Here is a 262,696-nt window from a genome sequence, read left to right as displayed (position 1 = left end):
ACCTTCTTCTCATAAGGGCTAACCCAGTTTTATTGTATGGAAGATTAAAAGACATGACCTTTAGCATTGAAAAATGTTGTGGTAACTCCTACAACTTCTAACTTGAATACTACAAAGTGTGCTCGCTTTGTAGCAAGCAGAGCTCTAAAACATGTACTATATCTGGCAGAGATATTTATTTTCAGCTTTCATCTCACGCACGCATTAACTCCTGAATTGACTATATTGTTGGTGGAACAATGGGTCAAGCCCAGACCTGGTGGAAGCTATCTGATGGGCAGGTGTATCAATGGGAAATCACACACTCATTTCAACAAAAACACAGAGCTGCAGTCAGCGGCACGCTATCCCCTCTGCCTTGTTAGGGGAATTAAGCCATTCCCTCCATGACAAGCACTAATGCACAGCCAGCTCCAGGAGAACAAGCGTTGCCACTGAGGAGGAAAACACACTCAGCTGCCTGCCAGAATGAGGGAAGCAAGATTGCTGGCATACAATGCAATCACCCTCATGTGCAGACAAAAAAACACGGCAGGTGGAAAGAAATACAGCTCTACCTCAGCCTGAAAAATGTTAAACTGCCTTTTTTTTTTTTCAAGTTTTCTTTTTAACAGAAATCACAGCCATTCCCAGGTTCAGATAATCTCGACAGTGAGAGCAAACAGCATGGTCAGCCTGCATCATTTCATTATGAATGTTGTGATATTTGATGTCTCCTTTCCACTCCTCCTCCTTAGAGTCCCTTGGTTGAGAGACACGATCTTCGTTCTAGAACTACAACAATTTTCTAACCCTTGTGGCCACAGAAGTGACCCCAAAAACAGCTCCCAGGGTGACAGTAGTCCCTGACAGCAGTGAGATTCCCACCGTGGATGCTCACACCACAGCCCTCCAGATCAGAGGGGCTCCCACTGAATATCCTGTCACAGCTCTGGAAAACAATGCAGCCTGATAAGATAAAAGATGAAAGCAGACTGTTAATAGAAGAGTTCTCCAGGCAACACAAACTGGTAACTGCCAGCTGTACAGCAGGGCATGCCCACATCAGCCACTATTACCAGGGAGTTTTGAGTAATCCACGCCAGGGATCACAGAAGTTAAAGTAAGCCCAACCATTCTACTGAAAATGTATGGACAAGTATGGCTGATTTCTCTTCAGGACAGTTGGTTTTACTTTAAAGAATTTTTAATTAATCTATGAGGTTTTTTTTTTTTTAAATCAACCTTTTCACCTCTTCCTCCCCCATTTGGACAAAAGAGGAACAAGATAATAAAGCAGAGCTAAAAGAGTAAAGACTTTTAATTTCTGATCCAGACTGAATTTTCAAGGCCAGCATACCAGGAAAAGCATTTGTTTGCATATCAGCTCTGAAGGTGCAATAGACTGGAGCACAGAAAATATGGTTCTACCTTATGTTCACAACCCCTTTCCAATATATTTTTACAGTTTCCTAAAATGCAATGTACAATCTCTGATTCTATATGCACACCGCTGAAGAAGTCAGTATGACTGAGCATTAGAAAATGTAGTTTAAAACTGACATTTCAATTCATTTTAGAACAGATTAATTTTAAAGAGAAAGACTTTGAAAAGTTTCTCCATAAAATGAGATTTTAATTTTCCCTCGGATGATTCTAAATCCTTTAGTTTTAGGTTCTAATTTTAGTTTTGCATCTCTATCATAACATCATGTTAACTGCACTCAACCCCCCCCACATTTCTTTGAAATTCTGGTTCCAACATGTCTAGATTAATATTTCTTGATGTCCCCCAAAAAAATTCGAATGTGCACTTGCTAAACATCTCCCTTAAATACAGTTTCTTATGAATACAAAGTCTTTGCAAAGTAAAGTAGGATAAGATTTTTCAGTTTACTATTTTTCCTCTCTTCTAAATGTCAGGATCTCTTAATGGCCAACCAACAAAAGGCACCAGCAATAATCTTTCCTTGTGGCTGAAGATCCAGTGGAGAATACTGGCCACAAAGAGACCTGGGCCAAATTCCATGGCTCATTAAAACTCTATTATAGTGCAATACTTCGTTGTGGTAGGGCACAAAATACTCACAAATACCAAACTACCTGAACTCATTAAATATTTACAGGAATTTTTAAGACAGTAGAAACTTAAGAGAAATTCCTCTTATTTTAAATAATTTTGGTCAAGCTAGAGTAGCTCAGCTGAGTAAGCATTCTTGTAAAATTGCAATGGGTTCCCTTTCACAGGCAATAATATGCCCCTTGGTTTTGCTTCCTAGGCAATGATGCCAATTCATTACTTTTTAAAAAGGAATTGCATAGTCTGTAGCTGTTAATCAATTAAGAATACATGTTCCAATACATAATTACCCTCTCTGTTAGAAATACACACATTTTCACTAATTAAAACATGATTTCCTTCAATTTCCAGCAGTTAGATCCTTTACCAAACAGAAGAGTCTATTTCCAAACTTTATACTACATTAGGTCTTGGCAGACTCTGACCAATATAATTCACATTATTAGCCTTTTGGTAAATGATAAAACAAGTTTCAGAGTTCCTACACACCCTACAGGAGTTTTTGAGCAATCACATATTTCCCCTGAATTGTCTTCAACTTATCATCAGTTTCTTTGAATTGTTGATGGCAGAATGTGGCATTGCAGAGAATTCCTAATTATACTTACTGTGTCACTCTCTCTTTATATTTTACCTTTCCTTGCTCATATCTTCAACTATAGTTAACATCTTAGAGAATTCATGAAGTCAAACAGTGTTACACTGCTCTCTGACTAGAAAATTTCCACCATGCTCATCACTCCTCAGGCAGTCTCCCACTCTGCTATCAGAGCCTTAATATTTGTATCTTCATGTTCCATCCTACTCTGATTGTATAAACATTCAAATAATTACATCTCCTTTACCTTATCAATTCATGCAGAAAGGTCTATGTCACTGGCCTCTTCACAGTTCCTTTTTTTCCCCCCAGTCCTATGTCACTTGCAATGGTAATCAGTGAGGATCTGCTGTGCTCCTTTGGGTCATCACTAAATATCTAATCTAGTGTGGGGCAGAAAGGAAACAGACAGAGGCAGCAACTAAATTTTAACATACACAAAAAAAATCAAAATGTGGCAGAAGGTATCATGTAAATACAAGTACACTTGCTGAATATTCATTATTGCATCTTGATAGAATAGTAGCACGGATACAAGAAATGTGAAAAGGAAGGTCTGGAGTTCTAATTTATAGTTTTTTTATTAATAATTCACACTTGTTTTCCTGGCCCTCTTTGCATGGGAAGACATTTTAAATGCACACTAAATTAATTAGATATGTAAAAGACATTTCACACTGGCCAACTCAACTGCTTTGGGCAGTATTCCACCAGATTTCCAGACAATTAAGAGCTGTAACATCTGGAAATCTCAGACAAACGGCCACCAACCATGCAAAAACCAACTCCATATCACACAAGCTTCTGCTGCATCCCTGGAGTTCAGAGGCACAGACATCACAGGAAGCAGTAGAGTCTCCTGGCAGGCATGCACAGGACACACAGGAGGAGCTGCACAAGCATGGATCATCTACTTGTGCATATCCACATGCTCATACAGAGATGTTGGATTTGCTGTTCCAAGGAGGACTGGAAGTTATAATGTGGTGACCATTTAATTACTGAGCTTTCCAACATCATTCAGCTCTGTATTTTCCTATCCTATGGGATAGCAAGGGATACTCTAGCAACAAACACCACAGGAGCAGGAGAAGCACTAATATTTTGTTTTGGTGTCAAAGATCAAGTCTGAGGAACTCAGAATCAAAACCTGAGCTTGTTCCTGTCCTTTCTTCCATTGGCCTTGAGGTCTTGTATCCTCGAAGACATCAGGAACCAAATAAATACAGTTTGTATCCAGCTGCCTTAACCACTGAAAGGGTAAGTCTGAGGGATGATACAAAAATCACACTATTTTCTCAGGTATTTTCAGAATCCTGGCTGAGGTTTTAGAACCCTGATGTCCCAGAGCTGGGACCCCAAAATTCCTGTACACACCAGCTCATCTAAGTGCTGAACACCCAAAACGTTGTTGCATGATGGTGCCTGTCTCAATCAACAAAAAGTGAATAACAAGAGTCTCCACAGTACAGAGTTGACAGAGCTGGCTACTGACTTTCATGCTATAGCATTGCCTGACCCCTGTGCCTTTGTCTCCAGGTTGTTCCTGATCCTGTATACTGGCACAAGAACCATGTCCAAGCCCCCAGCAGCTTGCTGTCTCAGAAGGAACAGCATTCCTACAATCAATCTGCCAAAAAAAAAAAAAAAAAGAGCCAAAAGTCACATCTCTGACTCAAAAGGCTTTCCACTTCAAGGCTTATTCCACAATTCAGCTGAGCTGACAAATGCAGAGATGAGTATTTCTCAACTGTGCAGTTTCCAGTAAGGGATGACCCACCCATACTAGGAGAACTGGGAAAAGAGAAGCAAGCCCCTGAAAAGGATACAACGTAGAAGGTACCATCAGGAAGTAGCTCTGGGAAAAAGCTATCACTTGCCTACAAGAAGATAGTCAGCATCACACAGGATCAGTTCCCAACATTCCCAGAGTCAGCATGCAGGGGCTGAGCATGGCTGGTGACAAATAGAAAAGGTGTAGCTCCTCTGTCCTTACAGTCCCATGGGAAAAAGTATATCCAAAATGGCACATAATTAAATGGGGAGAAAGGAGAGTCTTTGAGGCCAAAGTTGTGGTGCATTTACAGCACAGAATGTGAGGCAGTTGAGTGGTGTCAGAGAAGACACAAAGGCTGCATGAGGTGCTACAAATGTAAAGAGAAAACCTTACAGGCATGTGCAGAGCTCTGTCCATATCCAGACCCAAACCTCCACCGCTCTGTTTATCCAATTACCATTTCATTTAGCTGAGCAGTGCTTAACTGTAATTCTTCAAGGTTAGGGCCCCAGGAAGAGTTGCTTTTCTCTGTCAATTCTTTGATTGACTTTACCTCCATCTCTCCAAATACCCTGGATGCCCCCAAACCATTTGGGATAAGCAAACTTGTGCTGAATTTTCTGTCTATCTCATTCATTCACTACTTAAGCAAGGGGAAAAAAACCCCAACCTTTGCTTGTTCAGCTAGCTTAATATTGAGGGTAGGCAGTGATGTCCTTCTTCCATGAATATGCTAAAATTAATCCAATTTGCATGGGAACATATAAGCAGCAAATATTTATTCATGATTGGGAGGAAGCTGACCCAAGTATGTATACTAAAGGTAGACTTAAAAAAAAAAAAACCAGCATAAACATTGATCACCACAGCTTTCATACAATTAGCTACCAGGTATAATTAATTTGTGCTTGCAGTCATATTAAATCACTAACAAGCATAACATGTTTGAAATAAAGAAATAATTCAAGTAAAACGCAATTAGGGAGATCCAGTTATTTCAGTCTGGGCAAAGTGACCCTCACTCTATAGCCTGATAGTTAATGAAACTGACTTTAAAAGAATTCCTTTTTCTCCCCACAAACATTATCTTTGTCTTTTCCTAAACTTCATACCAAAGCTTCAAAATTTAATTAAATATGCTACACAGTCTGGAGGAGTAAAAAGTAAGAGATATGTCAGCAACAGAAATGGCAGCCTTCTTGTAAGCAGTTTGCCAACAAAGGGAGTCATATGCAGGGTTATTGTTAAACTGAAGCAGAAGGAGATAAAAAACACATAGGTTTGTATTTTTACATACTTTATTTGAGTATTGTGAAAGGCTGTGTTCCTTACTGAAACCATTCCATTCCAGGGAAAGGTAAAATTGCCAGACTATATTTTTTTTCTAGAAAAGAGATCTCTAGTACAGAGGATCTTTACTTCTAAAAGAGATCTCTGGTTGGTTAGTTTGTTTGTTTTTTAAAGACTCCTGGCCATGGGCTTAAGACTGTGTTTGATCAAAGACAGCTCAGGAGGATCAGTCAAAGTCAGCATCTCACTGTCTTGATGCTTTTCTGCTCAAGGCTTCCAAAAAGACAATTGCCATGAACAGAGAGCACAGGAGCATTGCTGTGAAAGCCTAGGCCAGTTCCACAGCAACTCTGAGCACTTGTTCACAGACAATTCAAAAGCATTTTAGCAGTGACTGAGTCACTGGACAAACTCATGCTCCATTAAGTAGTCCTTCTTTATTTTGTTGGTGATCCTCTGCTGGAGATTTATAGCCTTTCCATCAGAGCTGTGAGGGTGGACTCTATGATTGTTCCTCAGCTGCATCCCAAGCAAAGTTCTTTGATGGACAGGAAAGTTGGTTGGAGCTAAGCTCAGAAATGTGTCACCAATGTAGAGGGCAAAGCATTTATCTGATCTGATAAATTTCCACTGACTACCATCATTGGATTTAGGCAGCCTACAGGCAAGCAATTCATGGTGCATGAGTAGGAACAAAGATAAAAAAATGAGATCTTAAGTAAAAAAAGAGACAAAAATTAACCTCACTATCTTCTGTGCTCATCTTGTATCCTGTTGCCAAAATATTTAAGCACCTGACTAGTTTCTGCATCTGTCACCTTGTGGACAAAATACACAGCATTATTCATTCTGTCTGGGCAATGGTAAAAAGGTAAAAAGAGGAGAGGATGGGAGCATTTCAGCATGGCTGCACTCCTGAATCAGCAAATGACGAAGATATTTGTAATCTGGTTCTGAGAAAGAAGGAAACTAAAAAAATTTAAAAAAAAAAGAAAAAAATAAAGAAAAAAAAGAGAGAAAACTCCTGGAACAGGGGAGGTTAAAAAACCTCAGCATACTTCTCTTATTATTTCTGCCCTCTTTTAGCAGAGCAGAACCTTACATGTAGTTTGTAAATCAGGAAGACTCATGTAATGGAGAGGGGGTGTCTTTTGCCACCTCAGAAACAACCAGCTTCAGAACCAAGCAGCTTCAGAACCAAGCAAGGCTGCATGAAAACGTATGGAAGACATGCAAAACTAGATTCTACTCAAGCACCTCTGCTCCCTGCTGTACCCTAGTCCTGAAATGAGCAGTTGAGTTCCATTTTTCAAACCCATCCAAGTGATTCTGAACAGAGACTGGGGAAACAAGCACAAAAAAGGGAACTCCTTCAGCCTATAGGAGCAAGAGCATAAATAGCCAAGGCAGAAGATTTTCTCAGTCTGTGCCAGGGCTTTCTCTCTAGCTGCCAGCCAGGGACTTATCCCAGTCCTTCCATGAGCTTCACTCTTTCCATTAGTCTAAATCAGCCAGGAGGCTTCACCAGTAGGCTTTTGCACCTCCTTTTAAGGGTTCCTTCCATGCATACGACCTCTTCTTACCAAATCCACCAACAAAAATACCTTTATTAGATTACATTAATTCAATTGAGATCTAAGCAAAGTTACTTGTCAAAACCCAATTTATTTGTTAAAGAACAGACATTCATTTGCTCAATTAGGTTGCAATGGGTTATGCTCTATTGTACTGCCCACACTGGGTCTAGTTTTTTTTTCACTTGGGTTGCAAACACTATGAACTGCCTTTCCTAAACATGAGTTCAGCAGTCATGAATGGCAAAAAACTCAAACAAACCACAAACCCCACAAAAACCAACCAAATAAATAGAATATTGATATTTTCTGTAGTTCCTAGCAAACTCACCATTATGTCATCATGTATAAACTGAAGGTTTTCTCACACTTTGCATGCCCTGGGTGGTGCTCTCCCCTCAGTGCAAAAACAACAGATTTCACAACTCAGGCAAAGGTAACTATGTGAGGAATCAGAGGGATGTTTACCTTGGAGTCTATAGGGAGCAAACTGAGTCTTCAGAGCCTCTGAAACATTTTTCTGAATTTGCTTGCCTTTGACACAAAGCATCAACATGGCAGGTAGCAGCACCAAGCCAAGCATCACAAGTTTACTGTGTGTTTCAAAGCGTTCAGTAGGCATTTCCCCAGCTGTCCCCAAAGCCACAGAGATGTACATGATGCACTCAGCCTGAGCACACAAGCAGCCTGTAGGAGAAAGTCAGGTCTTGACACCCCACCTGAACTGTGTTTTCACTTATGGGTTGAGTGGTGTGAAGTCGTTGTGCAGCAGTGAGATTCAGCCTTCGTTTTCTTTAACAAGACTGAACAAAATAGACTGTGCTGAGAGACAACTTCAATAAATGTATTATAGAGCTTTTGGGCATCTGCTTGGTCACACAGTTGCCCTCAGTGGGAATTTTACCAGAGCTCCAGCATTTACATAAATGAGCATTTAAGCCTTTCAGGTAAGAGAGGTGGCCCATAGGAGGAAGCTACAAAGTCATTTACAAGGCAATGGTCGCTTTTTTCTGTTTTCAAAAGAATTTCATTGTATAGGTTTACCTTATTAATGTTAGCTTTGGAATAAATATCTCATACTAGTCTTGTGTTGCATAGTACTGTTCTCAAAACTTCACTGTGTTTTACATACATGTATATTTGTGTATATATATATATGTGTGTGTATATATATATTCACACACATACAAAGACAGTATTTTGCTGCCAAATCATGTCCATGATTCCCACCAGAGAAAAAGCATTACAACCACCATTGTATGCAACTGAAAGGACAGCTGAGCAGGCTGAGACTTGTCAGCCTGGAGAAGAGACAACCTGGACAGGTAACACATGACAGAGGTCAACAAATTAAAGAGTGTCTTTGAAAAAATGGATAAAAATTCACTGTACGCTGTGTCTTCTGGCACAAAAACTGAGGGACACAACATGAAATGTGCCAGAACAAGGCTCAGGAAAAATAAAAGTCTGCAGTTCTGTTTATTACAGAACTCCTTGCCAAAGGATACTGTGGATGGAAAAAGTTTGCACCAGCTGACAGTGAACCTGTACCAGAAGCTCCAAGAAACCAATATTTAGGGCAATTATATAGTAAACAACCACACATCAGGTTTATGACATGTTGGGAATTGGGAGTGTATTTGGAGGAAGTATATTTCTTTCCTTACTTTTATTCTTCGCTATGCATCTTCTTGTAACCACCTGGATAGATGGCCCAATGAACCCTTACACAGAGGCAAAACAGATGTTCTTAGACTCTTGGATTTTCTGTCTTTCACAGATGACCTATATTGGGTTTGTGTTCATACAGTGCCCTAACATCTTCTTACAATGCAATCAGTGGATGAGCAGAAATTCTAAGTTCGACCTCTAGAGCCTAGAACTAAAGTTTTAACCACACCAGAACTTACCTCTCTGATATGAACCCCACTGCTGTACCAAGTCCTTTTCTGGAGGAAAAAGTATCCTGAGATGTGGCTCACAGATCCAACAGTTCACAGATTTACAGTACATTAACTATGGTCATGGGAAAATGTTGGGTTTTTCTTCTATAAAGAGGGTCTTGTGTAATATGTAAATGCCACAAGGGATTAGCACAAGAAATTATTTTTGCAGCGTGTGAAAGTGTGCTGTGCCAATTCTCAGAAGGTCCAGCTCCAGCCAAGCCTCATGACAGACCCAGAGGCAAGTGCACAGCCCTCAATGCCATTGCCCATTAGAGATGGGCAGAACCAGCTCAGAAGTCAGAACCACAGGCAAAAATAGTAATTTACAATAGTTTCATTGCCCAACCTTGCTGAACTAGGCCTGACAGAAAACAGTTCAAGCAGAAAATCCCCTTTCTTTTTTTTGTAACATAATATTTTACAGATATTTCTGCCTTATAGGAAAGTCCTACAAAATTAAAATGAGAAGAAAGCTCATGAACTTCAAAAACTGGACTTAGTATTTTCCTTATCATGTTACATAAGATTCTATATGAAGACAGACTATGTGAAATTGTGGAGGCTTTCTGAGACTGGGTGTAATAAGATAATTTTACCATGTTTGTCAAAATAAAAACCAATACTTTTTTAAATATAGGCTTACCTGATGCACCCTTTGTGCAAAAATTCTCTTAGTATTTTTGACAAGTTAATTCTGTTTGTTGGGGGAAGAGCCATCTAAACCATGATCACAGAAAGACCATGAGGTCTTTGAAAATACACTTTTGAGCTTGGTTTGTGTTCTGCGCTTTATTTGGGAAGGTAATATAAAGGGACTAGAAGTAGAAGATGCATACTGGTTGGGAATGAGATTATTATCTATGCACAAGTGTGCCAGGTTAAAATAAGCATATTTGCAAAGTTTGGATTCTTTCTTGTCAAAATATGGAAAAAATACTGAAAGCAGTGGCTTAGAACAGACTGAGAAATTATCAGAATCACCCTTTTTTATTTACTAGAACAAAGCATTTTACAGACTGATTTATCAGAGTCCCAGGCTGCCTATTAATTCTCAAAACAATGATGTAGCAGTTCTCCAAATTTAATCACCTGCTATCTGTTCATTTTTATAAATTGGGTATTTGGGCTATAAAATGTGTCCTACAGATCCCACATATCTCAAATGAAAAAAGTCCTAACCAGAATAGTGAGCTCTTTTGCACATCTGAAGTTACCAATTCATGCTTAAGACTCCAAATAATTATGAAAGAGACTGGAAAGTCCAGCAGACCACAAATGGCATGGAAGAAGCTTGCAGGATTAGACACGGTTTAAGTAATATTGTTGAAAACATACAGTAGAGTTTAAATAAAAAGCAAACTCTAATGTGCATAAAAACTTGAACAGGAAGCAGACTGAAAAACAACTACAAGCGAGGAGGGAAATGAACAAGTCTATTTGATCTTTCCAGCTGACTTAAATATGAACATTAAAAAAAAATAAAATAGTGACAACTAATTTGTGATGTAAAATTATTCCTGGTTTAATTAAATTAAAATAAATGAATGTAATTAATTATCTAGGTTGGGAGATGTGTCTACCCAGACAGAATTCCTGTCTCAGACCCATTGAGGGGAAGCAGGTGGATCAGAATGACCTAAATTTCATTCAGAGTTGGATATTAAGGGTTAGATTTTCAATGCTTTCCAAAAGGTTTCAACTACACCCCACATTCCTGGCTTTGTGGCTACACCCTCTGGAGCACTGCAGTGACTTTTCTTCTATCCTCAGTATTTTTTTCCTGCTGTAACACAGCAGGCAAAGTCCATACAATGCAATTTCATTCGGATTGTCTCCTTTTCTTGTAAACATAAAATGTTTTTTACATAATAAGGTGCAGATCAGAAATTACTTTTATATTTCTGCCCACCATACCAATCTGATTCTCTCCTCAGCATCCTTTTGAAAGTTCATGAAATGCGAACAGGACAGCTTTCATTTCTCCTGGGTATATTCCCTACCCTGTATTAAAACTTCTGATACCAAGCTGCTGCTCCGGTTATGGAAGAGCAGCATTTCTGATATATTAAAGGCAGCAGACTTTCCAAGATTTTTTTTTTTTACATAATCTCCTGGCCTGCCAAGTGGCCCAGCACATGGTGTATACAGATGCACTAGAAGACAGACAACTTTCATACCATGAATTCCTTTGCTACTCTTCTGCTATGAATGACAACAAAACTTTCTGCTCATTTCGGTGGCAATGATTTCAGCCTCATCAAAGATCACAAGTCTAGTTATTCAGGCTTAACAGCAGTTTGTATTTTAGAATAACTTTTTCTGACCCTCTTTTCCATTTTATTTCTTCACTGCCCCCACTGCCCTTTTTTTTTTTTTTTTTTTTTTTAGAAGCAATTTGCTTTCTACCATTTGCTTTCTCAGCAGGGCTGTTATCAGCACCAGTCACTAACAGAGGACAGCTGGTAAGGAAGAGGAAAAAGTCAGATCCTTAAGAACATAACCGTGGATTTAAACATATGAGCCTGCACCGTAAATTGTTTTGTTATGCAATTTGTATCAAACTCACTCCATAAGTCAGGAGCATACCCTGCAGCATTTAAAGTTCATAGAAACAGTCAAGTAAGACCAAAAAGCACAGGTTTGAACAGATAAAGCAAAGGAGACCATTTGCTGCAGAGCACCCTTTGTAATTCTGAGAACTGGTCCCATATTCTGAAGCGGATAAAGCTGTTTGTAAAAAAAAAAAGATGAGACTCACAGCTGGAGGAAACACAGGTGTCAGAGTCTGTTGTTACTGCTTTTGTTGTGGCTCCAAACAGGCAGCCATACTTGATAAGCAAGAAAGACCAAAAAAAAGAGATAATTGAGCAAGTTCAGCCCAGGACTAAATGAGTGCAGCAGCCAAGTGGGTCATGTTTTCCTCTAGCTTATCTTTTCCATAATTAAATCTTTCCTGGTGAAGACAACCAGATTGTTCAACTCAAGGTGAAGACCTGGACTGATGGTTTCAACTCATCTTCAGCAGGAGCTTCAGAACTGACCTCAGAAGGAATTGCACGTACACCAGGGCTGAATTTTGCTCACTGCAAGGAAATATTTTTAAACCCTTCTGTTGGTTAAGCTGCCTGGGTATTAGCCTGCTGTTTTCCTCTAACTTATTCAGCAGCAGTTTCAAACTGAAGACAGTAGTCTAAAGGGGAGCCAGAGCTTGCTGAAATCACTACCTAAAGCTCAGCTTGTCTCCCTTACAAACCATTCGACAGCATTACTGATTTTTCCCTTTGGTTCAAACCTGAACAGACTAGCAGACCTCGACAGCTGCCTCTGCTCTCTCCTATTAAAAAGCTCAGACATGACATTGGTTTCAGAGGAGAAAGTGGCAGGGAATCAGACTCTGCACTGGCATTCCAACGGTTTAATTGAAGATGAACACTTTGTTCAACTCTTGCCCCTTTCCCCCTGGGGTGGCCAGCATTGCTTCAAACGCCTGCTGACTTAAACGGAGACAGCTGCGGGACACAGCCTCATGTATCACAAGCTGCGTGCAACAGGAGATAGCTGAAGGGCAGAACTTCAAAGCCGTTTGCTGCAACCACCCGGACTGCACGGGGCTGCTGCCACTGCCAGCTGGGAGCTCCGAGCTCAAACCTGGGGACATTGCCTAGCAAGCAACTTGACATTTGCCGTGTCTTGGAGGTGCTGTATATCCATCCCAGAGAGGCCGGAAGGCAGCGATGAGGAGCGTGCTGATTGCATCAACATTTTTTTCAGGCTAGTCAGGCTTCTCCAAGAACTGATAGCAGTACATCAGTGTGTGGTTTTTCCTCCCTTTCAAGGAAAGGGCTGCATTTAAAGTGAGGAAAAATTGAGATTATTTTAGCCTGCTTCCTCCAGCACGCCAGTTTCAAACATTTTAAAACTCATGTGGAATTAAAAAAAAACCAATTAAATTATGTCTTGGTACCTTGAAGAACATCTTGCAATTCTTCCACAGGAAACTAACCACACCCTGATCAGCATCAAAATACTCAGGCAGTATTAGCTGGGGAAGACATAGAGGCCTCTAACACTGATTTGAATGCAATATTTTTTCAGCCTCATGCAGGAGAATCTAAAATAGAGGACAATTCAGTGAATTCAGCTGAGATGGTCTTCTAACATAGAGTTGTGTGATCATAACCTATGCCTTATTTCTGCTGCCAATATTTGACACAGCATTGGCTGAGTCACTCACTGTGGCTACAGTTTGGGCTCAATGGCTTAGTTTTAGACATGCCAAAACTTAGACCCATGTGCTAAGAACTTCAGAAAGCAATAGAGCCAGTGACACTAATTCACCATTCAACCAGGCTCTACCAAACACATCAATGAAGAAAAAGAGGGAAAAATGAAGCAAACTTGAGGCTTTTTTCTCATCCCTTTCACATTAGAACAGACCTGCTAACTTAAACAAGACCTAAGGGGGTCTCTAGCAACCAGCAAGAGCACAAGGCACTGTAGATCACTGTTTGTATGGTGGCAGTGCCAAAAAAGAACAGCAGGCTGGCAGACCTTGCTCGGAAGATGCCTTCATGGGGTTTGCCTAGATCACTTTACATGTTTCAGTTGTGTACAAGATTGAGGTCTCCTAATCCACATGCACTTTATGTTTCTGGAATTGACACCAAGCCTCTCTCTTGCTCCATGACCTCTCGTGCTAGCGTCACCCAAAAGGGCCTCGAGAAAGGAGACAATGGTGTTCTGTGGCTGAAAATATTTGGGTGCTGCCTCAAAGGAGAAGGGTTGGAAGGGGCACATTCCCTGACTGCAGCCTCCTGTTCAAATCACCACACCCCAAAACCAAGCCCAGGGAAACTAATGATAAGCAGTCCTAATCCTCACTGCTTCACCCTCACAAAAGGACTAGAGCAGGATGGAGAGCCGCCATCACAAATGCATTTTAACTGGAGAGCCACAATCTTATGTTCTTATTTCCTTCCCAACTTCTGCTTCTGGGCTCACACCATTAACAATCATCCAGTGTTCCAAATTAACAGCAAATGAAAGGTATAACCACTAAAGCTGACGGCCTAGCGTTGGATGTTTTGCTTAATTTATTAACCCTCTTTCACTTCCCCTGCTGGAAGGAAAAGGCAAATTCACTCAACCACATTGGACATGTAGTTTTGTAGCTCAGATGAAAGAGGTTCTCAGGACTCTTCCACAGATCCTTCCCCTTGCAAATTATTTAGGCCCAATTTCCTCAGAAAATCTTCACACATTTATGTCAGAGGTACTGCATAGAAATGGACATGCACCAATGCCACATTTTTTGTTATATAAGCAGGGATGCTGTGGATATGCATCACGTGTTGTAATTTCTGTCACACCATATTCAACCACTTCTTATCCATTCAACACACTGAGCAACTTTCTTTACTTACGATATTTAGATTCAGTGAAATACTCCTCGACAGGTATAGCTGTCATAACTCATTAAGCATGGTTTACAACAGATGTGTTGATAGAAAACAAAATCCTTCCACGGTTTCTGTTTGGTTAGGAACACTTCTTTATTCAGGTAGGAAAGGACTATGATTGAAGCACAGACATGAGGAATGCCCATCACAAAATCAGCATAAGTGATATTGTTGACTGATGTATTACTGAGCCTGAAGAACATGGATCTGCTGCTCAGTACAAGGCACACCAGACTTAATTTATCTGTTATCTGGTGAAATTTTGCCTCCAGTGACATCCAGAACATGCTATTGATTTAGATAACAGCTGTCCCACTAGCCTTGTGTTAACTGTTCAGGGACTGTAGTGTGAAAAAATCTCTTAAAGTGTTGAGAGCACCACACACCTCGAGCCACCAAAGGGCACTACTCAACAGAAAGAGAGAGAAAGCCATGAAAAGATTTCTTAGGACAAGGCAAGTTATTGGGGAGGAAAACATCCCTGTGCTGCTTCTTTTGCCTTTTCAAACAAGTCTCTTACTGACAGCTGTCTGCCAAATTCCACAAGGCTGGAAACAAGCTGATAACTCTACCACTACCACAACACTGGAGGGAAGACCCTGCTCAAAACCTCACTATGATGAAGGAAATCCATCTACCACTATTGATCACCAGTACACTAGCAGGATCTGATTCTCAGTGTGAACAGCGTGAATTCAAAGGCACAGCAGAAATTCTAATAAGTGCTTGCTTACTTCCAGTTCACTAACCATGCAATGGCAAGTAATAAAAGAATTACTTCTGTAACTGCAAATGTTTTTCTGTCTCTTAAATTTCCCTTTCATTCAACTGATGAGGTTGGTGAAGAATCCTTTTGGCCCCAAAAATGACACTGGAAAATTTTTATTTTTTTAAAAAGGCAGCATTAGAGACCCAAATTTCAGAGAGCAAGCTAAAAAAAAAAGTAACTCTCGACCATGATTCTAAGGCAGCTTATAATTTGGAACAACTGGAGCTGGTCATACTGCAACCTGCTGTAAGTATGTGCCATTCTGTATTCAGTCCTCAGGCAGCTGTATCAGTAGGGAGGCACAGTACAGCTTTTATTTATTCTAATCTGCTTTGTTGTTCTCTGTAGCACAGAGATCATTAGGAAGTTTTTCAGATACAGAAAAACATAACCCAAATTTTTAATGACCTCTATCTCAGTTCCTCCCTGCATATGCAGCTAATTATTTCTCAGTTGCACATTTTCTGGGCCTTCCTTTATTCTGGTCAGTTCAGTCAAGAACACCTAAGAGCCACTAATAAAAGATGACCTCTTCTCTAAGTATTCTGGCAGCTGGGGAGAAAACATACTAGGCATCCAACCTTCTTCTGCTCTTAACCTTTGGAATTATTGAAGACAATGGAACAGAGGTGGCATGTCCTCTAAAATCAGACTTTCCTGTTTGAATTTGGATTCCAAATCAAGGCAGGAAAACCAGAAGCAACTACTCCAAGCGTTTTTTCCAAGCTGCACCTGGCTGCATATCTCCTTCAGCGTTCATTCCATCCACACAAATGAAGAGGACAGAACATGAGGTGGAGGAGGCTCTTTCAGAGCAGAGGGGAATTTTGTAAGTGTTTGGGGGAATAAAAGTCACAAGCATTATAACTCTGTCAGTAATGCATTATACTTGAAAGGTCTGGGTATATCTATCACTTAGCAAGTTACAGTCTCCCTTCTAGGGGAGTTTCTGGATATAAAACCCTTACCTGATTTGATGGACCAGTGCTTTCAAGCCAGTCAGCACCTGCTCTCCAACTTGATATACTCTCAAACTGTTTCAAGTGAAGCCAAAGGATCAAAACTTAATTAGCAGTGAAATACTTCTTATACCGATCGGTTTGCACCAGATCTCCTGAGGGACATAGATTTGTCTCTATCTGGAATCCCCACCCTGCCCTCAGCTGCTCGTTAGGAGGTTTGTGTTTTGTCATTTGGCAGACGCTCACCTGCCTCAGCGCTGCGACGGAAGAGCGCTTTTGGCAGCAGAGGCTGTGTGGCTCTGGGAGCAGGGGAGGCAAGTCACAGCAGCTTCACCTCTTACGAGCACTCTGGCTCTGCCAAGCCAAACAAGACAAGGTGACAAGCTTGTCTTGCTGCTCCTCTGTAGAAAAACTCGTGAGTTATTTGTTGGTCGCATGAGAGTTTTATTTCTTTTTCCTGCGGGGATAACAGTCATTCAGGTGTAACACTTCAATTAAAAGGCTTTCCTTCTCTGAAGGCACAGCAGTGAGAATCACACCTCTGCTTAGGAAAAGGGCCTTGCTTCCAGCAGAAGTGCCAAGGTGAAGCCACTACAAGTGGGATTTTCACAGGTGGTGTCAGATGCCTGGATCAGTCTCTCATGAGACCTAAGCAAATGCTTTACATCTCAGGTATAATGAGTTGTTGTAAAGGAATGACACTGGCAAGAATTCAGGCCATAAGGGTCTTAACACCTCTGTTGAACAGAGTCTGTTACTACCAGAGAGGAGAAAAACTCCATCACAGCCCAGAACAGCTGGCCCTGATGGCTTCCTGACTTGCTGCAGCAATGACTGGGTTTTTTTGGTCACTTATGTAACACAAAGCTAGCCTTGTCATTCCCTTAATTTTTGCAAATCTCTGAGCACATCTGTCTAAATATCCATGACCTAGAGGGGAAAAATAATATATTTAAAATATGAAATTGGTGCCAAATCTAACTCATCAGTCTCTGCTAGAATTCCTGAAAGTCTTGGGAGGTGGGACCTCAAGCAGTTTATTTTGGCATCCTTCTCAGCTAGGGAATCTTTTGATAGCAGTAACTCTGGAAAGGACCTGTGCTTTGGAAGAAAGCAGGGTAGGCACTAACATGAGAGCAGAAGAAATTCCTATAATCCAAAAGCAGGGAAAAAATTATAAAATTTATCTGACTCAGTGTATTTCATTCAGGGAGCCTAAGAAGGCAAGAAAAGAAATAAAGCAGTTAAAAGTTGTGAAAATGTCCTGACCACACAGGATTGCTCTTCCCAGAATTCAGGTGTTTTGTTCCTCCTTCCCTTCAGACTTCAAGTAAAAGGAAACTGTGACAATCTGTTGGTACTACCTTCAAGACATATCTTCAATTAAAAATGCTTCCATTGCCAATATCATGCTACTTGCTCTGACTCTCCTATCTGTGCCCCAAGATTCAGCCCCAAACACAAGAAACATGGGAAATAAATAGAAATATCCTCCTGTTAATTGAAAGCTCATTTACCTTTTGTGTTCTATACTCATTTTATCATCCTAATGTTTTTTCATGCACTCTCTGATCTGACAGGAAGGCTAGGGTCTTACTGAAGTTCAGTTTTCCTTTCTTAAGCATGACCAGCCAAGCAATCAAGGTTACTATTAATTGTTATCATTTTCAAGTTGCAGTTATGATTAGGATGTCAAAAACAACAGAGCAAAGGAGTTTTTTCTGCTAACTGTGGTTTCTTGTCTTCCCACAGCTGTTTTTATCATCAGACCAATATTTTAGCTTTGTCTGGTGAAAATGAAGAAGAGAAAAGTTGTTGCTAGATTTGTAAGTCTTCCAGGGTAGCTGCAGAGCTGTCACTCACTGGGCTGACCTGGGTAGCATCGCTGCTTTGTCTGGAGAGCATTTGAGCCAGATTCTGCAGGTATTGACCCACCTGCCAGCCTGGGCTCACAGTCACAGTCTCTCCTGCTCAATCTATGTATTTTACACCTAATAAAACCCTCTTTAGGACTCAGCAAGCAGAACAACTTCACCACGAAAAAGCTAGATGAGTCATGGTGAAAAAAAAAAAAAAGAAGAGGATTGCAGCCCCTGCTCCAGGAGACATTTACACACTTAATTTAGGTAGTTGGTGTAACACAGCCAGGAGCCCAGATCTTATTCCTCCCAGGTGAGTGCACTAAGCCCCAAAATTATTCTTACCATAGGCTCCAAAATATTTCAAGTATTTTCCCAATAAAAGTAGAGCAATAAGAGGACTTAAGAAGTTCTCTCTCCTCTGCCTAAATAGTGCACTTATATCTGAGTGATAACAATTCAAATGTCCTCAAGGTGAGGAAAAAAAGGTAATCCTGGTCTCCCACACATAAATTAAGGGCTATAATCACCAAGTTCTTGGATGAAAGGGATTGCATTTACTTTGTCATTTCCTCTCCTTAAAAGGGCCATAAACCAAAATATTACATTTGACACTAATTTATCCCGAATAAGAAAAGTCAATTTACATCCTAGTTGAAAAAAAATACAATTATTCTGCAGAAGTAAAACTTTTTTTTTAAAACTGTCAGTTAAACTGAGTTGAATTTGTTCCCTAATTTTTCCCTATTTAATTGCCAACCCAACTGGAAATAGCAGTCATTCACATAGGCAGAGACCAAATTTTTGTTAATCAACAAGATGATTTAACTAAACCTTCTGTAAACAATCTGTTTGAAAAGCTAACACTTTTCTGTGTGGAATAGCCAGCCCTCCTTTCTTAGGGACTTCTGTTTGAACATGGGAATTGAAAGAAAAAAAAAAAAAGAAAAAAAAAGAAAAAGGCTGTTCTTGATTGAATCTTGTCTAGTGCAGTCTCAGCTTGTAAGGAATTTTGTTTAATTATTTGGCTATAAATATATATAAATATGTATCTACATGTGCATGTATGCAGTTTGCTTTAAAAGAGAGAGATCAGCTAGGAGCCCACCTACTTTCCCTGCTTCCCACTGCTGGAATCAGACTCATTATTATGGTCTTCCTATGGGCTGCTTGCAGTTGGTCCACCAAGGAAATGGGTTAAAAACCTCTCCCACCAGCCAGCGGGACTTGTACCATTAACTATACTATGTCTAGCAGGAAAGTTTATTTTTTCAAGAGACATAGGTGACCCCTTCACATTTTTTCTCTCATTGTTGGCACTTTCATCATGGCCTCTCATCTGTTCAGAGTCCTTGATCTGTCTCAATTATTCTCTGCTACTGACCCATCAGCGAGGCACGGAAATCATAGAATCTTCTAGGCTGGAAAAAGCCTTTTACATCAAGTGCCTCAGTTCTCACTTCTAGATTTACCCGCTGGAATGGCATCTTCAGAAAGATCATTACTAATTCATAATGAGGCCACAGGCTCTTACTGTAGATATTGACATTGTCCATCTCACTAGAAATTTTGAACTTGAATACTGGAAGTTGCTAAAAACACTCCCAGTTATTAAAGCAGGAAGGAGTAAGGGCTGGGACAATCAGTACTAGTAAAAACATCTGGGAAAATTTGCCTTTTTATGCCTTGTTTTATATTCCTTCTCCTCTACTAGGGATAAAGAGAATCTGGAAAGTCTTGAAAAATTTGTGTTCTTTCCCAAAAACAAAGGAGGGTTTTGAAAAGCAGACTGGTATTTTTCTTGCTGTCCTTGGGTAGCCAAAACTAAACTGAGTTATTCAGCATTTAAACAAAACAATTGGCCATAGTTCACAACCACTAAAAAGAAAGAGCTCAAACTCTCTGAAAATGGAACTTCCATTCAAAAACCCTTTTGAATTTTAAATGATGAAAAGAGAAAGAAAAAATGAAAAAGTTTCCCATTTTTTCAGGTTGGTCGGAGCTCCAGGCAGGGACCTGACACCACCTGGAGCAAGCTGTTGGGAATCCGGGATGCCAGACCAGCAGGAGCAACAGCAAGCCTTCCTCCCTACCTGTCAGGGAGCATAATGGTTCTTGAAAAACCCAGCCAGCCTGTCCTCACAACAAAATGTTAAGTGTGAAGATTTGGGTTGAATTTTTGAACCATCCTTGCTTCCCAAGTGACCAGTTCCACGTTCCTTCTGTACCTAGCCTCCCATGTGCCAAACAGGGCATTGCATGGGTCTGGTAGATGCAATTCTGCATGCTACCTGTACCTTACAATGCCACAGAACAGTGCAAATGCGGCTCAAGAGGATGCAAGGTACTTCATGCAGAGTATTTTAGTGACATAAAAAAATTAGAAATGTTATTGCATACCTAGTCAATGAATTGTGCCTTTCCTGGAAGGAATATTCTTGTATTTGTCAAGAGACCTCAGTCAATATCTGGTTCAGGTTGTGCTTAATATAACGAGTACCTGTGTGTGTGCAAGCAGATACAGACTTGTTTGTCTGTAAACAGAGCTGCAGCCTCTGCCCTGAAGAGCCTCCCTTCTTTTAGTGCTTTTAACATCCTTCAGCACACCTATAACATAACTCTCCCTCTTAGCATCCTTCTGACCTCTGCAAACTCACAAGAGCTGATCTGCTTCTTGGTACCTGCTTGTTGTGACAATTTGTCCCTCAAGGACTGCAGTACCAGGCACAGGTGAGGATGACACACCATTGAGTTCAGCAGTGCAAAGACACTGGTGAGCTTGTGGGTTTATCAGAGAGACCTTTGAAACCCACAGACAAATCTGCCAAGCCACCTTTTTCCAGCCATAGCTTCCTGTGGCCTATGGTTATTCACCATTTAGGCCCATTCAGCAGCAGAACTAAAATACAGACACAGTAAATCCCACTGCCATCACCTCCATATACAACACACTTTATTATAACAGAATAAGGGGTTCTGCTCTGCTGGACCAAATCAAGTTGGTCAGTGTTAAGTATCACATTTTAGATTCAAATCCCTGCTAAACCCTCTGCTTATGCTTGTGGTTAACATTATTTTTATATCTGTCTTCAGAAATGAAAGACAGCAGCAGCTCACACATAGCAGCAACAGCATCAGCAGCTTTTAAAGGCCAACTCCATAGATTAAAGGGTGATACACTGAGCACTGAAATCCCACCACCCCAGTGTCTACTGATTAGGTTGGGAGAAAAGCTGAGTGACAAACATGTTTCCAATCTGCCTAGCCCATGCAGCGAAATGGAGCAATCTGGCCTGAAAAGGGATTTAGACTTTTGTTGTGCACAAGAGGAGAAAAAGCTGATTTAAATCCATCAACAATGCCCTCCCTCTTGGTGATCTCAGAGATAAGGAACAGAGTCTGGACACAGTTCACATCCAGCCTCTCACCAGGCCCCACACTTCCACTCAAAGACAAAAGCTGGCAGATGAGGGCAAACGATGTTGCCTTGCTATTGAGCCGCCTGCTCACATAAAAACACATTGTACAATGCATGGAGCCTGCCCAGAGCATTTGATCTAGAAATTTTTAAAGGGAGAGTGAATCCCCAAGCCTGCAGGAAGAGAAATACACAGCCTTTTAGTTCATCAAGACCAGTGCTATTGATATGGGTATATCAATGACATGTAAAATGGATATTTACAAATACAAAGGTCTTGCTCTAACCTGTTTACTGCCTAAACCAAACAGGCATTTACATCAGAGAAAAAAAACATCCTATAGCTGATACAGGTGGGGTAGGCAAAGAGGAGACAAGGAAAAAAAAAAGGAAAAAAAAAAGGAAAAGGAAATAAGGTTTCTAAAAGAGAGCTATTAGATCCCCTTACAAGGAGAGCAGATCACATGGTTTCCTTTATCCTGGTTATTTAATATATGCCATCCCTGTGCATTTCACTGTGACTGCCATAAGGAGTGAGCCATTACATTCTCTCTTTATCCCTTGTCATAAGGACTGAGAATGAGGTGATAACCCATTTTTCTGAAACCTTTCCAGACCCTTGGGAAAAATAAAAAAACCAAAAAATATTTTGCCTTGCTTCATCTGAAAGAGATGAAAATGTAAAAAAACCCCAACAATTCTGGTTGCCTGTAAGGAAATCTGCTCTTTGCTCATCTTTAATTATACTCATTTTTAAAATAAAAGTGAAATGAAACAGCCATGCAGGACTGCATATGTGCAAAGTCAATCTGTGCAAAAAGCAGAGTCTTGTTTTCATGTGACGAAAATGTGCCTGACAACAGTTGTGAAGAGCACCAACAAAATGGTTGCTGGAAAACAGCAGCAGCAAGAGCAGCGGCCATCACCTCCATCACTCTACAGATGCCCCTCGTGATAGGCATTAGTGCAGAGCTTCCTCCTTTGCAATGATTAAAACAGACTTCAGCAAGCCCTTATTGCCACCATCTTTGGAGAGCAGTATTCAGATGCAGATTGCCTTAAATCCCATCAACTCATTCAGGCGTTCGTATGCGAGTGTGTCTGCCCTGAGTGTGTATGTGTACGAGTGTTTAGATGCATTTATACACACACACAATTCTCCCTGTGCACACACCTTTTCTCCACCCTCTCATTCAGAGGGAAAGAGCTAAAATTGTCAAAGAGGAGAATGTGTATTTTCCAGGCTACTTTGTCAGATGTTCATGTGTGCATCTTATAAATATTTCATACCAAATATTTAACATTATTCCTTCCCCAATCGGATCAGCTTTGAAATGCTCCTCAAAGTGAATTCTCCCTTAACAATGGCTTGACGCAAAAGCCTTTTTTCTCTCTTAAGAAGAGAAGGCTGCACATGGTCTGCTACCATAGCAGCATGAATAGTTCTTATTTAATGGAAAATAAAAGATACTTTACATTAATTCAGTGGGGGATGGAAAGCTGGGCACATGCGTACCTCGTGCTTCAAACATGGAGGAGCATCATACCTTGACCTCCCCTCTCCTGGTCCCATGATTATTACCCAGCTTGCATTAGAACCGTAATGGGAAGTGACAAGTTTATGTAAATGATCCACACAAGGATTTTGCTCTTGTAAAACAGAGCAGTTACTCTGGGCTTTCTAATTATTTCATGCCTTGTGGTTCTGTGATGGGGCAGAGATGACTATTACTTGAAAAGTATATTGTGATTGACAAGCCACTGTCCCCCTGGAACTCATTAAGGCCTGTGCTTTGCAAGAACGGGTAAAAAAAACCCTACCAGGCACACCACACACACACAGGCATCCTCACCCCAGCGCCGGCTGTTCCTTCAGATCATTTCTTGGGATTTTTGCACTGATAGAGAAAAGCATAATCTGCATGTATCTCAAACAAGTACCTCCTCCTGGCTACAAATTGACCAATTATCCTCTGCTTCCACATTTTCACTTTTAAATCTGCAAGATTAGCAGCAACATACCTGCCAAATGTGCAGCAGTGTTTGGACTTCAACATACTCAGTGAAAATCAGTAGTTTCACAAGACACTATTCAACAGAACAGGGAGCAGAGGGACTAGGATAGGGGACAAGATCTACCCTAAAAGTTTCCACCAGTGCATTTCTGCTGCTCTGATTTGTGCCAAGTGCTTTCCAGTATGTATGAAAGGCCATTCTGCTGTCACTGCATGACCTGTTTGCTTTTCTTTCTTAATTGATTTTTCTGGCCTTTAAACTTGCAAAGAAAAGTGACAATTTCTTTGGCAAAAGTAGAGCTCCTCTCTTTCGAAACATACACTGTGCTGCAACCATGGAGGGAGGAAGAATCCTATTCAGGCAGCTGCATTGTTTCCCAGTGTAGAAGTGGGTTTAAATTCTGCTGCTGGTTTGGGACATAACACAGTTTGGCATAAAATCAATTCATTGTTAACTCCACTGTGGTTGGATCTTACGGGCATGCAGCATTTCTTGGTTTTAGTTGTGTTTGATTTGTGATTGAAGTAAGCCCTCTAGAGATACTTACGAAAGGCACTTGGCCCACTTCGATTCTTCCATTAGAAAACATTGGCATTTTGGTTACTTCAAGCAACCCCAGTCTTTACAGACAATTAACAAAACCAAAAGACCAATCAACTTTTGAGGGTTTCAGTTTCAATTTGACCACTTTGGTACTTAATCCGCAGTCTTTCCAGTAAAGCACCTGACTACGTCTGCAAGTATTCAACAGGGGGAAATTAGGCTTTTAGTCTTATATTCCATAACAGCATTGCATTGAAATAACAGTACCCAAAATCTGTAATACTTTGTTGCGCCTTATTTATCGGTAGATTTCCCCCCAAAAAATCTGAGTCATGGATATGCAATAAAGAAGACAAACCCTCCGGATCCAGCTTATCAAGTTTAGGCCAAAAACTGCATGTCACTGATGATCAATCAGCATAATGATAGGAATACGGGGAGAGAAGAATAATAAAAACAGCAAAATAGAAAAAAAGAAGGGGGAGGAAGACACAGAAGTGTTTGCGGGTCAGCTACATTTTGGAGCAGTGGAAAGTGAATACACTGAGGACTAAGGAGGATGTTCAAACACGCTCAGCATTGGTTGATTTGTCTCTGTCAATGGGGACTTCATGTTATGAGTCTCACAAGCACAGACATAGGCAGTGTAAGGATTGTTGGGCTCTGCCTTTTGACTATGTGCAGCTTGCAAGCAGCTCAAACAATTGCACTCGCAGGCTGAGGATGAATCCCATGTCCAGGGAAAAAGCTCAGCATGCATAACTCCTGTGGCAGTCCAAAATGGCACCTGTAGCTGGACATGAGTCAGCAGGAAGGGCACAGGGCAGTACTGCCCAGTTTCTCTGACACATGGTTTTATGCCTTCCATTCCTGTTTTTGCAGTGAGAGGTCTCAGTCCTGATCACCTAGTGAGCTGCATCCTCTTCTTCCCTTTCCTTGGGTCTCCAAGATGCAGGTTTGATGGCTCTAAGTCACTTGAGAAATTTGGTATGCAGTTCATTGGGAGAGGAAATTTACTTCCTGTTTTTCAGTGCACTCACTTGGTGCATATCTCCATTCAGTCAGACTTCTTGGGAGTGACAGCAGGAGTGTCATTTGGGATCTGACAGCAGGAAAATACAATTTTGCATGTAAGCTGAGCAAATACTGAGGGACTCATTTTATGTAAAGCAAAACTGTCCACTAATCGTTAGCACAAGCACAGTACTTTTCTACCTAGCAAATATTCTCTTATCTTTGCTTAACCTATTCAAGTTAATACCTCAGCAATATCTCAGCTCTCTCCTTGAGTGTATTTCAGAGGCAGCACTGGAGAACTACTGTTTGTTTGGGTTTTTTTATTGAAGCATTTGTATAACAGCTGAGAATCTATTGCTTATCCATCTTCAACAGCAGAAAATACGTAGGATGGCGATACACCTAGCACTATGATTCCCATCCCCAATGGGATTGCAGGGCAATTCTTGGAAATACCTATTCTGAGACCCGTACTGAAAACAGAAGACTCCTTGAAATGGAACATTTGGGAACTTGGACCCTTCTGGCTCCAAGACATAAGCAGACATATTTCCAGTTTTATTGAGAATTGTTTGTCACTTCTGTGACCAGTAGTCTCTGACCACAGAGACGCAGAAAAAGTAACTTCAACAGAAATTATTTCTGTAGACAAGAGCATTGTGGTCACTTCTGGACACCATCAGAAATGTAACAGGTAGAAAAAGAGCTGAACAAAAATATGAAGAGTTACAGAACCACAGAACATGCAGAGTTGGATGGGACCCACAAGGATCATTGACTTGAACTCTTGACCGTACACAGGATCATCCCCAAGAATCACACCATGTGCTCAAGAGCACTGTCCAAATGCTTCTTGAGCTCTTTAGGCTTGGTGCTGTGGCCACTTCCCTGGGGAGCTGTTCCAGTGCCCAACCATGCTGTGGGTGCAGAACTTTTTCTAATATCCAACCCAAACCTCCCCTGCCACAACTTCAGACCATTCCCTCAGAGGAAAAACAGCAAACAAACGCTCAACTAAATTCACCAAATTACTTAGAAGAACAGGTAATTTACTCTAAAGGCCAAAATCTATCAATCATGTTCATATTCATTGTGCCTTTATTTTAACACCCCTATTGCCATAATGAGGTTTCATCATCATTTTGAAGAAATGTTGTGATCACAAAGTCTGAGTTCTGGGAGCTCTTGATCATGAACACCTAGCATCAGCCACAGCCACTAAGTGTGTGGAAAAGGGAAAAGAGAAGAAACTAGCAGTTTATTCAGAAAACATCTAGGAGAATTTGGTCATAAAGAGATTCAAAGAGGCTGAACCATTTGCTTCAGTGCTGGTACTAATCAGGCCCATTATGCTACACAGGAGCACTGTTGTCAGTGAAAGGCATGGCATAAGTGCCTACAGCCCAGAGTTTACTGAGTTTATGTGATTATCTGTGGGAGGAGTTAAGATGGCTCAGTTCATAAAAGTACACTAGTGCAAATATTTATATAAACTGTGCTTTTAATATCTCAGATCAGATGCAAGCAATTACACTTCTGGCATGTTTATCTTGTCTCAGTGGAAGTGGCTGACCTTTACGTCGCTTAACGTGGATAATGCAAACTGCTGTTAATGACATACTTTAAGTTAAATTCAGCTTGCTTTGGAATGGAACAATCATATAGTGGAAGTTACATACTATATCTTTTCATACCAATCAAGCTCAATTCCCTGCTTTTTACTAGAAGACAGCATACCATTTATTAAGTGCATCCTCATATGCTACAGTTTTATGTTATATAATTATTTCTATGTATTAAAGTTAGTGTGCATAGCTATATATTATAGAAGTGTTTACAGTCTTTAGATGTTGCTACTTCAAGTTGTGCAAGTTGGAAGATCTTCCACAAGTTGTGGAGCTTGGGGGGCTGACTTCTGTTTTGCAATATTGAAGCAAACCAAAGGACTCATTGCAAAGGGAAAACCTCATTCTCTCAATTCCATAAAACTGAGTTGAAAGCCTCCCCATGCCATTTCTACTAGCATTTTTCTCATATACTTTTTCAGGTTTCTGAATTACAAAAGGAACAATCAGTGTATGCAAAGATGAAGGGAGCAGCGCAAATTTTGATTTCAGCTTGGAAAGTCTGCCCCCTTGAAAAACCACAGAGAACATGGCAGTGCTATGAAGCTGGTGTAGTCAAAGCCTGTGCCTCTTATGGAACAAGCTAAACTAATTCAGAGAGCTCAAGCCATTCATGCAGCACCAGGAGACACAGCCCAAGGAACAGTTTTAAGCTTGAACCATCCAATTAGTTTAAATACATTATTAAAAGCAGAGGCCACAGCAAAACGCATCAATAACCTAAACTTTACATAGACATAACAAGCCAAATGCTCTCAGCTTCATCTGCTGGAGGTTAGATGAATTCACTGTGAGATACAACTGCATCCTGAAGGTCTCAGTAAAGAACATCCACAACATACCAGTCTCCAGCACTTGGAAGCACAACAGAGACTGTCCCTTTTCATCCCAGAACAAAAATAATGCAAAGTTTCAAACCTAGCTGCAACTAAGTAATTCGGATCTAAAATCAATAACTGGCCTTTCCATATACATCTCTGTTCTTTACCTTGCCCCCATCCTGCTGTGAAATGTGCAATAATTGCACAGCGGATGACTTTTGTTTTCTAAGAACATGACATGGCCATTATTAATGTGGCCTGGTATTAGTCTGTTTTTCTTTTCATCTTTATCAGACATCTATATCTCTCTGAGAGGTCTTGTTTACATAAAACAGTGCACTTGGATGCATGGTGCTTAATGAGTTTCTGTATAACCAGAACAGAGTGAGTAAAGTACACTACTCCTTCTAATTATGAATCATTTGACTCTGTTAAGAGAAAGAGTACTTCAGCAAATGCTGCCAGAAAGATTCTTTCCTTTTTTTTTTTTTTTTTGTTGCTATAAAGAACAGCCATAAATTATGAGTTAGGACAATGTTGCTTTGGCTCCAAGCAGAAGCAGTAGGAAGAGAAAAACCCCTGGCTGTGCTCATATTTCATGCTCCCTAATCAGTGAGTGGTTCCTTCCTACATTTACAGGGCTCTGCTGAGGATGGTATAATGAAGTCGACCAAACACTGGTCTCAGTGTGTCTGGCTACTCTCAAGGAATCCTGAGAGCATTTCCACTTCAGATTCACATTTTCCCTTGGATGCTGATGAGCCTCAGGTGCACCTCCTGCTTTCTGTCGAAAGAGAACCCAGGTGAGGGGCAGTGATGAAGTCATGGTGGGGCAGCACTCTGACCTGCAGCTCACCACAGAGCTTGCTGGCCTCACAGACAGAGGCACACAGGCAATCCATGGCATTTGAATGTCCCTTGACAATTTACTGCTCCAAAAACTGAAGGTTTGGTATGAGAGCAAGACATGCTCCCTACCGTCTACACACCTACCAGCACAGGTAGAGATGTAGCAAAGCTGACTGGCTCTGTGCCCTTCACAAAAAGCACAGTTTCCACAAATACCTACATCAGATCACATGATTTTTGGGTCAGGTTCTCTAAATTTTGCCAATCTAGTTATAAGCGACCGAGTTCATCCCATAGGTGAGGCAAGCAGTGCAATGTTTGATGCTGCTGATTCCCTGGAATGAGCCCTGCACAGCACAACCACAGGTGGTCACATGCAAGCTCCCCTGAAATCCCAGCACAAACACATATCAGAGGCTGGAGGAGCAGAAACAAGGTCCACAGTACATGTTCTTAAATACTACTGTGGGACATCTCACTGGGACACAAAGCGTCATGAGATGCCACAAAATTATCAAGAAAAGCAGGAAAACTGAGGGCATGAAGTTGCTTTGAGGCTGCCTTCATCTCCCTCTACCCTCCTTTCCCTTCCCCTACCCTGGGCTGCATCCCACAGGAGAGCCAGCCTGGTTCTGCAGGATCTCTGATGGAGTCCAGCACTACTAGGGTGGCCAGGGGCATACTTTTTTGGTGTATTTTGCAATACAGTAAAATGAATGTGTCAGATTAGTTAAAATTGGCACCCTCAGCCCAGAAGCCTAAATTGGATTTAACAGTGAATAAGAATAGCGATATCATCCAGTAAATAATGGAAAGCCAACTTGCCTGAACCAGAAAATTATTTCAGAGTGTTATACTGATACTTACTTTGGGGTAAGAGAAAGTTGCCATTGCAAATCAGCAATAAGCTTTGCTTTTGTCATCAAAATAAAGTAGGAAGTTTCCCACATATTGAATTTTTACATGACTGGTAGGTAAGATATTCCTTCCTCCAGCAGAATTTCCTGTTAGAAATCAAAGCCTTGGCTAGATGTGAGAATAAGGTAAATAAACTCTCCTGAATTCCCATTTAACTTACAGAGCATTATGCCCTTGTTAGGAGGTCAGACTGTTGGGAATATCATAGGTCATGCTACATCTAAGCACTCTGGAGCAAGAGACCTATTAAAAGATGTCAGAACAAATAAGGGTCAATAGCAGAGAAGGAGTTAACTCAGTCATCTGTGAAAGAATTAAAATGCTCAGTGCTTTTGGAAATCTCTTTGGATCTGCTTACAAGTGTAATTTGGCCAGGACACTGTCGATCCCAGGTTAAAGCAGTGTCTTTAATACTAATTACTTTAGTTTATTTCTACATGTACCATATTTTTCAGATTAAAAAGGTATTTTTTTTTTTTTAATTTAACAATACCCAAGTTCTTTCCCTGTCTGAAGACTGATACGTTGTAAGCATTCAGGATCACATGGCATGATACATGTTTGATAATAAGAACATATATGCTTTTTATGTATTTTTCTATATTATCAAGATATTGTATCAATCCCAGATAGTCACAGAACATTAAAATTGAACACTATGCTTGCATTTATAAGACTCATCTTGCCTTGCAACTAAGAGTGTCAGCACAGTGCAGGTAATTCTTGATATTCTAACTGAGCAAGGAATATAAAACTGGCAGTTTCCTCTAGACAAATATTTAGAGGGGTTGGAGCTCTCAAGGACATCAGCCCAAAAGCGTGGGAGAACAAATGCCTGTAATTGCTACCAAAATTTGAAGCTATAGGGAAAAAAACCTGGTGTAGGGTAAAAAGCAGCAAAGCAGCAAAGGGATCAGAGGAAAAAAAGTCTTTCAAAAATCAGAAGAATTTCAGAAATCCAAATTAGTAAAGGAAACACAATGAATAATAAAAACAAACAATAAAATCGGGGGGGGGTGGGTTTAACTTACAGAAATACTTGCTTTGAGTATGAGCTGATGCTTGTGGAACAGGAGAAGGCAGTTTTTTGATTCAGCTAATGGTTAATTCAGAAGGAACTAGGAGAGAAAATCCAAAAGAAACTAGAAGAGAAAATCCAAGCGTATTAGGTGCTTCATTTGTTCATTTTAGATTCAAATACTCCTGAGCAGTGCACTGCCCATTTCAGTACAGAAAAAAAAAAAAATCTTAGGCTTTCTAGTCAAATAGGATATTTATTTCTGCAGCATACAGTCTGATTATTATGGATCTGCTTCCACAGGCTTCATGCAACCCCTTCCTTAAGACTATTTCCTATAGCTCCATAATCCACAACGCTGTTCCACATAATAGCAGGCTAATCACTGCCCTACTTTTAAAAATGCAAAGTTTTTGACATGCTGTATAATGGTGCATCCCAAACAGTCCATAAACCTGTCCAGCAGATACCTCCTCCATTTCTTTGCTTGCTGTTATCTCTCTAAGCACCTTGTATTGTAGAGTTTCATTTAGATTGCAATGTCTTTGGGCCAGAGGCGATGCAAATCACCTATGGCTCCACACAAATATTAAATAACAGCGAAACCTGACTTCGGAGCCATCAAATGCTTTCAAAATTTTAAGTCTAAGAAGGCTCAAACTTAGGCATTCCTAGATAGACAACTGAGAGACAGTATTGCACAGGCTATCAAATAAATGAGAATAAAAGTTCAGGGAAATGGAAAGGTTTTCACAGCCTTCATGAGCATTTTTTCCACATTGCACAATTAAGAGTTTGAGCTATAAATGTAAATTTCTGATTATATGAATATACATCAGTAACTCAGTTCTCAACTCCTTTATGAAACTAAAAATTTAAATCCTAGTTCTGCTGAAGTCAAAGTTAATTTTGTACTGTCAGAGTAGGGAGGTTTGTGATTAAGTAACATAGGACTCTCACAAAGTGTTCACACCATGAACTCTGTCATTAAAGCTATTAATATTCACACACTGAACTTGGCATCTCTTTCACAGTTGCCTTCCTTTACATGATTAGGCTCACTAAGATATCCACATTTATCTGATAAAATTATATACTACATTACAGAAACTGCTAAAAGTCCAAATTTTACCAGTGTTTTCAAAGAGTTGTGGCAGGGAAAAAGTAAACTGAAGCAAGGAATTGTAATCCAAGTGCACAATAAAAGCATTGAGATCCTAAGGAGGAGGAAGTTACACTCCTGCATCACCATGTGGTACCTCAGTGCCCAAACACATCAAATAAGGTTCAGGTGAAGAGGAAGAGCAAAATGAGGTTACTCCATCTAGAACAAAATATTTGACTGGGGGGGAAAAAATACATTCTGCGGTGTTCAGACACCTGTTTTACCCATAATGCAACAAAAAATTGCTCTAGTAACTCAAGAAGGCATAAGAGCAATAAAAGAAATTACAGAAGTTAGTTTTGACAGATTTATGGTATGTATGAATTAAGTTCTCCCCTTGATCAGCTTTATCCAAAATTTTTCCCTGGCATTAAACAAAGATGACACTCAGGGATGTGCCTCAATGGGCAATATGCATCCCAGATTGCTGTCTGAGAATGAAATGCAAGGATGAGGTTAGGAGTCCTGCCCCTGGCTTTACTTTGCTCTTCAGTCACAGTTAGGGACTCATCCACCCACACCCCAAGCTTGAGTGCAAATACAACCATTGTTTTAAGATGTCCTAAGGTCTTGAATTGCAAAGTCCAGATTCGGGTCTGAATTCTTTTCCCCAAAAATCAGAGCTGTTCAGACACGGAGTTTAATTTTGTTTGAAGCCTATGTAGAAGAGATCAGTCCTGGTACACCACAAAGGCCTCATGTCTCCCTAGGGAGAATCCCACCCTTCAGACCATAATACCCAGGAAATCAGGAGAAGAGAATTGAGACAAACATCGCCTCGTGAGGTTGGACATGTGCAAATTGCTCAGTTCTTGCTCTGTGTTGCACTGTGCCAGGATAGGAGCCCAGTTTCCCAAAATTTTTTACTGCCATGCCAAAAACAAGCAGTGGAGTCCAATATAAAGAAATGGAGAACATGGATTGGGTAATTTACATCCTTCTGCTAGAGCACAAGTGACTTTATTATTAATAAATTGTCTTCTAGGCTCAGTCCTTTGTCTTGGGCAGTTCTGCTTTATATGGTCTGATCTGACATAAGCCATTTTCATCAAAATGCAGTTAGGCTTATCAGCACATGCTGTATAGATACAAATCAAATAATCCTTGTACAACATGGTATTCAACTCCTAAATTCCTTCCTGTGAGATGGAAGTTGCCTATTCACCCCAAACACATCCAAGTACTCCAGTACAAAGAGTTCTCCTATTATTAATTAATGCATTGATACCTCAAGATGATGATATATACTTGGGGTCTCCAGTTTGAGATAACTGAAAAATACAGATGCACATGCTGTTTTTCTTCTTAACATTCGGAAATTGCCATGGCTATTTGGTTCATTTAACAATGCCCCTTAAACAGTGGCCACAGAATTCACCTTGGATACCAGGCCCCTAGAAAGGGGTGCATGTAAATGGTGCTCAAAGAGGCGAGTTCTGACATTCAGCTCCATAACTCTGCAAGTAACTGCAATTTTGATCTGCTCTGAAGAGCCGATACGGTGCCTGGCTGTCTCTTTGTTGTAAGAGGCTGGGAATTTCCTGCAAAGCATGTAATATGCTTGAGGCATCAAGTTTTTTACATTTATTTGCCAAAAAAAGGGTGTATTATTTGGCATTTTTCCATGGTGACTTAATTCAAGGGCTATGAACAAAATGGAAATGGAAATGGAAAACACCTTTCAATTACAAAATGCCACTCGCACGCACTCTGAATCTTGATAGTGTAAACCACAACAAGCACCAAAAGAAGGAAGATAAAACCCCAGAGAGATTCCTAGCAGTTGACTGCAAGCATCGTTTAGCTAAGCACAGCAGATCCCTTAGTTCAGTAGCCAAATGCAATGGGGCCAGAGTGAGGAATAGTGGGGTTTGTCCCCATACTGTGATCCTGAGAGGAACAACAGGGCTGTGACTTGTCTCAGTTTCTCTGTCACAGGCAGATGAAATATACCTGCCTCATTTTGACCACAGGGTAGAATATAATGCATAGTACTGTGAAGTTATTTCATCTAAAGTCCCACATTTAGAAATTTTTATGGCCTTTTCTGGAGTTACAGGATTCTGTAAAAGACTTCCTAAGAAAGGTGTCAGTCTTCTTCTGTTATAAAATGTGATGTCATGAGCCTGTAATTTTCAGGAGGCCAAGACAAGCGACCACATTATCTATGGACTAATCTGATTTAAGAGCTTGCCTTGCTTTAAACACAGGGACTGCAGTACTAAATACAGGAGAAGTAGTTTTGAGATCTCTAAATGAAACACTCTAGAACCAGATCTTCTAGATATTTTGTATTTTACCTGTGATTTTTTTGTGATAAACTTGAGAAACCTGCAAGTATTAGGAAGGGCAAAGTAAACCCAAAAAGCAGTGTAATGACAACATGATGCATCTTCATGCTCCTGGGACCTGCCTGTCTGATCTTTGAACTTCAGCCTTGTTCCTATGCTGACCATCACTCCATGGTCAGAACCACTTACTGGATTTACATGAAGTGACAATGTAACTAGCTGCTTCTACCCAGGAGAGGTTTCATCTTGGTTTTTTTTTAAGAAATCTGTGCAATGTAAGGAATAGGGTGGTCCCACAATACTCCTTCCCCCTGGAGAACCTGAACTCTCTTGTCTCTTCCAATCTTTCTCAAATTGGGATTTCCTACAAGGGATGATTAAACCCTCAGTCAGCTACATGCTCTGGTGAAATTTTTGCAGTTACATTTTCATTTCTGAAACCTCAAGCTAGACTACCATTAGACAGCAAAGGTGGGAAGAGCAGCCTCAGACTTTCTACAAACTAACACTCTTCCACTTGCTATTTTTGTTACATAGACTTCATATAGGACATGCTATAGTACCTCATCCTACACACAGGTGCTTCAAAACCTTGATCAATATGCAGGCTTGTAGCAAAATGCTACAGATTTTTAAGTAAACTATTAAATTGCTGTTGTCATTGTCTTGACTTTCTTTGTCTTGTATTTCATACAGCCAGCTGATGTTCAAATGTGCGTTGTGATTTTAATCTTCTCCCTTAGGCTTACCCACAAAACTCTACCACATACTTATTCAGCAAATTAACTAAATTATTTCCTTCCCAAAGAAAAGCTTAGATCTGCATGGAGAAGGCTGGTGGGTTTTGGCAGAAAAGTCTGGAATTATGGAGTCACTGAGTAACTGCAAATCAGCTGCAACTATGGATCAAGGAACTGTGGATTCAAAGAAGGCCATAGTGAGACACATTCTGATTTTGTTTATAATTCGTAACTTCACTGGAGAGCACCCTCACTGCACCTCATCCATCACACATGGGCAAGGGAAGAAGAGAAATAGAAGTGCTGGGTGTCCCAGAGCTCACATAACCCCACACAGTGCTCATCTCAGGGCTGTTCCAGGGGCTCTTGGATGCAGGCTTGCACCTCAACCAAAACTTCCAGAGCCTAATGCTCTTCAAACCTACACAACTACTAGGTGGCCTTTTAGGCAGATGCTGGAGAACATCCCCCATCACATATCCTGCTGGAGAGATTGCCTTCCAGGGCAGGCTGTCTGCACCAGCACCGGGAATGATGATGGAAAGGGTCTCCGTTTTCTTCATTTTTAATGTAGGGATTTGACTGGGAGCTGAATCCTGTCAAGTGTTTCCTGTCCTGCACACACCCTTGTCAAAGAGCTCTTTGGAGAATACAGAAAGAGGATTAATGCTAATAGCTATCTGCCTGTCATTTGAAAATCTCAAGCAGCACTTGCTGGATTTTCCTCATGAATCTCTAACACATGATACTGCAAGGACACCTGAAAGGAAGCTTTGCAGGGAGTATTCTCACACCAAGCAACAAAGTGGACAAATGACCCTGCAGGGTGTGGGTGTGGATTGTAGCCTATGCAGCAGATGTGCAGAAGCCTTTTGGAACAGGAAGGAGGAGTGCATTTGAAGTCATTTGGCCATCAAAGTAGGTTTACCCAATTCATTCCATTCAGTCACATGCTATAATTCATTCCACTGTGTGTTTTAGACACAGTCCCCTGGGACTGCATTCATGTAGCATTGTCAGTAACATTGCTACCCAGACAGTCCTCCTTACCCAGCACCAGCACTTGGACTTGCAACTGAGTACCAGATATTAAATTTTTTTGGATCAAGCTAACAGCTGCATTGGTCAGAGCTTAATGAAGGATTCAATCTTAATCCCATAGGAACCCTCAATATGAGTGATTTCTGTGTTCTGCTTAAATAAATAACCAGATCATTGTCATAGCCTTTGAGATGCTGCATATAATTCTTGGAGCAAGGAAGCAGAAGAAAACACAAGGCAGAAAGAATTGGTATAATCACCTAGAGCTCACAGAGCCAAAACATAGTCCCATGCAAGCTTCTACAAAGCAAGCTAACCCTAGACCAATTAGGCCCAACAAATATCCTTTTTGACTACAAAAGTAACATTTATAAAATAAAGATTTGCATTTTATTAACAGCAAATAATTTTTCTTTATTTACTTTGGGATTTATTTAGGGGTTTTGAGGAGGGTTTTTTATAATGTTTGGATATCGTTTGGATATTATTTGGATATTTTTGTCGTTTGTGGGTTGCAGCTTTTTTCAACCTTCAAAAAATAGGACTTTCTTTTCTTCTCCCTTTTGTCATGCTCTTTAAAATCAAGAAAAAGGCCTGCAGGACATTCTGCTTAACATTCTTCGGGATGTGCATTTTAAAATAGAGAAGTCACCAGCCACTGAGGTGCAGTACTGCTCTTATGCAATTAAAAACTTTCATAGCTTTTGCAGATCATGCTTGATTTACCTGCATGAATTTTAACAAAGGAATGCAAAACGTTTTAGAAAATTTTCTTCTCCATAAATGTCAATGTCAGCCAGACTAGGTGTGAGAAAGAAGCACATGAATATATTTCTAGGACACTGTTGGGAGCAAAGATTGCATAAAGTAATCAGTTGGGTATGAAGTGAAAAAAAGTGTCTGAGCCTTAACTGTGAAAAACCAGAATATTCCAGCTGTGTCTCTGTAAAAACAAATAAAATGGCAGAAAGTAGATAAACTGGCTGGGCTTATAGCTGTGAAGGCCAGCATTCCCCACCAGCCCCAGGCCAGCCGGCATTTACTCTTTAATGGCTTCATGCCCTCTAATTAAGGTCTGCAAGTACAATCCCTTTGAACAAATGTTTACATTTGTCCTGCTAATTCCCATTACTTAATAATCAGAGGCCCCTGCAGTTACCTCAACACAGAGAAGATGAACCAAAGACATCATTGTGTTAGGTTTTGACATTGAAATACCTGGTTTACACAAGTGTGAACACAGGTGTAAGAAATGAGTGAGCAAAATTTACAATGCACTTTTAAACTCCAGGTAAAAGTCTGAAAACACAACTGGTATGATTATAAACTCAGGTATGGCATGGTATTCTCATAATATTTAGTGCTTTTTAAAAATATCTTGCTCCAGTTTTTCTCTAAAAACTGTGAGTTACCCAGAAGAAAAGGAAAGTTGCCTTTTCCTTATGATAGTCATTTGCTGTCTGTGCTGCTCTCCTCTGAGCAAGTAACTTCATCTCATTTAGGTTATCTTTAGTCAAATAAATGTCACCAGAGTGCTGTAAATGAGCAGGCCCTTCAACAGATAGGAGCCAGTCAAAGCTGGGTTTAGGGGTCTACAGAAGCACCTGAACAGCTGAGATAAAGGCAGGAGAGTCAAGCAGATGACAACCAGGGAAAGACGCTCTTGTTCTGAATTACTTCTTTCTCTTGAGAGAGCACATAAAGCTGTGCCTCTAAGAAAGAGAGCAGAGAACTACAGAGAAACCCGAGGTGTGTGGGAATCAGTAACACTGGTTTGTTGAATATTTCATTTGTGAGTTCTTGTGATGCTGAGAAACATCACAAAACAATTCTTGTTTTGCCTACTTTGGAAAAAGAAAACCAAACTCAAAAACAAAAGATAAAAGCAGAGGGAAAAGACAAAAGAAGCTAAAGGGGATGGAAAATGTGTCATGTCATCTCAGGCAAGAGTCAAGGGTATGGCAATGCAGTGGAGACATGAAATGCTTTGGTCAGAGGGCTGTATCTCAGCAGATGGGGTAAGCACAGTTCAGCTGAGGACTGACACACCAAAGTATTCAGAGTACTGCTGCCAGCTGCCATTGTGTCCAAGACAGCCAATGTAAGCATCACAGAGTCCCATCACCCACTCATCAGCTAGGTGAAAGATCCTCAGCTTCCCACTCAGGAGAGCAAAGGTCCCAGCTTTTCCCAACAGCAGGCACATCTTTATTTCCAGGCTACTAGGTTGGGCCAAGACACAATACTTTCTTCAAAATTGTGATGTCCACTTACAACTTAATTTGCAATGGGTATTTGCGTTTTTCCTTCCTCCTATCTTACATGCCACACACCTGCCTAGAGCAAGATTTTATGGACAAATATAAAATTTAGATAATGAAGCTTTATTGTAAAAATGCTGGCACACTGTTATGAACACAGGACAAGCTGGCGCCACCATAATTGAGCAGACGCTTAAATGGGCAGTAGCTTGTTCAGTAGGAGTTTGGCCATTTGGGTGCACAGCATCTCAGCCTTTTCTCAACACCTCCTTATCCAGCTACTTTCACAAAGTAAGCACAACCACTGCTTTTTGTAGTAGCAAAAATGAAATACTAGAACTCTCACACTCTGCTCACATGCTCCATGCCAGGAGCCACCTAGGAACAGCCCAACAAAATGGCTGTCAGTCCTTGAATCACAAAATTTAAGGAGTCCTTCCTCTCACTGAAACTGTGGGAAGCTACACCACCCTCTTCTGTGCTTTGCTTATATCTGTCCAGGACAACATTTCTCAATGCTGCTGCAGTCAGCAGTGCCTACACCAGCACAGCTGTGCCAGCTGTGACACATGAGCAGCAATACCAAACTACTCCAGATCCAAACACATGGACATCAAGGTGGGCTGCTACAGGTCTGCCAAGAAATCCAACTTTTACGTGCCCAGCAGGGGCCACAGCTCCTGGGATATCAGGCAGCCAAGCAGCTTGCAGCTCAGTGCTGGCAGCATGGAGAATATGCATTATCCTGATGCACTTGCTGTACACTGGGTGAAAGCATTCATTAAAGCCTCTGCTCTCCTTCAGTATGTCCAGTGCCCAGCTCATCCATCAAAGCCAGACCACACCTAGCCAGTGACCAGTCTGACAGCCCACTTAAAATCTGTGGTAGCTTTTTGAGGAGGCAGCTTCTAAAGTACTAAACCAACTATTAACAGCTGTACAGACTGATTGTTTGCTGGAAGATCCAAGAGACCTTGCTCTGCATAAATCCCCTAATTTTTATTGCTGAAGTGAAAAGCAAAGACAGGGAAAAATAAATTTACTTGCCTGAAAAAATGTCTTGCTTGACTAACATTTCCTTAAGCCTTTTGATACAAAATTTTTATGTGGTCTTAGAAGAAAACATTCTTTTACAAAGATTTTTTTAAACAGCCAAATAGGCCAAAAATAAACTGCTACAATACTAATTGGCATCACTGAATTCCCATTTTAATGCACACTGTGCAGTTCACTCCAGCTCTGCTGGAGCACATATCTGCCTACATGCTCATTTCCTCCAGATGCTAACATAGGTAAGCTCAGTTTGCTCAGTCACTGATATTCAGGTTTTTTCCAGGTAGGTGCTCTAGGGGTTCAGAGAGGCATCAATCCCTCTCTCTTGAAATGCTGGGCTATCTTCTCAAATGCTGCTTCTGCATTTGCTTGCTTGTTCTTGAGGAGCCTCTGCCTATTTCTTCTTTGGGCATTGACCCTTATTACATCTTTTTTCGATCACCCATTTCTCTCCACCCCTCTGTATTGAATTAAACAATATCAATATGCAGTAAACAGCCCAATAACCCAAGTCACCATATGGCATTCATAATTTTTTATTGTGCAGCTCTAAATCTGTGACTGCCTTTGTTGAAATGTCCTGAACTTTGCAAAGGTCTGAACCTTGTGATAAAGATAAGACCTCAAGAGCAGCAGAAAAGCCATCCCAAGGGAGCTGAATAGTGACCCAACAGTCAGAGACAAACCATGAAGGGCAGGCAGGAAAGAGGATGTCCAGCTTTTCTGGGTCTGCTCTAAGCATGTAAATCAAGTCCTGCTGTGCACATGCTCCAAAGTCTGGTCACACCAAACAGAAAGCAGCCATAAAGCACTGCCAGCTTCTGGCTAGTATGTCCAAGCTCATCAGTCCCCCTGGCCAGAACATCTGGGCACAGCTGCTGCAGAGCACAAGACAAGTAGGACAGCAGCATAACACAGCCTGCTCTCCAGGACCACTGTGATCATGGGAGAAATCCTTACTTTCCTCTCTTCACTCATCTATAATGAAGGAGGAATGTTCTCAACCCCCACCATAAGAATTATGCAAAACATTTTGTTATTGATCATTAGATGAAAAAATACTCTTTAATGCGGCCATTGAGTCTGACAGCTAATTTACTTGTAAACATGCAGAAAGTGGCAAAAAGAACAAGCAAGAGAAAGGAGGCACAATCAATTCCTATGTTATGCTTGGTGGTGCTACACAGGTTACACTGGGAGCTGTATTAGCATATGACCTACATTTTAAAATTAATTTTGTTCTCAAGTTAGGTGTTCAGGGTTTTTTACTCCTGCAGGCAATTGGTGTTATTGTATGTGTATTAATATATCAGCTCCACCATGTGTTTCCCCTCCCCTCCAGTGTTTGCAAGGGAGGTTTTAAGTAGCAGGGGGAGGGTCTTCTCATAATCAAGGTCCAAGCATTGCTGACTCTCCTGTTTTGCATGCTGCAACACTCATGTCAGCAAAGCAGCAGTAACAATGGATGAGTGTTCACATGGGACCACTCAAAGCTCCAAGGACAAAGAATAATCTGTATTGGAAATAGAGGAGGAGGAAGAAACTAAATGAGAAGGCAGAGCCAGTTAAGATTTGCAAGGAAAAAAAAATAAAAGCTATAAAAAAATCAAAAGAAGTAAAGATGAGAGTTGGAGGAGGGTTAGAAGAAAGGTTTCAGCAAGTCTTTGAAAGAGGTGAAGCACAAATTTTGAGAGAAAGTTGATATGAATAGCTAAAATTACTATAATAGATGTCTTTTTGAAATGGTCTAATAAACAAACTTTACATAAGTGGGAAGCAGTATTTGATTTCAGTTCAGTTCTTTTACGGGCAAGGCTACATATGGAAGTGTTAAAAACTAGGATGACATTTATTTTCATAAATAAATGGTTTGGGGGATTATGACATGAAGACAATTAGACAACCTCTGAGAGGCACTTTAAAAGACCCCTTGGGAAGTATGAAAATATCAGGAGGAAAACACAGATGCACTAATTTTGAGGCACAGAAGAACGGGTGATTATAACAATTGTCACCCACCAAAGCACTTAAAAATTACTTTAATTGCAGACAATGAGAAAAAAATGACAGGAATTAATACTGGTGACCAATCCTAGAGACAACACCATACTCACTGAATCAGTACTTCATAGGACATTAGAGCAGCTAATACAAACTGAAATAAGACCCTTCCACAACAAGCAAGTCTTTTATCTGAAGAAGAAACCCCTTCCATCCCTATCTGGGAAACTTTGCTCCATCTGGTACCTTGTTGTATATTTGCATCACCTGTAACCAGCTCTAGAAAGTTCAGGTTCCTCACATTAGGGAATTACTACATTAGGGGTTAAATAGATGTTAAAGTTTTGTCCCTGGCCCAGCTGATATCCTTGTCACTAAACTGGAGAGACAAGGATTTGACAGATGGACACCAATGGATAAGGAATTGGCTGTATGGCAGTTGTGGTCAATGGTTCAAGGTCCAAGTGGAGAGCAGCGACAAGTCGCATTCTGCAGGGGTTGATTTCCTGCAAAGTTAATTCCAAACTTTTCTCTTGCATTTGTAAATTTATGCTAAAATTTTTCACATTGTGGACGAAATAGACAATAATATTAAAGCTCCATTAACAAATACTGTATTGAGTGGCTAAACTGTATTCAAAGTGGATAATTCATTAATACATACTGGCCCTCTTATTTGTGGGGCCCACAGCAGGACACCTTCCCTATGATGTGACCAGAGGGGCACTACCCAATTAGAGATATTCCCTGCATCCCACTTTAGCCCTTCCCTAGGCTGACACAGTAAGGACTGTCAGGCAACCCAGATCAGGCAACTAACACTGAAGAAAGAACCTGTTCCATCATATAGCACCACATGTGCTCCTCATTTGAGCAATACTGTCATCTTGTTCAAAGAGCAGGAGCAAATCCTCTTGCTTGTGTGATGGGAGGGGATTTGCACAGTTCTAAAGTTAGGGCAAGAGGGAATAAATAAGCGTGACCAGAGGACTGCTCAAAAGGGAGCTTCAGCAAGTCATACCCACCATCCCACAGGCACCAGGACAATTTTTCCAGTCTACACATTCTCTAAGATGGAATGCCCTCTTGATCCACATGGTAGAATTATTTAATTTCTTCATTCTTCTCTTGCCTTTTTTTCCCCTCCCAATAAAGCTTGAATAATCTCTATACCTTTTGTGGGAGCTATGGGTATTCTTTCATTTTCTTTTCTCAGTTTGCATAACTCCAAGATAAATTTAGCAAGAAACTCCTTCTGTAATACCCACAGGATAAAAAGAAGAAAAGTGAGATTTAAAAGTAAATGAAAGATGACAGCTAAATCTTTAAAATCATAGAAACACTAATCCCTGTTAACTACAGCATCTCCAAATCACATGAGTTCACTGATCAGAGCATACTATTTGTCCTTCTAGGTAGAGAGATGTATTTTGAAAAGCTCCACTGTGAACCAGTAGTATTGCACTTTGAGGAAATAATTAAAATAACTGTAATCACTACCCAGAAATACTTACAATTTAATTAAAGGCAAGAATTCTTTGTCAGTGTCTAACTACAGCTCTCCATGGATGCGATTTTCAGAAGCACTGAAATTTCAGAGGGAATAAAGTAATTTCGGTCGTCTTCTTTGCCAAGCTTCCAATTCATGAAAAACACTGACTACATACAAGTATATCTTGTTCTCAGAAGGTTTTTAGGTGATTAAATCCAGTCCCTTGTTCCAGAAGTCAAGCACATAGTTCAATCTTTTTTACAGCTATGCACTGAAACCAGTGCCAGCTACAGAGGTGTCCTTCAGCAGCAGCAGAAAAGGTGGCTGTGGCCAGGTGGTGATGCTGGGTCACACTTGGTCAGCTCTGTAAGCACCTCATGCCACAGAAGTGAGGAGGTGAAGCTTGACTCTGAAAATGCTCCTTGAAAGGTTTGAAACAAATGCTTTTCCCTGCTTTTAAATGTCAAGCTCGGCAAAGCAAACCAAAGCAAGCAATGCTCCTGCTCTCACCCATTATCACAGCTGTGCTTGTCAAAAGATGATCATTATCATTGTATATGGGAAGCCAAATGAGCATTAAACAAATTCAAGCTTAGGGCTCTCTTTTTTGCATGATAACATCAGATATTAGCCACCATTTCTTGCCTCATCACATGCTGATCAACTCAGTAATCAGGATTTTAATTACAGAAATCTGTCTCTGGGTATTTTCTTGCATAACTACTAAAAGGCATGAGCACACTGAACTTGACTAGAGTACAGATGTGTTGTAGACAAAATCCAAACCTGGAGAGTTTGGAAACCTTATCCTAAGTTCATGTGTGCTGAGATCCATGGTTTTACATCGAGGTGTTTAAAAACATGAGTTTGTGGCTTTCTTTTTACTCTGACCTTGGAAGGATTTTTGGTAATTGGAGACATATGCATATATCTGCATATGCAGACACTTGCCAGCATTATATGAAAGGAGATGTTTATGTTGGCAGTTTGCAAAGTGCTGGCTCTCACCTTGGAAAGCTTGTTGCAGGGAAAGCTGATGAAGGATCTGACCTGTGACCTTACACCCCTCACAGAACAACTTCAAGCAGTTCAGAAGTCTCTTACTTCTGATAAACACTCCCCAGTTTGATGGCTTAATAACCTCTGTCTGGTGAGCCTTCAGCCAGAACCAGGCAACCCCTTGGGTTGAGGCATTCCCATAGATTTCAGCATTTTCCCTCTCACCCTTCCAGTCCCAAACAGAACCGAAAAGAGCCTGACACAAAGACTAAAAACAGAGAAACTCAGCTCTGTTGCAGCAGGGAGCAGAGGCCATGGCTTAATCCTTGTTCAAGAATAAGGATCTTGCAAATCCCTCCACAGTCCATGTTCCTATCTCTCCAAGGTAGTGGTTTTTAAAGTGATATATGGGCAGCAACTACTTTGTTTCCAGCAGGGTAAATCAGAACTTTACATTGTGTTTTGAGAGATTAAATTCTTTAGCTGACATTTTGACATCCTGTGTGAGGATGGCTGCCTATATGAGAGCTCTACTCTTTCCATGCTTCAACACCAGTTGAAGTGATGCTGCCAAAAAGAACATGCTTGCTTCTTTTATTTCTACTCCCTAAGTAGATGCCATACTAAGTCACTTCCTTTCATATTAAGTACCCTGTTAACTAACATTAATTTTTGCACAGGTTTAAGCTACTATGGAAAAAAAGGAAATAATATTTGCCAAGGCTGGAGCCAAAATAGTTTCAGTCCTTAAGATGCACGAGGCTCACTAGCATCCCATATGAGCAGCTGACAGCACCCTAATCTAGGAAAAGTTTGGAGCAGAGCTAGACTCTGAATGACCCAGTCCAAGAAAACATGATGGGACACAAGCATCCAGCCCTTCCCACCACAGAAAAATTAGCTCAGTTTAACTTCTTCATTAGCCAGCTTTTACTACCAAATACAATATACAGATAAAACTAAGATCTTTAACAAGATGATTAAAAGATAGATTCAAAGGATATGGGGAGGAAAAAGCAGACAGTGATGATTAATAGACAAAAGTACTTATAGAGGCAACTGAGGAACAGGTTTTGTGATATAGCACAGTGAGTTTGTAAGGCAGAATGTTGTGACAGGGAAAACAGAAGTTCCCAAGCTAACTATTCTTTGCAAACTTTTACTCTATTAGCTTCCATTATTTCTCTCCTCAGTGCCAGCACCCATCTCTTTCCTGTAGTTTCACAAACAGGAGTTTTTCAGGTCTTAGTATATTTAAGAGGGTTTTTGCAGATGCTGTAATTTGAAAGCTCAAAAAAAATTTACAAGACATAGACCTCTAGTCTAGGCTCTCTGAGTCTCCTGTGAGGAGTCTGTCTCTGCATTCACTACAAGGGAGATTAAGCTCCTAGCCAACACAATCCCAGTGCCTGAAGCCAGATGATGCAAAGCCTCCCTGCTCCAGCACCACTCCTGTTCTCTTTAGCACATCCCATGCACAGCACTCCACACGCCAACTTGGAAGGTCACAAGGAAGAGTTTCAGTTGTATCCAAAGACACAACTTAGAGCAATGCTGAGCACTTGCCAGCTTAAATCTCTGAAGGCAAGGCAGAGGCACTGTTGGAGGTAATTCAAAGACAAAATTATAAACCAAGTATTTTACAGCAATACTGTGCTGATGCAACTGCATCTTTCGAAACTGCCTGAATGACATCCCCACTTCCACACTGAGAGCCAAGCAGCAAGGAAGGCAGAAAACACAACTCCCATTAAAGCCAACTCCTCTGCAGTAGTGCAGAACTCATAGAAAAAGTCGACAGCCTTGGGTTGCTTTTAATTTTTGTAATATACAGCTTGCCCTAGTTTATACAGGCTGCAGCATTAGACAATTAGACATGCTGAAGTATCATTATTCGCCTGACTCTCAACTGAAGATCCTCTGTCTTTGCTCCCCTTCCCTGCCCTGAGTGTGGACCCTTCTCCTCATTTTTGCAACTCTCACAGAAGACCTGCCCCACAATGATCATTATTTCACTGTTTGTTTAATAGCTATATTTTCTAAATTAAAAAAAAGCATTATTTCTCAATGACCTTGTCTGCAAATTTTTTCCTAGCAGATTTCTTTAAATCAGTCTTTTTCTATTTTCCCATCTTTGTAGGGAAACAAGTTACTTGAAGTTATGATTGCCAAATTTAGGCTCACAGGCTAAACATACCATAGAATTATGATGTTTCTTGAAAGTGACTAACCTTTTGAAGAAAGTGTCAAAAAACAGGAGAAAAGGGGGTTGGAGAAAAATCAACAGCTGCAAATACTTTATAAGGAAACCCTACTATAAGGTTTACAGCTTTTTCCCAAGGCATAGAAACAATGGTTCCCCTGTGACCTTGAATAAAATTAATATAACGGAAGGATCACAAACCGCCAGATACTTGTAAAATGTCTAACTCTTGATGAACTTTGCCAGAGAGACTGCACTTGTAAAACTGCACAGTATCTAGCAAAACTCAGAAAAGCAGTACATACAGAATTCCTTGAGAATGGGCATTGGAAAACCTTTAAGTTATTTTAAGTTCTATTCTACTTCAAGGCAATGTTAGTATCCTGTACTCATGCCAATGAATCAGGTAATGTGATCGTGTTTTCCTATTTATTTACAATATCAGATAATGTTGGAGAGACTTTTAAAATTGCTTGCTGTGACTACTTTTTGTCTAAATCTACACTGCATTAGTTACCATTAATACTGCTCTGTAGCACCAAATGGCAAGAAAAATAGCCACTTATTTTGAAAAATGCCTAAAAATGACAGTACTTTAACATCCATCATCTTGCTCCTTGAAACCCTAAGGAGTTCTTAGCCTGCTTTGGGAGGCTTAGAACAGCTATCACTAATAGCAGATATATCCTATTTTTAGATCTACCTGCTTGTGACATACAGCTTCCTAAAACTAGTTTCAGTTTATCCTTAAATTTTTCTTTTTGAATATTAGGCTTTTGTAGTAAAGGGTCAGGTAGAAGAAAGAAGAAATCACTTAGGCAACAATTTCTTAGCAAGATACTTAGGCTCTTTTTCTGAATATTTACAGGCAAGTTTTGGGGACTTTATTAATCAGTTGCAGAAGAAAAGCAAGTGAAAAAAAGCTAAGTGTAATTTACCACATGAAGTTTACTATGCCAAACACTGGAATCCGTGGAGCATTAAAACAGAGAAATTACTTAGCCTGCAAATTGAATATCTTTTCCTATATATTATTTAATATTAACTAGTAACTAGTTAATGAGGAACCCTCATTCTAGGATGAGTAATCATGGTATGCCTTTTCTGACACAAGCTCTGTATTAAGGCTCTATCACTTCTGGGAATATTCCTGAACCTGGACACACAAGTTTCCAACTTGGCCAAAGTAGAAAGAATGAAGAGTAGTTCAGCATATCCAGCCCAGACAACTTCAAGTTCTGCTCAGGGCCCTTGCAATTAACCCAGAATTGGATTAAACTATGGATTTATTTGGAAAGTTCAGAGCTTTCCTGTCTCAAGGGAGGCTAAATCGTTCATGTTCAATGTATAGCTCAAGAAGCAGTATCTTAGGCAAAAGCTAGTGAGTTTGCTGCAGCTGAGCTGAACATTTCAGAGCCTCCTTATTTCTTTATTCCGTCCACACAGATGAGACACAGTAGTACTTGGAGTTGAAATCTGCAGGGATTTCTTCTCCAGGTTGAACAATTGTGCTGCTTTGAAGATCTACTATATTTTTATTCACATTTTTTCAGTAGAATAATCACATTTGAGCAGAGATATGGTCACAAGGGACCTATTTTTCTCCAAAAAGCCATAAAAATTTCAGGCCATGGGTTAAAATGGTCAAGATCAGAAAACTGCAGCAGATAGTTAAAAACCAGTCAGTCAAGTTCACCACCATTGCAATTACCCACAAAGCATCAGGAGTTACACGGCCATCTCCTGTGTCATTCCCACTTTCTAGAAGCTCAGCACAGTTGTGCCTCTTGCAGATTCTGAAGGGTGGGGAGCCCAGCAGGCTGCCCTTGCATCTGTGCTCTTACCTCTCCTGTGTGGACTTCCTGCAGCACAAGGGAACAGGATGATCATCATTCGTCAGCCACCATCTGTAGCCAGAACATCAGATGGCAACGAAATGGGAAAGGGGAGCTAGTCCTCTCTTCCAACCCTGTTTCTTCAACAAGATGGAGGCAAGTTTCAAGGCATGAGATGAAAGAAAAGATGACCATGGCAGATTGAAATTTCAATCTATAAATTCAATTGACCAAATGTTGTTGAAATTCATACATGGACAGACTCAGGGATTCTCTACACCCTATTCTTGAACACTCCTTCAAAGTCAAATATCAGAAAAGCTACATTTGTCTGCAAGAGTGGTCATTGTTTGAGGCAAAATACATTTCAATATTAGACACATCCCAGAATAAAAATACATGGACAAGAAAGGGATATTATGCAGAAGAGAGAAATAGCCCATCAAACTGAAACACTATTTCAAAGTCCCATATCACTGAGGATCATGATTTAATTAAAAAAAAAAAAAAAAGCCTGCTCTGCGCCAACTGGTGCAGATTTTTTCCATAAGCATCTCAGTAGCCAGTTCATGAAACTGTTTAGTTGCCATAGGGGGTTAGTAGAAGTTTAACTTCGGGACTATTTCACCAGAAAACTTGATTCAAAGACCAAGACAGAAGAACTAACTTAGAGAACAGAAAATCTGAATTGGTGTATTTGACCCAGAGCCTTTTTGGAGGACGCAATATGACTGTAATGTGACTCAATGTCTCATGTGAACATGCACCAATATTAACAGAATTCTTCAGCCCCAAAATTAGCCTGCAGGCAGATAACCAAATTCAGCATATTGAGCTCTGTGTTCTTCCAACACTACACAAGGGGTCAAGGAATTTAACATGATTTGGATGGGTGCTTTTCCAATCTCAATCTCTACCTGTTGGATGACAAGCCAGCCTTTTGTTCAGGTTCATAGATCTCTGGAGGAAAGCAGCCTTGATAGCCTGTTTACCTGACACCATAGCCTACTTCACAGAAATGGACTGGGCCTAATTAGTAAAAGATAATAAAAAAATAAATCTAGAAGAATTATGTCAGCTCCAGGTTTACACTGGATTGGGCCATGGAGAGGAGTGCACTAACAGAGACAAGACAACTTTCTGAGTACCTAATTGATTCCTTTCCTATCTTCAAGTCCTCTTCTTAGACCAATTTTAGGTATCCCAGACTGTGTCCCACACTCATAGAATTTAATCCATTTTATTCAGAGCTAATCTCTAGCATGTCTGTCCCACAGAGCAGTGTAAACAAACCTGGAGCCAATGGGGCTTTTCCATATTCTTGGGCAGGTAGAAGCAATTCTGGATGATTTAGGAATTCTTTTATGAAAGTCACACCACAAACATGGAGTAGGAAGTCAAAGTATTGCTCTCAGTCGTGTCATTTGGCTCATATTCCATATTTAGCCCATATTCTTCAATTATATGTTTATCAAGCATAAAAGGAATAGTTATTAGACTTCTAGTACATTAGAATTTGATGTACATGCAAAAGTACATATTAATGAAATAGAAAAATTAACACTTAGCAGAGATTATACATAGAATGTAAAAATATGTCACTACTGAATTGGAATGGAGATTGATAAAGATAGAGTTTTATACAGTATTTAGTCATGGATAAACAATGCAACTAATCATGTGCATGTGAATTTGAAGAAGAGAGAAAGAATATCATCCCCTCATGTTCTGTAACACTGGCAGCCTTAGGTTAAATATAATTTCAAAGTGTTTCTTAGCTGAATCTAGTATTCCACTCTTTTGAGGAAAGTGGTTGGATCCCACTTAAAAGACCAATAATCCTGCAAAGAGGAAGACCACCTTACCACAAGAAATCAAGAAACACTCCAACAATCAATTATTAGACAACATTTACCAACAGGCCTGGCATGTTCTAAAATAATTTAACATTTTATAGTAGTTGCAGGATGTGTTGCTGTTTTAATCACACACTAAGCATGAGAGCAAGAGCCCTCAGCGAGAAAAGTCTCTTGGGAGAAGCTCCAAAGCCCTCACCCCAATAAGACATTTCAGAACATACCCCTTATATTCGGTATTACCCTGGGATTTGGATTACAGGAACAGTTGATTTTCCAAGCTGACAACAAAACAGGAAGGACAGGGAGGGTCTTGGCTGCAACCCCTCTGCAATTTTAATTTTTCTCACAACTGTGAAAGCAAGCCTTTTTACTGGGCACAAAACATTTCAGTACAAAACATACATACAATATACATAGATAGCAGAAGTGATCAGTGGGATCTGATATTTTCCCTCAGTCAGGAGCCAGGAAAGTTCCCCCAGAGACAGAACCTCTCAATTCTGGACTTCACTACATCCTCTTAGCATCAGGAAGGAAGACTGAGTGGTGCCCTCGCTTATCTTCTGCCCGTATTTAGCAAGGTTCTGGAAGGCAGCAGCTGTAGGTTGTCATTTCCACAGCACCATCTCCTACACCAAACACAATGAACAAAACCAACACTTTCTGAGAGCAGACCTCACCTCCTTACCCCACTGCCCCCCCAGCCATCACTTCCTCCTGCCTCACATCCTGGCAACCCAGAAAGTCCATTATAACCTGGATAACAAACTTTACCTAAGATATCAAAACTAACTAGGAGGAAATATGACTTTTCCTCTACATTTCCTCCAGTCTGTTTTTGTTGCTCTCTTCTCTGAAGGGACAACTAGTTTGGAGGCAAACTGAGGGCAGGGGACCTGCAGGCCTCCCCTGAACAAGGTGATGCCCGCACTTTAACAAGCTAAGTGGCTGGAGAGTTCCCTGCTTGTGTAGTCATCCCAGCCTCCTGAGCCCTTCTGCTTCTGTTCTCATGGGAGAAGAAGGATCAGACTCCCCTTTCTACACTTGGGAGATGAAGTCTTAAGGATAGACTGTTGTGCTGTATTATTGAAAATATCAGTTTTCCAGCTGCATCACTAGCCACAGTAACCTGTTCCTGCTTTGGCATTCCAAAAAGGCTTTGTGAACCTCCCTCAGCACGTTCTGCACCCCAGTGCTCTGCAACCTCCAGATAGCATTGATGTCCCCAAATAAAAACAAATTTTGCCTTTTCCTGGCACTGGGGCTGGCACTGTGACTCAGCACAAGCTACTGTGTGAATAAACACGGTGGGCCAGGTCCACCTTGACACAAACAGCCCTATGGTGATGTCAGAGAGCACTGATGGGATCTCAAGTGCTCCTTATGCCTGATTTAAAGTATTTTTGTGGAGCCAGGGACATGTAAAGTAGCCTCAGAATAAATGAAATCAAGCTGAGCAAGGACAGAAATGCTACCATGGTATTTCTGTGGGAACTTTCCCAAAAGTCATCTCCCACTGAAACTCTACTCTAGGCTGATGCTCGTTCTGCTGGTCACATGTGGCTCCCAGATCTTTCCAGCTCATCAGCCTCTGAACATATGTGATGGCGTCTCTGTGTGGTGGAAAAAAAAAAAGAAAAAAGAAAAAAGGTGGCTCTGCTTCCAACTCCACAAAGGATATGAGCAAGCTGTGTATGCTTCTGCAGCCCATGTCAGTCAGTAAAATTAGATCCTTACATCCCTCTCCCTTGAAGACAAGTAACGAGCTACACATCAGGCTCTACAGGGCTCTGTTAGAGGCAGGAGTGCAGCAGGGAACGAGAATGCTGGCTTGGTTCTGCCATTGCCAAGCTCTTTCCGACAGCTGGTCATCTTGGAGAGCAGCAGTGAACAGTCTGCAAGGGCTGTTTGGAGATATAATGGGCACTTCTCAAATTATTATGTTATGGATACAGATACATGGTGCTTTCTTTTAATATTGACTCTCTGATGAGCTTTTTTTTTAGTAAAACGTAGGAATAAAATATCTGCACTTCTGTAATTATTTTATAGATTTTTTTTTGTTTGCTTTTATTTAAGATGAAAGCAAACAGTCCAAGGTCATCCTGCAGAGAATCTAGGTATGTGAAGCTTTTGTTAATTTTGCCTACAGGGGAAAAGTAAAATTCCTCAAACTTTTAAAAGTGTGTTTCATATCACAATAAATGCAACAGAATCACCTGACTGTTTGAGAAGGGTCAGATGGGCTGATTTCTCATAGATATGGCCAGTACTGTCTCTGGCATCTATGCCGATGGTCATACTCACAAGACTTTTACAGAACTGCTACCATTCCATGCAAATTATTTTGCAAACTGTATTAGGAACATCCACTATGATCTTTTTAACCTCTGTCCCTGTGTCCCCAGTAAGAGGGAAGTTGATTGAAAATGCAGAGATCAATGAGCACTTCTATGGAATATAAACTGAGGAAACACCAAAGACTGTGCCAATCTAGACATTTGCTGACCCTTTTTCCCTTTAAATTAAGTCAAAAGCATGCAAGAAAAAAAATAGTAAAAGTCCTCATGAAAGGGTTAAATTTTTCCTTTACAGCTTCTCTAAGCGGAACTTATATTCTTAGTCTGACTTAAGGATATGGAATAGAAAGGCTGCCAACATCTGTTGTGGTCAGAGACAGATAAAAGAGACTAATTCAGAGCTGGAAGAACCCATGTACAGTACTCTGTGTTGCATTACCCTTTCCAAAAATGCACGCAAAACAGGATAGTGTGGGAGATGGATGCTCACCTAAATTTCTTCACTGCAGAGAACCAGGAGTTTCCCATCTTGGTAGGTATTCCCACCATCTCACAGAGAGCACAACATGAAACATTTGACTTCAAACCAGGGAATACCAAGATGAGAATACTTCAGAAACACTGACTATATAATCACACTGTGATATAATGGGGGTGAATGAAAGAAAGAAGAGAGACAGGTGATTCATGAACCTGCCAACCATGGGAAAAGTTAGCATAGAACAGATTAATGTGTTAAGTGACTTTGGATGTGGATTAGCCCAAACTTTATTAAGGTAGTCTGATCAAGAGTATCCACATAGAGACGTGAAAAGATAACACAGTTTCATTCACACTCCCAATTATTAAACACCCTTCATGTAGACAAGGCTACAACTTACTGAGATCAGCAATTATCTGCAGAGAAGCCAACTGCATTATGACAACATACGATGGGCACACAGTCAAAGCCAGCTCAAAATCTACAGACTGCAAAACTACTATGCTTCTTTACTTTTGCCAGAACTGATTTTACTATAGGAAGGAAACTTCAGTATCTGAAGTGGATTTCAAATAACAGCTATTTTACAAAAGGAAGGGAAATCACAGGCAGGCAACTTGATCACATTACAAGTGAGACTGAAGCCCACTGTTTAGTGTCTAAATGTTGTTTTGGTGCTTACTCCGCTGTCTTTTTTCCAGGGAAGCAGCCAGTAAAGTCAGTAGAAACTCTGCCCAAGGAAGGGCAGCCATATCAAAAACAAGATCTATACATCACCTTTTGTTTTCATCAGTAGGGAAGATTCAGGCATAGAACTAAAATTCCTCAGGACAAGGGGAACATGGCATTCAACCAGTCAAAACCTCGACAGTTTAGATAAATTCTCTTCTAGATACCCCCAACCATTTTAAAATTCACTTTTCATTTCTTGGTCTTAACAGCCTGCAGAACCTCATGGAACATTTATCCCTTGATACAGAAGGACATACCTTGATCCTCCAGCCTAACTGCCTGACCAAAAATTAGCTCACATTAAGAGCATTGTGCAAATGCCCCTTATAACTGACGGGCTTAGGACACAAATCACCTCTCTAGAAAGCCTATTAAAGTATCTGGCAACCCTCTCAGCTTCCTAATGTTAAGCCCAAAGCCTCCCAACATATCTTTATCAGATTATAAAGCATTGGATCAGTATTTAGGAATTCTTAATAAACACCAGTTTCTTCTCATTTACTTTTAATTGCTCATGCCTTTCACTAAACAGGTGTAAATTTTAAGGCTGGCTTTGCTAGCTCATCCACAGTGTCAAACTTTTTATTAAATCAATTTTTTTCTACTCAATGGCACAATTATGTATTAAATATACAAAGGATTATTAAATCATATTTATTGAGGTTTTACCACTGTTGGAGACACATATTTTGCAACATTAAAAGCCTCAAAATATGTTTTAAATTATTTATAAGTATTTATTTTGTCATACTGTTTAGTTTTGGTTTTTTTGCAAATATAAATATGTTTTGAATAACTGATCTTTACTTTAGATGGATGGAAATCAATTATTTAAAACATATTTTGAGGTTTAAACAACTATACCATGTGTACCTCTTCCATAATCTCAGCCTGCATATATTAAAATCAAGATGCATGCTGCCACTTAAAGACAACTTGCTAGAGCTAAATGAAGTAGCTGATACAGCTCTGAGAACCCACTGCTTATATTCAAGTCAAGCAATCAGCCCAGGAGTTTGATAGCAGCCCTTGTGATCTAGTAGGATTTTGCCATCCCAAACCTGCCAGACTCTAGATCTGTGTTTCTGTGACTGAAACAGCAGCTCCTTGCAAAGAGACAGGGTCTGAGCAAGAAATAGGAGGCTTTAGCACACCACACAAGTTCTTCATGTTCCACAGTCCAAACCAGACTTATCTGGAGCCAATTTACCATGTGTAATTTATCCCAGACCCTCGCTGGAATGACTTGCACTCTTGCGGCGCTTCAGATGTACATCCACCAGCGAGCTGCCACTCGGGATGGTGTTAATGCACAGCCCCAAGTACACAGTCCAGCACCCAGAGACACCATGGGGCCCTGGAGCTCTCCTTGGGAGAGGCTGAGACAACATCCATGGACGTGCCAGGATGTATCCCTGCTACTTCTGACAAGTATAATACAGGTTTTTTCCTTCTTTTTAGGATTTGACAGTGTTCTTCAATAAATAATGAGGTCAAATAGTTATAATGAGGTTTTCAGCCTAAGAAATTTGGGGTTTTAACTTAGCTATAATTTCAGAAGAACGGAACTGGTCCTTAGAGATGCTGAGCACTGGCTACACGTAATAGAAAAAATGCACGAGGAATATTCAATTTTCTTATGAATCTGTAAGACCCTGGTAGCCTTGCACAGTGTTTATGAGCAGGAAATTCAAAAGGCACTGTCTAATAGTCTTTTATATGTCTCATGTCCAATCTGTAATTTACACACCTGAACCCCAGCCTGTGAAGCAATAATAGCCCCCCAGGAATATCTGCCATGTGTGAAGGAGCAGTGCTTTGGAAATCACACACCCAAGGCATGTCCCCCTTGCACCCTGCAATGCAGTGAAGATACCCAGCCTTCAGCAAACCAGCTCCCAGAGCAGCAGCAGCCCAGACCAGACAGCCGCAAGCTCAGCAGATGACCTCTCTATCAACACTGAAAGAGACCCACAATAAGCAGAACTTACATAATCTTATTGCATTACAGCAGCAGAAGTTCTTAACTAAAAAAAACTAACATTCTTGTTACTTTTTCTTCAGAATGGTAGAAGTAGCTTTTGTTCAACCTACTGCCAAGCTTTCTAGATATTAATGTACAGAAGGCAGATTATATTCTTCTGCAAGCATACCTTAGACTCATAACACCACTGAACATCAAAAGACTTTTAGCAGTCTCACACCACCCTTGTATCCTCACTATTTCCAACAGGGAAGCAAAGTCTAACAGTATAGGCAGGGAGCAGAGTGGTGAACATAAAGCTGCCATGTCCTAGATCAGCACCCTAATTTCTAGAGCATCCTTTTGGCTTGAACAAAAGGAAGGAGTTCTCTCACACTGTGTGGCCAGCAGTTCCTGAACTGCCAAGCAAGACACCACACTTGTGGGACAACATAAGCCTCACCAAAACTAAAACTAGAAGATTTTCGTTAGCTGAACATGCAAATGGAATATGTCAGATTCTTAGTTATTCATTTTAAGAGGTCCACTACCCTCTGGGAAAGGACTAGAGACCTTTCCTGGATATTTTTTGCTAATGTAGCAGAAATTCTTACAGCATCAAGTATAGCATCAGTATTTAATGTTCTTACATTGCAAACCCTCAGCCACACACAGCAGCATCACCAGCTTTCATATTTATCAGCGATAAGAAAGTTCTTTAAAATCCTCACAGCAGTCAAAACACCCCACCAGAGAAAGCCTGGAGGGTACCAAAGAGAAAGGACAAGGCTGGATTCATTATTATTTTAACAGCAGCCCACTCTTTCAAATCAGTTGATACTTCTGAAGGCTGTTTGAGTGGTGGAACTGTTTCTAGGCTATTAATTTGGTGTAAGTATTTACTCTGAATAATATTTTTGTGATTCATCTGCCAGATCTCTTTTATCTGTAGCAACTTCCAGTTAGTAGGTGTCATTTGCACATTGCTTTACATATATTTAAGGTTTTATGGATTAGCCGTGTGTTTCCCAGCTTTGTAACAGATTTCCAAGCCTCATGCAAGAGCTGATTCAGCAGTAGGACACCATAGGCTGCAATATCATCAAACATATCTTGGGCAACAGATACGAAGTTTTTATGCCTCACACTGTATCAGAGGAGTAAAGTATTAGGAATACCAGCTTTAGGAAAATAGCAGATGTTTTTGCTCCCCTAAGACCACCTATTAAAATATGAGTTAGTAATGGAGAACATGCCTACAGCTTTCCATGGACTGTCACCATTTCTAACAGCTGAAATAAAGGAATGCCATTTCATTCTTTAGCCCTTGCATCCATGAGTTTTATGGCACTTTTTACAGTCTGCCCCTAACACCACCTCTGCTTGGCACCAAGCAGTCACACAAGACATGAACCAAGCCTCAAAAGTTTTACACTTAAAAACAAAAGAAAAAATAATCTCAGACAAAAAACCTTGTAAGATCAATAAATATTATGCTCCCATTTCATAGATGGACAGAGAGACCTCTCTGTGCTGTATTTAATAGACATAGCCTGCAAAGTAACACAACACAAGCTTTATCCAGGCTGGGGATCAACACAAGTCAGAAAACACAGAGACTTGACTCAGTTCTTCAAGCTTATTTAAGAAAAAAACCCAAAATTCCAGTTATAGCAGACTTATACCAGTTTAGATATGGCTTACCCCCTCCTCCTTTTTCAAAGCCTCATCTTTCTCCATTGTGCATCGAGGAGGGCAGCAATCACCCACAGCAGTCTCTGCCCACAGCACAGCAGGAAAGAAGGGAGCCCACTTCCCCAGACCCTCAGCCCTTTATAGTTTGTTTTGCCACCTGGTGTGAGACCCAGCTGGGATGAATCCTCCGGAACTGCTCCACCCAGAACACCAGGCTGTGTAATTCATGCAGCCTCGTAGCTGTCAGAGGAGAAAAGGAGCCAATCCATCTCCTGCTGCAGTAGCAATTCTGTCTGCTAACCAGGGCAGCAGCAAATTCTGCAGCAGGCCCAGAAGAAAAGTGTTGTGAGCTCCTTGCAAAGTTCCTGAAGAAATATTTCCAATATTCTTCAATTAAAAAAAAAGCTACTCTCTCTCTCCTCCATGAATAACACCTTCCAAATGATGTGCTGCTTGCAGTCAAAATGACAGTGGTACTTTGTTGGCACAGACCTTTCACACGGACCACAAACAGAGTTGAAAGTTGTCTAATAGGGAAGCACCAACACTTCCCCATGGAAGAGCAAAAGCTATCAACAGCAGCCTAAAAACAAAAGGGTTGACTTTTGTTTACAGTTCTTGACTGTGAGAGCAAACTGGGCCACCCATTTAGAGCTGGATCCTGCTCCCTGACTGTGCAGATATTTTTAACTTCTGTGTTTTTATAGCAAGTCTGGCTATGAACTTTGCTGCAGCTGCTCATACAAAGAGAATTCATAGACTTTCAGCAAGACTGCCGTGTTTTAGATTGGATGGCAATTTTATCTGAAAAAATTACAAGGAAAAGGGTGGCTTCTCTTACTTGGCAGATATGTGCCCTGTGTGTATTAGGTTATAATTTATTCATGCTGGTGATGAAATACAGTCCCCTTGTTTTCAGTCGTTCAGCCTGCAGAGCTCAGAGAGAGAGCATCCATATCTCACAGCTTTCCAGAGCACATCTGTATGAAATTGGAGGGGTTTGTTGTCTGGGTTGTTTTTTTTTCCTGGGGGAGGTTCTTTCAGTTCTTTGCGGGCTTGGGGTGGTGTTTGTTTTTTTTTTTTTTAATATTTCTGTATATAACAAGCACAGGTCAATCTGCCCTAGAGCTGTCCAACCATGCTACTGTGTGCAGAAGTTTGTCCCATCCAGGACCTGCAAGTTCTATTCAGCTACCAGTAGGCAAAACATCATGGGACTCACACTGAAGTTAAATTTGTGACATTCTCACATAAATCCTTTTCCTCCAACAGCTTGGGCTTTGAACAAAGTTTGTGAGATTTATGATAAAAATCACCAGGCATGCAAAAATGCCATTAAGGTTAGGCAAAAGATTCTCTAGGGGTGGGTCTGCAAAGCAAGTGTGTATTTTGGCCATAGCATGACCTCTGCCCTCTGGGCCTGTTGCCACAACAGCCAGCTTTGCCTCCTCCTGGCAGGGAAGCCCAGTGCAAGCACACGTGTCACAAAAGTCACCCTGTTGCTGCTTCTAAGAAAACCTGTGGGAGGTGGTAAATCCAGGTCCCTGAAAAAAAGCAGGAGAGGACAGAGGAGGAGCAGCCCTCCCTGTCCAGGGGTGTGTGGGACAGCCTGGTCTTGAAGACAAGCAACACTCCTACAAGATCTGTTCCATGCGTTTTTCAGTGGCAGGTACAAGAGCTATTCCTCAAAGCTGGCCACAACACAGATGACATGGATGCAGCTGAAAATTCTGCTCCTTCCAAGTGGCTCCCTCCAGAGTCTAGCTTTTAGCTTCCTGAACTTTAGGGGAAAGCTTTATTTGGGGGATGGAGGTGTTGATGGCTTGGGGTTTTTTTAATATCTACATTATTTCTTTAGATTCTCTAAGACAGAAAACTGTAGAAATAAAGCAGCCAAATACATAAATAAAAGTAGAGAAAAAAGGAAAAAAAATGATGTCACCCTCAAGCAGTTCCATCAAGGGATGACATTTTAAATCACATCATGTCTCACACCCATTTCTTAGTGCAAAATAAATCACTTGAACAGAGTGCAAGCCAATTTTTACTTTAAAAAATGTTGTGTCCTAAGGCTCTCTTCTTGAACTTCAAAAGCATACTTCATAATTACTCTACCTATCAAAGGAAACTCAATATTTCACCTCCAACCTCCCTCTGCTTGCATTATAATTTTTAATTGTTAATAAATTATATTAATTTTAAACTGGTTATTCTCTCTTGAAATTACATCTTTCAAATGGGTATGCAAACTTATTTTAAATTAACATATTTACCTTAAAATTATATGTCAGTAATTTGTTTATGACTTCTCTTGCCTCTTAGTTCTTGTATTAAGATTTCAGTCTTTGGTTACCTCATTTAATTTTATTTGAATACTGTTGTCTCAGTTTAAGAGTCAAAACATATTTCATAGAACTCAAGATCTCTGGCAAGCAAAAACTTTTATTTATCAGGCATATTTATATGTTTATGTTTGGAGACATCATTATGCACTGCAAGGTCTTTTGTCATTGGAGGCTTAAGACAGCTGGAAAATGTGGAGGTCTTATTTGCAATCTAAAATCTGCTCTTACAGGTGCATGCAGTCAGCTAAAGAATACACCACATTGGTGTTTTTAGCAGGGCTATGTTATTTTCTTTAAATAGCAAGTGTTTTACTTAATATACAGTCCTTGTAAATACATTCAAGAAAGTCAGGCATGGCAGCTAGGGTCTCTTCTGTAAAGGAGAGGGTGCCTCTGGACAGGGAAGTGAGGTCCTGTGCATATTCAAGTGTGATAATGAAGGCATTATTCTTCACAGGTTCCAGCAGTCAGCATTTAAGAGTTCTCACTGATTTTTCAAGGCTGGTCATGTGCTTAAATGGATGAATAACAGCTGCAAAATGGTAGAGAAGTGTCAGTACATTGCTGCCAAAATGATGTAAATCAGCACTCTTAAAAATTCCAGCATGCAGAAAATACCTTCATGGCAGGACCAGCCAAAAGACATTGCAGAATCTTGTGCCTGAGAGCAACCTGTGCTGGGAAATGGGCAGAGAATTCACACCCAAGCAATGCTCAGTGGGCTTCTGAGGCTCACAGAGTGGATCAAGGCATACTGGAGCACACTACAAAGGAAAAACACGTCCAGTTGGTGAACTCAACGACATGCCTGAACAAACAATTTCCCCACTGAAAGAAAAATCTTCCCAGATATGCCTTTGGGATTTCTGGGTAGTACACAGGAAAGAAAAGCAAAGCAGGGATTGTCCCTGGAGAATACATTGCCAGTGTTACCTCAGGACCAGTGTGTTACAGGATGCTATTAAGTGCCAGGTGGGTACTCTTTAGTCTGCAGAGTGATTTTTTAATGAAAAAAAGTTAAGACGAGGACTGTCTTACCCTTCCCGTAAATTACATATCTACATACAATTTTTTCTTTTTAGCTCATGGTAGAAGAGCTCTGGCTATCAAATCTGTGAGACAAATAGCCTGTATCTCAGACTGCTACTGCCCAAATCTGCCACATTTTGTCATCTTGCACTCATTGTTCTTTATGCACAACAGTCTTCCCGCAGGAAAGAAATCTGGGTCTTGCTCTTCCTTCAGCCAAGCTCCCTGCTCACAGTCAAACCCACCAAGTCAAGCACCTTTTGTGAGTCCTGGTGACACCCAGCACTGCTAGATGGACTAAGTCACAGGAAGATGGAAGAAGTACAAGTGCACCAAAGAATAGAGTCAGACCAGATTCATGGTCTTGAAAAAATCTCAAGGCAGGCTCCCAAGTCCCAACCCATCAAGATGAAAATGTAGCTCCTAACTCTCCCCATATGTTTCAAACAAAATTTTATGAATGAAAGATGGCTCCCAGAAGTTGCTCCCTTCTGGCTCAACCCACCCAGTTCCAGATTAACCCACCTCTTTCTAGTTGCATCTCCTCTGTGTGGTCAAAAACAAAGCAGGGAGCTGCACCAGCAGAGAGACTGGATTTCTCCTTGCCAAAGGAGCAGGCACATGAGGTAGAAGGCAACATTTGCTGGAAACTCAGATGTTGAAACACGTGTTTTTCTCCTGCAAAATGAAAGAGGAAAGAATCATGTGGAATGAGGCAGAGCAATTCCTCTCTTTTATGTTGCGAGTTCTTCCAAAAGAGAAGTTTCTTTCAAACAAAAGTGAGGCATGGGTAGTTTTCCAAATGTTCTCGTTTATTTATGATAGTTGTCTTCATTTAATGAGCAACGTGTTTTCTCTCAAGTCTGGCATAGCCACTGGCTGAAGCAACAGATGTACCACACTGATGATCCTGAAGAACAAAAACACATCTGTCTGCAGTAGCTCTTTTGGACTCTGAGGACCAAGTGTACAAGCCTGTGGGAACTTCACAGAGACTTGAAGTCCTAATTTATTCATTGTTGATTTATTTATATACCTTTATGCAAGAGCTTTAGTGCTACATGATAATGTATATAGAAAATTTTAGGATACAAATTACATTTTTTCCATATTTTAAATTATCAAGCAAAAAAAAAATAGAAGAGGCTTTAGTCATCTGTGGAATGGCGTGTTGTTAGATCTTTGTGTATTGAGGTGGGCATTGAACATTTTATAGTGTACACAATTGGCACACCTGGGAAAAAATGCACACACTGCTAGCTAAAATGCCTAATCTCTTCTTTAGCACATTTGCGGTTTAATTACAAAACCTACTGAACAATTAAAATTCAGGTCAGCACACTGCAGCAATATCAGGCTTTGATGTGGGGTCAGTATTGGTCACAGTCCTGTACTCATTACATAGGTTAATCAATTTGGTGGAGTAAATATGACAGGACTGACCAAAAATCTATGTAATTACCATTGCTCCGAGAGCACAGGCAAGCACGGCTGGTTGATGTGTTTGATATATGAGTATTATTTTTTCTGAACAAGCAGAGATCCAGGGCTGTGAGTGTAAAGCAGATTTGTTTCTTCTACAAGCAGCCCCTCTCATTGCTGCTGTCCATCTGTATGTGTGTGACAGGCAGCAGGGTGTGCACCCCAATGCCAGCACCCTCACACACAGAGATAGTGTGTGCAAATGGGTTGGTGACAGTGACTGTCCCTGGTCCTGCAGTGTCCCTGCTCCTGCAGTGTCCCCCTGGCCAGAGCTGAAGGCTCCATGCTGAGTGGCAAAGCCCCTGAGCAGCCCTTGCAGCAGCATTTTCCCATGAAATAATGCACACATTGCCTCTTGTCTCTGACAGAGAAAGGCATCTGTGTGACAGTGGCACTGAAACGGGCTGGGGATGTATGCTTGTCACTGCCCCAGGTATCTTCACCCCCTAGCCCAGCTCAGGAGACCTGCTGGCTTTGGACACCTTTCAAACAGTGACTGCTTGACAGAAATGGATCACTACAACCAGAGCAAGGATTGCTTTCTCTTGCCCAAATCTAGATTCTTCTCAATCCCCAAACAACAGAAACACATCACAACCTTCAGACAGGTTGTCCAGCTTGAGGGATGTAAAAGGCAAAAATGTCAAACCCCTCTGAACTGGAGAAGAGAGATTGCTGCTGGTTTTTGGGTAGGATGCACAGTGTTTGCTTCCTGTCCTGAAAGCCAGGAGTTATCAGGTTGTTCAGCCTGGGATTTTCGCAATAGTTACTGAATTTTCCCTGAAAAAGGAGTGACAGTGAGGAGGTTTGAGCTGGGATTTTTGCAACAGTCACCAACCTCCCAGGGAAATTCAGTGAGAGCTGAAGAGTTTTGATCCCTCACATGGAAGTTGATAGCAAATTAATATGCATTTCCATGGGGACAGGAGTAGGTCTGGGTGCCACAATCCCATAAGCTCTTTTGAAAATCACAGCCTTAAATGGCAATATTCTGATATTCCAAATATGTGGGGTTAGGAAGGGGTTTTTTTTTTAATTCTTAAAAATATATTAGTCATAATTTTCTTCTGCCTTTCAGTTCCTATGAGATAAAGAAGAGTCTTGCTTTACAAGCTGCAAGATTTACCAAAATATTTCCAGAGAAGTGTTAAACCATTTTCTACAGCATTACAGAATTTTTTCCCCAGTTTTTCTTTCTGTAAAACCTGTGCCATACAGGGTGTAGGACCGGAGGCACCATGCTGGCTGGGCATTTGCCTGGGCTGTCTCTTGAGGGTTTGCAATGGGTGTCACCTGAACCCTGCTGATCACGCTGGTGGTATCTTCTCCAGGAGCAGCCAGCCAGCCTCGGGTGACAAGGGACCAAAGGAGGGGACTGCAGGGACACGCCAGAGGGCACACACAGCCACACAGGACACAACAACAGGGCACAGCATGGCAGGGCAGTGGCCTGCTGGGTTTTCATTAGGGTGTGTCAAAATATTAAAATAGGGCAGTAAAAAAGAAAATGTTTTTTTTTCAATAAACCATGGGTTGTCCCTTTGTAAACCAAAGGTTTAATTGCTGCAGAGACAAAGTCTGTGTCTCCTTGTGCTTCTTTCCTGGTGCCTATTTCAACAGCCTCTTTATAGACTATAGGAATAACAATAACAGAAGCCTTTAAGTGTTGCTGCAGTGCTAATGTTTACTACTAGGAAAAGGCGTTGATGAACAGATCTTTACTGCTCATTTTATGTCTGAGTCCTACTCCCTACAACACTCTGCTCTCTCATGCTCCCCACCCACTGCATTTAAACGAACAAACCACGTTTTCTTTATGTCATCTCCAGCCATCCCAAGAGCTTTGATCACCAGAGGAAACATGTCAGAGCTGGCAGTGTTCTCATTCTGGGGGAAATGTTGATATTTTGGACTTATTTTTCTTGTGCATCAGAATGACAGCAAGTATTTTCAACTGGTTTAGTTTTCCAAGGAAGAAAAGCACTCTGGTCAGCATAGCTTATTTCGCTGAGCTTTAACGTAGCATTTGTAGGCTGATTTTATTTATTTTTTAAAACTACTTTATAACTGCCTCTTTTAAAAAATGATGTAAAACAAACCTTCAGTGAAGAAATTGCTTGGGAAAAAAAAACACTGAAGCTGCTTGTTGTGGCAGTAATCAAAAAGGACATATCAATATCTTGCTTTTGTATTTTCAAATAAAATTCACTAAAAAGGCCACAAAGCCACTATACATTCTTTTAAAAAAAATAAATAAAAGAAGATGAAGAAAAGCATTTTGTGTAGAAAAACATTCTGAGCTATTTTTCATGGACAAACTGAAGCTGCCAGGGACAAACACAATGTCTTTTTGCTCTCTCTCACCTCCTTATTACTGAGTTTTACTGACAGTTATTCTAAGGACTTTAACAGGGTCACTGTGGAAATGTGGGAGCAGAGAGTGTGGTACCCCTAAACTGAGTTACTGGAGTACCAACACTCCATTAGGGACTACATAAATAAGTATCTGTAGCAGACTGGGAGGTGTCAGTCACTGAAGCCTTCCTTGTCTCCACTGAAAGCTTCCTTTGCAGCAGTAGAATTGGTCCCAGGATGACCATTTTACTACATCTCGGGAAACCTCACAAGGTTTCCTTTTTTATTCCCAAGTCTGGAAAACATAGGCAGTCCAAGGGCAGTGTGGTGCAGAGCCAGCAGGAGGTGCTCCTATAGCAAGGAAATCTGTCCAACAGAATAAATCCTATATAAAATACGTTTGGCATACTCAAAAAAGGGCTTTTGGCATAGAAGGGGAACCAGTTTTGGCCCTCCTACTGCAGAAATGCAGACAGATGCAACATTGCTCTTGTTTTTAAGTTGCTGTAATCAAGCATATTGCAAAGGAGGAAAAAATAAATGAAAATATGTTGTTAGGTCCTAGTAGACTTGCAATTTCTGAATTTCTTTTACAAATGCCCATAGAGTATTCCGTCTTTATCCTCCCAAGTCACTGAGAATAACACATCAAAGAGCATGTTTGCATTTCTATAATAGATAACAGCATTGACATAAGCTTCAGGGTTCATACAAACTATAAACTGAATTACCAATCTCCTGTCTCACATATTTATAAATTGTAAGTCGAGCCTGGAGAAAAAAAATTCCAACTGCAGGTGAAATAATTATTCCAGAGCTTTTAAAGAGTCACTTCTGAGCTGCGATCTGAATTCCGGTGGTGGTGAATTTTCAGTTTGGTTTCTACAAACAGAGGCTTGCATAGCAGGAGTCAGATGGTTAACCTGGGCTCTGCTGGTCACTGCCATGGCAAGGCTGACATCATTGTTTGAACAAGAGATTTCGTAAAAGCTGCAGGTGTCTGAATCCCCTGGCTGAGGAAGGATTTTCTCCTGCCATGCTCTTGCCGTGCCTCCAAAGCCCATGAGAGCTGGCTCTCCTGCAATCCTCCGAGACACCAGAGCCAGAGCAGAGCAAGCCCTGATGGCCCAGAGTTTCTGCTTACGAACCTGAAAACATTGAAGACCATGACACTTTTCTTCATGCCTTAAGGTAGAAGAAGAAAATTCTTATTTCTGTAAAGCTCATGCAGAAAGTGCCCATTTGGGGAGAAACTAGGGACATTCCAACTCTCTTTGACACCAGAGCATCAACAAAGCCAGAGGACCCTGCCTAAGAGGCAAAGGTCAGGGCAACAGAGAGTGCTTCCACTACACCACAAGTAATCCAGCAGTAAGTACATCCTGACATGGGCCAAATGGAGAAAATCAGCACCAAACACCTTTCGCCTCTTGTCAGGTACTGGGGTGCGCATGACTCTACTAAGCCATAGACCTGAGACTGGAGTTCCCAGGTTAGGATGCACATCAGTGAAATTCAATGTCTGGAAACAGTGTGAGTCATTCATGCAGCAGCTCTCCATACAACCACATTGAGGGGTTTGTGCTATATTGTCAGAAAGGAAAACAAAGTGAAGAGAAAAACAGTGCTTAAAAAGGCTATCATGCTGCCTCATGCAATTATGTTAGAAAAGAAATTGAAACCATAGGTCAATACCACTTCAGGAACTCCAAGACAGGTCTGAGCTATCAGCTCCTCACCAGAACTACCCAGAGCACCTCTTCTGCTGCTGCTGCTCAGCATGTTCAAAAGGAGAAGTACCAATAGGAGTCAGAGGAAATAATGGCATAGGATTTGAGGTGGAATATTTTTTTCCTGGGTAGTTTGAGAAAGACCAACTGGACACTAAGTGGGACATGTTTGTCTCTAGACCCCAGACAAAAAAGAGTAGACCCAATATTTCGTATTAATTTCTCAGTAACATCTGGTTCTGGAATCTACAACAGCATGTAGGCATTTAAGACATGCAAAATTAGGAGACTTTCATTATTACAGTTCTGTTTTGAAAATTCAAACCTCTCCTCTTCGGGACTTAAGAAACTATCTTGCCTGAAATTACTCTATTTTTTCATCGTAGAGATCTTATATTGAATCAGCTGTAGGTTCTTCTCCACCATACAAATAGGAACAATCCATTTCCTTGTGGAGCCCCTATTACAATATGGAAACACTGGAACTCCATTAAATCCTGTATTCTTAATGACCCTGCAAGTGAAATGATTACCTGGGGTTCTTTTAGCCATATGACAAGAGCTTTTCTTGAATATGTTGAGCATTTATTTATTTAAAAAACCTTTTCTGACAGACAGGACTGATTCCAACCAGACCAGATGTAACATACCCAAGGTTTTGCCACATGGTGACAAAACCAGCCTATAAAATTACTTTTTTGAGGAGTCTCCTAGTCTCGTCAGCATGATCGATTCTTGTTCACTTATTACTGCACCAGAGTTGGCATTAGGATCTGGGGTCAGACCAGCGAAAAGGATTCTGGTGACAATAGCAGCATTCATGAGCTCTGTCAACGCAGCATGGTTTATTTAATTCAGCAAACACTTAGCTTTGGCAGCAGAGAGAGGCAAAGCAATGTAGACAGAAATATTAAGGTAGAAGTGCAGAGAAAAAAAATTCCTCCCGGTTAGACCATGTCTAGATTCAAAGGAAAATGGAGGGGGGAGCAAGGGAGCAGGATTTTTTTATTTTGTTCCTGGGTTGTTATTTTTCTGAAATAGAGTCCTGTTCTTGTGCTGCAAGAAACATGAGGTGAGGATCATTCAGTGATGAAGGCTCTGCAGCTGACAGGTTGGTTACAGGACAGATTCAGCTCAGTCTCTTTAGCTGTGCTTCTCTGCAAACTGAAGCACTCTTTCCTTTTTCTCATTGGATACATTATCTAAGAGGATCGATACACAGGAGTGAAGACTGCTCAGCTTTCTCAGGAACAGATGCAGCCCTGAAAAGACACTCCAAAGGACCCTAAAAAGTACTTGATTCTTGAATAGGTTAGTATTTAAAACTTTGGACTGTGTAGGTGAAAGACGAAAAACTGTTTCAGTGGTATATGCACCAACACTTTAAAATGGAAGTTTACAAACAAGAGACCCTTTGTTCAGTGGCACCATTTCCTTTGGTGTTTGGAGCCTTTTTTGTTTCTTTCTGGCTCCAAATTGCCTTAAAGAAACTGAAAATAAATCTTGCTCCAAAATCTTGCTGAAAAAAAATACTTCTAGGTTAGAACACAGAAAAATCCACATGAATGTGATGGGATGGTATACTTGACCAACTCTCCCATCAAATGATTTCAGAATTTGGTAGCAATGGAGAAGTGGGGCAGATCCTCATGCACATAGGGAAATGGCCAACACAACCCCAAAATGTGCCTGATAAATAATATGCAGGTGCAATTATTGTTGATTGCTCCTGCTACTTTCATGTGACATCATACTGTCAGGTGTTTTACTTCTTTTTACTCCTAATGGTTCAGAGCTTTTCTGCATGCACTACTCCATAACCATCACGGCTGACAGAGCTGCTTGTGCCAGATGCTGTGGAATTTGAAGGAGCAATGGCTCCAGGGTACTGTGCAGCCAACACACCATCCCAGCTAGGTGTGCTCACATTGTCCCACAGCTGCGTGATCGAAACTCAGGGCAAGCAGGTAACAACAAATAAAATGTCCTCTCTTGCCTTCCCAGGGTGAGATTGTTGAGATTGCTTCCAACAATCCTGTTGGGGCACAGACAGCTTCTTCCTTGGCCTGATGGTATCCTGTGTCTCCCTCTGGGATCCTCCTGCCACAGAGCAATTTTGAAGGAAGCTCAGCCATTGAGTCAATCTCAAGTCATGCATTTTCCACATCACCTGGGTGGTGGCTGATATTTAGGCTCGTGGCAGAACAAAAGGGGCAGAGAAGTAAAATGTCCACTACTGCACGCTTACTAAATTATGTTATATTAATGCCCATTATCAGGGGAATTGGACACTGGAACGGGCTACCCATGGAGGTGGTGGGGTTGCTGTCCCTGGAGATTTTTAAGGAAAGACTGGACATGGCACTTGGTGCCATGATTTAGTTGACACGGTGGTGTTTGAGCATGGGTTGGACTCAATGATTTCACAGGTCTTTTCTGACTTCATTGAGTCTGTGGTTCTGTGGTAGGGATGGATTTCAGAATCAGTGTGAACACTGTTGCTGCTGCCATCTCCTCCTCTACCATATAGAAAATGGATATTTGTGCTTCTGATGGGAGTAAGGCACAAAGGATCCCTTCCTTGCATGGCAGATGGCAGCCACCACAGGCAGAGACCCTTAGCCTGGTGGGAGGATGTCCAGTAGGAGCTCTTGCATTTATGCAGAGCCCCACTGAACTGACATGCAGGCACTGGCTCAAGCACAATGGTTACAGGCATTGCTCCACGCTGGGTTATATTTAACACAGGAGCCTAAATTACACAGCAGATCTGGAGAACTCCCTTTGAAAAGGCTAACAAGGTGCCACCTTTTCTCAGGTCAGAGCCAGGACTTTTGAAAGCACATGTGTTTGACATGACCCAGATCAACTGAACAAAGTTACATTAACAGGAACCCCTCCCCTCCGTGGGCACTGGGCAAGAGGCAGCTGCCCTGGTGCGTGGCTAGAAATTAGGAGCAGCCCCAGGGGATTTTGTAGGCTTCCCCAGCTGCGGGAAGAGTCCGCAGGGAGGATGTGCGGCAGTAACAAGGGACACAAAAATGTGACTGAGGGGACAAGGAGCTTCTGGGAGATGAGAATGAGCTGAAAAATAACTCATTTCCCCAGATGAGGATAATTCAAGTAAGTTCAAAGATATGAACTTCCTCCAGAGCATAAGCTTCTCTGGGGCAGAAACCTGTTAATTTGGAGAACAGAGGCTGTGTGGGCAGCTCCATAAACCATGGAGTGGAGCAGGAGGGGAGACCTTCCTGCCCAAATCAGACATTCATTCAGACCTGCAACATCAAATCCACAGCCCAGGACAGGGGGCAGGTGAAGTAAATCCATCTTATTGCAACCCTGTGCAAGAGCTTGCATAAAGCAATGTACCTGGACATCTCCAAGAGCTGCCCTACACCCTTCCTCTGGATCCACCTCTGGAGTTTGCTTAGCTGTTTTTTTTCAAAACATCCATAGCAGTTCCACCTTTTTAATATCTACATATAAAACTTCCTGATGCTTTGGGTTTTAGTGAACCACAAACTACCTTAAAAATGCAACATAAAATTAAAGAATTCACTGTTCATAGCTCCAAGTAGGGAACCAAGTAATTAATATACAGCTTAATCTACAGCTTCTGCTATCCTTATACAGCTCTAGTGCTTTGGCCTGCAGCCCCTTTGCCTTAATTGCTCTCACTAAAGATAGCACTCTTCTAATGCAGAATAATCTGGTGATTCCTATGCCCATATCAGGGCTAAATGTGCAGCGTTTAAGAGGGAGAGAGCTCAAAATAACAAGGTGTTTGTTTGCATGCAAGTAAAAACAGAACAGTTTGCTGAAATTTGAAATAATAGATCTCACATGAAATGAAATCCCATTAAAAGGTAGTTTTTCAAGTTATCTAATAATATTCTGATTATGGCTAATATCTCATGGATGATTCTTTGTCAACATATAATGGTGAGCCACAGCCTGTCTGCATGCCAAAGATACCCTCTTTAAAGAAAAATAAACACCACACGCTTCTGATCTTTCTCATATAAAGATTTTTTTAATGAAACACTACTTAGATGCTTCACGGCCAGCGAACATAAATAAATGTAATAAAAAGTAGTCTTGGCTGTGAGAGAGGTCTGAAAAACTGAATTCCTCAAGGGACAGACATATAAACCAGGGAAAGTTTTATTTCATTATCAACATAGTAGCGGAGTGCATACATCAGCTGGTATCAATCTTGGTTATAGCTTGAGGCCAGTGGCTGACGGCATGCTGCAAATTCAGATTCTGACTTTTCCATCACAGCGTGCATTTGAGTAATTTTCTGCAGTTTTGGGTTTTCTAATCTGCACTCCTCTGCTGCATCACCTTCCTTGTGCCCAGAATGACTGCCTGCAATTGGAGGTTCAGGGAGTTTTTAAGCTGGAGGTTGTATCCGACCGCTTGTTTCATAGACAAAATGAATTTGCCTAATCCTTTTCTGAATCCATTCATTCTGTCAGCCTCCATAACATCTTACAGCAAGAAACTTCATAATTTAATTACACATTGTGTAAAAAGGTGCTGAAATTAGTAAAAGTTATTAAAGTCTTTTAGCCAAGAAGAGTATTATTATCCAGAGCCTCTTGTTTTGTTGAAAAGCCTTGCTACATGGGCAAGGACTGTCGGCTCAGCTGCCGACTGGAGGCTCACCCAGACACACAAGTTTTGCAGCTGCTCCTTGCTTCTGACCAGCACAAAGCAGCAAAGGAGGCAAGGTAGAAACAGGAGAGAAAGCACACAGCTTTCTGTGGAGATGTACAGGCCAGAAGCTGGCGGATCAGTCATGGTGTAGCCTGGCAGATGAGCAGTAAGGGCCGCAGTCTGAACCCTTGTTCAACCCTCTGCAATAGCCCAGCCAGCCACAGAAGTCCCCCTCTCTCATAACCCTTCCTCAGCGGGCGACAGGGAATTTTGTGATTATAAGTGCAACCATTCAATTGTGGTTTTCTCCTCTACCCCACACTGTCCTTAGTGTCATCCCCCATCAGCTCTTTTTCAGCTCAGGATCTTGCCTATAGATCCCTGCTCCAGCACAATTATGAGTCAAGGTCTGAAGAATTTGGCCGAAAGCTCATTGTGTGTGATGTTCTCTCTCCTTTGACAACTCAGCCATACCTGCAGGACTTTTGCTCACATCCCTTTACTTTCCTCAGCCTTACAGAGCCTTTCTGAAACTCTAAATTGCAAGCCAAAACTGCCTGTTCTCCTGGACACGGACACAAGTAGTCCATGAGGCCCACGCAAAGGAAAATGGAGCTAAAGGTGAAATGGCCAGCTGCAACTCACACTGACCTTGCTTTTCATCAAAAAGTGAGCCCTAAATGCTGTCTCTATAGGTCATGCCTCTCTGCCTTCCAGTCACTATGAAGACATGTATTTTCAGATCATTACCAGACTTGAAACAGTGAAGCTATGATGCTGAGATCACAAGGCTCTGAACAATACCCCAGACTCCTGCAAACTCCTTTTTTTCTGGCACTTGCCTATCAAACACTGCTGCCTCTGACTGGCATTCAGCTGTTACTGTTTAATACCTCTGTTGGGCAAATTAATGGCAGTTACTTCCATGGGAAGTGAGAGATGGTACTGTAAAATAAGACCCACCTCCAATTAACTTTCTCAGCAAGAAAGAAAATTCGCCACCTCGTTACTTGCTTTAAACACTTTCCCTGGGGGAGTGCTGCATGTTTCACGGAGTGCAGCAAGATCCTTGGTACAGCCTGGCTGCTGTTCCCCCTCCCCATCCAGCTGCAATTCGGCCATGGACTTGGTCAGACAGAGGTCAGGGAATCAAAAAAAGTAAATAGGAGTCATGTACTGGGAGCACACATTCACTGCATTGCTGAACTGTCTTACTAACCCGGGAGTAGCCTCCCACACTCCCATGCCGTTAGTGCACAGCTGCTGCTGGAAAGTTGCCTGCAGAGCCACTCTCCCCTCCCACCTCTTTCAAAGGACCTTGTCTGGAGCTACCAGGCTTCTGCTGGCAATATTTGTCAGGGAACAGAGGACTACTGTCACTTAAAAACAAGCAAAGGATTACAAGATGCTTTGATTTCGTTGGGAGCACAGAAAGGGAACGGTCACCATTTCAAAAGCCAGAAGGAAACACTGGTGCACAGTCAGCTCTGCGTGTTCATTGTATATTTGGCAGAATATATCAATTGGTGTATGCTGAATTCCAAAACAGGTCTGGCTAGAGCCATGCCAAGGGCTATTGTAAAAGCACCTCGTATGCTTATGGGGCTCCAGATACTAATTTTGCCCTGTACAAGCAAGTACAAATAGGAATAAACATTTTCAGCATAAGGCTTCCAACGATGTGTGCACAAAACCTCTAGCAAAAGGCCCTCAGTGGCTTTCCCCAGTGCATCCAAGAAGTTGCAGCGTGAGACACTCGGCAGCACTTCTGAGTCCAAGCTGGAGGTGCAGAAGCAGGACTCAGTTGGAAGGGCCTTTGAAAAGCTGCCCACAGACACTGCCCCTGGGTGCGGCATCCTGGCTCTCGGGGATGGAGAAAATCCCATCCGTTCTCGGACACATATAACATTTATTTATTCAGGAGCAGAACTTCCCCCTCTAAGAAAGTAGGAAATGTTGACGTAAACGGGCAAAACTGCTACTTTGAAATTAAAACACATTTCTTCAGACAGAATCTCACATTAATATGGTGTCCAACAAAATTACTAAAGTTTGGATTTTCAAAGGCCCCCTCAGGGATGTTTTACTCTAGTCCCTTTGAACATCTCTTTGGTCCTTTCAAAAATGCCAGCCTAAAAATCCCTGCTGGGGGGCAGCATGTTGCCGTGCTCTTTTCAGGTCTTACCTTTAATACAACATTAACCTCACATTTTGCATTTTTCCATGCATGGCTTTCTGGGTTTAGTTCTGACTCTGAGTCCTGCGTCCCCTTTTATCCACATGCTGTGGATTATCTGATCTGATGAGTCATCAGAAATAATCCTGCAACGGCACTGCTCAATGTAAGGGTTAGTTTGCAAGCTAGTTTGTGTAGCTGGTATTGTTTATTTCAATAAACCATGCCACTTGCCATGTATTTTATCCTGCACTTTAAAAAAAAAAAAGAAAGCAGCCTCTAGCTGCTAACTATTTTAATCTCAAAATAAGATAACATAAGTGAGATCTGAGCCACCAATGCCTTCCTCTAAACAAAAGCTCTTACAATAAAAATGCACTGATAAGATTTGCCCACTCAAATCTCATAAAGCCCATGTTGTTGCAAGAGCTAAGAAAACCTAGCTCTTTAAACAGAGTAATTCTGGGCTAAGAACATTAATGGCATCCCAGAACTGGAAAGATGGATGTGTAAATTAAAAAGCAAAAAGCATGTATACACTCTTTAATATCCTAATACCTATTACATGTGATCTCTTTCAAAGTAGCTTTAAATGAGAAGTGCAGTTACTCTTTGATATAGCTGCTAGAAACATAGCCAGGATGCCCTTTGTTACAAATTTTAAAAATGAGCCCATGTTTCATAATGGCTCATAATAAATGAGTCTTCAAAACCAGCACACATTATTCCCTTTTTGGTTTTTTCTCCATTTAAAACATAAATCTGTATGAAATACAGAATAGTTCCCTTCACTTGGCAGAATCCTCTTGACCTGACTGTTGGAAAGAATCCCTTTCAGCCACCATGACAGAAATGATCAAACATGCGACAAGAAATCCTCTCCACATCACACCTAAGTTGCCTCAAGGCTACCAGGAACAGGCATCACTGCTTCATCATCTGGGACCCACCAGTCTCAGCAGCATCTGGGGGCCACAGCAGGTGACCCATGCCAATAAGCAGCTGGACATAGGCCATGGAGTGTGAGCCACAGCATCTGCAACACAAACCTGGACCCAAATCCAGAGGTATGCCAGATTCCTGGACACTGTACTTGTAAAAACACTGGAAAGAGACTGCGCCACCAAAGGGACAACTGCCTGGTACAACTCTAGAGTGAGGGAGGACACTGGGTTTTCCCCTCAAAAAATCTGCTCTGTTATTTACAACTTTCCCTATGGCATTCATCAGAAGAGCAGAAAGCCTCTTTAAACACAGCAATGAATTCGTTCTCACAGGACTAAAGAAAGAGAGTCTTAGAAGTATTATCCTTGTTTTAGAGGCACAGAACAGGTCCATATTTCTAAATACATCCATACAACCTGAGGCAGCCCGGGGCTGGCTCCCCAGTGATGCCGTGCAGCAGCAGCATGTGCAGGACACCACAGCGGTAACTCTGCAGAGCCAGGGCTAATCATCACATCCCTGCTCTGGCTCTGCTCACCCCATGTCCTGAAGGAGGAGGATTTATTTGCTTCAGAAGGAATTTGGGAATTCAGCCTATATATTCAACTTGCACATAAATCACCGATGTTATCTAAATGGGGTGGCAAATGCAGACCCAGGGAACACGCATAATTCAGTCACATCGCCTTGAAAAGGCACCGAAAAAGCTCGATTTGAGGCATTTAAAAACCTAACATTCTTTGTTGTGCTTTGCAGTCCTGAGGGAGCAAGCGGGAGCCGGGTGACCACCCCCGCAGGCCCGGGGCGGGCAGGGTGTGCAGGGCGGCTGGGGACCCCCAGGGATTCCCGTGGCGCACCCCAGCTGTGCCAACCCTGCAGCGCAGAGCTCAGAAAGAAATCCCTGTGCCACTCAGCAGCGGGGTGCGCGCCTGGCCCGCCGGGGAGCAGCGGGGCACAGCGTGGGCTGCCGCAAAAGGCGGCTGGCCCCCAGCGCAGCCACCCCTCGGGGGGCCACCCTCGACACTTCTTCCCAGGGGGAGAAAAAACAGCGGAGGGTTTGCCTAGAAAGAATGCCTTCGAACCTCCGAACTGGCCTCTCGGGCGGGAGAAGGGGACATTTTTGCCGCTCATTGCCGGTTTGTCGGGCGATATAAAGGAGCTTTGCCCCGCGGTCGCGCAGCCCCGGCCCGGCCGCGCTCGTGGACGCGCTGTCGGGCAGCCCTTCCCGGCGGAGCCCGCTTGGCTCCACAGCCCGGCGGCTTTAAACAAAAGGCTTGGGCTCTGGGTTGGTTGCTTGATTTTTTTTTTTTTTTTCCTTTTTAGAAAATAACTGCAACCCCCTTTTGCAAGAATTATTTTTCTCCCTCTCCCTCCCGCCTGTCCCCCGACCACCATGTGCTCCCCCCGCTCTCCCTTGCCTCCGACTGGCACGCGTCCAGGACGGAGGAATTTCCCCCCCCCCTTTTCTATTATTATTTATTTAATTAATTAATTTTACTTTATTTCCACTGCACATTTCGGCTCCAGCTCCCCAAACTCTTTGATCTCCCCCGCTGTCTCCTTACCCGGAAGAAAACCCCGGCTCTCTCAGCTGGGAGCTCGGCGCACACGTGGGCGCCCTGGCGCGCCTCCATGCTCCTGCCAAATTTAGTCACACAAAGGGCTCGGGGGGGGACCGGGGGGGGATGAAAGGGGCCGCCGGCGGGACATCAAAGGCGCCGCCGCCCCGCCCCACTCCCGCCCTTCCCTATATAGGGGGCGCCGGCGGCGGACCCCGCTTCGCACGCGAGAGTGTCGTGTGTCCCCCCCGCCCCGCTTATTGAGCCCGGAGGGCTCGGCATTGGCACCCCGGTTCCTCCCTCTCCCCGGTCAGCCCCGCTGAAACTCTTCGGGGTTCTTCCCGCTGCCCCGAGCGCTGGTGCTCAGCACTCCACGGTGCGGGGCTCCCCTCCCTGTTGGCACCCCCCGCATCGAGTCCGGGAAAGCCGGGCTGGCCGTCGGGGACTGCTCGAAGTGCGGGTGCCTTCAACGCTGAAATGCAAAGAACCCCAACAAACAAAACCTCCGCAACTCCCTCTGAAACGCCAAAACCCACTCAAACGACCTAAAGAAGGCGAAACCTGTCCAAAACTAAAAAACAAAACAGACAAGCAAAAAATACCCCCCAAACCACGAGAAAATACAAACTCACGCTAAAATGAAGAGAGTAAGGAAAAAAAAAAGAAAGGCAAAAATCACCCCTACGAAAGTAGGAAACGGCGCGGTAGCCGCTGCGGAGCCTGGTGCCGGGCACGGCGGAGGGCACGCTCCCGGTAGCCCGGGGAGGTCGGCGGGTCCTGCCAGGGACGAGAGCAGGGCCATTCCCATACCCCGGGCCTTGCCCCCACCCCGGCCATGCCCCACGAACTGCGAGTAAAGCGACAGCTTTGTGTTGTCTCCAGTCAAATCTGACTTTGGAGTTGAGGTTTCCTGAGTTTATCTTCTTGTCATAAATCATTACGGTTTCCACATCCCCCCGCCCCGGTCCCGCCGCCCCCACCCCGGCCTTTTTTTGTCTTCAAAATCCTTCCACCAAAAAACCGATCCGGGAAAGACTCCAGCCTACGTGAAGGGACGGCGGAGGGGCGGGGGGAGGCTGCTTTTCCAGAGGGACCCGGTAATGAAACAGAGGAGTGGCCGCGCTGCCGGCTCCTCCGGCGGGGTCCCTGCCGGCTCCCGGGCCGCGCCGCCCCGTCGGGAGAGCGGGTTGCAAAGCTCAGCCGCTCGCCGAAGGTCTTTGTTTTCAGAACCGGACCGTCCCGGGCAGCTTTGCCCGGCCCGGGTGTCCGGTGCCCGCCGAGAGCCAGGAAAGGGAAGAGGGGCTGGCGGGATGCGGAGATGTGCATCTCCGCTCAGGAACCATCCCCGAGTTGTCTGTCGTTTTGCAAACAACTGCTTCCCCATTGCCTCTCTGCAGCTGTCTCCGGGAGAGAGGGGGTCTCCCTGCATCTGGAGAGCATTGCACAATTAAGTCCCTTCCCAGGGGTTACATTTCTAATTTCTTTCTTTCTCGATAATTTATTTCACGCACTTGTTCGACTTAGTCCATCCCCCGTTTCCCGCTACCTTGCTCACTTTCTCGGGGTTTGGAGGGTCTCATTTCTCAGCTGGATTTTAATTACCCATTCGTGGACGATGACGCAGAGCCGCGGGCGGCGGCGTGGGCAGCCGGGCTCAGCCCGCCCGTGTCCCGGCCGGCAGTGCCGCCGTGCCGAACCCAGCATCTGCTGAAAACGGATTGAGCATCCACATGTTCCCGTTCCTCCGGCTCCCGGCGCTTGAAGGTTTAGCAACCTGACGGGGCATGTGCAAAGCACCAATCGCACTTTTCCGATGCCAAAATACTGGGAAGTTGTTTCCTGCAAAATGTGCGCCCATTGCGTTCGCAAAATACAAGTTGCGGATCCTGACGTTTCCCAAGCGCAGCGCCTGCTTTTGTCTGGATGATTTTTTTTTTTCTACTGTACTCGTGCCCTGTTGCAGGGCGATGCCGGATCAGCCGGGAGCTAACGGGGCAGCGCGGTGCAGGGGGAACGGGACAGGGTGGAGAGGTAAATCTGCGTTACTGCTCTGGCTCCATTTACCGGTCCGAAACTGGGACGAGCTCACCCCGACGGGTTTCTCCCTGACTCTCGGGGGCTACTACTCGTTTCTGCCGGTCACTTGCTGGATTCAATGGGGATGTCTTAATTCTGCCCTTCGTCCGAAGCGGGCGCGGGCTGAGCCTGGTCAATCAATCCCTCGCACAATTCCCACACCGGAGCAGCGCCATGTGGCGATGGGGAAGGCTCAACAAAGCAGCCCTAAAAAAGCAGGTCTGTCCGCCCTTCCCTGGGATGCAGCTAATGCCTGTGCCCTCCTCGGCGGGCTCTTGGCTGGGGAGGGAGAGGAGCGGCAGTGCCCCGTAGCAGCCCCCGCGACGCGTACACGCACACACACGGGCGTACACGTGTGCGTGTAGACACACGCACGGACACACAGAGTGGCTACTCCGCGCAGCCAGAGCAAAGTTTGCCCGGGGGCAGCCCCACGCTCACTCCCCCCCTTCCCCTCCTCCCTGGCTCTGGCCCCGGCCCCCTCCTCTCCCCGCCCCCGCCGCCCGGCCCTCCCGGCCCGGACACGGTGTCAGTCACGGCGGCGGCTCCTTTCATCTCCACCGCCCCCGCCCCGCCCCGCCCCGACGGCGGAGTGAGGGAGGGAGGGCGGGAGCGATGCTGAAGTTGCGCTGCCGCCGCCACCCCGCGCCCCACCGCTGCCCCCCGTGGGGCGCCGCGCCCGCCGGCTGCGGCAGGAGGCCCCGCGCCGGGCGCTGAGCGCGGAGGCGGCCGGGGGCGCCGCGCCGGCAACTTTTTCCCCTGCCCGCGGGCGCGGAGGGAAGCGAGGGGGGTGCACCTCCCTACCCGCTCCATCCCTCCCCTCCTACCCTCCCTCCCTCCCGGGGCTGTTTCTTCCTCGCCCCTCGCGGTGCCGCCGAGCCGAGCCCAGCCGTGCCCGGAGCCGCGGACGAAGCGGCGGACAAAGGCCCGGTGGGTGCGCGGCACGGGCAGCGCCGGCCCCTTCCCCCGGGACGCCCCCTCCCTCTGCCCGCCTCCCCCCAGCCATTTTAACTCGGTCCCGCCGGGGTGGTGGCAACTTCACTCGGAGGCGAAGCGCGGGCGGGCTCCGCTCCCCTCCGCGTATCCTCGCCCCCAGGGTGAGCCCGGGTCCCGGGGGGGATGGAGGGGGGTCGGGTCTCCTGGGAGGCGGTGCCTGGCGCCGTCGGGACACAAGCGGGCGTATTTCGACCTATTCCGGCCGTGAGGCGCTGCGAGGCGAGGGTTCCCGCGACGTCGGTGTTGTGCGGGAGACGGGGTACCTCGGCACCGAGGGGGCGGGCGGACAGGCGGGGGTGTCCAGCTGCCGAGAACAACCCCGAGGAGTTCACGGGATTTTTCCTTCTTCTCTCCTCCTTCTTCTCTCTCTCCTCCTCCTCCGCCCTCCTCCTCCTCCTCCCCCCGCTGCTCCTCCCGCTCCCCTTCCCGCGGCGGGCCGGCGGCCGCAGCAGACGCCGCGCTGCCGTGAGGATGCCGCAGCTGCCGGGGGCCGGGGGCGGTGGGGGGGACCCGGAGCTCTGCGCCACCGATGAGATGATCCCCTTCAAGGACGAGGGGGACCCCCAGAAAGAGAAGATCTTCGCCGAGATCAGCCACCCCGAGGAGGAGGGCGACCTGGCCGATATCAAGTCCTCCCTCGTCAACGAGTCCGAGATCGCCCCCGGCGCCAACGGGCACGAGGTGCGCGGCCGCGGGGGCTCCGCGGGGCAGCGCGGACGGAGGGGGAGCGGGATGCCGGCGGGCTCCGGCCGCTGCCGCGGGGGAGGGAGCTTCGGCGGGGCACCGGGGAAACCTCTGTCTTCTAGATTTCCCATCAGAAAAAAATCATCTCACCCTAAATCCTGTTTCCAGAGGTGTGTCGGGCAGAGCCGGGCGAGCACCGCGTCCGGGAAATAGGCTGGAGGGGCTGGCTGCTTCCGCGCTTCGGCCCGGGACGAGAAAGTTGCCGCGAGTTCCCCGACGGTGCGGTGGTATTAGACCTCAAGCAGCCATGAAATTTCCTCAGTAAAATCAGCAGGGTCGGAGCATTAGCTGTAAACTCTTTAAGGGATTTGCATAAAACTGTTTGGGAAGAAATTCCCGACTCTAAAACAACTCCACGGCGAGCGGGGTACCTGCCTTTAAAAAAAATAAATTGGTTTTTTTCCCCTAAAGATCTGCTAAGGAGGGCAACCTAATTTTCATTATTATTTTTGGTATCTTTTTACCAAGACCGTTTTGACCACCAGAGCGCCAAATATTTTCCAGAAATTATCCACTTTCATCAAAAGCGGAGTGCTTCTGCTAGAAATGCCTTGCAAAACCCTGTAGTTATTCACGTCATAAAATATGATGATCGATAACACAAGTATTTCTGCTACAGTTGCCTTCCTAGCTACTTAAGAGGAAAATTATGTTTATCTCATGCTCATTAACTTTTTTCTTTCTTCAAGAAACTGTAGCCCTGTGATTGATAAATGAGCATCCATACAATGACTTTTTTCTTTTTTTTCTTTTCTGATGGTGGATTCCTTGTGGTCAGGTTTCCAGGCAGACTCAAGCACAGGATTCCTACCATGATAAAGGCAGAGAACACCCCGAGGAAGGTGAGATGCGCACAGTCTTGTCTTGCAATATTGTCCCTCTGTAACCATCCACACAGTCCTCAAAGTGGAACTTGGTTTCTTTTGGGAAACATAAATTTAGTACCTTTTGGGAAAGAGGGATGCCAGAGCATTTTCGAAGAGCATTTGAAAAGGAGATGGATGTGCAGCACGTTTATCTTGAGTGGCCAAATGGTATTTCAGTTGTTTAGAAACTGATAAGTAGGCCAAATGGATCTTCACTGAAGAAATAACTATTTTTAGGATATCAGCTAAAACACATCTATGTTTTCACTCATACAATGCACAGTTGTGTTCAGAAACTCTGCTTTTCCCCATAGCCATAGTCTGTCACTTAAATCTCCTCTTTCAAATCTAAGTATGAACAGACCTCTTGCTTTTTAAAAATGTACCAACTGGTTAATTTTGATTGAGAAGGACAGAGGAAATAGCAGAGTTCATTGAATGTAATTTAGGAAGCTGGACATACGTGTAAAGAATGTGTTCTGTGAAGGATGGGAGATTATGTTTAAAATCAAATGCTTATCATCACAAGATAAACCAGATCATAAATTCCATATAAAGACAGACACAGTTCAGTCTTGGTGCTTTCCAGGACTCTGAGGCCATCTTCCTTCAAATTTGTCGTTAAACAGCCTAAAAGCAATGATGTCCATGCTCATAGCATTTTGGCAGTGAAGGGGAGGTGTTCAGCTCTGGATAGTTTTCTTTTCAGCCCTGCATTTTCTTAAAACCTCACTTTCAAATAGTATCCTTGTCAATGTGTGTGTAGGTGGGAGACCTGTTCATACCGATTTGCAGGACCTGGACCCAAACACTTTATTTTCCTACCAAATAGCCTCCCTCACTTGGCTTCCCTCTTGACTGTAGTACCACGTGTGCCCAACAGTCTCTCTCCCAAATTGTGAGGACCTCCTTCCAAGCCACCCCCTGCCCTTTAATTTTTCCCAATGAGCATAGCCAGAATGAATTGTTTGCTGCACATACTGGCTCAGCAAGCGAAGAGAATTATACCTAGTTATCACAGCCCTGTCCTCTCTTCCTTAACAATGATGTTGGAAACCCATACTGGCAATAATATTGAACCCACAAATCCTAGAAACATGTACAAAATTGGAGAAAACTGCTACTTGAGAAATGTGATGTCATTGCTTATGTATCTACTTTGATCTGAATGGGTGTTAGCAAAATAATTTACTCTGAGGCTATTCTGTATTTTAAACACAAACTCCTCACCAAGAGTATTTGCTCCTTTAAGAATAAACTCTTCCTAGAAAAAAATGTTGTTATAAATTGCTTCGGATTGCTTTTTGTCAGCAGTAATTTCCATGAGCAAGAAAACATTTGCATGCAGAACATTTTTAAATATGCACAGTACCTGTTTAAATGCTCTAACTCATGAGAAATGCATATGTGGGGAATAATGTAATCATTGTTTCATCTTCCATAGGAAAGCATCCCGACAGTGGCTTATACAGCAAGGGACCATCATACTCTGGTTATTCTGGGTATATCATGATGCCAAATATGAATAACGACCCATACATGCCTAATGGATCTCTGTCGCCACCCATCCCCAGAACAGTGAGTTATCTCTTCCAAAGACTGGTTTTGGCAAGCTGTGTTTCCTCCTGTTTGGTCTACAGAGTGTTGAAAACGGGGTCTTTTGGGTAGTTTCAGTAACGATGAAGGTTAAGCTTCTGCTGTTCAGAGCCTCTGTCCAGTGGAGTATGAGAGCTCTTAGAGGTGTTGGCCGTGATCACAGTGGAAAAGCTGAGATTAATGTCTGTGAACAGGGCTGGGGGCTTTGTGGGGGGAGCCCTGGTTTACGGCCGCAGGATAATGTATGGCAGAATGATGTAAATGCCGTCTTTGTAGTGACTGGGACAGATGTGAATTTTCTGGCTTTAACTCTTCGTTTGTTGAGGAAAATCAAGGGCTGGAAGCAGAACTGCTAAAGTTGCATGTTGTTAAGATGAGAAGATTGGATTTTTTTTGCCTTCAGATGTGGCATTGCTCTTTGCTGGTTGATATTTATTTCCACCATCAGTTGGTCTGCATGAAGGCTTTATCTATCTGGCAGCATTGCTTTGAAACATACTCTGTATCTTCAGCCAGAAATTGTGAAATGGTCGTTTAGGAATTAATATCAACCATGATGCAGTAGTTACAGCTTTCCCTTGCATTGTGGTGAGCACTGATTCTTCCAGGTTGGTCCCTCTGTTTCCATTGGTGTAGATGCATGTTTAATGGATTTTAATGTACTTTTAATTCTGGATAGTCAATTCCCATTTATTTTTGTAAGCCTCTTGGTATACATATAGAGCAATGGAGAGGCAGTGTTAAAATGAGCTGTGGAAATTATATTAGTAGAACCAGAGTGGAGCGGGAAACAATTTGCTTGTAGGCATCCTGCTGGAAAAATGCCGCTGCCGTTGTGCGTGCTGTGATATGAGAAGTTGGATGCTGTTACTTCCCTGTGATAAAGCAGTTTTCCCTTTTACTGGCTCTTAGATTCTTTACTTGGAGGTCTCTCTCATGGCATTGTTTTGCTCTCTGATGTTCTTGATTTTTATTCAGGATTGTTGCATTTGACGTCAAAACCAAAAAGAACAGGGACTGATCTGTATTGGTAATTTGACAGCAGCAAAACATGCTAAATTGGTGTATGTTTGGAGTCGGAATGACAGGGTGCTTTGGCACAGGAATACACATGGATCTGCATTTGAAAGATGCAAAAACTCATGAAATATATTGCTTTCTATAGCTGTGGGGCGGTTTTTGTGTATAAATTCCAGTTCAGAGGCCTACAGCCATTTAGGGTGAAGCATGATGATAACAGTCTGTTGATAGTTGTTGTTGTAAATGCTGTTCTACAGAAAACTTCTGTTTGGATGTATCAATAGGGAAAAGCATGCAGCTTTTCAAGAGGGCATCGAAACTCAAACCTGCCCTTTGGAGGGCTCGGAGACTTTAGACTTTTTTTATTTACCCCCTCTTTGCCATGTTACCTTCCTAAGAAAGTCCTGAGTGCTGGTGCGTGGCTTGGAACAACAAAATCCAATTTAATTATTCGCTGAGAATTTTCCCCACGTATTCATGCTGCCACTCTTTACAGATCTGGCATCAATGTCCTCAGAATCTTGCAGAGTCTCTTGTCTCAGGTACTTGAGGAACTGCCCTTTTGTGTGTTAGTGGGGAGCAAGGGAGGAAAACATATCTTGTTTTTAATTGTAAAGCTGCCTGCTGAACATCTGAGGGGCTAATTTCGTTCAGTGCTGCTCTTGCATGTTACAGCAGCACCACTATTTCAATAAAATAGTGCTGTTGCAGGGCTGCAATGTTGACATAAGCCTGGAGTTCTTTCACTTTAACCACAAGGCTACACGCTTGAGTTATTAAATAATTTTTTTGTTTAATTGAACTATAATCTTTGTTAGGCTCGTAGCTGACAATCAGGTTTCAATGCGCGGGAGATCAAAACGCGGCATGCAGGAGGTGCCACGTTCGCTCTCTCCATGGCTTTCCACAGCCCCGGCGCCGCGCCGCTCTCACCTCTGTGGGGTCCCTCCAGGTTTGCTCTGCCTCCCCTTTCCAGGGCAAGGAGCAGCTGAGATCAGCAAGCACTGGAGGCAGAGGTCTCCCCTGGGGTGTCGGTCCCCAGCCATTTGTGCCTGGTGTGTACCTGCGCCCTGCTATTTGCATGACAAAGACGCTTCTTGTTGATGCATCTGTTGCCTGGAGGTGTTAGCCAGGATTAAAAAGGAGCCCTGGGGCGCTGACTCTTTTTTTCCACCTTGGAAGGACCTGCTGACTGCAAACTGCCCCGGGGATGGTCCCCTGGGGAATGGTGTCCAGACACAGGGCAAGGACCATCTAAGAGGAAGGAGAGCAAAGCTTTGCTGGAAAGGGAAAAAAGTTACTTTCATCACCATATGTAGGGGGAAAAAAAGCCTTTCATTTTTTTTTTTTTTTTTTTTTTTTGCAAAGGTGACTGCTTTAGCAGCTTGCTTTGTAAAATTAAAAGAACAAATCTATAGTCGGACACAACTTGTCTAACAAACCGTGATTTAAAAAATGAAGCCTAATTTTAGTGCAGCTGTCGGAGGGGAGAGGGTGTTTGAGAAGGATTTAGAATATCCCAAAATTTGCTATTGTTAGAGTGGTCTTGCCTTCCCCATTCTCCTTCCGCACTTCTTTTTCTTTTTATTTTTTAAAAAATTTTCTTATTTGACTGGCAACTGATTTGCTTTCTCCAAGTTGTATTTGTGGGAGCAGGAGAGTGTTAATGCAAGTTCAGGTAGGAGCCTCATGCCGCAGTATGTGTTCTTATCAGATAGGTGGGTAAGTGGAAAAGTGAAGCAGCTGGTTTGGGTGGCTGCAGGAGAAGTGGCATGTGATGGTACCAAAACCGCAGCAACACCTGGTGAATGTGCATCCTGTGTGCTAGAGATATCTTTTGGTGGTTTCTCAGCATCGCAGGGGTACTGGAGATGGGAGTTGGAGACAAGCTGTTTGTTTTCTAACGTGTGGGTTTTTGCTTTGGTTAACAAGACTAGTTTTGGGGTGGCAAACCTTTCTTGTCTGTTTGATGGGAACGTGGGAACAAAGGAGGTGACTGAAGAAGGATAGTTTCTCCATGTTGTAAATTCATCCAGAAGATAATTTTGTCTTTGTTTCTTCCTCATTCTCCATGAATTAAACTTCCCACGGAAAGATAGAGGATTTCTGCAACCTCAATTTTGTGTGTTCTATGCGTTCTTGCGGTCTGGCTTTATTTCTTGGTGGCTCAACTGCCTCTTTGTAGCAGCTGGATGTGTTAAGTAGGTCCGAGGATACAATGTATAAACATCTTAGGGTAACTTGCAAAACGCAGCATATCCATTTGAAAATGACGAGGAATTCTTCTAAGGAGTTGGGTTGCTAGGAATAATGCAGGACTAGCCCAGATTTTGGATATTCTTTGTGTGTTTCAGCATGGCAGGGGGTATGGAGTTAGTTCCTGTCTTGAAGAGCTGATGTCCCCAGAAAAATTGGGAGGATAATATGGGCAGAGGAAAGGATGAGGGTAGAAATACAAAAAATGAGTGGCTGCAGGGCCTCAGTGAGAGGGTTTTGTTTCCCTAGCTACATCTTCTGTCCCTCTGAAAGCTGGCTGATTCACTTGCTTGTGGGGAAATTTTGGAGTCCCAAGGGGAATGTATGGGAGCAGAAGGATACAAACTTGATTTTTCATTGCATTGTCTTTTCCTTAGAACTTGCCTCTGCTTCCTATGCATTTGTAAGGAATTGCTGGGAGCTGTGGTCAGCTGAAACCTCCCTGGCCCAATATAAAATAGGCTTTCACAGTGCAGATGCTGTGGCTCAGCTCCTGCTCCCCTATCACTCACCAGAAAGCTTTGCTCTGATTCCCAAGTCGGCATTGGAGCAGGATGCTTGGGGGGCCTTAGGCAGCTGTAGTCCTGTTGCAGATGTCTCTCTTCCCTCCACACCCCCAGACCAATGCTTGAGGAAAAGGGCATCTGAGGGGCTCGACAAGCCAGAGCTGCTTATCCAGCACCAAAGCTCTGCAGCTTCACCCTGTGCAGTGCATGGCTTCTCAGTGCAGTCGAATGATGCCGATTAGCTCCTTAAATAACTTTGAAATCAGGCACAGAGGAGCACAAAGCTTCCTGGCTGTATGGAAGCAGAACTTGATGGAGTGTATTAGCGTTTGCCCAGGGAGGAATTTTAGCACTATTTTCTGAGGAGCTTGGCAAGTTGTGCCAAATGGCAGCATCGGGAAGAATAGGAATCTGCTCAGCCCTAATAGTGGGACCTCATTGCTGCAAACGTGTCCCTCAGCTGCTCTGACTCAAGCAATCACAACTGATCAATCTAAGATATAGTCAGGCCACAGTGAAACATAAACCTGAGCCATGAATGGTCATGGGATGAGTTTTGGTGGCATTTTCTTTCCCCCACTTAACAAGATGAATCCTCCATCTGGAAAAGGGGGCGGAAGAAGTTACCACAGTGGCTCTAGGTTGTCCTTGTCTGAAGCTCAGCCTGGTTGCTCATGATAAGAGCTCCAGGCAGAGCCTTAGGTGTGTAGCTCATCATTACCGTGGTCCTTGGCACATACTGGTGAAGAAAACACCTTTCAGGCTTCTGCTGCCTTCTCTTTGTCACGTTGATGCAATTAGCAAATTTATGTAATTGTGAATGGGCAAGGGGAAAACAAAATGATCTCCTGATGTCTCAGTGCAGAGGCAGAAATTGTGTGTGGGTGGCTTGAGCAGAGACATTATCAAAAACCCCACCCATTACAAATCATCAAAGTTGGAGATTTTGTATAGTAATATGTGTGTGTGTTTATGTCCTAAATATCCAATTTTTCATATATGTAGGAGCTAATTCAATATAAAGTTTAAATGGTAGAGCTGCTGCTTACTTTTTAAAGTGGTTTAAGCAAAATGTCATTCCTGTCTCTTTTCCAACTTAATTCCAGCCCAGAAAAAAATGTTAATAAGAATAGCTTGTTATGGGCTGCAAGTGCCAAGGAGGATATGGCTCAAGAAGAAAGCCTGAAGCTCCACAGGTTCAGGCATCAAAAGAGGAAAAGGCTTTTTCCAGATCGTTGCAGCGCTGCATGGCTGCAGGCATTGAAAAGCTTGGGTACCGCAGGCCTGGCTTCTCATGAGTACTTAACTTCTGTTTATAGTTAGCGAAAATGCCTCCTGATATGGGAAGGAAATAACCCACACAAAAGCATTTTATTGCTGCTTAATATTTCTGAAGTCTTATCAGAGGCATGTGCTTTTTTTTTTTTTTTGCTAGTAGTAAAACACCATGTCTCTCAAGAAGACAAACATGCAAAAGTCTGTTTTAATGTGGACACTGAACATTTTGCGGCCTGAGGTCTGTGTGTTGTGTGTCCCTCTGTGATCTCCTGTGCTGCTCTCACATGGATGGACAGTGATCCAGCATGTGTCTGGTTCAAGGAAAACATTGCTGGGAGCCAGGCAGTCTGTCCTTGACCTGGTCAAGTCAGGTTGTCCTCAGCTCATGTTGTCCCCACTTCTGCAGGGAAACCATGAGCTGTGATGCTCCAGCTATGCATAGATGGCTCCCATTTACCCCAGACTGCCCTGTCATGGATAGCAGGCATTTATCTCCAAGCTGGTTTTGGTTGTAAGACATGTTTGGTGTGAGGACAGTGCTCGTCTGGCTGCTGGGTTTGGTCCCTTTCTGCAGGACACTGGTGGCAGGAGTCACAGCTGCCAGGTGTGCTGCTCCTGCCTGGGCACTTGGGGATTAGTGTTTCTGTTGCTCCAGCCCCTCACAAGCATTAGATTCACTTAAGAAAATTGCATTCAAAATAATTTAATCTAGCAACCCAGTGGCTTCTATTTGAGACTTGGATCTTGTGGATATGTTTATTTAGTTTGGGATTCCCACTTCAAAGGAATCTGTCCTCTCAGCAAGAAAGTGATTGAGCACTTAAAAAAAATGTATTCATTGAATTTTTGGGATTGAGCTAGAAGTGCAGTAGGGAGTTAACATGTGCACCAACTGTGCTAATCAGTCAGGGATTGCCTGCTCTCCTAAAGGGGAAGAAAAGGGGCCTGAACTACCTGAGGAAAAGTGGCTGGCCTGCTGTGACTTTTGGTGGTGGTGATGCTTGCTGGGGTTTCAGGATGAGGTGAAGGACCTAGAATATCTTTGCCTGTGATCTTCAAAGTTACCAAATCCCTTGTGTAGAAGACCCTTTTCACAGAGCTGAAAGGTCGAGTCAATGATTGTTTATTTTCTTTAAATGGCTGTGGATATAGGTAAGGTTGAGGCATAAAATCAATAGGATGATCTTAGTCAGCAAAAATTACAAGTGTAAAGTTACGAGGCTTTGATTGAATATTTATAAAATGGGCAGCTCAACTTAAAAAGTAAGTGTAGTGCTGTCACCAGCTGTAACACATAAACCAGAGAATTGCTTTGGCTAGGAGTTATTAAGCAAGCCAGAGAGCAGTTAATTCCCACAAGTGTCTGTCTATCCAAGCACTTTTAGCACTCCAGCCCTGTACTTCAAACAGTGCCGCATGAGTCAGTGAGCAGGTCTGCTTCACCCACACCAGGGCAGGGGGAAGAAGTCCCTTGGGACCATGGGATTTCATGCAAAGATTTGCCATGAGGTGCCTTCTGACAGGGCTGGTGCTTCAAAGGAGCAGGGTACATGTGCTCATGGTGTGAGGCAGCCCTGGTAATCCTGCTCTGGCAAAGAGCAGGAGAAAGCTGCTTGTGTGACCTTTTTTTTCTTTCCCCTCCTTGCTTTCTGAGTAGGGAACCTTGAAAATAGTTTGAAGCAGGCTGGTGCTGCACATACCTAGTGGCCCTGCTCTAAGAAACTTGGAACTTGTGGGAGCTGCAATGAACCCCCCACAGTTTCAGCACAAGAAGTAAGATTGCATGGAATTGGAAGGCATGATGCTGAAATCCCATGGATACAGATGACAGCTCATTTTCACATTAGCTGACTTGAATGGAGGTCTGGATGGATCCGCAGTCATTATCCAAGGAAAACCAGTCTGGAAATTGCTTGATTCACCATGTATGTTCAAAAAACAGGGAAAAGGATCATAGGACTTTTGTTGGGCAGTTGTGTTGGCTCAGAGGTGGAGAGCAATGAGCTCTAAAATGCTATCCCTGTAGGCTCTGTATTTCTGAGTAAGCATCCTAGTGACACTGGCTGCTCAGAGCTCTGTCTCTAACTGGTCACTCAGCTATGCTATAAGGCTCTATTTCTTCAATTTTCTGTCTTTTTCTGTATTTCAAAACTGCCTCAGAGATTTATCTTTGTGACCGTCTGTTGTCTCTCCACAGTTCTGGCATATCTTCTTGCCTTGATCTTTCTTCATCCCTATCAAATCTTGCATTGGCAAGCTTTGTCCAGCATAAAAAAAGTACAATGTGGAGGTGATGATTTAAAGTGTCAACACTTGTCAAACGCAGACCACGCTCTGGGAGAAGGCCTTTTGCCTGCCGGTGTGCTAAAACGCAGATAAATTGTGTCCAGCGACACAAATGTGTTTACTTTTCTAAAATGCCACAATCCAGTGATTTGTTGAGGGTTTCTCCTTTCTGAAGTTTGAGTGGTGCTGTATTGGGTTCAGGAAGCTGCAGTTACAAGTGGCAACTGTGTTTTTTCTTGCTCTTTATTTTGCCTCCTGCCAGTCCTGCATTTCCTTCATTGCAGTTTTGTATCATTCCCGTGTGCTCTCACAGTGAGCATGTTTAGTCCCGTGCTGCAAAAATGCCCTTGCACATCTTCTTCAAGTAGTTTTTACAGGCTGGATTCATTCTCACATCTCTGCTGTCTCCTCAATTTAGGCTTTGTGGCAGCTGCTTTCATCCTTGTGGTCTGGTCGGCAGGATTTCTGTATCTTAAACTGAAAAAAAGTTGTGTACAAAAAAGTTGAGGTGAAGCAGGAGAATAGCTAGGCTTGACCCAGTGCAGGGATCCCTCCCAACTGGGGGAAGCTGAATTCTCCCCTGAACCTCTCCATGAGAATTAGGCGCTTCCAAGTGTAAAAACTGTCCCTGTGTTCACATCCAGATCCTCCTTTTTCAAATGCAAATGTGCGTGCAGGTTCAGCCTCTTGAGGAGCTTTTGGGAGTGGGGTGGGAGCTCACAGGTGGCTGAGGGTCAGATGTGGGACCCCAGGGCAGGTCCAAGTCACCTCCAGCCCTGGAGATCAACACAGGAAGGAGCAGGGAGCTCACCCAGCTGGCACTGGGAGAGTTGCTGAGGATAGGGAGGAAATAAGCTGTACATCAAACATACTGGAATACATTTGTAAAAACTCAAGCGATTAAAATAGTTTACCCTGAAGAATGCCCCTGGTTTGGCTGCCCTCTGACAGTAGCATGCTGGGCTGTATTTTGGTCTGTTTTTTACTGTCCGATTGCCTCCTGCACACCACTGAAATTCAACTTGAAAAAATAAGTCTGAATTGAACATGCCGGATTTGAAAAACTTGTTACTCAAAACCTTTTCTCTCCCACATTATTTCATGTCTTAAATACCCCTGCTATAGGGAGAAAAGGAAACTGTGCTGGATTTAAAGAGAAAAAAAAAAAAACTTTAAAAAGCTTAGCTCTTAAGTGTGTGGATTTTTCAGGTTTTGTTGAGACTTTTTTTCCCCTATCTTTGTTATTTTGAGGATATTTCTAAGATAATAGTGCAGCGATCCTGTTTTAGATGCAAATCTTCAGAAGGAAGCATTGGAATAGGAGAACCACAAGAAAATGCTAATTTATTAGGTGACTCCCCAGACAGTCTGACAGCAATACTGCAAACACTTTTTTTTTTTATAACTGGCAAATATAATCTTCTTATCAGAGTGACCTGTAAGAGGATGACTTCATTCTTTGTAATAAGGAAATATTAAGAGACTGTAGGAGAGCTGGTCAGAATGCTCTTGAAACGTCTTTTTCAAGTTCAAGGGTTCTTCCAAAACAACTTGCGTAGGGAGTTTCCCTCTCTCTTTGACACTTTAAATCCTTCCTTTTATTGCTTTTTCTTTCCAAGGAAATGTGTGTAAGTGAGAATAATGCAGGCTAATGGGGCAGAACAATAAATATTCAGTCGGGAAATGTGGCTGAATCAAAGCCTGTTCAGAAACCCCTGTGTTTGGGACACTGGCAGACTTCTTAGGAGAAGGAAATCTCAGAGGTGGATTTGGGAAGCTTGTCTTCCAGGACTCCAAGTAAATACAGTCATTTTGTTACACAGTTGTACTTACTGCACAAAAAATGCTCTCCTCCATTAAATGAATCTCTCTGGCCGATATCTAGTGGAAAAATTATTTTTTCAGGTTCAGTCAGCAGAAGAGCCCACAGGTGGGTCTCACATTTTTCTTCTGGAGGTGGTGTGTCACAGCCCAGGAGTCTGTAGCTCACAAGTCAGCCGTGGGCTGACGCTGGCCTTTCTTGTGCTACCTGCAGTTCCTCTCTCTCCTCTGCTGGGTTCTCCCAGGAGGGGATGGCTGGTTAAGGCAGTGGCTGAGATTTGAGCTGAGGAGGTTAAGCCAGGACTGGCAGAGGTGTCTGTGGTAACAACAGTGCCACTGGTAAGTTATAGCTGTTTCAGGGCTGGAGCAAAAGTTTGTACCTGTGCAATTAAGCATGAAATAGGTAAATTCTGTGTATAATTGCCCAACCTAGAGTGTAGCATGAGGATGTGACCCGTGGAAATTGCGGTTTGTTAGTGACTGCTGGCAGATTCCTAGGAAGTATCCCTGGTGCCCATGCTGGCACTGGGGTTGTGTGTTTGTGTGTGCGTGGATATCCTCTGCTTCCCCCCACTCTGCTCCCAAAAGCAAAGGTACAGTCTGAAAGGTGGCTTCTGCAAATGAGGACCCAAAAAAGCAACATTTGTTTGGAGTCTTAGAGGGAGGTGATGGCAGAGGTGGGAACAAAATCTTGGGTTGTTTTTTTTGGGTTTTTTTGTTTGGGTTTTTTTGTTGGTTTTTTTTGGGTTTTTTAATGAAAGCAAACAAGAAGTCTGAGAAAGCAAAAACTGAGATGTATGTGGTGGAGGGAGGGAATATAAGAGAATTAAAGCCAGTGCAGATAGGAAGAAAGTTTGTGTGAGTGCTGGCTGTGGCTGTGTTTCACACCTAGCCTTTGAATGAAGGAGCAAACAATCTAATGAAGTTTCTAAGTAAAAGCAAGAAGAGGCCTAATAAAATTAGCAAAAAAAAATTTTGTCAAAAACCAGACAGTGTTTTCTCATTTTCCTTCCCTGCCACACAACAGCACCCATATCTTCCCACTTGGTTTTCTGTTTGCTCTCCCCCCTGCAGGGGGGCAGGCTGTTTGTCCTCAGCATCATTATTTGCATCCCCCACTTTTGTCTCCATGCCTCTCAGAAGTTCAGTGCAAACACAATTAGATAACGAGCATGGTGTGCTCCCTCTCCTGGGAACCTGCCATTGATTCACGGCTCCTGCACACAATGTGCTGGGGATGGCCAGCCAGAGCTTCTCTGGCAGCTCCCCTGGCACCGGCCTGGTGGGGCTTTTGTTGTTTACCGTGGGGAAGGGAGGATCTCAGAGCAGCTTTTTGGGATGGCATCTTGGCAGCAATGGCATCTGTCTTCCTCTTCCAGTTGTGGTGGGCACCTGCCGAGGTCTCAGTGATATCTGTGCCCTGCACCTCGGCAGCCTCTGTGGGAAGAATGGTTTGCAAGGAGGTGTCGGCTGGTTTGCAGCTGGAGGCTTTAAACTTCTTCCTGGGTATCCTGAAATACTTTCTGTTTTAATACAAAGCAGTGCAGCCAGGCTGTGCTCACTGGAGCACAGCACTCAGCTTCCTCTCTGTGCTTCTTCAGCCGTGTGCCCCAGTGCCATTGCCCTCCCAGCATTACCTAGGTCATTGGTGACAGCTTCTTTTTTTTCTTCACACCTTTGTAGCTGCAGCCTATATACTGTGGCCACAGCTGGTGGCTGCACGGTCCCCAGCACCACAGCCAAACTTAAAACTCAGCTCGTCGTGGTCCTGCAGGCACTCACCTTGAAGGGATTTCACTGGAGCTGGTGAGGTTTGTTGTCAGGGTCACTGTCTCTCCCTAATGTGGTGACCAAAGAATCCTGCATGAGGAGAAGCTGTGCCTCTGCTGGGGCACAGAATGCCACCTGTGCAGGTTATGGAGTGGGCTGCATGGGGTGAAAACCTGGCACACAGCCTTCAGGTGCCTCTTTTGGGCTAAATAGTGTCTCTTGAATTTCACTGAATAGATGCAGAAAAGGAGCAAGCTTTCAAGAAAAAGTATCAAGTGAATCCTCTGTAAATGAACACAAAAGTCACCGGAAGGGACAAATTAGCAGTGATTACAGTAAAACATACTTTTTCATCATAATAATTGTTTGACATTGAAAGGTAGGGTTGCAGCATCATGTAGAAGTTATTTTTCTGCTGTGTCTTCATAGTAGCAAGTGTTTGGGAGACATGCATGTTACTTGCTCAATTTCTGGAGGCTGGCATTAGTTTCCAGATACTTGAGACTCCATGTGGGACAGGCAGAAGTTGAATTAGCTGTCCTGCAGATAATGGCAGCAGACCCCTCTGTTTACAGTGACTGCTTCAGCTCTCTGTATCTTGACACTCTTCCCTCTGTGTTGCTTTACGAGCATCCCTCTACTTATCAGAGTGAACACCAGAGCCACAAAGAATTAGTCCTGATTTCAAAAAGCAGGCTGTGCAGAGGAAGCCGTAAATTTGTTGGGGATGGCAGGAGAGTAGAGGGGGAGAAAACTCCAAAACCTTGGATTACCACAGAAAAGGTTTTTGTCTTAGTACTAAAAAAAAAATGTAAGCTTTTACATCTTGGTAATGAGTTTTCTATGTTTGACTCTGATTTCAGCCTCGGTGTGGTTAGTGTGTTAAGGAACAGTCAAAGTGAAAATAAGACAGTTTCCCAGCCTTGAAATGACAGGGACATAAGCTCTGTGTCCATAGGGAGGGAGGCCAGATCCCTTTGCTGTTGTCTTTGAGTCGGGGTTTTAATGACTACCGGGAGGAAAGAAGTGTTAGTACAGCAGAACAAAAACGATACAGCTAAGAGGAAATTATTTTTATTGCTAATACATGGGTGCTCGTAATGTTTAATTCTTTACAGCTTATGCTTTATTTGCACATTTTTCCTTCCTCACCACTTTGCACACTGTAGCGGCAGGACCATATTTCAAAATTACTGCTCTTAAAGGCTTCTATTCAGTGTTTTTACCATGAATAAAAATATTTGTCAGAGTTGCCCTGGTGCTCAGACTGGGCAGCACACGCACCCAGAGCAGTTCAGCTGCTTTGCTCTCCTAGGATCTTGCTTTTTACATGCTCCTTATCTTCCCTTCTTCTTGCTTATGGGTTTTTAAAGTTCCCTGGAAATATTGTTTTAGGGTAATGTAGCTGTACGTTTGATTAAAATTCAGGACAGTCTTTCTTGGTAGAAATTTACTTTTGTTTTCACTATCAAAGCCAGATGAGGAGAGAGGAGGAGCGTGGGAGCATTTGATGCCCCGAAAACAATATTGTGGCAAGAGTCGTTTTAAGGCAGCTGAAGAACTGTCTGTATGACTGGAGGAGGGGGAGTCTTAAATAAAACTTTGCAGTATTTTATACTTCTAGGTCATTATTTATCATTTTAGATAATTAATGGAGATTTAGTGTTTGTCTTCCATGTGCTGTGTGTCTGGTTTAAGGTAAGTGAACTACTGGCAGTTTGCTAGAAGGAGCTGGAGAGGGGAGACAACAGCTAGGGCATCTGCATTATTTTGCCTTGCATCAGGTGCTAAAAGTCACTAAATGTACTGTGAGTCACAATATTTTTTCCCAATTTGACTCGCTTGCCCAGTCGTATTTTTACTTCAGCCTTTAGGCTTGAAAAAGCATGTGCATAATCAGTTCATTTTGTGTGGTCTAGGCTATAAAAATGCCCCCTCTGTTCTTTCCATATGAAAAACATGTTTTTAATTTTGAGGAACTTATATAATTTTCTGTGCTTTCTTTTGTATCTCAGATTAAAAACAAATGCTCCCTTCCCCTAACTTTGCATGTTCCAATTATGGAGTTGTGAAAATAAGTCATCCTTCAGCTTTTGTTACTTTAAAACAGCTATCGGTGATGTCAGAGTCAATACTAAAAGCATTAAGAATGCTGGCAGAATGTAATGCAGCTGCAATCCAACATGATGTTGGAAATGGGGTTGAGAGCATAAAGGCTTTCCATATTCCCAGGGCGCACAACTGCTCGCGGCCTTGGCTTTGATCTCTTCAAAGGCTGCTGCCTCCTCCTAGATGGAGAGACTTGGCTGCCACTCGCTCGCATTGAAAAAAGGCAGAGGTCTCTATTCAGGCAGAAATCAATCACTGTGCAGAAACAATTATGTGTAATTCAACCATCATGAAAACAGGGTGAGATTATGGGTTTGTTACCTGAGTGACTGCGTGGAGATGGGGAGCAGCGGACGCGGGAGTCCTGCTGACATGCCACATCTTGATGACAATTATAGACACATGAATGATGTGGCGGGCGGGGGCGGCAAGATGACAAATGCTGGTCACGCTGTCCAGCAGAGCAGAAAATGAGGTTACAATTGGGAGATAATGTTTGCATATGTAACCATATTTCAGCAAGCTGGGCAACTTCAGGGAATGGCAGAGACTGGCGATCGTAAACAAAGTCAGTGTGTGCCATGACCATCGGCTTTCTACGACACACAAATGTGTGTCTGTAGTGAGAAAACTGGGTGCCACATCCTGAGGAGCTGCTTGTTTAAAACAACCCAGAGGCTTTTTTGTCTGGGGGTGGGGGAGGGAAGAATTGCCTGGGAAAAGGAGAAATCTCCAGAGTTTGGCCCTCAGAAGGCAGAGGAAGCAAGCAAAAATCCGCCTCCATCCCTCCATGTCTCGGGACAGGGTGGTATTAGCATGGCAATGAGCGATGGCTGTTTATGAGCAGCGCCGAGGAGCGCATCTCCGTCTCCTGCCTTCCCCTCCCAGCGGGGATTTTCGCTGGCCTCATGGCAGCGCATCTCTGCGCGAGAGCATTTTTACATTTGCATGGTAACATTTTGGCTGCAATAGGCTGTCGGTAGCGTGACGTGATGCTCAAAATATCTTCTGATGTATAATGGCCTCCTTTAATTAGGAACTTTTTTTTTCTTCCCCTGAGTGGTGAGCAAGAGCTGTCTGTCTTTAAAAAGAGAACTGGCATGTGTAGTATCTGCCACGAGAATATTTATTTAAAGTATTATTGCCTATAAAGTCTCAAAATAGTTTTCCTCCCCAAAAGGCAAAATAAAACACAGATGACTGATTATAAAATGGTATCCCTGCTCGGTTTGGTACACAGGATGAGCTTTACCTTTTATACTGCTCGGGCTTAGACATCAGAGGCGCAAGAAGCTGCTTTGAGTTACAGATCTTCAAACAATAAGTCAAAACAAAAAATCAATCCCTCCAGTCCCTGGGTGCAGTTAGCTAAAGATAAAAGAGAAAAATAAAGTTATGCTAAAGCAGACAGAGGAAAGGAACAGATATGCCAAAGAAACACAGAGGACAAGTGCAGAGTTGAAGTGGGCCTAGTGTGAGCCAACATCAATGAATTTTTATCTTATCAAAAAGTTTTAGGGTTGCCAATTCTTTTCAAACTGGATCCACTCTGCTCCAGGGCTGCCTGAAGCGTTGTCTTCAATAAAAATTGCTTCTCCCTACCCACCGCATACCTCCTCTCACTCCTAAATGTAATCACATGCAGGGATTAGGCTGCACCTCACTCAAGGTATGAAACTTCTCTGTAGACTTCAACAATAAATTAAGGACTCTGATAATCCCTTGTTATTACAGATATGAACTGAGATTTCTTTTTAAGTATTTGGTGAAAGATGCATAATCTCAAAAAAAGTAAAACTGTTTTCTTCTGGGGATATTTCCCTCACCCACCTACCAATAAATTTAAAATACAAAGGAATTTTTAAAATAGATTTTTTTTTAAAAGTTATTGGAGTTCTTTAACCCTTTGTCATAGCTGATTAATGAAAATTTTAATGCCAATTAACTGCCTTATTTGAATCAAGTACATGGCTTAAGCCTTAACCTATGCAGAAAAAAGCATCATGCCCCAATGTTGCGATATGTGACCTAAGCCCCTCTGTGTGTCTCCTCAGGACTGGCATCTCAGAGGTCTAATCAAACCAAAAAAGGCCTTTTTTTAAAAGGGGTCTGTTGGCTTTGACCTTTTTCTGTTTCTGCTGTATCTTTTGAGGTGTTTGTAACTGGAATGAGCTCATGTTTGTGTCCTGTTGGGAGGAGCTCGAAGTGTCTCTTGGCATCTCTGGCTCAGGACAGCTGGTGCTGGTACCTGGCCATGGGCACGTAAGAAGCAGGCAGGAGATGGTAATGCTTCAAGTAATAGCTACTCTAACAGCAGAAAAAACTTCTATCCAACCAAAAGTGAATAATAGAGCTGGATTGCACATTGCATTCAAAAATACCTGGAACGAACCGATACTCAAAGGATTTGGGGAAGTCTTGTTGATGCATGACTTCAGCTCAGTAGTTGGTATCTCAAGGCCTGTTTTCCCATCTACAGTGTGGCATAATATCCATTTCAGAGGCGGGGCAACAGCAGAAGAGGAAGAATAAAGGGTTCGAGGTATGCAGATTGAAGTATGCTGAGGCAAGGGTATTGGTGTTAGGTCTTGCTCTTCAGTGAGAATTTGAGGGGGCGATTTCAGACAGCTGCTTGGTAACCTGGGGCTGGATCTTCTCACTTCAGGCTGTTGAACTGCTGCCTTTGCTGCTTTGAGAAAAACAGAAAGCACGCTTTTCTACGTGAACAGTTGCATGAGCTGCTACAGAGGTGTTTATGGGATTGTGAACTGAATGGGAAAAGGGTTAGTGAGTATAGATGTTACTGTGAAATATGGTATGGAATACATGGCCCATGCTGTGAAAAAAATGGTATCTCTAGTCTCTCATTTCAAAAAGGTGGAAGTTACTGTAGGTAACTTCTCAGAAGAAATGTTCAGCCAGTTATTGCCTTAAAAAAACCACATAAAAATCTGCACCTTGATAATTATTCCCATTCATCTCCAGGTAGATTATATCCTAAAGATAATATTTTTTTAATTGCTTTAATAGTTCTCCTTATGGTTGTCTTCTTTGAAGTGAGGAGCAGCATAGCATGATACCTCTCAGCAGCAGTGGCTGCACAAGGAGCCAAACAGAAGCTGGAAGCTGCCCAGCTATAGCTCAGTGTTGCGGACCTGCTTTTGTCCTTTACCAGTTTTGGTTTCCTTCAGTCCAGCTGTAGGTGAAGCTTTGTCATCAGTAATTGTCAGCCTCTCAAAAGAAACATTTTATGTTTTTTGGAAGCAAAAACAGGTTTGGTACTCAAAATGCTTGGTATTGGACATAATGCCTGCTGACTGGTGTGACTTTGCAAAAGCCAGTGGGAAGACCAGCAGTCCTTGGGATGGCTGATAGAGAGCAGAGATCTGCAAAATAATAACAGGCGCAGAGCAGGGGGATGTGCGAGGCCTGTGGTGCATTGTGATCTTTTGTGTCCTTCCTGAAGGATGCTATGCACAAGCTGCAAAGGGTGTTGGTTTGAGTCAGGATGAACTAGGAGACTTACAGGGCTTAAGCAGCCCACTCTGAAATGCAAAGTGCCTTAGCTTGAACTTATGGAATATATTTTTGCTTCCTTGTGTGTTTGTTTGAAGCATTTGTTGAATGTAAACAAAGGTGGGAGCAGAGGTGAATGGGAACTGCAATGCTCTGCCTGGCTGGCCCCTCTGCCCCTCCTGCTTTAGGAAAACAAGCTCATACCGAGTTGCTTTGGGAAGCATCAGCCATCTCCCTTTCCCATTTCAAATATTTTGATTCGAGTATTGAAGACAAATGTGTTGATTGGGCCTGGTTACTCTCAGTGTGAGGCTTTTCTTTCTTTGTCTTTTTTGATCTGGCCTAGCTGAGCATCGCAGCAATAGCAGCTAATTGACTTAGCCCGTGTCAACTCACTGCAGTACAGACGCTCGGTTGTTTCAGCTCTCCCAGTACGGCGTGCAGGGAATAAAACCAGTAGCTCAGTGCTGTGTCGGGCTAGGATGGAGGCCGGGCTAAATGCAGAGCAAGGGCATGGCATGGAGGTGTGTGCTGAGGAGCCTCCAGGGAGCCTCTGGGAAACCTGTGGGATGGCGGGGCCTGCACAGTTTCTCAGAGCTGGCCTACTTGGCCTCTAAAGTAAACACTAATTTGCGGTCTCTTAGTAGGGAGGGAGCAGTCCAATAACGCCGGGATAACTTTCTTGCCAGCAAGACGCTTGTTGTTCAGGGCAGCATTTAACTTCATCTAACTGGGACATTCAGGTTTCAACAGTCGGCCTGCAAAAATGGCCGACAACCTGAAGGTGCCAGACGATTTGTTAGGTGCCCTTCAGAAACGGGAAGTTGTTTGTGGCTGCGGGAGCGAGGAGTGACCAGCCTGACCTCCTGTTGAGCACAGGATATCTCTGGAGGCAAGGAGTCCTCCACGGACAGCGGCTCAAAGGTCTGCCCTGTTGAGTTCTGTCTCAGAGGAGCCGAGCCTTAAATAACAGGCAGATGTTTGCAGAGCGTGTATTATGGAAATCAGACCAGTCATAACTTGACTGCTCTAAAATAATGCACGTCTCTCCTAAAGAGTGGCGGCTTAGTTTTTTTTGGCTCGAGGCAGAGACAAATTTGTGTGCGCAAGGCAGTGGCCTGTGTGGGGCAGCTGGGGGCCAAGCTGGGCCATTCCCATCCCTCGGGGCACTCGGGCTGTCCCAGGGCGGCACCGACCTGGCAGCACATCCCCTGCTCCAGTGGGAGGCTTCCACTCCTTCCAGCTCCTCCTGGCTATTCCCAGCCCCTACCCCGAGAGAGCTGGGGGCGCCGTAGCAATTAGGAGGTTGTCGGTGTGGCCCCGCAGCTGCTGATTTGCATGTCTGCCTACATGGGGCAACTTCCATGTTTCTCCACATTCCTCCCCAGGGCTGCCAGCACGTGGCCGTCTCTCATGAGCTCCTTCCCACGCCCTGGCAGGTGCTATCCAGCATGTGACACGAGCCCTGCCTCCAGTGCCCTCAGTTGGTGGGTTCAGCTTGGTGGGGTGGCTCAGCAGCACACAGCAGGTTGGAAACGTGTGGCTGCCTTTCAGGGTTCCTCATCTTTGGAAGTAGTGGTGGGCAGCACTTTGTCGTCAGCACTTGCACAGGGTCACCTGCAGGAGTAATGCAATGTTAAAACTAAGCCTTAGTCTTGCTGGAAACTTAGTTTATTTTTTATGTTTCCTGTCTTTCCAACCCTAGGGCTTCCAACTCATTGCCCTCGAGCAGATGTTGGTGTGGAGGGAGGAAGGCTGTGTCCTGCTCTCCCTTGGCAGCCTCATCAGCTGGACCTGGAAAAGTATTGAATTAGCTTTTTTATGCCACTGATTTGAAGTCATTACTGGTGTAAGCCGATGCAGTTCCATTATTGTTGATGGGATTGGGATTCATCACTTCACAGGTGAATTGGACTCAATTAACCAAAGCTGTGGTCTTAATTAGAAGCTTGGCTTTCAATGGCTCCTCCCGGGCCCTGGAGGTGGGACACCCCCTGCCATATCTTGCCACCCCACAGGGCTCAGCAAGTCAAGGGGAGAAGGTGCCACTTTTTCCCATGCACCATCAGCATGGACCACACGGCATCCTCCCCTCGGCTTTGCTCTGAGGTAGAGGAAACCCAGCATGAAATGTGGAAAGTGCAAACCTGCCCTTTGGCTTGCCAGTGCAGACTCCAGTGCCCGTGTTGCGTCAGCTCTGGATCTGACCCCATAGCCTAAGTAGTCAAGCCAGGGAATGAGTGTTTTGCTCTTTACTTGAGAGACAGCTAGTCAAGGGTTTTGACACATACTTGGCTCGACAGGCAAAGTGGGAAGTTTTGTGTTTTCACTAGCTGACAAGTTTTCAGTGGCCATGCTTGGCTCTCCTGGCACATGGATGAAGCAACATATCTGTAAGTGCTTTATGAAAAAGCTGGTGCTCGTTATTGCACTTAGGCAGAAAAACCTGGGCATGGGGAAGGAAACATCCATTTGTGGGACTGGCCAGCAGCACAGCTCCCAGGGAGGTCCAGGGTCCTGCCTTCCACTTGGCCACTGTGGAACAGGGACCTCTACCCAGTGAGTTTGCAAATGGTTTCCTGCACCCTGTCTTCACCTTTCCGTGGTGAAAAGGCGGCTCTCCTGAGGCACGCTGATGCTAGGGTGCCAGCACGTGCCACTGCAGCAGGGCTGGAATGCAGGACTATCCCAGGGGCATGCCTGGCTGCCTTCCCTCTGCTGCTGGAGGGGGCAACAGCCTTTTTTTGAACGCGTGCACCCTCTTGCTAAATATAGCATCAGTGCAGGCTCTATTTTTAGTGTGTATTTTAAGTGTGCTTTTCAGCAGAAGCCCTGCAGGATTTCAGCAACAGACCCCACAGCTGGGTGTCCGGGGGGTTTCTGTCCTTTCCCAGTGAGGAAGGATCTTCTGGGGATGGAGAGCTCATGTGGTGCACATCAGTGGCCCTGTGTGCCACATGCTCACTCGGCCAACTGCTGCAGAGCAGGCTGTATAGCGGCTGCTTGCTGCCTCCTGCTTATTAAGAGCTCCTTCCTCTACCTGGCTGCTTGGTTGTTTTGTCGTTTATCTTCCCTCCCAAAGCTGGTAGGAGTGTAGTAGCCACTTGGAAGCCTCTCCTCCAAGCTCAGGTGTGGGTGAGGTTGGCCAGCCTGCTCTGGAGTTACGAGGGACTAAGCTGTAAGTGTGGATGAATATTTTAACCTGCACCCTCACGTAAATCCCTTTCAGATAAGTCTCCCCATTCAAGTTAGGATTTGGTACCTTTACTGTTGTACCATCCTGTGTCTGGCTGTGGACTGGCACTCCCTCTAGATGGCGGGGAGGGGGTGAGAAGAGGAAGACCTGGGCAGCAGGAGAAGGCTCAGCTCTCTGCGGTTTAGGCTTGTTGTGAACTGTGCTGCTGCAAGTGCTCACTCATCTGGTTTTACTGCCGGTGGCAGCTTTCCTCGGGTCAAGCAGGAGTTTGAACCCACCAGCAGCCTTGAGGGACTACCCCTCTGGGCTCCACAGCTATTTGGGAAAGGCTGCCTTTTCTGGTAGCCATCCAGAAGGACTTGGTGGTTCCCATACAAGTGTCTGGAAGATACGTGACGGGAGACCCATGCTTAGCACCTCTGAGTTTGTGATCTGCGGTGTGTGCTTGTAGCTGCACATGCAGTCGGCACTGTCCTGCATGTGGCCCGTGCCCGGGGGAGGCAGGGGAGAGAAAGGTGCTGCTATTTTTGTTCCAGTGGTGGTTTATGATGGTTGTTTCGTTGCCTAGATAGCTTACAGTGGGTGGCATTCACATCAGACGCTACCCCACACCTGAAAAACAGAAAACAAACAAAAGCTGAGATAAGCGGTACTTTAAGGAAGATCAAAAACTTGCCTGCGTGTTTCTTCTTCTTGGGAAAACCTACAGTACTACTGACAGATCAAATGCAGGTTTAGGTGTATATTCATGGGGTCTTGGTGGGCTCCACTGTTCCCCTCTAAAAATAGCAAATGAGTGGTATTACTGAGAGGATATGACAAGTTTGGTATGAATCACCCCATCAACACAGGAAAAAAGTATTCTCCGAAAAGATTTTTTTTGACCCAATGTAGATGGTCAAATATCACCTCACAATGTTGCTGGGACAGTGCAGTGTGTGGTGGGGGACAGTAAAATGGCTGTGTTTCGGGCTGTGATCACGTGAAACACACTTCTTGTTAATCACCCTTGCAAACTTGCAGTGGTGCACATGGTACTTTCTGAGCCTGTTTTATTCCCATTTCAGCTTGGCTGTGCTGGAGCAGCCCTTGCTGGTGCTCGGCATACTGTGCACCTCTGGGTATTTCCAGCCCTGTTACCTCAGACTGGTTGAACCCCGATGGCTGAATGAAAAGTGCAACGTTGCTGAGCTGTGCTCTCTTGCTAAAGGTTTATGTGCATCTTCATTTCACTTGCATAACTTGCATATGTAGGGGCTACTCTCTGCTGCTATTGCTATGCAAGAGGTCAGCCTCTAAACTTAGCTCTGAGCCAAGACATCTTCCCCCGAAGATGCACAGCGCTTCTTTTCACCGTCACTGCTGACAGGAGGGGGTTATATAATTCAAAGGTCCTCTTTCAGTGCTCTGCAGTGCCTGTGTGTGAGTTCTACCCTTCTCATTCCGTGTGTGGTGACCCTTCTGCTGCAGCAGGGTGAGCAGTGCCAGGCTGTGCCGGTGTAGGCAGCAGGGCCAGTGGGTGCCTGGCATGCAGGGCTGCGGGAGCTGCCACTGCTATTTCAGAGGGCACGGAGCTGACTCTTCTCTGATCTAAGCAAAATCCTGTGCCAGCTGGGTAATGGGGAGAGATTAATGACTGCCTTGGAAGCCAGTTTTCCAGCCTACTGGCCGGAGGGCAAGCATCATGATAGTTGTAGCAGCTGGTTTGGAGAGGAGGGAAATGAGGGGAAGATAAAATTGCACGCCCAGAATGCCAGGGTAGCCTGTGTCCATGCTTTGATGTCTTCTCCCTCCACACCCTCCTGTGGGTTAAAAATGAAACTAGACTGCATTTATAATGGGTGTGTGAATATCTGTATTTAGCTGCTGCAAGCAGGCTTCTGGACTGAATCCCTGTGTGTGGAGAGATACAGTTTGGCTAAATGCAGGAATGGGTATTTTCTGTGCTCCCATTGTGGGGACACATAGACACATGTCATCTCATCAGTTCAGACATCACAGCCTAACAAATTCTGACGTACATGTATATGCTGGGTTATGAAAAAGGATCAAGGGAGATTAAACATCCTTTAATTCCTCCTTAATGGTCCCAAAGTGTTTAAGTCATGGTTAGGACTGTAGGAAGATGGCCCATTTGGGTCTCCAGTGAGGACACAGGCACACAGGTTTATTTCCAGTGAAATAAACAAATGTAGCTGCATCTAAGCCTCTGAAATCGATTTGCACATCCGAAGAAGCAGGGCTGAGCATCCTCACCACAATGCCCATTGCAGAGGGCAGGAGCCATCCTCACACCCTCAGGAAGGCCAGGGCAAAAGATGGGGTTCCTCCCAAGTGGTAGATGGGGTTTGCACGTGGAGGCAGGTAGCTCAGAGGAGTTGTTTCCTTCCTGTTACTGTGCAACACTTCTGCATCCACTTCTGCATGGCGTGCTTTAATCAGCAGCCCTCCCCTCTTGGCCCCCGGGCCTTGAAATTCCACAAAACCCAATTAAGAGAGATGAGAGAGCTCTAGCATGTATACATATGAAATTTCAGAAGGCTGAAAAAGAGACTCTTAATACCATAAAGCCTGCCCTAAAGTAAAATTTGCATCTGAAATCTACATAGTTAACCCCGTGAGGAAGACAGTGTAGCTGAGTACAACTTTCTTTCCCCCCAGAGGGGTAACTTATCCAGGTCTGCTCAGTTTGGCATCAGCCTGCTTGCAGCTCAGGAGTGCTGCAGAGCAAGCCCTGTGCCTCATGTACAGCCTGCAGAGAACATCAAGGAATTGTAGCTCCAACTTTAGAGACGGTGCTGCAGTGTCCCAAACAGAACAAAACGAAACACAACCGCAGCCTGAAGATCATGCAAACTTCTCTAGGTTGGTAACCAACAGCAAGCTGGGTGGATGAGGTGCTTGCATAGACTCATTACAGAATGTCTTCAAGACTGATCTAATTATCACTTACAGATTCAGCACAGTCAGCCCAGGGTTCCAGGTGTTTCATGCTTTTCTAACCTGGCACTGCACTGGCTGGTGTAGTAATTTGCCCATCATGAACTATTTTGAGAAAGACACCCACCTTTAAAAGAATCACAAACAAACAAAAAACCCTCAGCAAATCCACTTCTTTCTGTATGGGTTCAGTGTTCAGAGGGGAACTGGAGATAAAGCTTTATTCCCCTTCTGTGCTTTTATCTATCTCTTTTGCTATCTTGTTTGTATAAGATACAAAATTTCTCCTCTTATTATCCTACTTACAGCTTAATCACATACTAATTGGGGACCTTACTTCTATTGCTCTGCTCTTTTTTGAGTCTCTGTATCCTCCCTAAGAACAGTGCACAAGTACCCTCTTCAATTATGAGAAATTAAACAAGAGCTAAAATCACTCATTTGAAGGCTTTATGTGATTCTCTTAGTTGACAGCAATGGTTTTGGCTGTAAGTGGCTGAAATCTGGGGAGGATGGTGGTGGGGACTGGGCAGCATGCTGGGAACACAGGTAAGTATTTCCCTGCAAAAACACGAGGCCTCAAAGCTGCTTTTTTTATTACCTCCGGATTCTGCAAAGGGCTGGTTATCTCACGCTGCGAGCCAGCATGATCAAAGCCCCGGGAAAGGTCAGGCATTCCTCCAGGAGTGACACTCAGCTGCCGGCAGTGCTCCTCCAGCCCACAGCTCCCACAGCCCGGCTGCAGCACTGCACTGAAATCCTTTATCTCGTTAACGAGTGAACCTACAGATTAGCCAGCCTGGCCTTAGCTTGATGTCGAGAGCATGTAACACCTGGCTTGGGCTTTCTGAAGAGGAAAGGTGGTTGTTTTTTAAAAAAATAATGTGGGGGAGGCAGCATTTCCTTCCTCTGACTTAGCGCGGGAGAGCTCGACGCTGGTACAGGCTGTGCTCTGTGTCTGTGCTACACCGAGGGGCTGCTTTCCTCATGTTCTCAGCTCCTAGCTCTGTGCAGTTGATAAAAATGGTGAGTGCCAAAATCCTGGGCATATGAGAAATCACCTGCAGTATCTTCCAGTGAGAGGATATTGTTTTCTCAATGTTTTGATAGAGTGGCATTCAATTACTCATTTTGAGCTGCTTGTCCCCCACAAGCAGCTTGTGTGTGGAAAGGGAGGTTTGGGGAGGGCAAGCGGAAGGAAGAGGTGTTTGAGATGAGCAAATCCTGTCTGTCTCTGCTTCTGCACATGAGGTGCCATATTTTTGCATCTGTGCTAGTTCAGCAGCATGGGGGAGTGCGTTCCTTGAGGAGGAGTGACAAGGATTCACCCCATGGTTCCTGGTCCCATCTCTGGCTGCGTGTGGAGACTGACTGTCCTTAGCCTGGCTGGTTGGCACAGAGTATTTGCCATCCTTGTCTTCAGGCACGGGTGCTGAAAGTCCCTGAAATGCAAGGGGAATTCTGCCTGTTTCATGGTGTGAATAGTGTCTTGGCTGTGAGATGGTGGAATTATGTTAACTGCCTGAAATTTGGAGTAATTTCAGTTTTAAATGAGGTTAAGATGTCCTTATCCTAGGTATAGGATAAAAGTTAGAGGGACCATGTTTTCTGTCCATCAGAAAGAGTACTTTCTGCCATAAAGTGGAAAATTAAGTATTTTTGTTAGAACAGAGCATTCCTTGATTAAAAGGCTGAAATGAATGTCCCTTTATCTGTCCCCCAGTCTGTTTCTTGAAAAATGGGGCAGTGAAAATTTGCCTCATCTGCAAATAAACATGGTAAACTGTGTGTCTGGCTGTGGAAATGTGGTCTCTTGAGCAGACTCAAAATGTCTGTGTGCAGCATCCACCGGGCCTGCAGCAGGTGTGCTGTGTCTCCTGCCCCACTGCCAGATGATCCCCAGATCATCCAGCTAAAAAGCTTGCTCCCTCCCCAGAGGAGAGGGGAAGAGTCTGGTCCTTGTCTCTGAAAGGAAGGAGTCTGCCAGCTCTGGTAGGAGCAGGGGAAAAAAAGCAAATAAAAAATTGTCTCCAGTGTGTGGTGGCCAACCTTGCCCACGTCGCCGGCTGCGGGTGGCAGCTGGAGTGGCTGCTGGGTGGGAGTTTCACCGGCACAGTTTGCCCAGCCCCAGTGGCAGCTCAGGCAGGACGCTGCAGCAGTGCCAGGCTTCGCTGCCCTGCAGCAGCGGGTGTGGGACAGGCAGGTCTCATGTAGATCCCTTGAGTGTCCACACCAAAAAAAAAAGGATTAGTGTTGCATTGGGGCATCTCTGGCACTCTTGACCATCTGCTCTCTCAGCATTGGAGGGGGGTGAGGGGCTGGGTGCTTCCCCAAGCTCTCCTGGCATGAGCTATTTTCTTGCCTGATAAATTGTTTAGTGGTGTTTTGCGGAGTCTAACGCACTGTGTTTCCCCCAAGCACGGCCTTTATTGCAATGAAAAGTACTGCGGAGGGATGTAGTTATGATAAGAAATTGCCCATCCTGGCCTCTGCCACACTTTGAGAGGGGAGTTAATTGCACAGGGGAATACTAATTGAATGAAAAATCGAACTGTTGGTAATGACAGGGTGATGGTAAACTTTGGAAGTGCCTCTTTAATGCAGTCGAGCATAACTCTCATATAATGTTGTGTGAGTTTAGTAGGATTGAAATATAATTGCAGGGTGACCCATTACTACTTGTGGGGCTCTATGTGCAGCTCTTAAGCCCATCTGGAAGGGTGATTTACTGGAGGCTCAGGCAATCTGGCAATTTAGGCTCTTTTTTACGAGGTTTAGACTTCTACCCATGTTATAAAGGACAGGCCAAGGCTTTTATGAGGATGTAGGTGCCTGCTGCACAAAACTTAGGTTGTTGACTGGGGCGTGTTTTTTTGCTTTTAAGAGTGATTTTTATATTTTAAGGGGCAGCTCTTGAATTAAAAAAAAAAAAAAAAGGCAAGTATAGCAGCAGGCAGAAATATCCCGTGCAGGATTTAAAAGGCATCACGTGTCTTGTGCATACCAGCAACCTTTTTTAAGCCCTGTGGCCAAGTGGGTGAAGGCGCTTAGTGGTAACAGACCAAATTGAGTGGGGTGGGAAGAGTAAGTAGGTGAGCCCCATGTTTCTCCCTGTCCCCCCATCCCATGGGCTGCCACCCCAGCCACTGGAATGTCTCCAGGTCAGTGCCCAGGACAGCCATGCACCTGCATGGGTGAGGCCTGAAAGCTGAAGGAAATGCTTGGTTTTGGGGAGCCTGAGGGTGCTGTGCAGTTAAATGAGCCAAGCAGGGCTGAGTAGAGGGTGATGGAGCAGAGGCAAGGATGGGTGGTGAGTCAGAGGAGAGCCAATGCCACCAACACAGGGAAATATGCATTTTCTTAGAATCACAGAATATTCTCAGTTGGAAGGAACCCACAAGGATCATCAAAGTCTTGGCCCTGCACAGAGCACCCCAAGAATCACACCATGTGCCCCAGTTTGTGTGCAAATGCTTCTTGAACTCTGTTGGGCTGGTGCTGTGACCATTTTCCTGGGGAGCCTGTTCCAGTTCCCAACCACCCTCTGGGTGAAGAATCTTTACCTGATATCCAACTTAAACCTCCCCTGACATGGCTTTATTTTGGGTCCTGAGGACTCCCTGGGTCACAAGTGTGTGTTTCAGTGGGGATCGGCAGCTCTTAGGGGCTGATCTAACTCCAAAGCTGACAACAGACCTCTAGCACTCCTCTGTTAATTTCCCTCTGGGTCTGGAGGCAGGGCTTGCTGTGAGGTTGCCATATCTGCTTTTTGGGGAGCAGAAAAAATGTTTACTAAGCTGCCCTGGGAGACACAGCCTGCAGGCACAAAAGTGGGGTGCTCTGTCTTATCTGGATATCCTTTTTCCACTCCTCCTGCAAACAGACAGGCAGCTTGCCCAGGTCCATTATATTTACAGTTCTCCACTTACCTGAGTCATTTCCCACTGTCAGCCCGTGGCTGGGAGGTGTCAATCCTTTTTGTGTGTCTTCTAAGATGCCATTTGGCAAACAAAACTAAATATAATGAGCATTTAGATTCTGTGTCGGTAGCTCAGCATCCAGCAGTGTTATGGGGTAGGTTTGTTGCTCCTGTTTATTTCAAGAGTCCAAATGAAACATTCAGCATCAATGGTTTAGGCCAAAAAAAGTGTTTCTAGCCCTGCTCCGTTGAGACCATGGCTTGTTTGGGTCATTCTTCGCTCATCTTTACCTGTGTGCTGTGATTTTTATATTTTTAGCTACATAAAATTGTAATTTTAGGGCATGTTGTTGTGTCTCATTGATATGACAAAGCCTCACAGGAATGATCTATAAAATTAAGTTAGTAGCTTTTCAACACTTTTGTTCGTACTGAAATCATCTTGCACAATGTGTTAGAGAAATAATTCCTGTTGTGACCTTCTATTGATGGTTCAAATAACCTGTCTAAGAGACATCCTGTTTCTGGAGGGCCCTACTGCTTTAATTCCTGTTAAAATTGGTTTTGTCTTCTGTGGAACAGTGCTGCCGAAATTAAGTACTTGCAAATGCGTTTTACCTCCAGATAAACGTTGCCGTTTGCATTTTCAATCCCAGTGAAGCTTTAGCAGACTGCTACTTTTGGCCTAATCATTTGTACGTTTTTAGAGATTTTTTTTTTTAGTTTAAAAATGAATATTTTATTTTAAGCCTTTGGACCATCTTGCCCACATCCAATGATGGATGTCTAATGAGATGACTTTTTGCCTCCACTAAATGGTTATATTGTTTGCACTGATGTATGCTAAGACTTGATGCATTAAATCTTTGGTCATTAGCCGATGCCATTAGCAGAAAAGTCCAAATCACTTAGAGCTGGGACTTAAGACTTTTCATTAAAACCTGAATTTGCATGTTATTGGATAAATCTGTTAATACGGTTTAGCCGGACTCAGGGAAGTTACTTGAAAACTTTTTACAGTGCATACACAGGGTCAGTGATGCCTGAGAGCCTCGAATTTGGACAAAATGCCCCCTCTGTGGGCATATGCTGAGTAACCCCTGCATTCATCCCACCCGGCCCTGCCTGCCCCCACCACCCTTAAAGCTGTGCGTGCAGCCCTAGCTGTCAGTATTGCACTTCTTGTTGGGCTCAGGTCTGCTCCACTGCTGCCAGGAATCCCCCCTGAAGGAGCTAAAATCCCAGCAGCACAGTCTCCTCACCTCATGGCAAATCTGGAGCAACCCTTTCTGCCACTTTGGAGCCAGAGGGGGTTTGGCCTCAATGTTAATTTCCCTGCAAGAGTCTTCAAGCAGGATCAGTGTGGTGGGGAACAGGGCTTGCCAGGAGCAAGGGCCAGCTGAGAGGAGTCGTTGACATCATCAGATTAGTCACTCCTCTATCATCACATTTATTCCTATTTTTTTTTCTTTTCATTCCCTGTTATGTAGAGGCAGACAATGCAAGAGCACTCCCAAAAGCATCAGTCACGTTGGGTAGCTTGAGCAGCCCAGTGTGATCTCTGCTGTTCTAGAAGTAAGAAGCTGCTGCCTGATCAACCTCTATGTTGCAAACTTAGCCATGGTAAACAGAGGTTTTGAACGTGTAAAGGTGTGCCAGGTGCTTGGACTCATGTCGAGCTTTTGTCATTACCTTCTATTTGACAGAGCTAAGATGTTTTCCCAATGCATGTCATACTCTTGCACTTTCTTAATTGAGAACGTTTCTATTCAGTGCACCTTGAAAACTGCAGCTCAGAGAGAAGTTGACCTGTTTCTCAGTTTTCTATGCCTCTGATAGTCTTTGTTATGACACATGGTGTTGAATAGGCTGTAATATAGACTTAATATAAATACATTTAAGAGAGGTCCTATTTCAAGCACTTTTGATCCACTGTGTGCGCAGTTCTGAAAGGCATCTTCCTGTCACCAGGGTGCAGGATGGAGTTTTTTTTCTTGGTTCCCCCCAGGAGCCTGTGTCTGTATCCTGTGGGACTTGAGGAGGCCAATGAGGAAAAGTCATCCCATCCTGTGACGCACGTTGTCTGCCAGAACAGAAATGCTGGGCTTTGGAGGTTGTCGTTGGACAGCCCGCTTTCACACAACACTTGTGTGCTTATGAGGTAGATGGTGTTTTACTTGCCTGAACCATTTCCAGGGTCTGAGTATTGGACTGAAGCACGTCCCTCTGCCTGTGAGAGAAGCACATGAGCTTGTGGGTCTGAGTACGCTGGAGAAAATGGCAAAGTTGTTGTGAGAAGGGATCCTGATAACCTTGAGGCAAGCAAAACAAGCTCTTGTCAGACAGCTCTGGTGACAGAAACCAGAGCAGCTTTGTCCTCAGGGAAGAGCTGAAGATGGCACAAGAGGTGACACCAGGATGGACTCCAGCCTGCTTCCCCCCATTCCAAACCCCTGGGGCTCCCTGTCACATAACACTGTTTCCCCCCTGGCAAGCGGCTGGGCTGTGATGAACTGTACAGGATGGCCAAAGTTAAAGGACCATCTTGCAGAAACTGGAGTTTAAAACAAGCATTGGCTGTCAAATTGTGGAGTGTTTGCTGGCAGTTAATCTCCATCCAAGAGAACCCATTCCTGAATTTAGAGAGTGAAATAAGACATTGCAAAATATCGTAATGGAAAGTTTTTTCCGCGAGCATGTGGCTTTCCTGCCAATTTAATACCCTATCAGTCATATTTCTAAAACCAATGGGCTGTGTAAAACAAAGTGTAACAGTGCAGTACAGAAACTGAAGTGGGCTGTCCTCCCCTGATTGGAGCCTTGCAAGACCTGCCTGGCTCCCTACATGGTTCACCAGTACTCCAGGTCTCCCAACAGCCTTCCTGAGCAGGCAAGAACAAACAAATTAAGAAGTCACGGGAGAGGAGAAAATAGAGATAGCAGGGGATTTCTAATCAAGCTATTTTAATACTGGGTGTGCTTTAATCACTTACTTAATGGCAGCGCTTAATGAACACTTGAAATAAAGCATGTTTCTGTCAGAGATTCAACATCCGTGTTTTAAAAGCTGTCTTGAGGGAACTCAAATGCTTATTACGACTTTTCAGCAAAAAAAGAAAAATCACAGTTGTGCTATATTAATTTCTAAGATTGAAGGGGAGGGAGGGGTGAAAAAGTTGGAAAAAGAGAAGAACATAGACAAGCCAATAGTGGTGGTTTCTCACTAATGTTGCAATTAACCTGAATTTAGTGACTGATTGTAATCCGTCTAGATAGATACTTATTCTAGGCTTTGTCAAATCACATTTACGCTTTCCTTTGCAATGCTACCCTGGCTGTTGCACTGAATTTTTTATTGCACACCAACCCTTCGGGCTTCAGGCAGAGCAGTTTTCTCCAGGTCCCTTGCTTGTCCACGTAAGCTGCCTGTGCTTCCAGCCATGATACTCCCTTTGCTTCAGGTGCTGATCTTTGTGCCTGTGGACTGTGGCATGGCCTTGCTGGCCATGAAACTGCCTCTCCCAAGCATTGCAGCCACAGCCACTTGCTGCTGGGCTTCCCAAAAAGGAAAGTGATCTGAGCAGCTGGAAAAAGGTCACAACTTTTCTTGCTCCAAAGCAACCACGGGAAGCTCTAGCAAGCATCCTGAGTGCCTCCTTCACTTGCTGATGTGCTGGCAGCTTCTTCTCTCCATCTTCTGAGGACTCCTGGCATGCTCTGGCTCTGGTTTCTTAATGCAATGTGTCCTGGGGAGATGGGGAAACTTTCAATGACTGACTTAATGTAAGTTTCTTGTTCTGCCCTTTCCTGACTCCCAGCACAAAGTGCAACTTAGTTCCACAGCAAAGAGCTGAAGTACAGTATGTGAGGAAAAGGGGGACCAGGAGGATTTTTTCTGACCTCGTCAAGCCATCAGTTTGCCCCCGAAATATGCAGTTTTGATTTTAGTTTTGCTCTGAGTAAGCGTTAGCAGTTGTAAAGCTGTAAAGTTTCACATCAGCATGGATGCAGCATTTCACTTCACCTCCTTAAAATGGCAAGTCCCTGGGGTGTCCCCCTGCTGCTTGTAAGCACCAAAGGTCAGTGAGATAAATGGCCTCCCGCTGCCCAGTTGCGAAGCAGGGTTAAAAGGCTGCACCTTTTTTATTTGTCTTTCATAAATCACAGTATTCCTAAGCCCCTGTTTCCTGTGAGCAGCATGTTCCTGTGGGCATGCTTTCCTATCCCTGCTCCTTTTAGCTTCAGGTGAGGCTAAAACTAATGCTGCAAGCCACCCCCCACCATACCCACTCTGGCATTTTCCTAACTGCGCTGTCCGAGGATTGGAGAAGGTTTTGAAAATCAAGCATAAAATTATCTCTGCTGTCAAGAGCCTAGAAAGAAGCTGGCTTTGGACATAAAACTCTTTCCTCTAGAAAACGGTTTGGGGATGAGGAGTAACTAGAGCTCTCTATATATTGACCATGCTGCATCTTTGCAAAGTTGTCTATTAAAAGGGAATGTACAGTAAATCCCAGGGAGCTGGCAAATCGTAATTGCAATTACTGCTGGTGCAGATGAGCTTGTTTCCTCTACTGGTGAATAGTTTTGGCCAAAACACCCTACTGTTACCTCCTCCTCTTCCACCACTGGTACTCCTTTGCTAAAGCCTGTCCGTGATGAACCCTGGTTTTGACATTTGGCATGGGCCTGGTTTTGACATTGCTCCAAAATTACATTCTTCTTGATCTTGCATTTTTATTGCAACAGCTGGTCAGCAAAGGCATAATACAGACTCATTTTAGCCATTAAAATGCTGTTAGTATTTTGAGAGGACAGCTGAAACTGCTCTCTTCTGGGTTTATTAAAACTTTCATCCTAAGGATGATTTTAGGGCTCCAGAAATGAGAATAGGCTAAAAAGGGCATGGATTTTTCTTCAGATCAAGATAGCCTCAAACTCTCCCACAATAACAGGATCATTTGGTCCTTTTACTTTGAGGTACTTCTATAGCAGTAGTGGAAAGATTTGGAGATGTTTTGGTGGTGATGGGTTGTTTTTTTTTTGAGGAGCTGTCTGTTGTGTTTTCCCCCTAAATTTAACATTTGCTGTCAAAAAGTTGAGTCCGTTTTTTCAAATGACCCCCTCTTTCAGGAATGAAAGGGAATGCATGCATTCATTCATCCTTACGTTGGGGGGGTTTGGTTGGGTTGTTTCTTTTTTTTTTTTGTTTGTTTGTTTATTTTTTTAAATGTGGCTTACTTTAGTCTTAATTGGGAAGTCCATCTGCTAGTATCTGTAACCAATGCATAACTTGCTGACAGGAGTGGAAGAGTAGCTGAGGCCTTTTTCTGACTTTTTAGAATTGACTTTGTGTTTAAAGAAAAGAGGGAAACTAAACAAAAACAAACCCAGCACCTCTTTGGGTGTCTACAAGGGATTCTTGGGTCTGTTGTGCAGAGGGTTGCTTGCTTCATGGTTCTCTGCAAAGCTCCCTGCCTGCCTGCCACCTCCTTTGTAGATGCCTGTCCTTTGAAGGGTCATTAATTTAATATCTTTCTCTGTGCAGCAGCTGGAACAAATGGTGGCCCCAGCTCCAGCAGGAGCTCCCAGCTGCCTGCCTCGCCCAGCGCTGACCTACAAGCATTTTTGCCGTGGCTGTCTCAGGCTTTTTATAGTTTTTGCACACTTGTTGCATATAGGATACCTTACAGGTGTGGGCCTTCACTGAAGCTTCAGCTGGCTGTTGAGGGAGAACTTGGGGCTTGTTTTTTTCTGGCTCTTGCTTTTCTTGGGAAGCATTTCAAAGATGAGGGAAAACTTACTGTATTCAGACTGAATTTGAGCTGCACCATTTCACCATGAACTCACCAGAGATTAATTTGAACAGTCTCACAGTGTGCTCCTCAGATGAGAGGGAAGGCACATGTCTGAAATGGTGAGTGGCTCTGTGAGCGCAGGTGCGGCACTGCCAGTGCAGGACACTCACAGGGGTCACCCAGCCATGTGGCAGCAGCTGTGCCAGTGCCACAACCAGGGCATTTCTCATCCTGCTCCTTGCCCTGGGCAAAATGCCTGAGTAGGTTCAAGCTTTACCACTTGCAGACTGTGATTGCTGTTTGCAAGGGGAGTGTTTGCTGTTGTACTGACCTGTCCCTGCATAACTTTGACAGAGCAATAACTTTAAACAGGTGTCCAGTGCATAGCAAAGCTCCTGCTGGGATGATGCCTCCTGCTGGATCAGAGCCCTCTTCCCTGCAAGCTCTTACCCTTTGCCCACCAACATTGTACTGGGGATTTTGGGGTTTTTTCGGCTCAGTTAAAAAACTGAATAGCAGTTTCATCTGAGCCCTAACTGGCCAAATAATTTGGCTCCTGCTGTTTCCAGTGCATGTATGCTCTCCCAGTCCTGTTGGTGGCCTTCAGGGGACTGTCCCCTGCCTGCACTGCCTCACTTTGGCCTGAGAGCACATGCTTGGGAAAAATAAAAGATACCAACTAGGAAGGCCAAGCTGATGGGAAAAAGTGCCCCAGGGAGGGCCGCAGAGAGGCTAGTTCCCAAAGTATGCTGGCCATGTCTGTGCTGCAAGACTGTGCCCCAGGAATCGTGCTCTGGGACTGGTGCCCTGGTGGCCTCGTGGTCTCTGAGAACGAGACCACCAAGGCTTAGTTGCTCAGGAGCGTCCCTTTGAGCTGTGGGGCACAGCTGTGTGTCCCCAGGCCAACAGGAACAGGTTATCCCTTTGCCATTAGCCTTTAGTGTTCATAACAGGTCACACATGCATGACAAGGTGTCCTCAAACATTACAGGATGCTTCAGGTTGTAAAGTTCAGCTTCAGGTTGTAAACCACATGTCCTCATTTTTAGTTATTTACTTTTGCCAAATTTCAGATCTTGAGCTATGCTGTATGTCCCATTTCCTTTACTTTCCAGGTTGTGTGAAGAAGCTTAGGCACAGAGAATGGTGTGGTGTGGTGTGGTGTGGTGTGGTGTGGTGTGGTGTGGTGTGGTAATACACCCAATGTGCCGCATCACAGCCGTGCTAGGGACAGCTTCAACAAACATTCAGCTTTTCCAGATTGTCTTGAAAATGAGAATTTTATCCTCCTTCACTTTATTGTGTCTTTAGAAGCTGCTTAGGTACCTACTTGCACCAATATGCCTTGTTTTGGTGGGTGAATGTAGTATAATTTCTGTACTGAAATACCGAAGAACCTCACAGAGCACAGTGTGTAATTATGTAATTGTCTCATTGAAAGCATGTGGACTGATGGGTTTTGCAGGAGAAGATTTTCAGGCTGTGCTGAGGAGAAGAGGCACTCTGTGGGCCATGCCTGTGTTAGATATAAATATCACCAGTATGCCAGGGAGAGCTGGGGTGCTATGGGCTTGGTGAGCAGGTACTCAGCGAGCCATGGGGAATGGAGTTCATCCTGCACAGAGGTCATGTTAACCGAGATCAGGTCTCGGTCAGTCTCCCAAGTGTTCCTGCAGCTGTATGTGCTGTCTTCAGAGGATTTGGGGAGACAAATGTAGTCAGAGTGCCATGTTTGTTGGAGAAGGAAGCCAGTAGGTAAAGACTGGGATGCAGTAGAAGCAGTCTCATCAGCATGGTGTTGTACCTTAGTGTGAGGAAGGACTTGGCCATGCCTCACAGCCCTGGGAAGCCTCTGGGGCAGTGGTGCCCACTGTGAGCAGTAGGCAGTGGAAGGGGCTTTGGCAACATCCCCACACCAGATGTCTCCAGGGCAAAGTATGCAGGGCAGCATCCACAGGACTGGATGGGGTGCCAGATGGGGGTGGAAGGGTTGAGAGGGTGGGAGAGGAGCATCCAGGTCTGCATACAAGTTCTTGATCTCCTGCCCTGAATCCTCTCTGCAAGGAGGGCCCAGATAACCTATCGTGGTTGACTTGTAGGGCAGGTGCCATGGCAGAACCACTTCAAGCCCATAGGGCTTTTGGAAAATATGTCATCATGCCTTTCTCCTCCTGGTTTCATCATAGATGTGTCACGCTGTGTGTCCTGCAGCTGTCAATCACTGTGCCCATCTTGGTGGGACCAGAGGGAACAGGGAGGCTCAGTCTGTGCCCAGCAAGCCTCGTCTGGTGTCACGCTGGGGCATGCAGCAGGATTTAGCTGCCAGAGCTCCCTGGGTCTTCCCAAAGCAGTGTGGGGCAGGCCGGCTGGGAAGCTTCGCATTATTGCTATTATTTATTGTCACTTTTTTCCCCCAGTTTCTGGCTCTGCAGACCCCCAAATGCTCTTAATAGAGATATGGCCCGTTTATATGTTAATTTTAAGCCCCCTGACAAGCGGTTTGCTTTTCTCCTGACTTCTCACGGTTCCTTCGCCCGTTGAAAGCCGCTGCCATGGGCTTAGGGGATAAGGTGCCGAGAATTAGAAAATAAAATAAAATCTGCAGGATGCTGGAGAGCGAGAGGGTACAGGGATTGGCGTGCTCTAAGTATAAATGGGTGATTTCTGAAAGCAAGGAACCCTGATACCAGGGGCGTGCATGACAATTACATTCACTACAATACAAAATGTTAATTACTAAATTTTGAGAAATTAATGCTGATTAGCAGCTGTGTGTGTGTGACCTAAATACATCTATTGCTTATCTTTATTCATAATATACAGTTTATTGTTGATAAAGTAATGGCTGAATGGGATGCTGGCCCACGAATCTCATAGCTAAAGACTGAGGCCCGATTTGTAAATCGTCTGAAATTTGTTGGCATCTGTTTTTTGTGGAATTTATACGGATGGGGAAGATGAATAGCAGTCTGAGCTATCCCTTTTACAACTCAACTCATAGATATTATTGAGAATTCATATTGCTTTTATTATTTGGTCATAAAAATGGACCTAATGCTTGTTGGCTTTAAAACACCTACTAGCGCTGCTTTCTCTCTCCATCTTGCAAAATATAAGACAAGGCCGAAGCTTAAATTAAAATCCTCAGGTTCTTATCTCTTTCCCACAGGAAAGCAAATCTGTGTTGAAAACCGTAAAATTAAGAGGAGAGCAAGGATAGCATAATTTAGCAAAAATTCATGGCACCAGATTCTGAGCTATATGACTGGAGGGATAGGTCAGACATTAAGAAGATACTGCCTGCTAATGCAAGTTCCTTAAGGTGGTGCTCTGGAAACAAGGAAAGTGGAAAATGCTGCACTGGTTCCTGTTTTCTCCCTTTCCTCTACTCCTACCAGCTCTAACAATAAATTGAGTTGTCCATTTAATAACTGGTCCAGAGAAATCATGGACTTGTGCATGGAGCTCTGTCATAACATCTGCTTTGTGCCAGGACTTCAACAGTGAACTCAATGAAAATTAATTTCATTGGCCTCTTAAATTACTTTCTTTCTTAATTCCTTAGGTTTGACAGGCTGTCCTTGCTGTCAGTGCGTCTGAAGGATAGGGGTTTTTTTTGTTTGTTTGCTTTATTTTATTAAAAACCTGTTTTTTTCCATAATTATTTGTGCTATGAGGCCAGGGTAGCGTGGCAGCGTACAAACAAGGAGTGCCTGTTAAAGGCTGGCATCATCCCTATGGTTTGTCCCACCATGGAGAGAGCAACCTGTGTTTCAAGCAGTGTTAATAATGCAGGATTTCATTGGGATTGAGGAGTTCCATTGTCTCGCAGCCTTCATCTAAGGGAGTAATTTTGGGCAGCAACCTTACATCATGCTGCCAGCCTCTTTCCCCTGTGCCTTTGCGAGAAGTGCTGGTGGGAAGTGTGTGTCTTGCCCTGCATGGATATCACCTTACAGCACCCATTTCAGGACCTTTGCTAGCATTTGTAGCACTTTGAGTACTCCTTGATAGAGTCAGAGGCTTCCCAGCTGACCTCGTGCTCTCAGCACCCCTCTAACTCAGCCTGCTGAGAGGCCACTGTCAACTGCCTATGTATGAAATCAGACGTCTAAGGGTGACCTTTCAGTTACCTGGTAGGGAGACCAAGAGTTTTCAACAAGAAATTGTAAAACTGCAAGGGACAAACTTGCCATTCCTCTGTGCTGGCGGAGGTTTGTCTCTGCTGGGCCATTCCACAGCTATGCAGGAGAGCAGTGGAGAGGAAGACTGAAGTTGATGAAGCTCATGTTGCTCTTAAGGCTGGAGATACGGCAAGCCTGTACTTTAAGCTGTCTTTTTTAAAATGCTGTTCCTGTAACCAAAGGGTTTCTCCAGCGCTGCTGCTGACTCTGCTGTCCTTAGGTTGCAGCCCTTGGTGCACAGTGCCTGCCTGCCCAGCAGTTTGCTCCTCCTGCCCTGCAGCTCTCCATTTGCCATTTCTGCAGCCCTGTCTCAATGTCTCCCAAATGCCTTTCTTCCTGCTCCCAGCCCCCACCCATTTCCCTGCATTTCCTCACTATCTGCATCCCTACTCGGGTGCCAGTAGTTTGAGGATGTCAATTCTGGCAGCAAACCTGGTTTCCACCCACTAACCCCAATGTCATTTCTGTCCATCTGTTTCCCCGCTTCAGTAATGCAAATATTTAAAAATAGCATTTTGGAAATGTTGTCTGTTTTGGTTTTTTTTTCAAAGCAGAAGCCTCACCTCGTTAACACAACTCAATTTTTGTTCTTCTCTTGCAGTCCAACAAGGTGCCCGTGGTACAGCCTTCTCATGCGGTTCACCCCCTCACCCCTCTTATCACCTACAGCGATGAGCACTTTTCCCCAGGGTCACACCCGTCACACATCCCCTCTGACGTCAGCTCCAAACAAGGTGAGCCCATCCTTTCCCAGCATGGTGGGGATGCAGGGTGGTCCTGGTGCCCGCTGTACTGCTGACAAAGCTTTAATTGCAGTATTTTAGGGGGAGGTGCATATGCTCGCTTTCAGAGATGGTAATTCTGCCGTGATGCAGATATTTAACTTGGTTGCTCAAATTTTTATGCTTTTTCTAATGTGGTAATTCAGTCTTGCTTTTCTAATCAAAGTCTTTCAAAATCTCAATAAACAGCAGCCAGTCTTCACCATCTCCTGTGGTGTCCAAAGCTTGCAGCATTTACATGCAGAAAGGGCAACCATCCCTCACCTTCCTGAAAACGGGAAACAAGTGCTCCAGTAGTGGTGTTACTACAATCTTTTCTTTTCCCCTTTCACTTCAAATTGTATTTTATGTCCTTGTATTCTGGCTGTCCATATTCTTCCATATGTCAGTTGGCATAATCAAAGCACTGCCCGTAAAGATAGTTTTGAGCCTGTGCAAGTAAAAGCTTTACAAACATGACATTTTTTAACCTTGTGCTGGCCTCCTTCTGCAGAAAGCATCCTTTTAGATATCTGAGTCCTGGATGTCAGTTTTCTCTGCACCTCTACGACTCCTTAAGGCAAACACAAAAGCTTCCTAGATGCACATCTGGGAACGTCAGAGCAGCCCTGCTCAGGGTCAGTCTGCAGGCCCCCACAGAAGTGTAGACAATCTCCAAGGTGTCAAGCCCAGCCTGTGCCAAGAGCTTCTGCCCAGTACTCAGGAGAATCCAAGAGATTCCTGGGAAGGGTGTGGTTGGTTGCATTGGGTTGCAGGAGCTAGGGAGGGATGGGATGGATGCTGGGGAGTTGCAAGGGGAGGACTGGCCATGGCTGTCGTGTGTCTGTCGTGAGCCAGGGTTTGGGTATGCACCTGGGAGAAGAAGCCTGTGTGGGAGAGCTGGTGGTGAGGAGGGAAGGAGAGAGAGCAGAGGGTTTCCAAAGGCATTCACTGTATTTTGGATATCTCTGCTTGGGCAGAAAGCCTGCCAGCGCCATGACAGGTCCTGGAGGGTGCCTCTCCCTGCCTCTCTGTGCTCACATGTCCTACCACGTGCTGTGACACCCGGCTGACAAGATCATGAAGCTCTGCTTTACCTGGGCACACATCCATGCTCACGGTTGTCCCATTTATCTAGAAAGGTTTCTTGTCATCATTGTTCAGGGAGAGAGACTTTTTTTGTTCTGTCTTTCCCTGAATGCCTAGGTTTTATTTTGGTTGTGCTATGGAGATAATAACATGGGCTACATCCAGAAAATGCTATGGCCTGGTGGCTCTGTGTGTTTTTGCTGTTTTTTGGTTAGTTGTTTGTTTTTTTCTAGGGAGGAGGAATACAAAAAGCACTCTGCCTGGAAAGCTTGGCCTGTATAATACCTTTTTCAGACTTTGAAGAAGCAAATGGACACCTCCTGTCCTCATTTGTCCTCCTCCTTTGCATCAGTGCCCAGGAGAAGGATATTCACACTCATTCCTTGAAATCCCAGGGGTGCCACGTGTTAAGAGAATGGGATTTCCACCTCTTGCTGAAGCTGGCTGTGACAGCTGGGGCACAACCCGCTGCAGCAGTGTGTGAGCTCAAGAGGTTTTTGCTTACTGCATGCTGAGTTTGCCCTTCTGTGCCCCATTTTTTTGCCTCTACCCCAGTTTATTTTTGTATTCCTGTACAGCAGACCACAATGAAACAACACCTGGTTTGTTGTTTCTGCTGCACATCCTCTCTTCTGCTGTTTCTGTATCCTCTCCCCTGTCCAGCATCCCACCAGTCGCTTCCCTATCCCTGATCATAAGCCTGCCAAAGGGCTCTGCCAGGAGGCACAAAGCTCATCACCCTCTGGTGTTCCTGATCAGGCTCTTGATCCCTTTGCTCAGTGTCTGGCAAAGACGGGGATGGATAATGTGGACAGTGCAGGCTGGAGACTACTGGTTTTGTCTGGGATGGTCTCCTTGATGTGTGTGGTCTTTCTATCCATGCTCCCTGTTTCGGCGCCACCGGCGTGTGGGAGCAGCCGCAGTGAAGTAGCCCATGCAGTTGCTGCAAAGAGAGGACTTTTTTTTCCTCAGGTCCTCTGCCAAACGCCTCCAACCATTGTTTGTGTCCTCGCCTCCCACTGTGGGTCTGGAACAAGGCACTGCCCTGGCGCCCTAGCCCTGATGCCAGGGTGCCCTCCTCCCACTAACATCCTTCAGCAATGGGGTCCACAGCAGCTTGCCCTCAGCACTGCCTCTTGTACCCAAGGCACTTTGGGATGGACACACAGCACCACCTTCCTAAAGGCAGTCACTTTTTTTTTTTTATTTAATTTAATTTTTTTTAAATTTTATTTTTTATTTTTTACTTAACCCTCTCAAGAGAACTTGCTTTGGAGGGCACTGGCCATACAGTAACTGCATGTACTCCTGCAGGCATTAGGTGCTGGTAGCCCTTCATAAGGGGCCAGAAGTTTTGGATTAGCAATAACAACTGTGCATTAGTTAAGAGAGAGCAGTGTTGCCTCTGTGGGTCAGAAATGCAAATTCAGGGGACAGAGTGGCCCAGCTCCTTGTGCAGAGCTTGGTCTGGCAGGGGCAAGGTCATGTCATCTCTTCCAGGAACATCAGTCGTCACCAGAGATGTGCGAGATGAGACGCTGGGCTTCTTTTTCACCTTGTTTGGTTTTTCTAACCACTTAGAAAGAGTGTTCCCTCTCATGTAAAAGCCCTGGGATATGTAAAGTGTTTCCTTTCCTGTCAGCTACCAGCTGTTTTACACCTTTGAAAAGACAACTGGCTAGAAATTTGATCCTCACTCAGGTTGTGGTTCCAAGTCTGAAAATTTAGCTTTTTAAAGACAATAACACCACTGGTATTATTTTCCATGCTTTCCTGTTCATGGTCCTGACAGATATTCTTCAAATCTTGTAATTAAATTCAGAAGATTTAAATACAAACTGGGGAGGGGAATAAATCAGTAACATCAATCTATAAACTAAGTCTCAAGGTAGCACACGCTCAGTCTTGGACCTTTGGAGTGTCACCACATAAATATTTAATACCCTTTTAAAGCAGCTGATTTAACATGTGAAGTAGACTTAACAATTCCTTCTGCTTCACCCCCTCTTCCCCAAACACATTTAAATAAACCAATGTCTTTGTGGCCTCCGCAACTATAATTCCGTGTCTCCTGGGGGCACAAGGTTTAGGTGAAGAATGGAGACCACAGACCCTTTTGGGATGAGGATTAGCTTTAATCTTGAGGTGATTCTTGCAGTTGTAGGACTCTGTGTTCTGGGGAATGTGAGCTGATGGATCATTCCTGATGGGACTCTTATTTTTCCATGAAATACTACCATTGCAAAACAGATTGACCTTGGAGTCCACAGGAGTCAACTTGATGAAGAGCTTAGTTGGAACTGGAGTGACAATTGGAAGCCAAATGAATCATATCAAGTGTGACCATTACAGGCCTGAAAATGATTCTTAATTAACCACTGATCCTCTGTGGTAGCAAGTTTCCAAAATCTGTGAATCCATAAGGGAACCCGTGAAAATATAAAGTAGCAATTTACCTAATCTAATAGCTCTGCTGTACTGCCTCTTTGACAATGCTTTATTTTCCCCTTGTTTTATGCTGTGTTAGAAGAGATCCTCAGGATCCAGTCAGGTTTGGTGAGACCATTGAGAGGGCAGCAGTGCCTAATGCACTTCACAGGAGATCTAGACTTGCACAGGTCCTTACCCATACATTTATTTCCTCCTTCCCCATTGTTTTTTCCAGTATTTCCCTTTGAATTGCAGTATTGCGTGCAAGTTGTTCTAAACGTGGCATGTGGAGCCTTTTGCTTTCAACACTGACCAAGAAGGTGGTTATTTCTTACCCAGAGTGCTAGTTCCATTGTAGTATTAGATGGGAATTGTAGGTCACATATGGAGCATTTTGAGGGAAAAGTCACTCATTCTTCTGTGCTTTTTAACAGGCATGTCCAGGCATCCTCCAGCTCCTGATCTCCCTACCTTCTATCCCTTGTCTCCAGGGGGGGTTGGACAGATAACACCACCTCTTGGCTGGTAAGATTTTCTAGTGTCTTTTCAGACAGGCGCATGTTCACACCATTTGCTATTGTTGAATCAATCACAGCATTTACAAAATAATAATAACAATGTCATTGCAGAAAGAAATTGCTACTTTAGTTGAAAAGATGAAAAAATGTCAATCTCGGAAATGAATTGAATCTGTTTTTTGAACAGGTACAGAAATTGAAGTGTGTAGATTTCACTTGGAAGTCTGTATATTTCTTATGGCTCAGATTTGTGGCTCTTAGCTTTTGGAAAGATAGCAGAAAACAATTCTCAAGGAATTAAATGTAAATTTTAAAAAACAAAATTGCAATTAATGAGGAGAGGGCGAAGGTAAGAAGGAACTTTGAATTGTGTGTACGTGGGGAAATCTCGAAACTGCCCCAAATGGAGAATAAACTTTTGTAATCTCCTGCTTATTACAGTTTCTGTATGGAGAGAAGCCTCTGTCACTGGCAGATCTTGCTGTTCTTGCTAATACTAGCACTCTCACGATCTCTTGCTGCCACTCAGGGTGTCATTTTCCTTTTGGAGGAAATGTGGTATTTTTGGAGTAATAGGTTTGGGGGGGTGCTTCATGTCTGCTTGGGGTAGATATGTACTTGCCTTCTGCTCTCTTGGAGCAGGAAATAAGGAAACTCAGCCACAATTTCAGTGCTTTAGAATCTGTATTGTCACTAGTCTGTGCCCATGCAATGAGTGATGCACATTTTTTTGGTTTTTAACGTCTCCTTGGGAGGGAAACATGATCCAGATGACAACGGGCAGAGAAACTAGAGAGCAGAAGATGATGAAATGCTGTATTGCTGGCATATCTTTCAGGAAAGGCCACATGCCTTTTTGGAATAAATTATTAGTAGATATCAAACTAAAATACGAAAGTATCTATCAATTTTTTTAATCTTTCCCCCCTACCTTCCCATTTTGCTGCTTAACTGACTCCTCACTTCCACTGCCACCAGGCAGTTGCTAAGCATGCATTTTCCAGATGTGGTCAATCATTTCTTCTGAATGGCTTCTTGGTGCAGAAGCTGGGGGGAGGGAAGAGGGAAGAGAGAAAGGAGAGACAACACCCAACCTTACAAGACTCAGGGATGTGTTCAGCAGCACTCACCAACAGTAGGACATACTGTGGGACATCAGCTGTCCCTTATGCTATGGCTCTCTGCTGTGAGGTAGTGCTGTTGAGATGTCCTTCAACTTTTTCATATCCTCTTCCCTTTGAGCACTGCTCATTTCCAGTAACATGCTCCAAGTGTGAAACCTGTGTCCTGAACCTTACAAAGGCCAGGTTCCATTTTTTCTCCTCTGAGAGCTGAGTGACCAGTCAATAAGCGACTGTTTGAATAGGGTTGATGTGTGTGGTGTCCTTCTGCTGCTAGAGGTGTTTGGGCTGCACCTGTATTTGCTTGCACTACCATTGCATGCTCTGTCAGGATGTTCATTGCAGTCATGACTGAACCATTGTGAACACAAAGTAATCAAAATGATGATAAAAATTAAAGACCTCAAATGATGACTGGTGAGAAAATATTCTGTATATGTGGGAGTGTAAAGGAGGCAAAAACTTCACACAAGCTTCTCTTACTGGACTGCAAAGTTTGATCTTTAAGTAGTAAGACGGACTTGTGTCACCATGGGCTTTCACGTGGTTAGGTTGGGGTTTTTTATCAAATAAATTTCTACTTTAAAAAGCTGTCCACTTGTACCTCACTACAGCATATGCTAATGGAGAGCATTCTAAGTTTTCAAAGACTTAATAAAACTGTTCAAAAGGCTTTTTAGCTTAATAATTCACCATCTGGTGTTCTCACTCTGATCTACTGTAGAACTATTTGGAATAAGATGCTTTTTTCCTAAGAGCTTGTTTAACAAATCTGATTCCAGTGCTTCTAAAACTAGGTGAGAGAGGGATAGAGATAGAGGAGTGTGCATGTGTGTGTGCCCTGGGGCAGGAAGGCTGGTTGTTTTGCTTTTCTTCCCAGTGGAAACTTAGATTGGAAATCTCTCAATAGCAAAGGAGAAAGTTCAAAGCATTTAAGTATTCCTTAGTTTCAGGAGGAGAACTCCTAAAAGTGTTCGCTCTTACTATTTATTTGTGACTAATACTGAGTTCCCATCAAGAGCTTGTAACTCTAGAGTAACCATTGAATACCATATCGTATGATTGATGGGTTCCTTTCTTCTGTGACCTCAGGCAAGGTCAGCCTGTATATCCCATCTCGAGTGGATTCAGGCAGCCCTATCCATCCTCACTCTCAGTCGACCCTTCCATGTCCAGGTAGGTGTAGGAGGTGAATGACTGACTGGGGAGTAACTGCTGGCATTAGAGGGCAAGTTGCTCTTCTGCTTGCATCTTGGTCTGCCTTTGCTTGCTTTTCAGTCAGCTAAAACCTTATGCATACATTTTTATTTAACGTATGTGTGTATATGCAGTTTGCCTGGATCCCACACTGGTCTCATTCAGCATTTCCTTGTCAGTCTCTGAAGTGTTGCAATGAGGAGCACCAGTGAATTGCCAACAATTAATTGAGCTGTTTCATCTGAAATGAGTCATTAGTTCATTTCTAGATGCAACACACAGTGTGCATCCTTGGGTTTTGCTCATGCCAGTATGCAAGCAGGTGGATTGTCACTCTAGTCTGTGTTCTCTAGTTCCAATTTCAAAGTTGTCGGTAATTAGTCTTGAATCATGTAGGTAATGCTCTGCATGGAAACTTGCTTGCAAGTAGGCATTTCATAGCCCAAAGCCACTAATGGCAGGGGATGCCAGCACAGTATTTGTACTGGTGTGTGACTCAGGCACTGTGTCTTTATGTCTAAATGCAAGCAAGCAATGCTAATTGAGACTTGGCCATGACACACTCCAGACCTCCTATGCTCTGCTTTCGCATTCTCAAGACAGCTTCTGCATCTTGTGCTTGGTGTACACAAGGTTGCAATATACAGTTCTTGGGGTTTTTTCTGTGACCTGTAGAAGACACATCCTCTTGCACAGGGATTTAAGGCAGGCCACTTGGTAAGTGGTAGGTCCTCTTGCCTCTTTGTGTGTGGGCTCCTTTGGATTATCACTGTCCCTTCACTTCTTTACAGGGGAACCATAAGCATGTGCCTGTCAGGGTGATTGGGAAGAAAAAGCCGTCCTTTCTCCATGATAAAATCACTTGATTTGCTTATAGGGCTTTGTGTTTCCTTTATTTTGACAACATGAAGGAAAAGGGCAACAAGAGGACTAGGGAATGGTGAAAGGAGAGCCTGGATGCCATTCGTTAGCCATCTCTCCTTCAGAAAAACTTTGGAGCATGAGCTTGCTTTTGATGTTAACAGTACTTTCCATCAGTTTAAAATACAGCATGCAGGTTTTCTGCTGCCCTTGAGCTTGCAATGCTCAGCACCTTCAAGATCAGTCTCAGCTGTCCTTGACAATGACCTGGGTTAGTAGGGTGGGATTAGTCAGTTAGTGGTACTTTGGTTTTATTTTTCATTTTCCTTCTTGTACAAATGAAAGGAAGCTTTAATTAGGACAAAAATCTCTCCCTGCTCTCATCCTTCATCCAGGGTGCAGGATTTTCAAAGTTTATTTTAAGCATTTGAGTTAAGAATAGTGGGTTCAGATGAAGAGATGTTAAAATCTTTTACCTTAAGTACCTTGAAAAATAAAGAGAGCCATCAGGGACTTCTTGAAAAGACTCTTCTTTCATTTTATTTGTTTCTGCATGGCAGTTTCCTCCTTTGCATTGGCTGGTGGTGGATATTTGAAGAATGTTTATATCTTGGTGTGGAAATATATTTTTTGGTTAAGAAATGTGTATTTTTATTGCTAGACAGTGCAACAGTACAAACATTAAGTATTTCTTGTTTGCATTGCTAAAAGTGTTTGCCTGAAAGGTAATAAAATAACTTCTCTACAACCAAAATGTTGACTGATTTGGTTTTTTTTGTTTGTTCTCCTTGAATAATTGGGCTACAATGCACAAATCTTAGCCAAATATTTTTCATGTACTCTTTAAGAGTTGTCTTCATTGCAAGATCTGTAGCATTAGCATTCTCAGAGTGTCCTGCTGCTGTCATCTGTGTTTGGTGCATGTCTTCAGTGCAGTTACAGACCTTGCTTTGTTTTCTCCTTTAGGTTTTCACATCACATGATTCCTGGTCCTCCAGGCCCTCACACAACTGGAATCCCTCACCCAGCTATTGTAACACCTCAAGTAAAGCAAGAGCATCTGCACAACGACAGTGAGCTAATGCATGTGTGAGTCTGCCTTTCTGAACTAGGCCTTAGGGAATAAATGTTTGAGAACTAATTCTATATGAAGAAGAATCAAGGATGTTTTTAAAAAAGTGCCTTTCATGACCTCTTTCAATTTTAACTCCTCTCCTATAACTAAAACAGGAATTGTGGGCTACTGTTTGGTAATGGTAATGCGATATAAAGCCATTTTTCACTCCAGTCCAGCACTTTTAAGCTGTTGGCAACAGTTATCTTGATTTAGTCATAATCATGGACCTGTACAGCTGTGACTGGTGCTACAGTGTGAACTCATGAACTTCTGCTGCAAAAGTTCTTACCTGCAAAATTTGCTAGCAAAAAGCAATCTCATTGCTTAGTACTCAAAGGCAAAAGGCCTAGGAAAGAAAGGGATGAGAAGCAATTCTCCTGCCTGTGGCAGTGGTCTTTTAGGGTACTATGGAGAGCCTCTCAAAAAGAGAATTGAGACAAGGGATGAACTTGGAGCAGATTCACAGATTAAATGTTACTTGCTAGACAATGTCAACCTGACATCCTGTCTGAGTATTAAACTGAAAGATATGAAAGTGGATGGGACATGACCACTGAAATTCTCACTTAGTATTCAAGTGCTACTCTAACCACAAGTTAGTAATTTTCCATTAGATCTTTTCAGGTTGAAGGCAAATTAATGTATTTTTTTCCTTTCCTTTCCATTCCCTTTCCCAACCACGTTTTAGGAAGCCTCAGCACGAACAGAGAAAAGAACAAGAGCCAAAAAGACCTCATATTAAGAAACCTCTGAATGCTTTCATGTTGTACATGAAAGAAATGAGAGCAAACGTTGTAGCAGAGTGTACTCTGAAAGAAAGCGCAGCTATCAACCAGATCCTTGGCAGAAGGGTATGTGCAGGAGGGTTTGTGATGCTCATGTGTGCTGCTAATTTGTGCTTCCCTTTAGCTGGGTGTGAAGGCTGACTTTCTGCTTGAGTTGATAACTGATGTGCAGCTATCAAATTAGCTACAGAAGATACAACATGCAGCAAAAATAAAAGCAGTATCTTGGTTTTCTTTCTTCAGCATTAGCAACATCATAAAATTTCTGTCTGTTCCACTCATGTTACGGTGTCAGCATCTCAGACATGAAATATCCTCAATCACACACGGAAGGAGCATTCAAATCACATTCTGGGTCCTCTCTTGGGCTGGTGACCATCAGAGCAGGAAGGGATCATTCAAAGATGAACACTGGATGCCACTGGAGTTGAAACTCAAGACTGAATATAACATGGTCCAGTTGTAAAGTCATGTAGGTTGGGAGTGACCCATGGATGTCGTGTAGTCCAACATCTGCACAAAGCAGGTCCAGTTACACATCAGGTTGCCCAGGAAACTGACCAGTCAAGTTCTGAATGTCTCTGAAGTCATCAGCCAAATACCTGATGATCCCAGTACCATATCCCATGTACCAGAGCCTTGCTGAGAGCTCTTTGCTTCTGTGACACTGTAGTCATGTTTTGTACTTTCCATACTCATAAAAAACCCCTATGCAGGCCAACTCACACCCAGTACAGACTGTGTTCACTGCCAGTGTTATTCTTCCAAGGGAAGGCAGCAGAGGTATATGCCCATTTTGCAATTGAGTCCCAGAAATGAGAAATGGGGTGACTTTTGTATCAGTCTGAGTTTGAGTAGGGATTATTCAAATTTTCAGTGAACATCTCCTTTTGATCGCCGACCAAGGGAGTACTGAGAGGCACTGCGACTCTCTGAAAACCCTGGGCTTTTAAGTGGGAAATCAGTAGACGACCTTAAAGTGCTCCTTTTATGTCATACTCTGAAGACTTCCTGCTCCAAACAGAGCAGAAATCTATTGGTATTTGTCCCAGTTAGTGCAGTCCTCTGCCTTCTGTTGTTCTTGTTTCCCCCCCTTAAAGGTCATCTTGGTGCTTGCCTTTTCCATGCTTTCATGCAAGTCTCTAGGATCATGTATGGGCCATTTGCTTAAGAGTTGGAGTTCATGATCCTTGAGTGTCCCTTTCAACTCAGAATATTCTGTGATCTGTGAACTACCCTTACAGGTGATGGCAGTCCCAGATGATTGACCTTTGTGGCTTAATAGGTCAGTCTTGTTTTCTTGGCCTGAACTAGGGCAATGGCTTATTTATCCCTATTTTGGTAAGGAATCAAGCCCCTGGGTTCCATTGCCTGCTTCTTTTTCTGCAGGCTCCTCTTTTCAAGTTACTGTTCTCCATGAAAGTACCTCAAATTCCACTGTTTCTGCGGGGCAAACAATGTATGAGATATCCAATGTAGTTGGATGGAGATTAATTATTGTCAAGTGTTTTGTGTTCAGTCATCCTGGTCACTATTTTACCCTGTGCTACCCCAGAGCAGGAAGCACCTCTGTTTTCCCAGCTGATACTTTGCATGCTGCTGGGGTCTCTGATGCCACAGCATTGTGTTCACTACTCCCCAGTTTTTGAATGTGCATGTGGAGTTTGGGAGCTGCAGACAGGATGAACTGCTGTGCTCTCAATAACACATCCAACTTGCCAAGTCAAGGCAGACAAGTGCTTAAGTTGACATCCTCTGATGTGTAACAAAACATACTAAATCATATAAATGTGATCTGATCTGAAATCTTAGTTCTGTACATTATTCTTGTATGCGTGTCTTAATGATTTCAGGTTTGTCTGTTTTTTAGATTTTTTTTAATAACTTCATCTCCCCTCACTTCTCCATGGATGTTGTCAAACAAGATGTATCTAATGCTGCAGCAGTGGAACTTAATTCTAAATAAAAGGCCTTTACTCTGTCTGGTTCAGGTCTATGAAAGGTGTTTCAACAAGAACAAAATTACTAGATACTAACATAGCTGGTGCCTTTTCAAATGTGCAGGTTGTGAGGTTTTTTTGTTTGCATTTTTTTGGGGTGTGTTTTTATTTTTAAGTACATGAAACCAGGAAACTTATTCCTGCTTGGCTACAAAGGTCAATCCATGTAATTTGTAAGACTGTAGTTCTGTGATTTCTTTATCTTAGAAACTTTTGAAGTTGCCATTTTCTTTTTCAATCAGAAAGCAGGTACCTTGAAATTGAATACTTAGAAGTTGATTTTGGAAAAGTAGTGCTGATGCCCAGAAAGCCTTCTGTGTTGGCATTGAAAACTTGTGTCTAGCTGCTGCTTGAAACCAAGACAGCAGACCCTTCTGTCAAGGGGAGCTTGCTGCCCTTTAAAACCAGCACAAACCCCTTCAGTCCTGTCAGGAGCTAAAGGCTGGGTTTTGTTGCTGTTTTTTTGTTGGGATTTGCTTTTGTTTGTTTGTTGTTGGTTTTTTTAAGTAGTGTTGGGAGAGTATGGTTCTGTGAGCAGATTATTTGGTGAGCCCTGTTTCCATAAATAATTTTTGTCTTGCTCAAGGCACTTGGCAGTTGCAGAGCTGACAAATGCCTGAAAGTCAGTTAATAAACACAGGTGCTTGTAATTGCTAATGAATTTCTTTTTTGCAGTGGAGAAGGACTGAATCAAAGTCACTAAAACACTTGCTCAAGTCATCTGTTGCCTAGGTATAAATTAGTTCCTAGTTTAAAGCTGTGTTTATTTTGTTTGCAGTGGCATGCTCTCTCCCGTGAAGAACAAGCAAAATATTATGAACTAGCTCGTAAAGAAAGGCAGCTACACATGCAGCTTTATCCAGGCTGGTCTGCAAGAGACAATTATGTAAGTCACTGACTTGAAGGTTCTTTTTGAAAATTCACTTTCTCTTTGTAACTTGTTAAATTATTATTATTATTTCTTCATTTTCTCTATAACTTGTGGAAAGTCCTGGACGAGGGATGGTAAACATACATATAACATAAACGTCGCATTTGTTTTCACTTCAAGCACCCAGAAAACTTGAGATTGTGTTGTGGAGATGTTTCTTATGAAGTTCACAGTTTTTGAGGGGAAAAAATAACATGCAAAGTTTTTTTTTTCCTAAGACAATGGCCAGTACTGTCTGGAAGTTCATGTACTGTACAGCTGTGAATTTTCCATAATTTTCTATTTGATCATTTATTATCCAGAAATCTCTATTAGGCCTGAGAAAAAAAAGGGTGTCTTGCTTTCAAGAGAACTACAAGCCCAGGGGTCTCAATGCAGACTGAACTTTAGCTGAAAGTAATTCATAATGGTCCATCTATGCAAACCTTGAATAAGTAACCATGATAGAGCCTACTGTTATACCTGTATATATATAAGTTTTCTTACCATTACTCTTGTTTTACAATTAAATATCCAACAAGTGTTCATAGCACATGTTCATAGCACATCGCACAGCCTGCACTGCATGGTTACACTATGGAACCTACAATGAGCTGTCAGTGTAGCCAACTGAGATCACATCAAAGTCAGAAGCTGCAGTCCTGAGAGACTGATCCTAACCCATGGTCTTGGCTCCTTTCTGTCCCTCCATTAGATATGACACTGTCTGCTGGGATAGAAAGTATACATGCTATATCTGGCTTAGTTTTCCTTTTGCATTAGGGAGACAGTAGTTTTTCTCTACTTTCAGTGATACCTTTGGACATAAAGGATTGAGGTACCTAAATAGAGTTTTAACAGAAACTGTAGAAACTGGCACAGAATGCATTGACACAGAAGCTATGGGATTATCTCTGAAGGAAATGCCCTGGTCTTGCTGACATGTATGCTCAGTTTTGTAAGCACAGACACAACTGTAAGCCCTGGCAGCTTCTTTCTGTCTGTTTCATACAGCCAATAAACTGTCCTTACATTACACAGGTAGGGCTGTCTTGATGTATAGCTGGGAACAAACAGGGTCTTAGGGAAAGACTCCCTGGAAACAAGAGGATTTCGCTTGTCTTGAATTTACTTGCTGCAAAATCATGCCACTTAGGAGTCTTTTCAGCTCATGCTTACTGGACAAGATGGTCCTGTGATGTTTGGTCATGTTGACTTTGACAACCGTGTGCTCTGCCCCAGCCTATGCCACATGGCACAAGCAGTGGACCTGAAGTTTCTGAAATGCCTTGACAGACATTTGGAGTGTGTGAGGTGGCACGTATGAGTTATCTCTTTGATGTGCTTCCAGCCTACATCCTGTGTGGAAGTATAGCTCTGACATACTCCAGTCCTGCATGTTACAATGAAGAAGTCTGCTGGCTTCCTCTTGCAGCCCTCCCCTCAGCCTCTCCAGGAATGCACACGTTCTGCAGTGGTGGTCAGAAGGTGATCATAGGAGAGCACAGTTTATCGCTGAAACCTTTTCAGATAGATGTCATCTTTTTTTTTTCCTCTTCAGTTTTCCTAAGTCAAGCAGTCAAAAAGTGAAATGGTATTAATTTAGCACAGGTATTACTGGAAGTGACTTAGGGGTGGTTCTTCTGTTTCACAAAACAGTACAAGTAAAAAATATGTACTGTTTGGTTTTAGTTCTTCTATTTTGGTTTTCCTGACTATTCAGGATTTTAGAAATTTCAAGAAAATGTTAAACACTGTTATTCAACTGTTGAAACTATCAGAGGATGGGCAGAGGGCTGCAGCCCTGCTCATAGCAACTGCACCAGCTTTTGCCAGAGCTCATCTGTTACAGCCTATCTGGAGGCGTCTTTAAAATATAAATGGACATGATTTTTTCTTAAAACGCACACAAAAAGCTTTGACTGACTATACAGGGCAATAAAGACAAGCCATACGGAGGAATATCAAAGTGGTAGTTAGGGTGATGCAAGATGATTGAGGTTTAAAATTGTGGGTCTAAGCTGACTTTCTGTTTCCTGACAGACTGTGTGAAGCAGGAGCTGTGGCCATTTCCACAGATGGGGGTGCAGGAGAAGGCTGAGTGTGTAGGTTGGCATGCTGGAGCCAGTGTGGTGCCCCAGAAAGAGAGCTGCCAGGCATTCATTGGTGTCCTGCACCTCAGCCACGTTCAGGGTGCTCTGCTGTACAGTCTCTGCTGTTTGGTTACTGCAGATAGTGCTCTCCAGGCACTGCCACACCAGGCTTGGCTTTTGTTCAGGTATGAGGATTATCAGAACAGTTTTAGTTGGCTGGTTTGCACCCTAGGGACAAGTCATGGTCCTCCTAGGTACTTTCAACACCCTGTCTGCTCCTACCATGTATGACAGTGTAAGTATCTGAATGTGTGAAGAGTTCTTGTAAGAGCCATAAATTATGGTATCAACATACATGTCACCAGATTACTGAGCATGAGAAGTCTTTTAGGTGCTTGCGGCTGCCAGCATTAGTTGAAAAACTGCCAGAAATTGTAATTCCGTGTGGATATAAATATATGTACTGCTGATGTGCATATTTCTCCGTAGATGCTGAGAGCAAACTTTCTAACCATGGAACCAATTGAAAGTGGGATAGAAAAGCTACCCTGGAAATAATTGCATTTTTTCCTAACAGCTTTCTCAGTGTCCTGATGACTTGCTGGTAAGCGACAAAGGAAAGTTCTGTGCATGTAATGGTATGATAAAATTTCCTATTTTTCAGGGGAAGAAAAAGAAGAGGAAGAGAGAAAAGTTGCAGGAATCAGCATCAGGTAGGCCATGACCAACTCTTACTTGCCATTCACCTCAGGTATATTTTAGAAACCAGGGCTTGCGCTATTTAATTTTTACGAGCTTTTGTCTAACACTTGCTTCTGATGGATGTTTTAAGATATTTCACTTGGAATGTAAGCTTGTGAACATGCACACAACCCATACCTCCTTTCCCTTACACCTTTCTGAGCAGCAGTCCTGATGGCATCAACATCTTTGGCTGACCTTACACATTGCTGCAATCACTGTCCTGTTCTAACTTTGCTTTTCTTCTCAATCAGTGTTGTATCATCTTTAGACTAACTATGTCTCCAATATTGTGTGGTATTACTGGACACTGGAAACTTTACACAGACCTTTTGTAGTAACTGTATTTTTTTTCACTGTATTTTATGTTTCTTTGTACACTAACAGCTGCCTAGTAGGTTGGCTAAAAGCATCAGTGAGGTCTCCTCTTTGCTTGTAAAATATATATAAAGAAACACCCTGTTTTCCCCAAGAAAAAATGGCTGGTATAAGAACCATAAAAAAACCCAAACAACAAAACCAAAAAACACACACCAAAAAATCCATGTAACACTATAGCAAACAAACTTATTTGGAATGTGCAAAAACTCTGTAACAAAAATTTGTTAAAGGAAAACAATCTTCTACAGGTACAGGCCCCAGAATGACAGCTGCCTACATCTGAAGCATGGTAAGAACATCTCTAAAGCTTTCCTGCTGATGAAACTGAATTGTAAAATAAGCCTTCTTATAAATTTTATGCAGTAATATGAATTTAGCAAAAAATTGCAGAACTATCATATCCCAAAGCTAATGTTACTTTGATTACTGATGGTTTTTATACCGGCTATCTATTAAGTGTTCACCATTTCAGTGCTTAACCGTAATATTTTTCAAATTGACCACACCTCACTGACTCGCTGCAAGTCTGCCTGTGAACCAGGGATGGGTTTATTAAGCAGTGCAAGCCCTCCCAGACTCTCACAGCTCATAAGAGCAGGTTAGTTGCTGGCTTTGGAGCACAGTTTATGTGCTGACATCAACAAGATGCTGGCTGGCTGGGTGCACCTTTTAAAGACAATTTATTCACCTGTATACTAACAAAACAGCTGCTATGAAAATGGGACTGTATTTCAGTTGTTTCAAGAGTTTCTCCCACGACTGTACAGTGGGTAGTTCATGAGTGGTGCAGGTTGGGGTTTTTTGTGGTTGTTGTATTTCCAGCATGTGTTTTCTTTCTTTATATCATATTATCTGCAGTGAGGGTGGGATGACTAGCGATTACACTTAAACAATAACACCATCTAGTCAGCTTGTGAGTGCACACCATACCACAGTGAGATTCTAAATTCTCAGTGTCTGTGTTGGAAGGCTAGTCCTTCTCTTCCTCTCACTGTGATGCATTTTCTAGTAGGAATGGCATTGATTTGAAATAATAGTTACTTCTAAACTCTCTAATTAACCCAGATTGCTCTTTGGAGATCCCCAAGAACTCCAGGAATCATGTAAAAAAAGAAAAAAAGGACTTTCTAAGCTCACCTACACACTGAATCAGAAATGGGCTCTCTGTCATCTCTTCCTCTGCCTTGCTTGGCCACAGGATCCCTGTGGCACTCGGACTAGTCAGCAAAGCAGGTTCCTGTTGGCCCTCTGCTCTGCTTAGACTTTCAGCCAGAGAAAGCCAACTTCAGTTTCCTGTGTGCAGTGTGTCAGTCAGCAGTCAGCATGATTCAAGCCTCTTCTGAAGTTATGCCATTATGCTGGTTAGTCTAAACTTGGTTGAGACACAGCTTTGGTGGTTGGTTTGTTGTTTTTTTTTTTAAAGCTGAAGTAAAGTGAAAAGGCAAAATGTGTGCTCTTTTTTTCTTCCTAATAAGCAGAAGTTTTTCAGGCAAGTAGACAGCCTTGCCCTTTGCAATATGCCTAATTCATGCTGATTTGAGATTTGATTGCAGCATTGGGGTTTTGTAGCCTATACAACAAATGTTGCTGTAAAATACCATTACTCAGAGTATTATACCTACTGAAAAAAAAGTGCTTTAACCTTGAGTTTTGTAATTGATATTTCAGCTTAGTTGCTCAGGCTCATGATTGTTGTGAATATTTTTCCCTTGATCTTAGCACAGTACCAGTAAGCAAAACACTCATAATTTTATCTGGATTGATGCAGAGCACTTGATTGGGATTGGAATACAACTAAGATTCAAGTGACAGCTAAAAACCAGGGAACATTTGGTTTCTTGGATGCCTTACAGTCTAAGGAGGACTGTCTTGCCTACGCTGAACTACCTTTGTTGGAGTTTCTCTGCATTTTCTGTATGAGAGGTCGAATGTTCTGAGTGTGGAGGTTTTCTCTCCCATTGACCTTTACACTCCTGCCTTCCTGCCTTCCTCTTAGCCTTTGTACCAGTGTGGAAACTGTTGGCAATACCTGTCTCTCTGTCTTCAGGCACTTTGTAACACAGAGTAAGAGAACAGTAGCATGCTCTCTCCGGGAAGGGGAAGTGTGCTGTTGACTCTATATATGCACAAGAAGGCAGCCTCACTTAGTGTTTCATGCCGAGTAAATGATCTGCACTGGAGATGTACAGATGTGCTCTTGCTGGAAGTAAATGCATGGGATGATTTAGGGAACCTGAATCAGCCAGACTTCAAAGTAAACTTCTGAAGGTTAAGATTCTTGCCCTCTGCAAGCCTAATCCAAAGAATGTTTGCCCACAAGCATAATATCTTACCAGGCCCACAGCAGAGCTGTTGTAGTCTTTACTGGATGGAGATAATAAGTTTGGGAATAGCTTTCTTACTTGCACGGATGGTGTAAGGAAGAGGGAGAAGGGTGGGAGGTCTGGGAAGGAGACAAGCGTTCTGTTATCTGAGAAGAATCAGAAATGAGTAGGTGGCAAGACCAAAGAAAGAATCTCAAGATCAGCACAAAGGAGATCAGCCAGGGCTGTAATTACGGTGATGTAAGTGAGAAGGATGAAATGGTGGGAGGGTTGTGGGGTGGGATGTTCAGAAGAAAGTAACGGAAGAGACATGCAAACAGAAATGATTTAAGATACTGTGAAAGTTTTGGGTGTGAGGTTTTTGTTGTTTTTTTTTTGTCCATGGACATTCAGCAAGTAACTGATTTTTAAGGTGGACCTCTAGTCCTGCTTTTTGTATTGGATGTGATTAGAGTGGTAAAATCAAGGTGGTAGCATTAAGTTGCCCCTTTTCCAAGGGTTGTACACAGCAGTAGGCATCTTATGGATTCACTGCTTAGGATTTAACTGAGTTCTGTGATCTCCAACCTGCTAAATGGCCGATTTGTAAAACATTTCAAAATGCTTTAGGAATACTGTGACCCTGTGCACCAGTCTGTGCTATATTGTTGTGGGGTACTCCAAAGCATGTCCTTCAACAGTTGTGGAACTATCTCAGGAAGGATTTTGTTTGCAGTTGACATAGCCCAACACAATGTTTGAAATAACTTAGATTTATTAAAGAAAAAACTCATATTTATTCTCTTCTTTTTGAATCAGCCAAGAGTGGAATTAGACCTGATAATGCTAAAAATAAATTGAGGAGAGGCCAGGAGGAAAAGGGAGATGAGGAAAGCTAAGATTAAAGACAATTTAGAGATCACCTGTTGAGCACCTTTCTGAAAGATGAGTGCTTTCTTTTTACTTTAAGCACAGCCTTCTAGAGGATTTGTAAATAGGAGTGATTCTGTGTTAAAAGTGGAGATTTCTAATTTCCTATTCAGTTTGACTTTTGGAAGAAAAAAAAATGGTGATTTTTAGCATCTCATGAGTATTTTGAAATCAGCAAGGAAATACTTAACTTCTTATGACTTGCTCTGCATGGAATTGTAAGAGGCACGTCATTCGACATATGGCAGGATGCAATTGGGAAACTACATAATTTAACACTGTGTTTTGGCATATCTTCAAGGGCTAAAAAGAGTGATAGAGAAGCTTAATAGACACTTGAAAACCTGTGAGAAGTATATTTGTGGCTTGCAAAATTCCATGACAATTAGTATCTACAAAGCTTTCAAAACTAAGAAAACTTGACTGATACTGATTTGCAATCAGAAGTACTTAAAAGGATCAGATTAAGATTGTTTAACTTTGAACAATAATTATCTTAAGATTTCAAACTTCCTACAGGGAAACTGGAGCCAAATTTCAGCACAGAAGTGATCTTTGGGTAGTAATTTATGACTGGATTACGTTTTCCCTATTATTTAGAAATAAAATGGAGTAAGGCTGTGAAAGCAGACTATAAAGTGGACCAGTCCACAGCCAGAATACTGTGGAAAAGAAGTGCCTGATGACTGTGGTCGTGGTTGACCATGGGTTTCTGGCCAGCATCCGAGAAAAGAGAGGCAAAGAGGATGTGGTACCTTGCTTTCTGAGGCATGTTTTCAAATCTGGCTTGTCCAGTGCTCTTGAAATTGCTGCTGGAGTAGTTCAAATTGAAACAAATCCTTCACCCCTTCCCATAGTTCTTGACTGCTTAGAAGCTTCAAACAGAGTCTGGAGAACTTGCACAGAAGTTAGTCTGTGTGAGAACTTGTGTGGTGATGGTGGTGCAGAGATGTGTCCTCATTTGCTTTAATAATTGTTTCCTGTGTGGCCTGTGTTTCCCTGTTCCCTGTTTCACCCATGAATAGCAGCCTTCAGCTCAGACAAGAGGGACAGAATGATCAGAAGAAAATTTTCTGGATTAAAATAATTATTTCAGATAGGCACAAAATTTTAAAGAAAATGGGTATAGCCCTCAGACAGATCATGGCTTGGGTTGAAAGGGACCATAAAGATCATCTAGTTCCAAGATTTCCCAGCATGGGCAGGGACACCCTCCTTTACATCAGATTACTCAAAACCTCATCCAATCTGACCTTGAACACTTCCAGGGATCGGGCAACCTCACTACCCTCGCAGTAAAGAATTTTTTTCCTAATATTCTCTGTCAGTATTCCCTCTTGTCCTATCACTAAATGCCCCTGTAAAAAGTCCCTCTCCAGCCTTCCTGGGGCCCCCCTTTAGGAACTGGAAGTCAGCTATGAGGTCTCACTGGAACTTTCTTCAGGCTGAACAACCCCAACTCTCTCAGCCTGTCTCCAGAGGAGAGCTGCTCCTGCCCTCTGAGCATCTTTGTGGCTTCCTCTGGGATCACTCCAACAGGTCCATGTGCTTTTACTATTGGGGGTCCCAGAGCTGATGCAGCACTGCAGGTGGGGTCTCACCAGAGCAGAGCAGAGGGGCAGAATCGCCTCCCTCCCCCACTGGCCATGGTGCTTTGGATGCAGCCCAGGACCTGTATGTCCCCTCCCAAAATTTAATTCTGACCTGACATGCATCTTGCTGGGGTGAAAGACAGAAGCCCTCCTCTCTTTCAGGCTCTCTGATAACAAGGAAAAGGTCAAAAGAGCAAAGCCCAAGAGAAGCCACGGCCCCGTGTAGGTGGCAGGTACAGAGGGGCACTGACACCTGCTGGGAGAGGTGCAGCAGAGCAGACCCAGCTCCCTGCTTCTCTTTGCCATCCCGGTGGAGGTCCCTTGTGAAGTGCAGGAGGAAAGGAAGGAAGGAAGGAAGGAAGGAAGGAAGGAAGGAAGGAAGGAAGGAAGTGTATAAAAGCTATTCTGGGTGCAATCAGAGCCTATGGGAGGGGTTAAGGGTAAGTGAGGGTAGTAGCAAAGGTTTTACAAATAAAGAAGAGCAGAACACTTTAAATTAGACAATCAGGATTAGAGAAATAAGCAAAAATGTTAAGGACTTTTGCAAAATAGGTGCAGCATGGTCAGCTATGAAGCTGAGCTTCAGCATTTCATATTTTAAATTTACACTGAAAAACTGAAAAAATAGGTAATTCAGGAGGTGAATGTATGTGTTTATTTTGTTGCAGATGCTCAAGTTGCAGAACCTACTGTGAAATTAGAGATGCTTAAAGTTTGAACTCAACCACATTTACAAGTCATTAAAAACCCTATATTGTTTCGCTTCTGAGGTGTTAGCGGCAGGCGGCTTGGGCTAGAATGAAGGAGAGCAGTGGGACAACTATTGTTCTAACTCTTCCTGTGGGATAGGGTGGGGACAGGGAGTTGACTGCTGGTGCACCATTCTTCTCTGGATAAAAACGGTGTATTTTGGTGGATTTAGTAAACTCACCACCAGACTGAGAATTCTAAGGTCATGAGAAAAACTCTGTAGAAACAAACTGTTTCATAAAAAAGACGTAAGATTTTGAGATGTTGTTTCATTTCCAATTGGAAGAAAACTTCAGAATTTTAGTGTCTTTCTCGAGTCTGTATTGCATTTTCACTTTTTTTAGTGTATTTACATGAAAAATTTCAAAATGAGGTTTTGATACTGTGTTTCTGACCAGCTAGGAAACAAATTTTTATGACAGTGCCAAAGTCTTTCCCATTTGTTTCTGGAGACTAAGCTTGGGTGAAATCCATCTTCTAATTTTAACAGAATTGTATTCAAATGCAATTCTGTCAAAGCTTAGCAAACCCTAGCACACCTTAGTGCACTGAGTTTTACTTCCATTTGCCTCTGATTTCAGAGATTATGACTGAAAAGGTCTTCTGATATGCATGAATGCAAACCTAGCCATCCTGAAGACGAAACTAACCAAAAGAACAGAGCAAAACCAAAGAGCTTTAACTGTGATATTGCAAAAGTCACTGCTAATAGAGCAAACCTTGTCATAGCAGTCAGTTCCTTAATCCTCTACTTTAAGACTTTTTATGCAAGTCATCTTTTAAATCTCTGACCCTTTACCTGCTTGTTAAGACTGTACCATATGGACGGTTTTGAAAGCTTGCAGATTGGAAAGCTGTACGAGGAAGGAAGCTCATAGCATGGCCAGCTGAAGCACCACTGTCTGGCCAGTTAAAACACAAGCCTGGCAAGTCAGTGAGACATTATAGGCTTTAGTCAGAGCTTCCAGGACACGAGCTCTCAGCTCCTCCTGCCAGCAGTAGGAGCAAATGTTGGAAGCATTTGTGCAGTGAAGGTGTCATTGGCAGCACTATTGGGGTATAGTGTGTGAGCAGGGTTAGGGGCAACTGATGAATATGGTACCAGTGACCATCTCTGAATTGGTGTTTTTGCCACAGGCATCAGTACAGTGGGATCAGGGGTTAAGAGAGCTAGGTAAGTTTAAGTGAGCAGAGAGACATAGTTTCTGAAGTTACTCCCTCCTTGCAAAAGTTACAGGATATTTGTTCCCTCATTAATTAATATTAAGTTGTATCTGAGTTAAACTCAAGAATTATGAGAGCCTTGTCTCTATCCTTCACCTCAAGGATACCTGAAATTGCACGTGGTAAAATGTTATTGCCAAAATAGCTACACAGACTTAGTTTCTATGGTGTAAAGGCAAATGCATACACTAGGTGGGATTACATTTTGATGAATAGTTGGTTTTCTTCCCCTATGTGTGTCTTTTGAGGTACACAAGCTTCCTGTTGTGTATTTTGGACCAGCAGAGATTTTATGATGAGATGACTTAATTGCATCAAAGTGAAGTTGATATGTTTGAATTCTGTAGTGGTTTCTGTGTACTGTTGTCTCATACTTGTAGTGTTGCTCTGTGGATGCCTGTGTGTAGAAGAGTTGATGGAAGTTCAGGAAGATATTCAGGTTACACCTGACTTGCCTTTGGTTTCATGAAAGCAGCTATTTAAATTATTCCATGTATCAGAAGATTTAACTGTTGAGATTGTCTTTCAAAGTACTGTGTAAATTCTAACCTATGTTTAATTGTGGCAGAAAAAATGATCTACAAAGGAAAGTGTACCTGTGTTATTTCTTTCTTCTGAATTTTCACATACTGCTTTACCAATACCTCACGTCTTCTCTGTTACAGCAGATGAAAACTGAAGTAGCAATTTCAGTGCCCCTAGCTCAATCTAGAAAACAAATAATTTAAAAACCAGTCTTCTGAATATTTATTATATGCCATAAAGATAGAAAAAGGAGACAAGCCTATTTCTTCCTCCCTCTTCCTCACATTTAGTATACTGTTCCTCTTTAAGAAGCTGCCAGAGACGGCTGTCTAGAGGCAATCTGGTTTTTATTGCAAACATGGAGCCTCTCTCCCCTCCCACCCCCAACAGGAAAAACATGTCCTGGGTCTTCCAGTAAGATAATTTTAGAGATTCTAGCTCACTGATAGAGAGCTTGTAGTTTTGTGCTGCCTACACTGGGGGCCTTTGATAAGAGCCACACCTGCTTGGCATCATTGCCGTCAGCTGCACAAAATGGGAACCCTAAAATACCTGGGTGTTTTCCTTGCTGAAACTAATCTGCTCTGGAAGAGGTCTCCAATTTGGGAATGCTGGGGGAGGAATATTCCTGCTGCTCATTTAATGGATCTAGCTTAAGTCAAACTAGGAGGACAGAAGTTAGGACTCCAGGCTCCACCTGTAGTTAATGGAGAGGTATTTTCAGGGGCAGTTATTTCAGGGCATTTAAAACAGCAGTGAATAATTTGCTGTTGGAGTCTCCATTCAGTTACCAGCAATGGGCTAAGGTTAAAAGTACCAAGGGTTTGGACATATCAAGAAAAACTTCATACTGACATAATTTCAACATGGCAGCATCTGTTACAGTTTTAGGGTACAATTTTATGTCATTTTGTGGGATACAAAGGCAGCTTAAAAAGTTTCCTCTGCTGCCTGCTGGTATCCAGCTCTTGCAAAAAGGGCTTTTCCTGTCTCCCGTAGGTCTCTCCATCCATGTTCTGTAACAGCCTGTGGAACCCTGCAGCAACTCGGACCACTAAAATGACTGGGGTTTTGTTGGGAGGGGCTTATTTTGTTTAGAAACAACAAAGGTTGTGGAGTGTTTGTTTGTGTTTGCTCTGAACATCTCAAGGATCTGGTTTGGCTAAACCCACAAACCATGGCACAGCTGGGCAGGAAGAGGAGCAGACTGCAGCGCCGGCATCTATCTGCTTGTGCCTGAAACCCTCTCCAGCTCTGCTGTTAAAGAAAACACAGAGGGACTTCACAAACAGCATGAACTGCCCTGATAAATAATGACCTGGTTTTGCGTAACCGAGTTTCTGGAGTATTGAATAAACTCTGGCTGGCAGTAAGTCGAACATGTTCATTTTGGACTTACAAAGAAAATGACAGTTTCAGCTTTTGGGTCTCTGAATTTGCCATGTTGTTTGAAGTACCGGATTAAAAGACAGGTTTGGAGATGCATTTTTTTAAAAAAAAAAAGAAGAAAAAAAAATCTATGTAACTGCCTGTTATATGTAGTCTTGTCTCTTCTTAGAACTGTATCCAAACAATGTGATGGGGAAAGGTGCAGAAAAAAAGTACCTAATTTAAAATGTTTACTGTCACTTTCCTTCTGCGAAGGGTTAGGTATCTCTTTTGCTCCGTACTTACTTCCATACTGACCCAGACATTCTCGACTTTCTTCAATAACCTTTTCTGATCAGCATGACCTGGATGAAGCTGCATAATTCTCTCCCTTGTTCTAGAAAAGTTAAAAGACTAGAGGAGGAGCACAAGACCTCTGCAGACCCACCCTTCAATCCATCTCATTCCGAATTGTGGGGACGACTTCTGATCCCCTTGTGATCCCCTCAGCCACTGAGCCCAGGCTTGCTAGGAAACTTTAGTTTTGCTGTAGTGATTCCTGAATTACAGTTTTATCACTTCAGTAGTAAGGCTTTTCTTTTTGCACTGCATTATTATTGAATCTTATATCTGTTTCTTTCTCGAGGTGTTGTTTTTCTTTTTCTTTTTCCCCTTTCCTCCTGCAGTCAGATGTACACTGCAAATGGCACAGACAGTGCCTCCTATTGTGGCTCAGGCTCAAGACTTCACATATGTAAAATGTGACTTGCAGCACTTTCTTTGAAGCCTAACCACAGCCAGGGAGCTGTAATTGCAGTCTTTGATTTGTGCCGACTTCACTTGTGGATTGGGCTTTGCTAGGGCATGCCTCGCCTGGCGAGACTTCAGCTGCAGCCCCCCAGTGAAGCCTTAGATGTGGGAAGTCTTCAGTCTCCTTAGCACATGCCTGTGGTTTCTTGAAAAGAATCCTGATTTGACCTGTTTTATATCTGTAAGGCAACACCATCATCACTCGTATTTTTTAGGTATTATTTGGTTTATCAGCAGCAGAAGCAATTTCCAGCATGTAGCCTTAATGTGCAGCTGGGGAAAGGCTGGGTTCTAGATGCTGTTTTCAGGATAGCTACTGTGCAATTTGCTGTACTGCAGTATTCACTAGGAAATAAAAATATGTGGGGCTTCCCTGTGCCTGTCCCCTTCCAGAATCACCTTGGTGTCTGCAGCCTCTCTAGCAGAGCTGGGCACAGTTAGGAGCTGTGGAAAGGAGGCAGGCGCTGCAAAAGCTGCCTCTGGATTGAGAAAGAAGCAATGGCCGCTGCTGGAAAAAGCTGAGGGCCAGAGCAAGGCCACGGTCGTTATTTTAACCTCCTGACTTCAAAGACAGCTTGCTGGTAAGGAAAGGGGGGAGGAGGCAGGGAACCATCTCAACAGAAGAGCATTTCATTTCCTTCAGTGAAGTAGACATTCCTGGCTGCTAATGGGGAGTAGCTCTGAATCACAGTGCTTGTATCAGACTGCTGTGAACTACTGGCCTGGCGCCTCAAGGCCATTCCTCAACAGGAAGCTGAATGTTTTCATGTAAGACTGAGAGGAAAACCTTCCCAGGAAGAGCAACCTGGACCAAACCTTTGAAAATCTGGGATGAAAAGGCACAAAATAAATATAAAGCTGCAGGGTGCTCTCCCCAGTGTTTCTCTGCTGTTTGCTTGGCCTCTCTTTCGTGCTCCTTGGAAAGGTAGAGCCCTTCGTAGCTCTTTGATCCGCACGTGTTACGGAGCACTGCACTACTTTATAAAAAATAAAATAAAAAAAAAAGGCAGGAAGCTCAGAAGGCTTTTTTTAGCTGGGACATGGGCTGGTTTTATGAGGAAATAGGAACTGAATTAGTCAATACAGACCACCTCTGTTGAAACTGCTGGTTTGCCAGTGGACTTTAAGCTGTGCTGTTTAAGAGGCCTCAGTGGCTTTAAATGTCCTTTTGTGGCTACCAGCAGCAGGTGAAAATTATTCCTCATCTACCAGGGATGGCAGTATTTGGGTGAGGAGGGAGTCTGCAACAAATCTAAGCTATACAGAACAGTTTGCCATAAATTTGTGCTTGTCTTTTCTACCTTAGTCTGCAGCTGAACTTCAGTATCCTCAACTCTCCACTACAACAATAGCCACATGAGTGATTTCTGATAAGGAGTCAACTTGTTTAGTAAGATTTTGGGGCCTCAGCTTACACTGATTAAATCAAAGGGTACAAAATCAGTTTTGGAGGCTTTCTACCCTGGACTGCATGAGCCAATGGAGTAACTCCTTACTCAGGAGCCACGATGGGTGAAATGCTTTGTGTTGTAATGGTTTGCATGGAAGGTGCAGCAGCTGGGAGGATAGTGTTCAGTTATAAATGGCCCTGATTTAAATACTGCTGAAATACAGTGTAATGTAAAATCTGCTGACTAATTCACCTTGTGGCTCTTGCAGGCTAAAGCACTCTATCTATTATGATTAGTCTTAAAAGTTTGACTTGTGGTTAAAACCATTTCTTCACAAACTTGCTCTGTCTTGCCTTGTGTGACTCAAGGTGCTGGCAGTGTACCTTCTTTATGTGACTAAGCATTTTTTGTTTCTTCTGGTAGAAATTTATTTACCTTCTCCTGCATTCTTGTGAACTGCATTCTTGTGCTAATTTTGATCATTCTCAAAAGCTTTGCTCATTGAACCTTCTACTTTTTTCACAGTTGAGTAGTACATGGAGACCTAGAGGTTAATGTTGATTTTTCTGAGATACCAATAATCCCCAAACAGTTGCTGGAGAGCATGTGTCCATGTGTGGAAAAATGTCTGACTCGTTAGACAGCTTTTGGGTGGAGACCCTGTTATAACCCACTTGTCTGGATCAGAAGGCCAAGGGTGATGGTTGAGTTAGCAATTGCATAAATCAGCTGATGTAACCCAGAGACCTAGTGAGGAGGAACTGTTCCTCCCTGGATGAGCAATTCCTATTAGGCTTGTACTGTGGGCCATTTCACATGCTCTAAGAACATAAATCCTTCCACGATCCTAGTGAACTTTACTGCTAGGGAGGAGGCCCATGGTTCTTACACAGCTGGAAGATGTTCCCTATCCCACTGAAGAGCAGAACAAATCTTCCCCCCATGAGGATGGATGGTGGAATCAGTGTTCACACAGGCCTCATCCACCACATTCCTCTACCTAACTGCTTGCAGAAGACAGCATTTTTTCATTTCTGCAGGGAGCAGAGCTTGAGGCTCTGAAATAGAGGTTTAATTGACCTCAACCACTGCACTGCAGTACCAAAGCCTGAGGATGTCTAGTTTTGTAATGGTATCTGGGTCAAATGTTGTAGATAAATGAAATCCACTACAAAAGGGAAGTATTTCGGTAATATGCTGAATGCTTAAAACCCCACCTTTCTAATTGGTACCTCTTTCCAATCCAAAGTACTTTCCATAAATATAGTTGCAAACTTCAAGCAAAAGCAAGTAGCAATAAATTCTGCATTTAGCTTTGACATTGTAATGCACATACCACTATTACAGTTGTCATAACAGTTAGTGACCCATTGCCAGCTTCTTTGAAGAATTTTTTTTTTTAAGCCTTCATGTAGTCTTTATCACACACTCTCTCTCTTTCTTTTCCCCCTCCCCTTCCCTGTAGGTGGGAAAAGGAATGCTTTCTCAACTTGCAAAGCAAAGGCGGCGACACCAGGACCCCTTCTGGAGATGGAAGCTTGTTAAACCCTAGGTGTGTCCTTCATCCACACAGACCACCCCCAAGGAGTCTGTCTAGGATGTCATTCACCCTGATGTCACTGCTAAAGACACTGAATCATAAAGACAATCACTGCCAAAATCCTTCACTATCACGAGGTCCAGCCCCGATATAAATAGAGCAAATGAGCTCCTGGGTCAGCAGAGCAGCTTTTGTCTTCACCTCTGCCTTGCACTCTTAAGCCCCCGTCTCATCTGTGTCCATATTGAGTCAGCAAACACAGTAGCATGGCTGTCTCTGCCTGCTTCAGCCAGCAGAATAACGTAGACCACAGCTGCCCCATACAGCACATCGAGGAATGGAATTTGCCTGGACCAGGATGATGCGCTCAACCTTCTTTTTATTTAATGGTGCGACAGGATCAATTTTGGTTTTAGCTTTTTTTAAGAAACTTGAATGCTTTTATATTTTAACTTTTAGTTTGTAATTTCTTTGGTGTATATTTTACTAGGTATGAGCTTTTAAACAAGTGTCAGAAATCTGAAATACTTTTTAAATAAAAGGAGTTTTTCTTTTTTTTTTCTGCCAGAGGAAAAATCTGTATGGAAAAAAGGTGGCTGTTTTGTTAAACTATTTGTAACAAATAGTGGCCTCTCAGTCTATATAACACAGTGTCCTATAGAACTAAATAATTGTAACAACAGTCAGCTGGTCAGTAGACATGTTAGTCTTGCATCATCTACTCTGTAAACATAAGCAATACATCCAGCAAATCTGACTGCAGTGAGTTCTTCTTCTCACCCATTCCCCTTCTCCTTGTAAAAAGCCCAGCACTTGAATTATTACTTCAATTGTTCTGTATTTGTATCTGTTTTTGTTAGCCTGTTAGTGGGATTTTATGCCAGTTGTTGAAATGAGCATTGATGTACCCATTTTTTAAAATAGTAAGGCACAGCCTTTGCCAAAAATACTGTCAACCAATTTTTTTTTGTCATTCCAGTTTGAGTTAATGTGCTGAGCATTTGTTTTTTAATAAAAGCTTTGTAATAAAACGAAAGTCAAGTGTCTTAAAAATTGGCTTAAAGAAAAAAGAGAATGGTTTGTGCTAGAATCCCTCAAAGGTAGAAGCAAGCCCAGGAAGGCACAGTCACTTGTAGGCTGAAGACTTTTGGCTCAGTCTTCTGTTGTAGGAAATGCAATGTGTCTGTTTGGCTGTTTGCTCATCTGAAGAGATTTTGGAAAATGACTTTTTCTTCAAAAAGTGAGCAGAAGTCTCAGTTCCATAGCAAGAGTAAGGAACGAGAAGGCTCAATGCTCTCCTGTGCTGCTAAGTTAGCTTTGGCCTAAATGGAAGTACTAAAGATCCCTCTATCTTCATTTTCCCAGCAAAATTCTAGTGAAGGGAGCAGTGGTTTTAAGCTGATGATTAGGAACATGGATTCCCTTCTTTCTGGATGCACTCCATGCCCACACAAGAGGTAGAGGTCTACAGTTAAATTTCATATAGCTGTATAAATTATCTCACAGCCAGGCACTGAAGCTGGATGCAGAATCAGCTGTGGAAGACCTGGTTTCATGGTCTGAGATCCAGAGTTGGCACGCCCTGCCTACTGCCAGTGGTGCCTGGGAGCTGTTCCTGCCACAGCAAGCAGCACAGCTGCCTCACTTCTACTAAGGGACTTAAAACCAAACACAGGAGCCATAGATAAACTAGTCCACTGATCTGTGAGTGCAAAAGAATTATTATGAACTGTACATTGAATCAGCATTCCTTGCATTCCAACTCCCAATCTTGGTGTGAGACTGGACTGAGTCAAGCTTAAGCTACAAGAAATTACGTAGGTCAGTTACTGCCTAAGGAAGCTTTGGAACTGGATTGTTTATAAATGACCCTTTAACTCTGTTGCATAAGAAATTTCATAATTAAAAATGTTATAAAACAGCTTCCTCTTAAACCAGTGTGCACTACACACAAGCCCGGTTTTAAGGCTGTAACCAGTATATTAGTCCTTGCAATATTTATTTCTAGTAACTAGTGATTATGTTAAAAAAAAAAAAGAAAAACAAGTGACCAGGCTCTCAGATGGCAGGAAAAAATATCTCTTAAGAGAGCAGCAACTGTATACTGGAGTTTTGCAAGACTTGGCTACGTTTCCATTCAATTATCCCAGCCTTTGCTGGAAACCTGTCTGGCTTTTGGTTTGGGGTTTGGTTTTGCTTTTTAAAGAGGACAAAAGGCAAGTACTTAGTGCAATAATTGTTCTAAATCAAGGATTACTACAGTGAGATCTGTAAATTACATGTTCCAAAGACAACAGTTCTTTTTAGAACTTTATAAAACATGACTACTTTGTTTAGATTTTTTAATGGCTATTTAAAAAGTAATTTGCCCATTCTGAAAAAAAACTGTTCCCAATAGAAGTGTCGGCTTTATGTAGCACATTGTCCCAAACACACTGTTGTGAGAAGTTGCTTGTCTTAAGGACAAAAGGTCTTTCAGCTCTAATAGTGAAGAAAAGAATTTGGGAGCTAAAAATGATCTCTGCTGTTAACATCCAGTGAACAAGCACCCTGTGTTGGACTCATTCACAGATCAAAGACCTTTCACATATAGCAGCTACAGGAAAGGCTAACTAATATTCAAGGCTTAGGATGGTGCCATGAGAGTTTCTGAAACAGAGTAACCCAGCTATCTTGGAATACCCTCTGTGACTTGGGTCTGTGTCCTGCCCTCCCCTGCTAATTGGCATTTGTTCCTGTGGGACCAAAAGAGCAAACTGACCTGGGCCTTCACTGTACTGTGCCAGCTTGTCAGTGGAGACAGATGAGCTAGTAAAGGTGGCCAAATGATGATGGTGTTACCCTGGCAGTAAGACTAGGTTTAAATCCTTGTGACATGGAACAAATTATTCCAGGTGAGATGCAAAACCAGCCCCTAAATTCCTAATGTACAATTTAGGCAGAAGTCAGAATCTATGTCTGTTTTAGGTGCCTGAGGAGACGATTATCCTGTGTTTCCCACAGAAAATGTCTTCGTGGATTTAAATGCTCCTACCTAATGTCTGAGATAATTATCCAGACACTTCTGTACAAGCATTCACAAACCACTCTCTCCCCCCACACTTGGTCCTGTGCATGTGCTAAAAGCAGTTCTTGCATGGATCATGGCAGGGGTAGTCTAGTTTATAAACACAGAGCTACCCAGTTCCTAGGAAACACGCAGCCTTCTCCCTCCCCTCACGAAAAACAGCAGGCACAGAACAGGGGAGTTGAGCCAGGATTATTTACAGCTAATCAGGCCAACATCACAGGATGGTCTGGCTCCTCAGGCTTCTGGATCCCCTGGACCAAAGCCATTTTCCCTGTGTTACATAAAAGAACAATGCTTCAGCTAACTTTGGCTTCCTACACAGCAAGTGATGACAGATTCACTAGTTGTGCTTATAGGGACTCACCAGCTCTACAGAATTATCTTCTGTTGTAGTTTCCACTTTGGATTAGCCAACAGCAAAGGCAGTAACTTAGTTGTACAAGGGATGGCTTGATGACTGGATCAATCTGCAGCAAATGTAGGACCTTAAGGTCCCAATCCTTGCTCCAGGCTCTAGGACAGCAGAATCCACAGCATCAGTTGTCTGCACTCCTTTGAAACCACTACAGTACACAAGGCTTTGAAGCATCCATTCTGTTTCCTGGTGGCAGCTAATTAGGGCAAAGCAAGACTGGCAGAAAATGAAGGACACTACTGAGACTAAGAAATGCCCCATAACCTCTCCCATAAGGCAGCTGCAGTTTGTTCCCTTCATTTGCAAGGGGACTAACATGCAAGGAAGCCTCTCCTCCAGCATAAGGGCCTAACACAAAGTAAAACATTAGACGGGAAAGAAATAACCACAAATAGCCAGAAGTCTGCTGGCTATAAATACATTTATCCTAAGTCAGGTCAGTGAAAAACTACTGGGCTAAAAAGGAAGTCAGCCAAAAGGAGAGAAACTGTAACAGGAAAATGGTCAGCTGTAAACACATTCCGAGATGAAACCAAAAACCTAGAAAATATGCCCAAAACACACTCATTTTTCCACTTGACCCATCAGGAAGAGAAACTCTGGATTAATGTATAAATTTACCCTTTGAGTCTCCTCACAGATACAAAAGTCAGCTTTAGAAAGCCAAGCAAGCAAATGAGCATTTGCCCAGGAAAAGGGACATATCTGCCAGAAACAGGGGAAATGAGCCTCTTAATCACCAGGTTTTGGCCAGGTGAAAACATGGAATGAAATACTGCTCCCCATCCTCCCAGATAAACAGTCATACCTTCAGGCCATGGATTTTAAATTATGTCTTTTCTTTGGCTGAGACACTCCCCCTGCATCAACCATGCCTTCACTGAATCACAGAAGTCTGCTTGGCTGAGATAGTCACTGCATAATACCTGGTCTGGGACACTAAGATTTTTTTTCTTGTGAATGATGCTCTACAAAACACACTTCGATAAACTCACCCATCCCACCTTCCAGAAACCCAACACATACAAATAAGTGATAGGTTCATTAACTTGTCAGCTATGGAAAATCAGCATAAACCAGTAGAGTGAAGAGAAAAATTTCTGCTTCATACTAGAAGATCAATTCACCCAAGAAGTGGTCTGTCCTATTCACTGTGCTGACACAATAAAGTGTATGTCATAATAATAACTTACATAATAAAATCTTCAGAAGAATAAGAAAAGAAACGTACTCCAAAACTAAATGATGGTCAAGAGAGTTACTTGGAGAGGCCATTCTCTGAATTAGGATGTATTTCCTACAGCTAAGAAAAGTGGCTAAAAAAATCCTGCAGGATATCTATTCAGCTGAGTTAGGACACCTCTGTCTTTTAAGACAGAGAGAAAAAGCCACAGAAACAAGGACATTTGAAAGCTGGTACTTCCTTAGCTTCCAGGTATGTTGTGAGGTTCAGATACCATTATATGTAACTCATGTAAACCACAGACAGAAGAATTAAGGGATATTTTAAATGAGATGCATACAACTACACTACAGGTATAGCTATGATAACAGTTACCACACAATTATACAAACATGGAATATACTGTATTTATCAACCAAAATTCAAAGAATTCTTGAAATCACCTTAGTCCAGCAGTTGTCTCAGTAGCTTAACCCTTTACCATTTTTGGGTGGGAGTTAGCTTACTTTCAGAGGCAATGACAAGGGAAGTGAGACAGACCAGAGTGAACAAAGCACAGAGAAAGCCGATGGGTGTGGATTTAAGGGTTTCACCTGAACTATTTTCTATTGGGCACTACTGCTATTGTAGCATTGCCCTGCCATGATCCAAAGGAAGTATGGAGAGATCCATGCCTAGGCTGAGGGGGTAACCAAGCAGAAGTAACAGCTCACAGAAAAGATGAAATGGAAAAGTGCTAGCACCAGCTCCAACTACCCAGCACTACCAGCTGAACAATGAAGACTAGGCAGGACTTTGTCACCTGTACCTTTATCAGATTTCATCCAGTTTCTTTTAGACATTGTGGCCAATATTTAATTGATTTGCAGATGACAACTCCTAACCAGGACAGAAAAGCCTTCCACAGTCTTTGCAGCATACAGTAGTTGGGGTTGAAGGATGTCCTTGCTAATTCATATCTTGAAATCACTTACATTCAAAGGTATCTAAAATCCTCTAATACATGCTGTATTTCCAGCTGCCAAATATCAAACTTGTTTTATTACTTCTCTCTCCATTCCCCAGCAGATTCAGGAAGTTCTCAAGAGCAACTTCCTTGCATGCAGAAAGTAGAAAATATGGTACTCCTTTTAGATTGATTTTTAGATTTTATTTCCTCATTTCAATGTAAATCAGCTGTAAGTTGAGCTGTGTGCCTGTGGACAAGCACCACTCTCATACCATGTATTAAACAAAATTCTGAGTCAAACTGATACCAGCCATAGCTAAGCCCAGTCTTATGTGTCACTGAAACATTTCATTCCTTAAAAACACAAAAAAGCAATTTTTCAAAATCAGTTTTCACTAGAAACTTTCCTCTTTGTAACATTAGAAATGTTTACCACTGTAGAAAAGCTCTACCCTTTGCCAAAAAGCAACGAGCCTGTGGGTGAAGATAGTGCCTATTGTACAATCATTTGACATCCTCATCGCTGTTTACCATTATTGTCTCCTTCCATTGCTGCTTCAAATATCACATGTCAATAGACTAAGCAATAGTTTCAGCTGTAAACATGTACAAATAGTCTTTAGAACATAACTCTGTCCTTGAGGTAAACTATGTATGTTCATCTTTTAATCTATGACAACCAAATGTCCTTACAAATTTAGATGCAAGTAACAATACTGGCTTCAGTTCATAGATTTGCCAGTTTAGTGTCAAATTAGGCAACAATAGCTTTCAGCCTTAGCCAAAAATAAAATGTTAAGTCTCTAGGAAAGAGAAAGACTTCTTCCTCAGTTTTATGTAATGCTTTTGTTTAAAGCAATAAAAAAGATGGTATCAGGAAAACCACTTATATGAAATTCACAGCATCTTCTTCCTGTCCCCCCATATTCTCTCCTACTAAAAGAAAAATCTACCATTTAAAAACCCTCATCTCTCTAGTACTAAATAAATTAAATTCCCCAAGTATCTTCTGCCTTTTACTGTAAAGTAAGCTATTTAAATGCCCATCACCAATCTCACAGTTCACACACACTGCCATTTTCCTAAAAGCACCCTGACTGGTTTGAGAATCCACAGGCCTCATTCAAGTCAGCTCCCTCTCAATGAAGTATTTCCCTGCAGTCTATTTCACCCATGCTCCTCCCTCAAAGGTCTCACAGAAGTTTTTTAAGGCACTTAAGACATTATTTAGGTGTCCACTGCTCACTCTCTGACACGGATGTCACAAAAGCACTCAGAAATCCATCTGTAAGCAGTTGGGATAAGCCTTTGACTCAAAAGAAAGTGAAAAGAGAGAGTGAAGAAATCAGGAGGCAGTATTTTTTTCAGACTATTAGAAGCACAGTCTGATTGATACTGTCTGAAATTACTAATTAGGAAGAGCAGAATTTTGTTCCTGAAAGTAATTGTGTTCAAGAAAGCAGACAAAGAGGAAACAGAAGAAAAGTATAAACATTGCTGTTCTCTTTCACATTCTCTCAAGAACTGAAGGGAGGTGGGAGAACTTGCCATTAAAGCCCATGCCAGTTCTTTTCTAATATTTCCCATTATTTTGGAAATTAAGTTCAAGACTTAAAAATAAACTAGGACCCCCAAAATCAGGCTCTTCAGTAAATACTTCTTTCAAGCTATGAGAGGGATTGCAGTGCTGAGAAGAAACCATAGGAAGCTAGATGCCTCATCTGTTTAGACATTCTGGAAAACATCACTAGGCTTCCAACTGAAATAAAAGGCTTTCAGAAATTTCACCCTAAATTGCAATGAAGAAAGAATTGCAACATCAGCTGTAAGGAACCCATTAGCCCTCTTGACATCTTCAGAGAAATAAAGCAGTTGTCAGAAACAGTTTACCTTTTACAACCTCTTTAGAGAAAACCAACAACTAAAAAGGCTGTGAAATACAAATGCAGTGTATCTTACACCTGCTTATGCTTGCGGCTTTGCAGGAGTCAAAGCAGCAGGCCTCAAACAAAGTTAATGTAAAGTAGGTTGAAGATTCTGAGCTGAAGCAAGGGCTTCCTTCCAATGACTGCAGTGCTCCAATCCAACTCAGGGCACCACTGCATGCCAAGGAGTCAGGGAACAGAGTGGTCTCTTCACTGGATTATATGTGACCTACACAGGTCCTGCCACCAACAGAGCAGAGAAATACCAGCCTGTGCCCAACCAAGATCCATTTACTGTAAATGTGCGGTTTTACCAATTTCTATTTCACAAATGTTTAATAGATCCATTTGGGTATGCAAGGATAATTAAGGAAAAAAAAAGGGGGGTTTTATTTGGTGCTAATTCACCACATGCAAATTCCAGCTGTTTACTGTAGACCTACCACCAAGCATACACTTCTTCCCACAGCTCATCAGAAAGCCTCTTGCTGGTGAAAGTGGTTAATCCACAACATTTTTGTTGCTGAAGCCAAGACTCCAAATGGGGGGTTTAAGTTACTAATGACAAAAAACTTGCATTCTTTAACTAGCGAATACTGTAAGGGTTTGCCCATTTACAGAAAACCACCCTAGAAGTGGTTGCTGGCAGAAAAATTGGACCAGAATAGAAGAAGCTGTTACCAGGCAGGACAGAGATGCACAAAGCAAAGCAGCAGCAAACAACAGGCTAGGAAAAAATCCTGTTATCTGGCAGCATGGGACAGCCAAAGTAAGCGACAAGTTCCTTAGCGCCCGCCAAGCAAAAGCCTTGTGCTAAAATATCCTCCTGTGCCGTGGCCAACTTGCAGCATCTGACCCCAGGCTGGAAAGAAAGCCTGGCCTTATGCCTCACTGTGATGCCTCATGCCACCACATGACAGAAGAAATGGCTCCTTCAATGACTAGGTTTGATGTTTTGTGTTATTCCTGCCCCAGAAGCAACCAAAACTTCCACCCAGCATTAGAGCTTTATGGTGATGGTTCCTCTGCAAAGAATGCAGTGCTGTGAGTTATTTGCAATTTATGGAAAACCAAATAGAAAACTTCTAGGGGAATAAAAGAGAAGAGTGAATTGAACAAGTGGGAAGCTGCTCCATAGGCAAACAAACCTAAATCTGACTAATATATTATCAGTGACACCTGACATCATCACAGACTGTTCTGTGATCTCATACATTTAATTTAAGATTCTGCATAGCATTGCACTAACAAATGAACAAGTATACTGGACAGTAAATGGTATATAATGAGTGATATCAGTTTTGACATGAACTTTTGAGAAGATCATAAAGCTCAAGGCAGATCATTCTACAAATCATCTTTACAGTTACCAGATTGTGGCTCTACTTAACCCTTCTCTAACAAAATGCAGCAGGAGCATGTCCCTCTGGCTGTGAGCAACAGGAAAAGCTACTTAAGGAACATACAACATGAAAAGATCTAGCTCTCAAAAGAATCACAGCATCTGCTTTTGCTCCTGGTCTCAGCTCTTCCACAAAGCACAGGGAAAAGGCATTATTCAGGTCAGTTTTATAATTGCTCACATGGCTACAAACTGTAGCGAATAAAAATACTGAGATGTGGGTCACTGCTCTGGCACTAGCTGGAAAAGTAAGAATGTAGCACCACAGCTACAGGTGACTCTCTTGAAAAAAATCAGCTCCAAAACTGTCAGCAGTAAATTTTTAGGTGAAGTTGGTCTCTACAAACTACAGAAACTCCTGGTTTGCCTACATCTTTAAAGGCACTCAGTACTGCGAAATGGCTTTTTCTAGATGCAAGAACAAGCAGCACACATTAAACAACAGAGATTGTCTGCTAGTGCTTCCATGCTCCAGCACCCCCCTTCCAGCACCACAGCTGGCCACAGGAATACATTGCATAGCATTAGCTTACACCTAACCCAATTGCAGACTTTACTGACCAAAGCCTGGCACAAAGTCAGGAACACACAAGACCTTTTCACACCAAAACCACCTTTTGGGCGGGCAAACAAAACACATCTATTTCAGATGCCCTTCACCTTCTAGTAAAAGATACAGATTTAACAAGACAATCATATCTCACTACACTTCATCTCTCACTACATTTAACTTCATACAGCAAATTTATTTTTTGCTTCTTCACCCTGATAAACATTTACTAATTTGTAGTAAGTGGATCTCCAGAAGAGATTGACTGACAAACCTCAGCTGTTTCACAGATACCTGGAGGTATGTAAGAGCCCTATCCACAGAACAAGCCATCAAATACAGCATTAGAAAAACAAACCCAAACCACAACGGAATCTCATTCAGAAGCCACTACCTTGCTTTTCAGAAGCCTGATTCACTGCTGGAGTACAGGGCTGGTAGTCCTGGATCTCATGGCTCTGAAGAGCCTATGCTACATAATGGAGTTAACTCCTATTAATTGGTTTTTGAAGGGCATTTACATTGTCACCTCAAAACCTTTGGGTCAGATGGCTTGGGGGACAAATAGAACTCATCTATGAAAGAAAAAAAGATACTTTTTCAAGTAATTTTATGCAGTTGCTCAGTCAACCATTCTTTCTACTTTGTAAAATAAGGCATAGGTTCACAAAACTCTCATCTGGACAGAGCTGGGCTATTCACTTCAAGACAGCTACTCATTTTCAGGGACAAGTATACTGATTTCAGACTATTCATTAAATTACTTCAGACAATCAATATACATTAAATTATTTGCCAGTGCTGTTTTACCAAGTAAGCTCCTACTAAGTTGATGTTCTGCAAGACCCCACAGTGAAGGAAGGAGGAAGCAACAAACCCCACTTTCCATTCCAGATTCAAATCCATACTGCAAGCTGGTACCTGCATCTTCCAATGAAACTAGTCTCCTACAGTAGTATGCTGGGAAAGCTCAAGGACTTGCAAACACAGATGCAGATTCAGAACTTCAGGACATCTGCACTCAACAGTGTAGCTGTTACTATTGACCCACATAAGCATTACTGTGTTCAGTGCCATTAATGGAGAATATTTCACTTGTTAAAATGAAATCAGATTTCAACTTCGACACACTTAATTCCTCTTCAGATCAAACTTTACTGCCACCCCTTGCACTATACTCCATAAGCCACTCCTGCAGAACACCCTCCTCTGTCCAATTTAGATTCTGCTTTCAAGTCCCTGTTTAAAATTTGCTGTGCTCCTGTTTCCTCCCCCGCCGTGTCAGCAGCTAGGTTGACCACAGATGGAGCACATTTGGCAGCTGAAATGACCCAGATGCTGAATCTGGAGCCATCTTCCCAGCTGCAGTCGCCGGGCTCACGTCCGACTGCTCAGCTGCTGGCTGTCAAGCTGCCCTCGAGCTGTGCCAAGCAAACATCCCAAAGCTTTGACCAAAGTGGGGCAAATGCTCTAAATCTCTGAGGCCTGCTGACAGAAAGGATAATAAAGACTAAAGGTTTTAAAAGTAGGCAGTGAGGGAAACCAAACACCCTTCCCTCCTTTCTCTTCTATGCCTCATTTTTTTCCACAATCTCTTTTCCACTGTTAATAATAACTCAAGGAGAGCTGGCTGGTGAGAGCAGGTCTAATGTACCACACCCTAGTCAGAGGTACTGACCAGCAGGAGACTCCCCTTCCCCGTGTTTTCATTACATATTCTGTAAGCTTTCTAGAAATCTTTAAACTATCAAAACGGTAGAAATTCTTGTAAAATTCAGGAGCAACTATTTAATATCCTACTTCTGGCTAATTTCCTCATGACCATGAACCCTGAAAGGAACCTCTACATTCTCCATGCCTCCCCATTGAGGAGCAAAAGAAAAGGCTTACCTTGTTTCAATGGCTACAGTCATTCAATTACCACTATGCATTCTGATCTAGATTTAAGAGGGAGTATTTGAAGTTTTCACCCTTTACCTCATCTCCACTCATCCCAGCACAGCACTCCACATGCTGATAAAATGAACTATCTCCACCCACCATTAAAGTGCCTCCACAGGCCCTATTCTACTAAGAAAGTCTCTCCTCAAATAGCAAGTCCAACTTACAAACGCCTTTTTGAGGTCTCGTCTATTTATTACATATACACATACTGTACCTGTTAGAGCTCCTGAAAGGAAAACACTGCTTTAGAGAAAGTTTATTTTTCTAAAATATCACATTTAATAGTGAAAAATATTTTGCACATTTAACATTAAATAGCCTATGCCTTGCTATAAACCTAGCCCTTTCCAAATTAAAGATCATCATCCAAGTAAGGAGAGCAGTAGCAAATTAATTCTGCCTAAATTATATTTTTGTAAAAAACATAGCATTTTTTTATGACACAGGAGTCATACACACGCCCATTTTCAATTACTACTGAAAACAGTAGTACTGAAGCTAACTTCACCCTGCAGTACTTAAGTCACTAAACTGAGCTACAAGCATTAAGAACCTTCAGTGAAACAGATTTCATATGTAAGAAGTGGACTATATATTAGTAAAATCAAGTCAATTTAACAATATATCAGGAAAGAGACTGTCTACAGTACTGTTTCTTTCATTTAACCATTTTCTTTCAAGACAAGTGGTGCAAAATCAGATGATATTAAGTATCAGGATCCAATAAACCAAAACTTTTATTCTCTACTGAGAGATTTCTTGTGTGATCATGTGCAAGGAAATTAACATCTGTCAGCCTCAGTTTCTTTATATGCAATCTGAATTAGATGATGGAGGAGGGAGGGAGAAGCAACTTAGCATTAAATAATTATTCATAATTTCTGTAGTTAGAAAAAAAAATATATAAGCACTTAACACAGAAAGTAAAGGAACACTACTACTGAGTTGAACACCAATCCTCAGGCCCACTTGCTCTGCAATACTTGAAGAAAAGACAGGATTTAATACATTCCCACCATGGACAAATTCAGCTCTGCTAAGCCCCAAGGAAATGAAGTTGCAAAACAGAAGGTGCCTCATGCAGCCAGACACACCTATTTGTTTACACAGCACAAATTCCCAATTGCAATCCTGAAAGTACTCAACTATAGTAGCAGTGTATTGTAAATGCGTAAAAATGACACTTTAAATAGAGCCAATTTACAGGACTCTAGAAAACATTCAGAAGCTTTCACCCTGAGAACAGAAATCACCTAGAAATCTTCATCATGTTTCTACAGCACCTAGCAAAAGCGGGCCCTCAGCCACCAACTGAAAATGCCAGAAAACCCCAACACAAATTATGAGCTCTGCTTTAAAATGCTTTATTGCGAGTCTTCTGTTCAGGGAACAGCCTGCCATTGTGGGATTCTTTATTTTTAAATATGTCCTTCAAAACATAATTGTTCAAGGCACTGTAATTTACACCTACAGATTAGTGGTGCACTTAAGAAAAATCCTAACAAAACAACTCACTGCCTTTGCAGGCTGCATTTGCCAGCATGGGAAGAGACTGCCACCCTGTGGGCTCCATCCAACTGCAATCCTTCACACTCAATACAGAACTGTTGAAAATTTTATTTTTAAGAAAGTGAGGTTATTTTTAGGATTTTCCCCATCAATATAATAATGTTTCAAATACATAAATTCACTTGTCATTCTGTACTGCACCTGAAAAAAGAATCAACATTTCATGAAGGCACGGTACACAGAAAGCTTTTCAGAATTACAAGACAGAAACAATCTACTCAATCAAGCTTTGACCATGGTTAACTAGTGCAATCACTCAGTTCACAAGTGAGTTATGTTCTAAGGAAGGCTTGTGCCATCCTTGGGAAGGTTTAAACACCTGTATTATGGCAATGCTGAATAGCATATACAGATAGTTTAACACCTCTTGAGGTCTGGAGTTCATTTGTACTTATAAAATCCTTCTCCAGTCTTTTTGCCCAGCTTCTTTTCTTCTACCAGTTTATTCAGGAGTGGGCTGGGTGCAAAAAGAGGATTGTTGGGCTCTAATGAATGCCATCCTGGAAAGGAAGGGAAGTGGATGAATTAGTAACAGTTCTGTTTATATGCAAAGATAATAGAGATCTGCATCTCCTCAGAAAAATATTCAGAAGTCAGAAAACTGAAGAAGGACTGGAACTTACGCTAGCCTCTCTGAGACCCTTCAGTACAGCTTCAAAAAGCACAGATCAGTACTGATGATTATGCACAAATCTAACAATTAGTCTTTAGGCTCAGTGCACAAACACCTTATCTCCAACAATGAGAATTTTTTAAAAGAATTAAGGAGAACTTTTGAAACATAGTTAAGTACAAGGAAATAAAGGCTCTGCTGAAAAGAAATTCAAGTGCAAAGAAATTCCAAGTTGAATTTCTACCTGTGAAACACATGGTCACTTAGAACAATAAAACACTACTCCACAGTACTGACTAAAAGCAAAAGAGATTCCACTGAAAATGCCATCTTCAAAGTGACATTCTGCCTCAGAGAATATTTAAGCTGCTCATTCAAAGCAACACAACAATCAGCAACGAGCTGTCACTGATTATGTATGTTTTTGTTACTGTATTGACATTCACCCACTTAATAAGTGAATTGACAGGGAAATGGTTCACTTACATCTTTTGAGGTATTTACTGGATTTCCTATTATTTAAGAATGAAAATATGGCTGGTGGAAAAAGGATAGGGAGTCTCAACATTTGTTGCTTTTGACCAGAACTTCTCACCTCCAATACATGTCACTGTTCCCACTGATTCTTTTTAGTTATATAAAGCACCATTAATGTCAATATTATTATTATTTTCCAATAGCACTTGAGGAAGTCAGCAAAGCCACCACTGCTGTCCCCACATACAAATGATACAGGCATGCAGTACAAATGCTGTACTCACACAGCATTCTGAGCTGAATTCTCACTCCTTTCTCCTCAGCAGTTCAAAGGCTATACCATAAACATTCAGTTTAAATAATTGAGTCACATTTGCATTAGAACGTCTACAATTCAGCTAAAAAGAAAGAAGGCAGAAAAAAATAAGCATGCAGTACCATCTATAATGTATTTACTGGTATCCAACCCAACATAGTCCAGCAGTTCAAATGGACCCATGGGATAGCCAGCCCCAAGCTTCATAGCAACATCAATATCTTCCTTTGATGCATCTCCTAGAGAAAAGATTGACAGTTTGATGAACAGAGAAGATTCCGCATCTCCTTGGCACCATTTATAAATAATTAACAGGGTGTTATTTCACCCTGGTGCAGCTCTTCACAGAAATCTCTGCATGTTTCACAGCCACAAAAACTGGAGTCAGCATACACATGCTGGAGCATAAAGCTGAATCTCTCACAAAAAAAAAAAAAAAAAAAAAAAGCAGCAAGCCCTGCAGGCCTGCTTTCCATTTTCCTGGCTTCCTCTTGCATTTCAATACTGTGCTGAACCTATCAGAAAGACTAGAGGAAGAACTGGTCACTATAAAGAAACAAGAGCTTCCTTTAGAGGCAGCAGAACAGGGTAAGTAAGGAAACAACTCAATTTCAGCCTCATGAGATCAGCAGCAGCTTTTTGAGTGATGCACAGGATAGAGCTACCCTTACTCTACAACTGCCAGAACACAAGTGATATCCAGCTGCTGGATGAGGCAGGCATGGAGAGGGGAGCAGGAGCAGCTGAGTAACATGCTTAGCTACAGCAACTTTCACCAGAGGATATCTGTTGGGATCAGAGGTGGCAGATAGGAGAGACCTGAAAAGTCTGTGCAGGTGCAGTTGAATCCATGAATTCTAATATTATTTTTAAATTATCAGAAATTTGTTACTTCTACTTCAGTCTGTGCCTATAAAAATACAAATCCTGCATTGCCACAATGTCACAGTTAACTTTAACCTCGTTCCTTAGCTGGGAATACATATTTTAGACTGTTATCAAAGCAGATGCACCTCTACTGCATACTTCTAACTCGTATTTCGATAAAGGCAGTGCACTTTCTCTGCAGATCCTATAAAAAGGGTGAAGTTATACAAACCCCAGAGGTACTTGTTAAGTAACCTCTATCCTTGATGCATACAGGCATTCAGGGTGTCCACAAGTTTGGCAGACATAGCTTGTGCAATTTATTCACCTAAGATCAGAGAATCTTAGAAATAAATTTACAAATTCTCTTGTAAAGGTAACAACTTCAGTGACAGTTCTGTATGAAGTAATAATTTATATATACCTCCCTTTACTCTTTAAAGCTTACAATGTTTTTTTAAAGCCACATTTTATTTCTGAGAAACTGGGGAGAGTAGCCTTACTTAATTCTAACACAATTTCAGTTCCCCAAATTCAAACACACCTAAATCCTCAGCTCATTTGCAGTTGATGCAGGTATACATACTCATTCTATCAACAGATTTGTCACACTTTGTCAAACTTGGGACTTGACCACCCAACAGTTTCATTAAAATACATTAAAAAATAGTCAAAGGGAAAACAACAGCTATACCCCTAGTTCATTCTAGTCTCTCCTAGTACAAAGCAGACTTCTACAGAAACTTAACTGACTGCATTTTCGTTTTTCCACTAAGAACAGAGAAGTACAGACCACTATACATTAATATTTATAATATTGCCCCCATATAAATCACTGTTAATATACAAAGGTATTTTGCCTTTGCAAAAGTGCACATTTAACAGAATGAGATTTTGTATACATAAAAACTCAAGGACTGGCCCCATAAAATGGCATTTCAGTGCTTGGGGTTACCAGGAAAGAGACACAATTTCATTCTAATGTAGATGACAATCTGGCTCAAGTATCTACTCTGAGAATAAACACAAAGGATATGATGAAAATTTAACCTGATTCACGGAACACATGAATTAAAAGACAGCCATCAGCCTTCTCAACACATCAACCAGCTTTTTAAATAGATTTCATTAGAGTTAAAAATTCACAAATGAACGTTAGCAAGTTTGGAAATATACTGTGGGACAAAATACAAAAAGAATAAAGATTAAATCAAAATATTATTTTGCTTTGGCAGAAAGCAGTTGGTTTTAACATACAAACTCAGTGACTGTTTTCTTCTGCATTTAATTAAAAGTTCTGTTGTCTCCTGAAATGTGTACAATGATACATGCCACTTAACAAAGGCACCTCTTTTAAACACAATGAAACACCCATACACTTCATTTAAAACTGTGACTTTTTCTAAAAGAATAATGCCCCCTTGCATTCATGTCTTTGCCTTTCAAGTCACTAAATTTGCTCTTTTCTCCCTTTGAGATGTAATTAGGTACATCTGTTGATGGATAAACAAGTAGTGCTGTTTTATTTTTTTTGGGAGATCAAACCATCCCTTCCATGTGCTTTAAAAGAGATTTTTAATATTTAAAGCACATTTGGTGGAATCCTGAAAATGGAGTGCTTTCATCTGTAAAAAAGTAGTGATTTCAAAAACAAAATGTTTCAAATGACATTCTTAGTAGCACACAGCTACGAGCAGAGCACTTGAAATAAAAGCAATTATAGTCTGTAATTTCATCTTTATCCACTACATTCATTATTGGCTTCTTTTCAAAACAAGCAGCAATGCTTTGAAAAATTCAGTGTTTCTTTGGGGATTCATCATTATTTCCACGTATGTATTAACACAGAAGAGTCAAGCAGTGAGATTGGAGTTCCTGCAGAACCTGTGTCTGAAAAAGGACACAGAAGGGGAACAGGAGTTTTCATGTGGCAGTAGCTGAGCCCAAATCACTCCTATGCCAGTACTGTAGTGTGACACTATCACACCACTTACCTCAAAACTGGTGGTTTGTATCACAAGCCCTACAAGTGAACGCAGCAGAAGTTTACTGATGGTCCCGTTATGGGATTCTCAACCATTTTTATCAACACCTCCTGGGATTGAGAGTGGGAATTTCCTGAATAGCTGGCAGAGGATATTTTTACAATGCCACTACACTCACCTTGTCACCTCCAAGCCAGAAGCATTTTCCACCACCAGGAATTTCACACACAAGTAACTAGTCCCTTCCAACTCTGCATAACCTGACATTTCAAAGTGAAGGCAAGGCCTTTCCAGCTTCAAATGTTGGCTCATAGTTAACATTCTCTATTCACTTCCAGCCTTTAATGTCTGAAAATCCTGAGGGAATCCCTAGGCTTTTCTGAAGCAATGGAACATTTAGCAGTGTTACATGTCAACATCCCCTGAAGTCAATATCCCACCAAATACCTCTCTCAAAAAGTCGAACAGCTTCCATCATATATGGCACCAAGAGACGGTTTACAATAAACCCTGGAGTATCCTACGAAAAATCAAAAAGGGATTCTAAGTAAACACTTTACCAGAACTACACTCAAACACTATATGGACAAATAAAGTGGGTGAAGACGCTTATTGTATCATTACTTAAGATACTCTCTGAACTGTACTTTTTATCCCATTTATCTGTTCAGTATTAAAACATAAAACATTGTGAAATTCAAAGAAGGAACCGCACATAAACAGGCATCATGGCTGAGAACAATAAGACTACTACAAGTCCAGCTTAGTTAATCTTAAAACAATTTAATGTGGCCAGTCTTGTCTTTATCAAGATTCTGATCATACAATTTCCTGCTGGATAGGAGAAAAGCAGGTTCTTCCCTAACAGTTCTTTTGTGTGTGTGTCCATTACCAGAAACACTCCTGACTAAGTAGTCTACTTCTCCCCCTCTGCTCACTGGTGACCCATACTTTTGAAAGTTAGGATCATTTCAATAGCAAACATCAGCACTAACATTGAAAAGATAACACACATGCTGTCAGAAGGTAACAAATGAATACAGAACTTCTTTTACATAAGTATTAATCAAAATCAGTAATACAAACACAAGAGAAAGAGCTTTGAAAATATAATATTATTTTGTATACTACTACTGTTTCAGATGTTTATTATTCATTCCATTTTATCTCAATATTAAATCCAGAGAATTCCAAGCAATGTTTCTTCTATAAGCAAATTTTTTTTTAAAAAAGAGAAAGGTTCAGACATGGAGACTGCATTATCCTCTGTCCAAACTAATTTATAATAACTCCTCCCCTCTTCTCCACATTGCATGCTGCAAAACTGTGATAGAAACAGGAAATCAGTCAAGCAAGGCCACAGGACAACTTAGCAAGAATTCAAAGAATATAGCCAGAATTCGAGAATACAGCCAGAATTCAAGTCCAGCACCCAGATGGTGAATTACTGGTAAATTACCAGATTGCAGGCCCTTTTTAAGAGCAAATATCTCCTGGGAGCTGGGAAACTCAAGGCAGTAGCTTGCATAACACTATCCAGACCACAACTTAATGGATTTAGAAAAAGTGTGCTTTGGAAGTAGGGTGTTCCTCTACAGAAAAAAAACCACAAAGTTGAGGAGCAATGAAGATTTATACGTGTCTGGTTAGTGCAGTCTTAAGAAAAACTTGCAATGAGCACACACCACAGAGGATTCCTCCACCTGCCTCACAGTACAAGAGGCAGCAGTCTTGTCTCTGGCAGGGCTAAAGATGAGCTCTTGCTTAAGGTTTACAGTCTAGGCTTTTGCAGGACTTGAAAAAAAGACTCCAAAAGGGTAAACCCTGATATTTGTGAGTTTTGCTGCTCTAGACAAGATGCCTAAATCTAGACACTGAACTTTGAAGAATGCGCGGTAAATGTGGGTGTTTTGTCAAACTGCTTTTAATAAGACAAACTGGACAAGAAGCAGCCTGGAAATTTTTTAAGTGCTCTTACATCTACTAAAATCTACCACCTTAAAATTAACAGTCTACAATGACAGACCCTCTGAACACTATAAAGTCAAAACGTGCTCACCTTACAACTGACAGGACTCTTTCCTACTGCTTTACTGAAATCCATAAGTGATTCAAAAGTCTTTTGGCTGGTCATTGGAGTCCTGATGACCTGGGTAGAGGGAAAGTAAAGAGAGCATAAAGCATATTTATGAGCAGAATCTCTCTCATTTCCCCATTACAGCAATGTAATCCAGAACACTCTTCCAGAAATTCACAAAACGTTTTGCAAAAAACCAACTTCAATGGATACATATGTAACAGACACAGAACACTATTTTAAAGATAGATACAGCATTTTGCAATTACGTATTTCTTTAGGACACTTTCCCATTCGGCCACTATGGCTGGATGGTAAAAGGGACCATTCTTTGAAAGCACATGTGAGTTACTCTCCAGACCCTTCCTTAGCCCTGTTTCCCTCCTCTGGACTCACTCCAGCCCCTCAATGTTCTTATTGCAGTGATGTGCCCAGAACTGAGCACAGCATTAGAGGTGTGGCCTCCCCAGTGCCAAGTACAGAGGGACAATCACTGCCCTGCTCCTGCTGGACACACCATTCCTGACACAAGCCAGGATGCCATTGGCCTTCTTGGCCACCTGGGCACAGCTGGCTCAGGTTCAGCTCCTGTAAGCCATCACTCCCAGGTCCTTTTGCACCAGGCAGATTTCCAGCCCCTCTGTCCCCAGCTGGTAGTGCTGGAAACATTGAAACAAACACACTTGACTTTTGAAACAATGTCACAAGGCAGATTTCATCTCCCGTCATTTTCTATCGATTTCTACACTGGCAGCAGCAGTTCTTACGAACAAGCCTGCCTGCCTGAAATGCTGGCTATAAACAGCATCTCCATTGGCAGTTCAGTGGAGAGCTCTGGAGCCTTGAGACCGAAGGAGTTACTTCTGTCTCTTAAAGCTGCCCCTCAACAGAGACTGCACCTCCCTCTTATCACTAGAGGTAGCTAATTCCTTATCAGAACAGCTGTAAACTGAGATCTGCTCTGCCATCTAACTGAAATCCCCCTGCTGACAATTGCACTGCTGGGCTGCAGCTGCTACCACGATGGAATGTGACCATTGTAGCCCCTGTGAGATGTGGTCAGGAGACACTCACCTCCACAAGCTTCATCATAGGCACAGGGTTGAAGAAATGGAGACCACCAAACCGGTCCTGCCTGGTGGTTGCGTTTGCCATCTCTGTGACTGGCAAGGATGAAGTGTTGCTTGCAAATATCGTATGCCTGGAAATAAGAAATATACAGACTGCATAAATGACAGTAGGAGACTGATGCACTAAACATGAATAGACATCCATTGGCTAAGCATCCAAGATTTCTCAGAAATATCCCTGCAGTTAATCATGGTCTTTTCCTGAGGTCTAAGCACAGCAATGATTAAATAACCACTGCAGGGACCATATGAGTTTCTGATTCCCAAGGGAGTATATTGAATACTTTTATTAGGTGCCAGAAAAAAGACTCTGCAAATAGAAAATTTTATTTATCTCCCCAAATCCATTCCATGTAATTCCTTCAGCAATCCTGGAAACCCAACGGTATTTTTGTTGTTATACATTTACACATTTATTGAAACTAAATCATATGCCATGTCAGAAATGCACTTTGGAGTCTTGTGGGAAATTTGGAATCTACTTTGTTTTATAACAATCAATGATAGACATGATGAGTACAACTCCCACCAGAGCAAAGATTTGATAGGGAAAAAAACAGAGAAAAGATAAGACTTGCCATGCATAGGACACTGCAAAACAAAATGCCAAAAATTTCAAGACATATATTTTTGCAGACATAAACCACTTTTACTAACTGCAATTTATAATGGTTTGGGCTTTTTTATTTGTTTGCGTTTTTCTTCCCAGAAATATCTCAAAACCTCAGCAGCACTACTATAGTGACATCACACCAAAAACTTACTGAAATAGCTTCTTCTTCCAATCACAAAATCAGAAACTAAATTGGATATGAAAACCTACCTTCCATTCTGGGCTGCATTCTATATCCTTTCAAAAACTTATCCTACTGGACTCCACAAATGTTTATCTACATTGATATTTTGCTTATATTGTCCTAAGATGTAACTGAGCTTCACAATAGAGCTTTCACAAAAGTTATGTACAAGTCACGGGGACATCTTATAGTGGCATTAAAACAAAACATTTCAGGACAAAAATCTGAATCACTTTTTACTATGTTTTCTTTTTTATTATAGTGAAGAAAATTAAAAATCCTGAAAAGTCCTGTTTACTCTACTTACAAATTATCTGCCCACCACCAAGTGGCCTTATATTGTTCTAAGGTGAGGTACTAAAAGGAGCATTCTGCATTTCATAGTTTTGACCTTGCAAGGTCTGTGCATACAAAAGTCACTTATCCTCACTGAAAATTTGCCACTGTATATAAAAATTAAAATATTCATATAAAAATAAGGCACATTGATTTGTGAAATATAATCATTGCTAGGCTTCTGAGTTAACCTCTGCAAGAAATTTTACCTCAGCACCACTTTTGTGAGTGAACACTTGTAGCCTCACACAACATAAAACTTTGAGAAAAAAACCATTGAATTTGCACTGTGAACAAGCGCATTTTAGTTACACTTTCTTCTCTGACCAACCAATTGATTTCGAAATAGAATTTTCATGCCTCTGTGACTTAGAATTACACAATCCACGCTTCAGGTGACTGCAGAGTTGGAAGGCTTTAGAAAGTCAGCACTAGTTAAGCCACAGTGATGGTTTTCCTAGCCCCAGAGTGCTTTCTCTTGGTGCCATCTAGTGGCTCAGGGGAAGACGTCAAAAACAGAGCCGAACACAAGAGTAACACCATTCCAATAAATCTGACCCCTACAGCCCAGCCGCCTTAGCAAACGCTGAACAACACTACTTTTTGAAACAGTTTTATAACTGTTTATTCATTCTAACACAGTGAACAGCTGAAAAACAGTGGCCAGGTCCAAGCTGAGTTTCCACACCTAAAGGTAAATCCTAGACTGAGAAATATTGTTGGGCATTCCCACATTCCAGGAAAAAAACCAGAAAGCAAGTACAGAGAAGTTCTTAAAGTGGATACCCAAAAGTTCTTTTGTCATATTCGTTATGACCCTGCTTGAAAAAGTGCTGCAGTGTCTACAAACACCCTTGCCTGACCTTCTTCAAAATGGAAATGCAAGACTGACTCAATTGCAGAAAAGGAAAACAAATCTGAAGAGCAGGTTGCAATACTTTGCTCAAAGCTGATGACCATGTAAAACAGTAACAAATACCAAATATGGTGAGCATAACACTGAGAGGAATAGAACATACACAAGGAATTTTGCAAAGCTTCAAGAACATGAACCAGTACATTCTCAGACTGGTGGCATGCAATAAACAGCATCCACTGTTTCAGCTGGATGTTACCCAGATGAGAAACACCCTGACTTTCCAAGGTGCTCTGGGGTTGCCAGACACCCCTGGCTTACTACATTGGCTTTAAACACTTAAAGAGAAATTCACTCCCCACTCACAGACACAACTTCTCTCAAAAAAAGAATAGCTTTCCCACACCCTTCAGTTACAGGTCCACTTTCAGAGGAATTATAGTTCTTTTGTAAGAAAAAGGAAGAGGAATTGTGCCTCGTTTTTTCAATGTAATGTTTTAGTTTAGTGCTGCCCTCAGACATTTTTATTTTCCTTGGAGATGTCTTCATCATGCAAAAATGGGAGATGAACAAGTAGATGTTGCAGCTGAGGAAATGCTTGAGACATGAAATACAGCACAAAAGAAGAAAAACGCAGGGTTTCACACAGCTTATGTTTCACAGGCAAAATTCATCATCTTGTCAGAAAAACTGTAAAACACTGCCCTTTTGCAATGGACAGGAGCATATTTGAACAACTCCAAGTATCTTTTAACACTGTAATGTAAAATTTGATGTTTTGCAGCAGCTATGCTGACAAACAGCTCAGTCTTATGAAAAATAGCCTCAGGTGTTCCAAACACACACGTTTTTAAATGAGGCACCAAGTCCCTATGCCCATGTTTCCCTGCTGACTGTTTAGACAGTTTGCCATTTAGTACACTCTAATTTGCTTAGTAAATACTCGGGCAACCAATGATCTATTTGCACAAAATAGGCACAATCCAACCATAACAAGGTACTCTCATAAACGTAGAAGGCAGCTACTTACTTTTGTGTGTCAGAGTAATAGCAAGTTACCCTGTGCTCTTGTGATCATTTATTGTTTTCAAAAGTACCAGGTACTTTTAATTACTGACAGTATGAGAAAGCCTGAAAATCTCCCCAGGCTGAAGTCAACTAATGATAACATCTTTTCTCCTTGACATTATATTCAAGGCACAGCTTGCCCAGTTGACAGCCAAGACAGTCTAGAGTACCTCTTAGCCAATACCGCCAGATTTACCTGCACTAGTTAAAATCTCAACCTGCAAGCAGTCAAGGTCTTGTGATCCTGAATCATCGATTACAAGGATCAAATTTCTGAGAGCGCATGCTCACCTTAACAGCATTCTTGGGTTTGGATACAATTTAACAGCAGCTTCCAACAGTTATCAAAGACAGTTCAAAGCCATTTCCAGGGACTGCAAGTAACCCAATGAGAGCATACTAAAATACTATCTACACTTCTACACCACACACAATAACCAGCAATGAGCTGTTTCCAAACTCCTGTAATACAAAGTAAACTTAGCTCACTTAAGACACTATTGAGCTGACTGAGACTTCTTAAAGCTTGTTTATGTCAGGTGTGCTGAAAAAAAATACTTTATCATCCAAATTTCCCATTTAAGTATGGGAACACAAGGTTAACCAGAACCCATGCCTACTGGAACAAGTTCATTCTACCATTCTGCATTTGCAGGTGGATTTAGATTTCAACTTGCCAAGTAGATGGGCAACTTTATGACTAAACACACCTGGAACAACAAATGAAGCAATGCAATGCACCTGAGAATGTTTGTAACATGTTTGTAACATATGCACCTGACACAACAACTATTCCATGCTAACATGATATTCTGGGGCTAGTCTAAGAGAGAAAAACTTTTTTTTAAATAAAGCAGGTAAGACAATAGAGAACTAACTCTACGTATAAAACCAGGTAATAAAACAGTCTAAGTCTCAAAATGTAGCAGGAAAAATACACATACTCTGGAGCAAACTTATCCAGCGTTTTGAAGAGTTTATTTTTAACTTCCAGGTTCTCCACAATGGCTTCTATCACCAAATCCGTGCTGTGGACCACTGATGCTGCATCTGTGCTTGTTGTGAGGTTCTTCAAAGTCTTCTCAATGAACTGAGTACCAGCCTGAAACATTTTCAAGAAGCTGTAATGTCTATTTACAGTGATTTAATTTGCTTTTACATGAAGATCCCCTTATGTGCTCTGAAGTGTTTTTGAGCCCCCAAAAATGCAGGCAGTCTGCCACATTTCCAAATCAATGAGAAAGTTTTGAGTATGTACAGACATGATACTTTTCACTGACAAAACTTTCCTAGCCAATCAAATCTGCTTTGAAGCAAATAGGAGACCTTTAAACTCATTCTTTTGGGAAGACCACTTGCTGCAGTTCAACCTTCAGCACCAAAATCTGAGTGATCACCTGGCTGGTCAACCAGTAGCAATAGTTTCAGTGCAAAAGTGGGGAAAATTATTTTCTCACTAGTAAATCTGTTGACACAGTTTATGAGGGCAGAAATCAAACAGAAATGCAAAATTTTCAGCCAAGGGTAAATGGAGACATAGTACAAATTAAAAAAAAAAAACAACAAACACTACATGGTAGAATATATTGTCATACAGAAATCGCAAGGATTATGTGGACAGTTTTCTTTTTTATTAAAAGACTCCCCATAATTATGTATGCATGCTCTACTTATCCAGGCACTTCTGTACTCCTGCAAATAAGCCCTTTTCATTTTTTTTTGTCTGCTGTATCATTTCTCTGGCAGTCACCAGTATCAGTATACATTGTATATGTTAATATGTATCAAAAGAAGAAATTAGTATGCTGTGGAATTTAGCAAAACAAGCATAGCAACAAGTAACCCTTAGGATACAAAGACACATCAACAGTGGCTTGCTGTATGCAAGTCTTACTCAGCAACGCAAATGCAAAATTATACTTCTAACATGTGTCACTTGCACACTTGCACTCTCATTTCCCCTTGCAGTAATCCTGCGCCCAAGTGTTAGGGGAAAAAAAAAAAAAAAAAAAAAAGCAGCTCCTTATTCAGGTATTAAGACAATTGCTTTTGGACAATATGGGTGCATTCACAGGTAAGCACTCAAAGATTGCTTGCTATTATGTTAGGATGAATAATTTGACTCCATTTCACACCTAGCATCTGTTTTAAAAGATCACCAAGTTGGTTTAAATCTTTATCTCAAGGCTGAAGTTTACTAAGGAAAGAAAATGAGGTAAAACGTCTTTCAACCTTCCTAAACCAAAAAACAAAAAAAGCCCCCAAAAAGCCAAGGTCTTTAGCACACTGGGAAAAGTTTTCTTTTTAAGCAAGTGTAATAATATGCTCTATAAAGCATAACTGCAATATCAGAACGCCAATATGGCAGTTTTTATTCTCCCAAGTTTTCCTAGAGAAATAAACAAGATGTCAACCTCAGGCTTATCTGCAAACTTCTTCTTTGTCACTCTCTTCAAACTCTCTTCAATTCCTTTTGTCGACTTTTTAAGGATTTCTTCTGACTGGTCTACTAATACCACAGTGTGGCCACTGGCTGCTGCAACCTGAAAGTTAAAAAAAAAAACAATTCAACATCAATGTCATAAAACAATCAATCATATTAATTTGTGTTGACAGACAATTAGGCAAAAGAGAGCTAAAGAACATTTAATTAAATGCACTTTACTAGAAAAATCATGAAAACCTGTACACGAGTGCTGGGAAGTCAATTAATGCATTTCTCACACAGAAGTGCTTTTCACAGAGCAGAATCAAAAATTATAGCTTTCAACCATACATTTTAGCAGAGGTTAGCTTCACCTGACAGTATGAAAAAGCAAGATGACAGGAGACACAATTTCTTAAGTGTTCAAAAAGGGAGGAAAAGCAGTTTTATTAACAGAGCACAGAGGAGACACTATTCAGTGTTATAATCACTGCTGCATTGAGCTAATTTTAGATTGATAAATTGGAGGCAGATGGCCAGCAAAACAATCCTGGGTCCTTAACACTGGTAGAAGCCTACAACCCCTGTAACTTGTCAAATACCAGACATGTTTCTCTTGACAAGCTGCTCTCCGAAAATGTGCAGTCTAATAGAACATGAAGATCATCTCACTTTCCCTGAAAAATGATAAGCTTTGCATAGTGTGCATCTTCTCCATGCATGTGAACAACTTTCTTCAAAGCTTTTCTTTGGTGGTTCCTTCAGTGGAAGCCTCAGGTTTTAGTATCAAGATACACAGAAGTGTTTTTTATCAGACAAGTGAATAAACAAGCAACTATTCCTTTAGCAAAAAAAAAAAAAAAAAAAAAAAAAATAAGCCTCTGTATTCCTCCTGCTAGAGATTTGCCAGGAATGTAGGAAATCTTCAGTTCTGAGAAGCAAATGTATCAATTCAGTAAAATGGAGAACTGCTATTCGTGAGCTCCAGCTGGCTTCAGTGTCAGATTCCACTTGGGGATGTTTGCCTACTCCCCTTACTCTCTGTCAAGTTTGTGGATTACCCTGGTATCCTAAGCAACAGGCTCTTTCTCTGAATTAACTAAGTACCTAAATCTTAATTCACTGACAGGACTGTTTGGTTTCATGTCCCAAAGCTACCAAGTTAAAGGTGAACTTGGAAGCCAAAGGCCTGAGATTAAACTCTGGGAAAGTAAGTCCTATTTAAATATTAACCACTTCAAAATTCTGCAGATGACTAACAGATAAATGCTCATTTTAGCTGCTGCATTCTACTGGTAAAATGTCTAAAATGTCACTTGATCTGCTCCTTTGGCAAGTTGGAAGAAGCTTCTTTCTGGGACCAAGATTTTCCACATATTATTACACAATGTCTGTTTACAATTAGTCCACGCATTGTCTTAAGAACCACCCTAAACAACTTAAACCATCAGCCCTGGTTCTGCTCGCCGACCCGTCTTACCGGGAGATGCGGGGATTAGCAAGAGGAGGAGAAGTGTGGAAGCTGAGCAAGCAGAGAACAGCACTCCTCGGTAAACCCCGGGCAGCAGGCAGACCCGAACGCGCAGCTCCGGCAGCGGAGCGCAGGGCGCGCCCAGCCACGGCCACTGCTTCCCTCACACACACACACAGCCGGGAAAGCACAGCGCCGAGGAGTTTGAGCACCAACTACAGCACCTCCAGAGAAGCGCTGCGAGGGCTAGTTTGCTTTCTTGTGGGTTTCATTAATGTTGGACCGCCGGCGGACAGCTCGCCCTCCCTTATGCCCGCCCTTTCCCTCCCGGGCCGGGCTCAGCCCCGAGCGAGCAGCCCGAGCGGGGCGCAGACGCGCCGGGCACGGCGGAGCAGCAGCAGCCCGGGAAAGGCCCGGCTGGCCGCAGGGCTCGCCCCTCGCCCGGCCCCGAGCGCTCGCCGGGCCCCGCGGCCGCCATGGCGCCTCCGTGCCCCGCCGCCGCTCCGCGCTCACCTGGGCGATGCCGGCGCCCATCAGGCCGCCGCCGATGACCGTGACATGCTTGATGAGCAGCTTCTTGGCGGCCGCCGTGGCGGCGTCGGAGGAGGCGGCGCGCACGAAGTGGCGGGTGGCGAAGGCCATGGCGAAGGCGCGGAGCGAGCGGCGCGGCCGGGACGGGACGGGTCGGGACGGGCGGGGCGAGGGCCGCGCTCCGCCCCGGAGGGGAGGCTGCAGCTCCGGGCTGCCCCGTCCCAGCTGCCCGCCGCGGGAGAGGCGTGCTGGGTCTTCACCTTTGCTGCTTCTGATTCCTTAGGAGTCCCGCAGCAAGGCAAGGTCAGCACTCCCGGAGCTCCCAGCCCCGGCTAGCGCTGATGCCCACCCTTTGCCGCAGAGGTCACCGCGCTGCCCTCAGCGCTCACCCTCCTGCTGCCGCTGCTCATGCTCAGAGAAACGCAGAATCAACGAGGTTGGAAAGACCTCTGAGACCATCGAGTCCAACCCATGACCAAACACCGCCGTGCTAACCAGACCATGGCGCTGAGTGCCACATCCAGTCTTTCCTGAATCACCTCCAGGGACGGTGACTCCGCCGCCTCCCCGGGCGGCCCATTCCAATGTTAAATCACCCTTTCAGTGAAGAAGTCAACCTAAACCTCTCCTGTCACAGCTGAAGACTGTGCCCTCACATCTTGTCACTCGTTGCCTGGGAGAAGAGGCCGACCCCACCTGGCTAACCCTCCTTTCAGAGAGTTGTAGATAAGGTTTCCCCCGAGCCTCCTTTTCTGCAGGCTAAACACTCCCCGCTCCCTCAGCCGCTCCTCATTGGAGTTACCCTCTAGACCCTCCTCAGCCTCTCTCTGCCTTCTCTGGACACTCTCCAGCACCTCAGTGTTCCTCCTGTTCACATCATTAGCTCTCTCTCCACAACAAATGTTTCCTGCCTAGAAGGGGACTTTATTTCCAGGCTAGCACAAGCTATATAATAAACAAACATAACAAAACAACAACAAAAAATCCTTCCGTTTTAAACACTAACAGCTATCATATCAGATGCCGACTGCCCTGATTTTCCATCTAATTCATTTATCACCACAAAGACCTGCACTTCAAGTCAGCAACAGCAGCAGCAGCTGACAACACAGCAATAACTACTTGAGTAAGCATCGGGATAAACATTAAGCAGCATGTTTTCTTCAAATAAAATACGTATTGCACTCTCGTAACTCTGCACTTTGTACCAAATGTCTGCAAAAAACTCCCCTGGATGAGACAGAGGCAGGAAGTGACTGTGGAAACAGCTTTACCCAGAGACTCACCCTTACTGATCTTTGTGTATAGAAATGACAGCTGAGTGGTAATTAATGAATTCCCCCCCTCCCCCGCCCCAAAAAAAAAAAAAAACCAACCAACCAACCAACCAACTAACCAAAAAAAAAGCTGTATGCCAAGTAACCTGCGACCTAACTGCAGGGCATAAAATACAAGCCGTCCACATACAGCTGATGTTCCTGGGTGCCCAGCTCCTGGTTAACAGCAGGGCTCACACCCACCCTTTCCTCACAAGCTCTTCAGCTGCATCCTGCTCAGCCCTCCCCTTCCATGTAGAAGGATCTGCTGAGAGCCCTCGGGGGCTCTGTGCCCTCTACCCCAGGCTCCCCCTGGGCACTCCCTTCCCTCTCTGCCCTCCACCCCCCCCCCCCATGCCAGGAGTCAAAAAAAACCTACACCTCAACTTCTGCCCAAGATTTTCTTTCCTACAGATTGCACATCTTCTCCTGCTGACAACTCATTTGCACTTTTTTCTTCCTCATCTCTACCCTTCTCTCTTCTTTTACTCTGGGTAACAGTATTTTTAAAACATACTCTTTCCATCATTCGACCACAACATGCCTGGATACTCTTTCCGTCATTTGACCACAACATGCCTGGCAGCATTATTTTCCCAATTTCACTTTGTTTCCCCACCTCCTTCACGCCTCATCCAAAGCATTTTTAACACTTCTTTTTTTCTCAAAAGTTTTATTTGCAAGATGTAAGATGCCAAACACCACAAGCTTAGTCATTAAGGGGAACTCATTGAAATGACTACGCAAAGCTGGGAAACGCTTATTTGGGAATTACTTTATTCAAAATAAAAATACATTAAAGCAAAGTCTGAAGTAATTTGAGAAATAAAGATATTTTCAGCATTCAGAAACAGTCACCAACTTATATGAACATACATTTTTCAAAAAGGCATTTGAGATGCTTCCTCTGCTAAAAAAAAAGCTGAGGGGGAGGATACATTTACAAACATAAACCAAATGTGCTACCGTTGTACAGTTAGCTGAAGATGGAAACACACTTTGAAAACCACAAAGATTGTGTTGCTTTTATGCTATTGTTTAGCTACTTTCATGGTATCCTGTGGAAATTTCAGTGCACCTGGAAGGTATGAAAGGCAGGTCTTTATTGTCATTTCCGACAGTATCCTGGACTCTGGCAGACCTTGACGTGGCTGAAACTTCTCATCAGTAATTTTAGCTTGTTGCACGATGCAACATTTGATTACAGGTATCACCAAAAAACACGTTGTCAAAGTAGTATTTGTAGAAGGCTGCTTTTCAAAGGATAGCTTACAAAGGTGACCTTTTAAACTAAATTCAGCAGGCAAAACAATCAGATATGTACAGTTTCACATACTAGGGGATTATGTGAATTGCATCTTCTTTGGAATCTGTAAAAAAATACTAAAGTGCTTTTCAAATGTGTCCTCACTGATTAAAAGGACAGGCATTTTGTACAAGTAATCAGTTGCACACCAACATCATTATGTTGCTTAAAGAGGCATTTCAACAGAAAGATAAATATTATCAGCACTTAATTTTAGCTTCTCAATTAAGCATAATTTTAGGATTTCCAGACAAAAATCCCAACTCTATAGAATCTATTTATTCATTGGAAAATAAAAAATTAAATTAAAGAAAGTGCTTAATTCTCCAATACTGTCAGGTTTTAGAGCAAGTTCACTAGCACTGGTCCAAACTCAACTTTTTATTGTGCTAAATTTTCAAAAATTTCATTCAAAAAAAAAAAAAGAATTAACACAAGTCTTTTTCGTCCAACGTTTAACTATTTAGGAATTGAAAGTTCTCAAACAAACAGTGGGATACCTGACCACCAAAAAACATAAATCTGAAATTAAGGCACTCTGTTATTAAAAACAGGTAACAGAAAACCTTAATTTAAATGCAAAATAACTATCTTACAGTCTTTGTTAGGCACTACCTGGCTTTTAAAACTTCAAGGTAAAAAGTGACAAAACCAGACATTAATTTAAAGCTGAAAAGTTCCCTTCTTTTACAATCTAGTTTAGTTTCTGCTATGGAATACCCACATCTAAATTACAGTCAAATTCTCATTCCAGTCTTTTAAAATTGACATTAGGAGGGCTCCTGGTATTCTCTAGATCTCCAGTGAGGGGAAAAAATCTTTAGAAGAATATATAATAACTTAGTTAATGTGATATGAAATTCTGATAGATCAAAAGGAGTGTAAAGAGATTTAAGAATAATTAAGAAAAACTATTTAAAGGTTAATTGTTACACATTCTCCCAAAAGATCACTTTCTGCATTTGAAATACAAGGCAGGACTGAGTGCCCTGTTCTGAAACACCTAACATGAGGTTTCCTTGGCAGTTGTTTTGACAGTGGTTAACAGAACTAAGATTCTGCATGTGAAAAGAGTAAGATACACTAATACTTCGAACTACAAGTATTTTTACTCTATATGAGAGATAACAAAGAGAGGGCCATTATATTAAAACCTCAAGTTTGTCAGCTTCCTCCTGTTCCATGGTAAATGCATAAGGCCTTCACCTATAATGCTGTAGTGATGCTATATTTGAAGACTCCAACTCCCAAAGCCAGAGGTTGTGGCAGTTCTGTCCCCACTGCCTGTGGATGAAACACCTGCGTGCAAACCTTGACTTCAGAACTACACATGTATTGTTTTCTCCAGTGAGCAGCTGCTGAACTCATCCAGCCTGCAGCCACTGCTGCCATGAGGGAAACAGCAAATGCCAAGAGGCAGCACAAATATTGTCGTGAATATGTTTGGCACCAGAGAGAACAGAGTTCTGTTGTTTCCTGTTAGAGAACTCCGCTCTCATTTATATTCTGAGATAAAACATCTGCATCCCGATGCTGCACACTCATTTCATGTTGAGAATGTGGCGTGTTCAATGATTCATTTGGCCTCAAACCCTGGGTTTTCAGAGTTGGTACTTGCTTTCTTACAGTGAGCCCTGAATGTCAAGTATGTTTGGATCCAGGAATCCAAAATCCAGACTGATTTGATCCAATCTACACTACACCTATGAGTTACTTGCAAACAAGAATCCTCCAAGGTTAAAAGTAATGTTATTTAGTAATTTCCAAAAAGTACATGTAATTATTTAAGCTCAGTTACAATGTTTCTTTACATAGCAAATGCTAACAATCTCTTATTTATTAATACTTTCAATATTATATGATGTGCTTCATTCCTTTGGTAAATGAAATGTTTATGTGCTGCTTTCACAATTTTTTACAATTATTATTTGCTAGAGCAGTAACAAATGTTTTGGACCATTCTCCCATAATCAACTTTTGACAAACTGACAGTAATAGACAGTGGTTAAGCCCACCAAGTTTTAATACCAAATTAAAAACCATGCTCTCAGTTCATTTGTGGAATGCAACAGCTGACAAAAAAAATCTTCTCTTTCCAGAAGCCTAAATGAATCATTCTCACTGACTAGGAAAGCATAAGCAGTTGTTTTTGGTTTTTTTTTTTCTGGAAAGAAAGTAACAAAATAAGCTGGAAGTAAAAAAAGAAGGCTGTATTTTAAAAGTGCATTATTTCTTTGCTTAATCTTTTTGATGTCGTATCATCTCTTCAAAGCTATTATGTCGAATGGACATGGAGCTAGAGTTAGACCAAATCTTCCCTCCATGGATGGTTTTTCAGCATTTTCAGGGTACAGAAAGGTAAAACTTTGCATTAGACTTACAAATATCAAGAACAGCTCCATTTTTGCCAACTGCTCCCCCATGCACACACGTTTACCTAAAGAACAGTTAGAAGAGATGTATTACTGGCTTTATACAGTTGACCTATTTGTTAACACACATGTAATTCCTGTGCTACTACCACAGTCCAAACACAGAAAGACTAAAACTACTATTAAGCTATGAACTCTGAAGCTCTGGCCTCCTGTATTTGAGTCTAATTCTTGCTCAGCTGTACTACTTCATACTAACAGCATTTATACTCACAGGAAAAGTAAGATCAAAGGACAATTCATAATTTCTTGTGACTGGCTATTTAGGAAGCCAAACCATTCTGCAAGCCACCACCTGGGATAATAAATCTACTTCTATAATTGGTCCTATGTGCAACTTTTACATCTACCACCTCCAAGGCCCTGTACTTGAAACACCACCACCCATGCACCCAGCTAGTGACTCCATGTAGATTATCTTACCCATTCCAAAAGGAATGAATGCCTCTTTCTTTATTAGCTGGCCATTTTCATCCAGAAATCTTGATGGTTGAAATTCATCTGGCTTCTCCCAAATGTTAGGATCTCTGTGTACTGACCACAGGTTGGGCACAATCACACTACCCTTAGGAATAGTATATCCCTGGAGCACTTTGAACAAAAGCAGAGACAGAGATCTGAGAAGTTGCTAGAAGGAAACAGGGGAAACATACCAGTAAAAAGACAACTAGAGGATGTCAGAAAAAATTATATCGATCCCTAGCTGCAGGCTGCAAATGTACCAAAAGTTTAAGACAAAGGTGATCTCTGCTACCTCGAGTCAGAATCATGCAGGCCTGAGCAAGTGGAAAGACATCGAGTTACACCAACAGCTTTTGCAGAAAGAAGGAAGCAGCAATTGTCAGAAATGCACTCTGCAGCATGCCAGTGCTGTGACCCACTTTCCTCCTGCTCCTGTGCTGTCATCAAGACCCACCACAGTCAAAGGATGGATTTTGAACTGCTGTCACACAAGGGGTTGTGAAATGACTAGTCTCATTTCAGCTTGTTGCACCTCACTGTCCTGCAAATCAAAACATTTAAAAGAGCAGATCAATTCAGTAATGGGTTTAAAAGCCAAGTATTGCTGTCTCACACTGACTTCAGCCAGTGCTCAGCTATGTCTAAGAAAACACACAGATGAGTTGGAAGAGCATATTTCTTAATGTTTTCTGTACATGGGGAGGTCAATGGTATAAATCTTTAGCTAACCAATTACTCTGAATTGATGTTTTGAGACCTCTATGTCAGAATGCCGAAAACAACTCTGCTGTTTCAGGTACAAAAGTGGAGTCTCAGCTGCTAACTATGAGTAAGCACATTAGTCAATAGAAGCTGACCCCCACCAAAGAAATCACTCAAGATTTCACTCAAAAAAAAGCTCTGGATGTCAGGTCAGACATGCTGCTTACACAGAGAAGTATGTCAAGGCCACCTACTGCCTATAAAGGGCTTTTTAAATATTTACTTTGCATGTCCGATACGTAAATGAGGTCTTTGTAAATTATCACTAGATGTCCCATCAGATCTTCATCCCCAGAAGAAATGCTGTAACAAGCAGTCTCTAGAAGTGCTTACCAGCAGTTTCTGAGGCCATTCGAGGAATAGAAAGGGGAACAACCGCAGTCATCCTCTGCACTTCCATAATGGTTGCCTCTGTGAAGGGCATTTGAGCCTTGTGAGCAAGAGATGGCACCTTGTCACGTCCTAGAACTGCTTCGATTTCTGCATGAACCTTCTCTAGTCAAAGAGAGCAAGAAAAATAAAAAAAGTCAAAAGACACAGTATGTGGGAAGACATCATCTCAATTTCATCTGCCTATGCTTGCTTCATTGTTTACATAGATTTCTCAAAAATTACTTCAAGGTGTGATTTCTAGCTGAAACAACTATGCTAACGTTAGTCTGAAGAACAGACTCATTTAAGAAAACCATCAAGCACAATCTTAATACTGTCAAGAGTAAAGCTACTGAGATGACAGAGCTTGCTAGCCCTTTGGTATTGGAAAAATACAGAAAAAGTCCTGTTGCAACTCCAAACATATTCATAATCTTACTTCAGGAGTTTAACTACACAGTAATTTGAATGATGAAAAAATCAAGCTTCTGCTCTGCAATTAAAAACTTGAACAGTAAGAGAACTGCACGTAGTGTGTGCCTGAGCATGAAGAGATGGTAAAGTTTTTCATGCAGCTGCTTTAGATACTTCATTCTGGAGCAGGAATTCTGGTGCTGTTACTGCAAGCATTGAAGCCATTTAACTCATTCTTGCCATTTCCTACATTCTATTCACAGAAGCTAAACTCAGCTACTTCCCATTTTCTCCAAAAGCAGCAGCAGATACTCCTTTCCCATACAGCGCTTCTGCAAAGTTTTAAAAAAAAAAAAAGTTCATGTACTTATCTACTTTCTCATTCATGGGAAGCAAAAAAATATCAAATTATTTGCTTGCCCCTTTCATTTCAGTGAAGGCTCAGCATACAAGTAATTCTCTTCACAGAAGTTTCCAAGATTCAGGATTTGCTTCACCTATGTACATACAGGATGATGTGCCTTTTCTTGCAGGTAACTTGGAATCTAGCTACACAGCAAAAGACAATCTTGAAAGAGAAGACCTCAAAACTAACCTTTAATCAAAAATAATAAAAGCCAGTTGTCATTTTTTACTCTTTATATCCTGCATACATTGTGGTTGTCCTACTCGCCTTTTCCAACCAGGCTGCTGATACTCTGAGTTTTGGCTCTTTTCTCTCCTCAGCTGTGATACAAGATTAAATAAAAGCTCAATGCACAAAAAGTGTCCCAGTTTCCTGAGCAGCATCCACAAGTGCTGCCTGAACTGTGTCTAACGAGCTGCTGCTGCCACCTACTGGGTTTGCCAGCAGAAACACTCATGTTTGAGGAATATTAAAAAATACAAAAAGTTTGGCAAGAGATGTGCTGACAGCGTGACTCTCCAGTACCTTCTTTGGGAGGGAGGGTTGTTACTTTTATTAGGGACACCTCATAGCCCTGTATTCAGGCATGCATGTCCACAGCAATCTAAACAAATAAATAGTTTTCAATTAAAAAAAATAAAATTTAAAAAAAATAAAAAATAAAAAAATAAAATTGTCTCACGCCACATGTCACACCAGTGCTTTATTCTGAACAACTTGTTTGTTCAGAGTTTGTAAAGATATGATGAACTATACAGAAAGCAGCCAAACTGCTGCTCACATTACCAGCTGCAAAATGTAAACTTCAGCAGTCTCTGCAACTGCGTGCTATTTGAACTGCTCCACTACTTTTCATATATTTAAAAATCTCACAGATCTGCAGCAGTCTTCCTTCAGAAGAAGGACCAAAATAAAGTCAGGAAACAGAACAAACCAAATAATCCCCATAGCCTCACCATAGTGTCCATCCACATCCTTCTCTATTTCCCTGTAAAAACAAAACTGCTTTCCAAAGAGAAATTTACTATTCCTGAATTTTTATTCCTCTCATAGCCCTTAGTTTGCCTTTTCATGTCTGAAAGCAACTTTTGCTACTTCTAAAAGATACAAAATTCAGGTATTTTCTCTAGGGAAGAAATACATTTAAGAGAAATGTATTACTGGGAATAAAAAAAACCAACAGGCTCATACATAACTCCAAGGTAATGAGGATACGTAAGGAATGGGATACTAAAAGCAACAGAATCACATTCCATGGATAAGTGATACAGTCTGGACTACTGAGCATATTTAGGTTACTTGACAAGAGCCACAGCATAAGGAGAGGAGAAATCAGAGAGAAGCAACAAAACAGTTAGAGATCAGTAGAAAAGTGAAAACTGACTAGCACATAACATACAAATGCCAGGAAGAACAGAAAGAGGTTAGAAAACCAAACACAAAACTCTTCTAGATCTCATTTGTGTAATTTAGAATATATCTTATTCATGTAACTGCATATCAGGTCAAGCAGTGATAACACACAACATTAAAAACAGAAGAATAAGCCTATGCAATAAAAGTTTACTTTCCATTTGTCCCCAGTGAACTCTCTCCTCCATGCACGGAATTGATGCCCTATTTTGCAATCTTTGGTCAACAGCTTGATTGACTTTGTGCAATAAACTATGATCTTGACCTATTTAAAGAGATTATTCCAGACAGATCCAACTTTGAGGGTACGTGAGACTAGTCAGGGTCATGCCCCACTTAGTTTTGAAAATTTCCAAAGCCAGATATTCTGTTAACACTCAGAACAATCTGTGTCCCTCCTTTGCCATGTTCACAGGGCAATTTCTATTCCTATTACCTGATCAGAATTTTCTTGTTGGAGGTTGTCTCCGCTGCTTCCCTTCCCTCCACTGCACAGCTCAGGAGAGACTTCCTTCCATCTGCTTAGCATCTTTTGATCAGATACTTGTAGTCAGCATAAGGCTTCCCCTGTCATCTTTCTCAAACACTGAATAAGACTAAGTTTTTGTGTCTCTGCTTTGTGGTCACGTGTTCCATGTGTCTCCCCCTTGCCCCTCATCATCAGCAACATACCCAACTGCCATGTCTACTCAAGAATGATGGGGAGATGACAATGACACTGACAGCTGGTGCTGTGCATTTGTGCAAGTTCAATTTGCTTAAGCTGCCTCTGATTTGATCCTCCTCTACAGCAGGTACTGTTTCCCTTCCCCAGACTCTGTCCCTAGGCTCAAGAACTTCCCAGCTCAGGAAGGCATAAAAGCAGACCGTACCACTATGGTCCTCACACACCTTATTTCACTACTGTATGCCTGGAATGCCACAATTGCCAAAGTTTTTCAAACATGCTAAAGTTCCCTGGAATTGCTTGGGAAAGATAAAGTTGACCCAAAACAGAAAAAAGTCACAGAATAAAGGGCCATTTAGTACTTAATATATTGCTCTAACCTAGAAATCATCATAGCACAGCAGGATAGAAGATGTCTGATTACATACCAGCCTTTTGAATTATACATACACACGTACTGTTGGCACTCCAAACGATTTCTTCACTGTTGCTGTTTGCTGCTGTTTATGAGCATCCATCTAGAGCTTTACAGTCTGGGATAAATCACCTATAATAAAAGCAGTCTTACCTTGTACTTCAGGGTAAAGAGACATGTAGAGCAGGCACCAGAGCAATGTGTTGGAAGTAGTATCTGTGCCTGCAATGAAGAGGTCACCAATGATAAAAAACAGGTAATCATCATTAAAGCTGCTCTCCTTGTTGTTCTTCTCTTCTTCTGCATGAATGAAGTACATATCAATGAAGTCCCTGGGATTTGCTGCATCCAGTGTATCCCTGTGCTGAGCAATTATTCCCTTCAGAAAAGCAGTAATGTCTAACTCAGTTTGCCGAAGTTCGCGGAAAGGCCCAAAGGGAAGGTAGTAGAGCCAAGGGCAGATGTTGACCAGGATCATGTAGCTGTTGACACTCAGCTCCAGGGCTCGGGCCATGTTCTTCAGCATCGTCTTGAACTCATCATCTTCGTAGTTGAAACGCCTGCCAAAGGCCATGGAACAGATAACATTGGACACCGCGTTGCGAATGATTGGGAAAGGATTAAATGAGTCCTTTCCATGCTTCAGCATTTCCTCCTTTATGAAGTTCAGCTCCTCAATGATTTTAGGCTCTAAGCTGTGTCTTCCTACTCCAAAATGACGCAATGTTGCGAGAGAGAATTTCCTCTGTTGTTTCCAGACAGGGCCATAAGGTGCAAAAATAACACCTGAAAGAAAAAGAGACAGTCTGAAATCAAAATGCTCAGTTTTCAATAGGAAATGGTTAGACAGGCCTGCAACACAGGAGCCAGAAGGGAGGGAAATGGTACACAGCAAATCTCCCCCAAGCACTCAGCTAGGAGCTAAAGGAAGAACACGAGGTTCTTTATAATAGCTTTTGGAAGCCCTATCCCTCCTTTTTCTGATCAGTGAAATGAATATTCAAGTTACATCACTAGTTTCATTAGACTTTGCAAGACGCAAATAGATGGAGAAATGGGAACTGCCAGTCTGGGACATATGCTCGACAGAGCCTTTTCTCATCAACATCCCAAGACAGGAATTCCTTCAGCAGGCACAACAGAAGACACTAAAACACAAACTGATTTGCATTTTTTGCCCTTCATGTTATACAAACTTCTCAATACTTTTTGCATGAGTTTATATTAAAAGAGAGTTTTTTCTTTAAGTTTTCATAAAAATGCAGGATACTCACACTGCAAGAAAACTAGGAAGATGAAGACAGGTTCAGAGACACTTGGCAAAAACCTGCTTGATTTTCATCTCAACAGTTTTGATGCCCCTAGGCACTTGTTCTGCATGATTGTGTCATTATGAAACATCATTTAAATTAAATCTCTATTACTCCCTTACAAACAGAAACATCTCTTTTGTTGAATTAAAAAACCACACCAAAGACACCACAGGGTAACAAATACACAACCTGCTATTTCTAATGTACTCCATGGTTAACCTGAGAACGTTTAATCATCAAGCATGACCTAGCTCAGGATTTGTTCTTCTACTAAAATGACATCACATCTTTTTTTTTTTTCTGGAAACAAAACATTACTTTATGAAAGCAACATCACTTCTTCTGTCAACAGCAAATCTTAATGTTCAATTTAAAAGGAGAAATAGCCATAAGAAAATTGAAGTAGTAAGTAAGTACTGAAAGATGCACCATATTTCAACACTTAACATCACCTACATTTCTACTACAAGTTAATGTTCCTCGCCCCTAATGCTAAACAAATACAAACACATGACCTAGCTTCAAATGTCCTAAACAAGAACATTTTGAAGAGTCAGGACAAGCTAAGAATCAGCTGAATTTCATCTTCTCTGTATGAAGACATTCTTTAGGCAATCTATTCAAATGCCCACTTCCTGGCCCTTCAAAAACAGAACTAAAAACTTTCCAGATTTCCTTTCTCAACTGTTTCCTGTTAGCACTGGTGTCCTCAAGTAGGTTAAGTGGAGAAACAGGCACATTTGGGGATGAATTTGGCCAAGAACCAACTCTAGGGTTTGTGGCTGGGTTGCAAAAGTAACATGGATTTCTCGGAACGAAACAAAGTTATCACTACTTCCAACTTATAACAAGTATCTCCAAAACAGGCTATGCATCCACAGTCTCTTCAATTTTTGTGGTTAGGAAAACTAGTTTTAGGATCCAAATACTTTCATAAAAGAAAACAGACCTATTGTCTTGAATGTAGAAGAGACTGCCCTAGTCCCACAGAAAAGCTAACACCAACAACACACCTCCCCACACCCAGGGAGTCTCTCCAGCAGTCCTGCAGAGAGCAGGGGTGTTTTCTGATGTCCCCGGACCCCAAATTGCTGCAGAATACTAATAACTCATTTGCAAATTGGGAAAGAATACTACAGGAGACAGACTAAGAAAGAACAGCATAAAGATAGAATAACAGAGGTAAGAGAAGAAAGCAAACTCTCAATTGCATCACTACCAAGCTACAATAATGGAATAGTCCTTTGCTGATTTCAAAGAAAATCTGCCTGTCTCAGAAAGTCAAGTTACACAGCACAGACATCTCTACTCTTAAAAAAAAAAAAAAAAAAAAAGCCTAACAACAAAAACAACCACCCCTGCAAACAAACTAATGCAAAACAAACCAAACAAATGACGACAAAAAAACCCTGAAGGAAAGACAATAATAAATTCTGAAGCAACAATAACCAGGACTTCATGCTCATTACAGAGGCCTAATTTCTGTGTAACTATAATGAAACCCTTCAATATAACCAACAAATTCACAAAACCAGAGTTCACTTTATTCCCCCTTTTTACATGAAAAAAATTCAAATGCTTACAAGGAGCAAGTTCTGGCAAATGCTTACTTACTCCTCTCCCTCCCCCCTGTTTTTTACTGCTAGCTCCAGTGTTGCTACAATACTGGGAACACTGACAAACACAGCAGTCATGACATTTAATAACATTCAGCTTCTGTACTGTCAGACATCCCCATCTGGATATGCACAGGACAGGGCTGTAAAGGCAGACAACCACTCAGACTCCCATCTACTCTGCAGATTCAGTCTTTGCTACCTCTCATAGCTATACAATACAAAAACCTAAAACACTAAAACCAAGCCACAGAAATCTCTTTTTTATCCCCAGTCTACTATTTCTCTTTCTGCAGACATATGTGTGGAAGCCTTCAATTAAGAACTGACTTGTACCTTCTCCTTTAAGTTTCTATGGCACTTTCTATCCAGCCAAGAAGGCCTCCCTCCTTTGCTAATCAAGTTGCTGAAATGCAGTATTTGCCGTTTCTGATACTTCTACCTGCCCTCCCCCGGGTACAATTGTTTTATTTGCATCTCTCACACAACAGAGACACATCTGAGATAAGCCCTAAAGCAACACAATATCCCTGCCACAGTGCAACAGACAGGCACCATCCCTGGACTTGGCTGCAGCATGCTCTGGCGATGGACAACAGGCTCCTGGTGCTTTCAACTCTCTGGAGCACCCACCAGTGGAAGCTGCCAACTGTCTGGCTACTCTTTGTATCACCATATTCCAAAAAGTCTGACAGAGAACAAGAAACATAAGAAATTCATGGCATTCAAGAAAAAATAAATCTACCATGGGCCTGAACATGAGGTTTTACAGTACTGCTAAAATTACCTAAATTCTCTCCCCCTTTCCTCCTCCTACTGTACCTAAAAATACTCACGCATGATAATAACGTGCCAGTACTGTCTTGAACCAGTATCATTAAACCAACATGATTCTTTTTTCTATTTTTTTATTCTTTAAACTGATTTCAGCAATGCTACCCAATAAGCATTTTAATAAACATGATCTTGGTCCATCACTTTCTTCTTCTCTTTACTGAGGCAATTCTGGTACAGAAAAAAAGAAAAAAAAAGTTTCAGGCACTTAAAAAATAGACTTCCCTAGGCTTGGAAAAAAATAAAAAAGATAAGTTTCACAACAAGCGAGTGCACTAACAAGTCTTTTGGGGCACACCTCCTAAACTGAAAAAGGGTAAGTAGATTTCCACAAACATTACATCTGTAATGACCTAAAATCTAAACATGAAGAAATTCTACCTGCACTATTGCCAGCATGTGTTTAAACTCTCCGTGCCTTTTTCTTGCAAAAGCTAGTAACTCTTCCTTGAACTCTTAAACAAAAAAAACAAAAAAAAACCCAAAAAACAAACCCCATATACGCTCAGTAAGTTTTGACAAGCAGAATAATGTATTTGCAAACATCTCAGCAACAGCAGCTTGCACACAGGCAGTGCGGGCTGCGCAGCCATGGGACTCCACAGATGCTTGCTCTCAGCCTCTGCCACCTCGGTAAGAAATGGCAGAGCGCTCAGTTTTGAACCACTCACTGCCCAAGGATGTGAAATTTCTTCTCCTCACAGCCAAAACCAGAAAGCCCCCAGGTGACAGACCAGCTGTTCCTTAAACACCTGCAAAAATGCCAGTCATAGCATCCATGAGGCTGGAAAAGACCTCTGAGATTGAGTCCAACCCACAACCGAATACCACTGTGTCAACTGAGCCATGGCACTGAGTGCCACATGCAGCCTTTCCCTTAACACCTCCACCATCTGTGATTCCACCATCTCCCCGTGCAGTCAATTCCACCGCCAAATCACCCTTTCTGTGAAGACATTCCTCCTAATGCCCAACCTAAACTTCCCCTCGGTGCAACTTGAGGCCGTTTCCTCTTGTCCTATCGCTTAATTACCTGGGAGACCGGCCGCCTCCTGGCTACAGCCTCTCTTCAGGCAGCTGTACAGAGCGATAAGGTCTCCCCTGAGACTCCTTTTCTGCAGGCTAAAGTACGCCAGCTCCCTCAGCCGCTCCTCAGCCTGTTTACACAGAGCTAAAGGGATCGGGCACTTCAGTCACCCAGACGCGCCCTGTGGTGCACGGTGCAGCACTGCCAACTTCGCGGGGATGCTGCACATCCACCTCAAGGGAAGGCGAGTTTCTCTGAGCGCTTTCTGTCAGCAGCAGGGCCAGGAACACGCGAGGAGCACAAAGCAAGCAAATGGTTCAGCCCACAATTGGTGGGAGTTATTTACAAATTTCGGCAGGGCAGCCACGGTCCCGAGCAGCTCCCGCTCGGTATCGCTCCCAAGCATCACCCCGGCCAGCCCCGGCTGTGCGGCAGCTCCCCGACAGGGACTCGGGGCGCTTACCCTTGTTGTGGGTGATCATGAGCACGATGGGCACGGAGGGCCGGTCGCTGAACACCTCCGCCTTCTGCACCAGCGCCTCCCGCACCGCCCCGAAGGTGTTGAGGACGATGAAGGGGCGGCTGCCCACGAAGAGCCGGTAGATGCTGCCGTACATCTTGGTGAGGCCGGTGAGGAAGACGTGGGGCGAGAAGGCGGGGGAGACCCGGTCGCCGCCCCGCACCTCCACCGCAAACCTGCGCAGCAGCGGAGGCGGCAGAAGGGCGAAGGCGAAGTTGCCCACGACCGGCCAGGGCGCGGGGCCCGGCGGCAGCCCCGACAGCGACCGCGGCCGCCGCCGCAGCAGCCAGAAGCAGCCGAGCCAGCACAGGGCCGCCAGCAGCAGCTCGGTGGCCGTGGGCGGCCGCAGCAGCCACGTCCCAGCTGCCGTGCCGGGCTCCGCCATCTCTCCGGCGGCAGCAGCGGCGGCCTGCGGCGGCTGGCGGCGCGTAGCGGTTTAAGATGGCGGGGGCGGGCGGGAGGCGAGGCCCGCGGCGGCCTGACCCCGGCCTGTGGGGCTGTGGGCGGGCAGGGGGCCGGGCTCCGACACCGCCCCGCCGCCGGCCAGAGGCGACAGCCCGAGGCTATGAAGGATTAAACATAAGCACGCAGGGCCGTTTCGTGTAAAAAAAAAGTGAGCGCCTCCCCCCCACAGGGCTTGCTTTCAAATGCTCCCACGCAAACAGCTACTTTTTCAGCGGTTTAGAAGGGAAGGAAATAGGGGTGATCCTTCTTCCCCGCTCCCAAACACAAAAAACGTGGCAGTTCGAGGTAATATACCAAAAATTTCTGGTTTCAGACCCAAGGACGAGCCTGGAACCATGTCCCAAGCTCCAGGTTCCGTAACTACTTGGCAAATGGCAGAACAGCACAGAGAGGCTTTGAAGAGCGGGACTTAAATTCTAGAGGAAAAAGACGTGTAGCTCTTCTCCTTTCCCTAAAATAAAAATAGTAATTAAAACCCCAAACACATACACAAAATCCCAAAACACACCCAAACACCCCAATCCTCCAAAGGCACCCAGAACTGGTTTGGAGGGTAACTTCCCCCTGCCTGTAGTACACACCTTGGTGCACTTTTCCCAGCTGATCAGCAACATAAAATTTAACCCCGACAGAGGCAATTAGATGTTGAAGAATGCCACTATGGTCATTCATGTTTTGCCCACGGTGCTCCTTCTTTCAAGTGATCCCCCAAAACCAAAAAATGCACAGAAATAAAGGGTGCTTATCTATTAAAAATGGTGTTTTTAAAAAACCTTTTTAAAATAGTTGAACATTCAATAAAGATAGTGACAAGTTGCTCATAAAATAGTGGTTGAACTGTAGTAAAAAGGTTTTATTGCAATTATACAGAAGTTACAGCAATTTCAGAAATACATAAAGCTTCAAATGGTCAAGGTCAGTTTTCCTCCAAGCAATTAAGGCATCTGTCTCTTTAATCTAAACAGCAAATGGACATTTTACCAGCCATGGATTAAACAAAATAGAAAAACTAAGAACAGATTTAAACAGGCAGAACAGAATGCAGGGCTTTTTTGTCCATATTTGGCAGAAATTGAGTGGTTAATTACAATGTACACCAATAAATGCATAGATTATAAAAAATATATAAAAACAGGTGAAAATTCAGCTGAAATAAAGACATTTTAAATCTGAGTCTCAAGAAAAGTTTAGGTTCTGTAGCATGAAAATAAGAAGCTAAGCTGTTCAGCACAGCTGAAACATTACTGGTTTTGCCTGTTTTCTTTGTACAAGAGTAATCTAGCCTCACTTTCTTCTCAGTCTAGTCAAGAAGCTGCACTAGATAAAAAAAAAAAAAAATGCCTTCCTTCCCTCTGTATGCAGTTGAAAGATTGGTTTCGGTGGCATTTGGCCAATTCTAGGGTGTCCGGAGATTAAATTCCACATTAATTTTGATTAAAATGAGATACATTTTATCATTTAAAAATTTGAAATTAAACTTTTGTTTTAACATACTAGTACATAAGTGGACATGTCAAGTTAAAATTACAGTTGTTGCAATATTAAAATCCGTTTCTCCAAGTTCAATTAGAAGCCTCTTTTAAAAGCATGAAATTAACAGCAAAACATATCCATGTACTTTACTTATATTCTGCACACCCCAAGTAACTACATACACAAGTTTTAGCACTATAGTGCTTTCTGTGTAAATAATTCCTCCTAATAAGTCCTACCATCAGTGTAATAAAAACCACACCCTCCCTTTAATTCTGCACTTAAGGGAAAATCATTCTTCCAACTCTTTTACCCCAAACTGAAGAAGCAAAGCATTCGGTGAATCCACTTTTAATAGGTCAAAAACCAACTCCATGTAATAAGCAAACAAAAATCCCCACCAGAGTATTAAAAAGCATTAAAAATAGAATAGTTCAAAGGAACTAATTTTTTTTTAAAGATAACCAAGTTACAGAGTTAAAGCCCAAGCAGAAGCATTGGAAGTTTAATTAACAGTAAACGCATAAAAGCAATGTAATATTCTTCTCTCAAACTTTAACTTAGTCTGTAAATGCTGTCAAGGCTTAGGACTGTTGGCCAGCTATCCTCTGCAGCTGCTGACTGAGCATCCATTCTCTTCAAGTATGGGCTGTGGTTTTCCATGCTTTGAGCTTGCAGGCAACTTTTGGATTTTTATTTCTACAGGCACTTTATGAATAAAAAAATACTCTGCTTGTCAAAAGCACATTGACAATATTTGAAAGTTCTGAGTTACACTCGTGCACTGAATCATGTCTTTGAAACACAGCAGATGCTAAGGCTAAAAAAAACCCCACTCTCAGTCGAGTGCATGTCACATGCTCACAAACATTTTGTTTTTGCAGGGCATTGAAACATGCAGCCATTTACCTCTTAATATTTCTGTAAATATTGCACTTTTGTTTGTAAATTAAAAAAAAGTCCATTTTCTCTGAAGCATCTAGTAATTAAGAGAGGAAAGCTATACTTCAATGTGGTTTAGGACTATTATGGATGACTTTGTTCAATCTTTGGCTTTTCCAAGTCTCCTACTATTAAAGCAGGCACTGAGACAAGTAGGAAGACACAGTCCAGACTATTGTTACAACACTATCCACCTTCAGGCAACAAAAACCCCAGCCAGCTCTGGTTTTATCCTAGATAGTGGGCTTGTTTCTGCTTTAAATGAAGGTACTCTAAACATGCATTATTCTTTGTACTGACACCAAAGTTCCAGCAAATAGATCTTAGAGAAGCCCATTTATTTCTTGAAGTACTATATGCAAATGATTTAAGAGAACTTATTCCAGTACTTGAAGGATAGCAGCTTAGTGACCAAAGCCTGAGGGTACAACCACTTCAGAGCAGAGCAGTGTGCTGCAGTGCTCCAGGCTGCCCCTGTTCCCTCACCAGTGTACCTGGACATGGCACATGCTCCACACGTTCCTGTGTTTGGATGAATTAAGGGCATCACACTCATTTAAGAACTGACTACAGCAGGATTGCTGTACCAGTCACAGGCAGAGACTTTCACAACTGCAAGTTGACAAGTAAGGGACCTTTAAAAAGAGCTAAAGGCTTGGTATTCTCTGTGAATAGAAAGTGTAGGCACTGCCGCCCAAAAATACCTCTTGGAAAGATCTAGAAGTCCACTGCCCTTCATTATATACAATAAAATCATAAGCAAAGGCAGAGGGGAAGGCAACAACAGCTTCTGCAACAGAAGGCACAAGATAGCTCTTCATCTTAAGAAAAAGTTGCTTGTGAAGCTTTCAAACAAAGCTAGAAAATTATTTTGCTGTTTCACAGTCTAAATCTGTTTAAGGTTCTTTCAGGTGTTTTTATAATGTCCTACTATGAACTGCCTTGATAATAATGATGTTTCACTTCTGTTCTTTAGATACAGTTACACAGTCATGTCCATCACAAGTTGTTCAGGTTTTTTTAAAGTTTCAGCAAAATACACACCTACACTGCATAACCAGTGTCCTCCTAATACAGTTTTATCTTTTCACATCCTCTCCCTCTGTCTGCAAGGCTTCAACAGTGATGATGAAACCAGAGAAGGATTTTCTTTAAACTACTAGCCTGTCCCTTAATCTTACCCAGTACAATTCTTACATTTTAGACTGAGTTCCAGAAAATTAGCTATCCTAAGAATGCATGAAAATTTAGAATCAGACATGTAATTTAGAACAATATACACGCCTAATGTTTTCCTGCATTAAAATACTATTTTTTGCAGTTTTTCTATAAAACAGAAATAAACGGTTATATTTATATAAAAAGCAATTGGAACAGGATTAAAATGTTGAGAAATTTTGCTTTATTGAAAAGGTGTCACAACTTTCCTTAGTGTTCGTGTGTAATAAGAGAATACCAGCTCTTAATATTTGAGATCATTAGCACCATAAATGGATATAAGGTTTTTGATTTTTAAAGATGTGGGTGGTCATGTAAATAGTCCAACTGTATTCATTATTACACAAGCTGACCATAAAATATTTCAACTTGTCTGTGCCAAGTAAACCACATAGGACAACTTCTTTAACATGTTTTTACAAATTCACGGTCAACAGTGCAAGTGATCATGACAGATAGCACCTTTGGAGAGAAAAGCTACAAGATGCTCCCCTTATTGCTTTTTTTAAAGTACAGCTAGTGCAAGAGTTAGTTTTGGTTTGGGTTTTTTTAACACAGTGAACCAACTGCAACACAAATCACAACGCTAGCTCTAGTATCTCTTGCACATATACAGCAAATCATAACACTCAGTTACCTAACAAAATACCAGCTATAAAGTGTCATTCTGAAAGTTTGATAACATAAAAGCCAACTCTTGCTAATTGTGAACAATTTATGTGAAAATGACATCCAGTTAGCGAACATCAGTAGAAACTACAGCACTAAAGGCCCCTAGAAAAGTATCATTTGTTATTGTAGTATTCTGCTGTACAGTGTTTGCAGAACTGGACCCCAAAGCTACAAAAAAATGCCATCAGCTTCTTATCATGCACTTGTTATAGCATTCTTATATTAGCATGTAGGGTTCCTCAGCAGCCAACACCTTTGCTTGCCTAGTTTTTCCAGGGTTGAATATACAGCTCCAGTCAGGAGCTATGGATACACAGGACTTAGGCTGGGAAAAATCATGCAAGAAAAGCTGTCAGCTGATAAGGATGAAACCATGTTGCAGCCAAAGTGAGGTCCTGCGCTGATTTTAGGGAAGTCTTGAGAGTTCTCAAAGTCACATGGAAAGCACAGGAACCACAGCCCCCAAACCATTATTTCTGCTTTTACTTTCATGTTCCTTGGTATAACCCTGACCTCTAAAACTAACAGAACCTTCTTCACATCTCACACATGCTCTCCTGAATCACAAAAATAAACACGTGTACTAAACGTTTAAGGACCAAGACTTGATTCCTGAGGGGGGAAAGAAGTATGTCCTAGCATGTTAGGTTTTGAAAGTTGAAATTTTTTTCAAGTACAAGTTGTGCAAAGATTTGTCTGACAAGAACGCCTTTTGGCTTTAGCCAAAAAGCTTGAAATTTTAGCAAAAATAGCTTGAAACTATTAGTGACTGAAGGAACAGCTTACAAAAAACTGTTAATAATATTTAAATATTTTAAACTCCAAACCTCTTTCTTTCACTGAATTGGGTTTTGCTTTTATATTTTAAGTTATGGATAAGAACCAGCACAGATACAAAGCTGTACCATAGAATTATGTGCTTAATACTGCTGCTTCCTTATAGGTCTGGGGGTTTTCTGCAAACTATTGCACCAACAATTTAACTCTACATTTCTTAGAAGTTAGGTGTATTTTTAGCTCAATTTCATGTAAAAAGCAACATATGACCACCATCTACCTCAGTGTTTTTCATTTTCCTTCCTTTTCCTTATAAATACTAAAACAAAAGCCTTAGTTTTCATTCTCTGTTTCCCAACACTTCTTTTTGGATGCTAAGAAGCATCATAAAGTAGAATATGAAAGCTTACTTACAAGTAAAGTTACTTCAATGGCATGCTAGGGTTTCTCACGCTCATTTTTTGGCATTTTTCTCATGTGCACTTAAGCAGCTACACTCATTTGAATGGTGCCTTAAGATCCCTTTTCTCAGTAGCTGAACTTAAGACGTTGATTTTACAATGTCTGAATAGAAGTTACAATGTTTGTATTGAATAGAACACTTCAATACAGAAATGTTCAGTCTTACAGTATCACTCTAATTTTGTGTGTTCATAGAAGAGTTCTAGGTAAGTCCAAATCATGTATATTGTAAATAAATCAAGATGACAATGGAGCTGTACAACGATTAGATCTGCCAGTAAGTAAAAATGGTTCCAGTCCATTTAACAGCTTGGACCCATTTTCAAAATTACCCCATGAATCAGTAAGATTCAAGGTTTATGAGTTTAAAAAAAAAAAAGCAACCAAAACCACAAAAATGAAAACCCTGCTAAAAAAACCAAAAAAACCCCCAAAAAACAAAGAGCTATGGGAAACTTCATTTAAAGTTAATGGAATGACTTCACCTTGCACTGAAGTTAATGGAGCTGTAAACCATACTTCACATCTACTGAAATGATAAAAAGAATTTGGGTTACTACCAGACAACTTAGGATAAACTGTCTAGCCAGATACTACTGATAGGAGAAAGCCAGAGATTGAACAGCTTCTGATTTAAGATCCTAGTAAGTAGATTTGCAATAATCCAATTAAGAGAATGGCTTCTCATCTCTTAAAAAGACTTCCCAGGTCTGTTTCTGTTGCTGAGCTTTATTTCTCTATTACATGAAGGTAGTGTATTTTAGCATACATATGTTTTTCGTTTCCTTATCTCCCAACTGTTTTTTCAAGGAGGGCAGCAAATCCAGTACTAGAGTTCATAGCAATGTTTAGCACAGCTATTTTTGCTACTACCCCACCTGTGGTGATCTTTCTGAGAAAACAGCAGTGAAGGATGACTAACATTTAGTACCATTTACATCCACATGGGAGTGCTAAGCACGTACCAAAAAGTGTCCATTTACAGTGCTTTCAAGTAGACATTAATCATTTCTGGCATTAGAAGCAAGCATCTGTAGCATGACCACTTAGCAGCACATTTCTTTAAGTGCTCAAGTTAACATTTTAAATCCAGATTTAAATTTAGGTTAGGCATTTTAAGAAAGCTTGTTTCATAAAGCACCCATCAGCATTTAAGTCATGCTGATAGATCAAGTGTAGTGCTTTTTTTTTTAAGTGTCTGGAAAGTTCAACATATAAATGCTCCTCAGTTGAGAGAAACGTTATAGCCACAGTAAAGGGGCAGCTCATGTGCCATCTGTAAGAAATATTACTGTAACTAGGAAAAGATAGTTAGAGACATACTGCAAAGCACTGGGCATATACAGACCAAATAATATACTGATTGCAGGCCTCAGTGAAGCCCAAGTCTCTCCTGTTCTTTTTACCTACTGCAATCTTTTGCCTCTTAGAATGAAATTATACTTTAAGCTTCACGGTATTTGTATACAATGATCACCAAGACCTTAAAATTAGGAATTCTTAGGTGGCAGCTGTGGTATGTATTGGATAAACTACTACAGCAGTAAGAACTAGAATATACCATTACTTACCCCATTTTATCACCTTATGTATAGGTCTAAACAGTCTTCAAATACAGCTATACCATCCAAGTTTGTAAAAGCAATTAGAAGCTATTGAGAGCATAGAGAATTGGGGCTTTCTGCTAATTAAACACACACATCCTGCTTTGAGAGCTTTCATATAATGCAGAAATACAAAGCACTTAAGGGAGGGCTTAGTCAGAACAGGAATCAAGTATTTAGAGCTAGAGCTACTACCTAAACTTTCCCTTTGTATTACAATAGAAGTCACTATCAAATTCAGCTTTAGAATGAAAGTTCACACAGCCCAAAAAAAGCAGAGTCTTTACTTGGTTCTATTTTATCACTTTCACATTTTTTTTCTTTCAGAAACAGGAGTAAGTGTAAAAAACCCCAAACAACTCATCTTGCATGAAGAAAGGCTACTTTGCAGATCTATTACAGAAATCCCACTGAGACGTGGTGGTGGTTATGCAGACAATTAGATATCTAGACTAGCCAAGTGTTTATTTTTCAGCCACCAGATGAAAACCACTGCTTAAGCCCCTTATGTAATGCTTTTCATCATGCTAATTTCAAGGCATGGTGACCACTAATGAAATTCATTCATAACTCCTAAAATATAGTATTACTACAAGTGGCTTCACATGACCATATTTAAGGTATGACAAAGCTTAGATTTTAGCTTTAAAAATTATGATCTATGAAGTAGTACTGATATAACAAGTATCTTGGGAGACCTACTGACTGATGTTGAACATATTAATTTATATGATAGAGAAAATGGATTCAAAAAAGTCTTGATACTGGCTTTTTAGCTGTTCAAAGTCTGCTAGAAGCAAGCAAATGAAAGCACAGGTATGCCCATACACACACAACTTCATGGGTATGTTATGAGAGTCTCATCTTAAATAACAAAACCAAACATAAGTAGAATTTCTTTCTTAGCTAAGTTCTTCCAAGGATGTATTGAAAGGAACATTTTTATTGTATTATTTTGATAATGCACAAAAATACTTGAAATGCACATCAAAAATATTCTCATGTACAACTCAGAGCAATAATCCCCTTAACTGATAAAGATTATATTTGAATACTCTGTATTTCATTTTATAACTTTACCTGGACTTTTTAAAAAAAAGTTGTCATTTTTCAAATTGTGTTCACACTTCTCACTCAGTTCAAGACATTCTCAAAATAGGCAGCATTTCCTTTACATTAGTGTCACCTCAGCACTTAAAGCAGTTTTCTTTTCATTAGAAGATTTGAAAACAGTATTGAGTTAACTGCAGAAATTAATACAGAATATAAATGTCTAAACATGGTGTGCTGATTTTCTACTTTGCTTTTACAACAAAACAAAACAACATAAACCAACAAGTAACAGGTAGCTGTTAATCTGTGGTTTTGTTACATGTTTACCCCATGGTAGTTTCCCACATTTTCAGCCCACTTGTTTAAATAGTCATTTTAGCTGGACTGAAACTCTGGGGAAAAAAGGGAATCTACATGTGAGTTCTACCACAGCTTTCATTTAATATGAAATTATTTGATGTTGTAATTGAAGAAATGCTGCTGTTGCAGGTATTTCACCTTAGCACTTTTTTTGTTTGGTTGGTTTTTTTTTTAAGTAAGTCACAGAAACATGTGTCAACAGATAAAAAAGAAATTCAATGCAGAACTATGGCTCCCAAGTAAACTGGCTACATAGCTTCAGTAAGAGATTGCTACTAAAATTAAAAAGTTTTAGATGTTGCCCCATTTTGGATCTGGCCTTGCATTCCTCAAGCAGGTGAGAGCTGTAGAACTTTTGCCTGCACCAAGAACTCTATCACTTTTCCCAGTAAATAATTTTGTTTAAGATGTGTGCTTTTGTGTGTATATGCATGTATATGCATGTATATACACTGACAGGCACTGTATAGCTATATACACTAGGCCAGCTGCAATTCAAGATTTAGACTTTGAAACTGTGTCCCTTATTAAAAATAAAATTTTTGGCTCCTTGAGGTCTGATGTTAGCTGCTATTTCTAATATGCAAATTCATCAGGTAGCACAACAGTTTAAATATAAAATTACTAATAAAAATGTAAAAATTGGTGTATAGTAGAATACATGGGAGTTAATGGTGGTAAGCAGTATTTTAGGGTCACAAGATATTCATACCCCCAGAGTGTAAAAGAAAGTCAGACTCACTTCCAGCTGTACCAGTCATACAAAGGTCTTACCTTCATTAGCAAGAATGCAACAAAACACTTCCCACAATTGTGTAATTTTTTTATACACCTCAATACACCAATTTCGTGCCTTTACATTTTAGCATGTTTTTTCCCTTACGCACTCCAGAGCTCTGAAGATGAGACTTTTGGGTGCTTCTGTGGATGAGTGATAGTTAGTAATGAAAGTGTTACTGTGGTCTTTGGCACCTCTATCTCGTTAATAAAGCAAAGTCCTGCTCCACTTTTTCTTTAATAAAAAAAAATCCCATCAGTGGTGCATCTCATTAGCACTGAAGAGTAGAACAGGTCTGTACAGCCTGATGAGAGGAAAACATCTGAAATGGCAATGTGTGTCTACAGTTGTCTTTCCAATCAATTGCACAGAAGCTTGGTCCACTTCTTCAGTTATAGTCCTTTTAAGAACTTTGGTTACAGCATTAATGCTTTGGTAAAAAAAAAAAAAGAAAAATCAAAAATGAAAAAGCCAGAGCAGATGCTTTCCTTCTTTTCTTCAGGTAGATTTTTCATTGTCCTCTCCTGTCTTCTGAACCCGTGAATACTTTTTGCATGAAGATTTGAAGCAGCTGGGAGGCCAAGATATCGGCCAGGAAAAACTGCAAGGAACAGAGCCTTGCACATTCTTCTCGAAGAAATAAAATATTGGATACCACCATGCTCGAGAGAGAAAATTTGTCTGCGAAGACACCTTTAAAGTCTGTATTGGCACAAGCATGTAAAGAGAAAAAGGAAACAGTCAGTTTAAAGCCTTATCAATTACACTGAGTCAAGACAATAGCAAAGATGCAATGTATTTGCATACATTTCTGCAAAGACAGTTGGTATTTAGCCTAGAAAACACAGAATTGACATAGACATTATAGTCCAAATGCATACTAGAAACTGAGCATCTTTAACACACTTTGCTCTTGCTGTTTTGGGGAGACAAAGCACTCAAGCCTTTTTCAATATGAGTGCTTTCAGGCACGTCATCTTTCCATTGATGACTAATAACTGAGAATTAAATGGGCTTGAGAGCTATACTTCTACTTGAAAGTGTTGAAACAACTGCAGCAGATACACTGTCCAGAAGGTATCTTTAATGACATTTACAGAAGAGCTGTCACAAGAATTTTAGGATTGTCTAGGAAATTTCATTGGCCAGAAATTTTATTACTCAACTACTGTTTATTCAAAAGGTGAGACAAAAAAGGGCTATTCTATATATCAACAACAGCATTAAAACCTCAAAGTTCAAAAAAACATTTGCAAGACCAATAAGTATTATTTACTTAAATAACAGTGAAGTGAAGTGAAACTCCTTGCCCATTATGTTTTAACCTTTATATGGAACCCCTATTTTTATTCTGAAATTAGGAACTAACTTTAAACTTTAGGCAACTTGAACAAATACAGGCTATACATTGATTCTGAAGGTATTTGCACTCACCTTTTCATTAGCCATTGAGTGATACCACCAGAAGAGCCGTGTGGTGATATAGTAGGCAATGATGACATCTACGGTATAGTGCTCATGAGCAACCAGGATACAAATGATGCCAGCAGCACTCATTAGCCAGCAGATTAGGTGATACCACCAGAAATGACGTGGGGAATCTGTGAAACAGAAAGGTGAGGGGAAAAAACACAGCATAAAGCCATCTATGTTATTACAGTGATCCACAAAAGGAAGGGGAAAGGATAAAAAAATTTAGGCTACTAAATTTGAAAACATAACTCATATCACACTGGTACAAACCCTCTGCTTTGACACTGAAAACAAGACTAATGAATTATGCAAATTTACTGAGGTGTTCTTACTTTTTAAAGTGAGCCCAGGATGGATTAGTTAGACAACACTGCCACCCATTTCCTAGTCAAATTAAGTTTTCCAGTTGAATCACTTCTAGGATTTTGGGTGCAGAGGAAGAGATAGAATTAAGGCAAAACATACACTTTGGTTATTTAACTTGTGTGTATTTAATCTGGTCTTTTTACAGTCTATACTCAAGTAAACTCAAGTGTCTAGAATTGATACAACCTGAGCAGAGATCACAGATTAAACAGAATAAGACACTAATTTTAATTCTTAGGTTTTAACTAATTTGCATGAAGCCTCAGTTCTGTGAAACAGAATACACTGTACACAAAACGACAGTATGTGAATTTATACCCTTTAATGAAAGATTTAACAAATGGGAGTGAAGCTATTCAAAATGTATTTAACCCACTTCAGTGGAGAAGTTCTCCTGTACTTCTTTCTCCATTGAAAAATGCCCTGAGTATCACAATGACCATTCATAACTTCTGACAGGCTAACTGGCTTCATTTCACTCACAGTGGGAGGTTTTGGCACCCCTTGCCTTGTGGAGCAATGGTCAGCCTTTACTTTCACACAATACCAGCAGAAAAGTTACTGATCTCAGCAAGCCTACCCAGTAGGTTCTCAGAGGCCTGTGCAAAATAACTGTAGGACCATGTTTTGGTGCAAGTGTCAAAACAAATTCTCTAAACTCTCCCCAAAACTTGCAGACAGATCTCCACCTACTGATTTTTTTTTTTTTTAAGATATTAAGCCAAGTCATCTAAAGAAGCTGATGAAAACAGCACTGAGCAAGACAGACATACCAAGGCTAAAAATACTAATAACTACTCTGGTGAAAAAGCTGGAGTGCAGAGGAACAAGTGAAAAAATGGCAGAGTATGAAAGGAAAAGAAGAGCAGAGCAAAAGCTTCCCTAAGCCAGACATAAAAACCTCAGAATGCATCTTACACCAAAGACATGTTACCAAAAGAGAAAAAAAGACCACCATAAGCAGCCTCTGATTCGGAGCAATTATAGGGCTTATGCCCTGGTTCAGATAACATTTTCATAATTATATGGCAGGCAAAAAACAAAGCTATGCATTTGTCACTTACAGAGCACAATTTCACTGAAATATATGCTTAACAATTAGGCAGCAGTTAAAGGGCTTATTACACAAACTTGTGTGATAAAATTTCTCCAGCCCCTTATAGTATAAAGTACAGGAGTAGAACTAGCCCAGAAAATATTGGGTTGTCTTGACCTTTCCTGGTGCAATTGAGTATGTGAGTAGCATTAAAATGCAATGTAACAGACAAAACAGGGCAAACAGCCCCATTATTAGGCTATTTTCCTAATATTGCTCTGGTAATTTTGAAGAGCTACAAATGCCATTCCCCCAATAACATTCACTTCACAAGAAAGACAGATCTAAGAATCAGAGTATAATCAGCATCTTAAATTACTGTTGAAAGAACATCTCAAATCTGCAGAGTTGGAGTCCATCGTATTCCAGAGGCCCTTTCATATTGTGTTGGTTTTTTTTTAAGGCAGAATGCAGCACTGCAGCACCTTCTTCCCTCAGCATTTTATTAAAAGGAAGGTATACAGCTAATGGTGGTTAGTCTTATTTTTGTTTGAGTAAGAACTACACACTCCCATGTATCTCAGCAGCATTTGCATAGCTGGGGATACAACAGGAGTAGGGAAGTGCAAGTGTGCAATGATGCTGTGCTCAAGCCACAAAATTCCCTAGTCCCCTGCAGCTAAGCTGCACAGAGCTAGTGCGTGTAATTAACAATTTGGTATGTTTCACCCAAAATTTGAATAACCTGTCAACAAATGATGAAAAGCTATCTTGTTTTAATCAACCAACCAACACTTACATAAAGATAGAGGTGACACGTTTAGCCACACTAAGCCTTTAATTTACGTGCACAACACTTTTAGTCAGCCTTACCACAATCCCTGGGAAGGAAGAACAGCTCACCCTTGAGGCCATTACTAAGCATATGGAAGACAAGCATGTGAGCAGTAGTTAGCATGGATTTACCACAGGGAAATCATGCCTAACCAGCCTGATTGCTTTTAAAATCTGAATAGCTGGTTGGACAGATAATGGGAGAGAACTGGATGTTGTCTATGTGAACTTTATCAAGGCTTCTGACACTGTCTCCCATGATATCCTCACAGGCAAGACTGTACAATTTCTGAGGGGGGACTCAGAACTAGCTGAATGGCAGGGCTTTGAGGGTTTTTAATCAGTGGCACAGAGTCTAGTTCAATCCAAAGGTTCATATTGGGCCCAGAACTGTTTAACTTACTGATCAACAACTTAGATCAAGGGATAGAGTGCATCCTTGGCAAGTCTGCTGAAGATATAACGCTCAGAGGAGTGGTGCTGTGCTGCCCTTCAGAAGAGCTCACACACTGAAGGGATGGAAAAAGCAGAACCTTTTGAAACTCAGCAAGGGCAAGTCCAGGGTCCTGCACCTGGGATGGAAGAACCTAGTGCACCAGTACAGGGTGGGGGCCAACCTGCTGGAAGGCAGCTCTGCTGTGAAGTACCTGGGGGTCCTGGTGGCCAAGTTGTCCATGACCAGTGCCCTCATGGCTGAGAAGGGCAGAGGACCCTGTGGTGTATAAGATCATTGCCAGCAAGTTGAAGGAGGTGGTCCTGACCCTTTACTCAGCCCTGTTAAGACCACATCTGGTGTTCCAGGCTTCCTAGTACAAGACAGATGTGGAGCAAGTCCAGTGGAAGGCTATGAGGATGATTAGGATACTGGAGCACCTCCCGTATGTGGAAAGACTGAGGAAAATAGGCCTGTTTAGCCTGGAGAAGTGTGAGGAGATCTCATCCATGTCTCTGAGCATCTGAACAGAGGGTGTCAAGAAGATAGAACCAGGCTGTTCTCAGCAGTGCCAAGCAATAGGACAAGACGTATCAGGCAGTAAACAATGCACATGAAGTTCTACCTAAATGTGGGGAAGAACTTGTTTACTGTGCAGGTGACTGAGCACCAGAACAGAGTGCCCAGAGAGGCTCTGAAGTCTCCCTCACTGCACATTCAAGAGCTGTCTGGACACAATCCTGTGCAATGTGTTCTAGGGAACTCTGCTTGACCAGAAAGGTTGGGCTAGATAACCTACAGTGGTCCTTTTCAACCTTACCCATTTTATGATTTGACTACAGCCATGGTTCCATTTCCACTCAATTTGTGTTTCAACAGTCTGTGTACAACCTGCTGAGTAACTTTTGGAGGACAGTAGTTTTACACAGTTTTGTACAACAAATATGAACAAGAAAGCACATTGAAATGCCATCACTTACACTCTTTGATGAACAGATAGACCAGCGTTAATACTACAGTGTGTCCACTAAACAGGAAGTCTCCACACAGGATGTGTGATCCAGTTATGGATAGACCACCACCAGAAATCAGTCGCAGGATTCTCTGAAGCTTTGCCTGAGAGTCTCCATTCAACTAGAACACCAGAAAGAAGTACAAAATAAATTTTAAGATACACCATAAGTAACTCAAGTAAACTTCTTGCCCAAACGTATGTAGAGTCAGGAAGACAGGGAGAAAAGGACAAATTGTTTTCATTTTCTTTGGCTTTCTGTCACATATTCTTAAACAAGCACATATTTCAAAGTTGACAGGTGACAAAGACCAGTTTGGTAACACTAGCAATCTATCTATGCTTTCCCAGGCTATTTTAAAATATGAATTGTATGAGAATGAGATGCAGAATATACTGAAAAGGTAAACATTAAAAATTTGTTAAGGTCAGATCTCTTATGATAGCAGTTGAAAGAACGTATGAAACCCATTCAAAACTGGTACAGCCTTGCATACCAGTTCTGTTAAGAGCTAAACAATGTTTCTACAGAGTAAAAACCTCAAACTCGCTTCATTTTAGATTTCGTTACAAACTCAGTCAGGACTTACTCATATTTGGAGGATGTACATTTTTAAAGCATGCATTAGAATCAGCTTTTGATATCTCATAGATACTAGGTAAACACTCAGTTCTACCTAGCTGTTTTAAATTAACTCTAGGACAAAAAAAACCAAGAAAAATGGATAACTGTGTTCCATAATAAGAAAAATATTCACATATGAAACAAAAAAATCCAGCACGATTATCATCAAGTATTTTTCCAGAGTTCAAGTAATTAATCCTGGTTTAATGATAGCAAAATGCACTTTCAGCACAGACATTTGCATTTTCCTTTGTTTACCTCTTCTCAAGCCTCAATATGCAGTCTACTACACAGGCATTCCCCAAGCTATTAGAACAAAACAGTTAAATCTTTACAATAGTGACATCTAAATAAAGCATTTTCAAATAGACACTGATTCTGAAGAGAAGAAATTGGTCCACTATATCCCTTAAGTTGTCTAAATGTAGAAGACAACAGCCAAGATGCTGTACCTCCAGACTGGAGGTCCTATCCAAGAAGTGACAAATTTATCTCCCCAGTAAAATGGCAATACCTTTTTTTCAGCACAGCCAACATAATAGTTTGTTCCACAGAATCTTAAGTCCACAATTTTTTATTAGTAACCTAAAGCGTGTTACAACTCTAAGTCACCACACAACTCCAATGTCATCAAACTTTTAAAGTATTTTTGTAAAACTATTAGCACATCCATGTTTCTATAGGTATCAATTCATTCACACAGCTGAATTTAAGTCACATTCCTATACATTTTGCAGGTTGGAATCTGACAGGCAGCTGACTTCAGGTATTGCAATAGTTCTTGACCAAACAGCATGAGAAACTAGACAAAGCACATAAGTGTGGGGTTGAAAAGGGATTTAGCAACACAAGCTTGCATATCAGCCTACGAATTACAGTATTGACTTCGGGTATTCTACCATACAAGACATTCCTGCAGTATTAAGAGTGATTAGCTTGAGCCTCAGAAATCAAGCTGATTAATTTAGACATTTCTAAAGACATCAACTAGAAGTAATTAGTGTTATCTAGTAATATCTGAAACATTATCTTCTATTTGTTCTAAGGAGCCATCAGGACATGCAGAGACTAAGGCAAGAAGCAAGGAGCAAAGGCTCTTACCTTTGGCGCACACTGAAAATGCATTCCAGGCACAGGTAAGGTGGTGACATACATGGTAATACAGCGGTACAGATACAAAGTTCCTATTATAAAAAAGAACCTGCGTCCCACTATTGATCTGAAAGTAAGGAAAAGGAAGAAACTGATTGAGTACAAACTTTACATGCAGTATATGTAACAGTTATGGAGCTCTACCTTCATTACGTAGCTAAATCCTTAGAATGAAAGAGCAGCTCCACCCCAGCCCTTCACCCTACCCTTCTCTGAATCAAATATTAAAAAGCCCTTCTTCAGCTTTTAGTTTTATTAGCTCCCTACAGTGCAAAGCTCCCAACAATTTAATGTGGCCTCAGTCTAACTTACAGGTGCAGTCAGTCTTCCTCAGTTCAGTGACCTTCACTTTTTAGTCCCATACTATAACCACATTCTTGACTTACATAAGTATAGTTTAAGCAAATGAAGACAAAGGAAAAAGCTTCTACCTAGCTGTAGAGGACAGTGGGTTCTTCCTCAAATTGGGAAGAGATTTTCTTACATCATCACGATTTCCTTGATTTAAACATCTAAGTGTGTCAGTAAACACTTTTAGAAAAGCCCAATCTCAGAATAAATTTGACTAATACAACACAGATGTCAGAAATTTAGAACTGAAAAACATTATTCAATAATCAGAAAACCTGTATTTCCATATCTGGCATGGACACTAGAACATTTTGCAAACAAGTCATCCTGTTATTTTCCTGCTAGCTCTATTCTACAATATTGCTATAGATTTTACTGTATGATCTCTTCTACCCAAAGTGAACAATTAAAACATACAGCAGAGGAAAAAAATATTGCTAACTTACTTGTATCTAAGAAACAACCACTGGAATATCCATAATCCAAGTAGTATCATTCCATTTATTTCTGATACAGAAAAAGCCCATTTCACACGATCAATGTAATCAAAAAATTTGTCAGGCAAGGGAGGGCTTAGCTCCTTTGGAGGTACTCTCTCATGAACCACAGTGATCATGACAGTTGTTAAAATCAAATTGAAGAGAGCATAGACAAAAGCAATGCCTGTTTTCCACCATTCCAGAGGAAATTTGTTTCTAGATTCAGCAGGCATAGCAATCTGGATGTAATCGGGATACTTCTTTGCTGTCTTTCGCAATCCATTAGACAAGCCCTTTGGTTTACTAGTGCCATTTTTGTTCTCTTCACTGACTGAGAGAGTAGGCCGTGAGTAGCCATTAGAAGTGTCATTTGTTTGACCCTCCATATGCTCTTCAAGCTTTGCTGTCTCAATGGTATTCATTTCCAAGCTGTATGGCCAAAGCAGGTTTATTATAAAGCAACCAATTTCTGGGCTCTCCGAACTCTTTTATTACTCCAAGTCCAACGTTCTTGTTCCTAGGTGACTTCTGCAGAACTCTAAAATGTGTCCATTGTGCTTTCAAAGGAATTCGTGAAGACAAATATTTCTTCTAGAGCTGAATCATCTGCAAAAAAAAAACCCCAAAACAGATACTGAGGACCTTCAGAACTAGTAATGTGACAGTGAACAGACCCTTATTCTCAGAATAGTAATTTTTAAGTATTTAAGTTCAATCCAAGTCTACTTACATTTACAGTTATAAGGCAAAGTAGAGGTAGAGCCCACTGCAAAATAATTCAAGCCAATTCCTATTAAGTAACTTGATAAATCTATCAGTTTAAGAACTAGTACCAAGTTAGACTTGTTTGTTTTTTTAAAGGACAAGATCCACAGACTTTAATGAACATGACATCACTTGCTTTATCAGTTATCAGAATTAAGACTAATCTATATTTCTAGCAATACTGCATTTTACCACTTAGACATTCCACGCAAAATATCTGTGACAACCCTATGGTCAAAACCAGGATTTTAATATGGTTTGTCCATATAGATCAGACAAATCTTGATGGTTCAGGTGATGGGACAAAAAACCAGAAGAACACTACAAAATTTGATTTTGTAAGGCATAAAGTAATTTAGATTCATCTAGAAAATCTACTCAATAAATAGGTCCATTAAATTTCATTGGATCTAAATGAGTATTAAACCAAGTAAAAAATGCATTTATATAGCCACTATAATACCCACTAAATGTCTGAAATTTCAGATAACTGAGAAATATACCCCTGGATTAGATTCTTAGTTATGATACACTACAAAGAACAGATGACAAATGAACCTGTGTTTGTCCTTTAGCTAAATAAAAAAAAAAGTCTATTTTGACATGTTTTTTCAAACAGGAACAAATGGAAAGACTTATCACTGCACAGGACTGATTCAGACTGCATTTGTTAGCTCATAAAAATTCTGTAAGACAAAAAACAGATAAGTGCATATGTTCTATAACATTTTCTACAAGCAGAAAAGAATTAAGTTTATCTCCAGAGAACAGACATTGCACTAGTAAAAATAAAGGCTATTTCCCCATCTTTAAAGTTCTGAGAAACCACTTATAGTTGTGATGCACCTATTTTTCTTACTCTGTTCAGCTTCCATGGCAAAAATAATATTACCATGTACAAATTGCTCCCTACCTACCAGCAATTTGTGATTCTCTTATTTTAGTGGTTCCTCTAAGAAACGTTCAGCACTGCTACCCCCTCAAGTCTCTGCATGCCAACACAAGTTGCCAGTTTGCCATGCTTTACATACAATTAAGTCATCATGAAGGCAGCTAGAGCTGCCCATCTCCCTAACCATACACCACAGACCTTGCCTTAAGAACACGCAATCTGCTTAGAGGACAATCTAAGACCAAAAGAGCCTGGAAAGTCAAGGGATTGTGTTTTGGTCCCTCAGCCTCATCCTTCCCAAATAAAGACTACATTTAATGTGGTCAGCACGTAAATTGCACCAATTTCCTGGGTGCTGCTCCAACCGCTGAAAAAGAGAAGGGGTAAAAGTTCAGATCCCAAATACATGACATTTATACAAATATTACTGAAATAGCCAAGAAGCATTTCTAAATTTATCCCTCAGCAGTGCTTCTGAAAGCCAGTGTCATTGATTGACCTCTTCTAAATTCCTGATCAACAAGTGTATGATAACTATACACACAACACACATGAACAATAAACACCCAAAAAAACCAAGTGGTGATTGGATGCTTTTTCTCCCTTTTAGCGTCATATTGTGATCTCTGCATGTCAAAGAAAAGGGCATGTTTAACCCATCAGCCAGGCAACAACCTCTCTGATGCTTCCTACAACTAAAAATAATTTTAGAGCATCTACAAAAGCAACAGCCTTACTCAAAACTACAGCAGAATAACATTTTAGCTTTCACAAGTCTTTTTCTCAACACACACACTCTTCTGTTCCTTCTGTCTACTGAAGTTAAGCATATGACAGAACACTTTAGTGACAGTATAGAAAAAACCTGAACCTGTCTGATTGCTTATGTTTTGGAATGCATGTACCTATCATTCATCTACTAAGTCAAGACCCCACTTCTCACCATTATGTTACATACAGCAGCCACTGAGGCAGCAATCAGCAAAACCTGGTAAATTTCACATCCTGCACAGCTGAAACATTACAATTATGCATTTACTGAGAGCAAACTACCTTAGTTATTTTCTTCTTTTCCCCACAAATGCCTAACATCACCAGTGACATAAGTAAAAGAAAGATTTTACTTTTAGATATTTAATGACATCCAAGTAAGCCTTAAAGATCTAAGATTATCTGAAATACAGATGAACAATAACCTAAGAACCTAAAATGCAGAGTGGTGCTCATGTTCTCATATTAACTTATTAAGCAAAACAATTTTAGCTACGGCTTGCAGGAAAAAGTTGTGTTCCTTCCTGGTACTTTTAATGGATTGTAAGGCATATCGATCTACTATTTCTGATGGCTCATCAAGGTTATTTCAAGTAGAGTGCATACTGTGGTCAAAAGTTTGTTTACATTGATAATTAAAGGTGCTACATATCATCTGATGAGGGATCTGTAAGAAGCTAAGTGCTTCCCTTTATAGTACCTTTTCAACCTGTTTCTCCCATATTCTAAAAGAAATTAGCAACTCTACTGATGAAAAAGATAAATACCACTCTGCTTGAAGTTTTCAGTCCCTTGCTACCAATCTGACTGGCCAGAGAAATGATAGATACAGAACAACAATCTAATCATCCTCTGCTACTGGCTGTAAAAGGAAATCCCCAGAAGTACACAGGTTTTTCTGCAAAGTTCCTGCCCCCAATTCAAATATCCATTCACATACCCATAAGTGGTGTGGTTCCTTTCAGCTTCACGTTGTCCTTATGTTACTTTAGATAAAATATCCATTTGATTTTTTTGGTCAAATCCAAAACATCCCCATATCAAAAACAGAAGATGCCCATAAACTGCCTAGTAGAAAGCCTTAGAATACTTCAGCAACCAAGCAGCAACGCTTAGATCTGGCCATCTTGCCAACACCTAGGTCTGAAAAGCTTATCAAATTGCTCTAAAATATGAAGCAACTCCTGGGGAAATTTCAAACTCACACAAAACTGGCCAAGTAACCCAAAAGGATAAATAAAGCTCCTAGAAGGGATACATCCAGGTTTTATAAAGAAGTTTTCTTTTCAGAACCACTTCTATACCTCCTAAAATTAAATATTACCTCAGCAAGAAGCAGAGCTTCTTAACCAGCAACTTTACAGCAGAAATTGTTATTGCTTCAAGGGACAACATATTTCAAAGAAAACCTTAAGAATTAAAAAGACACTAAAATACGAAGGGTCCTAACTTTTTATCCTGAGCTCCTATCTGCTCCCATGCAAATAGCTTACTTAGTTTTCTGCATCCACATTTGACTATCACGTGAAAGAAAACAGCTGATGGGGGCACAGCTTTGAGACAAGCATAAGAAAGCATGTTTGCATTTGGCTCTTTATGCTAGAACTTAAGAATAACATGGAGTTTTATTTAGCATATTAGTCATCCGATTTTCATGTAAAGGTCATTTTCACAAAGTTAGCTCACAACTGGTATTTCGCATCCAGTATTGGAACTTCAACATTTCTCAAAATACTTTAATTTCTACAATTTATAAAGGACTGAATAGTCACAATTTGCACAGGGTTTTCAAATAACCTTAACCTGCTGTTTCAGTAATATTGGAACAAGAGTATCCAAAAAAGCGAGACTGATCTATTCTGATACTAAGAGAAGCTATACTTTCATATACAAGATGGAAAAGATATCTAGGCAGTACTATTTTGAAGCATCATTGACTTTTGTTAAGGCTGGCTTAAACATTTGATACAGCTGTATTCTTGTATTTGGTAACTGCAGAAAAAGGGTCTGTAAACAAAGTACAATTTAAGTAACATGAGAGAACATTTTAGTATATTTTTATCTATATCACAATGACTGGAAAACAATTGTTAGCTAGCTTGTATTTTGGTCAGTCAAATTTTTAGGACTACCTAGGGAACTGGAACTAAAAAAGAAGCCAGGATACCACTGTTATCTAGACAGCAATGAATAAAAACTTGCTTTTAGGGGTTTCCCCTTAATTTTTATTTTTGAAAGCATTCCATGCCTCAGTTAATTTCTATAGTACCCTTCTTCCAGGCTATATGTACATCTCACACCATACAGACTGGGAGGAAAAAAAAAAATTAACTCATCACCACCCAAAACCCACAAAAGACAACTGCTGTAATGTTAAAGAACTGCAAGGAAAATAAAGCTGGATTACAAAAGTACCCTTCATTATCATCACATTATCACTTGCAAAAAATGTTAACTTCTATAAAAAGCTTTAACTACTTACCACATATACCTACCACCACTTACCATGCCTCTACCTTGAGAAAGGGATTTTGCAAGTCCCCCATTTAGGATTACTAATGTACCAACAGAAGATGTCTTTTAAAGACTAAATTCCTACACTTGCCTAAATAGATGCAAAAAGCTTCAAGGTTACAGGTTATCTATTTGAACAAACCAAGGTTTACCAGTCCTTTGGAATACTGTTTCTTCATACTTCTTAATAGTAAAAAGTTACTTGGAAAATGGAATCTAAGGTATTCATTATCCAATGTGTTCTGCAGCATCACCACATTTCTGAAAACAGTATGTCTCAAAGAGCACAAAAAGCATTCGAAGGATCCCAGAATGGTTTGGGTTGAAAAGGACCTTAAAGACCTTATAATGCCAACCCTCCTGCCATGAGCAGGGACACATTTAACTAGACCAAGTCCTCAAAGCCCCATTCAACCAGGCCCCAGTAACTACACAAGCAGGGAGAAAAAAGTATCGTTAAGCTCTCTTATAATTTTGAACACTGCTGAGTAGGTTTGCCTTAACTGCATGAAGGTATCTTCAAACTCTTGAGCTGTTTGGTCCCCAGACTCCAAAGGACTGTATTTGGTAACTAAGTCTGATATCCTTTAAAGGTGCTTCAAATCTTGGCACCATGACATGCCTAGATTTTTCTTGTGATTATTATTACCCTTACCTTTCAAGACAAAAGGTCACAATAGCAGTCAAATGGCAATTATTTGTTATCTTTTAGAGCTATTGTAACTCATTCCGTAGATAATCCACATGTATATGACAAAGTTGGTTTTATTTGCAGGTTAACAGCCTTTTCTAAAGCAAGTATTTTGAGAATGGTCAGTCATAGATCTGTAGAACCAGCAGAACAAACAGAATCATTCAGGTTGGAAGAAACCTCAGGAGGTCTCTGGGCCTCTGGCCAGGATCAGCAATGACTCAGGGTTTCAATCCAGCTGTACTTTTAATGCCTACAAAGATTCACAACCTCCCTATACAGACTGTTCCACTGCATAGTTGCTCTTACCGTGAAAGCTGGACAGTTATTTTGGTTGTTTTGGTGTTTCGTTTGTTTTTTAATTACTAAATCTACTGGTTTTGTATCTGCTTATTAGAAATAACAGCCTTTGTATCTCATCTTCCCACTGCTGTGAAGAGCCTGGCCCTGACATTCCTGATGGCATCCTTGCAGGTATGAAGGGGCTGCTGTCAGGTACCTCTGGCACTGCTCTTCTTCAGGCTGAAGCAACCCAAGCTTCCCACAGCCTCCCCTTCCAGGTCCTGTGTTCCTGACCACCCTGATGGTCTCTCTTCTGGGCTTGCTGCCAGCTCATGTTTTTCCTGGATCGAGGTCCCAAAACCAGATGCAGTATTTTAGACACAGCTAAGTAGTACTGAGCAGAGAGGAATAATCACTTCCCTACAAATAATGACTATGCTCCTATTAAATACAGCTCAGGACAGTGTTGGCTGCCTTCACTGTCAATGCACATTGCTAAATCCCTTTTCAACACAGCTGAAAGAAATAATTGTTTTTCCAACATTAAAGTGTAAAGCATTAAGACTGCCTCACAACTTCACTCCAGAAAAATCAGATTAAGAATAAATCTTCCTGTTTAACCCAGACTCTCCAAAATGAGACTGTTTCAGTATTTCAGATCTGCATAGAAAAGTCTGCTAACCTGAAGTGATACTTGAGCTCTGAACCAGCTGCTTTTGAATAAAAGCAAAAAAGGTGTTCTCTCACAGCATATTTTGTAACATTGTAAAAAATGTTTGGCTCATAAGCCTCTTCTATTCATTAGAAAAGACTATTATAAACACGGTACAAAGCATGGAAGTCACTGTATTACCTCAGTCTCATCAGGCAAAATAATGCCAAAAACGAGTGCCAAAATAAGCTTCTGGATCAGGCTTTTATGTAGAGGCCAGCTTCTCACTGCTAACTGCTTTCATTCTGCTAGAGCTTCACAGACACTGCTGAAGAGCCACTATGCAAAGCAAGACTCTTGTCAAAGAGACAGCAAGGTGTAAAGATTTGTTAAGAGCCTAGCAACTCTGCTGCCTCACAACTTTTCTAGCTGTCACAGAAGTTGCAGACACACTCTGTCAGGTAGGGGGACCCAGCACAGGAGGCAGGAATGTTTTAGACTGTTTTGTGAAATCCTCCACCTAGTTACTGAGGGTAAAGGTTGCACTTCATAATGGAAAGTCAGACCCAGAGATTAGTCACCACTTTCAGTACAGGGTGGCGAGGAGTCACAGTGACTAACACATGCTTTAAAGTGACTGTGTTACAGCTTATCAGCCATCAGGCAGCTAGAAGAGGAAGTTACACATTCAGTAAATTTATCAGTGATATATCCTAAAAATATTTGAGTAATTACTAAGAAGAAAATGCCTGTCAAATTTTTGCCCTATGCTATTTCCAAAAAGCAGCCGTGCCAACTCCAAAAGAAGAGGTCACATTTATGAGTACATTCTAGTGTATTTTCTGCAGCAACAAGAAACCTCCTCCTAAAAGTTTAAAGTGAGAGGACAGTAATTGCTTAAATCTGCAGACCATTTTACAATATCAGCAGTAATACATATACAAGTAGCAAAATCCAGAGAAAAGTTATTTTAGGACTGAGATGTACACAGAGGCTCAAAACCACACAACTTACATTTTAAAAAAGCCTGAAGCAGACAATAGTCCTTGGAAAGCATGTGACTGTAATCCTCACCTAGTGACAGCAGAAAGACACCTCATGAATTCTTAGGACAGAACATATTTTAAAACTAATCAGTATTATAATATAAGCTGGTTTACATACCCCTCAGTTCAACTGGCACATTATAAGTTATGACTCCATACACAGCAGCAACACTTGCTGCGTTCAGAGGCTCCACCAATGAAAACATCCCCTTACAGAAACACCAATATCTACACACACACCCCCCCTTAATCTTGTGATATTTTGACTAGTTTTACCCTCTATGCCAACAGTAGAAGTCTAGCACACTATACACTGTTAAATCAGTTCAGGAAAGAATCAATGAATAACTTCTCCTCTCTTCTTCCAGAGAACTCTGAGGCAACTTTCAGCTTGCTCAACTCTGATGCAGTTGCCTGGAAAGCTTTACGAATATTAGTTAAGAGGGTTGATGCTGACATAACACATCATCTATTGTTGACAGTAAACAGATTGACTAAAACTCATCATGAAGCATGATGTAGTTCCTATTTTGGCCTTTCCCTCTACCTTCTTGCCACGCCTGCCACCAAGCAGCAACAGCCTAAGGCTCTTGCATCACAAACAGCACTCCAGTCAAACAGAGATGGGAATACACAGATCCCTTATTCAAGCTGTTTGTTTACGGGCTCAGACATCCAAATCTACATCCAGCTCATACACTAGATGCTCCTGTCCCACTTTTCTCCCACCACCCAGTTTTCCTTGCCACACTTTCAGAACTAAAACCCAGTAAATGTAATTCTAACAACAAGAAGTAAAGAGTACTGAGCAATTACCATGATCAATCCAGACATATTTACACATGAGATTAGAACAGCAGCAAAGAACCCTTTCATAACATACTCTTCAAGCTTCCAGTTTGCAATAACCGAAACTGTATCAAGCTTCCTATATGTAACTGGGTTTTTCAGTGAAATTCTTCTATGCATCACCTTGCAGCACTACACAGTTAAAAAAGCATCACAACCTAAGCTTCCAATACAGTCCCATGGTTTTCCTTAAACTTCAACAAGTATTCCATTAGCTCAAAGCTTTCTATTAATAGAAAATACTTTCCACATTATGCTGACCTGAAAAAACATTTCCTTTTAATATTATTTAATTCAGGGAAGAAACTGTTTAACTTTAAATACTAAGCACTTAAGTACTACACATTTCAACACTTCCTTCTTCATTTTTGTTTCAACCAGAGACTGACAAATAGAACACTCGTTTCCTTAGGATAATCACCTCTCCTGCCTGGCAAGCTATCTCCCCACAACACAGGGTAACATTGTTAAATTTTCTGAGAGGATGGTAACACCAGGGCAGCAGTGGAAAATAATTGTAATCCAAAATCTTTCTGTAATACCTCTCCCAAATATTTTGCTATCTCCATTTCAGCCTCACCCTAGAGGTCAGAAAAAGAGGCCAAGAATCCTATTAATGTGTTTCCACTGCCCCTCACAGAGCTACTATTTAGGAACCTAACTAAACACCTCCAAAATAATTGAAACCTCTCTTCATTATTCCCTGCTGAACTACAGCCTGCATTGAACACCACAGCAATAACGAAACTCCTTTATGCCAAGCTGCTCATGAGAATCAGCATACAGGCTTTCACCATTCACATCAATGCTTTCATTTATGTGCCTTCCCCTTCACACCTACTACTTTGAGAATTTTATTGCTTTTTTTTTTTAAGCTTTTAAAAAGGATTTCAAGAATCAAGTTAGTCAGGATTTAAAGAAGGAAGTTGGTGATGTTCAAATTCCCACTTACTAAAACAGCTATATTAGAACCATTTCTACAAGAAAGCAGCTGAATAGCATCTTCAGCACTGCTATAAAAAAGCCATCATTAGAATCTTTCACTGTATCACATAACTGCTTTGTAACATTTACATCTTGCCCATACACACACAGCATAACTAAAAAGGTAGAAATTATATTAATCTAATGACTGAAATTACATTGATCTTATCCTACCAGTTGCTTAAGCCTGGTGTGAAAGTACTGAGGTGACTCTCAATCTACACAGAATGACTTATATTACACTGTATCGTCACGTATCTCAAGTGGCAACTTTCATGCCCTACGCTACATGTTATGCTCAGTGAAGGCTGCTGGTCATCACTGAACCTGTTCTCTTCAGAAGCACAGGCAAGCAAATGATCACTCAAACCAATCAAGCCTGAACGCAAAGTGAAAGCTGGCCAATCAAACTGCCTGCTAAAGGGCATTCGTACACAATGTGCTGCACATAATTTATTTGCCATTTCTTTAATTAACAGCACTGTCACTTTAAACTTTGTGTCAAGAGACTATTTCCACAGAAGAAAAACACAAGCTGGAAACCAAGACCACTTCTCACCTTTGTCTTACTGTCCATGAAAAATTTTTGGGCAGAGGAAGTAAAGAATGTGTGAATGAAAAAGATGTTTCAGGGAGGACATTAAGAAAAAGTGATTTCCAAACATGTATCGTAATTCTTGGTCACATTTTCATGGGAGGTCCTAGTGCTCTAAAGTTTACTTTAAATAGAAAGTATTTTATAAAAATTATCCAAAAAGCATTTTACAGCATTCTGATCCCCATGTCCAGCAGACTTCTACATACACATTGATTTGGGAAGAGGAAGGGAGGCCAAAGACTTGTCATATAGACTAGCTGAAATGTGGAAGGACAAACAGATTCTATAAACTGCTCCCCAGTCAGAACTGCAGCTGACAAAACTGTTTAAGACAAAGTCAGTCTCATCTCTAGACTCACTGAGACCAGTGATGTTGTGAATATGTGCTAAGTAACCATGGTGTACAGTAAATAAGTGGTGAATCAACTTATTCCATGTGATCAGTTACAAAAGTCTAAGGACAGAACTAAGTGTTCAACTGGAAATAGTGCCAACCAGTTCTAAAAGAAGAGAATGCAGAAGTTGGCAAAATTAGGGCACAGTAAAAACAATTATTCTGGTCTACCAACTGTGTCTTTTCATGAAGGAGGGCAACACCTTAACACATACTGCTATTTCTACTGTGCTCCTACATAAGTTTTCCTCAAAATTACCAAATATGTCAAGAGATCTGCATATATCAGCAAGGACAGATCACATTCTGGCTTTATAAGTAACCTTCTAAATTTAGGACATGTTGACCTAATCTGAGAAAATTGTTGTCTAGAGCATAACTTGAAATCTAGACACAATAGTGGCTTGGATTTCAAGAACTTTCATTAACATAGCACTACAGCAATGCAGGCCACTTTTTAAGGTACTTACCTAGCTAAATGCAGGCCAGCACAAGGGCTTGCACAACACAGCCTCTGCTAAATCAGCCATTCCAGAACTGCTCCTGCATGGCCATTTTGCAGCTAGAGCCCCTGCATATGCCTTTGCTCTCAACTACTCTCCTCTGCATGAGTACCATCTTGCCAGGAGTAGGAGAGTACATCCAAGTACCAGTGGCACCAAATCTACCCTAAGGTCAAATCAATTCTAGAGGGACAGCAAAGGGAATGAAGGGAAGTCTCATAAGGACTTATCCTAGAAGGTCCCCATGTCAGGTGCACTTGAGAGCACTACTTTAAAAAGTGGGTAGCTTCACCATTTCAAAGGCACACAGCTGAAGCACAGAAGATGCACTCACATGACAAGGACAGTATTAAACACGTGAATACCACGCCTTGCATGACAGACATTGCGTAACAAACACCTCCACAGGAGCAATTACAGGTCTGCAGAGGAGAGAAGCAGCAGTCTTCTAGACTAATGCAAGCCAATTAGGAAGAAATCAAAAAATCCACATCATATTAGGCTACAACTGTAACATGTGAGGTCTGCTAGGATGTTCATAACAGCTGGGGAGACCAGGAAAATGGCCTGAAACATCCCCTACCAATCCCAGCTCATGGAATCTCTTAACACTGCTTTATCAAGACAAGATACAAAGATGGGGATGGTTCAGGACTTGCCATAAAAGCTGCCACCCAGAAAGGCATATTTTATTTATCTGGAAGCAGAAGTCAAGCAGGGATGCTAGCTAATTCCAGCCCATGTCAAGCTGTTCCACTCCCAGTGCAGAAGTATTAATTAGTTAATTCATGCAAACAGTCTAGGCCATGCATTTTTAACTTACATGACAGGTCAGTGTTAATTTTATTTAACTACATAAAATGCAGTTATCTGTATTGTATATCTGTATAAACAAAGATAGTGGATCACAAGTTACCCATGCATTGGTAGGTTTTGTTGATAAAGAACAGGAAAAAATTATCTGAAATCCCAGAGCAGATCTATTTTCTATCCTTCCTAATACTTTAACTTGAAAAAAGTAAAAAAACTGTGTAAAAAAAGTCTTTATAATGCAAGGAATGCAAAATGCTGTTCTACCATAAGACACAAATTGAGTTAGAATTTCAGTTTTAGACCTTCAGGAAGAGAATCTATGCCCTGCAGCAGGTGCATTGTTCCTCCCTGAAACATTCCAGTTGAGGTCCATATCTCACGCAAGACAAAATACAAAAACCAAGTTTTATATACACCAGCATTAGCATTCCAGCCAAGACTGTAAACAAGTCAGCCGAAAAAGCAGGTCCAGCCTCTGAAAAAAATCTGATCGCCTTTTCAGATAATGCACATTGTGAGCTGCCTTAAACACTGAATACTCAGATATGTGGGTCTTAAGCAGAAAAAGTGTCACATCTTTTGAAGGAAAGCACTTGCCAAAGCCTGCATTTTCCTATATTCCTGGGACAGCTTTACAGAATACACTCAAACAAGTTATGTAATGAAGTTTAATAGCTCAATTCCAACAGATTGAGTAACTACCCTAATCTAAAAGGGACTGTTCAGAAAAAGTTCTTGGCTTCCCAAAGTTTCCTCATGTCTGACAGTAAGATGTACAAAACAGATTTAAGACAGAATTAACACTTGTTCAATTCTGCTTCTATGGGACAAGACAAACTGATCTCTTGGTCTACAGGCAGTCAGCCAGGGCAGTCACAAGTATCCAGGATAAAAACCTCACAGTAGAACTCCTTAAGCATATTCATACATCAGAACACTGAGTATTCATACACACATACTGAGACACTTTCCAGGAAGAACCTGAATTGCCACTAACTCTCAACATTTGAGCTAATGTGCAGAGTTCACAGGAGGCAATTGAAAAAAAAACCCACAAACACAGAACAACAAACAACAAAAAAACCTTTCCAACAAATACCAAATAAAAAAATCCTAGAACAGGCACTCTTCAGTCTAACTGTACAAGCCACTTTCATAACATACACAGAAGACAGCAAAATGCAAGAAAAGGAGCTCACATACCTACAGCCTCTTAGAGCTGGAACTTTGGCAAAAAGCTACCTGTTCGCTGGAACTTAGGTAAAAAGCTACCTGTTCTTTGACATGTACCAGCATGAAAATCTACCTGACATACAGCTTGGTTATCTGCAAACATCTCATGGGCAATCACTCTATGGGTGCTGCCTGGCTAAGAGGTAAACAGACACAAAGGTCCTCCCAGATACGGCCAGACTTACGTTTTATCAGGCTGTACATTAAACATTAGGCCAAAACCAACTGACTAATTTTGGTGCCCTGATATCTACTGGAGTTAGGAGGCTGTCCTGCTGAGCTACGGCATGTGTCAGTTTATGGGTTCATCTGGTCTACATGCCTTCAATTCCCCAAACAGACTTGCTTTGGTTGAAACATTTCAATCTGTTCCCTCGGACTAAGGCTGACATTTTGCTCAAAATGACTTTGTGTCAAAGATGGTAAGACTTAGCAGTTATCAATCAGCAGCCACTTTATCATTCAAACAATACCTAAGAAATTATAAAGAATATGGAAAGGACTTTCTCTATACATGTACTTCCACTTCACATAGCTGGAATTATAAAGTGACACAGAACTGGGGTGAGGAAGGAGAGAAGCAGAGGCTGCCTTTGCTCTTTAACTCCATCTCTTAACTGTCCTAGACCTACAGGACTCGCAAAGAGAGGAGATGAGACACGTGAAAACAGTGTTTTAAAACAGTCACAATAGTGACAAGACAAAAACATCATCCTAAATAACAATACATTTTCTGTCCATTAAGATTGTCTTTTACTCCATTGAATCACACTATTACAAATACACAACAACAAAAATACCATCCTGCAGTTTACAAGTCTTTTGATGAAAGGACTTTTTCTGGTTCTAACTGAAAACACTATAGAATATCACTACAAATGCATGTGTCAGTACATTTCTCATGTTACATTCTCATCAATGCATGACCAAATCATAAGCTATGTAATATCAGTCTAAAACCTGCTGAGCAATACAAACAATAAAAATCAGAAGCATTTTCATAATAGTATTATGGAAGATTAATCAAGATAGGCTTCCATAATTTACTCAAAAAACCACTAAGTACAATATTCCTCCTGTAGCTATCCTTCTAACTGCAATACAGCCTTTGATACAAAAGAACTTTTTCTGCATGTTACACACATCACAGTCAAATTTTGACTAAGTGGTGTTGCCCTCTATCAAACGTTCTAGAAAGGCTTGCAGTGCTAAAAGCTTTGTGCCTGGTTCTACTACCACAGGATGAAGAGAGAGAATAGGAAGAAAGCACATATATGTGCACACTCAAAAAGACTTACAGGTAAGGTAAAAGAACATGGTTCTAGTGTTTGCCCTTAACGCAGTATAAAAGGGAGCTTCTGCTTTCCTGCCACTCTTCTCTGCCCTCCAGGCCTTTGAAGAGGACTAGTGTTCCATTTTAAATTCAGTTCTGAGCTCCTCAAATATAAGAGAGCTTAAGAGTTTAGTCAAACTGTATGATACTTAAGAGTTTATATTAAACTCTACCAGTACAAATTCAGGGGAAAAAAAAAACCACCAGAAACTTTATGGGAACATTCATTCTGCATAATAAAACTAAGCCACACAGCTTACCTTGTTCAGATTGTCCAGTGACTAGAAACAATGTACACAAGAAAGCATGAACTGCTTGCAATCTGTAAAATCATGCTTTTAAAAAATCCCTAAAAACTTAAAGAAAAAATACTTTTAAAGGAAGAAGTATAATTATTTAGCCCAACTACTTGAGCTTTGCTATTTGACAGGTATTGTGCCTTGTGATGTTGTTGGTCAGACGAAATTCATTTCATCCATCTTAACTTTTAAAAGCCAGTACAAATTACTGACTTTATCAGAGAGAGATACACATTATTCCACCCTACTTTACATAATTTCTTCCCAACAGAAGAATGAAGAAATGTTACTTATCATAACACTTGCACCTGTTTCTACGTATGAAAATAGCTAAGCTTTTTTTAAGACCTGCACAGAGGAAGCTAATGACCATGGTTACTGCAAAAGACAAGCCCAAGGCCAGCAAGAAAACTATTCTCATTGGAAAGCACTTGCCATTCAGCTATGTAACACATGTAGTATTCAGTTTCCGAGTTGTAGTTATTGCTAAGAAGATGAATTCTGACTAATCTAAAAATTCAGGATACAATCACTGCAGTGGACAGAAGTTTAAACTTGTAACACTAAACTTGTCAGGAAGTTGCCTTAATATTAAGTTCCAAATTAACTTCTAAGTTTGCTATGGCACCTTGGAAGGAGCAATGCTTTTAATACTTCTTGCTTAGAGCCAAACAGGATGACACAGCCCTTCCTCTCAAGACTGAAGACCATCATGAAAGTTAAATTTTTAGGAAAACAAACTGGAGAGTGTTGTTCATCTATGTTAGTACATGAGCACTTTTAATAGTCAATAACAGGATTCAAACAATTTCAGCCAAAGCTCGCTCTCACAAAATGGAAATAAACTGACTTTTACTTTGGAAGACCACCTTTAGCTTTCTGGCACATCTTCCACATCGAATTGATGTTTTTTCCCCCAAAAATTTCAAAATCATTCCCCATAGCTTCATGCAGAATATACATATGCTTTCAAAGCAATTTGTCGACAATTCTGTGAAAAACATAGCAGACTGAGCATATGCATTTCAGTAACTGCAGCATAAGCATAGGTATTAATTGTTACTTATTAATTAGAGCCAAGTTTTGACCTCTGCAAGACCAAGGTGACATAAGACAAAAGTGAACTCTTGTCAAGTGACATTCAAACTAATATACAAAATCTGAGTAAAATCAAATGAAGACAAACCACGGTTCTGAGACTGGCATTGTAAGGAACTCTTACCTTGCATCCTTACAGATCAGTACAGTATTATGAAAACAGGAAAACACGAGCTTTGGTATGACTTTTGTCAGGTTGCTAATACACAGGAACTAAAAGTAACACAAGTTAACTCCTTAAGCTATGACATATTGATCATTTCTATACATTCCCAAATTAGTTATGTTACCAGAAAAACCTGCGCCTACAAACAAGTCCAGATTAGAGTAATAAGAATTAATTTCTCTTAGTATTACACAAGAAATCCCACCAAAACAAAACTGTGCTCTCAGAACTGCAGTTCAAATGCTTTAGATTTTTTTACTGAAATTGTAGTACATAATTTGAACCAGAAGAACTGACAGAAGATGAAACAGAATTCTACATTAAGCATTGTTTTAGCACTGTTAATACAGTAACACAGCATTACAGTTTTTAAAATGTCCTTTTGAAGCAACTGCAATGATGGGAATAATTTGCTCCCATATAGTCTGTGTTCAGTCTTAAACCAAGACATGGGCAGTGGTATTTGGCAACCTCATAAAGCATCTACAGACAGCAAGTGCAGTTTCCCATTTACAAGGTTGATGTCAGGAAGTAAAAAAAGGAATAAAAAAAATAATCAAATAAAACTGTAATTACTGCAGAAGCATACTAGAACTATCAACAAGCTATAGGATTATATCATGCCTGCCAGATGAAAGACAGAATTAATGACTATGAGGCATGACCTTCTCTACTGCTGCTTCTTTTCAGCAAATTATGCCACCTAAATAAGGAGACTGTCTCATTATTTCTGATTTAGCAGTAGTCTGGAATATTAAATGGAGCATATAGAGTTGAATTCGGTTTCTTGGATAGAATGTAAGAATAACATGGCTAAAACTGGGGAAAAAAATCTGGAGACAGTCTCCTTATTTAGCTCTGCTCCACTAACCAAGCACCAGAGTGAACATAAGCAGGAACTTGGGTGTGGGCATAAGTAAACATTTTGTCACTGTTATGTACATTTCACATGACTGAAACTAACTGTGAGAAGTCATTCAGCACTCATCACACAACAGCTTAAGATCTTAGGAGGCTAAGCAAAATACACACTCTAAAAAGAGAAAAATTAAGAAATGCAAACAGATTTCAACATAAAACAAGTATGAGAGCAGGTGACTTCTTAATAAAGGACTTTTACAGATGCAAGTGTTCTAATAAAGATTTTCTGGGGAGGTAACATGTGCCAAGAAATAATACTTCAAGAAACGAAAACCATTACCTTTGGCTTAGGGCTTTAAGCTAGGTCTTACAAGATCCAGGTTCTAGACCAGCTCTGCCACAAGCTTGTTCTTTGAGGCTGGACAGACTTCTGCACTCTGATAGGGTTAGCGACTCCCACCTACTTTATAGTTAACTGAGATCCAGAAAAAAAAATAACAACCAAAACAAAGAAACACAACCAAAACCAACCAAACAAAAAACTCCAACCAAACCTAAATTCTAGTATTAGAGGCATGAGTATCACAGATATATGATCAAGCAAAACAAAAATCCCATCCTTCTCTAAATTAGACACTACAAATGCAAACTTCAATAAGTTTTGATAGCTCACAGTGACACTTTGCTATGAGAACTTCCATAAAGACAAAAACTGAATAAATGTACTAATATTGGGTTTTTTAATTTATATGGGTTTAGCCCGTGTAAGTACTTAAAACTTCACTCTTGGAATATTTAAGTTTACAGTAGCAGCAAGACTGACACAGGCCTAAGATACCAACAGGCACTCTAAGCAAAAAGAACTTACCCAAATGCATGGAAGTTACAGAACTTTACATGAGCCATACAGGTAACTAGCAAACCTGCACTGGAAACACATTTCACTAACAGCATTACCAACTGCCTGGGGACCTTTTGAAAACCAGTAATCATAAACTGCTGCAGGCAGTTTGTAAATTCTCATATGGTGGATTAGAAAAGAGCACCTCAAATATATTCAGCTTCCTGGGTTTTTTTGCTTACTTTCATTGATTTCTTTTGTGATACCCATCTCTGCCACCATCACAGTAACCTTACTGTAATTGAAGATATAGTTAATCACTATTAGTACTTCAAACTTTTTTCCCAGTTTCAGCCATGATACCCTTATGTCTTACCTGAAAAACTGAATTCAACTCCATTTAAGATTTCAGATTACTGCTAAATCAGAAATAAGCCAGAGGGAATTTATTTTAAGTTTAGCCATTCTTAAACAAGCATATCTGTAAGCACTCTGCACCAGTTAAGCTTAATCACCCAAATTAAGCTGATGCAACTTTTCAAAACATTCAGTGCTGTGCCCAAGAGGCTCAGCATTTCTCCAAGGAAGAACAGGTGTACAACCCTAATCCCAATTTGCATCGGTAGCCACAGACACAACAACACCGCAAAGTTTAGTGCAAAGTTTACTGCATGACACAAGATCCTAGTAAGATTCAGCCTAAGGAAATGTGTATATACAAAGAAAAGGAAACAGAAGACTGCACAACAGAGCAGAAAGAGATGAACTCCAAAGGCCAGGAGAAAAGCCAGGAACAAAAGACACTGCAAAGTGTGACCACAAAGCTCAGACTCTGGAACTCTCACAGGTCCACTAATATCAGAAACTTCATTTTTGTATACAAGCTTTATAAAGAGTATGTGAGATGGCCTTGAAACGTATACAGGGCAGTTGCAAGTTAACCTACGTCAACTGGGGAGGGTAAGTGACAGCAAGACACCTGATTTTTTTGTTCAGTTATCTTCAAACAAACAAGACATTCTCCCATTCTAGAGTTACATACTGGAGAAACTAGTTTTTTGAAAAAAAAATTGAACACATGTTTTTTTACTAAAAAATTCTCATGTTAGAATAAATGCAGTGAAGTTTTACTGATTAATCATGCTCATTATTTTCTCTGAGGATCCACACCCGAACACTGGTTCATTAAGAACAGTTCAATTTGCAATGATCACCTCAACAGCCTCAAATACACCGATGAACTGTTTCTTCATCTGTATAACAGACTAGCTTTCAACATTTTTTAATGCCATCAGATTGCAAACAAGAGGACCCACAACACACAGTGATGGCACAGTAGTCCCCTTACTTCACAGATACTGCATATATGTCAGCTCGAGTGTAAGTACCATGTTTCCCTAAAGCTGATTCAGTTTTACTATATATTTTGGTCCTATTAAAATTCCTATCAACAGCTACAGACTTCCAAAATCAGTTATATCGGTAAGAAGTACTTAATTATTTCTATTACCTGCATTCCCACAAGACCTATTCTGGGAAGAGAAACATTGGTAACTTAAGCAAACATCCTCATACAAGAGGCACTTGTGGTTATTAATGTTCTGGAGCCCCACTAGAACAGTCAGATTTCAGTATAGTTAAGAAATGTCCAGAAAAGACTTTCTGTTTGAAAGATAAGACAGAGCTATCTGTGTTACATAAAACTTTCCCATTTGCAGCTCTTAAGATCTTCAGAATCTGCTGGGACAGTGGTGCCTGGATGCCTGACATTCTTAGTGTGCACAGCATCTTTGGGGACAGTGGCATCCATGGTACAAACAATTCTCCCAGCAGAGAGAGATCTCTGAAGACAGTGGACCTAGTGTTACATTAATCTTCCCAGCATCTGTCTGGACTAGTGCAATACCATAGCCATACTAAATAATATGTCACAGCATCTGTATTGTCCACTCACCACAAATGGCATCAAATAACATTGTAGGCCAACAGCCCGACAAAATTAGAAAAAATCCAAACAGATGTTATATGCAATTTTATTATAAATATTTGTATCTTTAAAGTCCACTTCCATTCCAAGAGACTTAAGTGTAATCAGCCATTTTTTCAAAAACCTTCTTTTACATTTTCTGGTCCTTAAAGGCTATTCATTTTTAAAATCCATTACTTGTTTCAAGTCTTATTTTGTTAATCCTTAAAAATCAATACACTACTTGCCAGTCTTCATACCTTTAATATGCTATACTCATACATGGTAGATAAAGAACTCCAGTTTTTAGAATTAAAAATACTTGAGATTAAGTCTTTTATTCAGCTCTCTCAGAGACAGGGAGGTATGTGTATGGGCTGGGTTTTTTGCATGGATAAGGAAATCTTCAGTTTTTCACAATACTGCATCCCTGATACTATACTTGATGTCTACTTAAAACATTATGTTCTGAATTAATTTCTGTTTTACAAAATTACAATCACAATACACTTTTACAATGCAGAAATGTAGATGCTTATCAAGATGCCAACCATGACTCAATAGTTAAAATTCAGGGGTAGAAGCATTCTAGATTCAGATTATCAACCCGTGATTTAAAAAAAATAATCTCTTTTCTCTCTTCAAGTTGCCATTTCTCTGTTGTATCAGTTCACTTCAAGGACAGAGCAGAAATCAACCTCATTAGGGGCCTTTATCAGGTTGCTATTGTTACACCCTTGGATTTTCACCTAAACTTTCTCCCCATCACCACTTGATTTGTCCAATACCCTCTAAAAACTGACATACTAGACAGGGTACACTTAGATATTTTTTATGGAGGACAGAGACAAGTATTTTTTTTCAGTAAAATATAGTAATTCAAGTCTGATTTTGGACTAACAATTTGAAAGGAAATAAATATGGAAGCAAAAACATTTACCTTTCTAGTAAATTAAGGCCTAGATTATTTAAATTAGGGCAAAATAAGGAAAAACGTTATTGGTTTCACACACAGAAAGTATTTAAGGCTATAGAGTCTCAAGAAACCTGCCTTTTCAAATAACAATACACCTAAGCAACTACACTAGATAAAATGAAAAAAGGAAATTGATTTTAGACAAACCATTTAATAAATGTGGTTTAAAGTGAAGCTTGCCAAAACTCCTGTATGGCCTGCTGTCTCAGATGAAGTGCCATGCACCTGCTCAGTTTATGCTAATACTTCTGTGGAACCATTCACTTGTATAATTAACTGTGCATAAAAAATGGCTGACAAGTGGTTTGAGGATAGATAGATGCTTGACTTTCTAGGGCGTTCAAGTGAAATAGAATGTTCAGAAATGGGTTAAACTGAACAACAGCTATTATACATTGTATCCTAGTTTTATTACCTTTCCAGAAGATTATGCATTAACCACTTTTCACAAGGATTTTAAACTAAGTTTCCTCCAGAAACCATGCAACATTAAGAAATGCACTCTGCCACCAAGTCAGTAAGTTTAGTTCAGCAGCACTTCAGGAAGTTTAAGAGTGGCTTCAACAGAGCAGACATGCAAGAAGGAAAAAAAAACCTATACCAAAACACCTTTACAACACCCTTATGATCCTTATAGCAATACTTTATCTTCCTGAGCTGAAATCACACATTTTTAAGTCCCCTCCTGAGCAGCTAAGTATGTGGTACAGCTCTAAAGGGTATGTACACACTGCCCACACCAAAACCATAAATTTTACTCACAAACTAGGTATGTTCCATAAATTACATCTTGGCAAGAGAAATCGAAACAGGTGCCCTACCTAGTTAGAGTGGCCTCAAACTCTAGAAATGGAAGAGAGCACAATCTTGAGATCGCTCTTCCCAGTCTCTACCCAGGTGACACGTGTAGGTCTTTAGCGAAAGCGGTTCTCCAAGTGGGTACCTGCGGTATGCCACGCTTTTAATCCACCTGTGCCGTTCCCAACTTACCTACTCAGCTGTAAATGCAAAAGCTTGCACTGCTGGCAGTTCCTCCTCCAAAGCCGGCTGGAAGTCTTTTTTGGAGCCTCAGGGCTCTTAGGTTTGGGCTTTGCGGTTCCTTATGGGCAGACACTCCCACCAGTGAGGCAGCAGCACGCAGAAGCAGCTAGAAAGTTTGCCCCAATCTCTACCTTCCCCTGCAATTTGCTCCTCTCCCAGCCTCAGCCTCTTCTCCTTCCTGGCGAAAGTGACCGGCTTTAAGGGCGTCGGCGGTGGCGACACTTCTGGCGGCGGTTTGCTCCCTCAGCACTGCCGCAGCTGGAAGCGCTCCCCCGCTGGAGGGCGGCTCCGGGCCGGGGGGCGCCGTGGGCAGCGCTCGTTCGGGACTGCGGCCACCGCCGCGTTTGCCGCGAGCCTCATGCTCGCCGCGGTGCTCCCTGACATCATTCATTCTGCTACGCGCACGCCCGCCCACTCCATTTCCGAGCAGTGACTCACCCCGGCGCCGCCGCTGCCGCCGCTGTCCGGGGCAGGGCCGGACGGACCGGCCGGACCTCTCGGAGCGCCGCCCGCCGCACAAGGTGCCGGCCCCGCCCGCCCGCGCGCGGCTCCCCCCCGCCACGCGCCTCTGCGCGCGCGCGCCGCCCGCCGCCCCCTCCCGGCGGAGCCGCGCGCCCGCACCGCCCCGGCGCGCGCCTCTGCCGGGGCCGCGACACCCCCGGGCGGCCGCAGCCCCCGGGCCCCAGTGCCGGGCCCAGTGCCGGGCCCGCCCGCTGCTCCCGGGGGACCGCTCGGCCCCGCTGCCGCCGGCCACGGGCCAGCTTAGCCCGCAAAGGGGAGCGCCGACACCCGCGCTGCCCCCTGAAACACCTGCTACGGGAAGGGCACCGCCCGCGCCCGCAGCCAGCGCGGGGCAGGTGACGGGGCCGCCCCCGCAGCCAGGCCACAGCCGAGCGCCGCCGCGCTCCGCAGCGACGGGCTTCCCGCTTTTGCCGGGGGATATTATTTCCCCAACTCTGTGCTCACATGACAGGTGACTGTCACTGAAACCCCCGGCTTCTCCAGTGTTGCACCCCCGCCTCTGGACTTGCCTTTCCTTGGGGTTTTGTTTTGGTTTTTTTTGCGGTGGGTGGAGTGCTATTCCCCCCCCTCCCTTTTTGTTTTCAAGAGTTCCCCCATCATTACGTAGCAGCCAGATTTTGTTGGGAGTATTCCAGTGTAAGAAACACGTGATTGGCGGGGGAGGAAGGGAGGGGGAAGAAGGTGTCAAGTCATCCTCACCGAAACTCGCTCTGGCCGATACACACCTGTCCTGCCTTAGTCACCACCCGGCTCCAGCGGCGAGCGGGCACATGACGGAGCGGCAGCCCAGCACATAGCCCTGGATTCGAGGAAGGCACCTGACCCTCTGTTCATCACACCCCTGGAAAGCCCCCTGCACCCAGCTATTGGCTATTCTGCTTGGGTTGCTCACACTTTGTTTTTTTCCACAAAAGCTTGGGGGAAGGGAAGAGAGAATCTGCTTTATTCCAGCACAGAGTAGAAAAATTTTCCGCACTCTCAGATTTCTGTGGGACAGGAAAACTACCCTGCTCCAACAGTGGCAGGCAGAGCACTGCTACCAACAGAATGCCAGGATTTCCAAGTTTTATCTCCTGCAGCTTTAATGCAAACAGTCTCTTATAACTAGATAAACAATTCAGCAAGGCTACTGCTGTTCCTGTTGCTAGGTGAGTGCACATACACACCTGTAGTGCTGAACCAAAGAAGTCTGCTGGAACCTCACAGCTCTCTTTACTGCTACTGTGATCCCCCTGCCACCCCTCCAATTCTCCTAAATGGGTAATGCCTTCTTTAAAAGGAAATCTGGAAAAAAAAAAGGTACCACTGGCAGGGCATTTGCTTTTAACTGATTACAAAGATATCTACATAAGCTTAATTGCAAACACAGCCACATGCAAGCCTTGGCAGAATCATATCTTACTTCAAGGTGTTATACAGAGAGGATAATAACTGACAGAGTAACAGATCAAGAGCAGAAGTAGCAATGCAAGTGAGGAAAAAAAGTATCTACAGGCAAACATACAAATAGATACAGCAAATGTAAATAGAGGCCTCCCCTGGTTTTCCTTAAAAAAAGAGCCACTTAAGAAAGGTTAAAAGCAAAGACTGGAAAGTTTACTGGCATTTTCCCAAATAATTTAGATCAGTAAGCTAAAACACTGGCATTACTCTTAAATAATACTCTCTGAAGCACTGCATTTGAGTAAGTAAAAAACAGCAGTACATTTTCTCACTCTGTTTAGGGCTATACTTCATATCCAACCCCACAAGCCCATCCGTGCAGATGAGAGGTTGAAGTGTAGACCTCAGAGGTGCATCTGTGAGGAGCAGTTTGCAGGAGAGGGTCTTTAACTAATCTGGTAACAATTGTTTGCAAGTCCTGGGTAACAACAAACCTTCGAAAGCAAGCAGCATATTTGTGAAATCACAAAATTTGGCAGAGGAACTAGCAGCACATCTCTTGATCTTTTCTCTAAACTAGATTAACTTTTGAAGGTTGTTTTCAGGCAAGAATTATGAGAGAGATAACAAGACTTGCAAAATGGTAACTTATTTTGAAGAAAAAGAAACCTCACACACATAGACAAAAATCCATGGGGAGACCCATGTACAAGTCACATTCCCCTTCACCTCCCGGGGAGGCAGATGAGAGGGAGAAAGTACAGAAGCAGTTTTGAGGGGAAAAATTACTGTTCCTTTCACTTGGAACAAAACCAGCATCTTTTTCATTACTGTTTACTTTTTTTCCCCTTTCATGAGATCAGCAGGGATATTATTGGAAACAGTAATTCTATAAATGAACACAGCCAGCCTGTGCATTAAAATTCTGACTATTTCCAAAGAGTCACTTGGGCAGTTTTTAAAAGAGTCCTACCACCAGAATCCTACTTTAGTTCTACCATGGGAGAACTGAAGCTGCAAGATTGGGGTTGTGGTGGGGGGAAGCAAGAACCATATAGAAATTTCTAGTTCAAGCTGACTTTACAGTTTATAGATAGACTAAACAGTAGTACCACAAAAAAAAAAAAAAAAAAAAACCAGCTTGTTTGTGTAGCAAAGCCATAGGGAAAAACTACGTACCTGTACTCACCCTAAATTGTTTCAGAACTAATCAACTGTATAAGTACACATGTTCTAAGGAGCTCACATATATTTGTAGCCTTTATGGCAGTTGTATTAAGGGTAGATAAACATATATGTATTTTCTATTGAAGTGTGCCATACACTCCCATAATTATAGTCCCCTATAACTCTTCCTTGCCTTTTCTTTAAGTAGCATATGAATCAGGGTAATCCTGCAAACTACTCCGATTCAGGTCTAACGTTATATTCTGTACCCTGGTTCTCATGGCAGCCCTATTATATCTGTGAAGGTGGTAGTTGATACTTCTACCTTAAAAAAGGTGAAGTAACTCCAGAATTATTTATTATTTCCACCCAATTATGAAAGAGTAAAACACACTAAAGCCCATCGTAAGTAGATTATAGCATGAAGAGATTCTTCATCATCATGCACTTGCTAAATCCTTAAACACCACCTAACAAAAATAAGTTCCACAGTTTTGGAATTATATGCATTTCAGCAATTACACGAATTCTAGGTTTCCAGATTGTTATTTTTGACCCATTCACTAGTTCTTTTTCATCATCAAGGGCTTTAGAACAAGGAGAAAGCTTTCCTTGTAAGTTCACCATTAATGTCACTATTTTTTGGCAACTGAACAAGTGGATGAAAAGATAAGCCACAATAGAAATCATAAGACAAGTTTTTCCATCTCTCCTTCATAAGCACCAGTTCCAAAATACACAGTCCTGCCCTACTACTGGAGGAGCTGGGGCCTTAAGAAACACGCTTATAAATCATCACAGTTGGATGAAGCACAAGTTCAGCTGCTTAGACAGCAAGCCTACCTTAACAAGTCAACCCCCAAAAAGTAATGGGAAAAAAAAAAAGAAAAAAAAGACTACTACTTACTATAAAGCACTAAGCTGCCAAGCCAAGCACTGCCATACTTAGCACACAAACGTCGCCTAGCGCTACCACCTTGCAGGAAGAGCCCGCTAGCAAAGAAAGCCCAGTGACGCTCACTCAACTCAAGTGAGCCCGCCGCAGTCCCCAGGAGGGAACACCCGGGGGAAGGCGCTCCCCGCCGGCTGCCCGGGGTTACCTGCGGCCTCCCGCTCTGGCCCAGCACTCCCGGCCCGGCCCGGCCCGGCCCGGCCCTGCTGCCCGACTGGCGAGGCACAGCTACAGCCCGCCCTTCCCCAGCTTTCAAAGGAGGCGGGAAGCGGCGCCAGGCCAATGGCAGCGGGAGCCCGCCCGCCCCGCAGGTGCCGCCTGGCTCGGGAGGGAGCGGCAGCCGCTGCCTCCACTCTCTCTCAGCGGTGTCCAGCGTGGAGGCACCTCTGCAGAGAGCAGATGCTTCCTCCACCGCTCTCTTTCAACTCCCCGAGACTTACAAACCGGTGATTATTGTCTCTCGTTTGCCTAACCTTGGTGCTTTACACAGTTTACATTCCTCAAAAATTGCTATATTAACTGCTTTCATAACCAACAGCTAGGCAGAGATACTAAGTTTTTTCAAACTATTTTTTCAAAGGCTTATGTATTGTTGAGAGCTTCCCTGGATAGTTTCAGGGGAAAAATATCAGAAGCTTGTGGAGTTATACTCCCCACTAAAGCTCATGCGAAATAAAAAAATCTAACTGGATTTAGACTACAATTTTTTCTTTTTTAACAAAGCAACAAGTTAAAACAAACTTTGTGCTTTTCCCTCAGTATTTCACTTTCATAAGCAGAAAAAGCTGTACCTCAAAGTTATCCTGTTTTTTTTCTTTTTTTCCTTTGGCTATATTGTGGGATCGTAGAATCATAAAATCATAGAATGGTTTGGGTTTGAAGGGGACCTTGAAGATCAAGGTCCAACCCCCCTGCAATAGGCAGGGACACCTTCCACTAGATCAGATTGCTCAAAGCCCATCCAGGGATGGGGCATCCACGACTTCCTTGGGCATCTGGTTCCAGTGCTCTAACCCCATCACAGGGAACAATTATTCCTTAATAAAATTAGGAATGGGACAGGGCAGGTGGTGTCTGTTTTCTTGCTTGATTTTGGTAATTCTTAAAGTATTCAAACTATCTGAAATCACACGTGCTTTAGAAACTGTGAAATAAGAGATCTGGTTCAGTTTCTCTAAACCAGTTTCCCTTATGAGTGAAGCCAAAAATTGATTTTCTATCTAAAAATATATGCATCCAAAATCACTGTCTCCAGCTTCAGAGAACTTTCTATATGCAACAGTGGCATTTCAAGACATGCTTTTCTTTTATGAAGCAATGCTTTGGCAGAAATAGGAAGAGTGCAGGTACTTACTTTACAGAGGCTGTAGGGGGGAAATGGGAGATCAGGGAACAGTGAAAATAAATTCTAATTTATCATCTGTCTATGCATACAAGGTGGATCTAGGAAACTAAATGCAGATGTCACCAAGCTGAGTGATGCTGCTGACACACCTGAAGGACAGGATACCAACCAGAGGGACCTAGGCAGACTCCAGAAGTAGGCCCATGGGAATCTCATGATGTTTAACAAGACCAAGTGCAAGGTGCTGTACCTGGGTAGGGGCAATCCCTTGTATCAACACAGGCTGGGGATGAACAAGTGGAGAGCAGGGGATGAACAAGGGGATGAACTGCTGAGAGGGACTTGGTGGTGCTGCTGGATGAGAGGCTGGACATGACCCAGCAATGTGCACTCGCAGCCCAAAAAGCCAAATGTATCGTTGGACTGCATCCAAAGCAGGGTGACCAGCTGGGGACGGAGGAAATTCTGCTCCTCTGCTCTGCTCTGATGAGACCCCACCTGCAGTGCTACATCAGCCTGGGGTCCCCAGCACAGGAAGGACATGGACCTGTTGGGGCGACTCCAGAGAAGGCCACTAAGATGATCAGAGAAATGGAGCACCTCTCCAGTGAGGAAAGGCTGAGACAATTGGGATTCTTCAGCCTGGAAAAGAGAAGGCTTCGGAGTGACCTAGTTGTTGCCTTCCAGTACCTGAAGGGAACTTACAGAAAAGATGGGGCAAGATTATTTACAAGGGTATATAGTGACAGGACAAGGGTGAATGGGTTTAAATTAGATATTAGGAAAAAAAAATTACTGTGAGGGTGGTGAAGTACTGAAACAGGTTTCCCTGGGAAGTTGCGTGTAGCCCATCCCTGGAGGTGTTCAAGGCCAGCTTGGACAGGGCTCTGAGCAGCCTGGTCTAACAGAAAGTGCCCCTGCCCTCAGGGATCTTCAAGGTCCCCTTCCAAGCCAAACCATTCTATGATTCTGTGAAACTGCATCAAGCAGAAGTATGGGAAATATTCTCAGTCTCTTTAGGAAAAGAGGTAACACTTTTGAAAACAACTAGAAGATCAGAAGAATTATGCTAAGCAACTTAAAAGGCTTAGTAAAGCTTTTCTGTAACATCATAAGGATTTCTGGATTTGATATTAAATGCATGATAAAAAAGACAAGACTGCTGCACAGTAATGATTGTCACAAAGTCAACTGACAGATGAATTGGCCCATTTTTTTTACTACTCAGCCTTACCTACTATAGCTTATCTTCATGCTCCCAAATAGTTTTCTTCTTTAACTTCTCTGAGCCTATCTTTCCCATGTAGCTTTCTTTTAATTTCTCAGCCTTGGGAATTTTTTGCAGCAGGCCCATATTCTGAAACAGAACAGCTGGGCTAACCCTCTGACTACTAGACAACATCCTCTTCAACAAAAAGTTTACAGAGCTTTCCTCAGTAATGCAAAACAGAAACCCCTAAATTTTAATATAAACTGAGCAGTAGCTGGACATTTCAACAGATGATCTCTATTTGTCTCTGTGTGTGTGCTTCTTCTATGATGGAGAATTTTATCTGACTCAGCTGGGAATGGAGAAAAATAGAGGGAAAAGGAAGTAAGACTGGAACATGAATGAGAAATACAAAACTGCTACAATTTCCCCTTCCCCACAGAAGTTTATGAGCAGTATAACTTTTGTATCATTATGTTACATTTTAGGATTCTATTAGTATGAGGACTTTTTTTTAGCAAAAATTATTTTTAAACCAAAGCAGCTGACACAATTGCATGAGAGACAGGTGGCCTACTTAAAAAAACAAGTGACTGCTGTTATCATCTGAATGCAAATTCAGTATGAAACACACAGAGAGATCTATCATTCTAGGGTAACCTCCTGTCTAATCTGCTGTCTTGGCTCTGGTAGCAAACAATGCAAGAAGCTTCAAAAGAAGCACAATGGCAATATCAGTAAAAGCTGGGAAAAGGACAGAAAGGAGCAAAGCATCCTTCTGTCCTAGTTGCTTATCTATTTACCCTTCCAGAGGAGAAGAATTGAATTATTGAAGTTGGAAAAGACCTCTCAGATCATCAGGTCCAATCATCCACCTAGCACCACTACCATGCTCACCATTAAACTGTGTCCTCAAGCACCACATCCACACATTTTGTGAACACTTCCAGGGATGGTGCTTGCACCACTTTCCTGGGCACTCTATTCCAATACTTTATAACCCTTTCCATGATTTTTTTTTCTAATATCTAAGCTAAACCTCATCTGGTGCAACTTCAGGGCATTTATTCTTGTTTCCTTTCTGCCTAGCATAACAGGAGATGCATTTTCTCCTTTTAAATAAAAAGACCAGCAACCAACAAGTAAATCTTAATGAAATCATGCACTTGGCACCAAAAGAGTGCTGCTTTTGGTGCATTTTTCTTGTACATTAGTTGAGATGCTCCTCAATTATGTAAGACCTTAATACAATCCCATGCCTATTTCTCCAAAAGTTTAAAAAAGTTTGAGGAAAAATACCAGAAAGTATACAAAATAGTCTCAAATGAAATATTGCTATTCTTTTGTGCAAGACTGTAAAATAAAGTCTGACTCTGAAATAATGGCTAAAGACATTCTGACAGATATCCTTCAAGTAAGTGAATGAGTCATGAACCTCAAAGATAAAGAAGGAAAAGACAGAACTGACTCATATATCAATTCTGAATTTCAAATATGACATGCTTCTTTGATATGATGCTTATTAGCAGGGCTTTAACGTGACTTTTTTTTTCCACAGGACCCAAAAGATAGAGTTGGGTAAAAGGATGCATGTAGACTTTTGTTCCCCTGTATTTGAAATGTATTCAGAAGTAATTTGGGGCTTATTCTTACATGGGAGCAAAATGCCCTGGTGCCACTTATTAAAGTCATGGCCAAGAGATTTAGAGCAAAGCCCACAGTCAAGAAAATGTTGTTTAATGGATGATTTTTTACACTGAAAAGCGTAAGTCTTTATGCCAGTTTCTATGTATCATCAGACAGATATGATTAGATGGTTTCTGATGTAATGAAGCCAAGGGATCCAGGTATTATTATGTCTTGCCAAATATACATTTACTGTCCTAAAAACATGTTCTAAAGTGTCTTTTCCTTTGATTCATATTTTTAAATTGATTTGGAGGAGCATGCAGAAAGGGTGAGTCATATTACAGGGAGAAGGGTTCTTCCTATCTGATAAGAAAAAGGATGAAGCATCATCTCAAGTGTCTAGCTTGAGAAGAAGGGTATATCTAAGAACAGATGAGGACACTGACAGTTTTCCGTGAAATGTCTCAATGGAAAACACAATAGCATAATCTTGACTTTAGGTGCTACAAGTTTATACATAGGCAGACCTCGGAGATATCTTCATTGTCAAGAGTCTAGATTCTTGTTCTGCTCTTATAAATAAATCACAAGGAGTTGTAAATATAGATGTCTCCAAGTTTGCACACACTACTTACAATAGAAAGTAAGATGGAAATGGAAGTATATTCGGCAATCTGATGTTGTCTTGTATCTAGTATGAATATAATTGATACTGATTAATTATGCACCAAGCTGATTTAGCATTATGCCAGTTTAGGGATAGGCATAAAAAGTATATAAGCATTAAAAATCTACAGTGTAATAGTCTTTGAAGAAGGAAGTATACTGAAACCAGAAATATGAGGATCCTTAGCTTCCTTCCGTTGTAGAAAAGCAAGGCATATATTATACTCTGACTGGAGAGTAGTACTCCTTTCTGACTCAGCAGTAATGGTGTGACTTGTGGAAGCACTGCTGATCACATAACGACAATGAGAAGGTTTTGGCATCCACTGCCCTCCCACTAATATCCCTAGTAAGTTACTGACCAAATGTATTTAATGAAAAGGAGAAGCATTTTAACATGCTTGCCTGAACCAAAAGCAGCCTCTAATGATCACCTCACAGATGTAACTCCAGGCAAGCATTTTTCTAGTCCATCCAGAAAACCTGCAGTACCTGTGTTAATTTCTAAGGCAAAAAAAAACCCTAACAAGCCAAAACCAAGGAAAAAAACCTCTGAAAATATCCAGTATATACTCTCAATCAAATATCTTATTTCTACTCTGCTTGATACTTGTATTTTGTAAATATTATTTTATAACTTTGTTAATTTCTTCACAAAAATGTTGAAGCTAATGAGATTACCAGAAAAATATTGCCTCAACAAAGAACTATGCCACAGTAGGCAGTCATGGTTAAACATGGTACTGTGGTCACTGGGACTACAGTTAATTAGGACCTCTTTCTTTACCTTTCTGTTGGGGCCTGAGACACATATTGGCTGGGAATGGCACAATCCACAACACTGGAAAAGTATTTTCATATCACCTAAGAGTCATAAATTAAGTCTATATAATGATTCCTGAAGATTTCATGCTGCAGTGGTTATACAAGTTGATTAAACATTGTATTTAGAGGTACTGAGATTTTTTTTATTCTCTAATTAAAGTCTATTGCTATTTAATTCAAAATGCCTTACGTTACATCTTAAGGAGTTGTTATTTTGCTGTCATATGGAGACAAGTAGAAGGACCAACTAGAAACAGTCCCTTGTATACTTGTCCTTGTTTGTGATTCTGACTCTTGTTGCAGACAGAAAGAGAGGGAAACCAGATTTTTAGAGCTGGCACAGGATACCTCCTGCAGCAAAAAATATAAAATCTGGGATGTAAAGTGGAATACAAGTATCTTATATTCCTTACATCTCTGGAATCATCTGGGATTAAAAGCCTTTGAACCAGAGAGCTCTTGGCTAAGAGATCATGATGTAACTTACACTGGGCATCCCAGGAACAGAAGAACTGGGGCCCACCAGCGGCCAGTGTCAATCACTTCCATTCCACTCTTTTCCTATGCATCATGACAGTCCACATGCTGATGCTAACAGGTTTGTGGTCATTCAGTCTTTCATGCAGACATCAGCTCCTGGGATAATTTTTGCTTCCTGTATATTTGTCTTAAAATAGTTGAATTATTTACTGGTTATTTGTACAATTACATTTTACTTATAATGGATTTGTGGGAATAACTTTCTCAGACAGTGAAGGTTTTATGCCACTACCCTTTAAAAAATGCCAGGCAGACTAGGGCACAAATGGTATGAAGGCAAATACTGCTGACTGTGACTGCCCAAAGCAGCTTAAAGGAAATACATTTGTTCTACTTGGCTAAATTTTCCCTGAGACTATCAGAGTTACATCTCACTTTCTGTCCTTTCAACCTCCTCCTCAAAGTCGAGTCAACACTCAGTTCAGACCAGACTGCCCAGAGCTTTGTCCAGTTGGCTCTTGAAAACCTCTGAGATCTCTCAGTCTCTCTGGGAACTTGCTCCAATACTTCAGTATCACCATACAGAAATACATTTTCTTTGTATCTAGCTGCAACTCCCTTTCTCGATTTCTGATTGCTGTTTCTCATTCTCTTTTCTTGTCCCTCTGTAGAGCCTGGCATCAGGCTTTTGGTTGGTAACTTTCTCCTGAGCACAGGAAGGCTGCTGCTGGGCCTTCACTAAGGCTTCTCTTCTGACAAACTTATTGTCTACTTTAACTGATCGTCTGCTAAATCTGTAAAGTGTTTAGGGAAGCACTGGATAAAAAAATCCATACAAATTCACAGTTCTGCAAATCACTGATATTATCCGTGAAATCCTACTAAATTTATATATTATATTCAGAAATGTGTTTGTGGACTTAAAATTTTTAAGATAAACCCAACACTTTAACGAGAAATACAGAATGATATTTTATTTCAGTCCATAGCAACCAAGTAGGTGGTGCATCATAATAGCCAGCTCTCTGTTGATCTAGGAGGGAGTTTATTTTATTCCAAAATAAAATGGAAGAAATCCCTATATCCCTTTTTCTGTATTTTGGGATAATGTGAAAAAGGTTTAGAACAACAATTTCTCTTCTGCAGGATATAAATGACTACTTAAAATTTCTTTATCAAGAATAGGAACAGTAGTATCAGAATAATAGTTATAAATACTACATTTTCACACTGACTATTCAGTTATAAAAAACTTTAATTCTTACTGATGGTAGAATCCAAGCCAGTCATTAATGCGCAGACTCAGAGTCTTGAGGGATATATATTGTGACTGATTCTCCTCTGCCTAAATTTACTATAATTTCCCCTGTTCATTATTATTTTCATCATCCTCCTCTGCTTTTCCTTCCCTGTGCTCTGCAAACTTTTGAATGGTTGTGGTGCTTTTCGTATATTCTCACTTTCAGTCAAGGTTTGTATGACCTGCCTTCTTTTCTTTATATGACTTTCAAAATGACAAAAAGTTATGATTTTGTTGAATAACTTAAAAACTTAACTCTAATAAAATAGATATGGTTATTTTTTACATATTGTAAGGATGTCTTTTTTACCTTTTCCCTGTTGACCTAGATTTCACAGAATTTTCATATTTTCAACCTCTTTTTGAATATTAATATGTTGTGGTGGTTTTTTGGGGTTTTTTGTGTTTTGTTGTGTTTGGTGTTTTGGGTGTGTTGGGGTGGTGGTGGTGGGGGGGTTTGTGTTGGGTTTTGGTTTTGTGTGTTGGTTTTTTTGTGGGTGTTTTTTGTGTGTGTGTTGTAATGGATATTCAGTTGATTTTTCTAATAATTTCTTATTAGTTACAAAATATTCAGGGTTTTTTTTCTGTAGGCATCCAGGCTTTTGTAGAAAGGAAAGTATGTATGATTTTCCCAGTTAGTGGATAAAAATGGGATTGTACAGTGGTGACTTCTCCAAGGTTCAGCTGCACATTAGAAAGACGATGAGGTTTTCTGACTTCAGCTCACTCATCTATACAGTGAGCTGAAAGTTACACAAGCAAACATCAAACTATTTTTTATCAGTGGGAAATCTAGTGCATCTAGAATAAATAAATATTGGAAATTCGAAATAAGCTCAGAATGAAAACATATTGGGATAGCAGGAGTGTCTGTATGTGCGCTTGCACAGATGTGATCAAACCTCTGGTATTTGGAGCATGAGAAGAAACTCCAGAATCAGAAAGTGCTGGAGTAATCCTTTTAACATGACTATATTATAATATTGTTCCTAGAATATTACAGAGGGAAAGAAGGCCACGTAAGCCCACAGTGTTATCCTAAACTTTTTTAGCCTGCCAAAAACATAAAATCCCAAATTTCATAGAAGATAGGGAACACTGTAAATCTAGTGTTTGTCTTAGGATTCTTAAATATAGGACTGGAATTTTATTTCTAGCTCTGCATTGCAATGTTGGACAAATTGCTTCTAATTCCCAGTTACAAGAAACCTGTGGCCAGCCTCTTCTATCAAAGATTTTGATGGATTGCAACTGTATTTTGAAACTCTCAAGTAAGTTTGTACTTTTTGTTTCTTTGGGGGGGGGAACCCCCCCTAATTTTTCTTCCCATTGACTTGTCCATTTCTTAAAATAGTTTTGAGATCCTCACCTAAAAGTGAAGACGTGGAAAACTGACTGTATGTCTGCACTTGTATTTCTGACTAGGAGAAAATAGTTTATATAATTTTTTGACTTCCCAGGCTATTTCACAAGTATATACTAAAGAGGTGATTTGTTTTTTTTTTATACACACAAGTATATTGCTTGCATTGTAAGTACTTCTAATGTTAGCTCAGCTAAGACATGGGCCATAGCATCCTACACCCTAATGAATGGACACTTGTATTAGCTGTAATCATTACAGCTTTCAGAAAACTCCTTCTCAATTTACAGAAATTAACTGCATAAGGGAAACTGCAGAGATCTCTATGTTTCAACAATATATCCTGTATGCTTTATAAACAAATATATAATAAAAAAAACCCCTGACATCCCTTATATGAAATAAAACCATCAAGAGCATCAACAGAAAATATGTGGATTAAAAGAATGTTTCTTTCCATCTGAAAACTTGTATTGTACAGCAGTTGTGGATATTTCCTAAAATTACATTCATAGCAGCACTGAAAAAACAGAGATTCACCTTGCTAATGACCTCTAGTTTTGGCAAGATAATACATACAAGAAAAAGAGAAGATAATTCTTACCATAAACAGGAAAAGAGGCTTTATAACAGCAACATTTGCTAGCACCTCTAAAATTAACTCTGGGTCAAGCTTACCATGAGAAATGCTTTTTTTAGAATTAATACAGAACAGCTCAGCTACAGACACGTTAGAGAATATGTTTTTAAAAGTCAGTCTGGAAACCAGGTTTTAAAATAGTACACATGGAAACAAAAACATAAATTTGTACAGAGTATCCATTTTCTCTTATAAATTTTCCAGCTTAAAGCTTTTTTCATCTTTCCCTTTGATTGAAACATAAGGTAATTTAGGCCACAGAGTTGTCTTTAAATCATGGCAGAGGTTAGGTTAGAAGGCATCTCTGGAGGTCATGCAATCCAACCCATTGTCAAAGCTGGGCTAGTCAAATATTTATTTTCTCTGAACTTTAAAAATTAATATTATATATATATATATTTCATGCTGGTTTTGTAACCAGGCAAATCTTGACTATGGTGTTATCTCATAATGATGGGTGGTAAACTGCATCTACATGTTCTAGAAAAATTTGTGAGGTTTCACAGTAGAAAACACAAATGTGTGTGGTAAATGTAATCTATCTTAAGATGTTGCTGTTTACAGCAACTAATCACTCTCGCTGGTTTCTGCCTATTTTTTAAGATCAATCAGTTTGATTCCAGTTAGATATTAATGTCAATTAAATTTTCAGGTTAAATGCTAAGGCATCACTGTATTGTAGATTCTTCTGGATTCTGTTTGGGTGAGTTGCTTTAGCTATAAAACTTTAATCTCATATATAGAACTTCAGATCCAAATAATTCTAGACAGAGCCAGCTATCATCTTTCCTATCAATATTAATTTCTGAAGTCTAATTATAACAATATAAAGACTAATCTGTGTACTTTGTAGAACTTGAATATCCACAGACAAAGCCTTTCTATGCATTTTTCTGCCTACTTGTAACCAAATAAGCCATCTGAGCCAAATAAGTATAGGCCATCTAAATAACCACATTTCCTCATGTCCAATTTTCTTTTGTGCACAAGAACATAAAAGCATAAATATGAAAAAGTATGTATCTAATATTTTGCTACCCTGGTTGTAGAAATACTGGTTTTAACTATTAGCCTATTTACACAGATTTAAAGTATAAATAAACCCTGAAAAATTAATCGCCATCATTGTTTCCTAAGCAGAGCACTGAAAAGCAACTTTTTCTCTTCTTCTTGTATCTAACTCTGTAATTAGAGGAAAAATAGAAGAACTAAAAATCACTATTAACTACTGAATTAATGGATAGCTTGTATGATTTAAAGAAAATAATCTGTATTGAATTGGTGCATATGTTAGCAATTTGTACTGCAAAAGGAACACTACAGCATTTTGCAGTAGCTGACATATACAGCACTGGGAATGTTTTATATCTGTATTGATCCTTTGTGGTGTCTTGTAAAAGAGCTCTTTAAATTATTCATGTCTAAACCAAATCAGATACTAGAAAAATACCTTCAGTGAAATCCATTTTAAGGGCAATGGAATTGTGAGGTCATCTGGCTTAGCTATAGTGATTTCTAACAATCATTCAGTTGCTAACAATACCTCAGTCACCATGTAAAAACCACCCTCAGCCACTGAGTATAAAAGCAGTGGTGCAAAGTAAGTTTAGATAACAGGCCTCAGAAGGCACCTTAATGATGTATCTCTTTGTCCCAGAAGTACTAGCCTGTTATGTTCCTTCAGGGCAGGAAACAAAACCAAGTGGATAATAAATGACCAGTCCTAGAGCTTTGAGACTAACACTCTTCAACACATTGAACAGTGTCTTACCACATGTCTATCCCCATGAATAAGGGCTGCACTATAAAGCAACTTAATGAAATGATCCAGGCTTGTAATTTTTAACAGAAATGGAATCAGGCCTTCAATGGGCACTCTGAAACAGTACTGGCCAAAGTCAATAGTCTTGGGCTCCTCAGTTTAACAGTGCAGAAACAAAAAAAAGTTTGTAAAGTGCTCATCTGACTGATTAAATGAATATGCAAATACATTGTTTATAGAAAACATACACATACAAGAACTGGTAATATTATTTGAGTACACTGATGATTGTTATCACTTCCTCTGTAATGGTGGATACTTGAGTACAGGGGAGGGACAAGGTACTGACAGCTCAAGACTAGGAATAAGCATCTGTTAATCTCTCTTGACCAAGAGGTTGCTAAACAGAGACTCATAAAGAACTGACAGAGTTTTAAATTTGTTTTTCTTTTCATGAGTGCTTTCAAGCCTTTTGTGCAAGGCATTGGGCTGCCATATAGACAGCATGAGGTATAACTATGCTGTCTCCTTAGGCTGAGGTCATCCTGAGTGGCACACAAAATAGCTGAAGTAGTGTAGCCGTTGTAGCACAAAAACTCTGTGCCAGCAAGTTGTCCAAATAATTACCTACCTTTACAGGCTTTTACAGCTGACATGAACTGCTTGCTGCCATGGCTACACTGTTTCCAGCAACTGAGCTAGTTCATTTGAATCTAGATTGAGCTGCTTTTTAAAACTCTGCAGATATCTCTCCATATCTCTACAAGGTTTGTGACCTTAGTTACCAATATGCAAATTTTTCTGTACACTTTCTACAGCATGTACACTGGATTCAGATTAAGTTCAATATATCAATGAGAAAAAAATCTTACTAATAGAACACTATTACTCTGTGACAATGGGAAAGGGATTACATACTAAAACTGTAAAACCAGCTGAATTTAAAGGTGTTCCTCAAGGTGTCTTAACACCATTAACTTCTCAGAAAACACTCAAGGCATTTCAGGATTTCAATTTGTGCTATGGAGAATCTTTTAGTGTTTAGAATCTGCAAGCAAAATCTGCACTGTTACATTTTTTTTTGTGGTTTGTTTTTTGCGGTTTTTTTTTATACTTTCCTGTTATGTATTGCTCCAGATCTAACACAACCTTTTCTACTGCTTTAACATAATACAATTCATATTACTGTAATTAAAGCTGTACTGTTGAACTGGTGAATGGATTAGGTGCTGGACATATAATGCTTGATTTAGGTTCACTACTCCATACCAAACCCAGCTGTATTTACTCACCCTCCATTTTAGTAAAGCATGTCTGGAAAGACCTAGGAGGAGGGAAGAGACCAATAAAATTTATGTTAATTACTACAATAAAAAGCCCCCTATTTTTCATTTATTTCATAAACTCCCATGTAACTTGCCTTTAGATAGACCACACTTATAATCAAAAATAGATCAACCTTGTTCATATTGTTATGGTTTATTATTTGACTTAAATGCTGTATTACAAACTTCCCTTGGATTGCCTGATTCTACATATTCTTCTCTATAAATTCCTAAATATTTAGATAATAAATATTTATTATTTATTGTTAAATTTATAAGTACAGACAGACATTCATGCAGCTAACTCTTGAAATATTAAAGCTGTGTTCCAAAATGGTTACTCTTCATGCAAAAGTTGCAAACTAGAAAATTCATCTTGTCTGGTCTGGCTTTCGAAAATGTTGGTATTTACTGTAAGTCATGTAGGCTTTGTTTATCCAACGTAAAAAGACTGAAATTAACACATGCCATTCAAAAGCAGCTCAGATAAATAATTTCTCTTCTTATAACTATAGCAGAAGAGCAGGCAACTAGCTTAGGTCTGATATATTCCCAACCAAAGTTAAACGAGATGAAACTTACCCTATCAGACAGATCTGGGTTCTCTGAAGAACATGTCAAAAGTAGTTTATTTCCTTTGTCCTGAAAGAGGCAATGAGGTACAGCTTCAAATTAAATCCTAGGGCACATTCACAAGTACCCACACTTATGCTCCTGAATTATCTCAGTAAATTATTTGAGCAATTGCAGTTGGCTTAGTAGTTTAAACTCTTTTAGTATAACTCCCATCTGTTCTAAAATTGGAGGAGAGACAATTTCTGTGCTCTTTGATAGCTGCAAGTTTCCATTGCAGAAAGACTAAAGTTCAGGTTAGCTTGCCTATAAATACCTCCTTTTACAAAAATCCCATGACATATGGGGATGCCTGCAGTACATATCTACCAATGCTGCCACACACCTATGCACATTGTGCTAGGATTTTAGTAATTTTTTAGATTCATGGTACAAACTTTTCCTGCAGAGACGATAGAGTGATTGTCAGAACTGCCTGAAATGCAGCAACATGGCCTCTACTAATATTAGGAAGAAGTCCTTTAATACAGTAGAATTATTTGCACCAAGAATTCCATTCAACCCACAGTAGCCTTCTGATGGAAACATTTGAAATTTACTGTTAGTGCATTTCTGTAGACATGAAGCTTCAAACAGGCATCACAAACTCAGTGTGGTTTCTTCTGTAATTAAAAATATTTTCATTTAATAGCAAAATATTTTTGTTCTTGTTCCAAGAACACACCACTGCAATCCAGTGTTTAAGCCAAATATTTTCTTTTAGCTTTCCTCAAATCCTTAGCAGCCAAGCTACACATGACTTCAGTGGATTCTACTCAAGCTTTCCATTATAAACCAAATAGCTTTCTCATAAATGTAGCAAAGAAGAAAAGTTGTGTTACACACTAAATATCAAGTCCTCTCCTGCTGGAAAAGTTTACCATTTGTATGAGACATAAGTATCCTTCAGCCAGCACCTTGCTGAGATAATTCAGAATTATTAAGGTGTTTCCATAAAGTTTAGTAGACCAAAGTATACTGGAAGAGCTCTGAGATTTAACACATATTGACTTAAATATGTTGATACTGTTCTAAAGTGCAATCACTACGTAGGATGTCTATCTTAACCAAGAGTGCAACTCTGCTTAGGTTGATAACATCACAGAGAACTGAAAATAGGATACACTGTGGAAAAAAACTGGATTAAAATACAAAGAAGGCAACCTGACAAATTTCTAACACAGTAACAAGAGAAATCTGGTCTGCAAATATAATTCTATCAGCTGCAATATTAGAAGCTGGTTTTGGAAGACATGACATGCTACAGCCTGGATCACAGCAAATTTAAACAGGGAAAGGAAATCCTCTTAATCCTCAATTTTGCTTTATTACCTCATTTGGTTAAACTACCTGTATCAACTGTGGCCTTCAATGTGCTCCCAAATGAGGAGAAATACTATTAGTCTGCCTTTTTTGTGTTTTGAATTGTTTATTTAATGGGACCTGAGGTCAAAATTACTTTAAAAAAAGTTTCTTGCTAGAATAATAGGAATAACATCGAGTGAGAGGAAAAAAAGGAGAAAATAGGTATATCAGATCAAAGGCTTCCTTCTCCCCACCAAAAAAGAAAATATTAAAAGCATATTTTGCTTTTATCATGCAAGTACAAGTCAAAAATACCTGTTAGCATCAATTTGCTTTCAGTTAATGTTTTTGTAATACAAATAACATGAAAATACAATTCCCCTTAATACTGTTTTTCTATATAGCTAACAAATGGGATTTAAAAACTTGGGGAGGGAGTGGCAGGTGGCTAAATAAATACATAGAAATCCCAGTGTTTTGTCATGTAACAAACTATAATAGCACTTCAAAGTTTTGGACAGATTTTGTTACATTATGGGTTTAGGGCGTAGCTGTGTGGAAAATTGTAAATGTTGTCTTTCGGTATTTACTTTACAACTCTTTGTAATCTTCAGCTATATTTATAGCTTCAAGTGGGAAGAAATCAAAATTAAAGAGGCCTGCTTGAGCATCCTTTGTAATCAAATGCCTTTCCCATTTCTCCTTAAAATAAATGTGCAGCCTGCACATTTGGCTGCCTGAGGAGACCACCCGAAGAGTTTACAAGCCGTGACCTTGCAGTGAAATAGTTTGTGCAAAAGCACAAGTTGCAGGAACACGCAGAGAGGAGTGGTGGACGAACTGGCTGATTTTTTGAGGGGAGAACGAGTAGCTCGGCTTTGAGTTGGAGGGTTGAACTAGCTATAAGAGGGGATGGGTGAGGTTCTCATTCCTGAGGCGCTGGGATCGCCACTCACTCTCGTTCTGCGGCGCAGGCCGCCCCGGGCCGGGCTGGGCAGGGGCTGCGGGCCCAGCGGTGTCCCGCCCGGCTGGGCAGGGACTGAGGCCCCGGCTGGGCAAGGGCTGCGGGCCCAGCGGTGCCCTGGCCGGGCTGGGCAGGGACTGAGGCCCCGGCTGGGCAGAGGCTGCAGCCCTGGCCGTGCCCCGGCCCCTCTGCCCGGCCCTGCCCCAGCAGCCGCCGCGGGGCCGCCCAAGCCGGGCCGGGATGGTGGGGTCGGGCCGGCAGCGGAGCCAGGTGAGGCCGCCGAGCCCCGAGCTCGGCCAGAGCTGCCCCCTGCGAGCCGCTGCCGGAGCCAGGCACCGACCCAAGGGAGTTCAGCGTAACGTGGACTGGGCAGACGGCAGGAAAGGCCGTCCGAGGGGAAGTCACTGCTGTGAGGGCATGGCTGTTGCGAGGGGATGAGTCCAGTGCAACTGGCAGCGCAACTGTGGCAGCTGGCGACAGTCAGCGACGAGCAAAGGCAAATAAGGGCACCAAAATGCAGAGCCCAAGGCCGAGGGTGAAAATTTGGCCAGGAGTTTCTTGAAAATTTCTTCTGTCATAAAAAAGGGGGTATTTGAGAACTGCTTTTAGGTCTCGACTTTGCCCGGTTGTTTATTCAGTGCTCAAGGCAAAGTTTATAAAGATAATTGTTTTTTTATTGGACTAAAACTGCACTTCTTGGCAAAAACAGCTAAGCTTTAGGGCAAACAAAACCTTCAGAGTTGTGCAGCTGTGGAAAGGTGTCATGGGTACATAAATTACAGGATCTCCATGCTGCCAAACCCTTTTGGTCTAAGACTTGAAAACTGTTGCTACATAGGGAATATCCCTGGGGAGCAAACTGGGGAGTTTGGGGTATACAGGAGCCTTATCAAGAGAGGTTTTGGCTCTGGACTATCAGTACAGTGAAAACAGGCCCTCATTTATGATAACTGAAACAAAAGTGGAACTGCTAAGAGAAGACAAAAATCCATCTCCTTTAGCAGTTTTGGAAACATCCCAGAACTGTAGTTGGAAGAGCAGCAGGGTATGCTGTAAAAGAAACAGAATAGCAATGTTTTCCAAAATTCCAAATGGGAGAGTTTGCCCTTTTGCCGACTAACCTAGGGATCAGATTGCAGCTACATTTGATTTAAATTTAGTTCCTTTATGTTTGTACTGAAATGTCCTTTTTGCCTTTTGCTTCCTTCATTGCTTAAGCCTTCTTGTCTGCTTTATTTCTAAACAGAACACAGGATCCAGAAAGATTTTATGGACTATGGAGCCTAGTTCCTCTTTGCAGCAGTCAAACAGGTGTTATAACCCCATTTGTAAATTTACCAGGCTTTCATCTTAAACAGGTTTGGGGTTTTTGCCTCCATACTCCTATTGGGAAGCTATTGCAGCACTCTATGTCTGCAACAGCTGGAAACTTTATGAATCTCCATGATGAATTTTCATGTCAATTTTCTCAGGTGATTTCATGCTGTGTCAAAGTTCAATTTCAAGTATCTTTCCTTTTAGTGTCACTCTTACCTTCCTTTATCCCCAGTATTACTAGACAGAAATAATTTTCATTAAATAAGCTAAATAAAGTAATGAAGATAACAAGCTAAATGAAATAAGGTAATAAACTAAATAAGATAAATCCTTTCAATCTCCTTTACCAAGATTGTCTCTCATTTTACATTATTTCAGAAAAGGTCTTAAAAAATTCTTACATAATAGGTTGTACACTTGTCTGTCTATATTAAAAGTCTGGGGAGAGTTTCATAGCTTCATCTCCCTGGTAGTATATAGTTTCACTGCAATAGATGTATACACCAGGTTTTTTACCTAATCGCCTTCTCTAAACTATGAACTATCATCTGGTAATAGAAAAATCCTGTTACTAATTCCCAGTCTGTAGCCTTGCACTTTGTACACCCTAACCTCATCTCCTTTCAGTAACTGAAGTTCAATGACCTGTGTGATATTCCAAGCCTTTTCTACTTGGGCACTGCCTCCAGACTTTGTCATCAGAAAATGTCATAAGCAAACACTTATGCTGTACCAAAATTAGCTATGATACTATCGGCTATTTTTAGTCTCCTGGCTAATCCTAGGAAATTCTGCTGGTAACTTCCCTCCAAACATACACTTTCCCTTTCAACGCAATAGATTGAATCTTCGTATTTGTGAAGATAGTACAATCTGTTTGACACCAAGGAATTTGTGGTTTTCTCTGTAATTTTGATATGATTTCAGTTAATTTCCTTCCTCTAAATTCTTACTTTCTCTCACAGCAAAGCCTTTATTGCATTATGGGCTAATTTTTGATGGGCTAATATATATGGGCTATAAATTATTTAATAAGGTGAACTAGAAAAAGAAGGAATTTTTTTAATCTGGTAAAAGGCCACAGGTAGATCTCTCATAGTCTATTTGACATAAAATGATTTTTTACCCTGCACTGTTTCAAATTTCCATTTCCATGGATATGTTAATTTTTCTTTCCCATGCTGTGTGTTTTTAAACTTTTCATACTATTAAAATTATCTTAATGGAGCTGTAGTTTATTTAGTTACTTCCTCTCCTCTTCCATAATCCATTTGCTATTCTTTAGTAATGTGATACAATATTTGCATCATTCATTTAGCTAACCCTCTGCTTTTCAGTTCACCATTTCAAGCAAAGGAAGACATTTTTCAAAAATTTTGTCATTCCAAAAATAAGTTTGGTAAGGAGTAATGTGCTATTAGAAGCAGAACTGGGGTGCCTGAAGCTATACAGGACTCACTTGGCTGGGTGCCTAATGGTTAGCAAATTCACAGGGGTTGTATCTAAACTGGGAAATAAAAGGAGGAGCCTCATTGTAACTGTACCTCACTTAAGTTAATTGATGAAATGCCTGGTTTTCCTTGTCTTTGTTACTAGAAGTCACTGTTCTTTGCCGTAACAGTTACTAATCAATTTGGTCTGAATCATTCTTCACTATCACTTGCTATGTTCTTAAGAAGTAATCTTTTTTCAGTTGTTTATATTATCTTAACCTTCTCAAATATATTTCCTAATTAACATGTGGTATTTTTTCCTGTATCTACATCAAAACAGGAAAGATTCATTGACTGTGCAGTGTTCTGACTGGCCAGCATTCTAGAGAATGTTGGAATTTCCAAAGAGCACAAGCGAAAATGAATCTCAGGGTATTCTCATCAGATATATAAATGATACAAGTCATAGCAGGTATTTAAAATTAATTTTTTCTGTGTTGACAGACCACTGCAGAGCTCAGGCATCTGAAATCTGAAACTTCGATCCTTATATCATTTATTGTAATTTGAACAGTAAAACTTCTAATTTATATTCTTACAACATATATCTCAAACTTACAGAAATATGCCATTCTAGGATGAAACAATAATTTTATTGTTTGCCTTATGCTGTAGAAATGGGATGAAAAAGGAGAACTGCAAAATTTTCAAGAAGGAATCTGAAGTCCTGCCCCTTGCATAGAGAAATGGATTTTTCTTTGTGATATCCACTGTAGATGAAGCCATTTAGCATTCCCAGTGATGATGCCAGAGAAATCTAATTTTTGATTAGTAAAGAAAGCACTTCAAGTTAGAATTTCTAAAAATCATGTGTTTAAATTTTTACCATTTTCTGGTAATATGGAAGGCCTTAATATTTTCTACTAGGTTCTGACCATTTGACCACTATCTGGTAATAGGGAAGGCCTTAATATTTTCTACGAGGTTCTGACTCTCCCATATATTTATCTGTTTTACTGTATTAACACTATTAGTACAATGCCTCGGCCACAGATTTGGAGCTGTTTCTCCTGAGGCCAGAGAATCTGAAAATAAAGCTCTCCTGGTCTGATGCCTTCCTTTCTTAACAGTGGTATTCAAGGAGAAGCAGTAGCTTATTCTACATCTTTGAACGTGATGTCTCCTGATGGTTGGTTTCTTTGGTCATTGTCCTGAAATGTTAAATAGGAGGTCAGTGTGTACCATGTCTGCTATTTCAAGGACATAGCTATTAAGATGGAGGAAGGCCTCTGCTTTGCTAGGCACCAGACAGATGGATCAAAAGGGCCCAAAGACTGTGGGTTTCCTCATTGCCAAAGAATGCAGTTTGCTTCAAAGTTTCATTTTAAATCACAGTGAATCAAGGGCTTGAAATACGGGCTCTGAAGTGAGAGATTACAGATTCTGAAGAGAGGACTGGCTTGTGTAGATATATCACGCGAATTGCTATAAATGTTAGGCCTACAACAGAGCCTTTCAAGCCAGTGGCCTGAAAATTATAGTCTTAGATGGAAAGGGTGAGGCTGAAGTGGGGAGTAAAGGACATTATCCAAATCTGCCAAACTGTATGGACTCTGACAAGCATGGATTGTGGAGGAGTGTGCCTGAGTTACATTGTACGAAGACTGTTGATCTCCTGTTTTACTTCAGTCAGAAGATACATCACTGCATCATCTTGGTACAAGATGCTTGTTCTTTTTGTTCTTTGAGCTGTGAATCCTATCTGGTGTGAGGCCACAGAAAACCCTTTGCTGGATCTCAACTACATTTTTCTGAGTAAATAACATTGAAAGCTTGCATTGTTTAAAGTGCAGGGGAAAGTCTGTGAGAAATTTGTGCTTTACATGTTCTTTACAAAAAATTTGTCAGCCAACCTTGTGGCTTGAGCCCTTTCATGACACAGTGTAGAGAAGAAATGACTGGTTTTATAGTTTGGTTTAATGCAAAGGTTCAAGTTCTACACCTCCTTGATATACATAGAGACAGGTGTATAATTTGCTTATCTTTGCTTTTTCTTTCTTCTCTTCTGTTTTTGACAGGTTAACCCACACCTCCTTCATTATAACTCTGGGAAATTTCCCAAGAAACCTAAAAAATTCTCTGAGAAGAATGTGTTCTCTGAGCTAAAAAAAATACATTAAACTGTACTTCTGTGCTTTCAAATTACAGAGGAAGATTATGAAGGTCATACTCATATTTCAGATCTGAATAAAATTTTATAGGCTGCTGTGTAAATATACACAGAGTAGTTCTTATGTGGTTTCCCATAATAGTTGCTCTAGGCTTTCATCTGGTGCAATTTTCACTGAGAGCCATAATGACAGGTTCCAGAAAGGCCCCCTCATTCATTTTTAGCTCTACCAATCCAAAACAGAAAAAAAAAAAAAATCAGAACAGAACAGCCAGTATCTAAGCCAGACTAAGAAAGAAGAACTGCTGCTGGTAAATCCTGTCTCTACACACTGGGGACTGGTCACTCTAACTCTATTGAAAAACTGTACGTGTAGACCAATATTTAGATTGCAACTGAATGGAGATAGCTCCAGGCACATTAGGCAAGGTGAATGTTGAGTAGCAGCAAGAAATGAATTAATTTTATGGTACAGGTCAGTTTAACCAGATCAAAGGGACTATGCACAAAGGCTAAGGATCAAATGGAGCCTCCCCCACAGCAGGTAGCCAGCTGTCCATGTGCAGCTTTGAAATCATGTTCTGGATGAAGTCATGTTAAAACATTACCAAGATAAGCAACTAAAATCAATTAGAATGATTCAGTTGGAAGGAACTTAATCTCTCTCTGAGCTGTATTTTTGGTTAATTGGAGGAGATTGAAAACATAAACAGTAACATAAACAAGAAATGTGTATTTGCTGTCATGATCCTTCCCCTGATCATTGCAGGTTAACCTTTCTATGACAAAATTCTTCATTAAAATCTTCCCCCATCGACTCAAAAAAAAGGTTTGTGGCAATATTCCACCTTGTTCTAGTAAGATCATGCTCTCCACTCTGCTCTGCTGACCAGTTCCTACAGAGGATTTTAAAGCCATCTTACCTCACGGTGTAATTATTCAGGTAAGGTACTGAAGTCAAAGCTCTATGCAGAAGGCTTTTGGCTTAGAACCTAACAAATGAATCCTCATGCTTCTGCAACTGTGTACAGCAGATTGAATTTAGGTAGCATTCTATTAACTGCCAATTGTGATGTATATATGGTGTTTACATGTGGCAAGCTAAACCTCCATGTAACCACTTTTCCTAGTCAAAACAACCATGGTGTTTAATCATCAGTGAATATGTAAACACTGGAAGTGTTGAGATGATGTTTATGAAGCACTGCTGTTTGTCTCTAAAATTTGCTCAGGAAGAAGAATTTTCTTGAAAGGATGACTCAGTATATGAATGCCTGCATTTCAAGTAATCTAATCTTGATCATTTGCTTTTATTTACAGACTAACAAGATGGGAGGCTTTGTAAAAAGGAAAATTGGTATATGAATACAGATACAATTCTGCCAGAGGTACACCTTGTTTTACAAATTCAGATTGTTTTTTGTTTGCTACTTATTCAACTTTTTCCATTTTCCTTCCTATTCAAATGTTCTCTCTATTCAAATGTTTTCTTTTTTCAAATTATTGTGAGATTTATTTTTCATTCTCCTGTAATATCTTGAAAAATTGTTCTGCAGCACAGTTTTCTAGAGAACAAAAACACACTGTTGAAACATTCTTTTTCCTGCATGACTGTATTTTATATCATTAAAGCCAACTCTGAGTAATAATGTTAATATGATAAATTATTCATCATAATAAATAAATCTCATAAGATTTCTCTTATTACTATTAGGCATTCTGTTGAACATTATTGGAGTCCTTTGTGGGAATTGACTTGTAAGTGAATACATATTAAATCGTGGATTTCAATGGTCATATACAGACATAGCTTTTGTAAAGATTTAGAAATGTCAAACTGCAGGCTCACTTTTCATGAGCAAATGAAACACAGTGTAATACATGAGTTAATGCTGCCACAAACCAGGTCAGTCTGTCCCTTGGACACTTACCAGACTGATCTGTTTGCTCCCAGTCCACTGGGCCTGGTATGTGTTAAGCTTCTGGAGTCTGAAGAGATTCCAGGTGCTTCATTTGTGTTTGTAGTGTGAGGTACAAACTTTAGTGCTCCCCTCTGAAACTGAACATACAGTTCAGCAATCTGACTCCCATGCCTGGTTTTGGTTCTTCAGGCTTTTTATTTTGTTTAAGTACACTCTCAAGAAGAATTTGACTTTGGGGCTATGTTTCAGTTCTTTGGGCACACATAGATATGAAGGCAAAGACTGAGTGAGCTGCAGAAGAGCTAAAATATGAACTCTCTTTATTCTACAGGGTAGCAGATTTATTGGTTACAAACCAGTATCTAAATGCAATGCACTTTTAAATTTCAAACTATTAGAAGTCTATCTGTTCAATGTGACAGGACTCCTTCCTGCAATTCCTCTACCTGCTTTGGGTGAAAATGCCCTTGTAGGTTAGTTCTTATTATTTTTTAAATTCTCAGCACCTCTTCCATGAGAGTTCTTTATCTTAATGATCACCTTGTGCAACTAGGTAATTCGTAGCTTAAATACCCCATCCTTTTCTCCTGCTGCAGACCAGAAAGGTTGTATTGTAAAAAATGCATCTCCTTGTATGAAAGATTATGGTCAACATGTTACAATCTTATGCCATCTCCCCTTGGAATTCTGCTTCAAAATGCAGGTATAAAAATGACATATGGGCTTGCAATCCATGTTTTAAGTCTGAGATAACACAGTTCATAATCAGATTAACCCTTATAACAGGTACATGAGTACAAATGTGTTCCACAGAGATACAGTGTTTTCATAACAATTTTTAACAGTCATCCAACTTATCTGATATGATTTCATAGTAAATGAACCATTTGATACTGGGGACAAAGGTTGATATGATTAGAACTGTTGAAGGCAGAAAGACATTACAAGAAAGAAAGATTCATGATAAGGTCACATGATCAGAGTGCTCATGAAGTAATGGCTCATCTTTACTGAGACATTTTACAGGCTGAAATTTCAGAAAAACTCTCCTGCCAGGTATATGTCTTCTCTCCAAGTTTTTTGCCTCTTTTTCTCTCCATTCTTCACATGATAATGAAAGGACCTCTTTTTTTCTTCTCCTGCCTCAGTATATCCTGTTCTGAATGCCCCCAAGTCATCATTCTTGAAATTATGTATTTTCAGGATTTGTTCCCTCAATTCCAAATTTAAGCTTTGCTGAACAGGTACTAGCCTGGAACCATTAGCTGCTGTTGATGTATGAAATGTCAGATTCTGGAAGCAATCACGTCTGGTCTACTCATTGAAAAATTTGTGCAAGATATTGCAGTCTTTTTCAGACAGTAACAATAATTCCAGATCTTTTTCTACCGATGTCGCTTGACATCTCATTTAGCTCTACAGTTAGGGAATACTAGTGACTCAAAAGATTGCTCCAATGAGTTTTTAAAGTTGAAAAGGTTTGAAAGGCCTATGTTTCCAAGACCTTTATAAAACTTATTTCTCAATTTTTTTTTCATTGTCTTTAGTCACAAGAGGGAATTTTTAAGGAGTCAGAGAGGAGGTAAGGTGACCAGACAAATGGGTCTACCCAAAACTGACTGTACCCACAGAAAAGAATGGTTAAACTGTCAGCATTTTTTTGTTGTTTTCCTTCTACTTCAATTTTGCTGGTCAGCATAGCAAAGAGCATAGCTCTTCAACATCTAAAGGAATAAAAGGAAATAAATTCTTACTCTAGCATTTAGAGATTTATCCTGTTAGCTACTGGGCTGCAAGCTTCTTAAAAAGGCTGAAACCTTCAGCTGCTCTTGATTTGATTAAGTGCCCTAATCATCTGTTCAGCTTGAATCAGTGAGAGATCCAAGTCCAAGCACTTCACAATCTGTTCCCTGTATCGCTCTGACCAAAGCTGCAGTAAAGTCAGGCTGAGATGAGCACCTGCCCAGGGCACTGAGGTGAGAACTTGCTCCTTGGGAACCAAGTCAGCTGCTAGGTAACAAACCAGCCAACCAACTGCTACTGGTGCCACCTTTAACCAGAACAGAGGACACAGGAAGTGACCAGCTCCAGGGTTGAGGTATCACCAAGGCAACGAGCAGCAGCTCTGCTTGTAACTCTGGTTGATGATGGATCCCACAGGGAACTGAAGCAGTTATTCTGGGAAAACGTGAATTCTAAGTTACTTAGAGATGGCTCCAGGAAAGTATTTCAGTTGAAGTTGCTTCAGAGTTGCACATCTGACAAATAATTCAATATTTTTAGCTTTTATGGAAAAGTCTGTAGTTTGATTAAATATTTTAGATTAGAGAAAGGTTTTCCCTGCTCTTGAGTTGCTGTATTTAAGCACCTTTTGAACTGAATTAGAAATGTGTTTTGAGTCTCTGGTAACTTTCGCCCTTGGGTGTTCTCCACCAAAATACATTTTATAATTCTGTACATGCCAACATAGTAGAGTAACTTTATTGAATGTATATGACATAGTGATATTTTGGGTGTATAAGAAGTCTTTGGTTTCAAAGCATTTTCCTCAAATTAAGTAGCAACAGTAAAAAGAATGATTATTCATATGTTACAGAATGAGAAATTGAAACACAGAATGACAAGCCAAAAAACATTAGTCATGTAGTAATTTTGGAGGCCTATTAAAATCATTAATTTTTCAAGGATGTTTGGCATTTACACGGCTTTAGTAGTCCTGCGTAGTCCTCCAAAACGTGTGTCAACAGGTCTGATACAGAACAGCAAATAGTGAAAGTATAATGTATAAATTACTTTTCCCCTCCCAATACACATTTCATGATCCTTGACCTGTTTTCTAACAAGTAGACCATTCTTTTCTGGAAACCTTTAATGTACTTTTTCAGTGGTGATTCTTATGAAGCTACCTTTCAAATACTTTTTGCAGTTCTCTGGTAACTCACCTATCTATCTTACAATATCCACAATACTTCTAATACTTTCATACAGAATGCTTTCCCCATCTTTTCAAGTTGTGGGCACCATTCTACTTAATTATTTTGGAACTTGCTAACTCCATTTAGAAAAAAAAATAGAATTTTTAAGTATGTGTATTTGTTTCAAAACTGCTAAAGCCTGCTAAAGCAACCTTTCTGAAAATTTCTTTAGAAGAAATAATTCCTGAACTAAACATTGGTTAGATTTGCAAAATGCCATGGTTGCATTGGCAATCAGATAGTGAGGCTCTTACAGATCTTTCCAACAGGCGAGTATTCATATGATACAGTCCTCTATTTAGCAGTTCAGAGATCTTTTCAAGACGAGATAGATATTTTTTTTCCTACACGTTATTGTTAGTAGATGCATTTGCATGTTGAGAGCAATAAATTATTGAAAAGCACTCTAATAGTTCACTTTCCATTTGTAACAAATCAAATGACTGAAGAAGAAATGGTATTAAAAATATTTCTGAGAAAGGGCCTTCCTCATTAAAGAAAATTTGTTTAAGTTCTAACGACAAAAACTATCATTACATTAAATGATGAGTGTGAGCAGCAAACAAGGAGGTAGAATACTTGTAGTGGGTGAGAAAGCAATGCAATAGTAGAGTGACATTAGAAATTACTTTGTAAATCTTTATGTAAAATATATTTACTTAAATTGAAATCCATCTACTCTTGGAAGGAACTTCCTTTTCAATAGCTGTGATTTGGCAAAAACAGCCCTAGGGACGTTATGTCCTGACATTACTGGCAAGGGTGAAAGTCCTCTGTATGTTCTCATCCCTAAGAAAACAAACTGTTAGCTCACATTCACTTTCGTTCTTGGCTTGTGTCTCCTACTAGGATCATAGCTAAAAAGTGCTGGTCCTTCTTTGGCTTTAGGATAAGAACTGTTGCATATAACTTCTTCATCTTTTGCTCAACTGACAGGAGCTGCAACTGCTCATCCTTCTCCTAGCTGTCTTCCTTAAGCATCTTCTGATATTCCTGCCTGATAATCCTCTTCTGTTCCATTCCTACTTCAGAGATCCCACAAGGTTTAGCTTATTTACAGATTTGCTGCAAGACGTTTTTCCCCTCACCTAATGTCATGTGCAGAGATGTGAAATAAGAAAGGAAAAAAAAAAGTAGTTTTCTTCAAATGTTGAACAAAGGCTTTAATAGGAATAGAGAGAGAAAACACCTTCAAAGTTATACTGTAGTTCTGCTTCACTAGATGTCCCTCTGTCTGGAGTTTATCAGCTTTACTCCTGACATTTAAATAAACAATACACCTGTCCTTACTTGTATCTGCCAAAGGCAGGGTGACTATCTAGTACCTAAATTCAAAATGGACAAAGTCATGTGGAGAAAAGACATCTGTCACACAGATATATATTTTTGAAGTTTTGAACACTGAAATTAGTTTTTTGGGTGTCAATTAGCTAAATACACAGAGAAGCACACTGCAAACTATTCAGGTTTCTAGGTGTGTGTCTAGTTCCCAATCAAGTTCAATAGCATTTGTGAAAATGTCAGCAGTGACATAGGGCTACCTAAAATCCGTGTGTACCTGCAGAGCACATGGATAGGCAGTTATTTTCAGATATGTAGTACTTAGCTCTCTTGTAAAGTTAACTCTTTATGTTGCTAATGACAAAGAACAAAATAAAACAAATAAACCCCAAGTAAGAAAATCACCCAACAGAAAGCCTGAATTATTTCTTATTCGTTGACTGACCTCTAGTGGTCATTCATCACAGCTTTTGCAGCAATGAAATGTAGTGCAGAACATTAGAGGAGATTGCATTTTTTGCAAGATATAGAACATGAGAATAAATTTTTTTCAAAATTGTGCACTATGAAATTTTTCTCTACCTCTGCCACCGTTAAAATCATATTTTATTTCACTTTACAAAGTGAACCCTGAGAAATCTGCAGGAGTTTTATGCTACCTGCTAAGTTTCTAGCACCTGCATTGTCCCTTGCTGTTTTCTTTGCTAGCCAATACCTCCCTCAGTCTTTGAAATCTCCCTCAACGTCTTTGCAATTTGTCAGAGACACCCTTCTGTCGTCCAACACAGCCTTGAGTGTATTCTGTTACTTTGATAACCTCTGTTCAGCTTCTCATAACATCATTGTATTACCTGAAAAGGGCCACCAACCGTCATCTCTCACTGCTGGCCAAAGCAGACCACTTCATTCTGAACACAGAGGGCACACGGAGTGAGTGTATCTGTCTAACCTGCAAACTCAGCAGATGTAATACTTGCGATATAATTGGGAAGAGAGCTCTAATCCTCAGTATTGTGGGACATGAAAAGAAGTCTGAGTTAAACATTCAGCAATATGTCAGAAAACAAATGGTATTCTCATCACTCAGGGGTTTTATAAGCATTTCTGCTGATCTTTCTGGGGCTTCTTTAAATAGTTGGGCCAGATTGGTCTGCTGGACATGCATATCAGTCCAGATATTAAAGAATTAATTAAAAGCTTTTGCTAAAGACAAAAAATATCTCCTCTATTCCTATCTTTCTCAACTATGGGTGTTATACATGATTTCTTACATTTTATTTTGTATGTAAATGAGCACATCATATATGCAACCCAAGCTGAATTACAAGTGAAATATCCACATGATAATTTTTTAATCTAAGGTAGCTTTTGATAGTCATCTTTTCCAGTACACAAACCTGGTAACAGGAAAAATAGCATCTCTAACCGGAGACCAGTGAATAAGGAATTTATGGTTAAAAGACATTAGAGATTGCTTCATAGCCCTACTTCCAGTATTGAGAGATGCTTGGGAGAAACTTCAACAAAATATTGAATCTGTTTAAAAGGCATTCTGAAATTCTTGCTTACTAGAATAGTATCAAAAGAAGAATGATTTATGTGAGAAATAAAGTTTGGAAACTATGCTGACAGGACAGTGATAAGCCTTTTCTATGTAGGCAGCATAATCTACATTGAAGACTTTTTTTTCTCAGAAAAAGAAAAAAGAGCACAACTGCATACAGGTTGTGTGACTACCTGAGTTACACTGCTCTAGGTATTTTGCAAGGAAAAAAAAACCAGACACATCTGTACATGAGCATGATATGTCATCACAATTTGGTCAGAATGTTTACCAGAGGACTGATTCCACTATTTAAGGAATTTATCCCCTGATTTATAATTTATTTTATTGTGAGAACAGTAGGTGGATTCCATAGAATGCTTCATTAATACTTCTTTTCTTCCTAGAAATAAGAGAACATATATCCTAAAGGTACTATTTATAGTTAAGGCATTTCTGGGTTTGTATATCAGTCATTCTTCAGCAGTATTACGTGGATGTAGAGTGCTTTGTCTAAAACTTCATCTGTGCTCAAAGACTGTTTTTTTTCCAACCTGCCAATCAGAATCCAACACAATTTTTAAACTGTGCTGCCTATGAAGATTCTAGTACTTCCTTTTTAGCAAATAACTCCATCTTTATGTAATTTCCCTTTTTGAAACTAAGCCCCAAATTAGTGGATATTTTGGCTTTGTTGCTCCTGAAAGATATTAAATGCAAATTTATTATTGTCATTTTATAGAGTAGCTCTTTGACAGAAGTATTCAGCATCAAAATCAACTGAAGGATACTAAATCCTTGGTGGTTCTTTCAGAGGCTGAGTAGGTCTTCTTTTGGGGGGTTCAGACAAGCCAAAAATTTAGCTTACGATCTTTCATCTCAATTCTGCCTTCATTCTCTGAGCAAAATCCAAAATTTAGCAAGGGCACAGTCTTAGCACCACAGCCAGCTCAATTAGCTCCTCAGAGAGGGGTTGCAAGAGCACAGTCATGAGAACGTTTTTTGAATTCAGCTTGGATGCAGATTAAGAAATATCAGCAATTCATATTGACCTGAATTTCACTAAGGGCTCCCACAGAAATTTGCCTTTGAAGTTCAGAAAACACCTGACTTGGATATCAAAATCAATCCATCATGAAAGATTTCAGGAAAGTGGAATTGGAACTTACCCCTTAATAGTCCTGCAGAACTAACCTTACAGAGAATTCATGGGCAAATAATTAATTCCCCAAATATTTGTATAAATGAACATATATTTGCTTCCTATTTTTAAAGAAAGCTCTTCTCATCTCCCTCTTTAATAGTCTGAGGAGGTTAAGAAGTTAAAGAGGCAAAATATGTGGGCAGCACTGGATGGACTTACATGTCAAACTTCTGTACAATAAAATTATATTACATTTCTACTGAAACATCTTTGACAAGAACTGATGAAATGTGACCTATGCTTTTGACATTAGCCTCTGTAAAATATGTAAAATTGGTTATTGTCGGATGTATTGCATTAGGAAGATCATGGCCAGCAGGTCAATGGATCCTCTCCCTCTATTCAGCCCTGATGAGGCCACATCTGGAGTGCTGTGTCCAGTTCTGGGCTCTTCAGCACAAGAGAGATATGGAGCTTCTGGAGCAGGTCCAGCAGAGGCCACAAGGGTGGTGAGAGGACTGGAGTATCTCTTACAAGGAAAGGCTGAGGGAGCTGGGCCTGTTCAGCTTCAAGAAGACTCAGAGGGGACCACATCAGAGTCTGGAGGGAGGGTGCCAAGACGATGTATCCAAGTTCTTCTCAGTATCAAGCACTAGAACACGAGGCAACAGGCAGAAACTGATGCACAGGCAGTTCCATTTGAATATGAGTAACTTGGTTCCTGGAAGGTGTCCCTGCCCATGGCAGGGAGCTTAGCAGTAGTTTCTCTTTAAGGTCCCTTCCAACCCAAGCCATTCTATGATTTTGATTGTATGAGGGTGAACTTCTTTTCTGTATGGGTGAATGAACACTGAACTCCCAGATTGCT

The 262,696-nt window shown here is 41.5% G+C and overlaps 4 protein-coding genes and 1 long non-coding RNA gene across 17 annotated transcripts; 1 reads left to right on the top strand and 4 right to left on the bottom strand.

Annotated features, from left to right (window-relative positions):
* Positions 1-77,669: 77,669 nt before the first annotated feature.
* LEF1 (lymphoid enhancer binding factor 1) lies at positions 77,670-147,265 on the top strand. 7 transcript variants are annotated; one of them, XM_085058369.1, is made up of 12 exons: positions 77,670-77,921; positions 78,440-78,668; positions 79,510-79,573; positions 81,042-81,175; positions 118,394-118,526; positions 122,507-122,597; positions 124,804-124,887; positions 126,736-126,858; positions 127,575-127,737; positions 130,450-130,557; positions 133,339-133,387; positions 146,155-147,265. In XM_085058369.1, exons 2-12 carry the CDS (start codon positions 78,459-78,461, stop codon positions 146,232-146,234), a joined length of 1,239 nt encoding a protein of 412 aa, XP_084914495.1. In that variant the 5' UTR covers positions 77,670-77,921; positions 78,440-78,458; the 3' UTR covers positions 146,235-147,265. The 7 variants fall into 7 exon arrangements, with proteins under 7 accessions (XP_084914495.1, XP_084914494.1, XP_084914490.1 ...); XM_085058368.1 differs by having other exon boundaries at positions 78,437-78,668; XM_085058364.1 differs by lacking the exon at positions 77,670-77,921 and adding an exon at positions 134,045-134,085 and having other exon boundaries at positions 78,050-78,668.
* LOC146438081 (uncharacterized) lies at positions 95,294-99,138 on the bottom strand. The gene is made up of 2 exons (XR_014851660.1): positions 96,621-99,138; positions 95,294-95,607 (listed from the first exon to the last, which is right to left on the bottom strand). It is a non-coding gene; the product is annotated as an uncharacterized LOC146438081 (long non-coding RNA).
* An 11,999-nt stretch (positions 147,266-159,264) lies between the features above and the next one.
* On the bottom strand, positions 159,265-174,369 carry HADH (hydroxyacyl-CoA dehydrogenase). The gene is made up of 8 exons (XM_085058362.1): positions 174,168-174,369; positions 172,173-172,301; positions 170,703-170,860; positions 166,646-166,772; positions 165,554-165,643; positions 163,942-164,014; positions 160,765-160,881; positions 159,265-159,736 (listed from the first exon to the last, which is right to left on the bottom strand). Exons 1-8 carry the CDS (start codon positions 174,294-174,296, stop codon positions 159,618-159,620), a joined length of 942 nt encoding a protein of 313 aa, XP_084914488.1. The 5' UTR covers positions 174,297-174,369; the 3' UTR covers positions 159,265-159,617.
* A 1,892-nt stretch (positions 174,370-176,261) lies between these two features.
* CYP2U1 (cytochrome P450 family 2 subfamily U member 1) lies at positions 176,262-189,904 on the bottom strand. The gene is made up of 5 exons (XM_085058361.1): positions 189,404-189,904; positions 184,304-184,936; positions 180,797-180,958; positions 179,663-179,830; positions 176,262-179,244 (listed from the first exon to the last, which is right to left on the bottom strand). The coding sequence occupies exons 1-5, from the start codon at positions 189,843-189,845 to the stop codon at positions 179,066-179,068; spliced, it is 1,584 nt and encodes a 527-aa protein (XP_084914487.1). The 5' UTR covers positions 189,846-189,904; the 3' UTR covers positions 176,262-179,065.
* Positions 189,905-190,751: 847 nt separating this feature from the next.
* On the bottom strand, positions 190,752-248,485 carry SGMS2 (sphingomyelin synthase 2). 7 transcript variants are annotated; one of them, XM_085058356.1, is made up of 8 exons: positions 248,036-248,485; positions 245,745-245,804; positions 245,130-245,161; positions 206,993-207,631; positions 206,145-206,262; positions 204,387-204,540; positions 200,699-200,865; positions 190,752-199,966 (listed from the first exon to the last, which is right to left on the bottom strand). In XM_085058356.1, exons 4-8 carry the CDS (start codon positions 207,445-207,447, stop codon positions 199,763-199,765), a joined length of 1,098 nt encoding a protein of 365 aa, XP_084914482.1. In that variant the 5' UTR covers positions 207,448-207,631; positions 245,130-245,161; positions 245,745-245,804; positions 248,036-248,485; the 3' UTR covers positions 190,752-199,762. The 7 variants fall into 7 exon arrangements, with proteins under 7 accessions (XP_084914482.1, XP_084914483.1, XP_084914484.1 ...); XM_085058357.1 differs by lacking the exon at positions 248,036-248,485 and adding an exon at positions 247,853-247,996; XM_085058358.1 differs by lacking the exons at positions 245,130-245,161; positions 245,745-245,804; positions 248,036-248,485 and adding exons at positions 214,607-214,666; positions 228,543-229,014.
* Positions 248,486-262,696: the final 14,211 nt, after the last annotated feature.

This window comes from Lichenostomus cassidix, chromosome 4 (genome assembly GCF_008360975.1).
Source record: "Lichenostomus cassidix isolate B80296 chromosome 4, HeHo_3.0, whole genome shotgun sequence".
Lineage (NCBI taxonomy): Eukaryota > Metazoa > Chordata > Aves > Passeriformes > Meliphagidae > Lichenostomus > Lichenostomus cassidix.
This window is presented reverse-complemented; position numbering and strand designations above follow the sequence as displayed.

Bases quoted from the DNA above. Each gene is read 5' to 3' on its own strand.
- HADH (XM_085058362.1), bottom strand. From the start codon at position 174,296: ATGGCCTTCGCCACCCGCCACTTCGTGCGCGCCGCCTCCTCCGACGCC. The intron at 164,015-165,553 runs GTGAGCACGTTT...GATTTTTCGTAG, and splicing joins AGAGTCCTGTCAGTTGTAAG to GATACTCCAGGGTTTATTGT. The intron at 160,882-163,941 runs GTATTTGGTGGG...TCTTTTCTCTAG, and splicing joins TGTTCGACTTTTTGAGAGAG to GAGATGCATCAAAGGAAGAT.
- CYP2U1 (XM_085058361.1), bottom strand. From the start codon at position 189,845: ATGGCGGAGCCCGGCACGGCAGCTGGGACGTGGCTGCTGCGGCCGCCC. The intron at 184,937-189,403 runs GTAAGCGCCCCG...TTTTTCTTTCAG, and splicing joins CATGATCACCCACAACAAGG to GTGTTATTTTTGCACCTTAT. The intron at 180,959-184,303 runs GTAAGACTGCTT...CTCTTTGACTAG, and splicing joins TCTTTACCCTGAAGTACAAG to AGAAGGTTCATGCAGAAATC.
- SGMS2 (XM_085058356.1), bottom strand. From the start codon at position 207,447: ATGAATACCATTGAGACAGCAAAGCTTGAAGAGCATATGGAGGGTCAA. The intron at 204,541-206,144 runs GTAAGAGCCTTT...CTGGTGTTCTAG, and splicing joins ATTTTCAGTGTGCGCCAAAG to TTGAATGGAGACTCTCAGGC. The intron at 199,967-200,698 runs GTGAGTGCAAAT...GTGCCAATACAG, and splicing joins ACTCAATGGCTAATGAAAAG to ACTTTAAAGGTGTCTTCGCA.
- LEF1 (XM_085058363.1), top strand. From the start codon at position 78,111: ATGGAGGGGGGTCGGGTCTCCTGGGAGGCGGTGCCTGGCGCCGTCGGG. The intron at 118,527-122,506 runs GTGAGCCCATCC...GCTTTTTAACAG, and splicing joins TGACGTCAGCTCCAAACAAG to GCATGTCCAGGCATCCTCCA. The intron at 133,388-146,154 runs GTAGGCCATGAC...CCTTCCCTGTAG, and splicing joins GTTGCAGGAATCAGCATCAG to GTGGGAAAAGGAATGCTTTC.